Source organism: Strix uralensis, chromosome 15, assembly GCF_047716275.1.
Source record: "Strix uralensis isolate ZFMK-TIS-50842 chromosome 15, bStrUra1, whole genome shotgun sequence".
Lineage (NCBI taxonomy): Eukaryota > Metazoa > Chordata > Aves > Strigiformes > Strigidae > Strix > Strix uralensis.
The window spans coordinates 18784465-19002002 of NC_133986.1; the positions used below are offsets into that span (position 1 = coordinate 18784465).

The following is a 217538-nucleotide window of genomic DNA, read 5'->3' on the forward strand; positions in this document are numbered from 1 at the left end:
TTTCCCCACTGGCACATCCTGAGCCTCTGTTCCCCCATGATGCCTTAATACCCCAATCAGCTGTTCTCCTATGTTAAAGAGATGGATTTAACCCAAAAGGGCTGGCTGGATCCAGAAAACCAATCATGCAGCCCACCATTCCTCAATAGCCCAAGGGGAGAACAAGTCATCCACTGCCAAATATTTATCAACAGGAATACAAGGGCGTTGTTTCTGCTGGGGGGATTGTGTTTAAGCCTTTAATCGTGCCGTGAGTACTGAACGTTATGTCTCAGTGGGAACAATCACAGGCTTGATCTTGGCCAAGAGCTGGAGAAGCCAGGATTGTCCACCCATGCTTTCCCAGCAGGGAGCAGAGCACACCCCGCCCCGTGAGCAGCCTGCATGTGGTCCCACCTTATTTTGCCCGGCAAATCCTCAGGTTTACACCATTTACTGCACCGTCTCTGCAGAGCTCTGTGCACATGACAATTTGATAACTCACTCTTTATTAAGTGTCTCCACTGATGCAAAGAAGATACATTTTCTCATTACACGTCCCCTTGAATAGTAGGGCACTTGGCCCTGACCCTCAGGGCTGTCTTCACGGGCCTGATCCTTCTCCAACAAACTCAGCTCAGAGCTTTGCCAAAGCCCATTCAGACAAGGACCTGCCCAAGGAGAAGGAGGATGAGACCCCTCATTTATGGAGATGACTTGCTCATCTGGTTGGCTCAGCGATTTGTTCATTTGGGAAACTATTTTTACTCATCATGAATGACTAAGCACGTTGTTTTGGGGACTGGTGGCTTTTTCTTTTTCCGCTCTTTCTTGGATTTATTTATTTTTAGGTTCCTTTGGGAGGGAAAAGAAGTGGAGTGCAGACTGACAGCTTAGAGGACAGGAGACAGAGATCAAGGGAGAGTGGGGAGATGGGATTTACCTCTCCAAACCTCAGGGCACCTTACTGCTTATGGGGCTTAGCAACCCTCTGAGGAATTTTATAGGGGGAATAGGAAGGAGCACTCAGGAGGTTGTGAACTTTCTCCTCTGGAAAAAAGCAGGGGCAGGTTGCTAATGGTTTTCCAGAGAGCTGGAGTAGGATTTGAGATGGAAGACTTTCTCACGGGTCTTACAGCACTTGATTATGCTACAGCCCACGTCTCTAACATGATTACAGGAGAATTGCTTTGGGGCAAGAAACATCTTTCTTTTCTGTTTGTCCCATGCTTATCACAAGGGAACGTGGGCCTCGATGCCACAGTAATAGAGGTGATTATTCGTACCCAGCCCAGCTTTTATTTTGAAAGGAAAGTGGTCCTAGACCTTATAGCTGAGGGCTTGCACACATGACCTTTAAAGACCCCCAAAAATCAGGAGTGTTAAAATAATGTAGAATATTGAGGGGTTTTTATTCCTTGTGTCATTATTTTTTAAGTCAATTCCCTAATTTTGAAGGGTGACATGAATGGTTTTTGAACCGGTGAGGCTGCATATATGCAGCACTGTGGTCCATGGTAATAAACCTCTCACCACTCACACTTAGCATTGAGAAAGATGATGAATTACCAACCTAGATACCCAAATGTGCTCTGCAAACTGTAGGGATGACCTGATACCCGGAGAAGAGAAAAAGCAGCCATCCAACCTCCCTGGCCTTTCAATCCTATTCACACCAGGGAATGTGCCCACCTCTGTTGATCCCACATTCCCCTACACCACCCTGCTGCTTCCTCTTGCCTCCTCCAGACCCTCTCTTTGACCTTTTTCTCTGCTCACCCTCCATCCCTGCCTGATGTTAAGAAGAGGAGCAGCCCTGCCTACACAACTTTCGCAGACAAATGAACAGCAGGCTCAGCAGTAGCTCCTATGGCAGGCAGCAATCTGCATCCAGGGGGTTTCATTGCTCCTCCTGAGCCTGCGGGAAGGATGCTCTGCACAGCTGCGGATTGCCTGGGTTTGTCCAAGCCCTCCAGAAAAGCTGATGACAGCTGGACACGGCTCTGCCTCTCCTGCAAACCTCTTAATCCCACAGGAACATCATTCTCACCCCGGCACTGCTTCTGCTTCTTAGCAGCTTCTTGGAGAGAGACCCGGGTCTCGTCACAGGCAGCCGTAGCACTAATAAAACCCTCTTTACTTTGGCAGGACCCAACACCACTCCAGCAGTGATAAATCCCAAACCAGAGGGCAATTTCTCCTTTTTTAACCAGCACAGGCGCCTTCAGAGAGATTAAACAGGCCTCGTGGAAACTGGACCCCCTCCAGCCTGGGAGTGCTGTGGACATGGAAGAAGTCCCCTCGCGTCACACCGACCCACGGGGTGCCCCTGCACAGGAGCCGAACCTGCCTGTGAAAAGCCGAGTGAATTACCATCCTTATTTCTTAGCTCAGCACTTTGTGGGTAGGCTTAAGGCATTTCCAGAGGATTTCCCTTCCCTTGCAGGTACTGCTCGTGTGAACTTTTGTTTTACCAGCCTGTTTCCAGCACTGTGGGATTTCTCTGCTCCCCTTCCCCAGCGCCTCAGCCAACCTGGCTGCTACCTCAAGGCCACCTGCGCCGGGCCAGGCTTGGCTGCCGTGGGTGACACAGCGTGTCCTCATGTCCTCACCCTCCCCGTGCCACAGCTGCGTCCTCCCAAATGACCTGCAAGCTGTCCCTGCACGGCACCAGCTGCTCTCAGCATCACGTCCCTGGGGGGACGCTACCGCAGCACCCCAGAATCAGGTTTCCACACAGCTCCTGGGGCAGTTAGCAATGGGAAGCAGCAAGCACCTCCCTGATCCTGTGCCAAGTCCAGGCATGGCCAGATCCTCCCAGGCTCATCCATCCTTCGTGACACCCCCACCTCCCTCCCCTAAAGCAGCTGCATGCCCTGTGCCCTGCTGCTGGGGAGCTCCCTGCATGGGGATTTGCTCAGAGCGGCAGGATTTATCACCCCCCATGTAGGATTTATCCCTTTTTCATTCATCCCCTGCGACCAGAGCACTGCATTGCCACCACCTCCCCTTGTCACACAGTCCCAATGGTCCCCACACACCCCTGCCACACTTGCTTTAGGTTTTTGCCCAGGCCCGCGGGAGCGAACCCGCAACCCAGCTGCAGCGAGTCCCCACTGCAAAGGTCTCTGGGGGTGATGCTGGGGAGGGTCGGGCCGAGCATCCCCTCCGGATGGCCAGGAAAGCCGCTCGGCCCAGGAGATGCCCTTCTCCAGCGGAGCGCTACCAGGATGCTCCAAGCAGGAGGTGACGTCCCCGGGGGGGGGGGGGGGACACGAGGAAAAGGGGTGAGACACGGAGGAGCTCTCCTGCGTGGAGCATGTTTGGGGGTAAGGGAGGGGGCTGCAGGTTGACCTTGCCATCCCCTAACCCCCCCCCTGCCCACCCTTAGCCCATGGGTGCCCCCCCCGGCCCTCCCCTCCTCCCGCAAGCCCAGCGCCGAGGAAGCCGAGCCGGAGGCAGTGCGGAGCCGGATATGCAGCGACTCCCCGCATCCCTCCTTGTGAGTATCCCTCGCTCCTCCTGATGCCTTCGGAGGAGCCGGATGGACGGACGGACGGGCAGCCGGAGGTGGACTAGTCTTCCTCTTCCCACATCCCCTTCCCCATCCTCTGTCTTCATCCCCTTCTCCTCCTCCTCCTCTCCGGCTACGATATTCTCCTCTCCAAAAAAAAAAAAAAAAGGGGGGGGAGGGGGGGAACCTGCTGGCAGGTGGAGGGAATCGAGAAATGCAATCCCATCTGGAATCCCGCAGAGACGAGGACTCAGCCAAAAAAAAAAAAAAAATCCCCCCAAAAAATAAAACCCCCAGGAGGGAGGGAGGGAAGGAGGGAGGGAGGGCGAGGGGCCGGGCTGCTCTGCCGCACCGGAGCCCCGCTCCCGGCATGGGACAGAAAGCAGAAGGCCCCGACAGACCGACCGACAGGCGGGCGGGGAGGGCTGCGGGGTGTGCAGCTGGCAACTCCCCCGGAGCCCCCCCGGCTCCTCCCAAGTGTTTCTTTCCGCTTTTATTTGTTTCCTTTTTTTTTTTTTTTTAATGTATTCCCCCACTCGTGACTCGGGCGCGGGTCACTCAGGACAGCGAGCAGCGGAGGGGAAGGGGGAGGACGAGGGAGAGGGGGAGGGATGCTGCCCGCCGCTGCCCGCTGCTCTGCCCCCGCCGCGGGGCCGGGGCCGGCGGCAGCTCCGCGCCGAGGCGGTGGCTCCGTGGTCCCCGGGCGTAGCGGTGCTCCCTCCTCCCCCTCCCGCCTGCCCTCCTCTCCTCCCTCTCTCCTCTGCCCACTCCCTCACTCCTCTCCCCGCTCTCTCCTCTGTCTCCCGGTCCCTCTCTCTCTCCTGCCTTCTCCCCACGTCTCCCCTTTTCCTCTCCTTTTATCCCTTTTTCTTCTCCCCTTCCCCCTGCCTCTCCATCCCCTCACCCCCATTTTTCACGGGGGGGGCTTTTGCTTTGCCAGGGCAGAGCGCGGTGACGCCGCGGCAGCCACCACGGAGAGGACACAGGACCCCCCCCTGGGCCCACCGTGCCCCTTTGAGGGGGTGGCCTGGACCCCGAGACCCCCCCAGGGCCCCCCGCAGGGCTGCTTCGCCTGCATCGCCAAGCCCCCGGCTCTCCGGCAAGCTTCGCCCGTCCTGTCTCCTTCTTCTGCCGTTTATCTCATGGAGAGCAAGAGCTGCAAAGGGGACAGCCTGCGGCCGGCGGTCCCGTGCAAGCACTCGGTGGAGAAGAAGACGATGACCAACCCCACCACCGTCATCGAAATCTACCCCGACACCACCGAGGTGAACGACTATTATCTCTGGTCCATCTTCAACTTCGTATACCTCAACTTCTGCTGCCTCGGCTTCATCGCCTTGGCCTATTCGCTGAAAGTGAGTATGGAGCGCGAGGCGCAGGGTAAGGGGTGGCCGGAGAGGGGGGAGCGTTCGAGGGTCGCACCTGATGTCGATCGCATCTTTGCCACCCGAATGAGAGGTTGCAGCCGCTGGGGATGGGGATGGGGAGAGCCGAGGTGTGTTTTGGAGCTGGGGATGTTGCTTCAGGTGGGGAAGAGGCGCTTTGACTTGTTCCAGCACCCTCGGAGGCTCCTCTGTACCGCGGCGGCAGGGTGACAGGCAGGCACTGTGGGGCTGGCTGGGCTCACGCTGCGCCCACAGGCGCCCCGGCACTCGGACCCTTCTTTGGGATCCTGTCCGTTAGATTGTCAGGACAGGATCCAGCAGCATCGGATGGTCGGGCAGAAGCAGTAAGAAGCAGCTGGCCAGGATCAGTCGGCACCTGGCAAGTTGCAGGAGGGGAGAGGCTGCCAAGGTGCAGGGCAATCTTGCCTGTTTCCTTCTTGCCCTCTCCCTAATTAAAACACCAGAGCTGGTGGCCAGCGCACGCCCCCAGCCCCCCGAGCCCTGTAAATCCCACGGCAAGCCCTGGAGACCTGCCAGCAGTGTGGGAACGGGCCCCGGGTAGCCGAGGAGGTGGAAGAGAAGGCAGGAGGGCTTCACGCAGCGTTGGGCCCGGGGGGGAAATGGAGCTGTGGTGGTGGAGAGGACGATGGCGTGGGCACAGCCCATGATGGGGATGGGACCAGGTCACTCCCTGTAGCTGCAGGGGAGAGCAGCCCGGGGCAGGGATGGTGCCCAGCAAACAGGCAGCTGCTGGGAGAGGGGCCTGGGCTGCCCTCCCCTTCCCAGCCTGCCAGACACAAAACTAACTGAATGGATGTGCAGAGAGCCCGGGGCGGCTGGGTGGCCCCGGAGAGGAGCTAGTTGATTTGTTTTGGCAGGCAGCATTTAGAGGAAGGCCAGGACGCAGACAGGCTTCGTCACAGAAGCAGATCAATTAACCCAATCCAGCTCCCGCGAGCTGGACTGCAAGTGCCCAGCACTGCAAGGAGGCTGCTCCTGAGCCCGCCAGGGTCTCCATCAGAAAGGCTCGGTCAGAAAGACCTGTGCTCCAGGTTTGCCCAGCACTGGCACCATGGTGCCTGCCTCAGTTTCCCCTTCCCCGAGATGGGAGGTGAGCACCCATCCACCACCTGTGTAGCAGGCTTTGCTGCTGCCTGGGCAAGGCATTTAATAGCTTAAATCATGCCGGGGCTGAGCATCACCACAAGCAGGACTGACCCAAGGGCAAATCCAGGCAACAGCAGCCTAACATGAGTGGGGGGAGGGAGTCCCTTAACACCCCCTATTCTTTTAGCCAGTGTGGGAAGAAACTGGCTTCCTTCTTATTTTTTATGTTTGTGCTCATCTAAATTTGCCTTCAACAATCAGCATCTTTCCCGTGCAAGAGGCACAGTCACAGTGGGCTAAGAAAGGGTGTCATGTCACGGGGACATGGCAGTAGCTACAGTGGGTATCTGGGGAGATGTGGTCCCTCGGCTGCAGCCAGCAGTGGGGCAGGACAGTCTGAGGACCAGGCTGCCCCATCCTCAGGGGACAGGACGGAGTAGGGTCTGCCACCTACAAGGTTTTTAAAGGCTGGACCCTTCACTATCCTTGACACGATGTGGAAGGAACGGCAAAGCCCAGAAGTAGCCTGGAGCTAAAGCCTCATGCCAGGGCAGAGGTGCAGGCTCAGCATTTGGCTGCAAAGGTCTAGAGGACGTAAACTCCAGTGTGAAAAAAGCAGCAGTGGTGAGGGAAGACAAATGGGCAAATTTGCTCCAAATCAGGGAAAGGAAAATAGAAAATGACTGTCAAAAACCAGCCTTGGCTTTTGGACTGCAGAGGCGGTAGCTGATCGGATGTAACAGTGGTACCCAAAGAGACCTGGAGCTGAGAGGGTTGAAATAACCCTGCTCTGGTCTTGGAGTTCCCCGGTGGTTGTGACTCTGTGGCAGGAGGAAAACAAAATGTCCCTCAGAGGCACAGGACAGAGCTAGCAAGTGGTCCAAGGGATGGCGAGTGCCCTCGCGGGCTGCTGTTGGATGGGTGGTGGGAGGCCACGGGGATGCAGGGGCAGCAGCAGAAAGTCTGTCCTGGGGGACACAACTGGGATATTGGGAAAGACAGGATCCTTCCTCATTCACAGCTACTGCAGAGACCTTCACAACATCCCAGCCAGGCTGGATGTTAGGGTTATTTCTCCAGAAGCCTGTTGTTTTCATCTCTTTTACAGTCAACAAGGTTTTTCCCACAAGTTCAGAGAAAGCAGAAGCAAGAAACTCCCTGGGGACAGATGTCCCTTTAAACAGACTTCTCTTATTCCTCTGCAATTAAATGTAATGACAATTGAGCAGCAGATACTTAAGTCCCAGCCTTTCTAGGATGTCTGTGCTCTGACGAGTCCGAGCAAGGTGCTGTGGGAGGGAGAGGAAGGGAGCAGCACCTTCCCCTCCCTGAGCCTGTTCTGGGACCTCTGACGGCAGAGCCCTCGGCCAGTGGAGCACAGGCTTCCTGGCCGAAGGGCAATCAGTGCACCGATGGCATTAAACAGTTCCTGGGTTACAGCTTTTACATTTCCTTTAAATAACTGAAACATCTAGCAACCTCAGGAATCATTGTTCTCATTATCAGAAATAGCATTTTCTATACCCTGCCATAAATGTCATCTGTTTTTGCCAGATTCATACTGTTAATAAAGCAGTAGCTCCTTCGTGCTCCAAGTCCATGAGATGTTTCATTATATATCTTAGCACACCCTAGTATTTCCACCAGTTTCAGCAGCATAATGCCCACACTGGAAGCCAGATGTATGCTTAGGTACACTTGAATATTACCCTAAAGCTGTCTCCTTCCCCATGCCCACTTTCATTACTTTCAGCCACAGCGGGGAAGACAGTACCTCCATGTCTGCCTGGCTTTTTGCACATGAGCTTCTAGATTTCTTTCTGCAGGGAGATGCTATTTCATGGTGACTTCCATTTACTAAAAAGTGCCAAAACCCCACCCCAGAACCAAAGAATTTGTGCTCTTATTCAAAGAAACACATGAAGTCAGGTGAGGGCAGAGACTGTGACATCCAAGCCAAGTACTCTGTGTGACAGACATCCCAGCCAAGTGCTCTGAATAAGAGTGTGATGGCACGCCTTGTCTTTATTTACACCCGTAGCAGGCCAGATCCTCAGCAAATACAGCTTGCTGGGCTACAACGGAGTCGCACCGACTCACGTATCCCTCCGGGGGTTATTTCTAGCCTCTCAGGCTTCTCAAGGTCAGTGAGCAAGGCACTCACGTGTAACTGTAAGTGAGTGTTGGTGCTGGGGAAGAAGAGATAAACAGCAGGACCAGGGAAGGTAGAAACCCTAAAGTAACCTCAACCCCTGCCCAGCACAGATGTGAGGATCGCTCCAACAACAACGCTTGGGATTCAGTTGGTTTTGATCAGAAGAAGATGCTGTGGTCCAATATTCAGCAGCTCTCTCCCTCCCTCTTTCCCAGCTCGGAGCGGTGGTGACTGATGCATCAGCGCTGGGTGGTAGGAGATCTTGCTTCAGTCATTAGGAGATACATCTCCGGAGACCCCGGGGGGAGCCCAGTCCGTCCCAGTACCCATTACACCATGAGGCAGTAGATCAGAGGAGCTGGGATCTGAGACGAGACACGGTACAATGCCTTGTTGTGGCTGTACAGAGATGAAGATGGCAAGAAGTCCTGCTGGCTTTTTAAGCCCCACCAGCAGCCCACCGGGTTGCTCACAGAACTTTTCTGCCCCTTGAGGCCAATGAAACATGCAGTGTGATAGTCCCCCATGAGAGCTGAGCTCTCCTGCCTGCTCTCTGCCCAGCCCTTAGCAGGCAGCTCCGGGCATGGCTGTTTGCCTTCCCCTCTTGCCACTTGTTGATCTTCCCCATTACAAGTGGAAGCAGACCAGCACAAATCCATAGCTATTTATTAACCCTGAGAAGCAGGGAGGCTGCAGCGCCCAACCTCTCAGGAAGGCTCTCAGCTTGCTTTTCAGGAGGAGCAACGGCTTACGGAGGTGGGGCTGACAGCCCCATGACACCGGTGCCGGTGTGGTGGAGGTGTGCGGGCTGGAGAGCTCTTGACCAATTCACAGAGCAAATAATTCCAAGGATCCCCTCCAGAGGTCCTTATGTGTAGGGATACAGAGCTCTGCACAGAAATGGTTTTACAGACAACCAGCTGTGGGCTGCACGCTAAAAGCCAGGCTGCCTTAAATACAGCCTCATTAGGCTCGTTATCAACAAACCATTTGTCTCCTCCTGCAAGCTGAGGCAGCACTTTGTACTCAGGCAGCAAGTTTCCTGCTCCCAAAAATGAGAGGGGCAGAGCCCCAGAGCAGAGAGAGGGGAGGTGGCTGCTGGGGAAGAGACTGGGAAAGAGTGGGGTGGCAGGAAGCAAGGGGTGCGCTTGGAGAGGAAGCTGAAGGTAAACCCCAAGCGGAGGAAGGGCAGGGGATGGTGGTCAGAGGGAGGAGGGAAAGAACCCTTGGGCACCAGCATGCTGGAGGTGTTGGAGGACACATTGAGCTGGAGGTGTTGGAGGACACAGTGAGATGCAGATGTTGGAGGACACGTTGAGCTGCAGATGGTAGAGGATAAGGTGAGGCAGAGATGGTGGAGGACAAGGTGAGCTGGAGATGGTGGAGGACAAGGTGAGCAGCAGGGAGGTGACAGGAAAGCAGGGGTGGACAGAAAGGCCACCTCCACCTTTTGCTGGTGGGAGAAGAGAGGAGGAAGGTTTGCACACTAAAGCACAAATGCAGGCCGGGCATGGAAGAGGAAAGGACCCATCTAAGTTGCCAAGCTGGGCCAGAGGTGAGCTCTGCCTTGTCCAGGGTGGGATCTCCAAAGGGGCCTCCACACAGTGCTTTGGGGTGCCTGGGGAAACCCCACAGTCAGCAGATGTAATTATCCTTACACACCAGTCCTCTCAGCACAAAGCAGGGCCAAAAATCTCCATCTAATTTTAGGCAAGGTGAGAAGGGTCAAAGTGGTGATGAGAAAAGAGTCTGTGACTAAGGAAACACCACACCTGGGTCTTGGGGGTTTCAGCCCCGTGACATTGGGGACCATGTCCCATGCTTCACCTCTCCGGCTGCAGAAGGAAGCAGATTCCGGGGCTCCCAGAAGCTCATGCACCAGCTGCCAGCACATTATGGCAATGGTGGCCACAGCAGCTTGAAAATAGGAAAAGCTGAAGCTGGGCTGTGAGAAAGACACCGACATCTCCTTAAGGACAAAGTGGGGAGGCTGAAACATATATCTGCTCTCCAGGAGAGCTCCTCTTCCAGAGCCCGGCTCAGATGCCGCAGCAGGACGTTAAAGGGTGACATCTGGAAGCATCTGGGGGTGCAAGGCCAGGCAAGAGGAGGAGAGGCTGCCCTGGAGAGATGCGGGAGGCTGGGGCTGTGAGTGGTGTGGAAGGAGAAACGCCTTTCCATTGCACTTATGTGCCACAGGGGCCCTGGCACTTCTCCGGTGCTTAGAGGCTCCATTGCAATATAAATGATAATGGACAATAAGGGATCATTTGCACGAGGGTGACCACTGAAGCTGTAGGGTGTATGGGGAAATAATGAGGAGAGAAAGAGGACCAAGGACTTGGCAAGGATGAGGGATCCAGGCGACCAAGGCCAGAGTGGCTGGAGAAGAGCTGGGGGAGAGCTAGGGAAGGGAAAGGGCAGGGGGCTGCCAGAGACAGGGGATGCGAGCAGAGCTGCCTGTGTCCCAGGGGCTGGCAGGAGCGGGTGGGTGGAACTGGCCAGAGGGGCAGGGAGAGGAGGCAGCTGAGTGCCCTTTGGCAGGAATCAAAGGTGACTGTTGTACCATTGTTTGGGCCCAAACAACAGGAAAGATAAGAGATGGGATGGAAAAAAAAGAAACTGGGAGGAAATGGTGACAGTGGGGAGAGGGCAGCCCCGGGTCCCCCTTGCTAGAGATGCTCAGCAGCAGCAGGACTGGAGCAGGGCCAAAGGGAGAACCACAGGAAAGTCAAGGACAGGCGCTGCTGAAGAGTGCCGTGGGAAAGAGCTAAAGCGCCGTCACGAGTGTGAGCTGGTGTCAGGTGGGAGAGTCTGCTGGGAGCACTGGGGAGGGACAGGAGGAGCAGGAGGCGAGGAGGGGGAGAGAGCTCCTGGTGCCAAGAGGAACTGACCCCACAAAGGCAAAGCAAGTGACTCGGCTGCGGGAGGGTTGCAGAGCTCGGTGTGCCGGCCATGCCGGTCTGCTGGAGAAACCTCTGTCTGCCTGGCAAACACTGGCAGCAAACACCGGCTTGCCTGCGGCAGAGAACGACCTCTCCCAGCTGCGGCTGGGTGACAGTGGAGGAAGGGGCAAAAGGCTTTTGCTCTGCGCAGGGTTTGCCTCCAGCAGCTCTGCCGCTGCGAAGAGGAAAGCGCGTGAGAGCTTCAAAGAGCCTGCCGGGAGCCGTGGCTGGGATTTCTGGCCTGAATCCAGCGCCCCTGGGGCTCTGGCTGCAGGGACCTCCACGCTTCTCACCAGTGGGTGAGGAGGTGCCAGCTGCCCGGTGCTGCTGCGCCCAGGGGTTTTCAGGAGGATGCTAAACCTACCAAATAATTTCAAAGGTGAGTCATCCCGGACACGCAGGTGACACAAAAAGGCATACAGGCTCTCGGGCTGCTGGCTCGCTGCCTTCCCAGAGGTCATCTCTGCTGCTGGGAGCGCCAGCCGAGCGTGCCACAGAGCCACACACGGTCTGTGCCTGTCCTCTGTCCCCGCTCCCAGAAGGATGCCCTGAAGCTGCCGAGCGCTCAGCAGAGGGGAGATGGGTGGATGGCCCCGGCTCCAGCTGCAGGCTCCCAGGAGCAGGGTGCAACAGAGGCCGAGGACATGACACCACAGGATTTAATACCAGGAGGAAAACAGAGCTCTCATTCTTGCCCATGTGTCTGCCAGTGCCGGCTCCTGCCGGCCTCATGTCAGCAGCAGCCTCCCTACCCATGGTCCAGGATTAATGAAAAGCAGGAGATGCTTGTGCGGAGAGGTCCTCCCTGGTGTGACAGAGGAGGGGACATTGCTTGAGGGCCTGAGATGTGGCTTTGGAGGCCACATGAATGAGCATGGCTCAGTGGGAACGAAGGGTTCAGCAACCTTTCCCCATATCCAGCAACTTGCAGAAGGTTTTCAGGAGAGCCCCGTGGGTAAGCACTGCAGGAGGGAGAGAGAAAAAGTCACTAAGACATGGTCTGAATCCATTGGAGAGTCTTTTTGGAAAGTTCCTTGTTGACAAAAGCCTTGTAATATTTCCAGGTAGGACTCTGGGGCTGGTTCTCGCAGCCTGGCACCGACACCTCGTGTTCTGCCGGCAGGGCCTTGGCCAGGCTCGCGCCACCGGCAGCAGAGGCAGGTGGCAGAGGACACGCAGGCCCATGGGCTGCAACCCTTGGCCACAAAGCGGGCAGTGAAGCAGGCACTGCCACGCTGTGTTAGCCCCTGGATACCCGCTCAGATATGGGAAAGGGAAGTAAAGTCTCCTGGTCCTTTGGTCCCACATCCTTGTGGTTCCAGCTGCCTGGGTCTGCCGAGCGCTGGCTAAAGGGGCAGTGTGGGGACAGGGGCACTTCCCTGCTGGGAAGGGATGGAGCATGACCCCTCATCTGTTGGGCTCAAACTGCAGAGCTGCTGCTGGCGGGCAGTGCCATCAGCTGCTTGGCTGTGCCATCAGCTGCCTGATGATGCCATTGCTGCCTGGCGGTGCCATCGCTGCCTGCTCGTGGTATTTGCTGCCTGGTGATGCCATCTGCTGCCTGGTAGTGTCATGTGCTACCTGGTTGTGCCATCTACTGCCTCATAAGGCCATCCCTGCCTGCTAGTGGCATCCCGTGCCTGGCTCTGCCATCTGCTGCCTTGCAATGCCATCACTGCCTTGCAGTGCCGTGTGCTGCCTGGCAGTGCCATCTGCTGCCTGGTAATGCCATTCCTGCCTGGTAATGCCATCCCTGCCTGCTAGTGGCATTGCTGCCTGGCAGTGCCATCTGCTGACCGATAGTGTCATCCACTGCCTGGTAATGCCATCGCTGCCTGCTAGTGGCACTGCTGCCTGGCAGTGCCATCCTCTGCCTGCTGGTGCCATCTCTGCCCGGCAGTCTGGAGAAGGTGGGAACAGCTCAGTGATAGGGACATGCACAATCCTTACCCGCTGCAGAGCTGTCCCAAGACAAGCCCATGAAAGTCCCAGCCCGCAGGATAATGAAGAGAGCAGACCACGCTGTCAGGATTGAAAACTGCCAGTGGCAGAGACGCTACACGAGCCGCATAAGACCTGCAAAAGGAACTCATTAACCCAGGACTGCTTAATATGCTGGAGGCTCGTGTGCAGCCCTGGAGCTGCAGTAGGATGCCGTGCCAGGTTTTGCCCGCTCGGCCCCTCAGCGTAGACGGAGGCACGGGGATGCACACCGAAACCGCAGCCAGCCTTCTCGCTCGCCGGCCCGGTGGGCCAAAGCCCGGTGCTGCAGGGCCAAGGGGCTACAACACAGCAGGAAGGATGCGTTAGTGGCCATGACCTCAGTTCCCTTGTGTGCCCTCGGGCTCAAAACATCACTGCCCCACTCCAGGGGCAATGGGGACCAGATTTGTCTGGTTGGTAGCAGCAACAGGTCACTCTTCCAAGTCTTTTCCGCTCCCAGGGGTTTCCAGCGCACAGGTATTACAGTTCACAAGCTCCACCCGGAGCAGAGCCGGGGTGCAAACCTCACCTGGGGTGTTTTACGGCACCCCAAGCATTCACATGCAAAGAGGCAGCGCCCAGCCCTCACCCGCTATACAGGTACCCTGCAAGTGCACTGGGTTTTGTGGGTGTTGTGTGAAACAAATTACGTCTTTTAAACATCTCCCAATTATTTTATTTAATTATTTTGTTTGGTCTCAGGTCCGGGATAAGAAACTCCTCAATGACTTAAATGGAGCAGTTGAAGATGCCAAGACAGCCCGGCTTTTTAACATCACCAGCTCAGCCCTTGCCACCTTCTGTATCATCCTTATCTTCATCTTCCTGCGATACCCCCTCACTGACTACTAGAGTGAGGCCAACAGCAGCGGCTGCCGCCAAAATGCCTCTATGCCAGAAGTGTCTGCAGTTGTTTCTTGTAGCAAGGACGCAAAAAAAAAAAAACCACACTTCACCTTGATCGAAAAAAAAAAAAGCCAATTAAATTCATAAATAAAAATCAAATGAGTTTATCAGCCCAGCTGAGCATACCCTTCCTGCCCCCAAACAGTATGTGAACTGCTGTAGGAAAGGGTGTCACTCTTACACATGTACAGGGAGAAAAATAGACCAAGAAATATTTATTTTATGGCCAACAAGCCATGTGACAAGAGCGTGCCAAGCCCAGAGTGACGCACACCTAGTGACCAACAGATGAGCTCTGGGGAGCAGTGGGGTCCTGCCGAGCGGGTGGCACATGCAGTGATGGACGGGGACCACGGCAGGGCTGGCTCACAACATATCAGGTGTGTTCAGAACGCCCCACCACCCCCCGACATACAAAGGGTTCTTTTCCTTTTCCTCTCTTGAATTTCATCCACTGGTTCAAAAAACTCCCAACACCTGGAGAGCTGAGGGTGTTAGGAAATCCATGCTAGGGAGCCCCAAAGCCTCCAGAGAAACCCCAAAATGGTTAAAGGGCAGGTTTCTCCTCGGGATCTCCCAGCAATGCTGAGAAGGAAGGCACCTTCTGGAGAACTTGCCTAAGCCCCCTAAACCGAGTGCTACTGTATTTCTGTAAACAGTCAATAAAAGATACCTCTGATATCTGATGCTGCTGGGTTAATTCCTTCCTTAGGAGGGCTGCTGGCAAGAGAAAATGTTAATGTCACCAGCGGCTGCTTAGGAGAGATTTAAAGCAGGAGTGAGGGATGCTGCTGCAGGTCGGGGCCGCATGCAGCCGTGAAAGAGGGCACAGATCCAGATTTAAGAGCAGAGACCTCAGCAGCTCCCGTGATGGTTGATCAATGGCAAGCAGGCAAAGGCAGCCGAACGGGCAGGTCCCCCCTCCGCTGATAGGACCAACGTTGAAGATAGAAATAAATCACCGCAGTCTGAACCTGCTGCTACCGCAGCACTTCCCAGGGTCGTTACCAAGAGCCAGATTTCGGAGCCTTTGCTGCTGAACGAGGCAGGAGCTCGGAGTCCTTCCCGATAGCTGCCTGCAGCTGCCTGTGGTGCTGCAAATCAAGACGCCCTGACTTTGTGACGCCACACCACAAATGAATGGCAAGACCAGGACTAAAACACATCTTTTCAGCCCCTCTGACCCTTCATTTCATCTCACACATGCCACAGCTGCCTCATCTTTTCCCAGCTGTAAGATGACCTCGTGCCAAGAGAGACCAGTCGCTGTAGACCAGCCACGGAGCCAGGAGGAGGCAACAGTGTCCACCTTTGTGCCCACCATGAAAGCGAAGGTGCAGCAAGAGGTGGTGAATGCAGACAGGCCATCGTGGGATGCTTCATCCTCTGCTGAGTGCGTGGTTAAATCAACGTGCTGTCTCTGGGCTGTGCTCAGTGAGGGCTGTGCCATAGTGAGCTGTGGGGACAGGCCATGAGGATGCTTCCCTGAAAGCCTCATGAGGTATCACCTCCTTCCTGTCCAGGTCTCCATGCCTTAACCCTAGCCTGGTCTTCAGTTATGGGGGAAGCTACGGGCAGAAGGACCTGCAGTCCTACCTGCTCCCCACTCGCTGGGGGGCATTTCCACACCAGACCAGATCAGGGGTCTGTTTTGCCCTGCAGTTTCCGCTGGCAGTGCAGAGTACATGGCGCCCTGGGAAGTATCTCAGCCATGAACTGCTCTATGATCACTCCTTCAGAGGTCAAGACTCTTCCCAAACTCTCTTGGTTAATTCTTGCTCCCTTCCCTGAAGCAAGATCTGAGGGGTCATAGCCACTGACATTTTCATCCTAACATATCCAGTCCTTGTCCCTGGCAGAGGAAGGAGGTGGCCTATCACGATGTCAATGCCTCCCAAGAGGGTACAGCCAAAATGACTGTGTTGCCGCCACCCTGAGCTGGCACCTGATAATTGGAGCAAATGAAAGCCTGCTGGGATGGTGCTAGTTTAGGCAAGACCCAGACCGGCCACCCTGAAATCCTCTGAGGGCTAGGAGGAGAGCAGAGGTGAGATTGTGTCACTTTTTCCCTCCCCCTGTACCCGCACTGAGCTCATGTTGCCATTCCCAAGGTCTTGGCTCGATATCCTTTGCCACCTGGGTGCCTATCATACCTCTCAAGCTTTGCAGCCCAAACACAAGCCTGGCAGGATGGCCTTGGGGGTTAACTCACACAAAGCACTTTGTGCCCGGGGCTCAAAGTTGCAGATTTAGGTCACTGAGGGACCAAGGTGCCTGGCACCTCTTGCAACAACAAGTGCGTTCCTCTCTATGAGTTGGGACTTGCTGGAGCCATGTCACAAGTGCTTTCACAGTCGGACAACCCCCCCCCCCCCGACTCTGTGAGATCTTGCAGGGATGGTGCTGCTGTCCCCATCTCCTGTGCCACGCAGGAGAGAGCCGCCCTGCTTGGCATGCAGGCACGGGGCTGCTCAGATAAAGGCAGAGCTGACACAAAATTGGAAGTGACCCAAAGCCAGCCTTTCCTACATTTAACAAGTGTGACAAATGAGTTACCATCATCCCTTCCCCTGACGGACCGTCTTATCTGCAGGAAAATGGATGCTGGTTTAATGAACCAGGGGGAATATCGAACTGACTCTGCAGCATTTTTGCATGCATAAACCATCAGGGATGGAGAGGGTGGGCTATTATTAGTAACCATCATATTTATTATTTGTTGCCCACGTTGTAGGAGGTGTGAACGCTGAAATCGCTGTGCTGCAGCAGGTTGGAGATCCACCCAGACCTGCCTCAGACAAGAACAGGATAGCGGAGGAGGATGCAGTAACCCCGTGGCTGGAGGATGGGCTGATGGACCCCAGGCAGAAGCTCAGCTCCACCCCAGCCCTCACCTCGGCTCCACCTGCGGCTCTGGGCTGGCAGCCGCAAAGCCCCTGCGGTCTCCCCTCCTCTCTCTTAGTGCCCCCCTTTCGTTTTAATGCAGCCCCTCCCAACTCACGGCAGAAGGAAAGCATGCCCCAGATGGGGAAAATAAGGAGGGGACATAGATTTCCAAGCTTGCTTAGGGAAAAAAAAAAAGTCATTTATTCATGCAGAGGTCTTCCAAGCTCAGCAGCATGAGGGTACTTAGCATTCATTTAGCCTTGCCAGTGTCGGGGAACCCCAAACTGAGATGGCAAAACTGCGTCCCCGTATACTGGCAGGCAGGTACATCCCAGATTGCACCAACTGTGCTGTTAAGAGAAAGAAAGAACTTTTTTGTCATTTTGAGGGAACAAGGGAAAGAAAAGCAGCAGCCAAATCCGACAGGTCCTCTAATTGCCTTTTTTTTTTTTTTTAATTTTGAAAGAAAATTCTGGAAGTTCAGGTTTTGCCAAGGCTGACACCCGATACAGCAGAAGGCAGGCTTTCGAGGGTTGCTTCTCTGCCTTTTCACTTCTGCCACTCACAACGTCGCGCCGCACTCTCCAAATCGCACCTTTTTTTGGCTGCGAAGCCGCAGCCTCTGTTGCTCTCAGCGGCGGGAAGGAAAACTGAGAGGAGGGGGTGGAAGAGAGGAGCAGCCGAACGCTGCTTGAGAAGCATCTTTTGAGATGGGGAAGAACTGACGGTCACGTTGCCATATAGAGATTTAATTCTATTCCTTCAGGAAACTGAGCTTGCCAGCTTGATGAGGGTTTCTTTTTGCTTTTTCTTTAGCTCGCAGGGAGAAATGGGGAAAGGGGGGGAGTGATTGTTCCCTTTTATTCAACTCTGAAATCGTGTCTAAATTAGTGCTGCAGGTTTTGTGCCCCTGGTACGTGAAAGGCGTTTGGGGTGAGCGTGGGGAAGGCCACCAAGACTGGCGAGGAGCACACTCGCGCAGGGAGGAGGTGCTTCAGCCATGGGGCTTGTTCAGCCCGGTGGTGACACGGCTTAGGGGTGACCTCCCCCAGCAGCCCCAGCCTCCAGAGGAGGTGGTGGAGGGAGGGCGTAGGGTGCCCAAGCTGCAGGGTGAGGAGCTGTGCAGTGGGTGGCAGGTTGAGGGCCCCCCCCCGCTGCTCCACCAGAGCTCCTGCCACGTTGCCCATCCCTGCAGCCTCTGGGCAGGCCAGGAGGCCTCGGGCCCCCCGCAGGGAGGGGGGGTCCATCCCTGCTCACCCCAAATAGCCAGAACTCCCCCCCAACTCCTGCCAAGCCCCCCCCCGCTGAGGAGGTGTGAGCCCCCGTGCAGGGCAAGCACTGGCTTGCGCAGGAAGCAGGTGTGGGGTGAGGATACTCCTGCGCCCTAAAACCAGCCAGGAGGGGATGGGGGCCAGGCAACAGCCCCAGCCCCCCCGCCGGGACGTGCCCCTTCGTGCCAGCTGGGACGTGTGTGTCAGGCGAGGGCCCGGGTGCTGTTACACATTTACCCTCCACGCTGGCAGGGAGAGGTGGCTGGGGGCCAAGCAGTGCCAGGGGTGGGTGTCAGGCCCGCGTGTGAGCACAGCCCGCTGCGCTTGTGCAAGCCTCGGCGCTCACCCGTGGCTCTGCCCCGGCTGCCACGCAGGGCTCAGCCATGCCACCACCGCTGCGCTAATGCCGCCCAGCCAGTTTGCAAACGGTGGCGCCTCAAATCCCAGCTGGGGTGAACTGGTTTGGGTTTGGTCAGTTAGTGTGACCCCACGGCTCTCCTGCGGCGGGGGACTGGCGGTCACAGCATGGCGAGCTGGAGCTCACTCAGGTCCAGCGCCAGCATCTGCCAGTTCCCACGCCGGGGCTGAGCTGCTGGGCGTGCAGGCGAAGAGCGGTGAGTCAGGCCTGGAGCAGCCCTCAGCCTGGATACCCAAATTAACAGTCAGAGAGAGATGCAAACGGCACCCTCTGTTCTTCTGCGGGGTGTGTAAGCCACCAGCAAACCCCAACACCGCGCTGTAGCACCATAACTCTGCTTCCCAGGCACAGTGCGGGCCAGGAGGCAGAGCCACACTGCCAGTCTCTCTTCCCAGCCTTGTGCTGATGTCCCCTGTGACCTTACCAAAGTCCCTTCACCTCTATGTTTTCCCCTCCAACACTGTCTCATCAGTTGTTGGCTTCTCAGAGGAGCCTTGCTTAGTGCCACCAGGTCCTGCGCTTGCTTGGGACCTTGGCACCACGGGCATCCTGTGACGGAGGCAATGACGGGAGTGCCCAGACACGGTTGGTGGATAGAGGGGAAGAGCAGGGTGCTGATGGAGGTGCCTCTTCCCTCCGCCTCACCCCTGCACGCTGTCAGGCCTGTGCGGGAGGCGTGCAGCAGGTTGGACAGTCTCTGCAGGCAGCGCCGTGGTGCGCAGCCCTGCCGGGGGGAGGAGAGGGAGGCACAGATGGCAGCAGATGCTCTCATCAGTGAAAATGATTGAAGCAAAACACAAAACAAAACAAAAAAAAAAACCTAGCAACTGGTGAGCAGCCTAACAAAAACCGGCACAGGGGTAGAGAAAAAGGGTGTAGACCTGACGGACCCTTGCACAGAGCCTAATTCCATGTGGCCTTCTGGCCTAGGGTAATGTTTTTCCCATCCCCAATTCACATATGGAGAAGAAAGACCATGCCTTGTCCCGGAGCACTGGGCAGTGATTATTTTTGAAGATTTGGATATACTGAAACAAAACTGTTCGGTGTCTCTCCCTTTCCCCTGACCCTGTTCTCTCTGTTGTCCCCATCCTGCTGCCTTCAGAGGAGTGAGTATGACCCCGGACGGGGTCTAGGCACACCAAAGCCACTCGCCTACCCTCACTGCCCAGGGCAAACCCACGTGCATGCCAACATGGCATGCTGTTTCAGCAGTGGGGGCGAAGGAGCAGGCATGCTTCCTGCACCCGGCGGGTGTTACTGCAAAGCCTCTGCACAGCTTAGCTGCTGCCACTGGCCTCGGCTCCTCCAGCATGATCGCTTCGTGCCGGTGCAAAGGTCCTGCTCCTCCACCCCTCCCATCCCCTGACTTTGACCCATCGTACCGGGACTCAGCAACCATGCCCCGCGTTTGGCACATCTCCACGCTCCTGCCCAGCTTTTCTCAGACACGTCCGGGGTGGAGGGAATCAGAGGGAATTTTCTCAATGTATGATGGGTTTTTTTCCTTTTTCCCTTTGGCAGGAGTGCCTCACAGCACAGTCGGAGCCGCAGAATGAATGCTTCTGCAGCATGCGCTGAGCTGAATGGCACAGCACGCAGCCCTCCAGCCTGCTACTCCTGCAATTAATTGCGCGGTAGCTGCTTTTGCGACGTGCACGCACAGCTCCGCGCCCTGCAAGTGCTGAGCCACACTGCGCACGGGCAGATATTTCTATCGGGAAAATAGAGACAGATCCAGGGCGGCCCCGTGTGTGAGAAACACAGCTGCCTGGTGATGCTGCAAGTGCCTTTTGCCCGCTGAAGCACGTCAACTCTCTTCACTAATGGAGTGACAATAATTTGGGCTTAGCAGGAAGAAGGCATCGTGCTGGGATACACCGAGAATCTGCCGGGCTCCCTCCCAGCTGTGGGGTGGGAGAGCTGGAGACCTGATTCCCGGGGAGCACATGGGCAGGAGCCAAAGAGGCGAGTGATGCCCTTCCTATGGTGGGATGCACAGTTCACCTCAGTCAATATGTTTCTTTACAAAACAGGGCAATACGGAGCCTGGCAAACCCCTTCCTCCAGCATCTTGCCGTGCCCCACTCCAGGACGCCGTGGCGAGGGTGACAGGCACATGCATGGCAGAAATAACACACTTGGTAGAAGCAGAGTCATGTCAGCCCAAGGGTCAACTCTGGCTTCAGCCATCAGCACAGTTTCGAGGTGCCAATACCCTCTGCGGTGGGAATAGAGTGCCTGGCGCCGCAGCCAGCGCTCCCGGCTCAAGGGCGACAGGAGGCTGGCTCGGCCGGTGGCGCAAGGAACTGCATCTGAACATCAGGCAAGGTTAAAAAAAAAATATTTGGCCATTTAAATTAATTGCAGGTTGGCAAAAAGTCTCTCCTTTTTGATGGATAAGAAAGTTGGTTTGGCAGCAATTTCTTTTTCCTAGTTTTAGTTTCCTTCGTGATCAGGTTCCGATTTTAATCCCTGTAGGATGCAGGAGGCTCCACTGCACTCTTCTGCACTTGGCCTGCCATGGCAATTAGGGGGCCTGGAAAACATTTTAGTAAGAACTATTACGTGGACAGGCGTAACTCGCATTCGAAACACGTAGCTGGGATGCAATCCATCTTCGGATGTGCCTGAAATCTGGGAAAGAGGAAAAAACAGAGTGGGGCAAATTATTTTTTAAGTGCTTTACCTGAAATAAAGCACTTTCCTCTAGCACTAAGCAACTTGCTGCATAATTTTTGCTCAGCTCAGGATGGTTGTGGTGGGGAGGGGGGGTGTGTGCTGGCCCTGGGGCTGAGACAATAGATTCACATCTGGTAAATGGGAGCTTAGAGCGTGAGGCTGCTTTGTTCTGCCTGCCTGACCATAACAGCACTGCCCCTGCTCTCCCCGCTTAATTTCCCCTGGGGAAAATAGGGATGCTGCTCACCCAGTCAGCACGCCTGAGCCACCCAGAGCTGACCGGGTGCGCTCAGAGCGCTGCCGTCACTCCGGCTGGCCGCCCTCTTCCAGGTAGTCACGGGTCCACACCCGAACGCCAGAATTTCAGGTTGAACGGGATTGGGATCTAAATAGGGTTTAGCTCCTGGCTTTGGGAGGCAGGTGAGGTTTTGCAAGTCTCTGTCACCGCCTGCTCCTGGCCCCTGCGATCCCCGGAGCAGTGTAACAGCAGTGAATCATTTGTTTTGGTTTCTCCGCACCAGGCGCTTGGCTGCAGCGCCTCGCGCAGAAGCAGTGGGCGTGGGAGAGATGGATGGCTCGTGGGCTGGAGCCTCTCCTGCCGGCCGGCCCTGAGAAACGGTGTCCCACTGGTCCCTGGCCCTGACCGAGCATCTCCTCCTGTTTGCTGCCATTAGGGATTTTGTATGGGTCAAATCTCCCGTGTCCCCACCACTCAGGGATGCATCAGGGGGTCCATGGGGTGGCTGAGGAGAGGTTGCCAGAGATGAAGGTTCAAGAGGGAGCTCAGTTCGGCATCTTGCTGGAATGAACAGCCCAAGGCAGGTGTCTGGCAGTCCCGGGGGACACCCCATTCTCTGCCTCTCCCTCACCACCTCCTCATCCCTTGCCTGCTGTCAGCCCGGCATCCTTGTGCCATCTCCGTCCTCGCCCTCCTCCCTTGCACCGTGCCACGGGCCGGCCAGGGAGCGATCCTCCCGACGGCCGATCTGGGATCCTCATCTGGCAGCAGCGTGCCAGGCCCAGGGTTGGAAACATTGATTTTAACTGGGGTTTGGAACGAAACTGTTGAAATCCTCTTCCTTCAGCAGGCTTTGCGAGCTTGTGGCTCTCTGCCTAGATAATAGCTTTTACGAGGAAGCTTTGGGATTTTCAAACTCATTCCTTTCCCCTTCTTTTTTTCTATTTTACCCCTGAAAAGGGGTGTTGGGCTGGGGAGGAAACAGCCTTAAGCTGAAGCAAGTCTTTCTCAGTTTTCCCCTGGCCAGGGTGCTCTGCTTGGCTGCGAGGAGGGAGCTGGGCAGGAAAACCAGCAGGAAAAGCGGAATGGAAGAAAGACCCCGGCTTCGTTCCAGCCATGCCAGGCATGTCCTGCTCCCACTGCCACCAGGACCGAGCGCTCCAGAGCTGCTAGAGGAGTGAGCTCTCCTGCTACCCCATGATGGTAACTGGGCCGAAATCTGTCCCGTTTAGGTAGTGTAGCCCTGGTTTTGCAAAAGTTTCCCTGCTGACAGCTTTGGCTAAGCTGATTTTCTGTGGTAGGAGAAGGGTATGAACTCAGTGCTGCTTATACAATGGGGAGAGTGAGATTTTTTTAGCATTCCAGTGTTTTATACCTCTGGTGCTCTATGAGAAATCACCTTTCTGGGAAAGATTTTGCTGCCAGTAACTGTGGGATCTCGACACCCTCTTGAACAAGCTGCCAACTGCGTGTCCGGAGAGATGAGAGTTAATTTTAAAACATCCGGCATCCGTATCAGCGGGGAGGAAGGTTCCCTTGATTTCCTAAGCGCCAGCAAAACCTAAGCTCCTAAACCCTAATCCCTCTCTAAGCTGGAGCTGCCAGGCCAAGGCCAAGGACAGAGAACCCTTGCTGCGTTAGCCAGACCAGCCGCGGCCCTTTGGTGCCACCGCAGCAGGACGGAGGTGAGCCCACCCGTGGGCCAGGCTCCCCCTGAACCCCCCAACTTTTGGACCACTCATTGCCACGCTCTCCTGCGAGACCACGCTGCTGTTACATCCATCCTTCTCTGGTGTGGGCACTTCAGAGTGAGCGAGTCCCGTGGGCTGACCCGGCAGCCACCGAGTTCTGAACTTGGAGGACCAGCAGCTCCAAGTTCAGCATCGGGGGGTCTGGGGCGGGCAGCGCTGGCAGGAGAGCTGCAGGCAGGGTGCACTGACAGGCAGGAGGGGTGCCCCTGCCTGCTCCAGGCCCGGCGTTGCCCGCATCAGGCCAGAGGGGCACCCCGGGAACCATCCAGGGATCAAAAATACACGAAAACTCGTTTTTTGACGGGATCAGCGCGGCGCTGGAGGTGTCTCCCGGAAACATCAGCGGCCTGGAGGGTCACCCCCCAAAAAAGCCCTTTGCCGCTCAGGCCACCGTCCCCGCGGGGTGACCCATCCCCCTGAGAGGGGGCATCACCCAAACCCACCAGGCGTGGGACCCCCCCACGCAGCCGGGCAGGGCCGGGGCTGCCCGGGATGCGCGCAGGCAGCGCGGGCTCCGGCGGGGCGGGCAGCAGCGCTGCGCGGGGCCGCGCAAGTCCCGCGCAGCTCCGCACGGCCGGGCCGAGCGGGGAGGGGGGAGCAGCGCCCGCTCCCTCCGCGCCGCTCCGCGCCCGCGGGGCTGACGTCACCCTGCCCCTGCGCCGCCCGCGCTGATTGGCTGCGGGTGACGTCAACGCTGTCTTCTTTTTTTTTCCCTTTTTTTTTTTTTTTCCTTCCCCCCCCCCCCCCCCCCCCCCGCCGTTCCCGAGGCATGACCTCATCGCCGGCGCATTCCCGGCGGCGCGCGGAGCGGCGCGGAACAGCGCGGAGCAGCGCGGAGCGGGCCCCCCCCCCCCCCCTCTCCCCGGCATGCGGGCCCTGCGGCGCCGGCAGCGGCCGCGCCAGCGGACACCCCGCGGAGCGGCGCGGCCGTCCGCGCCCGCCGCGCCGGGTCAGTGCATCCCCCTATAGATGTCTATACGGGCCGGGTCTGTGCGCCCCGCGGGGAGGAGGGGGGGGGGGGGGGGGACGGGCGGCGGGGGGGGGGACGGGGCGGCGCGGTGCGGTGCAGCGCGGTACAGCGCGCCCGCATGTGCGGAGCGGAGCCGGCATCGCGCCCAGCGCCGGTGCACAGCGCGAAAACATATACCTATAGATGTACGTGTGTATATGTAAAGAGAGGGCTTTGGGGTTTTTAGCGGGGGGGTTGGAATTATTCTAGTGCAAAGAAAAAAAAATGAGGGGGGGGGTTGCTGGGGCTGGGGAGGGAGCAGCCCTGCAGGGGCTGGGGAGGGGGGGGGCTGGCGCTCCGCGGCCGCGCATGTCGGGGACGCTGCGCTTGTTTTCGGGGGGGGGTGGGGGGGAGGGTTGCAAATCCCCCCCTGCCTCGGCGGTGTGCGTTTGCCGGGCGGTGGTGGTGCAGGTGAGGAGGGGGTTTGGGGGGGGTCCGGGCATCGCGGGGGTCGCGGGGCTGGGGGGGGGGGTGTCTCTTGGGGGGTGCTGAGGGCTGGTGTCGGAGGAACCGGTGTTACCAGCGCTGTGGGTTTTCTGATGATGAAAGAGGTTGGAGTGTCGCCCTGTGTCCTTGGCGTTTAAACGAAGCCGGCATGTGTTCAGCAGCGGGGGTTTTCATGCAACACTTCACTGCTGCGGCTCCAAAGGCGCTGCTAGCGATTAATGAGTTAAGCTGCCCGTTTAAAATAATCCCCTCCACCTCCCCTAATGTGCATGGACCGATTGATCGCACCCCCCCCCCCCCCCTTTATTATATAGTGATAAATGTTGCTTTCTCTGCTGAGCGTTGGGTGTTTTTAAAGATTCCTGGTTATTTCCCTTATTGATAAATAAGTTCCTTCTCCTTCCTGCTCCCCCCCTCCCTTTTCTCCTCCCCTAGAATTAAATTCCTGAGCAACAGCAAAAGCTGATGTCAGTGCTTCAGCTTGCATTGGGGGAGCTCTGTGCACAGGTCAGTAATTTGCGGTTTCGTTGGAAGGAAGGACGCGGTGCAGTGCTGTTCTGTTAAGGATATTTGGATTTTTCTAGGCACGGATGCGTTTATGCTTCGTATTGCGGTAGTTACCAGCAGCTCCCTGGTGGGAGCTGGGCGCTGCATAAGCATGTGTGGAAGAGACCGTCCCCGTCCCAAGCAGCTAGCGATGACAAATGCATTGGGAATAGTTGCTGGAGGTTTCAATCTCTCTCTAATTTGGGGTATAAAGGCAGGACCCCCCCAGGAGACAGTCGGGATGTCCAAGAAGCCCTGAACAGGTAGCGCTGAGGATTGCGCCTGGCAGCCCAGGGGCCATGTTAACCTTGAGAGCAGCGTGCCCGTGGAGCTGTGTTTAACGTTCGCTCGCATTGTCTCATCCTCCTGCGCTAAGGAAGGGCTCGGGGCACGGCTGCCTACGCGCCCAAACGCGGCTGCGGAGAGCTTTGTTTTCGGAAGGACTCGATGCACGGGAATTGGCGCTTACGGGTTTGGCCTTGCCTCTGTCAGACGGGGTTTGCTCGCACTGTTGGAGGGCATCCGTGCCGGGAGGACTCTCTCTGTGGAAGAGGTTTGTTGGGGTTTTGGGTCTGGCTGGGGGGTCCTGTGCTTGCTTTGGTTTTGCTTGTAAGGGTTCCCAAAACGAAATAAGCTGCAGCACTGAGAAAACCCTCCTGGCTGTAGCTGGAGGTATTTGGGATTTTAAGATGTCTGCAAGGGCTTTGCAGGTGTCTTGTCCCCAGTTTTGCCTGGCACAGCCATGCTGGCAGAGCCTGGTTGTGTAGGACTGTCCGAATGTCTGGGACCAGAGAGGACAGTTGGGCGCGTGAGCAGCAGATGGATGCCCAAACGCCTCTTTGCAATGGCAGTAGGCAGAAATTTATGCCCTCAGCCCATCAGCAGCACGCTCGAGCAGCGCAAACCTGGGGCTGGAGGGTCTCCGAGCCGAGATGGCAGCATCTCACACCAAAAGGCTTTTATTCCAACAGATTTTCCCCCCATGGCTTTCAGTTGTCCCTGCCTTGGCACAAGGTAGGGAGTAGGGAAGGAAATCCTGGATCTAGCATTGCTGTTTAAAGTCGAGCCTTGGCTACGCTTGGGAGAGCTGAACAAAGTGGCCAGAGTCCTTAGAAGCATTCACTGGAGGCTCTGCATGGAGATTATTCTTGCAAATGCTGCGCTGTGTTTGTCTGTGGAGCATGTTTTTGCTGGCTGCCAGGCACCTTGCTGAGAAAGCCACTGAGGTGCCTGCCTTTGGAGAGTTTAAATTCACCTAAAATTAAATGCAGCACCACTATTGCTACCAAAACACCCCTGAGGGCTGGGTAAGACTTCGCAGTAGTCCCTGTCCCATACTGCCAAACTGGATCTTGGGAGGTGGGAGAGAACTAGTTTCTGCCTCTGCAGCCATGTCTCCCCAGAAAGAGCTCCCCAAGGGCTGGAAACCCCTTGTGGCTCTGGATTTTTGAAATTACTTCTTTTGGCATGAATATGAGCGAGTCCCCCGTCCATCCCTACCCCTTACCTCTGCACCAGCTGCTTTAATCTACGTAAGAGATAGGCAGTGTGTTGTAGGTGCCTTTCCTCTTTGGATTTGCTTCAGTGCCTTTAAGCGAGGCTGTTCTTCGGGATCAGAGGTTAGTTTCTCCGCTGCGCAGCTCGGCTCCCAAAGCCCTGGGCGCAGGCAGGTGCAGAGAGTGTTAACACTATCAGGGATGGAAGGAGGAAAAGGAGGTGCTCCAGCACTTGGCAGCCTTGATTTATGGTGCGGGCTCACAGGACGCTGCCATCATACTGAAATGGTTCTGGCAAACCGAGTCTTGTAGGGAAGGAGGCGATAAAGAGAAGGAGCTTGCGGATGCTGGTGCCTCTCTGCCTGCTAGGACAGCGGGGAGGTTGAACTAGGAGAGTTTGTAGACCTTTTTGCCCTCCGCTGTGGGTTTAATGGCAGCATTAAGGGGGAGATGGCTGCAGGAGCACCCGGGTGCTCCTGGTCCTCTGAGCACAGCCGCTGGGTCTCACTCGCTCTCTTCCTTGCTGCTATGCAGAGAAACTCCTACAGCCACAGCAATGCAATGCCGTCATCCAGTGGGGAAAGCTTCAACCAGCTCCTCTGCATCCCCATGCCCTCCGGGTTTTAAAACCTGTTTTTCAAGCTTTACATTTCTTCTCTGAAGATACACCTGTCCCCCCGATGGAGTGGGAAGGAGGCACCTGACTTAATTACCAGCAGGCTTGGGGAAGGGAGGTGAGTGGCCTGGGAGCATTCATCAGATAAGAAGCTAAAGGAGCTCTCCACTTAAGATTTTCTCAAGCTTGCTCAGGAGACCTGGGTGTACTTCGTGTGCAGGATTATAACACATCCAGGGGAACATGAGGGGGGGAAAACCTGACTGTGCCAAGATACTCTGCACTAATGGTATCGGGGCTGCCCTCAAAGCCAGGCAGAGCTTGTGGCGTGGTGAGTGGCAGTGCAGGTTCCCTCGGGGATGGCGGGTGGTGTATTGCACCCCGGCGATGTCCTGATGGCTTTGCCTGCTCCTCCGATGGAGAGGGACACCATGGCATGTGTCACATCCCCATGGGAGAGATGCTCTGCCAGAAGTGGGCCAGCAGCCGAGACCACAATGGAACATACTCTGGCCACGGCGGGTGCCTTGGTCTCCTCTTTAGCATGAGGTCATGGAAAGAAAAATAGGGTTTTATCTCTTCCTCTTTCAAGACATGTTTGTAGTCTTTCTACCCCAAGCCTTTGGGTCAGTGCTGCCCAAGAGGCTCCTTTGGCTCTCCACCATCTCCATGTCGAGCAAGGAGAGTAAGAGTAAGGAGGGTCACCTCAGGGGGGGGCTGTGCCTGGCACAGAGCCCCGTCCAGCCTGCGCTGCAGACTGCCATGGCTCCTGTGGGATGCCTTGCTCCATCTCTCTGCTATTTAGCTCTCCTTCTGAGGCTTTCTAGGTGCAGCTGGACAAGGTAATCTAGGTTGGTGTGCAGGGGGCTTCTTCCTTTGCTTTGTCCAGAGCTTCTGTGAATTTTTTGCTGCTCTGGACCTTCAGTTTCCAGAAGTGACAGGTAGTGCTTGTTTGCGTGGTGCCTTGGAAGGATCAGTATTTCAGAAAATAGGTGAAGCGGTAGCCGAGGCTGGGATCAGAAGAGAACCTGGAGGTGCTGACTGGAAACTGGTCCAGTACATGAAGAGTCTCTCAGTGCAAACAGGGAGCAATAACAGCACAGAAATGCGGGGACTGTGTTGCCTGAAGGTGAAATAAGTGATGCATTTTGCACTGACTTAAATTAAGAGCATCCCAGCAACCTATCTGGGGCTGGAGATCCTTCCTTGAGTCCCTCTTTTCTTCCCACTCCTCCTGTGCCTTTTTCCATGTTGTTTGCTGTGCGTGGAAAGCCCTCACGGTTCCTGTTTGCCCACCCCAATGTGTGCTTGTCTTCGTTGTACCTTTTTTAAGCTAAGCCTTGAGATCTCTTGGGGCAGAGACCTTGTGTTCTTCAGGAATTTCTTCAGAGCCCTTCAGGGTGCTCTAGCAATTTGCAGAAGAGGCTCCCTGTGTAGCATTTCTGCATGCTGAGTTATGGGGAGCATAATTTCTGAGCCTGCAGATGACTGGGAACAAGTCATTCGGTGACCAGAAGGACAAGGCAACCTGTTCTGGTGTTGACATTAGCTCTCCTTTAGGTGAGAGAGGGGCTGGACCAGATGAGCTCCTGAGGTCCCTTTCAACCTAAATTATTCCATGACTACTCTATAAATACCCACCATCCTGCTTCTCCCAGGCTTTTATAAAATACCTGTTATTAGGCAGTGATGGTGAGGGGACCTGAAACAAGGTGGACCACTGCTTTGATCCTCTATGGAGATTCCAATGACAGCATGACCCTGGCATCCTCCCCTCCACAGCACGCGTCCTCCAGCCCTGCTAATGATGCAGTGCGTCTTTCCGGCTCGTCTCTGCCGACCCACGTTACTCATCTGGCATGTAGGTGTGCGGTGTGCCCGCATCCACAGCTTTTCATCTCGCCTTTTTTCTTCTTTTTAATAGGGGATTTAGTTCTTTGAGGAGTGCTGCTGTCTAAAGCTAGCACATGGTAATTCAGCTGATGCAGCAGAAGCTCTGGTAGAAATTTTGGTCTGTTTATTAGGCATTTGCAGGGTTTTTTTCATCAAGCAAGTCAAGCACTTCCCACACATTAAACCTGCGTCTGCTTAAATCGCACATATCCCATTAAAATCCAGCCCCTCATGAGTAATGCCAGGCAATCTTTGCTCCAGACAAAGAGGGTCCATCAGTTTCTGGGGTGTGCTGTTGAAAAGAAGCAACCAAGAAGTATCTACAGCATCCAATTGTTTTTGCGTTGCCTCTAACAACCCTTATTTCCAAGCTTGCAATGGCAGCCTGGTCCTCCTTGAGCCGTAGCTTGAGTGGAGTTATTCATGCCATCTTCATCTGCCTTGGCCGGCAGCCCTGCGTGGGGAGCGGATGGGCGCAGCCTGAGCCTTGCTTGGCACTTGAGGCTGTTGAGTAGAGGGCTGGTGCAGAGAGGGTGCCAGCACTGCTGACTTGGGAGGTAGCCTGTGAAAAACCATGTTAACCGCTTTGCTGCTGTCACTGGACCTTGCAGAGATGTCCCCGGCAGCTTGGTGGGGCTGAGACCCAGAAGCCAAGCCAACCTTTCCTGCTGCTCAACTCAGGTCCAACTGTTCTGGTGGAAAGTCAGAAGGACATGGCAGGGCAGGAAGGTGACCCAGAGGGATGAGCCTCCAGCCAAAACTGATCCGGGGCTCTCTGAATTGTTCTGTGGGGTGGTGAAGGGACAAAACACCTCCCGCACACCAAGGGAAGTTGACTGCTGCAAAAAACCCGAATGCAAATCTCTGACTGGGCAGAATCTCCCCAGACACATCCTTTTGTAAAGCACTTGCATTGTACCATTAAAAATAGATCAGCGCGTTCTCCGCTTGCTTGCTGAATGCTGATGCCTGTAATTCTGTGTCATCCTCACAATCCCTTCTGCTTTGAGCTTGGCTGCCTCTTTGTCTGGCACCTGAGCAAGGTTCATTCAGCAGTAACTGATATAAAGATAAGTGTTGAGCTCTGGATGGGCAGGAAGGTGAGGAGAACTGAACCGATCTTAGCTTGGGGTCAACCAGCAGCCCTAAAGGGGCAAGTCTTGGTGTGATCACCCATGTTTTCTGTTGCGTGGTCAGAAGCAAGAATGAGTGAGACCTGCTGGCGTGGAAACGAGTTGGAGGAGGTTGAAGCTCTGGGTGGATGTCATGATATATCTCTGGGGTTTTTTTGAAACTGGTTTTTTTTTTGAAGCACGATATATATAATTTCTAAAAGATTATATATATCGTGCTTCAACGTCTGCCTGGAGTTGGTGGGGAGAGTATTGCTGCTCGTTTCCCCCAGTGAATGAGTTCATCTAGTTTGCCACCCACAATAGCAACGATGATACGGATTAAGAGGGAAGGCCCATGGTACAAAATGCTGCAATACCCAGCTCTCACTGAAGAGGCTGGGCTGTAGGATTTCATACATGAAGAGCTATGGCATCTGACCAGCAAGCCGTGGCTCGGCGTGGTTGATGGGCACGTGCTCGTCCGGGGTGGTGAGGATGGAGAAAGACCTGCAAAACACTTTGTTTGACCCCCATGTCACCTTAGATTAACAGAACAAAACCAGCTGGTAATGAATCACAGCCCCCAAGGGAAAAGGAGAGAGTGGGGTGGTAACTTCAGCTTGGGCTTTGCCTGCCTTGTCTGTTTTTTCTAGATAAAGGTAATCCTCCAAAACCTGGAGTTGGTACCTCCTCATTGGCGCTGTGGTAAGAGGTAAGGCCTGAGCTGACAAGTGCTAATTCATCCCAAACCTGTGAGCAATTTGGCTATTGTGTGCATATAGGAAAATCAGCAATCCTTGAACCAGGTCAGAAAAGTCTTGCAAAATGTATTTACTGCCCTGGGGAGTGTCTCATCCTGTGGAAAACTAGCATAACCCCTTGCCTTTGAGTTGAATTCTGGGTCTCCTAAGGAGGGCCAGAGTTTCAGTGAGCGCAGGGTGGCGTAACTGTGGACATTGGCCTCTGCTGGCTGGAAACCTGCCCTGGGATCTGCACCTCAGTTTGCACCCGTTGTCATCAGAAACAGCACAAAACCTGCCAGGAGGCAACAACATCATTGTTCTTCAGTGAGGCCAGGGGTCCTATTTATCATTTAAATATGGGGACTAATGACACTGCGCTTGGCAGGTGCCAGCAGACTGCCCCTGTGTTTGCGAGGTGCTTGCTTCACCAGCCTGTCACCACACCCAGCGCTCTGCTGAGATGGACAAACTCATGTCGTTTGGGATTGTCCTTAAGAAGTGAAATGCTGGCGTGTTTATCTGCAGCCTTGAAGAACCACAGCTTAATCCTGTGCTTTCTTTCACTTAGCATGTAGGTGTTGTGGGAAAATAGCATGCAGGTCCTGGAGACCCTTTCTCCAGGAAACTGCGAACGCACCCAGCAGGTATTTATGGTGTCTGGTGTCCTAGGACAAGAGAGCTGGACCAGCCCTGCAGAAGTATCTAACTGCATACCTTTCTGGGCTGCCTCTGTCTGCTCTTGTGGCAAAAAGGCAAACAAGCTACTGGAGATCCCCAAGATAAGCCTGCTGGGCTCATGGGGCCATGCAGCACATGATGGGGATATGGGGCAGTGGGCAGCAAGGGCCCTTGAAGCATCAGTAGGATTAGATTTCCCTTCTCCAGTGTGACATGTCCTCTGTGATGTGTGCCAAGCTGCTCAAAGCAGAAGGTGCTTTCAGCTCTGAGATGAGAGCCTGGCCAGCCCTTGGCTTGGCAAGGTGAGGATGGAAATGGGATAGCTTTGGTATTAGAAAGCAGTGTGCTTGGGAGCTCCATCCTCACTGTGGGCAAAGGCAGTGGCTGGCTGGTCATGGACAACCTTTGGTCTTGGCTTTTGTAGGCTTTAAAATGAAAGCTTGTGTTTATACTAAAGGGGAAAACCATATACATCATGTTAAAAGCACAAGTCTAAGAGGAAGAGATACTGGCTTATCATGTAGACTCCCTTCCCTGCTGTCCCCATTGGTGTTTCCTGACCGGATCTCCAGACTGACCACCACGGCTGCAGTCAGAAATTTTTCTGGGAATGGCCAGTCTGTAAATCCTTAAATGCACCTGGGTCACTTTGGTTGCATTTGCAGTCCTAGCCTGTCCAAAGCTGCAGGCACAACATCGGATGGTGGGCGGGGATGAGGGACCCCATCGCTTGGCTCAACTGCAACCAGAAGAGCCGGTCTGCCTTGCAGGGTGAGGGGTGCATGGGAAAGATGCCTTTGCAGCTGGGTACGACTTGTCCCCTTTCCTTTCATCCCTGTGTTCCTGTCTGCAGCTGGAGCATGAGCAGCCCCGAGCTGCCCCATGCTGCCAGCCCCATATACCCAAGGCTGACCCCCCCCCCATGCCAGCGCTGCCACATGCCTCTGTGCTGTATCCCTTGTCCGGTGTGAATGCACCATCTGGCTCTTTGCTGAAGAACATCCTGGTCCTTCAGCCACGTCAGCCGGTGCAAAACACCTTCTGGACCAAGGGCTGCAGGTGCAGAGGGGAAATGGGAGGCGCGGGGAGGCGAGCGGGCGCTGCTCGGGCACGTGCAGCTCCTTGCAGGGCTCCCCACCATGCTGCTTCCAGCCTAGGGAACTGAAAGGAGACTGCGGCATAAAAGGAGGAGGGGAAAAAAAAAAAAATTTAAAAAAATCATGAGATCAGCAAGCAGCTGGGCCTGAAACCCTGGAAAGGTGCAGTGGCTGCCTCTGGGTGTGCTGTGGGAAGAAGGGGAGGCTGCCCCTTCCCCCCTTCCTGAAGCCCTCCCTGCATGGAGGGGGTCTGCAGCGGCTCTCGCCCTGGAGAGGGGGATGCCTGCAGTGTGCAGGGAGCTGAGATGGGGATGTGAGATCAGCCTGGATGAGGGAGGGGGGACAGTCCTCTGTCTGCCCTGGGAAAACCCCCTGTGGCTCTCGGGTGGTTGGAGCAGGGCAGCAGACTGCATTGCCACCTCCCCTACATCTTCGTACTGCTGAGGCTGGGGAGGTGTCGTTCCTCCCCATCCTTGAGATTCACCAGGGAAAGCTGGTCGAGCAGATTTTGCCTCTGGGTTAGTGGATGTGGTTAGTGGTGTTTCCCAGCTCGTTTTAAGGAGCAAAAATAAAACCCTCTCCATTTTTCCGTCCTCAAGCAGAGAAATCTTTTGTGCTGCCTTTTAAAGGGACCTTGAGTAGCTGCTAAGAAATCATCAGCGGTTACATCACCTCCAAAGCAGCTACTGCAGGCACCTGACAGCTTTGTCCCACTGCCACCCTGGGGGATCATTAGTGCTCCAAATTCCTCGCCCTTGGAGAAAGCCCGCATCTCTCGCTGGGAGGGAGAAGCCACTACGCAGTTTATGATGCTGTGAGTGGCAGAAGGGGATCAGTAGACGGGCTGAGGTTCACAGCAGAGGGGGTAGAGCAGGGGGACACATCCTGGAGTTTCCTAACCCCATCCCGTTTGCTGAGCTGGGTTCATCAGCCCATGCAGGACCCAAGCATCTTTCCGGGAGTGAGCCGAAGGCGCTGCAGTAGCATCGCCTCGGGCCGGAGACGCAGCCGTTGCCTGGCAGCTGCGGGTTTCCAGGGAAACCAGAGGTGCTAACTTGTTAATGAGCCCCGCGTCCCTGATTGCTGCTGCAAAATAATAATAATTAGTAATAGGCCTGTGATTTAGGAATCCCTCAAACAGCATGAGCCTGCCGAGGGGAGTTCGCTAAGTGCCGAAGCACTTGAAAGAAATGAGGGGATGGGGAGGAAAAAAGGGTGGAGGGCTTGGCAAAAGTGCCACGTTTTACATCTTAATAAGTGTCTGGAGAGCTGGGGGCCGGTGGGGTCCTGCCAACGTCCCAGTGGTAAGTCTGGGGCTGGTGGCAAGGCTGACCTGGATGGGTGGATGGATGGAGGAGCCCTGGCCAGGCAGCATCTCACTGCAGGGCTCACAGGACATGGATATTTCCCCAGGTGGGCTGCAGGGGGAAAAGCCAGATCACTTAGCTCAGTGCTGCTGGGTCCCTGGTGGGTATGGCAGTTCTTCAGGAACGGCTGCTTTCATGGGTTACTGGGGACAAACAAGCAGGCATTTCTCTGTGGTGCTCTTATCCCTTGGTAAACTCAAGGAGATGCCACCAGAAGAGCGTGCTCCTGGGATGAGCATTGCAGAGAACATGCTGTAGATCCAGTCTCACTTACGTGAGAAATGTGTTCACGGGGTCAGAGCTGCTTCCCGCAGCAAAGCTGGCCTGCCCGAGGCAGCGAGGGGAGCATCTCCTCCACTGGACCATGTGTGGAGGGTAGAGTACTCCAGGACACAACTACTAGCTTGGTGCAAAGAGTGAACATGCTGGTTAGTGAGGATTATGGTTTCTACAGAGTCATGCTGGCCTTCCAGTTGATTTCTCCAGTACAAGAGAAACCAGATCTGCACCCTTCCCATATCACATCTCTCAGCTGGGGCCCTTGTGCAAGATGAGAAATTGAGGGAAGTGGTCTCCACCTCAGTGACCTGTGCTGAGCCACCACAGGGATGAGTTCTCGTGATCTGTCGTGCCACACAGATAGACTCAGCCTGGGGTGTGTTTCAGGTTTTCCTGCTTTCTTGCCTGGCCTGACCAGAAGCGGGTCACAGCCAGGATGAACACTTGCCCTTTTAGCCCAGCTTGCCACACACATCTCTGTCACGCTTGTGACTCGTCTGGTCAGCACCCCTCACCCGACACGCACATCCGTGGAGGTGACACCGGGGACAGAGTCCCGATGAGCGGGCAGTTGGCCCAGCCTGTGTGCTAAGCTCTGCCCGTCTTTCTGTCCCTCAGCTGCAGTGTGGCCTCTCCTGCTTGGCTGTCCCCATTCAGCTAAGCCATGTGCCCATCTCCTCATTACAGGCACTCCAGGGAGAGGTGGGATTAAAGGATTATGGTAATGTTCTTCAGGAGCACTCAAGAAGATTAAGATGGCTTTAATAAACTGATAAGAGAGGGACACAGCTATGTTTCTGAAACCCTAATTTAGGTTCCAGGTTAACCTTTTCCCCTGGTCTCCTGTCACCATGGCGAGAAGATCTCTTACTTCAGCAGTGCTCCATGGCTATGCCTGTTCCTTCAGCTTTCCTTTTCACCCATCTGAGCAGAAGCAGGAAGACATCTTCCTTCCTTCTCTGGTAGCCTTCCTAGGTACGGAGGCATTAGAGCTTGTTCTTCTCCGAGACCATCTCACACACAGCCTGTGAGGTACCGTGAAGGTCTCGCAGCCTCTGCTGGTACCTGGGGTACCTGTTAGCTGGGAATGAACCTACCACCCCTCAGTCTGGCTTCAAAATGTCCTGTGGTTGCTGGCAGAAAAGTGGCTCATCTGCCTTTGGCCTGGCTGGACATACTTTCAGAGAAGTCCCTGTGTGTTGGGTCTAATGCCAAGGTTACAGCTCCCTACGACCGCAGTCAGTCATCTTCACCCCCCGTAAATCTCCGAGAAAGAGGGGCAGAATGAACCAACCTTGCCGTGCCTTCCCCCACATCTTTTGGGTGGAGCTGGCAGTGGGACCTGGTTGATGTGTCACACGTGCCTGCCACCAGGTCCACCCAGGCATGCTGGAGCGGACGTTTATCCTGTTGTTCTGAAGGAGGGCAGCTATTAGCTGAGCTGGGAAACCTCCTCATCTGTCTTCTCCAATCTCTTCCACCCAAGCTCCTGGTCATCTACCAGAACTTCATGCCTGGAAGGCCTCTTCCGAACAGGTTTCTCAGAGCAGTTAAGTGATCAAGGATCTGTTATCTTTCCCAGACCCCTCTATTTGTGTCTGAGACCCCCAAAGTTTACCCCTTGCACATTATCTGGAGAGCAGATACCATGTTATCTCTAACAGTACTGTGCAATGTGTCCCCCATGTTGGATCGCTCCTTCCTCCAGCTTCAGTCTTTCACTCTCATCCCTCTGCCGTGGTATTATCCCCATCTTTTTTGTCTGTCAACTCTCTCCATTCCCTTTTTATTTCTTGGATGTAATTGGAAGAGCCAAGAAGAATTTGCAGCCTGGTGTCCTGATGGAGATGGGAGGCAGAAAGTGATTTGGGGAGTGGGGTGTGAAAGGAAGATGAAGGGGAAAAGCTGGCTAATTTGCATCCTTTCTGAGTGCCCTGGCTCTATAGCCAAAGTACAGCAGGGGGTCTTCTGGCAAGGCGGTAGCGACGTAATGAGGTGTGTCATATCCCAGCAGGAGCCAGCCGCGCTCCCCCTCAGACCCCCTAATTAGAACTGTTTCAATTTTTAAGCCCCCCTGGAGGAGTGTTGGGGGGAGGCGGGGGGAGCAGGGTTCCTGCGGTGGGGGGACAGCCAGCCGCCCACCGAGGGGGCAGCTCTAATTGGAGTCGCTGTGAGGAGCCACAGAGCAATATGAGCTCACCGTGGGGCCGGGGACAGCAACGCTGTAGTGCTGTGGGACTGCCAAAACACTTTGTGCCAGGAGGGGCCATCACTATTGCAGCTTTTAGGGGATTCCCCCCACCCCCAATTTGAATTAACACATTGGCAGAGGCAGCAGGGGTGCAATACAGGGGCAGGGGAGGATTGCACATCCTATTGTGGCCTTGCATTGGGAGCTTGGATCCTGAGGCTGAAGCCTGGGACATTTACACCCTGCTTTGGGAGGCAGGTCTGGTAGCCCAGGGAAGTTGGGGCTGTTAGCACCGGAGTCATGAGCCAGAGTGAATGCTGGAATCCCCATCCTCATATTCTGTGGGTTTCCATCCTTTTTCTGCAATCTGGCTGCGCCCTCCAGGTTTGGTGACGGGTCCCTATCATTTCACCCAGTAGCATGTCCTGCTCAAGCATCTCTTTTATGCCTTGAGCTACCATTGCAGTAGGTGCCTGCACTGCAGGGGCTTCGGGTGTAAGAGCATTCAAGAACTGCTGGCTGACTCTGATCAGGGTGACTCATAAGCCTCCTCTAGTCCATGGACCAAATCCTGGCCCTGCAGAAGTCAATGAAAATCTTTACGCTGGCCTTTTCAGGCATGGTACTCATAGTGCTCCTAATTCAGATGCATTAAAGCTTCCATGGAACAGCTTGTGGGTTCTCTCTAAAACACCGTCTGGCAGGAACAAGAGGAGCCTGGTAGTAGCCCAGGCGTATTTTCTGAATGACTGCAGCGGCATTAAAACTTAATGCCATTAAAACATGCCTGCAATGACGTGTGCCATTAAAACCTAAGAAGACACCCTGAGCTGAATGTCCCCCAGCCTGCCTGTTGCTCTCGCAGACCCCGTGGGCTGTGCATGGAGGAAGCTTGTTCCTCTGGTGGCACTTCAGAGAGCACCAGGCCTGACCCTCCTCAGCTCCTAAGATGGAGCCCAGATATGTACCCCTGTATACGAGCCCCCTTTTAAAAGTCTGTGCAGCTTAGATGCTGGAAAGCAGTAGCTGCTTCAGGGCCACCTCAGTCCGAGTACAGTTTACCAGGGCTTCTGCCCTAATGCCTGGCATCTTTCTTGAAGGCAGGAGTGAAGGTCAACTCTACTTCTTGGCTTGCAAGGGCGGTCATCTTCTCTTGACTTGCCAGGGGGCAAGCTGGCAAGATACCCATGAGCAGGCTCTGATAAAAGGCAGGTGAAATCCAGTGTGAAGTGACGGACATGGGTGAGCAAACCTGATTTGGTGGTGTGTCTGATGGGCCCCCAACTAGCTATTGCCATGCAGCAGTAAAACCTTGGAGCTGAGCTAAGCTGCTTCTGTGAAACCATTAGCTCTGTGCTCTGCAGAGGTCAGAAAAAGCAAATTGAGTGCGAGGAGCTGTTGGGCTGGGAACAGGGAAAGAAGGAGACATCTTGCTCCATGCAGGCCCTCCGTGTGCCTGCCTCTCAAACATGACGTGTCGGAGCTGGGCTGGCTGAGGTGGCAAGAGGCACCTGTGCAACAGGCGACTCTGTAGATGCTCTGACCTGAAAGGCTCCTAAACGAGATCTAGATGTGATGAGAACCGTGGGGAAGGTGATTAGGGAACGGGCACGTGTAGCCTCTTCCAGTGCAAGTAGTAAGGGTCACCCAGAGGAGCCATCGGTTAGCAGATTTGGAGCAAACCAGGGGAAGGACTTCTTCACCATAGCTGGCAAACTGTTCTGCTCCCTGCCACTGGCCACTGTGCTTGTTAAAACCTGACATGGCTTCAAAAAGCAATTAGACAAATTTATGGAAGAAAGCTCCACTGAGGGCTATTAAATACAAAGAGAAAACCTCTGGCTTGGGCAGCTCTGGATCCACAGCTGCCCGCGGGCTGGGAGAGCATACCTAGGAAGTGTGGCTTGTTGCAGTCTTCTAAAGGCCAAGCCCTTGGGGACTTGGCCTAAGGTGAATGTCATGTCCTGCCCAGCTGACCAGTCGTCTGCTCCTTTCCTCTCTTTCCAGGTTCAGCACAATGAGTTGGCATCCTGGGTGTTAGCAGCGTGAGGAGACCAGGACGGGTGCTGCCCTGCTCACCCCTTACCCCCTCGCTCATTCCCCTTGGGGAGACGGGTGCTGGCGTCCCTGCCCTGCCCTTCCGCCCCTTGCCCCCCACTCGCCATAGAGGGGACGGGCCCGTTATGGCTGGGGACAGGCTCCCACGCAAGGTGATGGACCCGAAGAAGCTGGCCAGCCTCCTGAGGAACGGAGCGGAGGGCACCCTGGTCATTGACAGCCGCTCCTTCGTGGAGTACAACTCCTGGCACGTCCTCAGCTCCGTCAACATCTGCTGTTCCAAGCTCGTCAAGAGGAGGCTCCAGCAGGACAAGGTCTCCATCACGGAGCTCATCCAGCCCACCTCCAAGATGAAGGTAGGGGATCTGACCCTCACCTTTCCTGGTAGATGCTCGCACCCTCTTCCCCAGTAGAAAGGGGCAGGGTGGGGTGGGATGCAGACTGGCCTAAGGGCCGGTCTGTGCCTGGTGTGTACATCCTCCTCCTGCGTCCCTTCACCCCAGTGTCTGCTGGCACCTCTCTGGCACCCTTTGGAGAGCTGGAGCATGAACTGATGCAGCCACAGGGCTGTCCTTGGGGACCTGTTTGTTGCCGCCACCCCTTTGACGCGGCTTCCTGCTCCAGGAGCCCTCCCCAGGCAAGTCTAACAGGTATATCAGCCTTAGAACTTGTCCTATGCCAGCAAACAACCCCCCCAAAGCCTTTCTGGAGCTGTAAGCTTAATCCCCTGCTAAAAACTCTTCCCCTCCCCTCTGTCATCTCTAACTCCATTCAGGGACATGTAATCCTCCTCCCCTGTGACGCCAGAAACTCTTATCCGGTGTCATGGCATATTATCTCTCCCAGGCTCCTCTCTCTATTGCTCCTGGTTAAATAATAGAGGTGGCTCTGCGCCACGGAGCTGGGCTGGAGCTGCAGCCAGGACAGTGCTGGGTGTCCCGGCGGTGCCATCGGCCAGGTCCTGCCCTCCGCCGAGATGCTGGTGGAGGGCTGCGCCAGTGGGCGCTGGGCTGCGGGACGAGCCGGAGGGTGGTTTGCCATCACAGCCCACCCTCCCGCCGGCTCGCTTTTACCGTTCCCCCACTCCTGCCTTGTAATTTTATGGCAAAGCGAGGGTAATTCAGGCGATTAATCAAATGCTGGGCCCAGCTGGAGCCATCTGCGGCGTGTCCCCCGCCCCGCCGCCCCGCGAAGCCACCGCTGCCCGCATTGGCTGCCGGTGACATCACCCCGCCGGGATCAAGGGGACTCGCGGCGCGGGGGGGGGGCCGGCCTCACGCCAATCTGCTGCGGTGATGCTCCGGGCTGGGCGATTTGGAGGGGATTGCAGAGACTGATTCCTGAACGGCTTTAGCTGCTCTTAAATCCCCCGGAGAATAAAGCAGAATAATCAGTTTTTCGCAAGCGAGGAGGAGAGCGGTGCAGCAGCCCTCCTCCCGGCGAGGGTCACCTCTGCAGTGGCCGCCGTCACGTGGAGCGGCAGCAGCAGCAGCAGCAGCAGCAAAAGCGATGCGCAAGGGGGAGGAAGAAGAGGAGAATGATGGGGAAGGGGGAAGCATGGAAGAGTTAACGTCAGCTGATGCTGTCTGCCTGCAAACCCGCAGCTCCTCAGCCGCAGAGGAGCAGTGGCTCTCAAAGGGGTCAGCCGGGCCATCCTGCGGTCCCTGCTCTGTCCCCATGGAAGGAGCGATCGCCTCCTCCCCACTCCAGGATCATTGCGTAATGGTCCAGGTACCGGCTGGGGACCTGATTATAACCACGGATGCTAGGGGGGCGGAGGAGAGGCGTTGCCACCGTCTTTAATTCATGGTTTTTCCTTTTTTCTTTTCCGTACGGCTGAAATCTCTCCCGATACATGCAGGGGCAGGAGGCGGTGTGCCCCCGCTGCCGCTCTGCGCAGCCCCTGCCGCACTCGCCGCTGCCTCTCCCAGCGCATGCAGCCCAGGAATTAATTAAGCTTCAGGGCACCCTTCTAAGGTTAAGCCACTTGCCCTGGGAAGCTGGAGTGGGGGGGCAGGGGGGGGTCATAGCCATATCCTCATGGAGGTAGTGGCCATGGCTCGGGGTGTCCAAGCCTTTTTGTGCACGCACCTGCCAGCTTGCCTTCTGGGGTGATGAACTCTCCCCTCCCCCTTTCTTCTTACCCCACACCTCTGGTTTCAGCCACTTGGGTTGTGGATGTATTTTGTGGACCCCCAGAAATCAGTATGATCTGCTGCCTCAAGGTGCACAGACCCTCAGAGGGGGATGCTGAAAGCTGGTTTAGCCCTCCGTTACCTGGTATCATTTCCCTGCCTCCACCTGCCATCGCTGGCCAACCCCTCCCCGCAGCCCTGGCCCTGCTCTGCCCCTGGCTCCCCGCACTGGGGCTGGGGGAGGTGGTGGGGCGAAGCAGGGGGGGACGGGGGGCATGGCTGGTGTTGGGAGCAGATGGCAGGAAGGGTGACATCAGTGGCGCGATTGTCCAGCCCCATTATTCCTCCTGACGGGCCTCCCGCCCTCCTCCTGTTTCCTGCTCCCAGCCGGCCGGGGCTGCTGAGACAAAGGCGGCCCGCAGCGACGCAGGGCTGCCTGGGCAGGGAAAGGGCAGCTCTGAGCCCCCACCACGTCCTGCTCCTCCTCACCTGCCCACTGCAAAGAGAGCTCGACCTGCGCATCCCAGCTCGGCGATGCCCTGGCTGGCGATCGCCTTCTGGAGTAGGAGGCAGGGCCTGATACAGAGCAAAGCTTTTGCTCGACCCCACCTGGCTCTCCCTTCCACTCCTCCTGCCTGTGTGCAGGCAGGGGGGATGAGAGCCTTTGTCTAATTTGCTTTTCCCAGTGCTCACACCCCTCTTTCCATACCTGTTAAGGAAAGGTACCATTAATGATGCTTCTGGATGGTGCGGTTTGGAGTGATGCTGTGGGATAACAGCAGCTCCTGGCTTTTTTGGTGCACAGAAAGGTCCATTTGATAGGAAAGAATAAAAGGGGAAAGTAAAAATCCCTTTCTTTTTTTCAGTGAAATATGCCTACGATCATGGGCATAGCTAAGCCACTGCTCCCCGAGCCCCATCATCCACCATCTTCGTGTGGTGCCCGACCTGTGAAAAACTGCAGCAGCAATTCATTTCCCAATTAGCAATAGTCTCCTTCCACACAAAAATAATACCAATGTACCGCTCTCGTTTTGGTTTTGAACCCTTCTCCCAGTACTAACAATAACAAAATCTCCCAATAAAAAATTCCAATAACAACAGGAATAATTCAGCTCCTTGGTGCAGTTTCGGGGGCAGAGGTTATGGGAAATTCCTGCTTGGGGTTTTCACTAGCATTTCTTGAGGGAAATGTTGAAAATTTCACTTCTTCAAGATCCCCCTGGAAAGACTTTCCACCTCTCGACCTCTTCTCGCTTCCTGAAATATAGCTATCTCCAGGGCAGCTATAGCCGTGGTTTGAGGCTTGACAAGGGTGTCTTCAGGCAATGGGAATATTTATTTATTTGTGTTAGGAGCATGGCTCTGCAAGCAGCTGTTTTGCTTGAGGGAAAGCCGGGGCTTATTTTTGAGCCGTGTGCCTGGCTGCTCTTTATGTTGATGGAAGCCCTGTTATTTCAGTGGGGTGATTCACTGTGTTTTGAAACAATATGTGACTGAGATGTCAGTAGTAATTGGGATAATAAGAGTAGCTCGCTCTTATCTTAGCCCAGATCACCTGTAGAGCATCATCGTCCCTGCTTGGCAGCCAGGGAGAGGCGGAGCAGGGACCCAGGCTGTGTTGAACCACCCAGTGACGGGGACCGAATGTTCATAAGGGAGTTACCTCCAGCCAGAGCTGGGGAGGGTGATGGGGAGCACTGGCCTTGGCGCGAAGGCAATGGATGGTCTCAGCTGGGGTTTGGTGGAGCTGTTGGCCGGGTGGTCCCTGCTCCAGGCTGGCCATCCCCACCAGCCGAGATGTTGGCAGGGAGGTTTGTCTCTGGGAGGTGCCCTGGGGTGAGCCAGCAGCTTTTCAAAGTCATGCATGGGTTTGCAAGCCCCACTAAACATCTGCTTGGGGCCAAAAGACTTGCTGCGCCTTGGCCCTGCTGGTCCTTGCTGGCTGGATTTGGGGACCCTTTCTGGAAGGTGATGCCTGGGGGTTTGGTTACTTCAGCGGTCTTGGGGTGATGGGCAACCCCCATGGGAGAGCTCCCACCATGGAGGTGCTGCTCCTCGGAGGGAGTCCTGTTGTCAGCCCTGCCCCTGCTCTGTGCCAGCACCCAGCAGAGGCAGGAATCTGCCCCTGAGCATCTCTTCAGCAGTACCCTCCTCCTCTGCCCTGGTTAGTTTTTAACCTCCATATGTTTAAGGCCAGAGATGGGCCTGTGCATTCTCCTGCGTACCAGGAGCGTGTGAGGTTAATGGAAGACCCATGGACCGGATTAAACATCTCCCTCTCATTTCCCTTTGTGGCGAGGAGCTGGGATGCTGGTGCAGGCTCCTTGTGTGCTCCACGAGGGCTCCTCAGGACCATCCTACAGGCATCCTTGTCCCAGCAAGCAGCATATTTATTTTCTGCAGTCGGGCCATGCAAGGCCAGTGTTTGTTTGGCATTTACATTGAGTGAAACCTTATAACTTTAATAAGATGTAAACCGTGTCGCACATCTCTGCCGTCGCTCGGCAACCCTGCAGTAATGGCCCAAACAAAGCCTCCCCGTGTGGAGGGAACACTAAATCCTATTGTGGGATAATTCTGCTCGGCCAGAGCTGGTATCTCCCCTGCAGCCACGCCGGCCTGGACCACGCAGCCAGGACGAGCCCCTGCCCCGCCGCAGCTCGGTCCCCACCTCATCGTGCTTTTGGGGGAGATGCTTTCGCTGTCACAGGGCTTCAGGTTGGGGATGGGGTTACTGGGATGTGCTGATGGCATGCTAGAGAGCTTGAAGGGATAGTGGCCCTGCTAGGGACCAGTGGGCTCCTGGCTCTGAGCTGGCTCGGCAGCCACAGTGTTTCCCTTGATTATTTGCTTGGGATGGCCTCCGGCAAAACTCCTGCTTCAGGGGTGGCCGAGGAAGAGATGCTGGGGTAGATCCTCAGCTGGCTTAACCCCAGGTGGCTTCAGTCATTTTTCAGTGTCTTATTTTAAAATTCCCACATCCTTTTCTCTTCCCTCTCATCCTGCCACTGCCTTTTCATCCCGCCTGTTATCTCACTGACCTGTGGGGCCAGTTTTGCTCTCCAGTGCCTGGTGCTGGGCTCAGAACAGGCAGCTCCTTTGAGCCCCCCCCTTCCTAGTGCAGAGCTGTGCGTGGTGCCCCGGCGGGGATTTCTGTCGGTGCGGGGCTGTCCTTCCGCTGCGGCGAGGAGATCTGATGAGCTCAGCTAAATCAGTGCACCCTGCAGTTTTATTTGGATGGCGCTCACGTTGCCGAGCAGGGAAGCACCTGCAGCAGGGTGTGAAAGCAGCATTAATATCGACAGAAACCCTGAGCAAATCTGCTCTGGTGGTAAGATAGGGCATGGCAGTGAGACAGCAAAGGGAGGCGGGTGTCCACGAGTGGTTCTTAGTTCAAGTATTCTCCTTTAAAGAGATTTTGGAGAGGGCTGGGGGGGGGTGTGGGGGGGGCGATGGGCAGCTCCAACACAAGCCGGAGGAGAGAGCAGCTTGGTGGCGCAGACCTTCCTTCCCTGCCTTCTGCTGCCTCCTCCTCCTCCTCCCACGACGTGATGGATGTGCCCTACCCCGCCGGCTGGGAGGGCAGGCGCTCAGAAGGCAGGCGTATGCCATCCACCCGGCTATTCAGCGGATGCGCTGAGCCGTGCCTCTGCGAGGATTTTTATCTTCTTTTAATGCACAGACCTTCAGGTAGGTGTAGAAATGGCTGGCTGCGCCTCGAGTGCTCTTGCTGCAATCCAGCCATCAGGAGGCATGGGGGACTCCTGCCTGCAGACAGCTGCCTGCCTGCGGGGTACCCCACCATCTCACCCGCCTTGGACACCCTACGGCAGCGGGCAGCAGGGCTGGGTGCTGTTTGTGGCATGTAAAGCCACGTGAGAGCAGCCTGGGAGCTCCTTTCCCTCTCCCCAGCACATCTCTGCAGTGTGCAAGCCCTGCCATGCATTACAAAAGGAAGAAAGAGCATCCTGCTGAACATCCACCGAACTAAAGAAGAGATTTTTCCCTCTCCTTCAGCCCTCAGGGGTGATCTGCAGGTTTGGGTTGAGCTTGCAGAGGGGTGGTGCCTACAGAGGTGTTACTGTGCTGGGCACGGTGTCTCCAGGCTGAACCCTGAAGAGCTGTTCCTCCAGCCGCAGCACAAGGGCTGTGGTGGGAGCACCCCTGCCTGCAGAACCACCCCCAAATCCACATGACAGCAGCCAGGCTGCAGAGGAGTATCTGAGGGCAAAGGTTGGGTGGGGAGGAGGTGGTGGAAGAAGTCGCGGCGACTTCTGGGATGCAGTTAAGTAATGTCAAGCTGAGGGTGGGCGATGGGGAGGAGTGACCCTGTTTTGGGTAGGATGCTCAAAAGCACTTGCAGTTGGTGGGGTTGCTCCGATGGGCATCTGTACCGACACACTCACTTGTAGCCGTGGAGCAGAGTCCCAGCCTGGCTGGACCCTTCATGCTGTGAGCGAAGCCAGCTCACGGGGCAGCATGGAACTGGGGTCTCCTGCTCGTGTGACCACTAAACTCAGCTTTGCTTCCCACGGTGGTGTGGGCAGCAGCATTCTCAGTGCTCAGCCTGTTTCTCTGACACATGCTTTTTGCCATTCCCCTGCAGGTGGAGGCGGAGGAGCACCAGGACGTGGTGGTCTACGACCAGAGCACGCGGGACGTGACCGGATTGGCTGCCGACAGCTTCCTGTCCATCCTCCTGGGCAAGCTGGACAGCTGTTTCCACAGCGTCTCCATCCTCACAGGTAGGAGCCCTGGGTTACCACTTTACCTGGTGCTCATGCCCTTAGTCTGGAGTTACGGAGTTGTGGCCACACGTGTCCATCTGCGCCCACTTTCCTGGCCACCGGTGGCTCTGGTGGGGGAGGGCAGCCCCGGACGCGGACCAAGGAGGCTCGAGCCATGCTGGCATCGCTGGGTCCTCTGTGTGCATTCGTTCCTTGCAGCGTCCAGCTCCCCACCGCTGAGCCCACCAGCCAGAGTGAATGAGAGAGGAGGGTACGGAGGGGTCACGGTGGCATGGATCCAGCCACCCAAAAGCTGCCCTTCATTCCCCCATCCCTGCGCTGCTTCATCCCTGGTGAACGTGCCAAGGTCCGGATCCGGTTTGGGCTCTCTGCTCCCTCTCACTGCTATTAGAGGGAGGGCAGGAGAGGAAATCTGTGGATGTGCTAGGAAGGGGAAGGAGGGCAGGGGCAGAGGGTCATCACTCGGTGAGTCAGGGTCTGCTGGAGATGATGCTCTCCAGGCACGAGCGTGCAGGCAGGAGGAGGCACGCGCTGCCCTAATTACAGCCCTTCTGCAGAGCAGAATGGGAGGCAGGCGACTGATGAATGAAATGCCCTGGCCCAGCAGAGAGGAGGAGAAAGAGGCAGTGAGCTGCCGAAGGGAGAGTTAAAGCTGCCTTTAATTCCCCGTGGCTGGGACAGCCAGGCGTCTGCCTGGCTGGCTGCCCACCTCTGAGCTTTCTGCCCATGGAGGGGTGGGCAGGTGCTGCCCCACACAGCCCCTCAGTCCTGCTGAGCTCAGCCAGGCTTCTAGATAGTGCCGAAAGCGCAGAGATGGGGATCGTCTCTGTTCCCCAAGCCCGTCCTCATCCTGTGGCGACTGGGTGCTGCTTTGGTGCTGAAGGCAGAGGGTACTGACCTCTGTGTCTCCAGGGCATCACAGCGATGGAGGGAGCAGCCATACCTTCAAACCCAGCAGCGTGACAGGCCCTGGGGAGGGGCAGTTGTGATGGGGAAGGTGGCAAAAGCAAGTGGCATTCAGGGAGCCTTGCCCATGCAGGGCATGGGTAGGTGCTGTTGAATTAGAGTAGCTGCGTTGTGATGGGGAGAAAAGAGCAGAGAAACAGCGGGAATAAACCTTCTGGTCCAAGAGGTTCAAAAGCAAGTAGAGGCTACAGGAAATCCCATTAAAGCTAATTAACATGGCCTGTGTTGCAGGAGCTCTGCTGAGGCCAGTGCTGGAGCCTACAGCCGTGAGCTTGCTACAGCAGCCCCTGGCCCACCCCAGCAGCCATGCCTGTGGCTCCAAGGTCGCCACAGCATAAGCAAGGGCAAGGCTTGGCACATGGTACAGGAGAGGGTGTATTCGGTCTTATCTGGGAAGGAACCTGCTTAGTCACCAGGATGGGTCAGGAAACAGCCTTCGCAGCGTGACCCCTGCACCCCCCAACCCACTGTCGCTTTCCCAGGGCTGGGCGAGGGGGAGCGCTTGTCTGCACATCCCCACTCCCTGAGTCCTGGAGCAGGGACAGGGCTGGGTGAGGTGGCCTGGAAAGCTCCAGAGCTTTCTTCTCTCTGGGAAAGTGAGGGGAGGCTTGGGGGACCCCGGTAGTGCTGGTGCACCCCAGCCACATGCTGGACGTGCCGGGTGAGTGCCGGCACCGTGCCACCCCGCGGCCATCAGCATCGCCACAGCTGAGCCACACGAGCAAACCTGCACCCTGCTTGGGCACACACATCCTCCATCTTCAGGGCAGCCATTTCCACTCCCCTGGACTGCAGGAGCCCGGACTCCCAAGCAAGAACAGCTGTGCTAGGCACCGAGCAAAGCTTAAACCTCCCTAATTAAAAGCGCCGCAGGGCCATGGCCTGTTGTGGAACGCGGGCAACCAGCGGGTGGAAAAAATGGGAACCGAAATGTAGAACACTGGGTCATGGCGGCAGTGTTTTACATGGAAATCGTGACTGGAAGCGGCTGCGGAGAGCGTCCGGGGGAGGCTGGGCACGCTTGCCGACAGGCGCAGCTTCCTCCTGCCTGCGGTGCGGGCAGCAGCCGGGTTGCTTTAGAGGCAGCTCCGCAGCGCTTGGGAGATCTGGGGCGGGATGTGTGGCCAGGCCTGATTCTGACCCCTCGTCCTGGTGGGGTTTAACCCCTCGGTCTGTCCACTCTGGGCTCAGGCACCTTGTCCTGCCTCAGTCTATGTTGTGTCCCAGAAGAGGTGCCTGTGTCCTCCCTGGAGGTGGCTTGTGACCCCAGCAGGGAGTCAGGTTGCCAAGGGCTGCTGAAATCTTAGGGTCCTGTCCTGAAATTTCAGCCTGTCCCTAAATGGATGCTAGCACCCCAGGGAACCCTGTCCCGAGGGTCCCCAACCCGCTGTGGCAGCCCTACACAGCCCCTCTGTGCTCCCCAGCTCTCCTCAGCCCCATCAGATGTGACATGCGTCCATGCCTCCGTGTCCCCATCTCGTGCAAGCACCGTGCTTGGCCATTCTTGCTCGCCTCCAGCCCATCGTCCTTCAGACCCCTGAAACAGCTGGGGGCTGTATGGGTGAGGACAGGGGAGCTGGGGGTGGCTAGAGCGGCGGCGGGGACACCTCAAGGGTTAACAGCCCAGAAGCAGCGATTCCAGAGGGGCTGGGAAGGAGGAATCTGAGTCAATTATTCCCAGTCTTGGAAATCATCGGCTTCTCTTCTTTTTTCCCTTTTTTTTTTTTTTAATTGTGTAAGTATAAATAGTGCTGCTTGCTGCCCTCCATCCGTGGGAGCAGAAAGCCTGTTGATTTATATGGTTTTCCTGACATCACATGAAGTGGTGGAAAACTGAATGGAGCCAACATTTTTCCTGCATTACGTAATGCCCCCTCCCTCCCTCCCGGCCCAGCTCTGCTATTCCTGCAGGAGCCTGACTGTTCTTTAACCTTTGTTTACTTCAGCACAAACCCTTGCTTTTTTGCTTTTTTTTTTTGCTATTTTTTTGCTATTTTTTGCTTTGGTTTTTTATTTCACTCTGCTTTTTTTCCCCTTTCTTCTTCCCCTTTGCAAACCCCTGCTTGGTTTTTATTAACAGCCATTATCTGTTTATGAAGCAGCAGCAGCGGTCTGGCTCCATCGCTCCCTGATGGCTCCCGCATGCCAGCTCTTGTATTGGAGCCCGGCCAGAGCTGTAGCGTGGTGCTGAGCTGCTGGGTGCTGAGCTTCACCGGCTCCTCTCCGTTTGTGCAGCTGCAGCGGAGGGTGGGGAGATCTTCATTCAGTGACTAAAAGCGACTGCCGAGGGCTTGAGATGCTCGTCCAGATGATGCTCAGGCACCCATCCTGTCCCTGCTCCTGGTCCTGCGCTGAGCGCCGGGCTCCTCTCTCCTGCACCCGAAGCCATCTGCCAGCCGGAGACGAACCCGATGGCTGGGGTTGGGACCCCCCTCGCATGGCAGAGGCTCTTTTCATTGTGGTTTCATGCACTGGGGGAGCTTTATCGTTGCGATATCACGCTCCGACCTGAAACAGGCCCCTCACTTGCTTTCCGAACTCGAGTCATAAGCTTTTCATCTGGCTCGGGAGCGCGTGTGAGATCATCTTCAGCCCCCCCCACCCCCCTTTTGTACCAATTCTTCAAGGAATGTTTAAATTTTCCAGTCCTGTTCTTTCTAAATTTGGAGCGTCTGTTTACTCCCAGGATTCGGAAAGAATGTAACAATATCATCAGCAAGAAATCCCTCCCAGCCCTCCACTCGCCATCCTCCTCCTCGGTGAGCGGGCTGGCCTTGGCAGCGCTGGCCATGACCCAGGTCCTCTCCAGCCCAGCGGTGCCGTGGCCAGGAACAGTTGTATTTGTGCGGTGGCAATGATCTGGAGGGGGCTGAGATTTGGGGGATTTTGGGGGAATCTACCAAAGGCAGGTGACTTCAGAGCGGACAAATTGAAGTAGTGAAAAAGGAAAGGGGATTTCCATTGCAGGAGCTGACTTGGGCTGCCCAGGCATGAGTGGGTTCAGCACTGGCTGGAATTATTTTAGAAACAAGGACTCAGGGACAGATGATTTTAATAAGAAAAAAAAAAAAAGAAAAAGCCCTTTTTTTTTTGCTGCATAGGGACAGTCCTAAAAGGAGGTTAAACATCAGGGCAGCTGAATGTGACTTTGCTCATCCTTGACTGAAAATACCGTGATACTTTTGTGTGTCGTGTTGTTGAGAAGCCACATGCCAGCATCACATCTCCCTTGCTGCCTGCTCCGCTTGAAACGCGTCAGGCTGGGGCTGTTTCAGAGGAAAAGAGAAGATGAATGAAAAAAGCCGAGCTAGGCAGGTGCAAAAGCAGCGCATGGGCAGGGCAGAGCAGAGGTGACTTGCTTTTAGTCAGAGTCCCAGGGGCTGGAGACAGCATGTGCATCTGAAAGGCAGCAAAAACACAAATGAATCTGCAAAGCTTGTCATGGCTGATGCTGAAGCTAAAAGCTTAGCAGGATCCAGAACCAGGAGCGAGGCATCTTTACAAACCCAGTGTAAGAAAAAAATAATCTAAGAAAGAAAATATCCTCAACACCCACACTTTGGTTGTCAGTCAGAAGGTCTCTGATGGGAGTGGGGAAGCAGGACCCCACTGCAGCTGGTTATTTGATGGTCAGCTTGCTCTGGACAGCATCACAGTTTCATCTGACGACTTTGGTATGTGCGTGTCTCCTGGGGACGTAGCACATGCAGAGGACTTTGTCCTCTGGCTCCAGCAGAGCCTCTGCTCGGTACACGGGGCTGAAGATGCATGTGTAGGTCAAGCATTAGGGCTATTCCAGGTACCCTCGGGCTGCAAGGTTTAAGAGTGCTTATGGACTTATTGGCATGAAGCCATCAGATGTACCCACAGGTTTTTCTTCTAAAGTCTAATTACTGCCTCCGAACCTCCTGCAAAGCACCTCTGTCCACCCATGGACGTCTCCATCCCGTAGCGTACCGTGATGAGCCAGAAGAGGCAGATCCTCAGCTGGCAGGAGTGTGGGTATGGATAAGGAGGGTGCAGGGGTGGGATGAGACAGGAAAGAGCGCTCATGTGGGACTCTCGATTTCTTGCTTCTCCCAGATTTGGGAGTTTTGAAGAACCAGCTTTGCAAATAATGTGAATGGGGATCCTGGTTGTTCTTCATCTACAAACTGCCCATGTAATGCTTGGGAATGGAAGAAGGGTAAGAAGTGCTGTGAAGGGGGTTACACCCAGCCTTTTGCAGGCTTAGGTGGTGGGGTGCAGGGGGATTACCCGCAGCGATGCTTTTCTTTTGACTGTCCAGAGGGCTGGAGGTAGGGCCCTATTGCCAGCCTACTGGGAGAGGCGCTTTTTAAAAAATCAAATGGTAACACCAAGGTTTGTGATTGTTACAGTCCTGGAGGTTTAGATAACTCTCCAAACCTCCCTCCCTCTCGCACAAAACATCCCTGTGTCCATGGCACTAGAGGAGCTGCTTGCTTTCCTGCAGCAAAGCCATCTGGGACTACTTTGGCCAGGGCAGGACCGTGTTTTCTCACCCTCTAGCCCCTGTCCAGTGGGTGCTGGCATCCAACCCCGGCCACCCAGCCCAGTGGTGGCCCTAGGGAGTGCTCCCAGTCTCGCAGCTTGAGGCGCAGCGTCAGGGTAAGGTGCCCCCTTCCCACCCTCCGCCACAACCGGGAGATGCCTGGGAGGGTTTCAGCCCCGGCGGGACCAGCGGCTGCATCCCTGGGAGGGGTTAAGCCAGGTCACGTATGTGCGAGCTGATTGTATTCCAGACCTATGCTCTAAACCTCCCTGTTTAGCAACGCTGTCGTCAGACAACTTGTTTTCCCGATTCTATAATTACCCCGAGGAGCTTCCCCTCCCCCTCCAGCCGCGTTTTTAACCATCGGACCCAGAAAAGGCGAGCGAAAGGGCTGAACGTGGAGAGGCACAGAGGGGAAGGGGCTTAGGGAAGAGCAGCCCTCTGGTTGCCAAGACTCACAAAACCGCTGTGTAATTCCGTTTCTCATTTCTGGAAAGCCAACGGGAGGAAGGCAACTTCCCTAGTAAGAGATCCTGATGGGCAGGAGCTGCTGCCTAGTTATGGTTTCCTTCCTTTTGAGAAACGTGCCTCCCCTCATCTGCCTCCCCCTTTCCCTGGGCCCGCGCCGCACACTCGCGAAAGGTCACCGCTGGCAATTACTATAAGGTCCTGGCACTGGGTGGAGAGAGGAGCTGCTGGCTGCTGCCCAGCTGGGCTCATGCCAGGCTATAGGTGCTGTCACGATGGGTATGTAGGTGCTGAATGGGGGCTCGTTCTGCTCCCTGCTCTTGCAGGCAGGTTGCACGACCCGTCACAGATGTCTTTCCAGTGAGTGCTGTAGCAATGAGAGCAAAGCGGGGCCGGCGAGGCTGGGCATCTCTGCCCGGGTGATGCACCTCTGTCTCCTAAAGAGGGGCTGGAGGCAGGATGGGCAACAGGCTGGCCAGGAGGAGCACTTGGGGAAAGGGGCCGAGGGGCAGCAGCTAATGTGTGGGATGTTGCCTTTCATCTCCCTACTTGCCAGCTCTCCCCTGCCCCAGCACCAGCTCCCAACCCCTACCCTGGTCCTGGCAAAGGGGTGAAGAAGGTGGGGAGAGAGCGAGGAGGAGGATGCTGCCTGAGGAATGGTGGCTGCAGGTGGCATCTCCATGTGGCTGGACCTCCAGATGGCTTCCCCCAGGAAGGGGGTTGCTGACTACCTGTGCTTGCTTGTCTTTTGCTGAGGGGCAGAGGGATGTGGGACACCGGTGAGCCTCCAGCATCGAGGGCTGTGTGGTGGTGTCGTGCTCAGCTCCCCAGCTGGGGCTCCCAGCAGCCCTGAACTGAAAACTCCATCCAAACACATCCTAAAGGAACCTGCCAGTACCGAAATAACTTGTGTTGAGGGTTCTTGCAAGCCTGAAGGAGTCAGGCAACTGGAGGGCAGTGAGGGAAGGCAAACGCATACGTGTGTACCGCTGGGTCAAGGACAGGTTGATGATTGCACCCCTTAATTCTCCACGTGCTTCCTGCAGCATCCCCCTCGGCTGGCACAGCGCAGCCAGCCAGCCCCTGCCCCTGCCCCTCCCAGCGATGGTTTCCACCCCAGCGCAGCCCCGGCCACAGCTGACGGAGCGGGTCACAGCTGAATCGCCTGCCAGCGTGGGTCGAGCACCGCTGGCGCAGCGGTGGTGGGAGATGGAGGCATCTCCATTGACGAGAGCCATTGGCACTGGCCACCAGCATCATGCGCCCTCCCTTGTAGGGATGGAGGTGGCCAATGTGGGGGACCACAGACCCCCTGGGGAGCTGCTGTGGGAGCTGCTTCCTGAGCGTAGCTCTTGGGGGAAAGCTGCTCCTCTCTCTTCCAGCCTAGTTGGAGCACGCTTTGAATTTTATCCAACCTCTGACCCACATCTGATAATAATCAAACCATATTTGTTACAACAACAAGGCTCGTTAGGAGGCTGGCTCCGCTCGGGGTGGGGGGGGAGGGGAGAGCACTTAGTTAATGCCAATGACCTCATCTCATGTGATGTCATTCAAAGGAAAAACACTGAAGTCACTCACATATGGCTCAGCCTGGGGTTTTTCAGCCCGTAAAGCTTCAGATTTTCAAAGGCACAATACATGCCCCCCCCCTTCCTCCTCCGCTTACTATAATCCTGAATGATTTTCTGGAGGCCTGGGCTCAGACCAATAAACTCATAAGGAGCTGTGTGGAGACGTATTAAGGAGTCCCACGGGTGGGAAGGGGGGACAAGTAATTCTCTCCCCCAGGACAAATACAAAGGAGAAAACACATCAGCCCCCACCTGCTTCAGAAGCCACCGCTGCTGGGCAGACCCTGGTGGGACTGGGAAAGCCTGTTCCTACACGGCCCCTCTTGCTGGACTTTTGCACGTGAGAAGGCTTTGGTGGGGGATGCATCTCCTCCAGCCCGCAGTCCTGCTCCAGGGGGAGCAGGCAGATAACTCCATCTGATGCGGCCACGCGCAGGTGTGAGCAGCCCAGAGCCCCCCCCCGCCCCCCTTTCCCCGCCAGCTGTTGGGGCCTGTTCGCCTCCAGCTGTTTGAAACCATTCCAGGATGAGTCCCTCCTGGGTGATGCTCTCGGTAGAGATATCAAGAGGAAAGATGAGTTGGTGATTAGGGACCTGCTGGCCAGTCCCCAGCTCTGCCCTGCAGCAGAGAACCCCGGAGATGTTATTTAAGCTTTTGTGCCTCAGTTTCCCGCTTGGGAGATCGTGGCGTTGCCCTTCCTGGCACTGGGGTTCAGAGCTCAGCATCCCCCCGGGGGATGCACGTAGGCCCTGCCAGGAGCAGCTGTGGGAAGGGGGCAGGATGGGGCGCAGCCGTGGGGTGCCGGTCCCCGGACGGGGGGACAGCAGGGATGGAGAGCGGTACCACCTCCCCTTCGGCGCGGGGGTTTGATCACACACCGCCCTGGCCGGTGCTAAAATGCCGTGTGGGCATTAGCTCCCTCCCCCCAAGCCCCCGTCCCCAGGTTAACTCCGCGGGGCCCGATCCGGCGCGGTGCAGGCACGCATCTTCCGCTCGCTGCCGGGTTGGGGGTGGGGGCGAGAAAATCGCGGTTGCGCCTTTAAGCGGGGAGCGGCCGCGTGTGCCGGGCCCGCCGCGCTCCTGCGTGGCCGTGTGCTGGGAGAGGAGCGCGGCCGCGGGCCGTCACCGTTAACTGGGAGCGCTGGGAGCGCGGCGGCGGAGGGCTCAGCGCGGCGCTGAGCTCATTCAGGCTGGAGCGGGAGGAGGAGGAGGAGAAGGAGGAGGAGGAGGAGGAGGCGGGGGGCGGCCGGGGAGAGGGGGCTGCGCCGGCCCCCCTGCCCCGCTCCATTTCTTTTTAATGCTTTTTATGTTTTCGGCTTGAAGGCTGGAGCCGGGGGGAGGCTGGCGGGGCTCTGCCGCAGGGGGGGGCTTTTTTGGGTGGTTTTTTTTTTTAGTATTTTGTTGGCCCGCCAGCCGTGGGCAGGAGGTGCCCCGCCAGCCGCCGGCGCTGCCTGGATGCCGGTGGATGTGCTGGTCGCCCCCTCCGAGGACCAGTTCTGGACAGACATGCGCGAGGGGAGGATGAAGCTGAAAATAAGGGTGCGGAGGCTGAAGGAGAGCAGGGACGGGAGAGGTTTGTCAGCCGGCCGGCTCTTTTCCTTTCCTTTCTGTCCTTCCGACGGGTTCGGAGCGGGGAGAGGGGGCTGCTCGGCCGGAGCCCTGCCGGGCCGGAGGCGGCCGGGGAGCGGAGCGCGGGGGCCGGCGATACAAAGCAGCTGGCGAGCGGGGGGGATGGAGCGGTCGCCCCCCGCCAGCCAGGGGCGATGTGCGGGGGCAGCCGGCCCGGGGGCAGCAGCAGGGAAGGAGCTGGGCGGAGCGGGCAGCCCCGCGGGCAGGTGAGGGGCTGCGGGCAGCGGCCCCGGCGTTAGGCAGTTTTCCCACCCGGTGCGGGGGCCGGTGAGGCTGCCTGGCCCGGGGAGGGGCGGGGGGGGGCAGCGCTCCGGGGTCCCCTGAACCTTTCTCCGACCAGGCAAGCTTGGACGGAGCAGCGGAGGAGGAGGAGGGGAGGAGGAAGGCTGCGGGAGCCCGGGCGGGCTCTGCCGCTGGCATCTCTGTTTTTCGGAGGGGTCCCCGCGCCCCGGGCAGAGGGGAGGGCGCGGGGGAAGGGACGGGCGAGGGGGGCGAGGAGCGATCGGCCGGGAGCCCGCAGGCAGGCAGCTGCCCGACGGAGCCATTTCGCTTCCCTAGCGCGGGTGCTGCCTGCCCATCTTCGGGGGGTTCTGTCAGAAAAGGGGGTCGCAGTGTTTCCACCCCCCCGTGCCAGGGTGAGGGGCAACCAGAGGAAGGGGATATTAACAGGGGCATCTTAAAAATATGCCGAGCCTGGAATGACCTAGATTACCGAAGGGCTGAATCAAGAAACTTCCCCTCCATCATCACTTAAAATGGGAGCCTGCTAAAAGTGCTTGACAGGTTTTTGTGGCATGAAGCACATAACCCAGCGATGGTGTCATTAGTAATAAGTCACTCCTGGAAATGACACATTTTTCTTTACTTAGAACGAGTAAGGCTGGTCCAAAGCAGGCACAGTCACTGGAGGAAAAGCAAGCCCAGCAGCTCAGGGAGCATGTCCGTGTTTGTGTGGGTGGAGGGCTTCCTTTCTGCCGCTTTTCCTTTTTTTTTTAAGGACGTTTTCCGCTCTTCTGGGAGAATGGGAGGGGGATCTGGGACCAGCCTGTGAGGCCAGGGTGGGCTGGCATGGGTTGGGAGGCAGCGGGGTGATATAGCAGCAGATGGACAGAGACTGTTCGGGGTGACCGTTGGGGAAACGGGGAATTCACATGAATCCATTAACAGGGCTGATTCATCGCCTTTCCCATCCTCAGTGCTTAGAGGAAAAAAAAAAGGAGCCAGCAGTGGGGTGATGAAATTTGGTGCCGAGTGAAGGAAGGGTGAAACCTGCGCTGGGGGAAAGCACAGGCTGGGCAGGGGTGTGCGAGGGGGACAGGGGGCTAGACCAGAACCAGGCATCTCTCTCCAGTGCACTGAGATGGGTGGAAGGGACAGAGCATCACCCAGGAGAGGAGATGGCGAGCTGGCCAGGCTGCCGAGCACCGGGATTTCACCCAGGTGGGTGAGAAAGGCACACAAGCAAGTGGGCTGCCTGCACCGGGCATCGCTGGGGAAAAGCAAAGGGGGCTGCAGTGCCAAGAGAGGATGGAAGCAGGGGGGAAAACTCAGAAATGTCCCAGGCAGGAAGAAGTGCTGACAAAGCCCTGGAGCTTCCTGGAGCGCAGTGAGTAAGGGTGGCAATAAGCAGTGTTTCCTCACGCCACCCGGCTTAGCTGCCGGCACCAACGGGCTCCCACCCAGCACGAGATGGTGTTTTGCAAAGAGAGATTTTCCCAGCGGCTCTGGAGGTTGATGTGTGGCATGCCTGGCCCCTCTGCCTTCCTTCCTTCGATTCAACCTGCTGCAGAGATGCTCAGCCAAACGCTCGGGCTCACTGCACTGCCCAGGGGTTTTGCAGGTCCCCCCCAGCTCTCATCATCTCCTGCCATGCCTCAGTTCAGCAAGGTGATTTAACACTTGGGGACGGACATGCCGGGGCACTGGGAGCAGCGTGTCCCCAGGGGGCTGGGATGATGGGGAGGCATCCAGGCACCATCCTGGCCACTGAGCCGGCACAGCAGTGGGGGAGCCGTGCTGGCGTGGCGGCTCCTCCAGCAGCAGCCGAGGCGCGTGCTCGCTTGCATGCCCCACTGCCCCTCGCCACGTGCCGCCCTGGCAGCGGCTCTCAGCCACCACAGGCATTTTAATGAGAGCTGGGCAGAGCCCGGCTTTTCTCAGCCCCCTCGGCTGCCAGGAGCCTTAGGGGGGCAGAGGGTCTCCAGCACAGGCGTAAAACCCACCGGTGGGGCTGCAGGCTGCCGCAAAAGCTCCAGCACCTGCATGGGGAACTGGTCTCTGAGCAGCTCCGGCTGCTGCTCTTTTACACTCATTATAGGAGCAATGAGGGTGGGCTATAAACCGCCTCTTTAACACTGCCTGCAGGTCTCCTGCCAGCTCCTGGTGTGAGAGCTGGGGGTGTGGAGGTGGGGTGCAGTGGCTGCTGGCCCAGGGAGGGTTTGCAAGTCCAGCTGTGCCTGTTCCCCTCCTTGCTGCCACAGACTGAGGGCACAGCAGGGTGACATGTCACCTTCCCACTGCGGGGCTTTGGGTTGGATGTGCTCCACCGTGCTGGCGAACAGGACATGTCCCTGCTGCTGGGTGTGTCTCTGGGGGGACATTTAGGAGACTCATGGAGCTGGGGGTGTTCAAGAGGCACATGGCTCTCCCAAAGAGCGGTTTTAGGGTGAGGCAGGTGCCCTGGGCAGCCCTTTTGCAGCTTCTTGCAGTTGGCAGGGTGCAGCATCAAGGCCAGAGCTGTTGGGTTGTTTCAAGGGGCTCTGAAGGAGGTGAGTCTATGGGGCCAGAGATGAATGGGAAGTCTGCAGCTGTCGGACGGAGTAAGATGTGTGAGGGTTTTCAAGCCCTGTCATTTCCCCGTCTCCACTTTATGCCTCCAGCCTAGGAAGAGGACCTCAGTGCAGGGAGGGACGAAGGGAGCAGCAGGGAGCTGGGATAGCCCTGCTTAACGTGCCCCACGCCTCCCTTTTATCCCCAGCAGCATCTCCCCTTACGTCCAGTGCAGCTCAATGGATTTTAAATCTGCAAACCTGGGGCTTACCACCAGGAGGAAAACAATGCCACATCACGTCCCTGTCCCTAGCCAAGACTTTGTCACCTTCTGTGTCACCCTCCCCACACCACCACTGCTGCCCTGCCTTGGCAGAGAGGGAACAGGGCAGCTTGCAGGTGATGGGTGATGGCTGAGATGTTGTCAGTGTCCCAACCATGAGCTGGGTGTCCCCAGAAACCACCTGACAGTGACAGCCAAGGCAGCGGAGGGGTGCCCGGGTGCAGCAGGGTCCCAGCTCAGCAGTCCAACACCTCTTTCCTTCCAGCTAATGATCTCCTTCCATGCCCATCAGCCCAGCGCCAGCACTGGGGCTTTTTGTTCATTTTGGTTTTAGCCATCTCAGGGTCTTACAGAGCCACTGGTGCAAAGGGAGGCCAGCAAAGGGCTCCTCACTTTCCCATTTGCTGCTCAAAGGGAAAAGTCACAGTGCTCCCCAACAGTTGCAGCAGTGCTGGTACCACGGGGGCTTATTCAAAGATGCTACTAGCATCTCTTCACGGGCTGAGGGATGGGCTCAAGAAGGATTTCCAGGCTGTCCACGTTCCCTCTGTGGCATCTGTTCTCCCAACAAATCCAGTTTCACTGGGACGTTGTCATAGATGTTCAGCTGGAAACTGTGCAGAGGGGAGGGCCTGGCAAAGATGGAGGTAGGGGAAAAGTATTGTGTTTTTTTCCTTCTCCTCTGTTTGCTGCCAGGGCTGTGCAGAGCAGGGCTGGGGGCTGGCCCAAGGGGTTTCTGCAGGGCACAGCAGGAGATGGAAGGGTGGTCAACACCCCATGAGCAAAGCCTGGAGTGGGGGAAGAAACAAGGTTTCAGTTGTTGCACTCTTCTGGCACGAAGTTGCTGCAACACCCCGTGCCTCAGTTTCCCTCTTTCCTCTGGGGGGGTGACAGCTGCATTTCTCTTTAGCCCCACCTTGAGCTGGACACCACTAAGGGTTTTTATGCCTCTGGGGGCATTGCTGAATGAACCCCCCAAAGCTGGGGGGTGATTTTCACACCCCCAGCCCTCCCAGAGACCTGCCTGATGCTGGTTCTTGGCTCCTCCTTCCTCCATCTTCAGCAGGAGCAGTGAAGGCATCCCTACTTCTGGCCTGGTTCCCTGTGCCCAAACATCCCCCTCTCTCCTGGGCCCCACCTCTGCCTCAGGTAATTGCAGGAGACAGGAAGACACTGGCTTTTCCAGGGAATGGTTTTGAGAGCCCTCAGGAGTGCTGGAGCCATGAGCAGGGCACCGGGCCGTGCCCGCACAGGGACCAGCTCCTCCCCAGCAAGCCCTTGCCAGGCTCGAGGGGACCATCAGGAAGAAACCAGAGATCCCCAAGCACCCGCTCCACGTCAAATACAAATCCTTCCTGAGCTTAATTCCCCAAGTGCCAAGGGTGCTCCTGGCACCAGCACTGCGAATAAAAGAGGAAAGACTAGAAAGACCCATTGCTGCCCTGGCTCCTCACCTCATGGGGCTCTGCCACTCTCTCCCAGCAAAACCTGGGATCCATGGCCCGGGGTATAGAGGGGGGAAAGCCCAGGTATCGGTTGGAGCCCTGCCAGGGACATTCACTGCCTTTGGGATTGTTTTGAAGAGCTGCTTTGCTTTCTAAAAATGAAAGGCATGCTAGAGCAGCCGGCGGGGGGTGGGATGAGCATTGCTCCGAGGTTGGGATGGTGTCAAGTACCCAGCCTCATCTCTAGGGTTTTCCCCAAGCCCAGGCTGCCCTCAGCAGCTGCAAGCATGGGGAAATGAGGACAGGCAGGATGGGAGCATGCCCGGGCTCCCAGACACAGGGTTGAGGCTTTGCTTGGGACGAGCGGGGCAAGCTATGGGCATCATTTTGGGTGCCGGCATCCTCTGGTTGCTGGCAGCGTGCCGGGGTAGGCACCGCAGCCAAGGGTGTTGCTGCCACTCTCTGCAAACATCCCTGCCTGCTTCACAGCCCCCTCTGCCCCTGCCTGGACTTCCCCAGGCAGGGCTGGCAGAGGATATGCTGCCGGGCGAGTGCCGGCGGAGGCAGGCAAGGGGGAGAGAGCGGCGTGCCCCGACCTGCTTTAGTTATGAGATCACCCCATGCTCCCGGCTTTTAAAGAGCAATACGAAGCTGTACACGGCCCCGGGCAGCTCTTGATGGTGAGCATGAGAGGCTGGGGACCCAAGCAGGCACCGATCCCCAGGGCTGCACTTGTGTGCATTCTGCTCCCCCAAAAATGTGCTGGGTTCCCTTGGAAGAATTCCCATGTTGTTTTGCACGAGTCCAGGGGTCAAATCTGCACCCCATTCGACCCCATGTGCTGCAGGCTTCCCTGGGGGCAGCTGAAGGAAACCTTTCCTGCAGGATTTCTGCTTGAGCATCCGCCAGGCATCGGTGGTGTGTGTTCAAACGTGGGGCAAAGCAGGGAGGTCGCACGTGTCCATGCAGGGCTCTGGCCGGTGATTTACGCCCCTTGGCAGTGGGGACACAGCGCAGGGATGAGCAGTAACAGGAGCTGCGCTGCACCTGTGCTGGGCCTCCTGCTTTCCCCCTGATTTAATGTCCCAGTTGAGGGGTGATGTCACTTTGGAGGGAGCCAGAGAAAAGGAAGTGCTGGAGAAGATAAGGTGCTTTAACTCTACCCCTCCCAGTCTGGTCAGGTTTTGGAACTGGGAGCTGGGTTAGCTGCCAGCCAGGAAGACATAAGACAGCGGAGCAAAGAGGTTGGTTGGAGGACACCTTCCTCTTTGGGCAGTGGGAGCTAACACCAGGAGCTGCTGAGATGGAGGGTGATGGAGGACCTTGGATGTTCCCAGGTGGTGTGAGCACAATTTGGAGCACTTCTCTGGCTTCTCCATTACCTTTACCTCCCAAACACGTGGGGTGGGTTGTCTGCAGCATCAGTCATACCCTGCCAGAGCCTGGGTGCCACACCAGCAGCCAGGAAGGTGCTCCAAGAGGATCAGCAGGAATGCTGGCAAGGTGCTGGAGAAGGTAAATTGAGAATGTGACAAGGCTGCCCTACTTCTGAAGCAGAGAGACTCAATGGAAAGGTCGTTACCAAAGGCTCATTAAAACGTCTTGTTTAGCTGTGAAGATGGGCCAGGGATTCCCATGGTGTTGTGTCCAGAGACTTGGACTTTCAGAAGGATCTCGTGGGGACATCCTGGTCCCTCTGACAGTCAAAGTTGGTCAAGCCCCAATGTCTTCTCTGCCCTTTGGGTGATGTCAAGCTGCAGCTGCTCACTCACATGACTGGGAAAACCTTAAGGGAGCCTGGTGGGGCTCATATGACCCAAGGTCCTCTCTGTTGCACCAAGCTGCTACCCAGCTGTCCTCAGCTGGAGGGGAGTGAGGTTGGGCCACCACTAGCCCGACCCGGCTCTACCCCGGAGAATGGGATCAGTGAGCAAGAGCAAATCAGGATCACCAGTGGCCTTATGCAACCGCGCAGGACGTGTGACAGCACTGGGGGTTTTCCAGCTTCCCGAGCTGCCCACCGTGCAGGCAGGGCAATGCTTGCTGCCCTGCTCAAGTCAGTGTTCTTGCCGCTTGAGCTGGGGACTGCCTTTCAGGCAGACTCATTCACACTTAGACCATGCTTCTGACCGTGCCAGACACTGTGGTGATAGCTCTGGCTCAGACGCCACCTACCGCGGCCCCAGCTGGGTTTTTCTCTCAATAGCTGGCTTCGAGATGCTGAAGCTGGGTATGACTGCCCAACAGCCTGGTGCAGTAAACTGGACGCTGCTTGCTGTCACATTCAGTAAGGTCAGAGCGTGAAAAATGGCAATGGCCTGCAGGTACTGATGTGGCAGAAATCATGGGCTCAGCGGGGCTGGGCAGAGGGGGCGTCTCTCAGAAACCACAATGTGTAAGTGTAATCATCGTGGCAAGGTTTGGGCTGACCTCCCCAGCCTGGGGAGCTTTGTGCCTCGGTGAGCTTGCTTGTTGTCATCCTGCCCTGGTGGGTTTTGCTATCAAAAAGTGACCCTGGTTGTCCTCAGAGTAGTAGGCAGCCAAGAAAAGGACTTTCTCTTTCTCTTTTTGTCGTTTGTGTGAATGAAGTTGCAAAGAACAGGGGCAGGGTGTGAGATGCCTCACATGTGCGTTAATATCCAGCTGCGGCAGGAAAAATCAGAGCTGAGTCTCCATTCCTTTCTCCATGTGTGTGGCACAGTCATCACGTGTCTGCACTGATTAGCGATGACTGGTGGCTTTTTGCTCCTCAAGGCTCTGTTCTCAGTGTTGTAGGGTTATCACTGCTTTGTCCCCAGCCTGGGCCTTAGGGTGCCAGGTACTGACGGTCTCAGCCTCGCTGCTGTGAGCTCAATGTCCCCATTTTCTCCACAGGAGGCTTTGCCACCTTCTCGTCCTGCTTCCCAGGGCTCTGCGAGGGGAAGCCAGCTGCCATCCTGCCGATGAGCATCTCCCAGCCATGCTTGCCTGTGGCCAATGTCGGCCCCACACGCATCCTGCCGCATCTCTACCTGGGCTCCCAGAAAGACGTCCTAAACAAGGTACAGCCCTGTCGAGGGGACATGTCGGCCCTGTCCCATCTGGGACCCCAGCCATGCAGAGGGGTGAGGGCATTAAGGACTCAGTGGGAGGACCACACGTGGTCGGTCTGACCCTACCAGGAGGCTGAAGGCAGGGAGTGCATAGGCAGAGCCTGGCAGAATTGGGGAGGGTGGTCGCAGGATGAGTTGTCTCATATTGATGAGCTTTGGGGTGGTCAGACTCTTCCCAAGTGCCTGTGGCAAACAAGGGCAGGAGGAGCATGGCCAGGAAAACCCCTGGGCTTGGAGGGGGAGTTACCACAGCTGGAGGGAGATGTGGGACAGGAGCCAGCTTTGCACCCACCCGCCGCGCCAGCCAGGCTGCCAGATAACACCAATTTCAGCAGCCCTGCGATCCCCTCGGGAGCCAGAGAGAGTGGGAGCAAGCTGGGGTATTCAGCCGTGGCAGCACAAGGACACGCAGCTTTGGCAAGGGGCAGAGGCTTGTTCAGGAGGCCCAGAAATGAGCAAAGTTTTGCTGTGGGGAGAGAAGAGAAAAGATGGATAGTGCCCTTTTAAAGGTGCTGGAAGGGCTGTGCTGTGATGTCACGCCAGGGAAGGAATTTTGTTTAAAGGAAAAATAACAGTGAGAAGAAAGAAAGAGGAACTGCAGTTAAAATGCCGCCGGGCGCCTGCCTACCGCGGGCAGGAGGGAGCCAGCCAGGCGTCCTCGCCCAGGGCAGGCAAGGGGGAGAGGGACCACGATGCTGGAGGGGGGTTGGAGACAGAAAGGAGGGAGAGAGAAATTATATACAGGGAGTAGAAGGAAATGAAAGAGAAAAATGCCAAGAATGTGAGTCCGGGAGCTGGGCTGGCTCCGCCAAGCCGAGGCCGGGCTCAGCAGAGCCTGCTGGGGTGGGCAGGAACCGGCCACTGGAGAGCCAGGGCCGAAATCCCAGTGCAGTCTCCTGAGGAGCCAATGTCAGGCAGGGAAATTGATGGTTTCCTTCCCTCCCCACCTCCTCGGAGGGTTTTGTTCATCTTTTGAAGTTCTGTTTTCTGCCATCCCCACGATGTGGCCAGAAGATGCTCTATTCATAGGCAGCAGAGAAAGGTCAAGTGCGGAGGCCGTGCATGGGCGATGCTTCTCTTCTCCAGCACGTTGCAAAGGAGAGATCCCACATGGCAGCTGCACACACTCTGATGTGTGGAAGGACTCTCTTATCTCCACGTTTTCTCCTCCCATTTAATTGTGGGTCTTCCTTGGAGTAGTGCAGACCAGGCACTGAGACCTGGCAGCTGGCAGAGGTGTTCCCCCACTTTTTATAAACAATCTGCTCCCACTTGTACAGGTGATACCTGAACTGATGGGACGGGGAAAGAGACAGGGGTCAGATGAACCATAAATTTGGTGTCAGCACCACATATAGGTGAAGCTGACTGTAGCCCTGGAAGGGAAGAAATGGAGCTTGGTGTGGATGCAGCAGTACGCACCCAGCAAGCCAGTTCCTTGATGGATAGCCTGTGGGTCAAACTTTACCCCCTCACTGCAGTTTTTCATCTGGCCCTGTTTACCTAAGGTCTCCCTTGTGCCACTGCATTTTACTGAGTCAGAAATACGGGCAGTGATGGTGGCCATTGAGTGGCCAAAGCAGAAAAGTCACAGAAAACAAGTCCAGGTTCACTGCAGGGTCAGAAAGAAGCAAGAGGGGGTTCCCCTCGCCACCTGCCTATGTCCCAACACAAGAGCGTGTGTTCACAGTGAAGAACTGTGAACAACTATGAAATTTGTGAGAACTCCTGATGCGCTTTTGAGGGGTGTGGGAGCAAAGACATGGGTTGACATTGGTTAACATAGAGTGCTACCAATGACTCGCCCCACTCTGTTGGTGAGATGCTTCCTCTCTCCCTCAAAGCTTTCACCCAGAGTTTTCGCCAGTTTTCTTTCCTGTATTTTCGTATTCCTCTCATACTGGGGTTCTTGGGTTTTCCCCTCTGGGACCCCCTTCCAGGTGTCTTTGGTCTCACTTACTTTTACTTGGACCAAAGTAAAGATCTGCTGCGGTTCAAACCTGTGTCATCTAAACTGACACAACCTTCTCAGTTGGTCTCTGCTGTCCTACCATCAACTAGGCCAAGGCAGCAGTGGGAGACCCACAGGAGAAAATACTGGGATGGGAGAAGGCAGGGAGTGCATGGCAGGGCAGATCTTCAGCACTTGGTGCTAGCTGAACTCAGGCGGTCATTCAATTGCTTCTTTCCCACCAGGACTTGATGACGCAGAACGGGATAAGCTATGTCCTCAACGCCAGCAACTCCTGTCCCAAGCCAGACTTCATCTGTGACAGTCACTTCATGCGCATTCCTGTCAATGACAACTACTGTGAGAAGCTCCTTCCCTGGCTGGACAAGTCCATTGAATTCATTGGTGAGCTTTTGTTAATGGTTGCAGACCCTCCAGTTTTCATCTTTCAAAACATGAACCCTTCTTCTGTCTTCCATGGTCTTACTCTCAGCAACCCTTGTTCTTTCACGCAAAGGGGTTGAGGGTTGGGGAGGGAGACCAGAGTCACTTTGCTCACCATCTCTGACTGCATTGGTGCTTTTCTCTCTGTTTCCTCTACAATGGTCCAGACAAGGCCAAGGTGTCCAGCTGCCAGGTGATTGTGCACTGCTTGGCCGGGATCTCCCGGTCGGCCACCATTGCCATCGCCTACATCATGAAGACTATGGGTATGTCATCAGATGATGCTTACAGGTGAGTTTTCCCCGGAGGGCAGGGAGGGGTTACAGCGGTATGCTTCACTCCAGGGAAGGAAAGCAGGCTGAGCCCAGAAGGAGAGGGCAGGAGCTCCTTGAAGCTCTGTCTTGCTTTGGCTGAGTCCTGGTGAAACCAAACCAAACCTCCCATCATAAAGTGCATGCAACGAGAAATGGTTTGGAGCAGTGAAACGGAGCAGGGAGGCAGTCCCAGCTCTAGCCCTGGGGCATCCCGAGGCCCCATGGTTCCCCAAGATCCCATTCTTTGGAGGGTCTGGTCAGAAGGTCCTGGATGATGCCTCCTCTCCCCAAGGAGGCTGAGAGAGTAGGGGTGACCTGCTGAAAGACCAAGCACCAACCGGGGCTGTCTGTGCCTCTCGGCAGGTTCGTTAAGGACCGTCGCCCGTCCATCTCGCCCAACTTCAACTTCCTGGGCCAGCTCCTGGAGTACGAGAGGAGCCTGAAGCTCCTCAAGGCCCTGAAGTCAAAGGGCGACCGGGGCGAGGGGGACACCCAGCAGGACCTGGCAGAGGCGGCTGAGGGCAGCCGGCATCCCCCACCACCTACCTCAGAGAAGGCCGAGGAGGTGCCGAGAGGCGCCGGCTCGGCGTCCCCCCACGGTGACCCCGAGCGGCAAGGCGGGACCCCGAAGGTCCTGTCACCCACCACCCTGCAGCAGGGGCTCAACGGCTTGCACCTCTCCTCCGAGCGCATCCAGGACACCAACCGCCTGAAACGTTCCTTCTCCCTGGACATCAAGTCTGCCTACTCCCCCGGCCTGCGGCAGGAGCCCCCCGGACCCCCCGGCCCTGGGGATGCCCCCAAACTTTGCAAGCTGGACAGCCCCTCGGGCCCCGGCGGCCTTGGTCCCTTCTCCCCGGGGGCGGACAGCCCCGACCGGCCGAGCGGGCCTGACCTCCTGCTGGAGGCCAAGGTGAGGCAGCGGCGGAAGCACCGGCACCCGGCGGGCTCGCCGGCCCACGGGCTCAGCCTCAACGTCGGTGGGGCCTGTGCCACACACAAGAGCCCCGGTGCCGAGGACGGGCTGCCGCCGCGGCTCGGCCAGCCGGCCTCTGCTCCCGGCGCGGCCACCACCTCCGCCTGGAGTGGGGTGCACCTGGAGTCCCCCGGCACTCCCTCCGGCGAGGCTGGCTGGTACTTCGGCATGGACTCCGGCGGTGCCAGCGGTAGTGGCGGGAGCCTGTTTGCCAGCACCGGCCCGTACCCGCCACCGTTCGGCTGCGGCGGGGTGGCGGGCGGCTGTGAGATCAGACTGAGGGACAAGGCACGGGCCGAGCCGCGGGACGGGCGGCACAGCTGGCACGAGGAGGCCGGCGCCGAGAAGCAGTTCAAGCGGAGGAGCTGCCAGATGGAGTTCGAGGAGACCATGTCCGAGGGCAGGGCCCGGGAAGAGCTGGGCAAAATCAGCAAACAGTCCAGCTTTTCGGGCAGCATGGAGATCATCGAGGTGTCCTGACACCCACCCGGGGCACCTGGAGAGCGGGACGGGGACGGGGCGGGGGGATATTTAAGCTGGGGGGAGAGGGGAGGGGAGGGGGGCGGCGGGGTTGCGGGGGGAGTATTTATACCCGCGCGTGCATTTTCAGGAGCGCACACGCTGAAACCGAAGCGAAGGTGGATGAGTCTTTCCAGAGTCGGGAAACAGAGCGGTGGATGCTTAGTGTCCCTCTGCACCCTGCCCTTGTCCTTCCCCCCCCATCCCCAGGGGGTACCAGCCCTCGGAGACCCACGCTCGAAATTTGGGCATAAAATTTGAGCGGGAAGGGGCAGGGGTAGCAATTTTGGCTGCTGGGATGGGGCACAGTGCCTGTGGGAGGGACCATGGCTGCTCCTTCCCTGCACCCTGGTGCACTAAGCATGCGCCCCTGTGTTTCTCTGGCTAAGTACCCTAAAAATGCTGCACTGGAGCAGCCCTATACATATATAAATATATATTATATATAATATAAAGAAAAAAAAACCGAAAACACACACACAAAGGAAAAGGTAAATGGTTTTACTGCGATTTTTATTGAGACGTAAATAATATTTCAATTTTTTTGTTTTGTTTTTAATTTATTGAAGCTGTTCATTCTGGCAATGATTTGCAGACAATGTGGGGCGGTACTTTCAGCTCTATTTTTACTGTGTATGGTATTTAAATCTGAAATACGAGTTTCTAAGCAATATCTGAGGCCTGTGGCTCCTTCTATAGCTCATGTCGACGACAAAGATTTTCCCCGCCTTTCCTCCAGGCACAGCAACAAGGGGACAGGAGACTCTTCTGGGCACTTTTTCTAGAAATGAACAAGTGAATGAGCAAACCATAAAACACAAACTGAGCCAGAAAACTCTCTTCTGGAAGCTGCTGCCGCTTCTTCACCCCTTGATCTCTGTTTGCTTCTCCTCATCACCATCCCGGTCATCGCCCCCATCCTGGCCATCATCCTGTCCCAGCCATTCTCCCCATCCTGGCCATCACCACACCCCAGCCATGCCCTCCCCCCGCCCCGGGCTGCCCATCCTCACCGGAGAGGGCGAGGAGGGAGTCACCCGAAGCAGAGGGAAGGGTGCTGGGTGTCCAGCTGCGCGGGGAAGGGGAAGGGGTCAGAGGCTGCCGCAGCGGAGGCAGGGAGGGGAGGCTGGTGGTAATTGGGATTTCTTGTCAAGGGGTGTCTTGCTGGCCTGCCCCAGCCCCTCAGCTCCCCCTGACCTCAGCCACCTTGCTGGGGAGGTATGGGCACCGTTTTCCCTTTGGGAAAAGTGGTTGTTCAGGCTTCCCCTATCCTTTGCTTCACATCCAAGAAACTCATGGGGAGAGTGTTTGCAGGTGCCGGGGCTCCCCCGGCCCTGTTCCCCTCCAGGCCAGCTCCCCTCCTTCCAGCGGGTGATGAGCTGGCCAGACACAAAACTCTGCAAGCACACAGGGGGCACAAACAAATTATTTTTCAGAGACATTTGGCTGCTTTCCGTGATCCCAATGGGGAGCCAAGCTCTTGCCCCCAAACCCCAACATCAGGCTTGCTGCAAAGCTGCTTTCTGGAGCTGTAGGCACTGAACTGCCTCCGCTGCGAAGTACATCTCTCCCTGTGGCTGTCTTTGCTTTCTCCCTTGTCTCACACTAGTTTGCAAAGCTAATACCTCAGGGGTCTCTGTTCGTGCATGTCTGTCCTGTGTCATCCTTGGAGTGTTGTTTTTTTTCTTTTCTGGGTCCACACAGTTTCTCTCCCTTTCCCTTGTTCCTCCTCTCGTCGTTTGTTCCTATCTTTAAATCAAACTACACGTGACAAAACCAAATGATCTCAGGTTTAAAACTGAACACAAAGCAGAGGCGTGAGGAGCTGCAATCGTGTGAGGAGGAGCTGCTCGCTTCAGCTGGTTGTTTCCCCAACCACCTCTGTGTCCGCAGTCGAGGCGAGTCTCCCCGGAGGCTCCTCACTCTCTTCAGGCCAGCTTTAGTTTTTCTGGTTTTCCATGGGGCCATTTGGTGAGATGCTGGGGACCTCCACATGCTCCTGCCTCATTCCCCAAGGTGTGGCAGGGAGGGACAGGGCTGGGTGGAGAGCCAGGGATCACTTGCGTCTCCCCACATCACTTTTGATGAGGGCGAGAGATCTCATAGTCATCCCTTGAAAGCCCATCACCACCCATCGTTGCCTCCAGCAACCATCTCAAACCAGCTCAGTGTTGCCAACCTGAATATTTCTCCCTTCTGACCATGAAAGGACGATGATGCTATTTCTTAAGCTCCCTTTTTAGATTTCATTAAGCATTTGTGTCCATCCCATGAGCCAGGCAGCTATTCAGGAGCTGCACTCACAGCAGCGTCTCCTAAGTGGGCATGTCAAGTCCAAGAAGGAAGGGAAAAAGGTTTCATCCTCCCTCTGGTAAGCCCCCTGAGCCCAGGGTTCGTGGTGCCTGCCTCCTGCCCAAGCAGTGCTGCTGGTCCCCCTTCCCCTCCTGCTGCCCTCGGCAGTGGCATCTCTTCTCAAGCATGCTGGGGTCATTGCCTGCTGACCTCTGCTCCATGTCGCTCAGCTCCTGCCCATCCTGTAGTTCAACAGGGTTGGTGCCAGCACAGACCAACTGAGCTCAGGTCAGGCAAGTTGCTGGCAGGAGCTGGTTAGGTGTGGCTCTAGGCAATGGAGAAGGGGGCTAGATGGCTTCCTAAGGGATTTAATAAAAAGAGGACAACAAGTTGGCACAGCCAAGTGGGGAGATGAGATGAGGCACTAGCGAGCTGCTGGCTGACACAGTGTGTTACAAGCGCAAAAAAGCAGCTGGAGTAAGGCAGGAAGGAGAGGGCACATGTTGTAAATGGGACTCTGAATGTCTGCAAAGAGACAGATACGGGGTTTGCTTTTGTCATCTCCACTCTGCCATCCCCTGAATGCTCCTCAGCCATGTTTGAGGCTTTAGGCACTATGGACTCCTCTCTCCTCTGAAACCAGAGCAAAGGGAAGTAGATTTTAAGATTAGTAGATCATAACTGCCAAGAGACATTCATGACCCACCTCTGCAGCCTTATTTTGATGTACTTTCCATTCATCCTTCCCCTTTACATTGGGCATGTGCACTAAAATCCCTCTTGTGCAATATTTTAAAGCTACATCCAGAATATATGCCTTGATGGAGCAGCCCTGCCTGAGCGTCTCCTGCCAGTGCTGACCCAAAGCCATCAGGGTCACTGAGTGGCTTGCAATTAACTTAAAATATTTTTAAAAATCAGATTGTGTCTAATAGACCACTCGATGAATCAGAGAGATGTACATCTGAGTACTGGCTAGTAGTCCTCCCCATTATCTGTCAGCCAAGTCTTTTTATGGGCTCTCACAACCTGAATACCCAACCCAAAGCCTCATTGGAACCAAAAATCATCTTTCCATGCCGATCTGATGAGGATGCATTTATTCGTAGGGACCCACAGTGGCAGAAGTGTGAGGGGACCAGAGGAAAGGTCTCTCCTTTCAGGGAAGGAACCAACAAAGCTGTTGAGTGCCCCATGGCTGAGCTTTCCACCACACAAAGGACAGAGCACACGGCAGCTTTCCTTCAGGCTGGAAGGGACATTGCACTCTCCTCTCCAGCCCCAGCCTGTCCCCGGGGCTGAGCCCCAGCCGCCTCTGAGGGGGCTGAGCGAAGCCAGCAGGAGGGCAGCGATCAGGTCGGCAACACTGAGCCAGAGGCTTGGGTCAGAGCAGGCTCGTCCCTGGCCTCGGCAGCAGCGTCCCCAGTCCCTGCTGCCTTTCCTCTTTGTCTGCTTGTTTCTTTGGACATCCCTCCCCGTTACATCTGCCCCTTAGGAGACGATGCCCCCCAGAACCCCCTCCTGATGTCCCCTTCCCCCTCCCATCCTTAATACTAATGATAATAAGCTATCAGTGTTGTCATTGCAATCTATGAATGATAGATTTGAGTATTTATGATTATTATTATGATTATTATGGTTATGATTCTGTACTTTTTTGCTTCTTACTCTTTGTATGTTGCTCTTTGTTTCTCTGTTGTGAATAAACGCAAGGCCCCATCACACCTTCTCTCTGCTCCCCACAGCCTGGCTGGGGCTGCGCTTGGCACAGTTCTCAGCTGTCCCAAGCCCCAGGAGGCAAACCCTTGTCAGAGGAGCTGGAGGGTGGTGCTTCCTAAGGGTATAAAGACACCCAAACCCGGGGCAGATCCATTCTCTTAACTCTTCCCTTCCCTTCCTGCGGCTCCTCTCCCCCGTACAGGTGCCTGCTCATGTTTGCAACAGGCAGGAACCCACTGGCACCAAGAACGGAGGCTTAAATGGCAAAAGCTTAAAGCTTTTGTAACAGCTTTAAGGAGCGTTGGCCAAGCATCCAGCTCATGGAGTCAGCTCCCTCCAGGCTGTGCTCCTCGCACCTTCTTCTGCTGGCTGCTCCCACAGGCAGCATCTTCACCCACAGAGGCTTCTTGCTCTGCTGTAGCAGCTGATTTGCAAAGCTCCCCCCACTCAGCCGAGCCCGTGCACTGGTGCCCCGTTTCAGTCAGGTGCCCTGGCCTTTCTTAACTCAAGTGTCCTCCTCATGCTGGTGAGCTCCCCCTGCTCAGGGACAGCACAGCCGGGGAAGGACACACGGCCAGTGTTAGCACAGGCTCAGTGGCAGAGCAGCAGGGAGGGATGTGAGCAGCCTTTGGTACCTGGAGGGATACAGAAAGGGGCTGGAAATGGCTCACGACATGGCACTGGATACAGCCTTTATCCAACACTGATAAATCGGGGTGCCGTAAGCAGAGTCCGGTGCTGCTTTTTTGCACCCATTGCCTGGGCTCTTTGTACAACCTGGAGGCTTCCAGATGGCTGTAAGGTGAAGGAGGAGACATTAGGGGAAGGGAAGAGGAACCCTGTCTGCACCGTGGTATGAAACACTCTCCGTACTGTGCCAGCCCCATGAAGAGTCATTTTAATTTGCGGGGTTTAACTGCCCTTCTCCAAGTAGCCTGGGCACGGTCTCTTGTCTCTGTCGTGACTTTGCTTCGCCGTGGGTTGGGGTCCTTCTCATCATGCTGTGCTGAACTCATTTCCGAGGTTGCTCTGAGACCGCACCGGAGAGCAGAGACCTCAGGTCTCGCCCCTCTCTCGGGGGACCCTGGCAGACCCCCGTTGGGGTCCCGGTCCGGCGTCACCCATCCTACCTCACCTGCCTTTGGGGCAGCCATGGACAGGGAGGGAGCAGGCAGGTCCCGACCATGCCGGGACTAAGCCTCCTCAGCTCCCACCCCCATCCCTGCAGGATCAGGCCCTTCCTCAGCAAGCACAACATGGGGAGGGGGTCTGCACCTGCCCTGGCATACCTGGGGACTCCCAAGCAGGGAAGAGAGGCTCTGGCCACCAGCCCCACTGTGCTCCCTTCCTTGCTGCCCATTCGGCCAGCGCCAGATCCGGGGAGACACCCTGCCCCTGCCTTGTCTTTATTTATTACTGGAGGCTGTAAACAGCAGTGCTTTTCTACCCTCTACTTTCTTTTCCTTTCTTTTGTATTTTGGAACAACGTGTTGTAATAAATACCCAAATAGGTGTTTTAACAGCTGGTGTCAGCCTTGGTTTTTGAGGGTCAGACCTTCTCAGGGTGGGGCTGGAGGGTCCTCTTTGGGGTTTTGGGGAGGCCAATGCATTGATGGGGTCCAGAGCCACTGGAGAGCTGGACACACAGCCAGACCTGGACACACAGCCAGACCCATGTCTATGTATAGGGCTCAGCAGCTGGAAGCTGCAGCTGGACTAATTCGAAGCAGAAATAAGACTCATGGCTGAAGGAGCAGGGGAATAAAAATTAATTGGGGCATTCATGGGCCCAAGACTGGAAGCAGCTGCTCTAGGGGTTTCTGATGGTCTGGTGTGTGATTCGCTGTAGGCAGGCACTGGAGCAGCCCCCTTCTAGTGGAAAGGACTGGCCAGGTCCTGCTCCAGATGGGTATATACAAGAGTAGGGGATGGTACAGTTTGCCAAACTAGAAAACACAAAGGAATTGAGTGTTTGCATTGAAATACATTCTGTTATTAATAGGTATTAATAAATTTTTTTTTGCCTCCCAGCTATGCCCTGCTCCCACCTTCCTCCTGGCATGGTGGCAGCGTGTAGTCACACACTTGCTGCGCACTACAGATAAACCCTATAAACATCCACGGGTCCCCCCATGGCCGATGGAGCCGTCGGCTCCATCCCCACCACGGCAGCTGTGCTGTGCTCAAGGGGCAGTCGGCGGGTGCCGACCAGCAGCCCCATTTCAGCTGGGCTGTGCTCAAGTGGAGGCCAGTGGAAGCATTTCACCGCTCCCCCCTGCAGCAGGTTTGCTTTGGAGGGAGGAGAAGGCGTGAGCAAGCTCCCTGCAGCTCTGGCTCCAGAAAGCTGCAGCACTTATTGACTTAAACACAGAAGGGACATCCATCCTCATGGCTGTTTTCCACAGGCTGGGCTAAATCCTCCAGACTTTTTTAAATCCACTCCCCTCATCCAGCTGCAATTGCTGAGTCTTTTGTAAAGCCTCTCGAAACTATTGGTATCATCTGCTGCTGGGATAGAAATTACACCGCCCGGTGTGAAGCTTCAGCCTCCTGTGCAGCTGACCCCACTAGCAACCCCAGAGGGGCTGTTTGCACGCCTCCTCTCAACCACTCATTGCCATGCATGACATGGAAAGGGAAAATTATTTAATACAGAAACGTGACAGTTGCTCCCATCTCCTTCCCCATTTACCTGCTCCTGGCTTTGTTTTTCCAAACCTGCTGCCCTGAGGAAGATGTTGCAGCAGAGTCCCCAGGGCTGACATCTCATGTTGCTGCTTCCAGGGGCGCAGCTAAATTGTGTTTTAGAGAGAAATTCCCTCTGGGCCAGGGGACCACTGGGCCATTTGGTCCCTGGCAGCAGCGCCCATGCAGGAGGGGACCCAGGTGGTGCTGCAGGGTGTCTACTCTTAGCTGGGGCTACAGGTATGTGGAGGCTCTGCCCCTGGCAGAGGCACCCACGGGTGCATGACCAGCACAGCTTCCTCCCCCTGCCCCAGTGCCAAGGCTGCCTCTCCTCTCCCTCCTCGTGGTTTGCACAGCAGAAACCATTACTGCAACGAGAAACCCAGGAACGTCCTTTTTCCAGCTCTCGGGTTTTTATTGACTCAGAATGGCTGCCAAGCCTATAAATAAATGTTCCTTGAGCTAAATATAGCAGCCACTGAAATAGGCTGCTGACTATTTATTTAGCTTGTGGCCTCTTTGAAAGCTTGCCGGTCCGTACTGCCTTTACCTTCACGCCGTCCCACCCCAGGCTGTGGCCACCCACCAAGGGGGCATGGCTGAGTCAGCACAGGGAGAAGGGGTCACAAAAAGTCAGCCCCGTCTCCTCAGGGCTGGAGAGCCAGGGTGGCAGGGGCTGGCAGCCAGAGGACCTTCAGCCCCCTGTACCCCTGCCCAGAGAGCTGGGGGTTCCCCAGGAGGGACATTTGCTGGAGCAGTCAGGCAGGGGCTGAGCCAGTCACAACCCGGCTTCCTCTCCTGGGAGGACTCAAGGACCTTTTTCCAGCACTGGAGCCTGGAAAAGAGAATTTATCATCTCCTGCAGGCTTCTCAGCATTAAGTGATGTGCATTGCTTTGCCACACTTTGCAGGAGTGTAGATACTCCTGGTGCACAGAGATGCTGTGTGTCAGGACCCTGAGGGCACCCAGGGGCATGAATTGACCCCCACCCATGCACCCCTGCTCAAGCCAGGACACTCCAACCTGTACCCTGAGCCGTGCCACGGCTGTGACCTGGTCTCTGGCCCCAGGTGCCGGGTGGGCCTCAGGCAGTGCTGCAGCCATGTTCCCCGCTGCTCCTGGTGGGACCCCCAGCTTGGCCCTGCTTCACTGCATGTCTGGGAGATGCCACCTGCCATGTGGGTGAGATGAGACTTTATTAGGCACCGCACGCTGAGACCCTCCGTGGGATACGTGTTCCTCCACAGCCCTGCTGGGTGTGTATCAGTGCAAGAAGGGACGGGTTTCACCCGTCCAACACTGATGGAGAGCGAGGTGAGGACTGCTCCTGTGCAGCAGACACTGAGTCTACACCCTGAGCCTAACAGAAATAGGATGCTGCTTACCTTGGGCTGTGACAACGTTGCTGCAGCTCCATGCCAGCAAAGGGAAAAACCCCATCACTCCCTGGAAAGCCACATTCGCTCCTGGAGCAATCCAAGACATTAATAACACTTAGCACTTACAGGGAGTTTTGCTAAACATGAGCTAATCCTTACGGCACCCATGGGAAGGAGAAAAGTAATTATTGTTATTGGGCTTGATTTTTCCTTTCCCATGTACCCCTGCAGATGGGGATCAACTCTACCAAATCCAGAGAGCTCTGGAAATCAGAGAAGAATCCCGCTCACCCCAGCTTTTACAAATAGGAAACCTGGAGCAAAGACGACAGGTTTTTGCCAAAGACCACCCAGGAAGGCAGAGTTGGAGCCGAACTAGTGTGTGGGGGAAATCCTGGACCCCAATCCTGCTCCTACTCCACCAGGCCATAATTCCCCAATTGACAGGGTAATTCTGGTCCCCTAGTGGGTCCTCATCTGCGGGATGCCAGAGGGATGTGGATGCTTTGTATCACTGCTTACCTTTCCTCTCCACAATGTCACTTGATAAGGTGGTGAGATACCCTGCTCTTAGTGGCAGTAGATGCAGACAAGGCTCGTGAGCATATTGGTTTGGAGTAGTACCGCAGTGAGTCCCAAAATTCCCACTCATTACCCTCCTTCTGGAACGACAGCCATGGACCTGCTGCCACATGTGGTTGACCCACTGGCCCCCAGCCACTGGGCAAGCAGCCCCCATCGCCGTGGCCAGCATAGCGCTGGCAGCAGGGGGGAAAAGGAGCCTATGGGCCAGTCTCTGGGCTTGTCCCAGTCATGCTGCATTGGAGCAAGGCTGGCTTAGAGAGCTGAGATGCTGCTGGGGTCCCTGCTGGGGCATGAGGTCCCTCTTGAGGCACAGAAGGGCTGGACTGGGATGCCTTGCGTGAGAGTGGAGACCAAAATGAGGGTCAACTGCCTGCCTGGGTCCTTTGCAGGGTGAAACAGCAGTTTTAGGGGGTCCCTAAAACCAGTAATGCTCCCCGGCCACTCTTCTCTTCAGCTGAAACCTGTGCACTCAGTGTCTGAGTGGAAATACTGTCTGTCGGCGGTACCCAGATGATGTCATTTAGTTTTCCAGGCTTCTGGGCTGAGCCAGCAGCTTGAGCCAGTATGACTGGAGATGCTTTATTTAGAAGGAGCCCAAGCGCAACTGAGCTCAGGCCTTTGCGGCACCCCTCTGCCACCTCCCTTCCCTGCTGATGCAACCCTGGCCGCAGCAGAGATGCCAGGTTGCTCTTGAGAAGCTCAAAGTGGGACCCTGTGGGGCGGGTGGGAAGGGGGGATGCTTCAGGGGGCAGTTGAGGGTGATGCTCAATCTGTGCTGCCTGCTGTCACGGGTCAGGGAACCTCCAGGTCCCTCTGGGCAATGCGCCCATCTCCCCAGGTGCCTTTTCCCTCCCTCCAGCTCCCTAAGAATCTCGGCCTGAGCTCCCTGCCATGGCAGCAGCCACCACCCTCATCCTCACACTTGCCATCTCCAGTCTGGGTTGCTGCAACTGAACCTCGTGCTGGCTCCGGGGGCTTTTTAGTTGGAAAGCAAGTGTTTTCCACCACTGACACCCCTTAACCTGCCTCCTCTCCCTCAGCAGCATCTCCTGACGGGCTAAGAATAGTCCTGCCGCTGGCTCCAGGCTGGTGCTGTTTGCTGAGTGACTCAGAGCTGGCCGGGCAGGCACTTACTCAAAGGGCCCCATTACTCATCTGTCTGCATTGCCCCAAGGATGGGGTTTGTGTCTCTTGCTCACCTCTCCTTTAAAGATGCTTTATTTATTTCTTTTTAATAAAGCTGCCATCCACAAAGAGAGGTAATTATTCTGTTGTGAATTTACCACTAAATATGTGTGCCCCGACCCAAAATGCTGCAACCCCCATCGATCACGCTGGCAGCCCCTCGGTGTTGCTCCTGCTCACTGTCTTGCCAGGAGAAAGCTGTGTGGGCAGGAGCAGGGCAAGACAAAATGCCTTCCAAAATCGCATTTCATGGCACTAGCATAAGCATGCAAACAAAAATTGTCTCCTCCAGAAAGCATCCATGTTGAACGCCAGCGTGGATCTGGCTGTGCCCAAATCCAACTGGCCCCTCAGATGCGTACGGCATGACCCAGCTGCTCTCATCTTGCCCACAGCCCACACTAATTGCAACCCTCCTTCTTCTCCACAGAGTGTCTTATTGCCCAGTGGGTGCTGCGGTGTCTGCAGAACACCTTGGCGAATTAAAACAGGCCTCTATGTTAAAAAGAGGCTCCATTTCCAAACAACAAAAAGGCAGCATCTTCCCCATCTGGTTTGCTCCCCCGAGGCACTCTCTGAGTCACAGCCAGTCGTGCTGGGAACAGAGCTGCATCCTGACCAGCGCGCATCTGTGTCTGCAAGGCGCTGCCGTGCCAGCCCTGCCACTGCTGGGGGAGGACACGGCTCCTCCGCCTGCCCCGCTGCTGGTTGCTCGAGACGTGGCAATCGTGGCACTGGCAGCAGAGTTGGAGAAGGTGCAGGGGAATGGCATTTTACTCTCCTGTTGCTGCTTCAGCCCCGTAGTCCCTCTCTTTTGCTGTTCTTCAGGCTCTTCTTCCAGCTCTTTCAACCCTGTCACTTCATGGCATCTCTCTTCAACCCTCCCGTCATCAGGGGCCCGTTATTCCCACCCAAGATGCTTCACGAAGCCTTGGCAGCACCAAGAGATCTATCTGAGAGCAGCCAGGTCAGGTTTGTGTCTCGCAGAGATGTGCATTGGGTGCATATAGATTCATCCTGTATGGAAGCAGGCAGCTGGTCTGGATTTGGGCTGTGGCTGGGGTGTTCCTCCTCACCACCCTGCCCTAGGTCTCTACATAACAGATGCTATGGGCCTGATCCTGCACCACTCACATGAGGGGAGCCTTTCCCTCCATCCACGATGAGCAGGCCCCAGTGCCTCTCCACAAAGCCCTGCACAAGAATGCTGGGGGCTCACGCCTCCAAGGACATGGTGTCCCCAGTTCTGCAACACTGAGCTCAGCCAAGGCCGATGGCAGCCAGGGATGGAGAATGGAGGGAAGCAGGAGCCTGGACATCCACCTGTGGGCTGGAAATGAAGCCCCTGCATGCCCTGGTAAACGCATATTTATGTGCTCCCTCCATCCCAGAGACCTCCCCTCAATGTCAACCCATGGGGCCATCTGGCTGGGCATGATGCTGTAGGAGAGCAGGACCAACCTGCCAGGCTTGCTCCCATCTCGAAGCCCCGACTGCTGCCCCACAGCATCCATCACACTGCTGAGGGCTGCCAAGCAGCTGGTGGCAACCCGGAGGAGCGAGGGCACAGCAAAGCCAGGCTGCGCCAGAGGAGGCAACAGGGCATCAGTGGCCCAAACCAGAGCTTTGTGGGACACCTTTCCCTGTCACCTGCTTCAGAGCCGGGCTCTGAGCAGGGCTGGAGGGAAGTCCTTGAGCTGTGTCTTGAGCAAAAGCCGTGCCCTGGCCCTGCAGAGCCCAGCAGCCCTGGCAGCACCCAGCCTGCAGTGAGGCGTGTGAGCAACCTCTAGTGGCAGCTCCTGACGGCTCGGGAGCTCTTTAAACCACCAAAATTTTGTCTATGCAACACCAGGCATTGGGAAAGGAAAGTTTACCCTCATTTCATTCCTTCAGGAGTGCTCGGGGTGATACTCGGTGCTGGACAAGCCCTATTTTGCAAGCGTGCTGAAGCGCCGCTGCAGGCATTTGCTACAAGGAAGAGAAGGAGAAGAAGGAGGAGAAGGAGGAGGAGGAGGTAGTGATGGAGGTAAACAGCTGCTCACTTGCCTTGTTGGACAGATGCAGGATAGAAGTCTGGAGGGCACAGCTGTCTGCAAGGCAATAGCCCACGGTGGGACAGGAGCCCCCAGCCTGGCTCTGGCCCCAACAGGCTGTGCACCTGCCCACCTCTATGCTTCAGCTTTGAAATCTTTTGCACCCTACAGGTGCAAATTACTGCATAAAAGCAAGGCCATGCTGGCTCAATGTCTCTGCAAGCAACCGGCCCTCCTGCAGCCTGGCTGGGAGGGACACATCAGCTCTGGTGTCCACTGTGTCCAGCTCCCATCTCATCATCAACACCCTGGCCACGCATGGTACCGGGGAAGGGAAGGGTTCCATGTGCTCCTAAAAGCCACATCTGTCCTGCTTTATTCACCTGAACCACGTGGTTCAAGTCTTTTTTATCTCTAAAGCCATGGAGGACCAGGTTTGGGCTGGGGCACTGGCAAACTGAAAGCACCAAGATTTGGGCTGCTGACAGGTGGCTGTACAAGATGTTACAGTCCTCCCCACTCCTAGGAGACCCTGCTCTGCACCCCAAAATTCCCGTACTGACATCCCAGCCTGTCCTCTTCATCAGCAAGACAGGTCAGTGACAGGTCATCACTGCTTACCAGACTGCGTGGCCCATCTGTGACCCACGTGTGCAGTCCCCAACACCGGGAGCTGAGAGAAGCTCAGCAGCCATCCTTTCTCGCTCAGCCCGTCATTTCGGGGTGTGCAGGAATGCTGCTTCCTTCAGCCTGCCTTCAAGGCTTGGCTTCAGCTTTCTCCCGGCATCCCCTGGGCACAGCATAGTGACGAAGCGTCTGCATTCGGGCTGTGGGAGTCTCCGCACAGTCACTGTGCAGCAGACTTGGTGGTGCCCCAAGCAAGGGCCAGACTGCCTCGTCTCCAGCCAGGGAGCATTAACCTTCCCCCACCAGAGACATTCCTCAGACCTTGCTGATGCCAAGCAGAAGTACATCAGAAAGTCGAAGCGCTGCCGGGGCTGCCTCTCCCTGCCCTGCTTTCCCCATTAATTGCAGCACAGGGCATCCATTAGGGACAACAGCCAGGACATGCAGGAGATGCTCCCTGCAAGCTCCTGGCATGCCTGCCTCTCACTCGCTACAAACCTCTGGGACAGACTGCCACAGATGACCAGGATATTTTGGTCATGCAGCCCCTGAGAAAATGCCCAGGTACCCAGGGCTTTGTGACACTTACCTCTGCTGCAGGGTGAGTGCAGAGAGCTGTGGGTTCAGCCCTGGGTGATACACTGAGAGGGGGGCACAGAGGGAACGGACAAGTCAGAGATGGAAGAAGAGCAATTTTCATCAGGGTGAAGGCACTGCCTGGTTAAGCAGCGCCCGTGGGGGCTGTAGCTGTGCCTGTAATGTCACTGGGATGCATTCAGATGACTGTGAACTTTCTGCCCTCCCCTCTCTCCCCTTGGCCCCATAATTAGTCCTCTGAGTCACGCAGGGTTCCTGAAGTGCTTTCAGCTCCGATGAGTTTATGGGAACCTGAGGAAAAAAAGGAAAATTCAGTATTCCTCTGTAAATCCCATTCGCCACGCTCCCCCAGCTCCCCATGCTGCAGCACTGGGCGCAAGGCTGGCGCAGGGGAGGCAAACCCTGCCAGGCAAAGCAGGAGCAGGCAGCAAACAGGAATAGCTGAGGCTTAGGTGCCTCCTGCACCAGGCCCTGGGCATGGACTCCTGATGGTAATTGGGTTCATGCCAGTCCCACGAGCGTGCCCCTTGCACCCCTCCAAAGCCAGGCGATCAGATGTCTGGCAGAGCAGCAGTGGGAGTATGGAGATCTCTCAGGAAGAGGAATAATCTCCCTGAGCAGGGGAATCATCCTTCTTCGGGGTATTTTTATAGTAGAGTGGATTAAAGGGGACACAGCCAGCAAGATAACCCAGATCACTGCAGGCAGTCATCTAGCTCAGATAACCTCTGTGGTTTTGCCAGCTCCACTGCACGTTTGACATCACCCAGCCAAAGACCAAGACTCAATACCCCTCCTCACCAAAAAAACAGTCCATGCACAGAGAAGTAACGAAAAAAGAACTTCCTGCTGCCTCCTGTACCAGGCAGTGCTGCCGACAGAGCCTCAGAGATGGTATCAAGCTTTTATCTGACACGGACGGGCTGCCCTTGGCTCTCGCACCCACCAAGCTATTAGCAATGAGCTCACCCCTCTATTATCACTGATCCAGTGAGTCTGGAGGCTCTCGGAAGCAGCGCTATCGATCCACGCCTCTTACACGTCCCCCTCGGGCCTTCGGTTTCAGGAAACCTCTTTGCCTCTTTGCCTCTCCTCTCCTTGTCTCTTCTCTGCAGCCTCCAGGAATGCTTTTCTGAGGGACCTTGGAGTTGGGAGTTAAGGGAAAAGCAACCAGGATTGTGGAGAGAAGGACAGGGATTTAGCCTGGCCAGCACTGCCTGTTTGCTTTGGCTGACTGTGTTCTTTATTCACCCTCTTTGTCTTCCTCAGTGGAGGATGGGGAGGATATTTTCCCCCAGGTTAATGTTGCAGGTTAAGGGCGGGAAAGCCTGGTGCCTTGCATGGGAACCCTCCCTACATGGTCTCTGCTGATCCATGGCATGGACTTTCTGAAGGGGCTGTGCCCATGGCAGTGGACTCTCTTCCCTCTCCCATGCTTTCAGAGCTGTCAGCATGACTTGTGCCAACTGGTAAACAGGTGACTGCATCTCTGTGCAAACTCACCCCGGCAGCACAAGCAGACAAGCCTGTTAGTCTGCTGGGGAGCACTCAGTTATGGTAATGATCAACTCAGCAGCATCCCGCTACCCCTGAAGGACAATCCTGCACCCCTCGGGCTGCTTCTCCCATCCGTTCAGGTCCACCTTGCCCAAGCAAGCAGGTGGCAGGGTGAGGAACCACGCTGGGCAGCTGGATCATCAAAAAAGACTAGTGGAGCTACAGCCAGAAACCACGTCATCTGCTCTGGGCTCCTTTCCTAGGTATGAAGCTAACAACTTGCTGCCCGGCCCCTTATAAAATGGGCTCCCTCACTCCCCCCACAATCCCAAGAAGACTTTCAGGTGCCTGGGTGCACTTCATAAATGACTAATGAGCCATCACAAACATTACTGCTAGTGCAGGCTGCCAGGAGCAGACCAAGATCAAGCCCTCCCTTGCATTTATCAGCTCCACCCAGGAAGCAGACCTGCCTTTGACAACAGCAGGTTAAGAAACAGGCAGACAAAAAACCACCCGGTGCCCTGACCAGGCGAGCTGAGGCGCATGGGGAGGAGTGACCATCGGCAGAGGGAGGAAAACTCATGTCTTGCTACAGCCACCTTCACAGAGCTCCTCCAGAGAGGGGGATTTGGTGGTGGCTGTGTTTTTCCCTGGAGACAGGTTGGGGGTAGCAGGGAGAAGTTTCTCATTTTTGGGTGGGTTTGTGGACAACAGAGCCTTGGATTGCTCTGAGGAAACCTCCACACTCAGACAGAGCTCCAGTGCAACCAGCACAGGGGTTTTCATCTCTTTCTTTAAAAACTTCTCATGTGGCCCCAGTTTGCAGATGGGATACACATCATGGAGCCAAGGCTTGATCTCATGAAAGGACCAATGGGTGCATTTCCATACCCCCATAAAGATAAACTGCAAGGAGTTGTTTCAGCCAGTTCCATGTACATGAATGATGGTCCTATGGTAATAAATGGTGGCATTTGTTTTAAGTGATGACTCAGCCGTTGCACCACTGGATCCCCACAAATTTGAGAAATTGCCCTCAGTAAAGCTTTCTTACCCCTCACCCTACACTCCCAGTTTTCATGTAGTAGCACGTTACCGTGAGCAGGGGCCAGAATTTAGCTGACTCCTTGCATTTACTGTCCTTGCAGTTGTTGGAGTCAGAGGAGAGAGGACAGGTCGCCTCCCATTGCTAACACTGCAAAGTAGACATGGAATAAACCTGACCTTCATTTACAGCATTTGCTGGAGAAATCAACACTTCCTATACATAGAAAAATCAATGAAATGCCACTTATCAAACAAATCCCCATTGGTCTGAATCACTTGCATCAACAGAGCCTCACGCGGCCACCCATGCACCCCAAATCCTCTCCAGCAGCCCCAGTGAGAGCTCTGCCTTTCCTTCTCCTGGCTGCTTTGGCAGGGTTTTTTTGTTTCTACCAGCACACCACTTCTGGCACTGTGCACTCTGCTCTGAGCTGGTTTTGGGGAGCCTCGGCAGCACACTACATTTTTGCTGGTTGTGCCCTGGAAGTTGTCTGTCACCTACCCCCCGTTACCTGTTCCAGCAGGGCTGCTGCTTCTCCTGTGTCAGTGCTGGAGGAGCCATGTGGGGAACACTCCTGAATCCCTCCCAAAGCCTCCTTGTCTCTCCAGAAAGACCACGAATCTATCTGTGCCTAGCTAGAAGTCGTGGTACTGGTTGGGAAGAGCTTTCACAGAGCCTTCCCCTCGCAGCTCCATGTCCTGGAGCTTTTGCTGCCGGCTTCTCCTATTGCCATCAGATGGTGCCATTGAGTCTTCCTGGGAGGTGAAGCCCCGAGGACAGCAAGCTGGCACCAGGGACCACGCGGGCGTCTTGCTCCATCTCCCAGGCAGGGAATAGAGCTTTACTGCCCAATTCCAAATATGGCAAAATAAAGACATTTTTTTCTAGCATAGGTGTTGACAAAGTAAAGCAAATGAGGGATTTCTGCTGTTCCCAAATACGTTAACAAGTTTTGTCATGGCTTTTTCCATTTTTTTGCACAAGTCTTGCAAGACTGGCTATCTTCTTGGAGCTGGACTCTGGTGATATCAGTGTAGGAGCAAGTGACAGCACTTCAGCTTCCATTTCCACCCCAAAAAAAGGTGTGTTCCTTGCTGGAAAGATTTAGAGAAGATGAACTTCTCACGCAGCAGGGCCAGAAATGAAAGAGAGCAGCAGCATTAGCGAAAGCTCCCTTTCTCTACACGACAGCGATGTGGGACACAGAACTTGCCCTCCTCAGACAGTCCTAGACAGCAGGCAGCAGGCTGCGGTGCTTGGGGGTGATGTCTCCCTTCCACCTCTCCCTGCATCTTCTCCCCTTTTTTTTGAGTACAGAGTGCACTGTAAGGAGAAGAGGCTTGTGCATCAAGGCACACCGCTTGCGATGTGCTCATCACATTTGACATCTCCCCTCCAGATGTGGGGCCAGGACTTCCAGGGCTTTGGTATTAATAATTCTCTTTGTGTTGTTTTGCAACGACCAGGGCCTGGCACAGGCAGCCCCACTGTCCTGCTGAGGCCTCTACCTGGCATTCCAAGTACGCATGAATAATAACTGATCAGTGCTTTTTCTGGGTTGCTTTTCGGTTTTAATTGTGCAAGATGAAAGAGGAGAAAAATGCTAACAACGTGAGGAAGGAGGGAGAGGAGAAATAATTACAATTGCATTTAGTCAGTGATAAGAATGGCTGCTGAGCTGGGCTGGGTGGTTTCCAAGCTTCAATTTCACAGCATAGTATTTCCTGCGCCCTTAAAATAACTTCTCCCTGCCCCCAGGGTGTCACAGGGGCCGGAGAGCAATGTGTGCCCCTTGCCTGTGCAGCCCCATTCTGGTCGGTGCTCAGTTATCAGCCAGGGGCTGTTTTGAGAGTGGTCACATCATACGTGTCACGCCAAGGCGCCCACCGAGTCCCAGCGCAGAAGGCTGGAGCAGAAAGGAGGGGATGCTTTGCAGACCCAGACCTGTGGTCTCCCTGGGAAGGCAGCAGGCAGGGGAGAGCTAGCTGCCTGAGCTCTCTTCAGTGCCCGATGAAGAGCGGCTTCCCCGAACCACTCGGCAGAGATGGGACCTCTTTATTGTCAGGGCTGATTGCTCATGTGAGATGTATTTACAGAAGCGACTGTTTGTGCAGAGCGCAGCAGACAAACAGACTCCTGTTCTGCCAGGCACGCTTTGTAATCGGTGGGGGCTGGGAACACTTCAATGCAGCCATCGGAGGCCTCATTTGTACCGCAGGCACCAGCACGGCGCCTGCGGGGTGCTGAGCCCCGGTCCTGCTCCCCGACCCCAGCAGGAGTGGAGGCGCAGAGCGGCACCGCTCGCTCTCACCCACGTTCCGTGAGGCGGCTGAGGGCACACGGCTTGCTCTGAGCTGGGCGCGCAGCACCCGCACAGCAAACCCTTGGCGGTGATCCTGGCGCTTGAGTCCCACCGTCATCCCGCGGCTTGCAAATCCAGGGCTGCTTCCCTTTGGGCACACGGCTGAGGGGGGGGCAAACTCTGCCCTGCATGAGATGCGCCCCAAGCACGTGCAGATGGGCTGCCCATCTCCTTGCTCTGCAGAGACGTGACGCAGGCTCAGAGGTCACTTCGGAGGTTACATGGTGAACTGCTTTATGTGTAGTTGTACCAGAAGGAAAGACATGCCAGAAAGTTGTTGTTTTCCTTTACAAATAATGCCAAGGACTGGTTAAAAGCATCCAGGACTCTGAAAAACAGACTTACAGGCTCTTTGCTGCCTGCTGGTTATGTTCAAGGTGGAGGCCTAGGGGGAGTTTTGCCATCTGGGAGAGAGATGCAGCATTAGGAAAATAACGCAAACAATTTCCGGCACTGTCTCCATCTTCCTGCAAAACCAGTGGGGATGGGCAAGCCCTGGCTTCCAGATACGTGCAACACCTTTTGCTTGCAGGTAGCCTATAACACAACCACACCAAGTGGACATCCCTCTCCAAACTTAAAAAATACATGTCCTGTTTCTCACCCTGTGCCCTTTTCTCCACCCTGAGACAGGCAGTAGGTTAAGATACGCTTGGGGAAGGGCTTATCAGTAAGGAAAAGCAGCACCAACTGCAACAGAGCTGGTGTGTGTCTACTTCCCCTTTCCAAGGGGCCGTTCAAATTGGCTGGTGCTGGTCAGGCAAAATGAGAGCTTTGGTTTGGTTACAGCCTGTCCATGATGACATGGTATCGCCAGCGCTGGGACAAAAGCAAACCCACCCTCGTCCAGCTTACAGAGCTCTCCGACACATGCAGGTCAGCCCAGGCATACTGACCCCACGGGTGGCCATCAGTGTTTCCTAAGCTTCCTGGCTGAAGCTGTAACTCTCTTGGTTACTATTCAATTCACTTCAGCATACTTTTTTCATTCCCCTCTTGGAAGAACAGAGAAATCCACCTAATTGTGAGCATTCCTAAGCAATGAAGGTTTCTGAGCGTTCACACATTGTCTGTCACAAGACTTCTGATGCAGAGTGAAGTGTTTCTTTCATTTTCCAGATGTGGAAGTTGAGGCGTGAGGCGGGAATTGCTCAGTAATACCTAATTAGTGGGGGAAAAAATAAAACCTAGTCACCACCAGTCTCGTGCTTTAACATCCACTCATAAGTTGTTGTTTAAAAGAGGAAATGCCTAATACTTCCATTCTTCTGTGACTGGGAAAGAGACTGAACTTTGTTCAGCATCCCTGGAAATGCAGACCCCCAAGGACAGATTTTTCAGTCCTCCTCCCTGAAGCTTCAGCCCTCTCTCAGACACCTGAATACAAGCCATATTTCCCAGCTAGTTCAGGACCCAAAATGCCATGTTTTTTCCAATCTGGTCCTTGGCAGGATTGATTGTCTTGTTGCAAGACTATTATCTAAAACATCTTACTATTACGGGTAGCAATCAATATTTATAACCACTCACAGTGTTTATTTATAAAAAAAAAAAATCAAATGTTCCAACCAAGAAAGGATGCTGTTATTAATATCCAGCATGATTAATAATCACATTCGGAGTCACAGGCAGGCCCACGCTGTCAGACTCATGCACTTTGCTTTTTCTAATGGCTCTGCAGGAATTTGAACTGTAATATGTTTCATGCACAGGGACAAAGACGTTTTGTCTCAGGGAAGGAGTATGTGGATGTTTTTGACTTAAAGAGCCAGTGCCGCATTCAGAGCTTCACAAACACGCCATTTTGATCCCAAGCCCATCAGTCTGTCATGTCTTATCAATGACGGTGTATCTCCTCCTGTTGCTGAAGGCCCGGAGCAGCAGATTTGCAGCTTGTTGAGAAACGTTATACCCACTCTGTGTCAGGGCAGCCATCACCTGCTCTGCTTCCCTACCACCCCCTGAAAACACCTGAGCCAGGCAAATGGGTTCACACCTCTCTGCCTGCTGAGGCTTCTCAGCTGCCCGGGGTAAGATGAGCTCCATAGGAATGATCTTGCCTCAAATCAAGAGAAGGAAAACCCATACAAGCCTGAGCATTGCTCGCTTTCCGCCTTCGCCTGTTCCTTCAGCACTACCACAGCCACTTAGGGAGAGAAGAGGGAACATGAAAAGCTGTTGTCACGGTATGAGATATGAGGCCGCTCGGCCCCACACCAAATAATAGGTGGTGCGGGAGGGACAGGTGTTTCTGATGCAATAAGCCAGTAAGGGAGCAAAGTTCAGCCCCACTCCTTAGAGCTCAGCCATGCAAGGCGATGTTTGCCCACCTGTGCGTTGCACTTTTCCTGCTGCAGGAGGTAATGGCAATAAAATCAGAGGCAGTAAAGGGACAGAGCTGCAGAGATACTGGTGCCTTGATTACTTCCTCATAGCCGCTTGTCCTCTGCAGCACCGCTTTATTACCAGACAGGCAAAGCAAGCCGACTGAAAAGCCAATACAAAAATCAGCTGTATACAACAGACGTTGTCTGCGCTGCTATCAAACATCCTGTTTTGCACAAATCTGGTCATGAGAGCCGTGGGAGGGAAAAATAAGGAAGGAAACCTTCAGGCTTGCTATTCCAAGGCAGCTCCTAGCCAGTGCTGAGCCAGTCTCAGACTGCAGCATCTCTCTGTTCAGCGGTTACGGGACCTAGCAGAGCCTTCTGCTAGACTGGGACAGCCCTCGGGTCCATGCTGTTTTGCACCTTGACTTCTATACTGAGCTCTGCAGAGCCTTACATGACTGCCAGATCCTCATGTGATCTGCCCCAACTCCTGTGGTCTGGTCTGCATGGGTTGCCCCCCAGCCTCCCATCATTCCCAAAAAAGCTCTGGTGCTGTTGAGGAACACCTGGGAACAAAGCCACTCTGTCCCTGCAGGCCAGGAGGAGCAGGGCATGCGCTTTGCTGGGGTCCTCTTGTGCCGGCCAGGGCAGGGGATACTGGGAGAACAAGGCGGAGAGGAGCGAGAGAACGCAGTATTTCTTGCAATGCGCCACAGGCCAAAAGCCTTACAGTTCAGATCCTGCAAGTCCACGGGGTGCACCGCAGCCTTTCTGCCCAGACTGTCTGGCAATAATCTTGCATTTTAAATCCTGTTAGACACAGGTAAGCTGTGGGACAGTAATCCAGGGAAGAGTTGGTGCAAAACCCCCCAATGTCAAGCATTACAAACCTCGTGGATCCTCTGCGCTTCCCACCACATCTGTATGCCAAGAACCATCTCTTGTTAAGCACCTTAAATTCATGTCCTTCAGGGTCTCAAAAGCCTGTTGTCCTGAACAAGGAGCACCCTTTCTTTATGCATGTGCATGGGGCTTAGCACAAAAGCACACCAGGCCAGCTAGGCTTGCTATTGTCAAACAAATAACTGCTTTGATGCATTTTTTAGAGGGTTTAGAAATAGAACTGGGAGTTGCAGGACAACCACTGGAGACTGCTCTTGGATTGGCACATCCTTTGCTCTTCAGAGCTGCTCACAGAGGGACCTGACTGAATGGGGATGAATGTGAAAATGTCTGCCAGAGGGACTTCTGAGGTTTCCAGTGGCTGAGGGAAGAAGAAAAAAAGCAGTAGGTGACAACTTGACAATGGAAAAAAATTATAAAATAATCACCTTAGGTGAGATATAGATAAATGCCTTGTGCCATTGGAAGGTATGATACAAAAGATTAATGAAATTGATGTTTGTTGTCTGAGTTTCTTTTGCAGCAGCAATTCTCCTTGTGCCAGTTGCCATATATTTTCCTTGATACAATCAGGAGGAAAACAGCTAATCTGACATGACAAACTCATTGTATCAGAAGTCAACTCTGCTTTAAAACGTGTGTCATATGACTAAACACCCTACTCCTGGTACAATGCATCCCACAGTAAAATTGGATGAAGCTCATCCTCAAATGCCCTGCCAAAAATACTCCTAACAAAGGGCAACAAGAAAACATAATTCAAATGAGGGACATCTGTTCTCAAATGTTTGCAGATAATGACTGGATCAAGTGTCTGCATAAAGGATAATTATTTTCTGCAGATGGTTTGATCTGGTATTTTAGACTTTGTAAAAAATCCTCATCCCAGCCACTCAGTAAAGTATGCGGGGGTTTGCTGCAAGAGACCTCTTTGCTGCCCTCTGCTACATTTTCTAAATGCAAAGATAACTAAAACTATAAACAATTAAAAGATAAAATGTAGATGTTAAAGAAAAATACTCCATTTGAACACAGACAACATACATTTTCAACTTCTGGTCTTTCACTTCTTCTATCACACTGCTGGATACCCAAATAATTCTCAGGGTGAAGTTTTGTTACAGGAGAATGGCAAAATAAAGCAGTTACGTGTTGTGCAAAGGGATCCCCAGCAGATTTCAGAGAGAAGGTCAGTTCCAGAAATGGCAGCGCAATATAGTTTTTAATACAAAATAATTCTACCACCTTTCTTCAAGACAGAGGGATACAAAACAACCACGAGCAAGACATATTGTTATTAAATCACCCCCGTGACACCCCCTTGCAACGCATGACTGGGCCTGGGATAACGCTGCCCTGTTGGAACTCTTGTCTGAGTCAGTGTGATGGCTGGAGAGCAGCTCATCCCCCCTGACCAAGTGGGGCCACGGCAGAGGGGGTGCCTGTGGGATGAGGGGCCCTGGGGACCCCCACAGCCACAGCAGCACAGGGCTGGGAGGCCCCTTGGTGGCCCCGGCACAGCAGGGTGGAGGAAACAGGGATGAGGAGGATGGCTCAAACAGCCTTTGAAAGACAGTCCTTCCCTCAGAAAGCTGGTGACCGCAGGGAGCCCAGTGAAGTCACTGTCACTCTCCCGTAACACAAATAGCTTTTAATTAATACACGTGCTCAAAGCATGTGATCACCCCCAGCAGATCTGCCTCTGTAAACGTCTCCTCCACCTAAGCAGGTGCCGCTGATGGGGGGAAATCGGTGAAGAGAACATCCCTCTCACAGCCTGCGGAAACGCTGCGCCTCAGTGGTTTGCATGGAAAGGATTTCTCCTCTTTAAAACAGTTAGGATCATCCCAAAGAGGTGCGGTGTCAGGCTGGCTGTGGGCACGTATCGTCCCTGGGTTTGTGGAGCTAGTAGTTGGTTTGTTACTTTTGCAATTAGAGGAACTGGGAAAGGAAGGATTTTGAATCAAAGAGGAGATTCTGGAGCACAAGGTGCAGCCAGTAGTGGCAAAAGAGGAGGCAGGTGAGGGAGGCAGCCAGCCCGTGGCCCACGCCCGAGGCTCTGGGACTCTCTCAGGGTGCTGGGTGAGCAGAACGGCCGTCTTTGTGCAGGAGCGGCTGGGATCAACGCCCGGTTCCTGCGGGAGCTCCAGACTTTCATCACCCTCCCGAACGAACGCGTTTTGCCGTGTGTGCAGGGTGGCGTAACCACCCCGGCACGACCTCAGAGGCCCGGGCATGCAGCTCCCCTCAGGGAGCCCGCGGCATAGGCAGGGCTGAACTGCCGAGGCCCAGGCCCGGGAGGTGAAGCCCCCCTCCTCCCCGGTGTCCTCCCCGGTGTCCTCCCGGCGGCCCCTCAGCCCCAGCCGTGCCAGGGGCCTCGACCGCCCCGCGGGCCGCGCCCGAACTGCATTTCCCGGCGTGCCCCGCGCGGCGGCGGGAGGCGGGGCCGCTTCCGGGTTGGCGGCCCGCGCTGTGTGTTTACTTCCGGCCGCCCAGTGCGCGAGTGTCAGCCCGAGGAGGGGACCCGGCGGCCGCCCCGCCCGCCCCGCCCCGCCGGAGCCGGGCCGCGGGGGAGGGAGCGAGGCAAGCGGGGAGGAGCCCGGCCCCCGCGCCCGCAGCGGCGGCGGCCCCCATGAGCGGGCGGTGAGCGGCGAGTCGGCGGCCGCGGGAGCTTCCCGGCGCGGCGGGACCCAGCCATGGACTGGCTCATGGGGTGAGTGGGGCCCCCCCTTCCCCCGCGGGGCCGGTTTCCCCGCCTCGGCGGCCGCCGCCGGGCTTCCCGGTGTGGCGGGGGGAGCCGTGGGGGGCGCGGGGGGGCGCCCCGCGGGCGGCGCAAATGGCGAATCGGTCGTTGGCGGCGGAGGTGACAAGCGGTGTGTGCGCGTCCGGTGGCGGGGCGGGGGGGGAGCGGTCCAGCCCGCCCGGAGCCGAGCTCGCAGGGTGCTTCAGGAGGTGCGGAGGGGCCCTTGCCTCGTCCCGAGCGATCGCTCGCTGGAAAAGTAACTTTTCGTCCCTTTTTTGGGGGGTGTGGGAAGGGCAGGCGTTGCGGGTCTCCGTGCTTCCCACCAGTACGGCGTGGGGCTCGTGGCTCTGCAACAGAACATCACTTTAAACCGAAAGGCTTGCCAAGGTTTAAATGGCTTTCCGTGGGCAGGAAGGAGAGACCTCGGCGGAGATTAAAGCCAAATCAGAGCCACGCCAGGGGGCCTGGATAGCCTGGGATTAATAGTGCTAATTACACGGACACAGACGGTAGAAAGCGCTTTGCTGCTGGTTTTAGGTCTGAAAACCTCAGTGCAGGAGAGGGAGATGCAGTCGATGGGAGTGACCTGATACGCTGCCAGTATCCCGAGCAAGATAAACTCGGTTACTTCTTGCATGAATTGTGCTGGCGACCTGCACTCAAGTGAGCTGTGAATAATTACGCTTCAAAATCGCAGGAGCAGTAGCTTTATGCTTCAGCAAAACCAGTATTGCAGTGATAACTGGCTGCTGTTGGTTTCTTCTTTATAGTAGTTTGGTCCGGTTCCTGAATTTACCATCTAGGTTGGCTCCTTTTCTAACGTGATGTGTCTAGAATACAAAATAAACTGTCGCAGTTGCTAGATGTGGTGTATTAGAAGGATTGCTCGTGTGTGTGTGTTGCCTTTTGTCTGCAGCTGAACTGTTTGCTGGTGAAAGTACAGCACTTGTTACTTATCTTCAAGCTAGATGTGGCTGACTCCTGAGCCAGTTGTCAATACCAGTTATGTTTTGCTGTAAGTTTGACCCCTCAAGCTGATGGAGCGAATGCTGAATATCTGTGGGGTGGATGCTGATGGCTGGGTTTTCCTCCAGCAGGCTGAGCAGTGGAAATGCAGTATTTGTGGCATGTGACGGGGTCTATATGCCATGTACTGCAACACTTGTAAGTCAGAGGGCTTCACTCTTACTTATTACATGTTCTTAACGAAACAAATCAAAACAAGCTTGTCATTTATATTTTCATAACAACCACAAAGCACAGGCGGTCTGTTATATTTACTCTGTAAAAGTAAAAGCTGAAGTGTCAAAGTGCCACTGTAATTACAAAAAAAGGTCAAACCCGGGGCTTATGCAAGACATTTGGATGACTCAAAATGCCTCGTTTACGCAGTTGTACTTATTTTGTGTGAATTATGTTGTAAAGCAGAAAAGAATCAAGGTTTGGTTTAGCCAAACCCTCAATATGTTAAAATGCTGGTTTTCTTACTAAAAATACTTGGGGTTTTTGAAGTTGCTATGAAAAAATTGGCATTTGTTCTGTACTTTTTTACCCGGGGTGGGTGGATCTGTCCATGTGTGGAAAAAGACTTGCCTGTTTTCCCCATTGTAATGGGAATGGATCCTGAGTCATTTGTGCGTTACTTGCTTGTTCTCAGCTATTTCCTGATATGTTTTTCGCCTGACCAAACCCAGTATTGTCCCACTGATGCTCTTAATGTTTTCTCCTTTAAAACTTTGGGAGTTTGTGTGAATTTGTGGGGGGTGGGTTATGGCAGGAAGGGAGAGCATTGATATTTTGAAGGGGGAAGGAGTGGAAGGCCTCAGTGGGACCCTTTCTTATTCTGTCCAAGTTATGGCTGCTGTTGGCAACTGTGTGTCTAAATGGAAACATCCTTCTTGCTGTTTGAGAAAGAAACTGAGGACATTTGTTTGCCAGGGCAGAAGATTGGGTAATATCACTTGCTCGGCCTTTCTTTCAGTGAAAACTTCAGCTGTTTAGGGGTCTTGTGTGAGAAGGGAAGGGCTGCAGAAAAACCTGCAGTAGGAAAACAGGTCACTCCCAGTGATCCATCAGTTTGTGTTGATGTCGATGCCTCTGGAGAGCAAACTGTATTGGTCTGCTTTTTGGTGCTGTCACTCTTTACAGAATAACTGTCACCACTAATAACAATGCTGTGATCTTTCTTATTCCTAACTGCTTTGGTAACATGCTGGTTTGCATTTACAGCTTTCCGTGCTCTTTCCATGCCCTTCTTGTATGTCTTTTGCTATTGGTTGTGTTTGCTTCATGTTTTGGTGTGAGAAACACCCTCTGTGTTTTAACTTTGTATTACTGAGAACTTAACCTTCAAGTGCGTTAAATTAGGCAGCAGTAACAGTTGCTTCTGTTTAGATCTCTACCCTTCAAGCTTGTGTCGCACTTATCCGATAGACGATTTAGCGAGATCCGCTTCATTCCTTGTTGGTCCTCGCCTTCACTTGTGGTCTCTTGGAAAGTGGGGGAAAGGTAAGTTCTAATCGTACCACAAAGGGCAGCAGCCCAAGTGTCTCTGATCGCCTCAGAGTGCTTAATGTACAAAAAACGGAAGCTGAAGCTTATAAACAATAGTGAATTTATTATGGATTAACGAACAGCTATAGGCTTACGTGGTCACACAGCAAAACTTCTCTGGGTGCTGCCTTCTGGTCAGTCAAGTGCTTCAAAATCCAGTCAAGTCCTAGGGAAGAAAGCTGAAAAAAAGTAGCTACTGCTATGTTACAGTGCTCAGTTTAGCACCAAAGTAAACCCAAAGTCTTTTCTGTGGTTGGTTAGTATCTTTTACCCTTCTGCTGAATGTAGCCTTAATACTGATATTGGTGAAAGACTATGGTTTCTTCAGTGCATGCTCTCCATTGAAAAAAAAAACCAAACATTTTGAGCTGCTTTGTTGTACATAGGATATATTTTCAGTGCAATTTTGACTAGAGATCGGTGTTGCTTAATTGCTTTGCTCACCATCATCTGACAGAGATCTATATTACCCTCTTTAGAAGAGATTCCAAACTTTTGTCATAGAAATAGCATTGATCTGCTCTTGAAATTCAAAGTAGCAACAGAGACAGGCATTGTTCTTTCAGTTTTGAAACTTGCCTTTTAATTTGTTTTAAAATTCGCCATTAAAAAGGAGTAAAACATATTAATGGTACTAGTAAACCTGACATGGTGTTGGTTAGTTTTAATATTCAGCTGTGATATTCAGCCTGATGCTGAAACATGTTTTTTCATAATAGAGAAGCACTGTGTACTGTAGCCTTTTTTGTGAACAAAAAGGAGAGAAACAGACTATTTTACCAACAATTACCTGTTAAACACAAAACATAATTTGGGGCTACATCTGTACTATAAACTTTGTAGTTTAGTAGGTTAATAAACTATGCTGATTTAAACTGTTGCAGTTTTCTTAGTTTCACATAGTTGTGATGGCAGAACACCTCTGTAGATGCATCTTAAACGGGGAAAAAGCCTGCGTCTGCAGAAATGAGCTGGAGAGTTTTGTACAGGCTACTTGAAAAGCCTTCAGCATGTAGACCAGCCCTATAAAAAGGGACTCTTAGTGAAGGAAGTGGGCAGGGGGAGAGATACTTCATTTTTTCCTTTGCAAGAAACCTTCTGTTTCCATAAACCAATGGCATTCCCTCTAGACTCTTACTTGAATGCCTCTGAGCACAAGAAAAACTCTGAATCCTCAAGGAGTGAAATGCTACCTCTAAACTCTTCAATGAAGATTATTTTCTGTTGAATGTGTATCAGTATTTTCTCTGTATCAGGGGACTGTGTTATTCCAGGATCAGTGTAAGCATCTCTCATACTTGTGAGCTGCAGTGTCCACTCCTTTCACAGGCACTTCTGGCACCAGTAAAATGTTGGTGCCCTCATCCATGTGCCTTGGTTTTGCTGTGGTACTAAGGTCTCTTCTTCTGAGGGAAGACTGCAACACCTAGCAGCTTGTTAAAAATAAAATTTTAGATGCAAAACTTCTGTTGTGTAATAAAACTTTTTTCTTCTGGACAGCAGTGTGTCTAGCTCTTCTGGGGGGATTTATGACAGTAAGAAATAAGTTGTGGGAGCATGCTAACTTCACACAAGCGTATTATCTCTCTGTCCTTCTGTGCCTTATGGTGACATAACACATTCACAGCTCCTTCTCCCAGACTTAGAGTGTAAGCAGAGTAAAAGAGAAGGGGCTGTGTGCAACAGGAATTCCTCCTGTCTTTAGTTTTTAACTTGTAGGTCTTGCTATCCATACTGTCATACCATCCACTGCTCAATTACCTGCTCTTTTATATGTTGCCCTGATGACTTGGAAAGGAGGGCCTAAAAATGATTGAAGGCTATTCTTTTCTCATATCCCACACCTTCAACTTTGAGGACAGTCAAAAAAGCAAGGGCCTAGAAAGATCGGGAAAACACAGACAGCAGAAGAAAGAAGGAAAGTCCTAATCAGAATATTTGTGCCTGAAGACAGCACAGACAGAGTGGACCCAAAGGTTGGGTCTACTCAGGTGCTCTGTGATCTGCAAGATCGAGCAGGTGGCTACAGCTGTAAACTGAAGACTGGCTAATCCAGTGTAATAGCCTTCACACTTGCAAATTTTATTTTGTAATGTCAATCCATTATAAACACCACATATATACGCTGCCTTGCACAGTCTTCATCTGACCAGGATAGGTGGAAAGTATGTTGCAGTAAGACAGCACAGTAACTATGCAAATCTAATCTTTCTGAGTGTATGCTATACTGATTATTTTTAACAAATGCTGCAAGAGAACTTCTCAAGGTCTGCACACTGCTAGATTTGTCTAGTACAGAAGGCCTGTGTGTCATGCATTTATTTAGCTATAACTGTCACGGGCTTAAAATAAAGCAAGCAGTTTTTCCGCTTGTTTTGGATATAGGATTTTGCCACATCCCAGCAGTGATTTTGAAGGGTAGAAGAAAAGTAACACATACTGCTGTTTTGTTGTTTTCCATTCTGCATTTGTGGAAGTGTCTTTAAGAAATTTCCTCATAAGGCCTTAAGACATTGTCCAGTTCAAGATACACTATGGTGAAATATGAGTAGTATTGTTATGCAGAGAAGTCCTAGCCTTGAGCTAGAACAACTAAGGACTAGATGTGAAAAAAGCACGCTAGTGTTCTAGTTCTGAGTAAAAATCCAATACGCTAATTTTTCAGCTGTTAGACTAAATCTTTATTGCTTTTGAAAGGGATGCATTATCATAGAATCATAAAATATCTCAAGCTGGAAGGGACCCATAAGGATCACAAAGTCCATTAATTGTAAGGAGTGCATCTTGTAGTGGGAACAGTGAGAAATCGCACAGCACGCTGCGCTGTCAGCTTGGCTGGTGCATGATGCAGTTGAACCAAGAAGAGTACTGCTGTCTTTGCCTAGCAGACCTTGATATAAAAGGGTAGCTAATGGGCTTTATTCTAGGTGCTGTTTGAAACTTCCTAATTATAGCGAATATTTCTATAAAAAGGAAGAACACTGGAAGTCTTCAGCTGCTGTAACTATAAGGAATGCCTTCCCCTTTTTTCCCTTTAGTCATCTTCAGTGAAGAAAGTCTCCTGCCTTTATAAGGCAGTCTTCCCTCTAGAAACTCTGCTGCAACCTCTCACCTTTCACAGCTTGCATGGTGTATATATTTGTTCTGTTTTTTAACTGACCTCACAACAGGTGTTTCCCTTGCATTACATTCCCTGTGAATTCTTGGCTTCATAGGCCATTTTCCCTAGTTTGAGTGAGCTGAAAATAACTCGGAACCAGTAAACCAGACATGTCCAGTCCCATTGGGCAGGAAATATTCATGTGTTCCTTATTTACTTCTATTTATAGGTGTCACGTTACCAGTGGGGTCCCAGATTGTTCTCCCCAGATAAATCTAGGTCTGTCTGAGAGCCATGTGCTCTCAGTTCTCTGCTTACTTATGAGACTTCAATATTATTTCATACGCTTACCAGACATGAGCGGTACCTCTGCTAAACCAGAAGTTAGCTGTGAAAACAACTAGTATAACATAGTCTGCAGGTAAAAGAATATCTCCATTAAATATTAACTTGTAATATTCATTAGTATAGTAGTGGAAAGGTGCTGTTAGTTTGAAATGTGAGTTTCCAGGGCTATCACAGTTGTAGAAAAGGAGTCGGGACTGGACGAGAGCCATTTAAGCTGTTCAGGCATGTTGTTGCCTTACGTGTCTCTGGTTCTGAAAGTGCTTGGTTATATCACCGAGATTGTCGCTGTTAAGGCTTTTCTGCCGTAATGCAAAACAAATAAAAAAATAACTGCAGAGTCTTGCTCTGTTAATTAATAATAGTTAATTATTGATTTCTTGGAGAAAATACCAAATAAATCCTGCGTTTTGAAACCTGTGTTACTTTAGCAAACCACAGACTTTGTATCAGTTAGGCAGTTACTTTCCTTTGGTCAGTAACAGTGTATGTGAATACTGGTTTGTTCTTAAGAGAGCATTCTTTTTCCAACAAAGATTTTATTGAGGAACAAGAAGAGTAGATCAATCTCAAGGTCCCTAAAGTAAAACGAACTATTACTTTCCTTTGAAAAAGAGCTGAGTGTTCTAAAAGGGTAGCAGTACTCCTTCCTTGTGTATCTCTGCATGTTACCCTCTTCTCCTTTGCGCTAGCATCAGTATTCAGGAAGGATGATAGGTTCAGATGCTCATCTGACTGAAAACTAGTATTTTTAAAATGTTTTTTACCTTTTTTTCCTCTCCTAAAGTTAAGTTTTCAGCTAAGTGAGTTCCTGCAGCCTGTTTGTGTAGCTACATGGATAATGCTAATAGCACCGTGGAGCTGGTGAGAACGTAAAGCTTGGGGAACGCTCTTTTTGGTGGCAGCAAGGACTTAATTGAATGTAATCATGTAGTAATGTGATTCTTAGTGGTAAATACTCTGCAAATAATTAGGGATTTTCTGATGATGTATCCTTCTGCTTGAACTGTTTGGAAGAACTGCAGAATGTCTGAAAACAGGAGATGCTATGACTAGGCTGGTATCTTGGAGCAGGTAATGGCCTCAGAGCACTGTCACAGTTGCTGTCCTACTGTGTTACATTCAGTTTATGGCTAAACTATAAATATACTCGTAGTGAACTGGATATTTATGAATAACTCAGAATTTATAATTTGCTCTAACTCATGTTTCATCTACCTGAGAAAAGTGCTGGCTCTGTCATGGTGTGAATGTGAAGATAGGTGGTATTTTGGGTTCCTGGCTGAATCCGGCAGTCTGATTCAAGAGAGTGTTCAGGAAGCTTGGTTCACGCATGATGGCCTACATAGCTTTGCCATATTTCACTGGCACTTTCCATCTGTTACATCTACTGGATGTGGGCCCAGAGCAAGCATACTTGAAAGAGTAAAATTAATAGGAGACTGCAATTTTTAGATAGCTGTGTATACAAGTTTGAACTCGGTGTTGTCAAATCTGCATATTCTGCAATCATTGCTGACCTATTAAACAACTTTAATGTGGGTTTCTGCTAGTGGAATACTACTGAAGTAATCTTATGCATCATTTTTAACCCATGTTTAGCCTTCTACAATCAGTGATAAGTGAAACTTGCTAGGTTCAGTTTTAAAATGCCCTCCTTAGCAGTCTTTCCACTCATCTTATTCTTCAATTAAAAAAAAAAAAAATAGACTGTGCCCTTCACTGTACTAAGATTTATAATGAATAAATGTGATTTTTAAAATTTATTTTTGCAGTCACATTGTTTATAATATTACTGGAGACTGTTGTATCAGTGAGACTACTTAAGGAAGAACTGTTGGTTGGTGACTTTGTTCCAGCACTTCAAACAGTTGCACTCTAGGAGCCTCCCTGCTCCTAAGACAGTGTGCAATAATTTTAAATAATTTAATTTTGCAGTTAGATTGATGAGTGTAACTTAAATGGCTGAACAGCCGTGCTATGATTTTAGCATTTGAAGGGGAAAAAAATGGCAGTTTTGTCTGCAGTTACTTTCCTTTTATTCTGCCAGCCAAAGGAAACTGGTCAGGGTGCAAGTTCTTCACACAATCCGCAAAGCTGTTTCTGACTGGAAAAAAAGCATTGAACACACCTTAAAAAAAAAAAAAGGAAGAAAAGGCAACCAGAGTTTAGATACAATTTTCAAGGCTCCGAAGAATGTCAGAAATTAAACTGGAATCAAGACAGGGATGACTGTCATAGATCAAATTCCTTCTTACTCTGAGCATTCAAAGAGTGAATCCACTAAGCATGAATGTAAGCATGCAGAAAACTGTATTTTTAAATGATCCAGGTCCAGTAACTTGACCTCTTCAGACTATATCTGCATGCTTTTTTCCCTTCCCTTTTCTTTCTTCACTGTTCAGGTTAGAAAGGTGTTCATTGAATAATTTTATCATTAGTGTTCAGTGACTGGATCACTGCTGTCCCTTCTCTACACTGAAATGTGTAAATAGTTGGGACTTTCACCTGAGGAGTCTCCTGGTATGTATACATAAAGCACCGAATTTGTGTGAAACAGGTTGTATAGAGGTGACCTTGAGACTGATTTTTTTTTTTTTTTTTACTGCTTCATTTTACAACCTTAATGTTCCTTCAATCTAGAATTTCCTAACTTAGAGAACTTCTTTTGTATGGTTCTTCATAAAGCAGCGGGGAGTTGTTCAGGAAAGGCTTTGTTCCATACAGTGTATCTTACCAGGTTATGCAAACCTGGGTAGAGATGTTTTTTACAACAAGGTGTTTTGTGTCTACTCTGCGGATGGACTCAGGTTACAGAGTTAACTCTGTGGTTTCAAGTTTGTGTCAGGTGTGGTAAATGATAAATAGCTTTCTTTTCAGTCAGTCTCCTCTCTGATGATATCCAGGTGTTGCTGGAACTCCAGTCTGTAACCTTCACGATTGTCATGTCTAATGAAGTGTTAGTGTGTGACTGCTTTCCATCAGATAGAGGAGACCCAGTTTGTAGTGAGGGTTAGTAACTTTTATTAGACCAGCAGATGTACTTGAGGAAGAAAGAAAAAGCTGCTGGGCATACTTGTATCTCGTGTTTATGTTAATGGGCTGTGTTGAACAAAACCGTGTCAGCTGGATAAATCTCACCTGCTGATTTAGCAGGGGGTTGGTACCTTTTTAAGGAGCTGATCAGCCTACATTCAAAAAGCCACAGGTGGGCACTGGTCTTGCTATTTAAGGTTATCTGAATCTCTTCTAGGAAAGGAAGGAGATTAGAAATGGGAGTATTTGCTGGTTCTGGTCTAGGGTAGCCAGATCCTCAGATATACCTAATTCCCTCTGATTTCTTTTGTTCCGTGAGCCAGCCTTTCTTGGTTCACATGTACTTTCTGGTTGGGGTGCATGTGCTAACCTGCAGTTCTGATGTATTTACGGGCCTCATCTGTGTCTCCTTTTTGTTGTAGCCAGATAGTGGCGTTTTTTTGAATTAGCTGATTTTTGAGGTTTGGAAGAAGTCTGACTAAAGAGATGAACAGAAGAAATAGCTAAGGGGATACTTCAGCCTAATGACTATAGCTGGGGTTTTGTTCAATTCTAGCCTTAATCTTGTAAGGTAGAGGGTCTGTTGGATGCCCATCTGCTGCTTGATTTTTTTTTTTGGTCATTAAAGACTACTTCTTATTCTTCTGCACGGTATTCCTGGACAGGCATCCAACAGTAGTTGTTATTACTCTGTCCCTTCCTCACTTGATGATTGTGGTGCTGTTGGTTATGAGCAATTTTTGAAGACTAACCGGAAATTTCAGGGGTTTTTTTGATGTATTTATGAGTGTTTCTTATTAGGCGTATGATAGGCTTTTACCATGTGGTCTGACATAACTCAAAGCTAAAACCTGTGCTATGGGTGCTATTCAAAATGCTGAATTTGGTGATTTGCATTCTTACAGCCTCAGAGTGTCTGCAGTGAGGTTGTCTCTCTTGCCCCACCCTGCTGAATGTGAAGGTACTGGCCCGAGTCAATTGAGCTTGTTGAGGCTTGAGCTGGTGGAGTAAAGTGCCATGAAAACTCATCTGTGGAAGGGGAGATTCTGTGTTAACGCTTGTAACGAACACTAGGTGTTTAACTGCAAGTTTATAGGCAATGTGGTTGGTTTACTTTTTAAAGGGTGCCCTTCCTGTTTTCACACAGTACTATAAAGTGGTGGGGTTTGGTTTTTTGTGTTTTTTTTTTTTTTTTTTTTAAAGTGTTTATAAGTGTTTTCCAGGCTTGTTTCAGGCAGGATGTGCCCAGTCATCCACTAAAATGTAGGCAGCTGTTGCTATATGTGGTATAACTTTCCAGGCGGGCAAAATATTATTTACATGTTCACAGACTTGCATTTTCTTGTGATTGTTAATAGAATCAATGCTCTTATTTAAATCAAGTTCATCTCTGTTTAAGGTAGAGTGAAAACTTACTAGCTTGACTGGTCAGAAAGACTTGAAATTAGTCATCTTGTTAATGGAGAAATATTTTCTGCAGTTCATGAAACGCGGTATAATTATCCACTATCTTGCAGGACAAAAGCACTTGCTTGTGGGAAAGAAGCTTTTCAATAAGCCACACTTGCTGGTTAGGTTTTTTTCAGCAGAAATGTATGTAGTCCTTTTTCTAAGTAAATAAAATAAGAAATTCTTGCTTAGTAGATCTATTGAATTCCCACGTTTAAACATCTTCTGAAACATGGGCTCTTTTTTCACTTTCTAGTTAGCATAAATTTCTTGAGAAGGAAGTAACTTTATAATAAAGACAGACTCATTTCAACACATGGGTCCTACTTGTTTAGGGTGTGTCAGCTGTCCTCAGTTTTTCTGAGCCAAGCCAAAAACGTAAAATAAAAGGGTGTTAAATATTTGTGGGCATCATGAATTAAGCTAACATGAAGGTTGCTTAACTTCTGAATGACAACTTCTGTGAATGGTTTAATGTGTTTTAACAGATACAATTTGACTTCCTGTCTAGAAAAGCACACTTGCAATGACAAACAGTAAAAAAAAAAAAAATATTTTTTTTTTTAAACAAACCAGAGTGCATGAGAGAGATCCCTGGTTGATGGTCCCCAGTGTTAAGAACAGCTATTGCTGTTCGAGTAAGCAGATAGAATTTGAGCGAAGAGGAAGCAAATACAGGAATAAGGATAGTGCTTACACATGCATTAAAACTTTGCTAGCACATAAATCATCATTTCCTGTCTGGATATAATAAAGGAATAATTATTATTTTCCATTATTACTAAGACCTTGATATTTTTATAAAAATACTGCATTCTTATGTAGAATCACTGTTTGTAATTGAACTGTAGCTGTCAAAACAAATGCACAAAGAACTTGGATCTGTGAAATTCCAGTGTATGCCTGACCTAAAGGAGTAATTTATCATTCATCCAGATAAACGTCCATGGCCTGATTTGTCACACATGCATATTTTGCAAATAGATGCCTGCAACATGCGACCCATGTATCACAGTCTGCTGTCTGTGTTGCTGTCTGTTTTGACTTTTCAGTCGCCTGTAGCTGTGAACGTTATTCGCCTGGGGATTAAAGGGCAGACAATACTTGTTGTCCCATGGTTTGTATGTAATATTTTCTTCTACTTGTGGACTTAGCACACTTTTATTATAAGGTGTGGATGTGGTTTGTTTGGGTCTGTGACTTTACAGACAGGTTCTAGTCCTTGTAATGCCAGAAATCAGTGTATGCAATTTGATGGCATCACAAGTCAGGCCAAAAGATACTACTGATCAGTCTCAAGGGCTAAGATGGAGAAACACTGTCTACTGAATGATGTGAGATTTGAACTTCACAGCACCTAGCTACCACATCAGTGTGCCCTTTGTGGGCTACGCAGTACCTGAGTGGGAAAGAACCTTTGCTGTCTGGAGAGCTTGATTTGATAGTGTGATGGAAAATGAAATGGGATTGGGCTGGAATGTGCAACTTTGTGCAAAATCGTGTCCTCTGCCATTTCCCTTGAAACTGGAGTTTAGTAACTGCTCCATGTTTGCTCCTGTTATGTTGTTCAAGTACGCTAGAAGTCAAACTAAACATCTGTTAAATGAGCTTTTACACAAGGCTTGGAGGAGGTCAAAGGCTGTTGTAATTGGGGGAGCCAGAATGAAACCACATCCACCCAGAGCTTTTTGTTCCTAGCAAAGTGAAATGGGAAAATGTAGTACTTTTTCCCTACTCCTTTTAATTCTGCGATCCACTATCCTAAATCTTACACTTTTTAAAAAAGGCACAGAAGGATTTACTAGCTAGATGGAAGGAGTGTTCCTTTCACCTGTTTGGTATTGCTGACCAAACAGTGAAGTAGGTCTGGTCTGATTTAGCTAAAATAAGAGGGATAATACATCCTAGCTTTGGTATGTTTTGGATGAAAAATAACGCATCGTTATGAAGCGATGTTGTCAAGATGAAGTTTCTCAGAGTCTAGCTGAAATTCACTGGCCCCTTACCCTTTTGCTAGTATATGCCCGAGTATATACGGACTTTCTACATGCAAAAAAACCCAATGAGGCAGGAGCAAACAGCTGTGGGAACAACTAATCCAACTTGGATCCATGTTCCCACTGGAAGTAATAACATGGCTGCTTGCAGGAACTATCCCTGTGGCTTGTTTCCCTAAGATCCCTGGAGACTAGTGATGTGGGTGGAGTGCACAGGACATGAAGTGAAAATATTGAGAGATAAACCTGTCCAAAAAGGAGTCTAATCTCCAAGGAAGAGAATGGTTATCATATAGCCATGGGCTACTCATTAACCCAGGGTTCCTAAACCAAACATTATTCTAGAGTGACAGCCAGCTACTAACACAAAACTGTTACATACTTTTTAATCTCATTTTGGATTTGCTTCTTTGCGCCAATTTTTTGGAGTTTAATAGTAAAATGACAATGTGTCACAGCAGGCACTGTCTCTGACCTCCAAAGAAAGAATGAATTCTCCAATATGCTCTTGTTACAAAATCAGATCCAGAAAAACTTCAGATTAACTAGGTTTCAGTAAATACATGTTCTGCTTTGTCATGTGGAAAAGCAACAGCAAGCTCAAAAATGGGCAGAGAATAAGGCAAAAGTGGTTTAAATACAATTGACTTGCCAGCATACTTTTACAATAAAGAAAATTTTGGCACCTTGCTTAACAATAGAAGGTTGGAATACTAATAAATAGGAGGAATTTTTGTATACAGCCTGTAGTTGGGTTTGAATTGTATGATTCACTAAAGTAAATAATAAAGATCAACCACATTAGTGAGAGTACTAGCTAGGATAATACTGGTTTTCAATCCATGCATCAAAGCTGGGCAGTCAGAGCCAGGAAGAAATTTCTCTTGGGATATGGTGTTGGGCAATTAGCTGCATTTCCAGAGATTTATGGAGCCTTCTGAATCGCTTCAGTGTTGGCCGTTGTCAGAAATGGAATATTGGGCTTGGTTAGGGTGTTGTACATTATGCATGGTCCTGTGATGCAGAGGCAGATATTCAGAATTTACATAACAGCATGGTAAAGCTTTAATCTTCTGTTTGCAAATACCTCCCCTTTCAATGCACAGGAAATAGTTCGTAAAAATCGGATTGTTATAGAGGGACAAAACTATAACTCCCTTCTAAAATAACTTCTGTGACACTCATTTCCAGTATCTGTTTTTTCTTACAAAAGTACTAAATGTATTCGTTGGTGATTCAATTTTAAGTTTGGAAAACTTTAAGTACTACTAATGGAATGCATTTCCTCCTGATTTTTAAGCCAAGGCTATTTGTGCATTTGCACCTCCGTTATGTGTCTTACAGAAATATTAAGAAATTGATTTATCTTCTTCCTTGTTTTAAATTAATACTTTTTGGACTAAGGTCAGCTTTCAGATTTCTTATTCATGAAGTCAGCTGTCTTGTTAGCATATTTCACTCTTGCGTTGGTTTAGAGGCCCTGAATTACGGCATCTGGTTCCTAAGGATGGCAAAGTCACTATTTTCTGGTATTTACTGTTCCCTATTGTTGAAATGTTACCTTTGGGACTGTGGCTGTCATTAGGCATATGTTTCTTCTTGTAGTAACTTTTAATGATATTGATAATGCAATGATAATGAGAGAAAAAGATGAAATTGGTTCTTGGGGGAGAAGATTTGACATTCCATGGAATTAAAAGTATCCCAGGATGTTAATATTGAATCATAGTGGTGCTCTTCCTTTATTACTAGTTTTTTAGAGGTGAAAATATACCAGCAGTTTTCTTCCTTCCCCAGAAAGAAGTAAGAATTAAGGTGAAGTCTATTTTAACATCCACAAGAATAGAACGTAAATTTGGAAACGAGACCACTTGGTTATATATGAGAGTTGTATTATTGATCTACTGTTGTTTTTCTAATCTGTACTTGCTTGGTTTTTTGTTATAGCTCTTTGTCAAAAACAAATATCCGCTTGATTTGGGGATGTGTTTTCAGAGATGCCAGATGGTACATTGGCTTTGGTCATCTTGAATCTGCAGTGCATCCTGAACAATTAAAATACTTAAAACTTGCATACTACTCTTGGCTATTCTGAGCTGAAGCTTCTGAAGTTTTAATAAAGTTTTGTCACAATCTGAAGGATTGGTTTCAGTTTATGGTGATTTAAACACAATTCCAATATAATGTTAATGTTTAAGCACAGTTAGCTAATTATAAACCTTCAGTAGGAATGACTTCAGCATCTGGAAATATGAAATCATGGATTGAAGGTGCTTTCCCTAAATGTAATTGCCACTTAAAATTATGTAAACACTAAATTGAATTTTCTCTCCCCCAAAATGCTAGTGGTGAGGATCCTTGATAGAAAAGAATAATGATTACTTTTTTGGTTTCATTAGGTGAGTGCTTTACCTGTTGGTGGGTTTTTTGTGGTGTTGTGGTTTTTTTTACATATGCACAAGAGAGATCACAGCATGTGATCTAAATACACTTTGTATATTTAAAGCTTCATGGTTAGTAACATGCTAGCTTAATAATTCTAGCTTTATTTTATTTATGTAGTATAACTACAGGAGGAAAGTCTTGATCAGGAGACATATAAATAGTATCTAAGTATGTAGATGAAGAAAATTCTGTTGGGTGCTGCAAGGAGTAATATAACCAAGCCAGTTTGAACAGCCGATCAGTTGAATGCTATCTCTGATTTGTTGGTATCATGCTGAGAATAAATCAGGTTTGTGTGGTGACTGGAAATAACCTTTTTATATTCCTTGGAACCGTTTCCACTTTAGGCTTTTGAAAACCCAGTGCTCTTTCCTGGCTTCGTTCTTTAGTAGTTTTTAAATCAAATTGGTACAAAAACATTGTGTACACATTATTGTCCACACAGATTTTATGAGAATTTGCACTGATTTAGCTAACTTAGTTCAACAGATAACTAAAGTATGACAGAATTCAGCATTTGAATCTTGTATCTCAGCTCTTCCTGGTGAGATTCTGTTTCCTTAAAAATATAGTAGAACTTGACTCGTTCAGGTATTAACGTTCTCCAGAATATCTTGGAGAAGATTAAGCGCTTTATCATCTAAAGGATGACATCATATGCCAAGGGAGCAAATGAGGCTGCAGCAGGTCTTATGAGCCTTTATTATGAGAACTTGTGCAGATTTTATAGTGCTGTGACTCTTTTGTCCTTTTTCTTCTAGAAGGTATACCTTTTACCAAAACAAGTCAATGAAGAAGCTGCTGATAATGGATAATTTTGAAAATAGTTCACATATGGGACTGGAAGGGAAACAGAAGTTAAAAACACAGTTCCTGCTTCTTCAGATGCACTGTGGCAGCAACATGCTTGTAACCTCCAGGATAGACTTCAGTATGAATACATCTTGCTGAAAGAAAAGCTCTCTGGATTTTTAGTGTGGCTGTGTCAAACCAGGAAATTCCCTTTTTATAGGGGATAATTATTGCTTTCTATTACACCCATTTCTCCCTCCAGTAAGTTTACTGAGGACAGCGTTTTTCTTGCTCCACCTTGCAATATTTAAAAACAGAGCTGATGTATGCATGAACTAGGAATGTTTCTGAAGACTGATTAGCTTAAAAAAACAAGTAATAACGTTGGTATTTTATGTTGATCCATGTTAGACTACAGCAGTGAGTGTTCTCAGTGTGTTGGGTGCTGCACTAAATATATTTGCGTTCAAAAATTTGAATGATTGTCCATATGCCACAGTAGCCTCTACTTGCTTTAATTCTCATGACTGTTCCTATGAGGGAGGTGTTTTTACCTAGTATCTGACACGTGAATTTCTTTTGTGTGTGTCACTGTCATAGCTTCTTTGTCATAGCTTGATATTATGAGAACAAAAGAAAGCTAGGGACCCTAGTGAGAATGTTAGAGAGGGATTAGCAGAGCCTTGTAGCTATGGAGTTAAGCTGGGCTTCTGTTGTCACTGCCAATGACATCTTGATTTATGCATACTGGGGATGTTTTTAAACACAGAAGCAATAGGAAATAAGACGGTTTGCTTCTAGCCTGTGTTTCCTGCAGGGCTTCTTGGCTTTGCCTTCTGGTTAGACAACAGCATTCAGAGCATAATCTTGTTGTTCCGTCCTCTTATTGCTGTTTATTTGTTTTCCCGGTTATGTAAAGCTCCAGGCTTGAATCTGTTCTCCCCTTGCCCAAATCTTCCTTGAAGATGTAAGTTGGCGCATGCAAAAAAAAATCTCTTGTGCATATCCTGTTTTCAAATTGTGTTTCCTTCAGTCTTGCGCTCCTACCAAGAATGTGGCTTGAAGGATGTTTTGTGCTTGCATCTGACAAAGTTGGTGAATGCTAAGGATAGAAAGTTCATACGTTCATAAATGGTGTAAGGGTTGAACAGCTAGCAAAGTTGTTTTCACTAATGGATGAATTTGTAGCTTTTTTAGAAGTATTTTGTGATGATGCAGATATCTAGTCTAAATTGTGGTTCAGGGTTGTTTTTTTTTTTTCTCTCAGAGTGTGTATTAAGAAAAAAGTAGTCTGGTAGCAGTTCGAATACTCACGCTGTCATTATGGAACAGTGTATCCACAGATGAACTTGCACAAATACTGAAAGCAGCAGCCTGGAACAGAAATAGAAACTTCTCCCTTCCTACTGCTTTATTTATTTCAAATCTGCCGATTGTTGAGGTAAGCAAGCCTGCAAAGTTGGAGATGGGTTAGCCATAAGGTAAGTAAGCGTTAATTACTGTGAAAACAAGTCGCCTTCCATTACCAAGCACTTCTGACTGGCCTGGTGCTGGACACTTGCTAAAAGGAGACATAATTTGCAATTCTGATAGTGTAACAGCCTGTTCCTGCCATGCTGAAATACTTTTGAGGATTTCGGCATGTGCTCACTGGAAATATATTAATATGATTTTGCTTATGGGTTTAATACAAAAGCAGAATGATTGACAGAAATTAAGTATTACAAGAGAAGGAGCCTTTAGAACATATCAAAGGAGGTTTACTAGGAAGATGACTGGTATTAACCCCTAGCCCTGTCTCAGTGGTCTTTGGTATTAAATTGCTAATACAAGGTAATGGTTAGGATCTTCCCATTCAGTGAAACCGTATTGTTTCATCATCTTTTGTAGGCTACTGTAAAACAACATCTTAACTTAATGTAGTTACAGTGTTGATAAAAAGTAAAATATGCCTTCATCTATGTAAAAAGCATATGAGCGTAGAAGCTCATATGGTCCTTTAAGTGCAATTCATAAAGCTCATATGGTCCTTTAAGTGCGCTAAAACAGTAAGACTATTTTTACTACAGACACAGAATTTAACCATAATACTGCAGTATGGATTTCATCATTCACCCCTTCCATGGTGTTTGTCATTAATTTCTAATACTGTACATGGAATTTGTACCGTACCACCTAGAAACTGTGGTGTATCTTGTTTTTGAGCTGTGCTAAAATTTAGATGATAATTCTTTTTCAATAGCGTTTGAGGCTGCACATCCTGAATGAAATGGCAAATTTATAACATGTAGTTTTTTGTTTAATTTTCTTAATTTTTTTGTCCTATTAGAATTTTCACCCTCTATTTCTCCTATCGAGAATGTTTTGCATCATTATACAGGAGAAATGATGCTAATGTGTGTTTTTGTCATACAACAAATAAATCTGGTTTGGAAAGTTCCTCTCCCTAATTCCTGTCTTTAAAGTCTTTGTTATGATTCTAATTAGTAGGTATTAGCATATGTATCAAAATGCGGAATGTGCAAGTACTATTTGGAAAATTAAATGCTAGGTTTAGCTCATCATTTTGTATCATTTGGGTTTATTTTGAACAAAACATTAGCACACTGAAGTATGAAAACTATAAAATTATGGCATAAAATCAACATCAATAAAAATCTGTTTTATACACTGCTTTTCCTCTCCTAGTACCCATGCAGCTGGGCAAAAAAAGAGCAATATAACAAATGTGTTGCTGTTCTTCATGACTGAGACTGGAGAAGGTAAACGTGGAATTATCAGTGTGGAGTTGAAAATGTAAAAACATTAAAGTGCTTTTATAGTATTGAGGAGGAGGAAATGGGGTGGATCACTTTGAGGAGGAGGAGGAGAATTTTCCTCTTGAAGCAAAACAAACATGGGCTTGTTTGCCAGTTGCAGTAATGTGCCACCCCACATAAATGTTGGTACCCCTATGTCTGTAATAACCCCAACCATAGGGCTAGAAGAGCAGGCCTCAGCCCCAGGGAGCTCTGGCTACATTAGGGGTTGTGCCCAACCACTCCTCCTGTGGTCCTTCCTCTGTTTAGAAAAGCTACTCTTCTGGAGAAGGTGAGAAGAGAGGTATTGACTGCTGTGGAACTTCTTAATTTTGTTAGACTTGACATAAATATCTCGTGTTTGGTACCTTGTTCTGCTCACCATGCGCTATATCTCTTAGTTGGTTGGTTTTTTTTTTTTGGGTGGGGTGGGTGTTTTTTACTTTTTTATTTCCTAATAAACATACTTTCTCTCCAGAAGAGGATTTTAACAACAACTGAAGGATATGTAAAGGCAACCTTGAAGACTTTTCTGTGGAAGTGACCTTCAAATATACAGATTTACAAGGAGTAACAGGTCTTTATAAAGCACCACAGTATCCTATAACAAAAATCTTGGTATCACACAGAGACTGTGTATTTCATGCCACAGTTCCCTGAGCACTTTGGGCCAACTGGACTGCCATGAAGAGTGCTCTCTTCTCACTACTCCAGCTGTTAATTCCCCTCTCTTTGCCAGCTAAAGTGCTTGAGGGATCTCATTAGAAATTGGATCCTGCTAGTGATGCAGGTTAAAACTAATGGAAGGAAAACAGAATTTCAGTTTAACTGAAAGCAGTTCCTCATCCAATTCATTGTACTGCTGCACAAATACCTCTGCATGGGAGAGTCACACAGGGAAGACTGAGAGACCAGGAGTGCTGGGGGGGGGAGATCAGTTCTAATGGTGGCAGTGGCAGTTTGCTGTCTTAATGTATTTGTGGAATTTTTGACATTAGGTGCTGTGGTCTCTCTCAGAAACTTGTTATGTACTAGACAAGATGAAACGCATTTTTTTTCCCTATAGAACAGGCTAAAATAATCCATTTTCAGTTAAGTAATATGTCCCCTGAGAAATATATAATTGTACAGATGTCTGTAAAGTTGTTCCTCTTGTTTGTCACAACTGTGGATCCAGACATGTCACTATGACAGAATATGCTTCTCTTTAGGGGAAGAAAAGTAGCTTCAAATCTGATGACAAAGTGTAATCAGCCAGGATGGCAAAACCAGGCTGCCCTGGTAAATAGATGAGTAGAGGAGCCGGGGCAGTGCAAAAATAAGCTTCGTGTCAGCTTGCCAGGTATTCTACGAGGTATTGCTGCAGATTCCTGAGGGTTTATGGTGATGGTTTTGTACATATATGTGTGAATGTTCTGGGGACAATGCTAATTAGGATGACATGTTTTAATAGATGCTTTAGCACACTTTCCATAAATGTAGTTTTTAGCTGAGATTTAGCGTTTCTGACTTGGTTATCATTTTGGAAGAATAGTTTGTACATCATCTCATTTTCTGCTAAAATTTGACTAGCTCTCTTTTATATTCAAGGTGCTTTGCTACAGCAAAGTGAATGCAAATCAGACTCATTCTGTATCGTTTCTTTTGTGTTTTGTCACCCTCTATGGTAATAGCCAGAAAAAAGCTCAACTCCAAGTTATGTCTCTCTTGTGCTGACATAAGACTCCTTAACTGGGATGCTGTGTATCCTGGGGACAGGAATGGATTCCCTCTGTGGGTAGTCAGATGTCATCTTCTGGTAAAGGACTGACTTCAGTAAAACACATTGTCCATTGCTGGATGCAGCTGTTATGCATGAAATCCCGTTTACTGAATATGCGATTATAGAAGAATGATGATGAATGACCTCCCTCTCTCTTAGTGCCACAGATGGCAAACTTGTGCTGGTCAGGGGACCAAAGAGAAGTTAGGAAGTAGGATGTGCATCACATACTGTCTATTGCCACATGCTCCCAGCCAGTTTTGTGATGCAAAAATCCAGTGTGTAACTTGCAAAACAAAAATACACTTTAATATGAAATGTCATTAAGTTCTTGACTAAAATAAATTATAACAGAACGTTTTAAATTCACTTTCTCTGCAAGTTGTACTTGGCTTTGTGCGTGACTCACTGAAGATGACTGTAATTTTGTTCAACCTGAAGTTGCCTAGCCACTGTTCAGAGTACATTCATTCTTGTGACTCAGGGACTCTGTTCACTCTTAAAATTTCTGATTTTATGCACTTTTTTCCCAGTAATATTTGTGCTTCCAGGATGCACGGGGCAGTGTGTCAATACACTTGTTCCAGGACCAGGCATGCTGTGCTCAGTGCTTTAGAGGTCTCCAGTGTATTGTGAAATGCAGCCATGTAGGTTCATCAGGAGCAGCTGGTTTTGTTCTGTGGATGGATCCATCTGGGGCAGAGCGGGGAGGGAGAGTGCTGGTGGCTTTTAGAGATTAGCTGGTGACAGTTTTGCTTGGGAAGTGTACCAAGTTTTAGCAGAGCTACTGTAACAGATAGGTGAAAAGGGATGGTGGGAAAAAACACGAGCTCTACTAATCTTTTTTTGTTAGAAGCCTTCAGGATTTGGTTATCTGCATGTGGGTCTAATTGCAGCCTTGATTAGAGGAGTGCCTAACACTTCCTACTTCAGTAAAGATCTGGCTGAACTGTTACAGATGGCATTTGGACATACAAGGCCTAGATGAGGAGTCAGAGCAGCTGTGTCCTTGTGCAGGCGAGAGGGAGGCTGTCCAGTTTATTGGATTACCTCTTGTCAGATCATGGCAACGCGTGCTTCTTAAATCCCTCGGGGCAGGGAGGGAGTGTCAAAGAAGGGATGGCTTATTTTAGGTAAACTGATTTAGACAGCAGTCAATTTTCTTGTTCCTTTTCTGCTGAGAAACGTGGGAACGTTTCACGAAAGGGTAACATTCAGTCTTCGAAATGTTCACGTCTGGTGTTGTATTTTGTGGGCAGAAGCTGCGTGGCAGGTATGAACTGGGCAAAGGGCCTACAGCTTGATTAGTTCCTGTGCCTTTTGCTTAACTTCAGGAAGTGGTGGGTGAGTGCTGGCTTTTAATGCTATTCCTATGCTCCTGCTCCTCCTCTCATCCTTTTTCTGAAGCTTACGCCGGTTAAGGGTTGACAGTAAGCGGTCGTTCATCTTACTGCTTCCTTTTGTATTGAAGGGTAACTGAAATCTTTCTGTACTGAAGGAGCAATGAAAGATTTCTGGATTTAATTCTTGGCTGTTGGAACCTCGTGTATTTGAAGAAAGTGATACGGTTTTGTAGGATCTTCAGCACTCTTGTAGTCTATTATTGAGTAGTTATTGCACTCAGGTCTTCTTCTGTTAGTTTCTTAATAGATGAAGTAAATGCTTTGCTCTCCAACTGAGCAGAAGGGACTTAAGAAGAATGCCTTTCCAATAAGTACCATATTTTGGTTGATTTTCTTTATCTTGGAAGGGACAGCCTTGCTCCTGCATGTCAGAGTGCAGTTCTGTACTGTCTCTTGCTGCGCTTGGTTATTACACAGGGATGGATTACTCTTTATCAGAGAGGAAGGTCTCCTGTCTTTTGCAGCTTGGACCCTGCTGATACAGCACGAGCTGGTCTGAGAAGTGGGAGAATTATAGATATATTTTGGGACTGTAACTTAGACATAAGAGGCAAGTCAGCAAATACAATCTCTTCGGAGGGAAACACGCAACGTTTGAATTGCACAGTAGACACAGAACAACTGTGTTGTATAGGCACAGGACAAGTTCTTTACTCATTTACTCTGTATGGCTGTGACAGTCAACTTCATGTCCAGAGTTCTGCAAGTGATAACAGCTGGAGTTCTTAATCTTGTCTGTTAAGCATAATGGGTGCTTGCTTGAAAATGCTTTTAAGTAGCATTTTTCACTCCCTCAGATCAGTCATACAAAAAGGCTGATTTAGGCAGTGGTGCCACTGAGGAAAAGGTGGTGGGACTTTCCTGAATCAGTTCTGCCACTAGCAGAATATTGCTGCTTGGTGTTTGTCATCTTTAGGAGACTGCAAGATGCTGCACCAACAATTTGTGTCTGCTGTCAGTGAGTGAGGGACAAGAACTTTGTGGGATGAGGGACAGAGTTAATGGGAGGCAAAGAGATACAGGAACGCTTTCTAATGTTGATAATAACAAACTGATTGTCATTTGTAGAAAATGGTAATTTATAAATATCAGCTATGCTGAATATTCCCAGATATAAACATAAAACTGTAAAGTTTTGGAAGCTGTTTGGAAGGGGTTTGTAGAACATCACTAAATGAAGAGACTAATGGCTCTTGGGTGATGCTTTAATTTAACAAAAAACTTAATTGAAAAATTTGGAAGAAATATTTTGAACGAGTGATCTGTGTGGATTTGAGCACTTAGAGATGAGCTATATCCAGCTCTCACCTGTTTCCTAAAATCAAGGCTTATAAAGTCCTGTAGTTTAATTGTAAACTTCACAGGTTTTTTTCCTCCTCACTGTAGCACACTCGGTGTAATTGGGAACATTTTACAATGGTAATGAACTTGGCAAGAGAAGAGCCCTTTGCCTGCTGCCAGAGTAAAGCAAATAAACAAATAAGGAAAACAAAAGAAGATCCCTCCCTGTCCCCTCGGCGGGTTGCAGGAGCGGCTGGCACCGCTGGCCATGCTGGCGGAAGGGTGGCATGTCCTGCCGTGCATTCCACGCAGATGGCCTGGACCCCGGCCACCAAGCAGAGCAGAAAATGCCACGCTCTCAGCCATGCTGCTTGTGATTTAATTGGAACCGAAGCTAACTTTAAAAAGTAGTGCATCACCAATTAAAACTTTTTCTGTGTTTCCAAAAATTACACAACAGTTTTGGTCTCCTCTTGTTTGCTGAGGAGAAGCTAAATTCTTCCATCAACCATATGTTAGTGGGATCCTCATCTTAGGGATGATATCCTTCTTTTTTGGGACACCTTGCCACTAAGAAAGTCCCAGTATCCTCATCTGAAGAGAGCACAGGCATTACCTGAAGAAAGTAGTTTTTTCTGTAGTCACCACTTCTGGTTCTCGGTGAAATACTGGCCTTCTGCTTTCAAGAATGGTGAAATAATGCTTCCTGTATAGCAAATACCAGTGCTGTTGCTTAGGAGCATTTGGGACAGCCGGTTGTACTTCCAGACTGATTTATACGTATAGTTGTGATGATCAGTACTAACTCTTGATAAAACAAAAGTGAATACACTTTGTAGTACTCTTGCAGAAACTTGCACTCATATACTCTGAATCTGGGGTCTGAGTATTTTAGGCATTAAGATGGACTGCAAAGGAAATGTGCTGGTTCTTGCAAGATCAGGTACTCATCTGAGCTTATCTTGCATTTTGCTGTCTGTAGCACTGACTACAATAACAGCGTCTTTCCATTAATCAAATTTGCAGGTAGCATGAGAGAAAAATTATGCTCTTTTCCTGTAGCTTATGTATTGTTTGGTTGGTCACCGTTCAGGAAGCAAAACACCGTAACCTTAATTGAAGGATACAATAATGATGCTTTGTAGTTATTTAGCAGGCAAAATCTGACACCATTAAGGAAGTAGAACACCCTGTCCTTAATTGAAGGATATGATAATGATGCATTTAGTAGGCAAAATCTGTGATTAGTGTCACGTATTGTTTTAGAATCTGGAGAATGAGTAGCTAATGTTTATGGCATGAAATAATTTTTGGAAGGACACGGAAAATTACTTCACTTGATTCTACAGTGCAAGCTTTACAGTGTGAAATGCAGGCTGGTAGTCCAGTGCTTCCTGATGTTTGGTAAGAAATTGTTCCTCACAGCTGATGGAAGTATAAAAGCTGGGGTATGGCTTCCACTAAGCATTTAATGACTGGGACAACAGTGCTGTTTAGAAAACTTAAGTTCAAGTAGTCTGTTTCCAGCAAACTATTTCAAGAATGCTATGCAAATCCATATATTAGAATAACAAAGCACAAATCAGATTGTCTTGCTAGAGGCCAATGGCAGTTTAAGGTCAGTGCTACCTAAACAGCCACTGAAAGCCTGGTGAGACAGGGACATCCCCGGCACCGTCAGCCTGTCCCCAGTGCCAGAGAGCAGAGGGAAGGGTGAACATCTCCAGCATTCTGTGGCTTGCAAGACTGCGCTGTGGCCTGATGTATTGGGTCATGGGGACTGTGCAGCTCTGAAAGAACATAACTGGAAGCTGAAGGTGTTTCCTTGTGGGGAAAACTGTTGGAGGAGTGTCTTTTGTTGCCCTACAGAGTTTGAATATCGCGATATGGACCTGTTTGAAAACTTAGCGTTGCGCTGGAGGATTTTGACGTGTGGGTAAGTGCATGGTAGCTCTGTTATTTTCGCACTGAAAATGAAAATGCAAAAAACCAGCTCCAAAACCAGCAGTACATTATAAGATTTGGTCTGTTGTTTTCCAATATTTGTACTTCAACCTGCAGCTCTTAAATTCTTACTAATAACATTTTTCAAACCTTCACAGGACTGTTGTACAGATCAGTTTGCTTCGCTTTTACATAAACATGATTTAATTGTACAAGTTTCATGCTAACGTTGACTGTGACTATGCTAGGCCTCTAACTTACTGTAAAATGGTTTTTTTCCTCAGTTTAACATTGCTTTCGGACAGAAACAAGAGGACAAATTACTTGCAGTGCAAGATAAATGTGTACTTGGCTGTCTGATGAAAAACTATCTTTTTCATTTTTTTCCTTCTGTGTATATTTCAGAATGTCTGTTGTTCTAAAATGTCCAAAGGCAATTACCAAAACCAAATCAATGCTGGATAATTATAAGAGAAATGTACTGCCTGGAGCTATTTATTCTAGTATCACCTTCCTGCTAACTACAATTAGAGGAAAAAAATTACATTAGTCACTTGAAAAGGGCGCCAGTCCCTGTTTTAACAAGCCATATAGCTTTTTCCACTGTTCTCAACATCCCTTTGCCTGCTCCATCAAGCTCAGGAGAGAAATCTGAAACTACACTGTGCGTTGTGTTGTGAATTGCTGTTTCCTCATTAGCCAGCGTGCTTTACCAGGATTTATAATTACAGTGCTGGGAATTCTGCTAACTAATGAATTTTAGGTTCTGTTTAGCTTAGCTGTTCTTCTTGATGATGAATCAGTTTTTCTTGCCCAAGTTCCTTGGAGGAACATGTGTGCACCTAGGCCACCAAGGCTCTCCAGAAGGAATTGGTCTCTGAGCTCTCTTCTTTGGGCAGGACCTGATGGCCGTAGGCATGGTGGTGGCCGGCTTCAAACCAGCGTGTCACCCACTGAGTGGATGAAGATGCTGCTGCCAGTGCGAGCTTCATCCAGCAGGCGGTGGAGAGAAGACCAGTGGCACTGGGGCTGTTTGATTACTTCAAGGGTATCCTCAAGGAATAGAGATTTTTCAGGTTTTTGTGTGACGATTTAGCAAGTGTTAGCTGGTATTTTTCAGCAGAGGCAAATCTCTGCCTGTAAGGGTAAAAGAAATAGAGAAACATATTCTCTGTAAACACAAATGTAACAACGTGCACTGCAGCAGTTACTAGAAAAGGAGAGCGTGTTCATGAGGATGTATGGTATTCCATTCAGTTAAGGGCTGGGAGGTGTTTGTGCACAAGTGTGTACATGTATTTGAGAGAACATAGGCTGCTCCAAAACATGCCGCAGTTTTCAGTAATGTCTTGCATAATAAAGTTTACCAGTTCATTTTCTTGACAAACTAATGGTCTAAGTTCTTGAAATAACTTGTCCGTGTGAATAAATGAAAGAGGAAGTATTTCACAACAGTATTTTCGTCGGGGTTTTGTTATAAAGATGTGTAAAATAATAATTAACAAAGTAACCTCAAATATGAAAGGTCTGGGTTTGGCTTTTTGCAGTTCTTAAGTGCGGGTTCCCTCTTTCAACCCTGTTCTTAAATAACTGAAAATAGAAAAAAATGGAGAAATAGTTTATATTGAAAACATACACAGTCTCCAAAGTAATTTCTAAATCTGCTAGCTCCTCAGATAAAGAAATGAGAAGGTGAGACATGCAGTAATGTTGCTAAAAGAGAAGGATGGCTTTTTTTTTTCCACAGCCTCTAATGTCTGTTCTCCCAGCTCCCCATCCCCAGCAGCTATTTGGTTGCCTTTAGGCATTGTAATGCTTCAGGGCCAGAGAGCACTGAAAGAGAAATGGGGAGAGCTTTTGGTGCGCTCTGATTGCAGGTAACTCGTGATTTGCAGAGTAGGAAATGCATGCAAACCAGGACTCCGGCATTCTGTGGCATATCTGTTGTTGGGGAAATACTGAGTAAGGAATAGGAATGAAGTATTTTGTAGAATATTGGGTAGTATTTAGCTACTTTGTTCAGCATAACTAAAAAACCCCAACAAACATTGGAGTTCCTGGATGTTGTTGAATTTGTGGTTGTAGAGCCTGAATCAGGTACAAAGCAGGTATCTCATAGGTGGCAGAAAATGCCGTCTGCATTTGGTTATGCTGAACATGTACCATAGACCCATCACAGAGACATGAATGTGAAACATTATCTAGATCTCCACCTTCACGGAATCCTTGAAGAACCATTTCTGATGAGGAAGATAAAATACTTCTAAACTTGCTCCTTGCAAGTAAGTTCCCATATGTTTTCAGAGGGAAGGAGGAAGAGAATTCTGCTGTGTCCATATTGTTATAAATATTTGATATGAGACTTTACTAAGAAATGTTGGTGAATATGAAATAAAATACTCTTTTTAGAAGCAGAGCTGCTCTTGTTGTGACTAACTGGATTTCAGATTTTCTCGCAGTGGCTACAGAGTGCTAGTTTAGGACTAAGACATGTGGATTTTTATTTTGAATTTGGCCATTAGCATACTGGGTGACTTCAGACATGTCTCTCCAGTTCCTTTTTGCCTTTCACTTTCCATCTCTAAAACAGTTAATTCCCAGGTAAGTCATTGAGTTCTGCTGGTAAAATTAATTTTAAAAGACTTGGTTATATCCTTGAGATATTTAGGCTGCATCTTATTAAGCTGGTAAGAGGGCTGGAACATTGGTAGCTATGATAACTATCTAGATAGGCAGAGGAACAAATGAGCTTTTATCTCCCCCCCCCATGACTTTTTGACTTTTGTGTTAACGCAGACTGTGGTACCAGAAAATGCAGCACACCTTTAATGTTAGGAAAGTGATGCCACCAGTAACTCCAGACTGTGGTTAGACTGTGTCTTCTCTCCCCAGTGTAAGACTGGGCTATATAGGTTGAGTGTATTTTCAATGGGTCAGTATGGATATAGTTAACTATATGAGCTTTGCTCTCACCTGTTGATTTTGGAGGAACGTTGTGGGTGTTGGTTCTACAGGGATTGCTAGCACACCTCAGTGGTGACCAATAACCTCCATTTACCGTGGTAGCAGCACTGCTGTAGGTCCAAAGAAGGAGCAGTAGTCAGAAGAATAACTCAGTTTTCAGCTGCTAGAATCTTGCAAATCACATCAAAAGTATGTTTTAAAAGTGGCTATTCTGTGTACATTTTGTACTCTTCAGTCTAACAGGGAAATTCTTGCTTGGGTAATAGCCTAATTTTCAGAAGCAATATTGTACATAGTAGTGAAGAATCCAAGCACTCTTGGATTCCAGCTAAATGAAGGAATTAACAGCAAACCATTTGAAGAAACAAGCTGAAATTTCTGTACTTTACAGATGTATTTACCTGGATTTATGGAAAATTATAAATTATAAAAGGAATCTCTTCCCTGAACTAGCAAAAATCTGACTTTTTTCCTAAGCCATGCTGTCAAAAATGCTTATATTTCAATAAACTGGATAATAAGGAATAATTTTGCTGATGTAGCCCATCAAGTAAGTGATAGTGAGGATGATGTTTTGTAACATAATGATTTCAATTCAGCTTGGTTTGTTTATACACTTTAAAAAAGTAAGCAAGAGTGGGCAACAGAGGTACTGTTGTGTTTTGTATCTAAGTTATCTGTGAAACGCTACCAGGAATTTAAGATACATCTGGCATTACAATAAGCTGAATGAGTTCTGGCAGCATTTAGTTGAAAGCTCTAAACAGTGTTTTGAGTACCTCACTTTTTAGGGTAGATAAATCTCCTCCTTGCACCACATTTTCTAGGGAGCCTCTGAAAAAGGCACTGATGCAGCAGGTTTGTGAGAGGCATACTTTACTGTCCTGGATGATTTCCCCCCTCCCTAGAATATCTCCAGGCCTAAGTCGGAAGGAAATATGACACTCAGGTCCTGTGGCTTCAGCTTAGATTTCCATCTACGTTGTTGGTCAGGCTTTGAGTTTCTTACTGTTGCTTTACTGGTAACATGATAACTCTGAACACATTTTTCACTAATAATTTTTCCACAGTAGTCTGGGACATGCTTGTGTGACGAGAAGAGTATAACAGCAAACATCATATTTAAAATTAAAGTCACTCGTGTTTAGTTATCTTCAGAAAATGGAGGGGTTTTTAATGAAAATCGGGGCACTAATCTTCACTATTAACTGTTACATCTGTAATGCATTTGCGTGTTAGATAATAGATGATTTAAATGTAAGGTGCATGACTGAGGGTTTTCAAGGGCAGGTTCCCTCTGCTGTGAACTACTGCATCTTCACAAACATTTTTTGCAGTCCCTGAGAAAGCAATTCTTTGAAAGATTCCGGTATTTAAATAAGTAGTTTTTGGGCTGAGAACTTTAAGAGGAATACCACCACTAATACTAAGGATCTGAAATACTCATTCACCTCTTCCAGACCTATAGATGAATTGTGCTTCAATTTTTTTAATTTAAAGCCATCTTTCTGCTTGCAAGTAAGAATACCACCTGATGTATGAGGTGCATCTCATTAGACCGTGAGATTTCTGTGAGAGAACTGAGACCTTTATGAAGGGGAAACTCTTCTCTTGCCTTTTGCTTTGCTGCTGCCCTGTCTAAGCTGCTGCCCTAAATTGACAGCTCTGCAGAGCTGTGTGGCTTCTTAAGCTTAGCAAGTTATAAATGGTATTCCTCATAACGACCTTGGGCGGTGAATGTTGTGTTTCCCAGGCAGACATAGAGAAGATGGAGAGTGTTGTGCTTTGGGCCTCTTAGTGACTTATTTCCAAAGGAACATTGTGCAGCCTCAAGCAAATCAAGAAGATACGTGTTTACATGAAGGATGCTGCTGCTTCTATCACAAGTATAATTCTGGAAGTGTAATGAGAATGGGGGGAAGTGGAGGACTTCCTGCATTAGTTTTTGTGGCTGTGTGAAGGGACACTCTAAATTGCAGCTGTGTGGCACAACTGATAAAAGTTATGTTAGGCTCAGATAAGTCTCTTGAGATGTGAACTAATATACCTCTTTGTGCTGCATGCATCATGGTTAAAGTTTTATTAACCTGGAAGTCAGAAAAACAGTAATGATGAATGAGTATGCTACTGGTCTCTGTATTTTACCTCAAGTCTATTACTTTCCCATGAAATGTGTTAGTGAGAGACTATGTCCTTAAAATACAATTCACCCCTCTGGGAAAAGCTTCCACAGTAAACTAAGTACTTAGCATGTGAGTAAAGGGTCTGTGTAAGGTGGGAGAAAGAAAAGGGTAATGGGGGGCCTGTAATATAGTGGTGATACATCCCCCTTATGGGTCTCTAGGCAAGAAAGGGAGAAGTACTAAATGGGAAAGGATTCATTTTATTTGGGAAAAGCTCAGGTTATGTGTGTTGTGCTAGAAGGAAGATGGTTACTTAAATTCCTTTCTGAAACATCCAAACGACTTTTCTCTGGTTTCTAGATTATGGATTGCACTTAATGCTACCTGATTAATGATTGTATCTGACTCCTGTGCTATGGGTTTATAAACTGAATCGATGAAATATTAATAAATGTATTTTATTGTCTCTTTGGTGATGACTATTAAGTGTTAAATGTGTTTGTGTTCAATATTTTGTTTTACAATATCTTTACAGTGGTTTTAGTGAGTGTGTTTTTTATTTACTCAACTTACAGTGTTAGTTTCTTTTTCAACTTGTAAGTTTGCCCGTATGACTTCTTATTAAGGTCTGGGACCTTGAAGAACTTTAGGGTTGAAGGGTGATTTTGAGGGCAGTATGCAAGACATTTATTTAAGGTGTAAGGAGAAATGAAGACTATTTCTCTTCTGCCTTTGACCTCTGCTTTTGTGGGGGTGTGGTTTTGTACCCTGTACATAGCAGGGAAAGTGCTTTTTTTGTATCTGTGGATGAGAAGTATTACTGTGCTGGTCAGTGAGCGAGCTTTTTAGAAACAGTAAAGTGTGCTGGATTTAATTAGCTCAGCCTTGCTGTCTGACACTTTTCTTTTTGAGTGGTCATAATGATCACTCAAATAACTTACAGAATCAAATATACTGGGTATTTTTTTATCAGAAAAAAGAATACCTTCTGATAATCAACTTGACTTTCCTGTCATTGTGCTCTACTGCAGGTGTGGCTGTCCTGTGTTAAACCAGGCAAACTAGAACACTACTGTTTCCCAACAACCCAAAGGGTGTGTGTTTACCTCTGATAACTGCAGTATGTTTAACATCACATATTCGAAGATAATTGAGGTGTACTCTATTTCAGGGCAGAATGAGATGGATTAGGTCATTCTCTGTTAAGAATATAATGCTGACATTGCCAGTTAGCTAGACACAAAAGATTTTATGATGAGAAACTGATCTTGTGTTTTAAGTTACTGTAGAAAAAAAAACCCAAACCCAAAAAACCAGAAAACTCTTTAAAAGCAGAGACCACAGACAAGGATGGCTGTCACACTATAGAAGCTGGTCCGCTATGTAACACTAGGATGAAAAGCAGCAGGGAGAAGCTGAATTTCCAGAGTCCAGCTCTTGCCTGTGTGCAGTGCTGTAGATAACTCAGGAAATAATTAATATAAATGTGCCTTCAGAAGAATGCTGAAATTTTCCAAGTGCATAAAAAGGCTGGACATTTTTAAGTTTTTCATATTCATTGCAGGCCACATATGTTTACCTTTTTGTGTGTGTGTTGATGTCTTTCTCAACAGTTTTACCCAGAGAACCAAAACATAGATTTCCTTTTCTTTAAGAGGCTCATTGAGGAGTTGGCCGTTCCCCACAGGCTGTATCAGGTGGCAAAACTAAGTTTGCTATTCTTCTTTGGCTGGCTTTAAGGTTTTAGTTATTTTATCTATGGAGGTGTGAAATTTCAAAAGCATGGACTAGCCTGCCTGTTCGAGTGCATGTGTTTATAATTCTTCTCTAGAATTGGGTGAGGACAAGGTTCAAGAATATGTCAGTCCTCTCAGGCTTCATAAAAAAGATCTCAATAGGGTGAGAGTGCTAATTAAGGAGAAAAATGTTTTCTTTCCGTACATTCATATATCAGTAGTAAATTCAGAAGAACTGTCCATTACATTTATTATATTTTCTATTTATTGCATCAATATTACTTTCCATTGAAGAGACTGAAACTGCCGTTTAGTATTTTCTCCAGATAGTTTTCTGTAGGAAGCTTGTTCTGATTGGCTATTTTAAATTGTAGTGGTCAAATTTTCTCACAGTATTACTGTGGGGGTTTGGGGTTTTTTTTGACTGCTTAACCTCCTTTGCCTGTATGGTGTTTGGTTCACATCTTCCTCCTTTTTTTGATAGTTGAGAGCTGCAGATACCGTAAGCATAAGTGCACTTTGCATGAAATCTCAGACAAGGAGTATCAGTCAGGATGCTGGCAACATAATTATTTGATGTCTTCAGTTACTAAATACATGAAAATGATGTAACTCATAGCAAGACTCATCAGTGAGACTCACATAATCTGTCACTGCGGTCCATACTTCTAACCTAACTTCCTTTTAAACATACAGAAGAGGCCTATATGGACTAAAGGTCACAGGATGTGTATTGCTGTCAGAGTGCATCATTATTGCAAACGGATGCATTTTGTACCATGCCCTCAGTCACTATGGCTTGTAATTTCTATGAAAGGTGGAGGTGAATAAACTTGTTTTGTTTTATTGTTGGAAGGTGAAACTGGCATGAATTTCTTGTGGTTCTGAGCTTTCTGCCCAGTTCTTGTACTCTGGGTGAATTATCTGCCCAGAATGCTCTTCTTGTAATCATAACATTTGCACATAGTTCTCTGTATAGCCTGGCAGCCTGAGTCCAGCCTTATTTTTATGAAGTTTTGCTTTTTTTTACTATTTACAATGGAGAGGATATACTGAAAAGTGTATTTAGAATATGCTTCTGTGTTGACAGACAGGCTTCTTCTGTGGTTCCTTGGAGGGAACTTTGGAATTTAATGGATTTTTATTCTGTAGGATGATAAATCTAATTGAAATTGTGGATTAAAAAAATTATATGTCAGGTTCTGCTAGCCCTTTCATGCGATGGAGGCTTTTCTTACACTTGCAGACTAAGTGGTTCTGCAGGCATCGTATCTCCCAGCCAAAGAAACCAAGCATATGGCAGCTGAAGTAAAGAGTGATAATGCATGGTGAGGCTGCCAAGCAGAAAGATACTGCTATAGTGACAAAGCATGTGGCAGCGCTCGGGGCTTTCGGAGAGATAATCTAGCTGTGACACTTTAGATTTCTAAGGAAGAAATTGCTAGAAACATGATGCAGTTTTATCTCAACAAGACTGACTTGGACTAGGCTAGGTGTGTTGTTGCTCTTACTGTTGCAGGAACAATCTGGCTGCATCTGTTAAAGTGCTATATATAGCCTTTCCTAAAAAAAAAAAAATAATTTACAAAAAGTGCTTCTTAGCTTCAGTATGTTCCTTCAATTCTGTGGTAATGAGATGTACCTTTCTATAAGTGAATGGTCTGTCTGTTCTTGAATGCAGTGGTCAGTGCTTGCAAGTAAACTAATCCAAACCATCTGATATTTGCACACAAGCATAGCTGAAGCAAGGTAGGGAGCAAAAGATTATTCTGTAAAAAGATATTTCAAGATGGGTAGCCTTTTTGATAGGCTCATATGGGATCAGTGTCAGAACAATGGCTTTGAAACTTTTATGTATTAGATGTCATTTCTAGACTGAAGCTTTGATTTAATGAAGAGGAATTATCAAATCTTAATTTAAACAAGGAATTTTCCCATGCCAGTGATGACAGATACTTTTGGTTCATCATGCCATTTTTTTAAGGTCTTCACTTTGTCGTTAATACACAAATGGGCTTTTGGCCTCCCATCTGTACATAGTGTTCTTGTTATCAGTGATTTTGGTCCTACTCCATGAACTATAAAAATTAAGGTAATACTTCTACGTTTTGGAATAGGGACTGTTTGAGTGAGTTTTTTTTAAAATAAAGACTTGATAGTTTCATCTTAAAGACCACAGTGTGGAAAGGTGAGGTAAATTGTACTGGGGTATATTTACTCTCTTCTGCTTGTTTTAAAATGTATTAATAAATGTTGTTTTGTTCTCCTGTATCTGGGCTCTTTTCTTAGGTAACACCCACCAACAGTGAAAATTATAGAGGACTTCATAGAGGCTGCAAACACTTTTCTTGCAGTAAAAGGCTGCCTTTAATTTATTAAAAGGGGTAACCGGGATCTTCCTTGAACAACCTAGTATGTGTTTGATTATTTTCTTTAAAAGAGAAAGTCTATCCTCCCCACAGAAGTCTTATGTGAAGTCATTCAGAGTTTGATAGTACAGCTTAGAGAACAGGAAGAATAAAATATTCAGTGTTATTTAAAACAAGCACTTCTTTTAACATAGAGTTTAACATGCGCTCTAAGAAACAGATTTGCAGGGTACTATGCAGCAACAGGTCAGGCCCTCTTCTCCTTGCCAGTTGAGTAATCGCTCTTTATTTTTTCCCCAATATGATCATTGCTGAAAAGTGAACCTGGGACTGGACTCTGGATTACTGTGTGTGGCATGATGGTCGCTGCCTTTCAGGGAAGGGGGCCAGCGGGCAGCCCCTCTGGGCAGGCAGGCAGCCATCTCCCTCCGCTGCCAGTCGATGCCAGCGTTCCTGGGGAGCCTGGTGCACTGTGGTGAGGTTGGGGTGTGTTGGATGACTTCGAGGGAACGGAGCCCACCTCCAGCTGCAGAAACTTGCTGAAGTGCACACGACATCCTCACAGCAACTTTGCAAATCTTCTGGTGGCTGCTGCCAGTTTGGGGCTGAGCTGCAGGCTTTCCCAGCTCCTGGGCATCAGAAAGCTGACGTGCCTCTGAAGTGATGCGTTCTCCATTTTAAGTGGCATACTTACATCTTTTCTACAGATTCAGAGACCCTGTATTCAACCAGTTCAAACTTTGTGCTCCTTAGTGTTCCAAGGCAATGTATTGTTCAGCCAAATTATATTTGTGTTGCTAAAAGTACTGCACTTTCAGATTTTGTACAGCATATCAGTCCTTAAGTTATTCAGAGTTTTGGATTGTTATGAATGTCTAAATCTCAAAATGGAGCAACTGATTGGAAATAGAAACATTGCAAGTTTTATAGTGGAGAAAGTGTGATTACTGCTACTAATTACAGTATATTTGTTAATTCAAGGTATTGAATCAGCGTGGATATGTTCTTTAAGTATCTTGGGTTTACTACACAAAAGAACATCTCATCTGTCGTATGACTGGTACTGCAGATGACAAAGGAAAATTTTAAATTCATTTTTCTGGGGTTATTTTTGAACACCTCACTTTCTGTTCTTTTTTTTTTTGTTTATCCGCTCTTACATTACTAAAAGCATGAGCTGTGTCTGCAGTGCTTTAGTGCAGCAGTTTTTTGGTTTCTGGAGTCTCTATCTGCTGGCATGGTATTATAGTATGTAAACTTAGAAACCCGTCTGATGCTTTTGTAGCCCTCGTGGGGAAGAAGCAGCAGGAAAAAACATGATAAAGCAGAACCTTGAATATTGTTAAGGCTTACAGAGCAGAAGGAAAACCAAGGAGAAAAGGAGGTACATATATGAAAAATAGGAATAAAAGTTGGTGCAATTTTTATGTGCAGGCTCCTCTTTCAATAGAGGGCAGCACTGGTTTAGTTTCCTGTAAAGTCCACTAGATGCACAGTCACAGGCAGCACAGGGTTGTGCTGTGCTGCTCTCAGTACAAGCTTGTAGGGATGGCTGAATGCGGACATTCAGTTGAATTTGTTTGTAACAGATGGCTGGAGGAGGAACAGCTTTCAGAATACCCGTGTAAAATTACAGTCAATCTAGTATCACAAGATGAAGTTCTGTTAGTCATTTATCTATATTTAATGGCAGGGTTGCTATATTCTTTGGTTGTCTGCCACTCAGCCAGATAAATCTGTCTGTGATTCCCTGTTTTCCTGCTTACGAATAGAACATGTCCAGCACATAGGAGCCAGCAAATGTGCTGAGAGCAAGCCCTCCTCTGGACTGCTGCGTGTGCTGTCTGCTGGTTCAGTGCAGGATGGGTGTTTATTGCCACGAGATAAAACCAGCTTTTCATTTTATTGGTAATCCCCCCCCCCACTGCTTGTTTTTTCTACTGGGGTAGAATGCATTTAAGAGGCTATCTTACTGGGTGACTGATGACAAAGTGTAAATGTCAAACACGTTATTAATTGTAAGCTCTGAAGTTCCCATCCCCCTGGAGCCCATTGGTGTATTAGAGGCATCTTCCACAAGGTGGAGCTTTAAGGCTCTGTGCCTGGGAATATTCCTTCTTGATTTACAAGCAGAAAGATGGAGTTTATGAAATCTCTTAAAACAGGTATAAAACGACCATTTCAATACTTTTCAAGAAAGTGGGTGGGTTTTAGAAAAAAACCCAACAGACTCAACAGATATTTTGGACTCTTTAATATGCCTGAGTCACTGGCATTAATTGTTGTAAAAGAGGAAGGATTGGAAAAAATAGTTCTCATTACTTATTTATTCTTTTGGAATCACTGTTTCCTTGCTTCCAAACTGACACTTGAAAAGTAGGCAGAACTAGATAGAGAAAAGCATTATCAAAATACTTGCTAAATCTTCATTTATTGGGAGGAGTTGTTTTTTTTTTTTCAACACAGTCTTACCCTAAAAGAAGAGGAGGAAACTTTAGATAACAGCTATTCTGACAGATAAAAGAAAGGCAGAAAGCATATTCCTTTCTTTTGCACAGCTGTCTTTTCAAGAATGAGCTATGTATCCCCCTTCTCTAGAAGAGAACATTTTTCTGTTTTTCACTCTGCCTGCCAGAAGTTGCATCTTGCTGAATTCTGGAAAAGTGCTACCAGTATTTCAGGTCATGTTTCAGTAATAAGTTATCTTGGGCTTCCCACATTTTTTTGAGTATCTGAACTGTATTTTACTCTATTGCCATCTTGTCAGAAATCCCCTGCTGTTAATTTTGTTGGAATGGAATTCATCATCTGCTCACTGTGCTGCTGCTGGTAAGAGAATTTTATACCTTAACTTGCACAGACATGTGTGGACATGAGCTGGTACTGTGTAGACAAACTGGGACAGAACTTAGCTGGAGGGGGGGGAAGGAGGACTGGACAGGGGGTAGCAGCAGGGAGGGAGAAGCCAAAATCTTGAGTGTCTCCTTTTCAGCTTTTCTGCCTCAAGCTAACCTCTTCTGATGACAACAAATGTTAGTATGTTTGCCACATCTCTTTGTATGAAACAAAACTTGAGGACAGAAGCAGTTTACTGAGCACATCTTACAAGTTCTCTTTCACCTTTCTTCAGTAAACTCTTATGTTACTCTCAGTATGTTTAGATCAAGAGACTTTATCAGCGCTTTCTGCAGGGTCTGTGCTGTCACTTTGTGCTTGACTTGAGTTGCAGTTGAAGGTTGTGAAACATTTTTTCAAAGTAAATTATTTGTGCTGTTCCGTTCATGCTTTGTAGGTGGTGTGCTAGTATGCAAGAGATGAGAAATCGGTTATGATTTTTCATTTTGTGTTTCAGGAGTCTTCCTCAGTTAACAAGTAGGAGCCTTAAGAACTTGGAAACGAAACAATATCAGAAATCCACTTTCTCCCTTTCTAATGTTGCTACGCCTCTATCTGATGGTCCTCACCAGTTTTAGGCACAGAAAATGGTATATGGCAAATGCAACAAAAAGCACATGTTCTTTATGCCTAATTGCAGTGAGTTAAGAGCCTCTCTGGACAGACTGACTACTATTGATTTCTAGGCTTCATGTAGGCCAGTGGCTGAACCAGTCTGTAATGATTCTGCATCTTACTAGATCTGCTCCAGATCCAATTTAAGAACTCTTCTTTAAACTTCAGCTTAAACATATATATTTATATAAATTTATATATCTCCTATATATCTAGATCTATCTGTTGGTATGGAAGATGTGGTAGGCCATTTGGACAGTTTTATGAAGAGCCCTTCCCTGTAATATAACGTTAGGTTAGATTTCTGAACCACAATCTCAGAATAGATATTTGACTTGCAGAAAAATGAAGTAATATGAGCAGGGTGTTGGAGTGAGCTTGAAATCATGGGTGGTTTTGCCCAGATCTTATGGGATATGTGGTTGTGTATGGGCAAGAATTCTTGCCCTCCCTCCCACTGCTGCTGCCAATGTGGATGTCCAGTTTCCAAGGACTCTTTAAGTACACCACCCCTTCTGTTTCCTAGCACTAGCAGAAAATACCTTTCTTTTCTGAAAGCAATAGCAATATCAATGACTTTGGAATATTGTAGATGTAAGCTTTTGCATAATCCTTAAGTTTTGTAACGGTGAGTGGTTCTATAGCAGTCAGTTCCAAACTCCAATGACTGTCTATAGAGTTGGATAAAGAATTACTCATTTCTCGCACAGCTTTATAGAAATGGTGGTTTTGACAGGGAGTTTCAGGGTGAGTGGAGATGATAAGGATACTGAGGGTATATTTATGAGGGGTAAATCTTTATTTTTTTAATATTTTACAGGTCAGTGTCCTATTGACAAAAAGACCCTGAGCAGGCAGTTCAGAGGCTCTGTTGGTAACAGAATACGGTTGTCTCGGAGCAAAGATTTTCTTAGCACTTATTAGCCAAAAGATCGTAGTTGCTTTATTTAAACAAACGCTGGTATGAAGATATCGAAATAGCTACTTAAATCAGATGCTTCCAGGGAATACCCACGGAAGGGGGCTAAGTGTAGCCTAACCACTCTTAGAGAATGGAATAGGCAGTTGGCGACTATGTAGCTGGATTACCTTATGGTCTGTTTTCACTGCAAGTCCTATTTTCAGAATAGAATGTGAAAGAAATGCAGTGTAGCCATTTACTTAGCTTCAGAACACTGCAAAAAAATCCCTGTGCAGCTTACAAAGAGAGAAGGGTGGTACAATGAGTTTTTAGGATGATAGTGGAAAATATCATGACTGGGAAGATAGGTGCTGTCTATAATAAAGCTGCCTGTGGCTTCAGCATCTGTTTTTTTTCAAGTTTACTAGTCTATAGGGTTACTGTCCCTTCTTCTGTGTGGTTATCTTGCATTATTTTTCATGTTATTGTAGACCTAGATGCTCATAAAACAGAGTCTAGCAATATAAACTTTACCCTTTTATTCCTGCTCTTAGTGCACTCTTCTCCTGGGCTGTGATACAGTTGCTATTAAGAGTTGTTCATGCTGAATTCCAAGATAACTCTTTGCTGTGGTGCAAGGAGAATGGTCGTTACACATTAAGTGCTAGACTGATCTTAGCTTTAAAACCAGAACTGAAGATGTATGTCGAAGTAATGCTTAAGTTCCAACGCAGCAACCTCTTTTATTTCCCACTACTGTGCCAAAAATAGTGCAAAATTATTTGGCTATTCACTCACCCCTAAGTGTATTACAGCTTAGCTGTAACTGCTAGACCAAGCATGTGCACTTCCCATCCTACTTTAAAAGCAACAACATCTAGAATTTAACAGATAAAGCAGTTATCTCCTCCATTAATCATAAAACGTCTTCATTCATATTTGTTCTTTTGCTCTGTTAGCGTATCCTAATAGATTATTGTTTTTTCAGGTATTACTGCAGTCATTGTCTTTTCCCCTCCACTTTTCCTCAGTTACTTTGCTCCCTTGGCCACCTTTGTGTACTAAATTCTGTATTTTTTTTTTTCTAGATTTTCTTCAAATCATGACTAATTGCATGAGTTTTAAAAGGATTATAGTTTCTTTTTTCATTCCATGCTCTCGTATTCTTAGAAAGTTTTTCAGACACCTGCTGGCTAGGGAGCCAACCAGGGGAAGGTCGGTACGAAGGCTCAGCGCCAAGGGTATTATCAGATGACATGGCTTCAGATCAGAGGCCAAATGTCTCACACTATACTTGCTGGATTTTGGTCTACTCTCTGTGAACCACCCTCAAGTCTCTAGCTTTCATCTAAGTGTCTGGTTAGTAAACCATTGATTTAAAGAGAGTCCATATTTCCAGTGGTAAGGGGATGGGTTGGGTGTCTTGGATCATAATGGGTTGGCTTTATTGTGTTTCCTTATCTTGCATTGACTGTAGCTGATGGACTTAATTTTCTACTATTTTAGTACCTGGCTCACTCCACCTATGTTTTATGAGCTAGTTTATATTAGCTAGCTTATAGGTGGTCTATAACTGATTTCAGTTTTAAATAATGTAATTTCTGGGTCATATTTTCAGTTCATGCAATTAGGTGATGTTCTAGTAGTAGCCAGCCATTGCTTGTGGAAGTATGAATTAAATTTAAATAACTTCTGATGAAGCTACACCTTTTTTTAATCTGTTGAGAAACTAAAGAAGGGAGGAGATAAAACAGGAACTTAAAACCAGTTCATCAACTACAGCTATTACACAGTAAATGACTGTAAATCACACAGTGGACTTTTCATAAGAGCAGATCAATCTCAATTAGACAATCCTAAATGTTTGTGGGAGGAGCTATGGATACCATCATGCAGTTAGTGTATTACCCTAACGAGCAAATAGATCACACCCCTGAAGTGAAAGGAGTTATCTGAAAAGGGTTGGAACTATTTGAAATTAGTTATGAATCTTTTATGCATCTGTGAAGAAGATGGGTTTCTAACAATGTACAAATTAAGGAAAATAAAAGTAATAGTATACATGGTCAAAATCTGCCCAGGGTATCTAATATAGCTTATTTACAGCATTTGGTTTTCAAACTATCCCATAAAGAAGTGGTGAATTTTCGTCAAGATATTTATTTTATGATTTTTTTGGTCAAAATGAGACTGAAGATAATCCTCTCATGGGCAGTATTATGACAAATGTAAATGATAAAAGGGACTTTTAAAATCAGTGATAAACCTAAAAAACAAGAATTTGACTGAAAACACACCATCTAAGTGTGATAGTGGCACTGCAGTACATAATACGGCATCTAGATTGTGTTGCTTTTCCCACCAAGGAAGATGCAAGGATTTTTTTTTAATTAACCTTCAAAGGACAAGGCCATGTTTTGCCTAATTTTTCCCATCCCTTCACTGTTCTGATTTCCTTTGAGGTGCTGGATTTTTAAGGTCCCACCTGAAACGGGGAAGTTTTCTGTGCTGCTGCAGCTTCTCGGTAACTTCTCCTTTTCTACCCTAGTTAGGTTTTACTGAAGTTCTGTGATTTGTTCTTTCTCTTGCAGTTAGTTCATTTCCTAAATTTTTCTAGCCAAGAGCTACATTAGAATCTTCCTGATAGCTCTAGTCTTTAAATGGGAAACTGGCTTTGCTTTACTGCATTTGGTTTTAGAATAGCTTATGCCTAAATATATTCTACTCTAAATGATCCAGCTTTTTCAGACTTAAACCCTTTTGGGTCTTGGAAGTATTGTTTCATTTATATATATATAAAATAAATCAAGTAATGTTATAGCCTTTGATATGAATAGAGTTAAAGGAATCCTGAAGAGATCTTACTAAAACTTACAAAACTGTTGTTCAATGAAGCTTCAGTTAGAAACAATTTTTTTTTTTCTTTTTCCACTCACTTTGGCAAAACTTTGACCTTCTCAAACAAGAGATCAGTCACTCTCTGAAGCTTGTATGTGAATGTATAGTGTTGGTGGTAACACTGTGTTGGTCTTTGTGACTATAAAACGCTCTGGTTCTGTTGCCCCAGTGCAGAGATAAGAAGGACTAGTTATCTCAGAGAGTCACAGTTTGAAAATAGTTCATTGTAGGGTGATGGTCCTTATTGAATTTAAACAAAAACTACTGTGTTTCTCTCATGTTGCAGAAAATCTTTTGCAGATGACAGGGATCAACAGGACTGAAACCTATCACCGACCTTTTTCTTCTGCATCTTCTTGTCAGAGTAGCATCTGCTTTGTATGAGGTAAAAACTGAGGCTCTTGTTGTCTGTTACAGCATTGTTTAAGACCCCTTTCCTTTGCCCTTTTATTGGTTTTCTGCAACTTTGTAGGGAGTAGATTGTATGCCCCTGGAAAGCAGAGGCCATTAAAAGGTTTAAGACAAATTTGTTTGAAGACAAAGAGGGCATTGAGGAAAACTGTGGAGAGGGATTGAAGGGCTTTTGCAGTGCAACAGAGCCTTGTCTGTGCAAGACTCAGCCTGCCTCTGAGTTCCAGCAGGCTGCTGAGAAGCAGGCCAAGAAAAGACTCTCCAAGACCCTGTTCCCTTCATCTGAAGTCTGCCATCTGGACAGAGGATGGCTAGAGGGTTCCTGGAACATATAGAAAGGAATCTTGAGGGCTGAAAATAAATGCCAGTGGAGACAGGAAGTGTCTGAGACGTAGGAGGTTGGAGGAGGGGAGCTGCTTAGCACCACGGCTCTGTAGGTCACAGCACTGGTAAGGATGAGAGGCAGATAAGGAGAGCCTCTGTGCTGCACAGCCTTTCCTCCGAGGCCTAAGCCACCCTCCGTTTATTGCTTTATGTATCTGAGGGCATTTTAGTTGTTTGTTACGGGGGTGGTTCTGAGTGATTTGGATCTTCTTCCCTTGTACAAAAGGGTTCTTAAATTCATAGCTCTTGGCATACTAAAGATTTTTGAACTAGAAAAGGTTTATAGAAATATAGAATGGTGCCAGCTGGTCTTGAATTTTATCTTGCTGCTGTTGTGTTTGAATTGTCGCTAAGATGTATGTTACTTCAACATGGTGTTTAGTGGGACCTGTTGCAGTCGGGTCAGTTGATGTTATGAGTGGACTATTCTGCTCTGAATGATTTTTCTCATGTAGTAAAGCCAGCAAACTGAGATATTTTATTCCTTTAGTGTGCTTTAATAAGTGTTACAATACTGGAGAACAATATTCTTCCTTTCTGGGTTATGAGGGTGGCATGGTCTTTGTACTCTTCCCAGAATGGAAATGTCAGCTGATCACACCACCATCTTTTCTTCCTATAAGAGCATCTCGTATGTCCAGAGAAACCTTACACTGAAAATTCTTTGCATCTCCTGTTGTGTGTTTTTAAGGGTAACCAGCCAGATAATAGTGATTTTTTTTGCTTTGTATGCTGTCCTGTAAGTATAAGGTTTTAATTTCTCAAGATATTTCAGGGAATGTGGTCATGAAGCAGCTCCTTCCCATTAGTGAGCTTTTCGGTGCACACAATAAGTGACTCTTCACAAGATTTCAGGGCCATTACCATCTAAAGAATGCTCTTAGAAGGCCAAGACATTGATTTTAGAGAAAGTTAGACTCTGTGCATAACTGAGCTATTTTTCTTAACTTAATTCTTCTTAAAAATCAAAATGAAGAATGAGAGTATCCTCAAATGTTTACCATATATCCCATGTGAAGATGGTGGTACATTTCTTATTACTGACCTTGGAAGTGGAGTGCATTAAGTGGCAGCACTCACTGGCCCACTAGAACTGAGCAGTAGCATAAAGTCTTTTCTGGGTAAGAGAGGAGATTTCCAGAGCAATCGCTTTATCAAGTACTGACAGCCTTCTTGGTGAGATCACTGCAGATGGTTTATGGTTTGATTGAAACTTAATGGGGTAATGAGGGCATGATACCTAAGAGTAGAAGGTGTAGGTTTGGAATGAGGATCATGTCAACAAAGTAACAGTAATTTTCAGGTTCCTCATGGTACTTGTTCAGTAAATTAGCCTGTTAGCCTAATGTTTTAATACATTATCGCTGGTAGGATTATGTAGTTGGAAGACCATATATCTAACTGACAGAAATCTTAGTCTAGAAATTCTAATGTACATGTTGATCAATAACTCTGAACACCATATGAATATTACAAACTTCTTGTAATGAAAGAAGTAAATCCTTCCACGGCAACATCTTTACTGCTGGAAGGTTTGTCTTGTTTTCATTTCCCTCTAAATTACTTGATATATCATCACTTACAGTGTATCAGTAAGGACTGTAATTATTTCAGAGGCTTTGCACACAGCTACCATTTGAATCTGTAATTAGGGGAAGTGCAGGTTGTCTGTGCTCAGGTTAAATTGTTCTCCAGATGCAGTAGGTGTTTTAAACTCTGTAGTACAGAGTATAGCTGCATAGTGTTGCGGCATGAAATACCAAGTTACAGGTTTAAATGCATCTTGCTGTTGAGGAAGAAATAAATACTGGATAATATGATCTCTGTGCCAGCTTATTACCTTACACATAGTTGTTTTTGTAAGAAAAAAAAAATCCTTAAATATTTTAGGATTGAATAGTGGTAAACTGGATTCTTTAATAGGAGTGTGACATGTTCTTTTCTCTTGCAGTTTCTTCCCAAATGTTGTCCTTTCGTAGAGCAGCAGCTTGCCAGAAAAAGAATTTCAGTAGTTTGTCAGTGTTTAGATGAGTCATCACTGATTCTTCACTGAAAGAAAGTCTTCTGTTTTTCCTGTTGTGCATATCTTTTGCTACTGTTGTTGTAAATGCCAGGATTTTAGGTAGTTGTCGCTTCTGTAGCAGTAACTTCAGAGATTTTGTAGCCTTTCTTAGCTTGTGGTATATGTAATTGGAGCAGGGGCAGTAATACAATACAGAGAGTGCAAATCTTTCTTTAGATACGAGGAAAGAGCACAGAAGTGATTTAGTATAATTTTGAGCCAGGCTTAAAAAAATCCTGTCTTCTCAAGAAGCTTGTTGAGTTCATGGCAGTGGTTTTCATGTTTCTGTCATGACAAAAAAAAAATATACAGAAAAGACCTTTTGGGTTGAATCTTTCTGCACTGTCTATAGAGATAGACAAAACATAGCTTAAAGATTATGATGCTTAATTGTTTCTAATTCACTTAATCAAAACTTACTACAGTCGCTTTTCCTCTTCGAGCACTTGCTGTTGCAGTTTTGTGGAGTTTGTGAAATTTATCATAGAGTTTTTGAGGAGCAAAATTTTGTTAAAGTACCTGGAGGTGAAAGGTGGAACTTTATGTTAAAAGATTAATGTAAACACAGATGCATGTGCTTTTTTATAGCACATTATTGCTTTATGCCTGACCCATAGTATGAACTATCTTTGTTGTCATGGAGTCTCTGCAATAACATGTTTGCTGGTCAGTGATACATGTAAGGGAAGCAATTGGTTTTTGTGTGATTGCACCACAATATGTACACTAGGAGTGGAAGAGAAGGAAAAGATGGCTTTGAAAGTAAGCTTAGTTCTAATGTGTGGGGTAAAATCCTTGTAGTATGTGGACTTGAAATTATCTTGGTCAGTAAATTAAAAAATGGTGACCTGGATTAACAAATGTCCAAGTGCTGCAGTGACATTCCCTAAATCTGGTCATGAGTGTAAAATATCAATCACTCTTTAGGACACACGGGAGACTGGAAGAGGCAAAGGGTGAGGTGAGGACTCTGGCTCTGGATTTATAGTGTTTTGTAGGTTCTTGAAAATCGTTTATTTGGCACTTGCAACTTCAGAGGTAGAGATAATGCATCTCACTTGATTATCCAAATTCTGTGGTATATATTGTTACGTAAGTGCAGTGTATGAGAAAAATGAAATGCTGTGGGAAAAATGCTGACAACGTGCAGCAAAGCTTTATAAGAACTGTTATGCCTGGTATAGGACCAAAACTGGCTCGTGCCCTGGTAATGATTCATAGAAAACTGAAGAACCTTGGTTTTTCACCACTTATGAAGAATAAAGCTTTCCATCATTTAAACTTCAAATGGGTATGTTTTTAAAGGTTAACAGCAAAAGTACAATAATATCCTTTTCTAGCTTTCACTGCTCTGAGCTGAGCTTTATCTTATTTTATTGCAATATAGTGAGTTTTTTTGGTTTTAAAACAAGCAGATAATCCATTATTGTACTAGGATGTGGAGAGTCTGGTGGTATCAAGAGTGTAATTTTTCATTGAATTATTTGTCAGAAGGAAAAAATAGAACAGGAATGATTATCTGAATGATGATCTAGCCCAAGTTTTAAAATAAGAAGTGGAGTTTCAGCTGTTGGTGTGCAAGTTGATTTGTAAATAATGTGTGGGGTTAAAGCATGATGCTCATTTGATGCTTTCAACATGACTGAACAGCTGTTCTGGGAATGCAGCAATCAGCTCAGTATCTGTTCTGGTGACTCCCTGGGATTGAATTTAATCAGAAATGGAGAGCTCTGCTAACCTTTTTAAAGATTTTTCTTTTTTTTCTTAAGAAATTTGGACTAGCTGGGAGAAAGAGATGCGGGTTGGCCCCTTCAAACTGAAGGATGCTGTGCTGGCACAGGAGCTTGAAGGGCAGGTGTGAAGGGGAGTACAATATAAAGGTTAAATACAATCATAGAGTGAGTATGGGTGCACATTACAGATAAGGAGAAAGCTGGATAGGTAGGGGAAGAAGTGCCAGCTCTGCTGTAGGCAGAAAGGTTTCCAGTTATTAGAGGTTTCCTTCTTTCATCACCCGGAGCTGAACCCAGCAGTCCTCTCTGCCTCGCTTGCTTGTCTCGGTTAGCAGAGCAAATGCCACCGTAAAGATGCTCATGTACCGTACTGAAACTGAGGGTTTACAATCCATCTGTGCAACAAGGCTGCTTTAAGGCCTGCAGTCTTTAACTGTTGCATTTTGAAACTTGACTTGCTTGACACTGCGTGCCCAAAATCACTTTAGCATCTTTTTGGATACCTACCATGTGGCTAATATCCAGGGGGAAAACACCCCTATTTATTACACTGGTGATATCCCTTAAAAGTTGCTCTGACTATACTTTTTAAAGTTTTGGTTACTGAACTAGAAGCAGTTTTAGGACCTGTACTGCATGTTAGTATTTTTTTGTTTTGTTTCTAGACATGACGGGTATAGGTGCTGATTATGCTTTTACTTTTAAATTATGTGACACTGAAGATATAGACTTTTTTGCTAATTGGACCTTTTTTTAAGGTAGAGAAATGAGATTTACAATATAAGTGAATGTCAACACTTCTTTGTAGATAAGCTTGGTCTATCTCTTTAAACATCTGTCAGCTAGACAAGGGCACAGTGTGAAAATGGCCCATTAGGAGCCACTCAGGCTACTGGAGAGTTTAAACTCTTACTCAGCAACACACTGTACTATTTGACCCTAAGCAATTTAATCCATTTTTGTCCTGTTTCACTGTAAAATTGGAGAATACTCCACATTGCAGAGATATAAATGGACTGGCTAATGATGTGATCACTGACCTTTGAAAATTGTATGCTAATTAGTACAGCTTTTGCGTGTGTCCTGGTCACAGCATTGTAGGCAAGACTGCTTTTATTACTGTAGCTTAGTAACTTTAAGCAAAATTATGTAAACTTGGATTAAAAATTGAAACAAAATAAATAGGTAAATAATAACAATAACAACAATAATAAAACATTAGATAAATAATAGATATTCCAGAAGAGCATCTGAGGAGAATTCCCCCTTCTCAACTTGCTGTGCAGGCTTTCTTTTGTACTCTTTTGCCTATCTGTTGGGCATCTAAAATTAAGCTTAGGGTGGGTTTAATGATTGGCTTTTGAATTAATTCTGCTGAATCATGAATGCAAACTAACAACTCTGACCGTGACCCTAAACGGTGTGTTTGAGCCAACTGAGTTCGTTATTCAGTCTTCAGTTGAAAACTGGTTTTCTCATCTGACCTGGGTCTTTGCAGCAAGGTAACTCCCCTTAAGTTGTCCTTCTAGGTAATAGCACAGTAAAAGCATAAAAATTCTGGTGGTAACTTAGAAATTCTGCTTTTAATGTTGAGTTACTCCATCCAGGAAGAAAAGGTTTCATTCCCAAAGTACGATTGTTTTGCTTTGTTCTCCCAGATCACCTGTTGGCTACTGAAGTATTATATGGCTGTATCTCTGAAGGCATTTAAGATCAGCTTTCTAGGCTCAACATTTTTCAGACATAAGACTGCATATAGGGATGGGATACATAATGTGAGTGAGGAGTTAGGGCTTGCCTTGGATAGTAGGTTTTCCCATTGCATAAGCTAGATGGGCTACTTCTCAGTGGAAGTCTATAAAACCAGAAATGTGGCCAGGCAGCAGTTGTGCAAAGTTTGGATGAAATTCAGTGGTGGGTGTGCAATTTTTAAATTTTATTTTCTGACTTGAGAATTGTCATGTCTAAAGTAAGAATCTAGTAACTAGGCTTTGCCTACAATGTTGCTTTGAGAGCTGAGCACCATGTTCAACAAAAATCCTTAGACAAAGTATGTGTGTGCAGATGAGAGAAAGAAGGGCAGTTATGAAATGCAGCTTCTATCTCATGTAAGAGGTATTTTGAAAGGCATGAGGCCTAAGCAGTGAGGTTTGAATTGAGAGCTGAGGTCTACTGTTTTTCATTTGGTGCTTGGCTTTAAGTGAGTCACTTTGACTCCTAAATCCTAGTCTTTTGCTTTTGTATCTTCTCAGTTTCTGGCTGTCCAAGTGCTTCCTGAAGTGGTGTTATTGTCATTTTACACTTTGGGAAAAGGAGATACCAAAGTGGAAGACATCAGCTAACTGGTAGATGTAGGAGATTATTTATTCCTGGCCTTAAACTGTTTAAGTATTGGGCAGTCTAGCATTTATAGCTACCAGAGATCTGTTATTGAAAGTCCACTACTCTGGCCTTACCAGAGTTTTACTTTCACTGCTGTGCCTTAGCTAATACAATGAAAATGCACCGTACAGATGGTGTTTTACCCTCAGTAATGTAGAAAGAAACAGCACTGAGATTTTGATTCTGTTTCCAAACCGTTTCCTTTTATCTGCTCCTCTTCATAGCCATTTCCTCCTGGGTTTTTCCACTCTACAATCACTGAGATGACACAGGTTGCAGGGGTTGAGGGCTTTCTTCCAGAGCGCTGTAAGAGTTTCCAAAAGTGCTATATAAATGTTAGTTAGTGTTCTGATGTCCTCAGATATGAGGTCCAGACTCTGACTGGGGTGAAGTATTCTAGCCTTTCTTTGAAGGATGGATGATGAGGGTTATGCCTGGAATTCATCTACAAAGACTTTTTTGGTTGAACACTTAGCGTCTTGCAAAAATGCGAATAACAACAGCTGAAGTCCAATTTGGCAAGAGCTTTGTTAGGATCACCTTAAAAGCCGGTGTTCAAATTATTTATGTTGTTGCCTTTGCCATTGACACTCACGGTGTTTTTCACTCTGCATTTAATTTCAGAGGAGCTATTTAATGATGTGCGTTAATACAGAAGTACAGCTTAATCTGCAAAAATAATTTTGTATTTATTTGTTTTGAGATAGTCAATTCTCTTTGAAGGTGTATCACATAAAGCATGTCTGATAAGTGACTCTACAAATGCAGGATGATAATTTTTATGATCAGAATTTATTCTGAAATGTTCAGTTCTCCACTTTTCTCCTCTTTTCATACCAGTCAGCAACTGATAGATTAGTTTAAAGCTTCTGATTGTAGTAGTCTTTCTGTAATAGGTGTTTGGCTTTACAGGGTTTTTTGCTCATCTTTGGTGTCCTACCCTGCAACCCCGCTTCTCACAAGCCCCTTTTCCCACACGTAATTGCTTTGGTCAAAGCCAACTATATTCCATGGGTTTGTTTAGATTTGTACTGGATACTGCATTGCAGAGAGCTGATCATTGTTTCCCTTCCCAAGTAAGCATTTTGCACACCTCTTTCAGACCCATCTGAATTAGGAACTGAAAAAGAACAACTTAGCGGCTGCCAGGTTTGTCGTCTCTTGCAGGTGCAAATGTTAAATAGTTTCATTAAATTTAGAATGTTTAGCAATAAGAATCTGCATCTGCAGTCTAAACTTGGGACTTAAGTGAATTTCCTTTACCCTAGTGCAAGAGGAGCGTTCAGTCTGTGCGAGAGGACTAGTGTGAGAAGAGCATTCAGTCCCATCGTGCTGCCTGTGCAGTGACAAGGGTAGTAGTAATGGAAGAGATGAATGAATCTTTGAGGACACTGGGGAGGATGTGCAAGAGCAAGCTTATAATCAAGTTCAAAAGGAGATTCAGAGAGGGGTGGCCTGACACTTTTCATTTGTTTCAAATTAAAAATAATTTAATGACTGAGCACATAGTTGTATATCTTGCTACCCATTGTACTCACTAAGCTATATATGACATGCAGTCTGTCTTATAAAATTTACACCATTATTAACCAATTGTATTTCCTGATACCTCTTGTTTTTAATGATTCGTTCTGTATTTGACCAAAACTACAGCCCTTTTTTAATATTTAAAGAATTTACTTTCCTTTGTAAAAGGTCCTATATAACAAGTTTTACTTGTGGAATACCAGCTTTCTGTATTGGAATCTGGGAACTGTGTCACTATTAACAAAACCAATCTAGTTTTAAAATTTTTTAGTACAAAAATGGCTTGTAGCTTTTAGCACCTTAGTGTGAGACCACTTAGCTAAATTTTAAAAAAAAAAAAGGACAGAAGCAGCTTGTGCAGTAGAAAATGTAACTACTTTTTCTTTCTGCTTGTTTTATAAGCTTCAGGGATTTGTACGTGCCTGATCGTGTGTAGTTAATTTTAGCTAAAGTCTCTTTCTCAGAAATTTCTCTCCTGTTCTCCCTCTGTGGTACTTCCAGACTTCTCCTGGATTGTATCATTAGCTAAATTTTGCAGCAGAGACTTTTATACCGACTGGGACTTACTGGGTGGGGCATTTTGGTAAGTCATACAGTTGTTTCCTGTTCTTGGACTTAAGGGGCAGTGCCTGCCCTAAATTACCTGCTTGCAGCTCTTGCCAAGAACATCAATCTTCTCTTACTATTTATTATGTTACTTTATGAGCCTTCCTTTGAGATGGACAAAGTTTTGGGGGCTGATCTGAATGGGGGTCTTCATGCTCTTCAGCCATTTGCCACAGTTATATAAATAACTGTTGTCCACGTGGCCTATTTGTGTGAAGCAGGGAAGCTTTCACCTCTCACTGAAAAATTTATTTTGCCACAGTACTTTGTTAACCCTGTGTAAGTACCTCTCTGTAATACTGAAACTGATTATTAAATTCTGTCTTAGCTGCTTCTGTTTTTAAAACCTAGAAATCATTTAAGCTAAGTTAAAAAGAATGCAATCGAGCGCTGTGAATTCTGATACCAAACTTGCATTACGTTAACTCTTTTGGACAGCCCTTCCAAAGAGCGATCTGTCCGTGTTCATTTGCTGTAAACCTACCTCCAGGAAACTGCCGAAAGTGGGGGATCAAAGCAGGCAGTGTGCCAAAGGTTTGTGTTTCAGACAGTTTGGCACATGCTGAAAGCTTGGTCTTTCCTGTACTAAGCCATGGGCAGATGTCCATTAAGAATGATTAGGCAAAATTTATATAAAGGCCTTGTAAAATGTTGTATGGGTTTTTTTGTTTTTGTGTTGGTTTCCCCCCCCCCCCCATCCTCTTACTTGAGAAGTTTTGTGTGGGTGTGTATTTTTTTCTAAATTTATAACCCTGGCTTTTGCCCTTGTCCAGTAGAGACTGCTCACCCACCCTTTTCCGTTTCCAGGCGGATTGCTTTTCTGTTATTTCAGTTCTGTAACTTTCTCCACACTGTCCTGTTTTGCTTATTATGAAGTGCTTGCAATAACCCTTTCAGTGCTGCTGTCATCTTTGCCTTAAATCAGGACTGGCTGTTGTATTCATTTAAAAAAAAAATCTCTTAAAAAGCAAATTAAAACCCCTATGTGTTACGGCTTTCTGTTTGTGCATAAGGAATGTGATAACGGCTTTCACTTGTGTATTGACCATTGTAGTGTCTCCACACAGGGTTTTTTCTTCTTTTCCATACTAAGCCAAAACCCCCACTGAAATGGGATTTCTTTACAGCTTTGGCAAAGAAATCTCTTCAGCTCTGAAGCTGAGGTAGCACTATCTTTATGTGCAGAATGAATTAGAAGAATTTGGGGAAAACATTTATTCCCAGCTATGTCTGAGTCAATCTTCCAGTTCTCCTCTTTTTCATTCCTTACCCAGCAACAATTGATATTGACCTGTAAGCTCCTTTTTTTAAGATTGGTGTTTAAACTAAGCCGGAATTAGTTAAGTAGTTAAGGAGAAGTAAAATGAACCTGACTGACCCCACTGTTTTGTGCCTGTGTGATACATGAACTAATATAAAGTGATGTAAAATGTATAATCAGACCAAAAAAGTAGACTCAAATCTGTTTCTTGTAACAATTCAGTGTTTCATTGCTTACTTGGGAATTGACTTGGCCAGCCCTTAAGTGCAAGTTATGGTGCAAGAAGGTTAAGCATTAGGTTAGTGGGTATTTTCTAGAAGAAAGGGAGTAAATTGTTCACTTCAATAGCGGGACAAATTCAGATAGATTTTTCAAAAACATTGGAGGCAATAGGTCAAGGATACATGTATAAAATAACACTAAATGCTGTAGAAGTTACTTTACCACTTGTGAAAAAGCCATGGCTCTGGAAAATAGGGTACATATGGGCACACTGGCTCCTCTCTTTCCTGACCAGATGTGGAGAACTGAGGTTGCTAGTGAGTGTTTCTTTTTAGATGTAGAAAGATGTTTCATTCATATGCAAAACTCTCCCTGGATGAATAATTAAGCTCTGAGTGTACTGTAAGTCTTTCCAAGTAGTAGAGGACTAGCTATTCTCTTCTGTACCCAGCGCTTTACTTAACATGTACGTTTCCTTATTAAACGGAGATTTTTTTTTTTAATCGCAATTGAAACAGAGATCTTTTAGTGCTGTTTTCAAAGCACAGAGTGGCTGGGAGACTGTTGAAAATGATAAATCATCCATACTAATTTCTGTTATCTAAAGAACTGTATTTTGAGCTAACGTCCAGAATAACTGGGCCAAATAGTCCTGTTGAAATTCCCCTCAGAAGCAGAGCAGTAATTGGATGAATGTTTAGCCTGGGAACAAATAATCCATGCTAAAGTTTATGGATTTTGCTTGGGGAATGGAATAAAAGAGAAGTGGGCTGTAAGAATGCTTTATTTGTCAGAAGGGATCTTAAGGAGACATAAAGATGTTTTCCCTCCTCCCATGTGTTTTCACCACAGTAATGATGATTCAGCTTGTCTGTGCTCTCTGGAATGCGTACATGTAGGGAGAGAGAGGCGAAAAGGATTTCTTTAGGTGCAGCTAATTGAAAATCCTGCAGGAGATAATGTGTATAGCATATTGCCTCACCATAGAGTCGCCTACTTCAGCAAGTTTATAGTCTTTTCTTTTCATGTTGACTAAAAATAAGGTGTTTTTTATCTTTGTTAACCAAACACATTTCTCCAGAAGACCTCTGTGAATCAGGAATTCATTGTTTCTGAAGGAGTTATGTTGTCAAGTAGGTTTTTAGCAGTGTTTCTGTGGTAAGTTCTTTTGTCCATGATAGCATTTTGGGATCCCAGCATCAATGTGGCTGGCTCTGTCTGCGATTGGACAGTTTATATTTAGTTGCTGGTTTCCTATAATAGTTTTCAGATGGAGATGTTAAAGAACACATACCCTTGTGCTGCTGTAATCCCTGAAAGAGCATGGGGGAGTGAAAAAGAAAAAAGAATTGATGTCTTTAGGCAGAAGTAGAGTTTGGAAAAAACAACAGCTGCTTGCAGCAACAGAATACTGAAATTTTATTTTTAAGAAATTAGGTAGCCGGTAAAAACAAAATGCTCAGAAAATCCGTGGGTACCTCACTTACATTTTGCGTCCAGAAAGGAGCTTAAAAAAGCCGTGGGAAGGTCTGCTTTTTTTTTTAAATTACAAAAATTGTGATTCTCCAGTTTACAATAGTAGTCAATTGCTACTAGGTAATAGTCATCAGACACCACCTCCTGATAGCTCCCGTGTTCCATATTGCTGGTGCGCTTCCAATGCAAATTAATAGATACCCCCCAAAAAAAGTGTTGTATGTGCTTTAATTATACTGCCATATGCATCTTTTCAGTGGGGTGTGATTTATTTCAGTTAAAACTGAAGACATGCCAGATTTACTCTGAGCCTGGGTTTAAGACCACCTCTCCAGAAATCTTGGCTTCTAAGAAGAAAATTGAGTTCAAGTTTTCACTTGATTCTGAGTTTGCAGAGTGGTTAGAGATGATCTTTATGTAAAATTTTTGATTTATTAGCTTTTAACTATTTTTTCTTCTCTAAATTATTAACCAAATAAATCATTCTGGTTTTCTTTGATAAGCTTCCAAGAATGTGTGTCTGCTTTATCCAGCGCTGGGAGGTAGCTGCCTGCAGGGACCTAACTTCTAGCTCTTCTGTGGCCTAGTGAATCTTCACTCACTCCTGAGGGACAGCGGGGCCCGACCATAGCCGCTGGAAGGATCAGGCCTTGGAGCCAGCCAGCATGTAGGTAGGATCTTTGCAAAGTTGATGGTTAAGAAAAACATTAAGTATAATTCTTTCCCATGATGTATATGATAAAAGCAGAGGGCTGCTACCACTGTGGTGGTAATGTATTGGACCTATTAGTCCTGGCCAGTGTAACTTATTTTGAGGAAAAAAAAATCTAAAGCGTGCTGTAGTCTGGTTTGACTTGAGCTAGTTTGCCTCATGTGGTTACACAGCACAATTTTCTTTCTTTCTTCCAGCTAGTAATGGGGGCAAATCATAGAAAGCTAGGAATGAGAAACACTTAAAGAGGTCACCTTGTCAGTCCCCAGCTCTGGAGCAAGATCATCTCAAAGGCCTGCAATATTGGAGACTCTGGAATCAATTCCCATACTTAAACAAAAAAAGTCTTGGAAAAAAAATAATCTAACCTGGTTAGCTTCTTGCTTAATTCAAGTCCCTTTGTGATGGATAGAGCAGGAAGAACATTTTGTTTCCTTTCTCTTTACACCAGTGTTCTACATTCTTGGAAAGTATTATCTTGTTTTCTTCCCTCAGTTTTCTCATCTGTGAGGTAGATAATATTCTTCTTGGTGCTCTCTGGGCTCCAGCTAATTCTACATCTGTCCTTCAACTAGGGTACCAAGGGTTGGGCATGGTATTCCAGGTGAGGCCTGACAGATGCTGAGAATTGGCTTGTATCTTGCAGATGCAACATATTTGTACAGCTCAGTCTCATTGACTTTTATCAACAGTATGACATTGTTGATTTCTTCAGCCTGTAATTCACTGTCACCTTTTTTCTACCAACATTTGTGGTCTAATCATTCAAGTACATAGTTAGGTGTAATCAAGTATACCTGTAATCTCAGGCTCCTAGAAAGAAACTAAGCAATTCTCCTATTTTTTAGGTTGTTTTTCTAGAACTGTTGATTTTTCAGATGACAAATCAGAAAGAAAAATGCAAAAATGGGATCAAGATGAAAGAAAATTCAGCTTGACAAACATACTGTCTTTAGATATTTGGGCCATTAAAATACAGAATAATGTACTCGGGTCAGAGTTCTGTGGGACACTGCCCATTCCTTCCCTCTGTTCAGGTAGTGATCTTTTATTTGGCTAGCGTGCAGTTTTTCCAATATCCTGGTTTCACCTAGGCCACAAGTGACAGTCATTTCAACATTCGTTGTTAAAAACGTTTTTCATGTGATTTATTACCTGAGTCAGTGTCAATTTGCTCACAGACAGTAAATGATCAACAATTATCTGGAGTAATTTTTGCTTTGTAGGGTGGGTTCATCCCTTTGGTCCAGCCATTAAGCTGTGCAGCTGTTCAGTTCACAGCTATCAGGGAATGGTAGGGCAAACAGAAAGGGAAGGAAAACAGCCTCATCGGAGACAGTGCGATTGTGTGATTTATGCAGGGCAGCCTGCCCAGGACTGGACTAAAGGATATTTTTTCTCTGCAGCATTCAAGCGTGACTTTGGATCTGCCTGTTTTTAACTTTCTACAAAGAAAATAAACCTTTTACCTACTAATTGTGTGTCCCTTTCCACATGTGTAATTTCCAACTTGATATTAGAGGGAGAAAAAATGTGGAAAAGTCTGAATATTTGTTATTTAGGGTTTATTGTTTAGTTGCATGTGCTCTGAGGGTAGTGCTGAATACTTGAGTGGTAGTCCCAGCAGGGCTCATGAGAAGGAGGGAATAGATCTGAAGCTGCTTTCAGACTAATTGGAAGAGGAGCAGCTCACCAATAAAATACAGCTTTCTACAAGATTTATTCTTGCACATGCAGGGAGCTGTTAAGGTATTTTATAAAAACCTCTTCCCCGTGAATTTTTGCTGCTTTTCCTTGGTGGGCTCCAAGATTTTGTCAGAGGTGTGTTGGGAAGATTTTACACCTCCAGACTCTTGTTTGGCTGCAAGCAGTTTCCTCTGGCTTCCTGCTAAGTGGCTCTGGTGGCAGTTTTGCATTGTTCCTCACTGATGACTCAGAAACAGGAAAGAGATCCCCTGGTGAACAAAAAGCGCAACCACCAAACAGGTGCCTGTATTCTGGTCTAGCAGAGGACAAACCACCTCATTCTGGATTTTTTCCTAAGATTCTTATCTGCAAGTATGAGACTCAGGAGGAATGGTTCATACACGCTGAATGGGTAAGAAAAAGCCTGCATCCTCTTTTTGAATCATCATCATTAAAACCACGTGAAAATGGAAGCCTTTTTCTTTCTACTCTCAGGGTATGTGAAGTAATGACCGAGTCTTCTGTCTTAAAAAGAGCAGAGGATCACGGCATATGAAATACGCAGCTTATTTAGCTTGCTTTCTTCTGCATTCTCTTAGATTTGCTTTTAAAGTGTGTGCATTTGGTGGGGGCAGGTTAGAGTTGTCTGTAGGTCAAAATGAGGTGGATCTGCTCAGTAACACCACCAAAGCATTAGGAAGTGTGTAATTCCCAAAGAGCTGCCTGTAGTAATTATTTTAAGCATTTGCCAGAAAACACCCCATCGTGTTTTTGATACGAACAAGAGTGAAACTTATTTAATATGATGCTCCCTGATAGGGAATACAAATGTCTTTAAATTTAGTCAGTCTAAAAAATCAGTTTAAGTAGTTTCAAGTCATAAAGCTACTGAGTTACTTTACCAGTTTTGTGGTATTAAAAATACTGATTTTTCTTCTCTGCTGTTAAAGTCTCTCAGTAACAGAGAATATACCGTTACTGGAAAGCAGATAACGAACTAGGTATTTCTTTTTTAAGGAATATTTTTGTAATAAGTGAAAATAGAGAAAAATCATGTGAAAGTGTTTCTTTTCTAATTGCATTTGATTTTACTAAAGCAGATTCTTGTATGTCTTCATATGATGTAATTTTTATTTGACAGCACAGCATACCTGAGCTGAAGAGGACTTGTACTTCTGTGGCACTGTGTTAACTGTTTATTAGTTAGTACCTGGCAGGTGACTTCACAAATGAAGAAAGGTGTTAAGTCTTGGAATGTCATTTTACTTTGCTGCTGCTGCTTTTAACCTTCTGTAATGAGTAAGCGTTGTGAGAAGTGCTTCACGGTACAGTTGGCTTAGTGCTGCATTCCTGAAAAGCCCAGGTATAGTTCAGAGTGCAAGTGTGCAGACTAGCCCAAAACTGCCTAGTTGCTTTAAACTCCTGGTCCATTGTGCACTTGATTGGCAATCTCTGCACAAGAGAGAGGCAAACAGGGCTGCAAGCAGATCAGATAGGAAATACTTTGGCAGTGTTGTTTAGCTGGTCTGCACTGGTTTTGCCTGCACTGGCTTGCACGGTGCCACTTAGAAGGGTCCTTTGCTTTGCCAACATATGTTTAAATTTGATTTTTAAAAATGTTTAGATTTGATTTGGATTAGGTTTTTTAATGGCAAAGTAGATGGGTGCTAGCATCTTCCTGGCTTATCCTTAACTTTTTTTTTATAACTGTAATAAAAATTCCATTATCTGACTGCACACAAAATCAAACAAAATTGAAAGTTACTCTATTATGGTATTTGGTTTTAAGCTGTAAAATGAGTTTGTCACTCAATGGGATTGAGTTTGTAGTAGATAGAGGTTAAGAATATATTAGCATTAACTTGTTTCTTTGCAGAGGTTTTTCACCCTCTGAGAATTTAATTTTTTGATTTTAATTTGGAGTGTCATTTAAGAAATGGTGCAGAAATGCAAAATGTAATGGAAACTGCTTATGTTAAAGGAGTTTTTTGTGTTTTAGTCACAGGAAGCATGATCTTTAATTGATTTGAGGTTTATTAAAAATGAATGTATGGTATAGAACTTCAGGGAAATAGGTTGTGCAAGATTACCCTGTACATCTGTTCTGCCTTGTTCTAACTTGTAAGATGCTGCATAATCATTTTAAGGAATTTCACTTGTGGTCCAGTGCATACCTGGCATTACATTTTACAGCAAGCATTTAACTGGAAGTGTTGTATTACAGTGAGTTAAAACCAGTGGCACCCAAATGCTTGCATGAAAAAGAAGCTTCAACTGAGTTTGTGGGAGACTCCAGTATTATCTGATTCTAACATGCTGATGCGCTTTGCTCTACTAAACAACAGATGCTGAGGAGTGAATTTATCTAATTAAAGAAATTCCTTTTATGTTTATCTCTTGCCTAGATGGTTTAATAATGCAAGGTAATGGAAAAAGAGCTTCAAGTATGTTTTCCTGTTTAGCCTAAACTTTTGGCATGTCAGCAGAAAGGCTCGTTTTGATCTTTAGGGGGTTTTGTTTGGGACAGCATGTTCCACTTGTCAGGTGGAGCAGCACCCTGTTGCACAGGTCACTTGAGGAGAGGGGAGCTCATTGGGGTGGAATGTTGTAAGGCAAATACAAGTGCTGCTGCTGCAGCAGGTACCTGCATATGGCAGGGGCATAGTTACGGCGGGATTACTCGTCACAGTGCATGAAAACTGTGAGCTTCTCTTAAAAAAAAAAAAAAAAAAAAAAAAAGAAAAACAAGCAGGTGGTTTGTACAGCCAAACACGAGTACCGTAAAATAATCAGCATGTTCAGAGATGTAACTGCAAACTATGGCAATACATTTTGAGTATACTCTGAGTCAGACAAACTGGTGTTATGCTAAATGTTTAATAATGTTAAAACTTAAGAGATTGTGCATCAAGAGCAGTAGGAGGGAAATCTTTACATCAAAGGTCACTTTGCACCTTCCTACTGTATTGAATCTTATTTTGTAAACTGGAACTATTGAACTTGCAGTAAGTTCACATTAAAGGATGTAACTTGGCATTTGTGAGGGAGAACAAGAATTCTGTTTAAACCCTCAACTTTTAAAATGAAAGTGCAACTTCTTACATACTGTACCCAGATGTTCTTAAAAAGTAAATAAACCATGCCTAACTCATTAAGTTCTTGCAGATTGTTTGATCAAGCTCTAGATGGTGTTTTTGTTTCAGGTGATGCTGGTATCTTGGATGAGGAAACCCAAAAGGGTGATTGGAGAAGCTCAATCTCTAGGATACAGGGGTTATGTGAAGACCCTTACATCTTTTGCATAAAGAAGCTCACTTTTCCTTTTAAGAGTTCTGTATTTGACATAATAAGGTGATCCCCAAAACTGTGGCTCTTTGATCCAGTTTTCAGGAAAATTTTGGTTCTTTTAATTTCGCTTGTAAACGAAGAACTGTAGCAAGAGTCATCACAATAATTTGAGTATGATTTGGTCAGCCTCTGCACTTGTAAACTCATAAAGGGGGAGGAAGACTGCAAGGGGAGCTAAGATACTTGAAACTGTTTTCAAACCTAACACCAGCAAAAAGCTCTCCCTGCCTAGCCTTTCTCCTGTTCCATTGTACCTCGGTTGATACTAGTGTAAGAACTGTACACATATAAACTGGAAACACAATAAAATCAAGAGTTTCACTTAGAAACAGTGATTTATAGGTATTCTTTGAGCAGGTCTTACTGGGCATGGGCATGTTTGCTCTTGCTTTTTGAAGCAGGTAATGGTTATACGTTTGTGCAGACGGAGGGATCTGGTGCTGAGATTCATCAGAGGACACTGCGTTAGGAGACCTACCTTATCTTGCTGAGACTGAGGTAGAAATCTTACCTGCCAGCATCTCTTTTGACAATGTTAAGTCAGCTTTGCTGTTCTGTGCTAACCTGCAGTGTGCTGATTATATTTCTTTGCATTGCAAAGTTTCTTTTTATAAATGATCTCTTTTGAAGGTCATCTTAACTTGAGATATCCTTTTATTTGCTTGGTGTTGTGTTTATTGACAGTGAAAAATGCACTGGCACTGTAATTGTTTCAGCATCATTTTTTCTCTTTGAAAATGCTATTTTTTTCTTGTCTTCTCTTGTCCCTTTAGCATTTGGAATTGCTGATAGTCCAGGTCTTTGCACACCGGTAAGGCGTCAGATAACTAATACTGTTTATTACACATCTATTTCCTCTTTTTCTCCTAGTGACTTAAGTTTAAGGAAGGATGTAAATCCAAGCAAACATTTCACAAGATGCGACCTCAGTGCACCCCCAAACAAATACGCAGCTTGAACTTTGGTGGGATCTAAGCTTCCTGTGCCTTTCAGAATCATCATGTATGGGCCTACGCATTCCTATAACCTTTGTAGTGGTGCAGACAGAGCCGTGCCCATGCCAGTTTGCCTTCGCAATGGCCATGCCCGCTGTAGAAAAGCTTCACTGCAGCGTTAAGTAGACTGTGCAATTGTAGAAGTGAAGAGCTCCTTTGGACAGCTGGCAACTTGCTGACCTTGCTTCACATATCATAGGATATACTGATAAACAGCCTACTAGGTAAAATTGCACCTGAATTGGGATTTCTGATGGCCCTGGTCAGTGAGCCACATGATGCCTCATGGCTCCCTTGTGCTTGGCATGGCGATTTTGACAACTGTCTGAAGATGACTTGTTCAAACTGAGCAGTGGGCTCTGCAACTCCCGCACAGCAGCCAACCCAAACTCATGGTAGTGGAAACTGAACAGCATGTCCAAGAGGTTATTTGCTGAAACAAATATGTAGCACAAAGTAAAATGTTTAAATGTTAATCAAATAATTTTTATCTTTTCATCATTTCCCTACCTGACTCTGCGCTGCTGAATAACTGCTGTGTGGCATGTTTTCCTGGGTCATTTTTCAGTGCCAAGGGAACATAGCTAGATTGTGCATTCGGAAATTTGCCAGGGGTGAAAGCTTTGAAGATGCTGTGTTTGCAGCTAGCATCTCAGTGCCTGTGCTGCTGAGCAGCACTTGCTCAACCTTCTTGAAAAGTTTGTTTTTGACGTGTGATGTTGAGTGTTTTAACTGAGCATTCACACAGTTTGACGTCTCCCTTCTGCTTAGTGCTGTCTTGGGCCCTTCTGAAAGTGCTCTTTGAGTTCTGCTCTCCATGAGATTTTTTTTTTTTTTCTGTATTCATCCCAGGACTATGTGTACATGAAGGTGATTATATATAATCAAAGGCAGAAGTAACCAATGCCTTGAAACAAATCCGAGTTGGATGGGGACAAAATACTTAGCAATATCTTAATGATTAATGGATGCTCAACTGACTGATAAAATATTGTTGGCCCCAGGATCTGTTTCCTCTGCTTCAAGCCACCGCTTTAAACTAATGACTCTTGATTTTGAGCCAAGCACTGAAATTGAAAAAGAATTTATTTTTCTTGTGTGCTTCCGTCTTGTAGTGACGCAAAGCAAGCCAAGGAGAAAAAGTAGTATCTTATGTTTGTTTTGCCCAAAAAAGTAGAAATCGGAAAGAGCACAATAAGTCTGTTTCAGAAGGCTTTTTTAAGTATTGTGGCAACTGCAGGAAAAATAGCATTAAAGGATGTGACAAATAGCTCATGAAAGCCTGTTGAAATAGCTCATCTGGCAGACAGAAGTAGTATGAACACCCAAATATCTTATCTGAGGAGAAGCAGCTGTTTGAACTGCTTTACAGTCCTCCCAAATTACCACAGTTTCTATCATGAAAAAAGGGAAAATCTAAGGGTAGCAATACAGACTGTTATCCTTGGAGAGCACAGCACAGATTTACCAGATTAAGGCCAAAAATGTAGATTATCCACTTCAGTTTTTGTTGGATTGGGAATCCATTTTTGGAGAGTCTTCTTTAGAATGTGTTATGGCATCAAAAAATGTAAGCCAAGATGTAATCCCAGCACTGACTGAACTCTGCCTGACTCGAGGTGATCTTAGTACTTTCTTGGTCAGCTGTAGCCCGTTGCTTGTTTGTAATTTAGTTACAGGTTTGCTCTTCCATTTTCTGAAGCTGACAGTGATTTTCATTCAGTACGCTTCAGTTACAAAGTGAGGTGGCTTCTTGTGTGTCATTAAAATGCCCCTTACTGTTTTTTGGAGGAGGAGGGTTACTGCAGTGTATGCAGGGATGACATTTCAGTAGTGCATTTGGATGTAGTCTGAGATCTGAGGATGTTCTGGCTGCTGGGTGTGTATAGAGGGGAAACAACCTCTTGAGGACAAGCAAAATGTGGCAAATGTCCTTATTCACAAACAGTAGAAGCTTCCTATATAAAATACTTTCACCCAAGCCTTCCCCTCCACTCCCGTGCATCCCATGTTTGCCATCACATTGCTGCCTGGTGATACAGCCAGATTCTCAGGAGAGGATTTCAGCTGAGCACCTCTTCCCCACACGCAGCAAGCAGTGGAGCTAGAAGGGGCTCCTCGCTACTTCTGCTGCGTGCTCCGTGCCTTGGAGATTCATTAGGGCAGGCTGTGGTTGCTGTGCTCTTCCCAGTGCTCCACCTGAGAAAGACCCCTCTTACCTTACTGTTGTCTCTGCTGGAGGGTCTGTGGAGAAGGGGTTTGGAGCCATCAAAAGCTGGAGGAGGAGAGTGATGATGAATGTGAGGGTCTTGAAAGTAAGCAGTAGGGTTGACAGTAGTCTCGCTGTCTGGTGACAATAACTTACCATTTGCAGCAATTCTACCATATTTTGGCACCGTTTATGTATCTCAGACAGTTCTGATGCCGTCCACCCCACGTGAGAAGGTGACAGTGTATTTGCCAAATAGAGGAAGTATGGTGCAAAATACCAAACCACTTCTAGAACTGTAATGCTCAATCTTTTGAGTTAATCTTCACCTTCGGGAACGGCATTTCTTTTGTAGAGGTTGTGGGTATTATTTTTGTAACTGCCGTCCTATATTCAGCCTGGCTCTTCTGGTAGCATTTGTCCTACAGCACAAGATTTATGATCTCACATGTGTTTTCTCTGGGGGTTTTTTTGTGTGTGAGCATTCAAAAGTAGTTTAAGCATTTTAATATTCATTAACAATGTATGCGTAAAGATTTAAACTGTAAGCCTTATATGGGGAAAGTATTATAAATGTAATGCTTCTAAATAGAGGATTTCATTAGAACTTGCGCTGTGAGTCGTCGTTATATTAATAGAGCTGTTCCCAAATATGGATTTGGAACTGGGCCTTCATGGTGAATGCTGCAGATGACTTACAGAAAAGAAGTATTTACATTAACTATAAAATGGTTTTTTTTGGGGTAACCTCTTAATCAGCCAGTTATTCACATCAGTGGAGCGTATAGCATAAAATAATCTTGTAATGTAATTCTGAAACTGTAGTACTTTATGCCTGATAATATTTTAGTTGGAAAAAGTCTTTGTTTTATGTGAAAAAGTGTTTAAGAAATAAAAATCTCAGGCTGGGACATAGAAAGATGCTCATTTTGACCCTTTTAGAAATAATTAAAGAATAACCTATAGAAGTATATGCTCATTTTTGTAACTTATCTATGCACAGATAACAGTAACTCTTGACAAATATTTTATTAGTGTCTATCAGAAGCAAAAATTTAATTCAGAACTTTGGAATGTGCTGTTGCAGGTTTCGTGTGTGTGTATTCTTCTCTCCCTCTTATTTTTTTTTTCTTCCCCCACAGTACATATATTTACTTACTGGAAATGCCTCACCTCTTGATATAAAACAATATTGTGGTGCAAATTCCAGAAAACTGTCATCCTTGCTCTTATACAGAATCTCAGGTGGTGATAAATTAGGATTTGAGTATTACAGAGGTGGTGTTCTGTTAACAGCCTGGGGCCAGAACAGGGAACAACAAAACGCTTCAGACACTTAACTTTTTTTTGTTAACTTCTGTGCCACCTCCCTCCCTCTAAGTAAACTGTTTTGGAGAGCATGTAGCATGGTCAGGGCTTACAATGAAGGTAGTATATATGCAGGGTAAGAAGTGCCCACTAAAAGTAGTAAAAGTAATTTATCAGTTATGCACCAGAACTATTAACATCCCAATTTATAGCTCGTTAATAATAATTAGGGGCAGTAAATTATCTGTAAACTTTTACACCAGTTACTGTGAATTGCAGATTCAGTAGCTTAATATGCAATGGACAGTTTATTTCTGCTTCTTCCCCCTAAGAGGCTCTGACAACTAGAGATTTGTAATGGGATATTACTGTGAAAGCATAATGAACAACAGTATTAAGTGTAGCCATTTACAAAGGTTTTTTTCAGTGAATTCAAGCTTTCCATTAAAATAGAATGGGAGCTTGTTTTCTTCTCTTACCCACTGTCAAACCATACCTACAATAATGATGTAAATTGAGGTTTCTTTCCTCACAGCTGTATTGAGGGGACTCTTTGATTATGGTCTGCTCTAAGGCTAAGGGAGAAAAATAAAACAAAACCTGTTAATGATTTTTTTTTTTTAATCTTCCATTCCCAAAGCTCTGTCCTGCCAGTGATGCAGGACAAGCCGTCACTTCACTAAATGCTGCTTGCTCTGCTAAAAAAAATGTGAATTCTTTGACTTATTCGATGTGGGAGAGAACAGCAGCAATGCCGATGGATGCAATCGATAACGAAGCATCGTGCATTGGCAGGAAAAATCCGAATGCTGAATGTTAGGTTGTGACAGCACCACACCGACGTTACGTGGATGTCAGGTTTCATTGGCTTGGGAGCTTTATTTCGTGACAGTCATGCAGCTACATTACGCAAAGGCGTTGAACCTGTCCTTTTCAAAGACAAGCCTGTGCTTTCCCAGTCAGTTTTAATTACAAGTATATTCTTGATACAGTAACACAGCAGTTTTGTGAGGAGAAGTTAATCATTTTTTCATTGTGATTTGACTTCCTGGAGCTTGTTAGGGGCTTTTTGTAATGAGTGGCTCATAGAACACTGAAGAGAAACTACATTGACTACATATTTAAATATTTTTATGGGGTTAAACGCTATGCTTTGTAATATGCTCAGGACTCACTGCACTTAAGATTATTGAAAGATCCTTTTTTCAGCTCTAAAAGACTGTTCAGTCTGACCTTGACAAGCACAAATTAAGGTAGCTATTCAGGAACTGAAATAAATCATTTTTTTGCAGGTTCATTCCATCTTTTCGCTAAAACAATTTGATTTCTCAGTAGTTGGAATATGGCTTTTTGAGAGAGGTTGACTCCCATTCAGAACTCCTAAGCAGTTTGGATGTTAGATGCTTTCTGTGAAGGTCGATAACATAAGTTAGTGTGTGATGCAGCCAAGTTATTTTAGGATTTTTTTCGGGTAGCTCATACAGAGGTAGTTTCAAACCAGCATCTCAGCATTTTTTTCAGTGGAGAGCCTTCCTTCTGTTCATGCTGTTTCTTTCCCTGTTTTTAGTTTGTTTTAGTTTAGTTTTTAATATATGTTCCTGGAATATGTATGATCAACAAGAGCTGTCCTTCCAGACGTACAAGTTACAGTTATCAGGTGACTGACATTCCTAGGAAGCCCTCACACTTTTCGGTCCTAATGAATTATTTTTTTTTCCCCCTGAGCTAAGGACAGTATTGCTACTAGATCACGGTTTCTGAAGTGGAGGTGTAGAACTTTTCATGTGCTCTGGGGAGCTGTATTCTGCACTTGAAACACTATGGTCTCATTTATAAAATACAGATAAAAATGTCTAGCCACTTTATAAGGAGCTTAAGAACTAATTAACTTGTAGAATTGTTTAAAAAGGTGTATTTTTTGCATTTGTTGCCTTTAGGTAAAGGTAAATAAAGTCTGTGCAAGGGTCTTAACCACCTGAAAACTCAGGTAAAAATAACTTATTTTTTCATTTATGGGTAAGTCTGCATGAAATATAAATACATTTGAAAACAGCAGTAGCAGGGTGAGTAAACATTAGTAAGCCCAGCCATCCTGTCGCTTACCTAGAATAATTACTGGTCTGCATTTGAAGAACAAATCTTAATGTTGCCAAACTCCACCTTTTTCCTGCCCAGTCTGTGTGTGGGAGAGTCTTTATAAGAATCTATTTCCTGTTTCCCAGACAAGGGAGGGGAAAAGTGTGTTTTCTCCTTGTTCTGAAAAACAAAAGCCAGGCAGTGACTGCATACCCACAGCAGCTGCCAGCCTAAACGTGAGCGTGCAAATAGCTGAAGCCTACAGCGAGTTCCTTGGTTCGACCCTTTGCACAACGGCACGTTGCTGCTGCAGTCGGTCTCATCGGGACCTACCCTCCAAATTTTATGAGAGAGAAACTGGCCAAAAGGTGATAAAAAGAGCTGGACGTGTGGTTTTTATTATGTCACTTTGACCCAATCTTTGTGAAACATGGAAAAATTGTCAGTACCTTCCCCCTTTCCTTGCAGGATTTCTTCCCAAACCCTTTGTTTTCAGTTTTATGGATTAGTTTTTATCAAACTATTAAGCTTTGAAGAGTGAGTTTTGCAAGAAACAGAGGATAGAGTGGCAGGGAGGGAACGTGTGCTTATGCCACTTACAAAGTAATCACATCCCTTCAAAAGCAGCTAATCAATTTGTAACAACTGTAAAAATGTACAGGATAAAATCAGAATTATTTTTCTTTTTCTTTTGACTTAAAGGGATATCAGTGTAGGTGTGACAGCTATGTTTCTCCAAGACCAAGTCTACTAATTTAGATTTTGATGGCTATTCCAATTCTATCCCATATTATGTGAACAAGAGTAGCTCCTGCCTTTTCCCACCTTAAATTTTGAACATTACTCATATTTATGCATCCTGATTGAAAATAGTACAAACTGGGACTGCTGTGTTTTGAAGTCAACGCTGCTGCTACAGATTACAAAAATAAATTTTACTTTCATAGAGGGGGCTTCTAACAAGTTAAAGTTCATGTCTCTTTATGCTCTCCTTTTCATGTAAAAAACCCCATACTTTTGCTCTCTGTGGGAGAACTTTGCAGTCGATAATGCAGTACAGGATCAATTGTGGAATCGCGGTGCTCAGATACAGGACAAGTAGTGTACACTGTATCAGACACTGTGTTTTAGAGAGGTCTGTGAATAAGTAACAGCTCTCCTAAAAATGGTTTAAGAACTAAAAGCAAGATTTTGAGTTTTCAGAAGGCAGTTTTGGAATTACCAGTTATCTTTTCTCTGTTATGGTCCAGAAAAGAGTTATGTAGTGTGTAAGTTTGCTGCTTTTGCTCTGTCTATCTATGCACTCTGACTGTGGTAGTTCTGGAGGGCATTTGGTGGGAGGGAGAGAGTTTGTTACTGTTTTGGAGAAATTTAGTGGACTGGATAAATAAATTGAGCTTTTGATATTTTACACGTATTGAAAATCTAGATGGATTAATAAGTTTTCATCTTCACTGCCACGACCCTGTCAATAGGAAATAAGAAGTGTGAATTTCCACTTCTGTATGTGCAGGATAGTTTATCGTGACAAATCTGCTCTATAGTGTGAGTATGATGATGATGAGGCAGTTCCTGTGTTACAAACTACGTTGAGATACAGGTTAAATATTTTCATTGTCATGTTCTTGAAAAATAATTGCAGTTTGCCTCTTCCCCTGTAAGTACATATTGTAATATGGCAATGCAATTTCAAAATAGATTCATCTCTGAGGATTAAAAAATATTTATAAACAAAGTGTCTCTTTAAGAGCATGCTTCATCTTGTCCTTAACGAGGGTAATTCCCTATTTGCCCAAAACACATACTTCAAACTTCATGCACGCTTCAAGATTCAGACATAATGCTCAGGCCTGATTTTCTTTCTTGTTACTGTGATCCTTCGAAGGGTAGTCAGAAAACTGCAAGACTGGGAGAGGATTGTCTGCTGGTAATCTATGACTGTGGTCCTAGAGCTGGTTTCTGACCTGTGAGTGTGCGCTGAACAGCTCCGCTTGGACTGCCCCTCTTGAGTCTCAAGTCCAAGTCTTCTGTTTCTCCAAGTGTTTTCCTGTGTTCTGGAGCACTTCTGACTTCCTCCTGCAGCAGTATTTGACACCATGTCCTGTCAGCATGCAACAATGGAACAAGGAGCTATGTATAATTTTTCTTTGTATTATAGTCTTATCACTCTCATTTATGGGAACTGATGTAGTTCAACACACTGGGCATTGTTCTTTGCAAGCACGTGTGTGAAGCTGTAAGCATGCTGTTCAGCAGTGCAGCTAAGCCCCTATAGTGGCAAACCTCCCTTCCCTAGCTGGCTTTCTGCTCTTTCTCATATATCCAGCAACTCTGAAATTGCTCCACGGTGAGCTACGTCACAAGGTTAAACTGACAGAAAATGACACTATGAAAATGCAGTGTTTCCAGTTGGTTTGGGCAGGGAGGAAGGAATGGGAATAATCCTCTCTGAAGAAGCTAGGAGAGGCTTAGCTGTCTCACCAAAAGATGCTCTCAAAGGGTTTCAGAAGTTCCTAGCGGCGTTTTGTGTTTGTAGACTACTGAAGAACACTGTTAAGAGAGGGATTGATGACCTTTATTTGTTGACTGCATAAGTTTACTGTAAATGGGTTTTTAGAAATGAAAAAACTTCACTTAGCAGTTTTAGAGTATCTGAATGTCAATCTAGATTTGCTCCTCTGTATCTATTCAGCCAACTTTTGAACAATATTGCAGCTTTTGGATTATCTAATACTTGTATTTGCACAGAGCAGACGTTTGTTGCCTTCATGGGAATGCAAGGCTGTTTGTGAAAGGTTATACAAGTAGAACAAATGCCAAGCTGCTGATCTGTTTCTCATTGCCAGTCTGTTTTTCTTACGCAACAATCTGGTAATAGAAGTTGTGGTACAAAAGCAGATGTGTACAGTACAGGAGGACAATCTGGCTTCCTTTGTTGCATGGTGAGAGAGCATGGGCTTTCAAGTCTTGTTGGAAGGTGATTATCTGGAATTAGAAATGAGGCAGTAAATGAAGCCCCAAAGAGGGGAAACTGCAGCTTTCACTTTTAGTAGAGGTGTAACATGTTGAAGCTGGGAACTATCTGCAAGTTCTGACTTGCATAATGGCAGTCTGTTAAGCCTTGGGTTTCTCCTCAGTCAGGCAACCCAACAATCGTTGAGTATACGGAGTGCGTTTATGGAGAGGGTGAGGGTGGGCAGCGTTTTTCAGTGAGTTCAGGTAGGGATAGATGTATTTTCTGAGTTCTGTATGTTAAAAGTCGTATTGTTAAAGCGAGACAAAGGACAATATTGAGGGAGTTGGGGGGTGCAACTTATTTTGGGGTCTTTCATTGCTGCTCTCTGAATATATTCCTTGTAAAGGATGGGAGAAGACATTTGCTCTTTCTGAGTATAAGGGGGAAGGATGAGCAGGGCATTGGAGACAGAGGATGGTAAAATGGAACTGAGCGGCTTTTCACACTAATGGTCATATTAGCAGATGATAAGACATATTCATTCAAGTTTAGGCTGTATCATCTTCCTCACTCCTTTCTACACAGTCCTTTGGGTCAGATAATTTGACTCGAATCAATACTGCTCTTTGCTCAAGGGTATTTAAGGATTACAGTGGAAGCAGTGCAGTGATAAGGAGCTAATTCTATGTGGAAGAGGACATAGTGTTTTTGCCATGTGCTCTCCATTTGTTTCTTACAACCTAATTTTGAATGATCATGCTGTGGCTTCCCCCCGCCATGGCTGTGAGTGTGAAAGAGAAGAAAATGGATTACAAGAAAAACAAGCTTTTTTTCCTCCTTGAGGTTTTTAATCAAAGGTAGCACAACCTGTGTGGGTTGAAATGATCCTAATTGTTACTAAGCTGATTAAATATTTATAAAACAAGGGCTATATTATATTTATAGCTCTTCTGTTTGGAGAATATAAGTAAATGGATGATTTTATAGATTTTTTTTTTTCCTTGCTCAAATAATGAGAACAAGCATTCTTTCTGTTGTCTTAGGATGCAAATATTATCTGAATTTCTAAATGTTAGACACTGAAATGTTTTAACCTTGCGACATTATTAAATAAAAAACGGTCCTTCAATTTGTTGGGGAATGAAGATCCAGATAAAGTTCTGTGTGTTTGTTCATCCCTACTAAGATTTTTTTTAGAACAGCTCCAGATCTTTCGAGCAGTCATGCTTACATTGTCTAGAGTAGGCACTTGGATCCCTTCTAAATTAGAAAGGCGGAAAAGACCTGTGGGATTTAAAGACTGGAAAAAAGATTTCTAATAGTGAGGCATAAGGAATTTTTTTTTTTTTTAGTTTCTTAGAAGGTCAAGAGGTGAATATAATATCTAGCTAATGAAGTTAAAAGAAAGTGGGAAGAGGAAAGCTATAATCTAACAGAGAAAGCATAACAATCATAATTGGAAACATAAATGGATGTTAAAACCGGGAGGTTTCAAATATTCAGAGGACATGTGTTTTAACAGTGGACGTGATCAGCCATTGGAACAAATTACTGAGCAAAATAACTGATTTTTCTTTCTTGTCAGACACACAAGTTAAAACCAGATGCCTTTCTGGAAGGTGTGCTTTCAGCTAATTAAGCTTTGGGTTCACGACAGGGAAGGCAGACAAGAACTAAAGGCTGGTTCTGACCCCAGAGCCTCCCGCTCTGGTTACTGCAGCGTGCTGGCCTGCCATGTACCCGAGCATCTGGGCACTGGCCGCACCGAATGGCCCTGCTTCCCCAAGGGCCCTGGGAAGGAGCTCGGGGCAGGGGCAGCTGCCCTGCCTTGGCTGCGTCGTCCGCTGCACGTGCAGTGTCTTTGGTTTGTGCAATCCCAGTAAATCAGGCTGGTCGGGGAGGTGCAGCGTACGAGCCCAGCGTGCCACTGGAGGAAATGTGTGAATCACCCGGTGGAAAAGTCGGGCGTTCCCTGTGTACGTTTTGTCTCTGCTCCAAATGTCTTCTGGCGATGTTGGTTGGGGTACGAAGAAGATTTAGAAGATTTTTGGGAGTACACCTGCACTGGAAGAAAGTCAAGTGTAGTTATAGGCAAAATGTGGTGGTTCGGTGTTGTTTTTTTTACCAGTATAGCTTGTTTTACTTGAACAGCCCAGAGCATGGGTGAGGGGTGACTTTTAAAACGCATGTGTAAAGCACAGGTTTCATAGGAGGTGCTGTGTCTACAGTAGCAGCTGCTCTTTGCTAGCATGCTGTATTTGTGTAGGCAAAATATCTTCTTGGATCAAAAAAGCACACATTTTCATTGTGAAATAATTAGAATATGTAAGCTATGAAAACCATAGCAAGGACACAACTATTTAGTTTATCTACGAGGTTAAAACAGATGAACTCAACCCCACAAAGGGGTGTGCAATGTTTGTTGTACCTACCTGGCAGATCTTGTCTCTATGTAAATTTTAAGCTGTGATAAGTATTGCATATTTTGTCTTGTCTTTAAAACTACTGTCCCCCAACAAACCATTATTGGTAAAGACAAAGCAAGAGTCATGAGGTGAAAGATAAGAGGCCCTCTACATTACCTACATGTTGCCAACAGTTGAATCCATGCCAGTTCCTTCCTTCTCCAACTGGCTGTTTAAAAGGCAAAGTTTTATCTGAGGAGACTTGTTTCCTGAAGGACTTGCTGAATCCTTGGACGATGAAGCATAGTTTCTTGTCCCTTTTCTTTTGATGTAGGAAGTAAACAGTCTTCATTTAACGCTCCCCCTGCCCTAGACCTTTCCTCCTCCATCAGGCACACCAGAGGATTTGGTGGGCTGCAGGGCCGAGGGCTGTGGAGAGGTCTGGGATTGTGTGGCAATGGGTGTCTGTCACTGCTCAGTGGATCGACAGCAGGGCTTCACTTCTCAGGGGTGGTATTTCTGTGCCTATTCTATGTTTTGACATGCACCCAAATTATAATGCATATAGGTATTGTCATTAATTAGGGGGATTATCACCAGTTTCTTTATAAATTTGGTCATAGGGCAAGCAAGAATTGTACAAGAATTGCTAGTCAACTGGCGTACAAGCAGTAGTGCTACCAGTATAGCTGTGGTCAGGTTCCAAATACGCATAAACACTTGCATATGCAAACAAAGTAAAGCCTAATCTGTGGAATAAAGTGTTTTATTACTTTCAGAAACATCAATAGCAATGAGTTTTGCATGTTGTACATTAAAAACAACTGTACTGTTTATGATAAAAGGATTCTTTTCAAAATTTGCATTTAGTTGGCCCTGTGTTCATTGTATAAATGTAGAGCATATATTGGGAAGAAAAGTAATATTTTCTTCTACCCTGTAGGGCTAAAATACCATGCCCTCACCTCTCCTTCCTGGCCCTCTGATGCCGCTGCATCATGTTGATCATGGTTCTCAAAGAGATTAAGATCCAACCTTTTAACTTCCAGTTTAATACAGCACTTGGACACACACATAAATTCTTTTGGAGGCTGATCAGTTTTATATGCATATCTTACAGCCTGGAAAGACTGGAACTGGATCCCTAACAGCATTATTACATTCTTTTAGATTTAGCACTGAGCATGTAGGAGAGCAACCAGGAGCAGTATCTATATTCTGTATTTTATCATCCTCCAGCCAAAGAAATTAAAAACTGGATTCTGAAGTGTAATCAGCAGCTTGAATGTGGAGTGCAAATCGATATACCAAGGTTAGCTTTTGAGTGCTTAATTTCTTCTTAGCTGTTCTGCATCATCTTTTAACGTGACTACTGCCCAGGTGTGGTTGCCCAGAGCTGCCTGACTCTGACAGATACACGTATGCAAGTAAAACAACATAAAGCTGCATCTGTTCAGAAGAATTTTGCATGGTTCATACTTCTGGCCAACATATGGAAGAGCTTGTAAAGTTTAGATGATATTTTCAAGAGTCTGTTATGTTTTGCTCCCGGTGCTTCTGGTTAATGTGTGTGAACTAGACATCCTATTTCTTTTGTCATATATGCACCTATCCATTTTATGAAAACATTAGGAGAAACCCCTTGACACTCCTGTTAAATATGCGTTTAAGAGTGAATTCTTTTACTGAAGTTTTAAAGATATTTTGGAATCAGCATTCCAGTTTTTTTACTCCTTTTTTACAGTCCTATCTTACAGAAAGTTAAGGGCAACTTGTGATAAAGACAAGGGAAGATGAAGAAAGCTGAAGGAGAAAAGTTAATACCCTTTTCATAACGCTAACAAAAATAAAGCTACTGAAATGAAAAATAACTGTTCCTTTACTAAAGTAAAAACAATGAAAAGATTGATGGTGCTGCCCATGTGTGGGTGTGTATGTGTTTATGTAATGTGGGAAGAATTTTCTGACAAACTAAGAATAGTGGTTAAATGTTTGTCCTCTTGGTAGTATCCTAGTCATGATGCAATTCTCAGCAACATGGACTATAATTATACAGGGAAGTTGCTATTTGCATAGTGGAACACAATGTATTTTCCCTACTTTGAAATATTTTTTTAGAGCAGAATGTCAAAAGAGAAAGGTTCACATACTGTGTATTGGAGCACTTTTGCTTGATGCATATAATGTACCTTCAAAGTGTAGAAGTAGCTCAAGATGCAGGTGAATACGTATTCTAGCACTCACTTTCACCTCCCCAATAAGAAGCCTAGAAAAATGCAAAAATACTTCAGGTAGTGTGTCTCACTCATCTATAGATAAAACTTTATCTATACAATTTGATAGATATTTATCTTGCTTTAGAGAAGGGCTCAATTTCCCTTGCACCTCAGAGGAAGTAGTGGTGGAGTTGGACTTTTGAGAAGTCTGGAGTCATCCCTCCCCTCTTCTGTTACCACACAGTATTTATCTCTGCTCTGGCACTCCCCTGCCTCTGTATCCTCACAGTAACGCTGCAACTTCAGGGCCTTTCCCTAGTCACGAAGCAATTTTCATCGAACTTTTGAAAAAAAGATAGCTTTGCCATGGTAATGGTATTTCTCAGTAGCTAAGTAGGAATTATAATAGTATGACATCATCACCCATTGATCCTAGTCTCCGTACGTACTGATATGGACAAAGTCCTGAAAGCAAGTAGTTAGGAAAAGTATGCAAAACGAGGCATGCAAAATGTAGGTTATAGTAGCTTGGTTTTTTTGGCCGTGGCATTGGGGTAGAGACTTACTTAGCAAAGTTCATGCCGAATAGGTAGACACAGTAGTGTCTTCTCCTCAGTTTCTGTCCAGTACCTTAAGTACAGCTTTTTTGTGCTTGAGAGCAGGCAAGGCTAATTTTCTTACTGCATTACTAAAACATGACAAATGGCAATCTTGTCTAACCAGAACAGCAAAGCTCTTCAGTCAGCTAGTGCTTTTCTTTGTTTCCTAGTAAATAAGCATCCATTCAGGACTTGTAATGGACTGTGGGGGAGAAGATGTAGGTCTAGCCATAGAACAAATCGTAGGCAAAACGGAGATTTTGAGCAAGAGAGCATCAGAAGAGCCTTACGTACAAAAGTGTTGCTCAATGGCAGATGTATGCTTAATGGTATTATTTTTAAACCCATGTCTCTTTCTCCCCATGATTGGCTTAAACTCAGGGCTCATCCGTTGTGCGTTCTACCATTTCTTTCTTTTTCCTTGATCAGATGAGATTTGTGTTCATAGAATATTTTTTTATCTTATCTTTCTCAAGATATAATCCATGGTTGCCTTTTCACCAGGGCTTGCAGCAGTGCGAGTATATCACAGTAATAAAAATACTTGTCATGTAAACTGATAATCTAGCTATAATTTGGAAGGCAGTTCTGTCATAAGTAGACCTTCTCATGACTTCTGTATGCTTCCAGGAGGAGCTTTTTAAAAAATTGCTTTCAAATATTTTGAGTCTAAAAAAGAATCTTCTGATGGTTTGAGATAATTCAGGTAGTTGTGTTTTAGATTATGTTTGTATAGAGAGGTGATATTTTCCATAAATTTTACTCTTTGGGGTGTTCTTTGAGGTTTTGTTTTGCTACTAGTATGCTTTCACTGGGTGGCTAGCTTAACTTGCTTTTGAAGAAATGTTATTTAGAAACAATGAATATGATACAAAACCAACAATCCTATGTATACGGGCTTTTTTAATCTGTCAGTTCCTTACTGAACTAGACCAGCATGCTTCCAGCATGTGTTAGTGCAGTGCCTGAAAAAACTGTACGGTAGTCTTAACCTTAAATTGTATTATACTGCCACGTTTGTCCAACTCTGGCCAGAATTTGTAGGAGAGGGTTGATCTCAGGATCACGTTGGGTTTTCTAAGACGCCTGAAGTTTATACCATCGAAGTGTGAGATTCAGATCAAATGGGAAAGTGAATGCAGTTACGCCATTTTCTTTATTGGGAAATCAAAGCATGAAAACTGGCTATATTTTTGTGACGAGTTTTAGGACAATTACAAGCAGGTTACTTACGCTATGCAGTTTTGTGTGGCTGTGCCTACAGAAGTGTCTTATGTCCCGCATGGAGCGGAGCTCTCACACAGGGAAGACTGGCAAGCGCAGCAAAGAGCCGAGACAGCGCTGCTGTGAGAATGTTACAGGTGCTTGTGTGTAAGGTCTTGACTATAACCAAGTGTCAAGAACTGTCCTATAAAATTTTAAGGGTTTTTTTTTCTGTAAATTTACAAATCGTCTCCTTTAACGTACTGAAAAAGACCTGTTCATTTTGTCAAACAGCTCAAAATGCTTAATCAGCAGTATGTTAGGTTTGAGGATTCCTCAAAGGCAAGATCTTGGTGCTTTTACTTTGACTGTTTGAAATGCAGCCGCGTTAACTTCAGCAGAGGTGAGTCCCTGTGACAAACTACTTGTTAGTGTCCATCTCCAGCGCACACCTTCACATGCACGCTGCCCGGACAGGTTTTACTCCAGAGCTGTGAGGTGGCCCATCCTCGGGGCTGAGCTGCCGCAATGCAAACTACTTACACAGCTTTGCAAGGCTGAAAGACTGCTGGAAACTTTTTCATCCGTTTCATAAATCCAAACTATTTCAGGTTTTAAGTTAGGTACTGTATGGGATCGTTTACATGGCAGAAGCTGTTATTGGCTTCCTGTCTCTCTGATCTGTGCTGGGCCTGCGAGGTATTAAGAAATCAAATTAGCATGTGTGTTTTGAGTTGTATGTGGAATGCAAACGTGCACTGGTCTGGGTGTGAACCAAGTTAATTTTGTGACTTCTGGATTTTGTGGTCCTGCTCTTTAGAAGTAGTAGCTAAGGAATTATTCTGTAAGTGCCAGGAATTACAATGAATAGTTTCCCCTGTTTAATCTTACATAATGTAAGCTCTGTGTGTTATATTTTGTAATGCATGCCTGGAGAAAAATCTCCTAGAATAAATTTCACGCTTATTTCATGAATTGTTTTTCCCTCGTGCTGTTGTCTAAATGTGACACTACCAGAAAAAATCATTTGCTATACTGAAATGGAGCCATTCTTAGCACCAAAAAGGAGGGAAACTTGTATTTCCTTCGTGGCTCTCCATCTGTCTGGGAAAGCTCTGCAAGTTCACTCCCAGCATTTCCCCTTTTTCCTTCTATGCCTTTCCCACCCAAGTGTAGATAGTCCTGACCAATAGCAGTGCTGACACAGATACCCTACTTTCCTGTGCTGATTACACCTTTGACTCCTTGGTCTAGAGTTTCGTGCCAATTTGCCATTAGGGCTTTGTTTTCCATGCCTTATTTACCTAAGTCTGTGAAAACAGTAGTTGTGTTGTAAAACGTACAGGGAGAGTTTTGTATATATGTAGCAAGTAGCTCCAAATATGTTAAACAATCCCCGGGGAGAACTTCTTAGCCAAGTTTTAGAAGTTTTACCTCTTTATATGAAGCTTGAGGTCCAGCATATTTGGGGGAGGGAAGGAAAAGAACAGGAGTCTTTCATTTTAGCTTTTCTGTATCAATTGCATATTGCACTAATGCTTCCCTGGAGTGCAGCCTAGTTAAACTTCAAAATTAGGGCAAGAAAAAAAAACAAGGAATGGTAAAAATGCAAGATGAAATTCTCACTTGTGTTATCTCTAAGAAGGAACTAACAGAGGCTGCAATGGTATAAATTAAGCATCTCAATCTCTGCAGTATGGTGTGAGCACCCCATGCAGCCTATCAGCAGGTGCTCTGCTTAATAAGACTTCTTCCTCTGACTTAATCTGTGAGACATGTGTTGAAAGACATCCTTTTGGGCACTCAGAATGATAAATGCATTAGGTTCACTGGCACATCTTGTTTTGTTTCCTTCTCTCCTCCTCCCCCACTGAAAGAAAAAAAGGGATTTCATCCTCTCTGAAATAGATGTTGCCTGTTACCTGGAGCTATTGCTAGGCTTTTGCCCAGCAAACTTTGTCTATATGGGAGACAGTTTTATGGGGGTGATAGATTTGAGCTGTTTGTTTGCAAATATTTTCTAGTTTACTGTTCCTTTATATAGTAGTGCCAAGCATACTGTTTTGCAAACTAGAAAGAGGAAAACTCTCTGCCTCCCTGAGGCTGTGTCATTGTGATGTTTTAATATTACAGAATGGACTATGTAAGAAAGGTACCGTATAGGGACTGCTTCATCTGCCACTGAAATAGGGTGCTATACAATGGTATACCACACCTTAGTACAGAAAGCAAAGAACCTTTTCAGTTGAAAGCAGGGGAAACTAAGCAGAATGCAGTAATCTTGGAACTTGCCCATGATTCAGAATAATAACTTTTAAAAACAGAAATTATTTTTATAACAGTGGTAAGTTTTCAGGGATACTGCAAACTAAGGTCTGAATCTGATGTTTCTCTCCAACTCCGCGGCAACTCAGTCACTCAAAATCTACTTGCTGCAAACTCGTCTGGAACAGACACTCAGGGAAGTGTCCTGCCAGTGTGTGCTTTGCAGAGGACTTCTGTCACTTGAGACTCAGGAGGACTGATTGAAATGCAGGTGATAAAAATCAGCTCTCCTCTATTTCACATCGCTTCTCCATGTAGTGTGACCATCCCATCCTTTCTTAATAGTTCTCAGGTGCTTGTTTGATGCTGGTAGAGTTGAGTATCTCCTGCTGAGCCGCTGCTGTTGCTGCTTCTTTCAACGCATTCATGTTCTTCAGCTCTCATCCATACACACTTCTTGATGAACCTGGCTTAGCTTGACATTTCGGAGGATTTTTGGAACAATAGATGTGCTTAGACACATACCAGAAATACAGTACCTTTTGAGATCACGATTTCTCTGGTATGTATGGCAGCATTCACTTTCCTTTTTCTTTTTTCTTTATTTTTTTTTAAGTAAAGTGATACTTGATGAACCCTTGATTCCTCTCATTTTGTGCATCCTTTCCAAAATGCCATAATAAAAATTCTTTGAAGTTCCTGGTGGAGCTTTAATGATATTTTGAGGTATTTTGCTGTTCTTTCTGCAACTGATTGTTTCTCATGTTATGGATTAGGTGAGAATATAGGTACCATTTTTTTCTCTCTGCCTGTTGCAGAAAAAAAACCCCCACAGTATGATGAAACCGAAGGTGGTGATTTCAGGACAGACACTGACTTGTTGTTATCAGACCTTTCAATAAAGCAACAAATGTAGGCACTTCTTCACTTACAGATAGATGTGCTGCTTTTAAGCTCGATCTTCTATGCACAAACTTTCCGCAATGTGTGTGGCCACTGATAAAGTTTGCATCACAACGCTCTGTGTGGTCAGGAAGGCCAATTTCTCCTGCTATTATCTCAAGAGTGGAGCTGGAAATACACCCTTGAAATATTTTATTTCCCCCTTCACTATGCCCACCTCCAAACGACTTTCTGAGACTGAGACAGTTTTGACTTTAACCTGTCCCCTGTCCAAAATCCATGCCTTTACTGTCTATGCGGAGCAGAGCTGCTCGTGCCATCTTTGCTGCTGCGTGAGGGTGACAAAATGGAAAGCAAATGTAATCTCAGTGTAAATACCTCTTAGAGGCAAGCTAAAGGATAAAATGTTTTCATTGCTGCTTTTGAGTGGTTCCAGAGACCTGGGGATGCACTGTGAGGTAACTGGAAAGGGTACTTGACTAGGTGGTAGCAGGGCACACTAAAGTCAAACAAAAGGGGCTAACTACCTAGCAAAATTGAAATGTTATATGTTAGGCAGGGACACACAATAAACTTAAGTTTAATTTACAACAGAACCTTACAATCTGATGTTACAAGGCCTCATTTCTATACATACAAATGCTGAATTGTACCTTAATCAAAATAGTGGTTATGATTTATTTTTCCCTCTGACATTATTTGCTTGTCTGGGTTGATATGACTTGCTTTCTTTGCCAAACCTCTGGATACTAGTATACATCCCTGTGGTGGCTGCTTTACACTTAATTTTTATGGAACCGTAAAAGGGGCAAATAAATATGTGATTGTTAACTGCTGCTTGTAACATCATTATAAATACAAAGCATTATTCATAAAATTTATAAATTGCTTGGCTTGGTAGTTGGAATCAATGCAGAAGACTTTCCATCAGTGTACTATAAGCACATACTGTCATGTGTAAGTGGTGGGAAACGGCGCTCCCCTCTTCCCAGTGTACCCTTACTCTGTGCTGCTGGTGATGTTACTGTTTTGCTGGTATGTCTGTAGGACTGATACAAGTCCTGTTGGTAGGTCCATTCACAGATACTTCTGTTAAAAGTTTTAGTGAGAATTTCAGAACACGAGAGCTCCCTCATCTTTCAAGCCTGGCTGGTGGGTAAATGATATGCTCGAAGCAGATTGCCACTGCTGAAGCACGTCGGACCCAACAGTTGTTACATGCAGAGGATGTTGAGGAAGCAAGTGAAAAAGAAGCTACTGATGTATGTAAATAGGCAGGATATTGGATGGCTGCAAGACACACCCTTGAGGAAGTGCAGATATGCATCCTTCAGAATATGCATATGTAGAGATCAGACCAGTAGTTGTGTTCAAATGAATACATCGCCTTTAGATTGAGTACTGCTCTTCCTGGATGCAGTAGCTTTCAAGTAAACCCATTTGTGTCTGCACATGTGCTCTAAATCTTGTTAAAGTGTGAGAATCCATACTGCACATGTGTTTTTAAATTACTTACGTTGATGCCATATAAAAAAAGTGTGTGTGCTTAAGTTATGCTTCCTAGAATAACCTTGTTTGTTTTTTATTATTTTGGAGCATTTAAAATTGACTTTGAGATGCTGGGTTTTCCCACAACTTGCATAAAATCCAGTACACCAGGTATAAACTGTAGCATGCAGTTGATCCAAAAAGGGGATACTTCTTGAATGGAGGAAAATTTGATAGGTGGAGGAAAGGTTGGAAACTGCTGTGGAGACATGTGGTTGTGGAAAGGGAAGTGCCGGTTTGATGCAGAAGCTAACAGAATAGAGAAGTGGGTCATTTATCTGGGTCAAAGTAAAAAGTTAGCGGGTTTAAAATTTTTATTTCAGTTGATCTATCAGTTTTAAGAGCAGAGCATCAGTTCCTAACCTGTGTGAGATCACTGAAGCTCCATCTCTGAAGAGCAAATGTTTAGCTGTCAGAGTCACGGAGAGGCCAGCTTTCCTAATACAACACCACAGGGCTGTATTTATTTTGGTTTGACCCCTGGATTTTTCTTTAATTTACTTTGGATAGAGAGACTTTTAATAAGACTTAAGCTGCTTTATATCACAGGCTTGTTGTTTTTAGGGTGGTTTTTTAACAAACAAAATTCTCTCTGTGCACATTTCACTGGTGAACGAAGCGAGGGCAACTGCCCTCTTGGCATGTGTCCTTACTCTGTTTGCCAGGACTGTTGCTTTTTAATGTTACTGTGACAAGTCGCTGTTACTGGGGGAAAAGATTGAGCGAGCATCAGATTTTTCAAGGGTTGGATAATCTTCTGTATGAAGCGCCGGGCCGCAGGGTGGAAAGCTGAGCAGTGTTCAGCTGCAGGCTTCCTGTGTGCTATCAGTGAAATCATTAAAACTCTGTCTTAAGTGGATTGCTTGAAGAGTGGGAATAAAAATACCTCCTGCTTCACAAGGGTGTGGAGGCCTAACTTGGACGTGCGACTAAAAGCGCATCACTGGCAAACGCCGCTGCCCCGGTGGGTGCTCTGGGACTGAGCAGCAGCACGTTATTCCTCACACGACTGTAGTTTCTTGGGTTTGTACAAACAGCAGCCATGTTCCCACCTGCTTTGATCGAGTGGTGCTGGGTTGGTGACAGCAGCAGTGGCAGGATTTGTGCTAGGTTTAATTCAACAAGACTGATGGTTTTCTGTTTACAGGGGAAGGTGCCTGTTTAGTAAAGGGACTGGAGTGCTTGGCTGTTCCTCTCTGGGGCACTGCCCCTTCCCACTGCACCGGTGTTGCAGGTGTACGTAAAATGGCAAACCCCCTGTTTTCCCCGAGATGTCACAGGTCAGGTTTTAGCATGTCAGAATAAGCGATGTCCTCCGGGCTTTGTGTTCTAGGTTATGTTATGCCACACCTGTCACATTTTTGGTTGTGATTTGGCTCTGAACGTTACCTCAGCAAGCTGTGGGTGCAGCTGCCTGTCCAAAAGGTGTGCGGCGGGGTGGTGGTTATGTGGGCTGGCTAAGGAGCTGGATGTGCAGTGCCTTTCTGAGGTCTGTTAGGAAAACTCACAGCAAAGCGGTTTCTCCATGTAAAACTACTGGTGTGCCACCACAGACCTTGTGTTTGGGGATGCTGCTTCATCATTCATAGTTTTGGGCCCCTCACTCCAAAAAGGCCATTGAATGACTCGAGTGTGTCCAGAGAAGGGCAACGGAGCTGGTGCAGGGTCTGGAGCACAGGTCTGATGGGAAGTGGCTGAGGGAACTGGGGGGGTTTAGTCTGGAGAAGAGGAGGCTGAGGGGAGACCTCATCGCCCTCTACAACTACCTGAAAGGAGGGTGCAGAGAGGGGGGATGAGCCTCTTTAACCAAGTAATGAGCAATAGGACAAGAGGTAATGGCCTCAAGTTGCACCAGGGAAGGTTTAGACTGGATATTAGGAAGCGTTTCTTTCCAGAATGGGTAGTCAGGCGTTGGAATGGGCTGCCCAGGGAGGTGGTGGAGTCCCCATCCCTGGAGGTGTTCAAGAGGCGGGTTGACATGGCACTTAAGGATCTGTCAGTGCTGGGTTAACGGTTGGACTAGATGATCTTCAAGGTCCTTTCCAACCGAGATGATTCTGTGATCCCTTGTCCTGAGGACCATTACGCGAGTGCCTGCTCTTCACTCTGGTCGTGATGGCAAGGTGGCTCTTGCTCTTTATGGTTTTACTCTCCTTCGCCCTTCCTCTGTTTAAACCCCTCTGATAAAGGTCTTGATGTCATTCGCTATGTAAAACCGTGCTTCTGGCAGATCTCGCCCTGCTCTTGGGCTAGCCCGGGCCCTTGCTCGGCACAGAGGCCCGAGGGCGCAGTGCCAAGCCTTGCTGCTAAAGGCGTCATTGTTCCCCTGCCTCAGCGGGATCCAGCGTGGCCCCGGTACGGGGGAGGGGGCCCTGTACTGCGACAGCAGCAGCCGCGGCTCTGCCCGGTGTCCCCCGCAGCTCCGCTTTGCCTCGCTCGCCTCGCGGTGCCGGAGGCCGTGGCAGAGGGTTTCGCTGTGGACAGCGCTGCCCCGGCCGGCGCCCTGCAGCGTGTTTCGGCGCTGCCCGGTGCCGCGGCGCGGGGAGGGTGGGCGCTGTGTGCCCCGGCCCCGCCGCCTCCCCGGGAGCGCGGCCGCCGCCCCGGCCCCGGAGGGGCGGGGCGAGGGCGGGGCCTTGGCGGCCGCCCGCCCCCAGCGCCGCTGCCCATTGGCGGCGCCGGGCGGGGGCGGGTCCGTGCCGGGGCGAGCGGCGGAGAGTCCGGGCCGGGCCGAGCCGAGCCGAGCCGTGCCCGGTCTCCCCCCGCCCCGCTCCGCTCCGCTCGGCTGGGCCGGGCCGCGCTCCCCGCGCCGTACCATGGTGGGGGATCACTGCAGCCTCCCCGGTGAACGGCCCGTCCTCGCCCAGAGTCCCAAACCCGGATTAAGCTGCAAAATGGTCCTGCAGGCGGTGGGCAAAGTGCTGCGGTAAGGACGGGTCCGGCGGCGGGAGGGGGGCCCTGGGCCCGAGCGGGGGCTTCCCGGAACGCGTGTGCGGCCCCGAGAGAGAAGGGCCGGGGCGCGGGGGGCAGCAGCCTGGCCCCGGGGCCGGGTCCTGCCGAGCCCGTCTCCTGGCGGGGGCAGCGGGGCTGCTCCGTCGCCGCAGCCCGGGAGGGTGGAAGCTGGAGCGGCAAGAGCTGCTCGGAGACAAACGTTTGTCCACCCATAGCCCCGCAGCCAACTTCTGTTTGGGCTCCCCGAGCGCTAAGTTTCCAGGCTGTAAGCAGACAGTGAAGGTCCTGGCTTTCCTGAATAAGAGTCTGACCAAGGCGCTATATATGCTTTGGCATGTTTTCTACAGAAATGTCGTAAGATGAGGGGAAAAAATTGCTCATGTAGCTCGGAAGGACTTGTGTGAACAGCGAGACGTGTATGACTGCTGGGACCAAAACCAGACTCTTTGGCAAAGGACGTGCAGTAATTTGATTCGGAGGAGTTCTGACCCGTTCTGGTTTGCAGGGAAAAACGTCACCACAAATATTAGGATTAGCAGCCTTGTTCTTCAACAACCGCAGCTTTTTATTTTGGTTAAGTGTGTCCAGATATTTTTCTGGGATCTACAAAGAATGGCAGTGCTGCTCCAAAACGGAGCCTTGTTCCTCCAGCGTAACTTTATTTGGCAAGCTTTCGTTTGTCCCTGTTTCCTGCTATCTGTTGCCAATTGTTAAATGTTTGTCAACAGAAACATTATTCCTCTCTTCCTCTGTTGACTCACGTCTCTTCTCTCCAAGCGAGTTTAGGGGAGCTATTTATTAAAGCAGAGTGTTCTGATCACAAAGCGGCTGAGCTCTGGCTGGGGCTTAAACTAGAGAAGTTCACTGGGCTTAAAAGTCTGGCTGGGTGAGAACTGCTTAGAGTTGCTCTTAAAGAGGTGCTGTATTGCAGTACTTCTTGGTTTGTTTTCTTCCCCTGTTAAAAATACTTTCCCGTAGAAAACATTAGTTTAAGGAATTCAGGTTTTTCAGGTTTTTAACAAGTTTAACGTCCCTTCTTTACATTTTTTGGGGGGTCGTGTGTCTATAATTCAATATGGTGTTACACAGCTGGTCATTTCATAAAATCCTTTGGCCAGCAGCTTGCTATTCATGCTGTGAACCTTTTGAAGTTTTTTGGTAGCTGTTCTATTGGCAGCACTCCCAGATGTAAATAGATGGGTGCCTCTGTAGGGAAGAATTGCCAAACCTTTTGTTTCAGCATCTATGGCAGTTTATTTTAAAAGTATAGGTAACTTCCTGTGACTTAGCAGTGAAACATGGATTTTTTTATGATTTGTTCAATGCACGCCTTTGAAAAAGTGTAACGTAACCTTGTCCTTTCTCCTCCAACTGGAGTACATGCAGAAACTGTGCATAATCTCGTTTGCTTCCCTGAGATTTATTTTCTATATATGCTATAAAACTGTTGTGAAAGCAGGAAAAAGTTGTTGTACATGAAGCGTTTTGGGCTCAGGAATTAATAGCATAACTTTATTTTGCTAAGCTGTTACTAAATGGAAGCAATTACTGTTTTGTAGTAGTTTTTTTAATGTGTCTTGTCATTCTGGCTTATTTCCTTTTGCACCCAGTTAGAGAGAAATGTGTAGTCACAAAAACTTTCTTTAGGTGCCAGACTGGTTCTCTTATTTCTTTTCTTGAATATACTTCAGATGCCTTACCTGACCTTATGTGTATTGCTTCAACTTGCTTTTCTTCAGTTTTTGTTCTGTAAAACATAAACTCATCATATTCTGAAAAAAGCTCAGCATAAGAGCACAGGTACTAGCTAGGAGCCTAGGTAAATACTAAGTCCAATAAAAGTTTCCCTATTGCAGAAGTTAGGGATTAGTGCTTAAGAAAGTGTGAGCCCAGTGATGGTGAAAAAAGGAACCATGTGGGACCTTGTTCAGGCCAAAAATGGTGGCTTGCTGATGACAGCTGTTGTGGGATTTCTTTGAACAGGGGCATCCACAGCTGAGCTTTGTCCACTTTATTGTTGGTAGAGGCGAACAGAGAGCTTAAAAACATGTTGAATGCAGAGGTGCAATACCAGCCTGATACGGAGTGACCCGCTCGCTCGTCAGCTCTTCTGTTGTAGTCGTATGGAGTTAAATGAGCCCCACATTACCGTAATGGTTTATCACCTATTTCACTGTAAGTGTATCGAATACCATCTTTCAGCCTGACCACTTAAAACGCTGCTGATTGAGTTTTCTGTAGTCTGTATAGAAGATGAATCAATACTAAACTTTGGATGAAGTAATTTTTCTTCTGTTGATCAGGCCTACAGATGGCTTGGTGATGAGATCAAAGGTTATCTTGCTTGTGTGTAGTGTGGTGTTACCAACAGCCTACTGCATTTTAGGCTTTTCTCCGGCGTAACCAGGAACCAGCATCATTACCGTTCCCTCCCAGCCCTCCACAGGCTGCCAAGGACTTGTAGAAATTCACAGTGGACAAGAGTGTCTGTCTTCTCTCTAACTTGCCTCCATTTCTGTCTCTCTCCTGGTTGTGAATTATAAAGCTCAGTTGTTCCAGTACGATACTTGATCATGATTTTCCTCCACAGCAAATTTGTATGTACTTATAACTCGCTCTCTTGAAGCTTTTAACGTGCAAGTTGTTTTCATTAGTTAGTAGGTCCAAGTCCTCCGAGCTGCTGGGTGCCAAATAGTGTCTGTGTCACACACAGGTAATAACAGCTGCCAAAGGAAACATCAGCACGGGGAGGAAACAAGGAGGGAAGTGTGAGGAAGCAAAAAGGCTTCAGGAGAAGCAGCAGCAGCCCTGAGAACCTGAGAAGAGTTTTAAAAGAGCGTGGGGAAAGACAACTGAACCAGAAAGGGGGAAATGTAACAAAAGCAACAGATGTGCGCTCTCAGCCATTCTAATTAATTTTTTATGAAAGCTACTGTTAGGTTTATTAGTCTTTTAAATTATTAGTGATTCAGCTATGAAGAACTCTGGAGATGCTTGTATCTTTCATCACATGGGTTAGTAAACCGTGTTTAACACTTCAGGGATGGGACCGAGACTACACACTTGCGATGATTAAAAAAAATTAAAATACCATTAGAAAAGTGTCATCTCCCCTCTAAATTAATCATAGCATAGCTGAGATGAAGTTACGTGTGTTCCTTAGCAGAGTGTTTAATTAGGGCTTTCGTTTCACTTCAGATGTTTTTGAAATATGTTAATCTCATTTTTCCCCTCTCCTGTAATGAATTGTGTAATTATTTAGCTCACGGTTAGGGAGGGATAAAAACAAAATGGATGCAGTTTTTCTGGTTTTTGTTGGTTTTTTTTTCCTGTAAGTTGGTGGTTCTAGAGAGAGGTAGAAGGGGAAAGGGAACAAAAAGTAGGATAATATTCCAAGTTTTTACTTTGTACTTTTTAACATTATTTAATTAACTGTTCAGGATTTTTGTGAAGCAGCTGGATACTGTTAGCTTCCTTGCAGAGGTGTGTGTTTTACTGGCCTCGAGCAGCACAAGTGGAAGGAAGACTCAGGCACGTGAGAGCTCTCCTTTGGTGCCAGCGGGTCACTGGGCTGGCCGTGCGTGTTCCTCAGAGCTGAGGCTGCTGACATCGGGACATGGTGTCCGGCCCGTGCCAGCGCTGGAATCTTGGTTTGGATGCTTAGTTTGGCTCAGAACGGCAGCGCATGTGCTGTGCCCTGGCACTTCGGGTCCTGCGCACGCTATCTTCAGAGACTGCTCCTCGTGCAGCATCGTAGCCAGGGTGTTTCCTTTTAAGTCTCCAGTGAAACCAAGTCCCTCTGGGATAGTTGATTAATTATTGGTGATACGGTGTCAGGAAAGAGGAATGATCGGGGTTACAGAGTTGTGATGTCATTGTGTAATGACTTTTGATAAAGTACAGTGTGGTTTATATGTACACATAGTCCAGGATGAGTGTGGGAATAGATAACTTAAAATTCCTCTTTCTTGTTAAGAGCCTCCCTTCTTACAACAACATGCAGGGATTGATTTGGATACCAACCAGAAAATAAAAGAACCAACCTCCCTCTTTTTGGGTAGGTGTGCCATTGCCATTACTAACAAAGTGGAGTTTTTACAGGTGCATTTCAAGAATGTAGTAATTTGTCTTCGGTGATAGTGTGATAATGATTGCTTCAGTCACATGAATTAGCAAGTTTGTGTTGGCATCCTGGATGGTTCTGTATATTTTTACATCCAGCACTTAGAATTTTTTTTGAAAAATTAAATTCCTTATCTATTCCTCAAATAATTCATAGCAAGATCAGAAAAAAAAACAGGTTAATCTTGACATTGGATTCTGTTTTTTAAGTGATCATGCAAAGTAGCCTTAAACGTGTTCATGAAACAGGACATAGGTGGGTAGAAGCAGAACATGTTTGATGTGGCTGCCTCTTCTCCACTGCCTTGACACTCATTGCTGAGGATACCTGTTGTCTGTGATGCTTGTGTTTATCAACAGGACTAAAGAAAATGTTTAAAAGATCAATCCTGTTTTATCCTAATTTAGGTAGAAACATTTTTCAATAATTTAGTCCAGTCTACACTATTAGAAAGTAATTAGGAAGAGTCTTGTTTAGCATTAGCTAATCTGATTAAAGCAGAAGTCTAGGGACAGGCAGAAAAGGGAGGGAGGGAGGGCAGCATGCAGGGAAGGGGTTATAGGCAAAGTGCTCTTCAGAACCATGTCAGCTATTTTCATCCTGTTCTTTTTCTTCCTCCCTCCCACAACTTTCCATTGTACCAAAATAGTTCAAAATGTTTATGGTTCAGGGCAACTGACGTCACTAATCGTCATGCTGTGTCTTGTTGAATATTTCTGTAACAGGAGCTGACTCCCTGTTCAATGACAGCCTTTCGGGACTCTCACCCAGCTACTGGGAAAGAACCAGTGACACGGTGGGGTGGTGGCATCCTGTGGTTTGGTGAAGTGTGACCAGGCAGGAGGGGCTTTGTGGTAGCTCTTCTGTGCCTATGAAAGCAGAGGTGTGCTTGTGGAGTCTGTTCTGTGGCAGGAGCGGGTGGCAGTGGAGGTAGGCCTGAGTGGCACTGCCAGCATGGTGGACTCGTTGGGCAGGGATGTGCCCTCCGGAACGGTGGCCCTCCCTGCTTGCGCAGGCGGGTGTTCCCCAGCATATGCATGTAGCAAAGTCTCTTCTGGTCATGGCAGCACAACTCATAGTGCTCTGCTTGATGTTCAGCCCCACTGTGAGCTGTCGGATGCTTCTGACAAAACCAGGTAACAACCTGGTCTCCTCCTGGAGCTCAGGACTTGAAGCTGTGCTCTGGAAAGATGCTGCGTGTCGCTAGCCATGCGGTGAGCCAGGCACTCCTCCGTTTCTCTGAGTCGTCTGGCTGTTCACTTGTATTCACTGCGGAGTGTCATGACCCTGGTCTGTTCATGAAAGTTGGTGAACCATGTACAATGTATTAACTTAATGAAGAAGTTGGTGTCTTTCTTCAGAGGTATTTATAACATTGAGCTGTATTTTGCTTATGTGTTCTATGTCCTGTGAAGCAATACCCAGAGGGAGAGGACTGCTAAAATTCTTCTGTGTGTTGAAATAACCCTGTAAGGAGTTGCCAGAGCTAGTATGAGAAGGGCACCTGCCTGAGGTTTAACAGTGTTTTCCTCTGTTTTAGGGGCAAAAGTATGCTGTTTTTTTTTTCTGAAGATCCCTCCTGGACACTTTAAGAAGAATAGATTTGATTGTAATCTCAAACTTCTGAAATTATTCACCCTTCTTTTATCTTGTTTCCTTGGTATGTGTTTGTTTCATTATAGGATTCACTCCAGATTTTAGCTTGTTTCTGCCTGGAAGGTGATTTCAGTTTATATACACGCAAAGTATGAGCATGCAACATTCATCCTTCTGGGAGTTGACTACAATTCCTGGTTTGTCTATTTGCTTCCTATGTTGTAATAGCCCATGTTTCTGGTGCTGCTCTTTATGGAGAAAGTATCTATTTCACAATTTCTATCTGCTGTCCTCTGGTATCTCAAACTATCTGTGCACCCCAAGGTCTTTACCAGGTAGGTTTGTAGGAGAAAAAAAACCCTCCGTGGAAGAGCTTTTCTCTTTGCATTCTTGATGATCTTTGCTGAAGAGGTGTAGTGTTATGAACATGGTCTTCTACTGGTTGTTGCCCTGTCTCAGTGATGCTTAAGACAAAATTTATCACCTTTGTGACTACACCAAAACAGAGTTTGATAAAGTGTTCTTTTGTTGAGGAGGATTTTTCTAATCCTTTTCCTAATCCCTGGTGCTGTGGGGCTCAACAGAATCTTAACTAAGACTTCAGCAAATTGCTATTAGAGCAGATGAGATGTTGCTTTTCTTAAGAGCTGCCAGCACCTAGTCTCTGAAAAGAGAAGGGTATAGGATGTATGGCTTAACTGTTTCTTCCAGCTTTCTGAAGGCAAAAATAGTTCTTGGAGTTAATGGAGTCCATTAACATTGGAGCTGGGTTGTTAAAGCTCGTTGGAAAATTCTGCTGTGTTGATTTTTCCAAGTTCATTTTTGTCTGGTACTGAAATAAGTTTAGAAGTGCTTTTGCTCAGACAGCAGGGACTGGTGGTAGCAGATGCTCCCCAGGTGAAAGGAACATTGTGGATGTCTGTGTAATTCCTTTTATTTTTAAAAAAGGAGGAATCAGCAGTGAGTGCAGCTGTCCTCAGAAAGGCAGGCAGTGACAGAATATTAAAATTCTTAGGACAGCTTAATATCTGAAAAAAATAATCCTGGCACACCATACAAAGTACAATGAAGAAAGAAGGCTTGGGTTTCTTCATGGTGATTTATAAAAATGGACACACAGGAGAGGTGACACATTAGGTGCACCTTGGTAGCTCCACTCACACTCCAGACACCCAGATCTGCTCTTCAGTCCAATGTGACCACAAAGTCTCAGATTCAGAACACCAAAGCCTTACAGGGATAAGTGCTGACAATCAGCAGGGTGCATTTGGCAAGACAGGGGAAAGGAAACTGATAAACAAGGTTTTGCTTGGTTCTTCTTTATAGAGAGTCCTCAGTTTTGATGTGACTGCCTTATTTCTTCAGAACAAACCTGTGCAGGGAAAAGATAAAGCTGGAGTCTTGAGACCACCACCTGTGTGGGACAGAGGGGAAACCGCATTCTGTCTCAACTGAAATATTTATTTTTCTGTTGTTTTTAGCATACAGAGCTTTTTTTCATGTCTAGGTACATCATTCAAATGCACCAGTTTTTAAATCCATGCATCTTAGTAGTTGAGCTACCTAACCTGTTAAGTAATTTCAGTTACAAGCTTTTTCAGAAGGATTCCTATTGATTTTTGAAGTAGAGGCTTAAATATTGAGAAGTAACTGGATCACCCAATGATAGTAAACTACTCTCTTTAGACACACTTCTTCACTGGCTAGGGACCATCTTTCTTTTCTTTGCAGTGAAACTACCAGCACAGCTACGCACGAGTAGCGTGGTTTCATCTCTGCAAAACCAGTATGAACTGTCGGTGGCTGCCAGGAATTGAAACGGGGCTTCTCGGGCGAGCGATGCAGGCTGTGTTTGAAGAGAGTTAGCTGGTCATAACCATCCCTTGTTTTGAGGGCTATTGAGTTGCCAAAGCTCTTGTAAAAGCATGACTTCACACTGTGTTTTGAGGAAGAATCTTAGATGTTGGTCTCTGCTTGTGTGAACTGATTTATTGCAAATCCACATGAAGAGTTAATGATACTGCTTTTCATTTGCATGTGCAGCCAAGAGAATGAAACAAATTCATCATGCAACTGTGCATCTAATTTTAATATTTATTTTTGAAAATTACTAGTTTTCCTTAACCAATTTCTTGGCCGAGCTTTCAGCATTTAATTAAAAGAATTAATTTGTATTTCAGCAAGCCCTTGGAGGTAACACTAGAAACTTTGGGGTTTTTCTGATTGCTAATGGATCAGTACGTGTCTGTAAAAGTGCTTCTACTTTAGCTTTTCAATCTCCTTGGAGTATCCTGACAAGTAATAAATTAGGGTTGGGAATCACTGCTGTCTCATGAGCTAATTAACAGTGGCTGATCTAACTGTACCAGTAATTAAACTATTATCCACCCTACTATTTTTTTCAATCAGTCATTCAAATATTCTTTGGCCCACAATTCCATAGAGTTTGTATTTTAAATAGATTTTTCTTTCTCTGTTGTACAGAAAGCAGAACTTTACTGTGCTGTTCTCTAGGAAATACTGAAACAGCTGGGTGCTGTTGGTGACAAAACAGAACAGCATTGCATCATTCTGTTGCAAAGTTTAAAAATTAACTACACAGATTAGTGAATGTTTTGTAGGTATCATTTGTTAATGAAAGTTACCCAATTAAGATAATGCTTTGATTCCTTTTATCTTCAACTCTTTCTTACCCTGTGGAGACAGTTTATGCCTTCTAACTATGGATTTCAGGTTTTTTGTTTAATGAGATAGTTCATGCTAAGACTGAAAGGCACTGTTTCTCATCACAGGATCTGATCTAAGGCATGCTAGGAGAGGTGGGACTTCTCTGAATGAACTTTGGTATAAATTAAAGACAAAAGATTAACAAAAGAGAAAGAAATCCATTTTTGATCTTCAAAGCTGCCATTGAGACAGAACTGACCTTGACCCATGGTCATTCCTAGTAAATAAATATCCTTCCTAATTAAAATGCTGTAGTTAATTTAAAGTGTAAGAGATGAGTGTTTGTGGAGCTGGATACAGTGGATGAAAATTTCAGGTGGGGCTGCTTCTTCACATTGGTATTTCTTTGCCCAACCTGTTCAATAACTAATGACTGGGTAGGTAATTGAATTCCTCACAGCTGTGTGTCTCTGCAACAAGATGTGTGTGCTAGTACAAATGCTTTAAAAGTGAGTTTACAGGTGCAGGCATGTGAAATTGCTAATGAATAGTGAAAACAATTTACAGTTTTTTCCCATGCTATATATCTAATTGCATTTATACTGTTTACTGAAGCTCCTACAAAAAAAGCTACGACGTTTGAAGTACCTCTGTTTCTGTGTACACTCTCAGTTGTGGTGTGCCCTAACACTTTTCTGTCCTATTAAACCACATTTTTTTAGATGTAAACCAGACAGTGTTTATGTGAAGGATTCAGCCATTGAAGTCCTGCTACTGTGTGATTACACATAGGTGATGTTTTCAAAGGTGGAACTGTAGCAGCAAGGCAGGTGATGAATTTGTTTTCACTCTTTTCTCAACAAAAATAGCAAACTTATCCTTCCGATGCAAGACACTTTTTGTGCTTAAATAGTTGTAATTTGCCCAGTCCTGCCAGAAGTAAAAGACAGTCCTTTACTGTTCCTTGCCTCTGGGAAGCTGAGAGAGACAACTAGACTGAGCTCAGCTGCGAGCTGACATGTTGCACCATGCTGAAAAATATTTATCTATTGAGAGCACAGACTCTTGGAGTGAGTATTCTCATTAACTGTTTGGGCAGTGTCATGCAGTCCATATTGCCTTCTTTCAGACTGCACAGTATAGTGATAAAGTATACTTTTAAACATTTTTGTAGACTTTAGAAGTTGAGAATGGTAAAATTCTGATTAGAAGTACACTAGACATTATATGTACCTGTCTTTCAAAACATAGTATGCAGGTAAGGTGGTGAGCTTGGCCTGCACATCTAACATATTTCCTTTGTTGCAAGTTTTCTTTAGGCTACAGTAGCCCTTAAAACTAGTTACTATTGTTAGATAAATGTTTTTCCCTGTACAAAGAGAGCTTGCCAGACAAAAAGGCAGTGAGTAAACTAAAACACATCCTACAAAGACAAACCTGTCTTGTGCCTTGGTACTGTGAGCAGAGTAGACTGTCTGCGTTTGTATATCTTGGGCTATATAGCAAGAAGTCTGACTGCTGAAGCCAGGTTGCCATGGTGAAATAATTCCCAGCAATTAAAGCACAGTTCTGTCCTGAAAAGCAACTCTGTGCAAGCTATGTTGTGAAATCCCACATTTATGAGGCCATGAGGTTTCCAAATCAAATTTGCTAGGTTTAGAAATAAAAAGATACTTTGCAATCTGCCAGCTCTACAAACTTCATAAGGGTTGGAAGATAACAGTGTCTTCAGTGGTTTATGTACTCTGGTAGTGAGCTCCCGCCCAGCAGAGGTGGACCAAAGTGTACTGCCTGTGCTCTTCTAGAAAGATAACAGTGCTGCATCAGAATAACCGGGAGGAGCAGTTGCTGCCAGAACTTGAATTTAATCATGATGCAGAAGTCAAAATAACTCTTAAGTGTGTTCCAATAGAAGATTACAGGATAATAAATAAAAAAAAAAATCACTGCTTAAGTTAATAAGCATGTCTGAAAACACCCAGGAAATAGATACGTTAATTAAGATGTTTCTGTGTTTTTACTACAGTACATTTACATTTTCTTTCAGTTCGCAGAGTCTAAAAACCTTAAAAGAGAGATACGGACTTTTTTTGCCAGTTAGGTTCTTTTTAGTTTTTGCTTGTTCTTTGCAAGCAATTTTTCTGGCCTCCAGAATTTCAAATCACGTGTCAAAAAAACACTATTCTGAGTCTTATAATAATAAACCTAACAGGCCTATATTTGCCTTCCCCGAAGTGTAAAAGGTGTTAAAAGCCACCCCAAAATTTGCTTGCTTTCAAATCTTGGTGCAGGTCACTTGTTCCCATGGCTGTACTGTGGGAGATCTCCCCACTGCAGCATGCAGTGTCTGTAACAGAATCAGGCTTGCTTTCTCTGCCACTGTCTGCCTTCAGTTGAGAGCTACTTTTCTCCTTTGCCTGTGTGTTTTAATTAAAGAAATTTAAGGTATACTATAGATGTCTGCCTTGGACTGAAATGCTTCCCAGTATAAAGAAAAAACTATTTATCTCTGACTTTAAAAGGTCCCTAGAGAGCCAGTTCAGATACAAACATGTACATGTGCAGATATCCATGGCTAGGTGAAATGAATCCTCTTCCTACTGTCCAGCTGCAGTATGGGAGTATTATTTAGCAGTGGAGGATGATGAGGAAGCATTTGTGTTGCTAGAATACGAATGACTTTTTTCCTCTAAGGGAGGAGGCAAGGACACAGGAGCATCCTTATCTTGGTATTGTGTATGGGCCTGATGGGTTTGGAGTGTGTACCTGGGAACTAAAATGAGCTGCATGTTAACGAGACAAACCCCAGAGCACACTCCAGCCTGTATTTTCAGCTATGAACTGATGAATGCCTGGGCAGAGATGCCCTGGAGGGTTAGCATGGCATGGCCTCTCCTGCCCCTTGGTGCCCTGCGCCAGGGTCTGCTTTGAGAGTACTGTTCTAGGGGAGGAGTTACAAGCAGGGCAGAACATACCACGAGACACCTCAAGCAGGGATTTGCCCTCTTTTTACTCAGTTTTTGGTTTCCTTTGTCAGACAGCCAGAGCTTGCCTACAATTGGAGACTTAAAAACAACAAAACCAAACCCAAGAACCACCACCCCATGTCTGTCACAGGCTCAGGACTTGGGCACCTCTGACGCAGTGTTTTGCTGTATGGTTTGTTCTAAGCATTGAATAAATTAATTGTTGCAACACTTAATCTATGACCTACTGAATCTGTCTTACCGCAGACCTAATTTGGCTCCACGTAGAGCTCTTGAAAATAAACATTAGGAAAGATTTGTGTCCTTTTTCTTTCCTAATCCCCAAATTACCAAAAATCTGGACTGTAGTAAATCACTTAAGAATCTTGCTGAGGCTTCATGTTGGCATCTCCTAGTTTGGATATGTGAGGGCTTTATGGCACGAAGGTAAAAGAACATTTCAAAATGAAGAACAGCAGGATATTTGCTTGGGTAAGGTAACTTTCTGTTTCTACTAGTGAATGGCTCCTTTCAAATTGCATCACTGGCTCCTAGAAATAAATAATCTATTTGCCTCCCATCTGACATCACTTCCCTGGTGTTCCTGGGGCTCTGTCCCACTCAGCCCCTCTTAAGTGTGTTGACTGAAGGGGAACATGGACCAGTGCACAGATCATACACTCAGAAGACCCTCCCCAAAGGCAGCAAGTGAGGCTGGATACCTCCTCTCAGTCTGGGGGAGGAGTTCTGACAGGTATGCTCAGAGAAGAAAGGAAACTCCAGTCCAGCATGTTTTACCACAAGAATGCACTCTCCGCATTTTTGTAGCATTAACTGAGCTTGTTCGCATGCCTGGCCTTGCCTCTGTAGCCGTTCTTCCCAGAGCTGCGTTGAAGAGAAGCTGGGGGATCCTGGGCCGAAGAGAAGGAGCAGCAGTGGTACCTGGCCACCAGCAATTACCTGGGAGTTCCAGCACTGCACTTTGTAAGGCAGTTAATATACAGCTGACATGCCACTGCGGGCAAACAGTGTGGCAAACAGCTAGGGCCGGGAGGTGATATGCAAGGGAAGAGAGGAGGAGGGAGAGAAGTAGAATTGTAGAATCATGTAGGCTAGAAAACACCCTTAAGATCATTGAGTCCAGCTATAACCCTAACACTGCCAAGTCCACCACTAAACCGTGTCCTTAAGTGCCACATCTGTAAGTCTTTTTGATAACCTCCAGGGATGGTGACTCAAACCACTTCCCTGGGCAGCTGCTGCTTGATAACCCTCTTGGTGAATAAATTTTTCCCGATATCTAATCTAAACCTCTCCTGGCACAACTTGAGGCTATTTCCTCTTATTCTACCTCTTGTTACCTGGGAGAAGAGACTGACACCCACCTCGCTACACCCTCCTTTCAGGTAGTTGTAGAGAGTGATAAGGTCTCCCCTCGGCCTCCTTTTCTCCAGAATAAACAGCCCCAGTCCCTCAGCTGCTTCTCATAAGATTTGAGCTCTAGACCCTTCACTAGTAGGTGCGTGGGGAGTCCTGCGAAAGGAAGCGGAAAGGCTTGATGTACTGGAGACGTAGCGTGTGCAGGTGCCCCGTGTTCTCCTTGCTTTGCCAGCAGCACCAGCTGGAACTCAATTTGGCCCTACAGAATGTTTTGGGCTTTCTGTTAAGAAGTAGCATTGTGAAATGATGTTATGGCACTTGTCATCCTTAACATGCCTGCCATGCCTTGGCACCGTCTGTTTACAGCAGAGCATCCGGAGGCCAAGCAAAGATTCCCTTTTAAGGCAAAGAGCCACTCTGAGAATCCAAAAGAAAAAGTTTCCTTGGCATGTAGGGTACATTCTTCTTTCCTCCTCCTCTTAAATAAACTATTAGTAACTTTTAAAAACAGAACAAAAATGAAGAAGCAGGGCCAGAAATGCTGCTAAAGACATTTTATTCTGCACAGCCCCCTTAGACCTGCGCAGCAACCGAGTCCTGGAGCTAACGCAGGGCAGGAGAGGGGAAGATTGAAACTGAGCTCAGAGGGGTCTGTCAGAGACGTGGGGCTGGAGGAGTCCAAATGGAGATGGTCTTAAAAAACTTAGTCTCCTTCCCTTCCCCAGGCCCTGGAGGAATGGTCAACCACAGCAATCCATGAACAATTGTACTGTATGCTGCACTGGGATTTGGACTTGCTTTCCAATACCTTACACAGCTTCCCTTCCCATGCTGATGTTCTTTTCTTTCCCAGTCCTGAACATGTATATGTACATCTAGGATTTGTGTTCTGGGTGTGCTGTCACATGGCATTTTCAGCTGAAGATTTAGCAGTGATCTGGGTTAAAATGGGACACAGGATTGCAGAAAAATTTCCACAGAGATACTAATCTGTACGGTTTTGAAGAGGGAAATGCCAATACCATCTCTTGCTTTTTCTCAAAGGAAGGGCAACACTGCTCATGTTCCAATGAAGCTTGTTATTCCCCTTTTCTTGCGTGCTATACAAATAAATACACTGAATTACCAAGAAGTGATTTTCAAGCTGCCTAGTGCCTCTAAGCTTCCAGTCCTTGTACTTAACTGAGGAGAAAAGACTGTGGGCTGCTGGGGTAGGAAACCGGACAGCATCCAAGAGTTTGTTCCTGTCCTCTAAAAACTGGCATAACCTGCTGCTTCATTGTTCTTGGTGGGAGTTTGTCCCTAGGACTTATAAATTTTAGCTCATAAAACTGTTTCCTTCCTGCTATGAATGGGTTCAGAAGTCCCATACTTAACGCAGGACATTTATAACCAGAAATTAACTGATAACTTCTTTCCAGTAAAGTGCCACAGAAAAAACAGAAAGGTAACAAGTAAATCTGTGAGCAGCTAACCTGGTTTTCCTTACAAACCTGTAGCCTTCTGTAGATGGTGGAAATCTTCAGAATTTTTCTTCTCTGCGAAGGGGAGTACATTAGAGGGAGAGAGCTTCCATATTAAAATTTTTTACCTTCATGTGTTTTATTCCCTGTGTCCCACTCACATCGCATTTGACTCCTTACCTGAAGAAAGGCAGAGGAGAGAAGCTAAAATTAAAATATCCGTTATATCTTTAATTTTGTATTGCAAACTCTGATTCACTGGAAAATACAAAAACGTGATGAAAGTGTTCATAAAGATCGGCTTAGAAGACACTTAAAATGTTGGCTTACTGCCTCTCTAATTCTGTTTTAAGAAGCTAACCCCCATCCTCAGATTACCAAGAAAAGTAGGTTTTGGCAGGAGTACTTCAGTCTATAATACTTCATCGGTGGAAGATATTTTAAAACACAACACTTCAAAAAGAAAGGAAACAATTACAGGATGAAAATCAAAGGCCAAGACAGTTTGATACCTCCAGTAGTCCAGTAGTGTAGTTACACCTGGGTGAGGTGGAATATGATGTTGGTGACTGTAATTTTTCCACAGAAATGTTTTAGTTGGGAATGTACCATTTCAACCCCTAAATTTTCCAGATTGTGAACTATACAAATTATAAAGTAGAAGCTAGGGTACTTCAAACTAACCCCCAAAACCTCAAGTGACTTATTTTAATATCAGTTGGTAACATTTTTGTGGGCATCTTATTTTTCGTTCTTCCTTAAAATAGATTTTTCTTTTTGTGCCACTTTTGCATGCTTTGCTCTGAACTGTGGGGCTTTCACTCTCCTCTAGCCAGTACTGACTGAACACATTACAGCTGGATTGTGAACAGTCGAGACATGCTCTCTTCTAAATTTGCTGAGGATTGCTAGGATTATACCAGTTAACCTCGGGTAAGAAATAGGGTCAGTTACTTGAAAGAAAAATATTATTAATCACAGAGTAAGTGTCTTTGTTCATAATCCATGGCGATTTTCTTCCTCACAGACTTGAGGTGGCTTGTGAGTTTTGACGTTTGCAAACACAAATTTGCTATGTGAGGCCTGTTGGACCTGTTCTGTCAATTTTCAAATGGAAATCAGTGTGTTTGAGACTGATCCAGAGGGCACCAAGTGATTGGAGTTTTGCCTGCAGCTCTGCTCCTCACCACTGTAGGGTTTTTTAATAAACTATTTAACTTTCTAAGGTTACTCATATCTGGTACTAAAACCACCTTAATATGCCACATTAAAAAGAGAAAAGCCACTGATTACTTGTATTTAAAAAAAAAAAGAAAAAATAAACAGCCGCTCACCCCAAGAGTAGTTAGTTGGGTGTGAAGGGTAGGACATGGTGATTGAAGCATCACTGCTTGTCCTTGAAGAGATTTCAGTTTCAGATGCAGCATAAGAAACTGCACAGCTTGCTGGAGACAGCAAGAAATTATTATAGCTGTGCTGGTTTCCTCTGGAAGAAAGGAATCCTGAACTGGTAGAGGTAATCTAATTATCTAATTAACTTGATCAGTTTAGGGAAGTTTAGCATTTAATAAATCACTAGTATTCCCTCTGTGTGATCAACCTTGTAATAAATCATATTCTCATGACCAAAACAATTCCAAAGTGATGTGAACCACACATAGTGGACATTGTGTCCTTGATACTTCAGCTAAATGAGATTGCTTCACATGTACTTTTTTCCAAACAAACCATATCAGTTTAAACTGAAGCACATCTTTAGTATTTGTACCATGAATAAACTTTGAACCTGACAGCCAGTTTCTGCTGTGAAATGGGTATAATACTTCCCTCATATGGTTTTAAAATTGATACCTGGGTGGTGCTTTGAAGATGCTTCAAAGTGTGGGGTCTTTTTAAACCAAGAAACTACTGGGCATCTGATCAAGAAGGAAGTAAGAGAGAGAGGTTGGAGGAGGATCTTTATTAACTGAGATGGGATAAGAAAACAAGCTGGGAAATTGGCAGTTTTACTCAATCTTAACAAAGCAGTTAGACCAGGGAAAAAAATCATCCCGGCCCAATGGGCCTGTCACTTGGTAAAGTGTCTTATACATCTTTCTCTAGTGAAATCCAGGCAAACATCCAGCTGCTGTGTTTTCTCAGCTGAACACAAGGCTGAGCATGGAAGCCCTGCTAGAAGCATTAGTGAATATACTGTCTTTGGCTGGAGCCAGTTTGCTGAACCTTCTTCAAAGGTTTTACATGAGTGACCTCTCTTCTGTCATCTCCCATCGCTTTTCCCTCTCTGAAACTTATTTGCAGGTGTGACTTGGCCTGTGGCATCATATTCAGTTGAGTGCCTAAAACCAAACACACACAAACCTATCCTGGGAGTTATCTGAAGAATTAGTTTGTACTCTGGTTTGCATGTCAATAAAAACTGCTGAGTGCTGTCTCCTTGGATTCCCTAAAGATGTTTCTTCCCTTAATTAGTAGTTAAGCATCGATAGACAGGTTTCGGTCTAACCTCTTGACAGACCTTCAGCAAACTGCTGCGTAACAGCTACTCCTCCAGCTGCTTTGGAGATACAGTTGATCTGACCTGGACGTGTTAAGACACATTGAGTAGAATTCTGTTATTTTTTTAAGGCAGGCATAGGTAAACATGAATCAGGACTTTGGTTTGCTTTAGGGTGCCTATAGCAGTGTTTTGAAAGGTACTGCCCTTTCTGGAGTCTTACACGACGTTTAGTTATGTTTTCCAGTAAATAATCATCTACATGTGATGGATTTTGGTGTTTCCTGAGTAAGACTCTACTGGTCTTGTGCCTTTTCCTCTCATTGAAAGCAAGCTAACGAGCTTGTGGCTGTGTGTGCTGCTTTATGCTCACTGCTATAGTCTTCACTTAGAGGGTGTTCTGGGACATCTCAGAAATGGCTACACACAATTTTTCACATTTGTGTACTTTAAACTTAAAATGGAAAATTAAAGACATGTTGAATGTGAACAGCTCACAACAGAGGAAATAACAGATGCTTCGCTTTGCACATTTGGAATTGGTTCCAGGTAGACAGTGTTTTCTTACAAGTCTTTGAAACAAAGTGAACTTGGAGGTAGGGGAGAGCAGAAGGAAGGAAGCTAACTTCTAAACTTTACACTATTTAGTAATTCTAGTAATTGTGAATGTATGAGCTTTGGTTTATCTAGAATATGGAATTTTTATTTGTGGATTCTTAATCATATGTAATCATGTTTCTAAAATTGTCTTCTCTGTACTGCTGTATGCTCCAGCTTTGTAAGTCTGTAAAGAAAATGCTTTTGTATTGACTAGTATTGACAGTTTCCAAACTAAACCCACAGCTTTACAGCCTAGGCTGAGCATGTCTCAATTAATATGAATAGGTCTGACTTTATAACCTAAGTTCTGCCTAATTGAGGGAAGATGTGTGGTCTGGTTCAAAACTTGATGTTTTTAACACTGGATTTTTTTTTTTTAGTTTGTACTTAGAATATTTGGGGCATGTCGTGTCCCAACTGCACTGCTTGCAGGTCATGAAAATCTGCTGGTAGAGACAATTTCTGAGGTCTTGCTTTGCCTCTCAGCAGCTGCAAAAGGTTAAAAAGAAGTTTGTGCTGCACAGGGTGATTTGACATTGAGGTTTCAGTGGCGTGAATAAACCCTTTGATATCGGTGATTATGGGCATTTTGCAGTTTCAGTGATGATACCCATGAGTCAGGTTCTTTTTTAAACTGAGCCAAACCTTTGGAAAGGGGCAGAGCATGGGATCCTTCAGGAAGCTTCTGTTTGAAGTGCTCCAGTTCCAGCACAAGGCAGTTGTGGAAAGACTTACACAATCTACGGAAAAGACACAAGTGGCTGCATGTACTAATCTAACAGAGACTGACGTTTGTGTGGAAATAAGGGGGTTTGGGTTTTGTGAAAGGATGACGTTTGCATTAGCAAACTTGTGAAATATATTTAGTGATGGATTTTTGTTTCTTTTCATGAAATGGGGAGAAGATGCTGAAGTGAGAATGAGGTACTACCCGTTTCTATTTGATGGAAGATTTGCCTCAGCCTCGTATGTCTGGCTTCCTTCTGTGGTTTCCCTCCACAGCCTGGCTCTATGACAGACTGTGTTTGACCTCTTCATCTCTCTGTCCCCTCCTCCTCCTCCTCTAAGAAGACTGCTCTTAGCTGACGTGGCAGAGCCCTAACGTGGGGCCCTTGGTTTAAGTATCCTGAAGTATAGCAAAGACACAAACTCTGTTCTATCCAAACTACTTCTCACTGATAACTTTTCTCCCCAAGTGTGGTTAATGCCGTTTGTGGAACCAGTCTCTGAAGTTGAAGGTATTTTCTGCATGATTGTTACTGGAACTCTAATTTTCTTAAAAAATCAACTTATCCTTGAATGCCTGAATCCTGCCCCCCCGCCCCCCCCAAACCAAACCCAAAACCCACTAAAGCCAATCAGCTGAAAAAAGCCCTAAAGAGTATATTCTGAATAGACCATAATATTGTCTGTCAGAGGCCCAGCAGGTATGAAGGTGCTGAATGGAGCATGCCAGGCTTGGTTTCAGCAGCGTAGAAGTAAGGCAGCCTGTGCTGGGAATTAAGCAAATCAGTGGCCTGGAGTGTTTTTTACTAGCTCAAGGCCAAGTGTATAGTTTCAACTGGATTTATGCCATTGACTGTCAGGGTAAGGTAGTTTCAAGTCTTAACACGGTATTCCTGCAAAAGGAAGAGGTCAAACATGCTGCAATAAAGTCAGGTTACAGACTATCAAACAAGACTGTTGTTTTATGCTATTACTTTTTCCTTGAATATCATCTCAAGTTCTGTGAAAATCTGAAGTCTCAGGCCCAAGAATAAATTCAGTATATCTTTCATAGCTTCTTTAAATACCTTTAAAGTTCTCCTGCAGTTCTTGCTTTCATGGACTTCTCTTTCTTATCTGTAGCTTATTTTTACATGGGGAGGTTCAGATGAGATCTAGCAAATCTAAAGGTTTGAGGGCAAGAATAGCTAGATGACAACCAGGAGCTGTTGGTCTAACTGAGCAACCCTGCCCTATTAAGAGCCTTGTGCTGGGGAACACCTGACTTTGCATGTCCTAAAACATCCCTTAGTGGAGCAGCTATGAGAATTAGTCCACGTTACTTCATTAAATAAACTTGATTTATTTATTTAACTTTTATGTATGTATTTATTTAGATAAAATTAAATAAGGGACAAGTCTTGCAGGCTTCATTTGAATTGGGATGCACTGCTGTGGACAAAGGAGATGGCAGGAGATGTGCAAGAGTAGCTATGTGCTGAATTCATCTTCACATACACTGGTTTTAGTTTATTCTCGTACTGTATTTGTATTCTTTAAAAAGATGTTCTGTGTCACAGGCGTCCTCTCTCTAACCATGAAAGCTGCCTTTCTCATTAACATAGGGAAATAAAAGTGTGACCATCTTTTCCCTACCAGAGACCTCCCACAGTGCTTTCTGTACATCTGTGGTTTGTAAATATATTGTGAGGGTGTAAGTGTATATTGTGCTGCTGTCACCAAGTTTTCCTTGGTTTTTTTCCTTGATGACGGCCTTCCTGAAGTCTTAAAGTCCCCCTAGTCTTAATTTACTGGTTAGAGAGAAGTATGACAAGACTCAATGCAAGTTCAAGACAGTTTAAACAGTGGCAGCGCTGGACCAGGCTGTAGTAAGTTACGGCCTTCGTCTCTTATGGAAGGTGAATCTTGGCCTCTCCCTACTGCAGTGCTGATGATGTGGGCGATGAGTCGTTCTGAAGAGGGGTTTAATGAACTGATCAGTAAAGAGCCCAGAAAGAGAGAAATCTGAATAATCATACTTTCTTTGGGGAAGGCACTGACCCTTGAAACACCATGCGCAGGGAAGATGTGAATCCCATCCTCACAGCAAAAACCAAGCCTGCATGTATCTCAGGGGCACTGTTAAAGTGCGTTAAGAGCCAGAACAAGGTTAGTTCCCTTTGGATGGGATCTAGATGAGGTTCAACAGCAAACTGCATGCAGTCTTCTGCAAACGTGGGCTTGTCTTGGTTTTATAGATCCTTAAAAACCTCTTTAAACCAAGAAAACCTGACATTAAAAAGTCCTGGCATCTCCTCCTTATATTCCTGTGATAGTATTGCCTTACTGCACTTTGTCCCTCACCATTAAATAGATCCTCTGTCTCTGCTTAGGTGGATTTTTTAACTGTAGAAACATGGATGTACAGCTGTTTGACCATGTAGCCTAAAAGACCAAAGTGCTGACCTGCTGTCCTTCCTCAGAAGTCCTTGCTGAACCCCTGGCCTAGGAATATGGGTTGGGTCGAGAGTCTAGGCTGAGGATGTTAAAAACGGAGTGAGAGGAAAACTAGTGATTACAAGAAACACTTTAGAAATGGGAGAAACACTATAGAAATACATGCCATGGAGATAAACACATTTTATGGAATGTGGTTGTCTACTTTTATAAATCTAAATGGAAGGTTATTTCATAATGCCTTGTATTTTAAAGGATTTTCAGAAAAAAATGAACTCAGATCTTTCTGTCTCGGGTATCCTGGGAGCTGAAAAAGCAGGTGGTTTTGTAGTTATCAGTGCTTCTCGCTGGAGTCAGATGCTCACTTCTAGAAGGCTTCTGGTGTCTCAGAAAGCGTAGCGCTGGAGTAACAAGGAATGCTGTAGCTTTGCACGAGCAGTGCCAGCATGTGATGTGGAAAGAGTGTTTTTCCAGCTGAGAGCTACCTTCTTGCAGCAGTCTGCTTTTACTGTCCCTCAAGCTCCCGTTGTGCAGGTGACAGTTAAGTGTGTGATGCAGCAGACTGTTAGTGTGTTCGCATTAGGTAGCTCCTTCGGGCACAGTGCCAGCCTGCTGTCAGGGCTCCTCGGGGGCATAGAGGGAGACGGTCACTCCCCCAGGAGTTTGCAATCTAAACTGGCAAAAGGGCAACGGGGATGGAGCAGCTCGGTCTCAAGTTTCTTAACGCCATTCAAAACCTCAAATGTTATTTGAAAGAAGTGTCTGAGTTCAAATACACTGTTTAAGAAACTGTCTTTTGCTTTAATAAAAAAATATTAAGCCAAGGGGAGGGAAGGCAGGAGGAGCAGTGTTGACACAAATACAGGAGTTTGGATTCTGTAGCTGTCCATCAACAGTAAAGGTAACTTTTCTTCTTTCTTTTCAATCTCTTGCAGGAAGTCCAAGGGAAAGCCAAATGGGAAGAAGCCAGCACCGGAAGAGAAGAAACTTTACCTAGAGCCAGAATACACAAAATCCAGAATTACCGACTTCGAATTTAAGGAGCTAGTGATGTTACCACGAGAAATAGACCTCAACGAGTGGCTAGCCAGCAACAGTGAGTATTGTGATCGTACAGCTCGGAGCTTGCTGTCCCCCGAGAAGGCATTCATTTACTCTTTCTTTTTACGCTTCTCAGTGCTTAGAAAAACACTCAGTGACTATTTTTACTGCATAATGCATGTCATTATACCTTGAATAGTAATTAAGCTGTCTTACGTACAAACCAACTGTGCTTGGCACCGTGGAAGCCTTGATACGTTTCCTCCTTCCAGCTCCCTCACTGGGGCACTGAGGGCATTAAAGTTTTTGATGCTCTCTTGAGGACCATCGATTCCCTTTGACTATTTGCTAAACTGGCTGGTTCAGCATGTTTCTGACTCAAGCTATTGGTCTTCCAGAAGCATTGTTAAAATGATAGTTTATTAAGACTCGTATGTAAAGCAAGTTATGCCTAAAGCCAGAAGTTTTGAAGTCTTTTGGTTGGATTTCTTCTCCCCACTCCTTCCAAACCTTGGAATTGCTGTGAATTTAAACTGTAGTCAAGCCTGGAACTCAAGAGTTGTGACTGACTACTGTGACTGAATGCTGTATCTGTGCATCTCAGTTCTGATTTACAGTACTTTCCTGTGCCTCACCTGCCAGTCCTAACCTGCAGCTATAACCCAGACTTGTTTACATTTTCAACAGTGTGTGGTAGTAGCAAGAAATTTCTTTAAACTGCACTCTGGGTAGGTTTATAGAGACTCATTAAGAAAAAAATTAGGTGCCCCCTGAGGAGTATTAAGATGTTAAATTATCTCAGGAGAATTTTAAAAAGTAGAAGTGTGGTATTTTTCATGCTGTTTTTTTTAAAAGGACATAATGTCACGAGAACTATTAATGCTGGTTTTTTAGCCACTGTACGTTTTAAGTCTGACTTCAAAAGAACATAGCAAATTGTTTGCCTTCAGCTTATAGTATTCTACCGTAAAGGTGAGGCTGATGACGGAGACACTTTCCAGTCTTGCTGCTTAGTGAGTAATAAGAGCTGATGCATCATGGTGCTTTCATCTTAAATCAAAACAAGAGCTTTCATTCTATGTACCTCTTTGTTTTGCAGTTCATCATTAGACTCATTTAGCTAAATCGTGTTTAAATTTGTATGCGAGCTCAAGACTCTGAGGTCACTTTACTTGCTCTATTTAAATAATTGTCTGGAGGATAACCAGTGTTTTGAAAGTATTTTACTTCTGAATTTCTTTCCTTTGTGTTTATTTTTCAGCAACGACTTTCTTCCATCACATCAACTTACAGTATAGTACAATCTCAGAATTCTGTACAGGAGAGTCATGTCAGACCATGGCAGTGTGCAATACGTAAGTCAATATTTACAGTTACAAGGTTTCCATGAAGTCTTCAGAGTTGCTTGGGGAGGATCTCGGTATTGGATGGCACTGGGCAAGTGTTTTACAGCAGATCTCTGCGTAGTGAGAATGTGGCAGCTGTACATGCTCTTCTCTCCCCTCAGCAGTGAAGGGCGGTTTTTGTGGAGGACTAGAAGGACGAGAATCTTTGACTGTTCTGAGCTGGTTTTATAAGGTCAGATCAGAGAGGCCAATTACCACGTGTGTAGCTGAGGGGGAGAGGGAAGAAGAGCAAGGCAAAACTGTCCTTACTGGTAGGAGTGCTCCGATTCCATAGAAGGCCGGGGAGGATAAACGAATTGCGAAAACCTCAGAGGGTGCTTCTGATAGCTGGAATGCTGACAGAGCACCAGGCTGCTGGCAGATAACCTCTAGCCTGACGTGAGCCACTGGCCTTCTGCCCGAGCCCCTGGGCACAGAGGACACAAGTGGCAGCTTTGCAAAGAGTAAGGAAAACGTTTTGGTTTGGCACTTTCCCCCTGTAGGACTTAGTAGACTTTTCTTAACATTGACTAGCTGTCACTTATGAAAGAAGGCTTTGTAGTTTTACTGTACATGGTGAATGTAAGAAAAAGTTACCATAAACTCCTGCTCTTGATTAGCACAGTCCAACACGATGGAATATGAGATCCAGTTGAGTATGAATAAGCCTGTTGTGTTGTGGGTTTTTTTTTCTCCAGCACATGTGTTGATAGTCCTTTTCTTCCCTCCTCTTGCATTTCCTGGGATTAATTTAGTTGAGATGGATTTTAAAACAGAAGACTGAGCAGTTAATGTTATAGTACATCAAACAAACATCCCGGGGAATGTACGCAACAGAACCAGAGCTCTATATTGTATCTCTGACAATAATTACATAGTGCTTAGAAAGGAATCCTTGCTTAATGTACTGGGCTATCTTGTGCACTTGAAATTAATATCAGGGGCTTTCTTTGAGAGTGCTCTGAAGAATGCAAAGTGTACGGAGGATATTTTTGCATGTAGAAGTTGGAAAGATAACTGTCAGTAGAGAATTAAAGGCCACGCTAAGGACTTTGAAAGCAGGCTGGAACAGAAAGTAATAAATCTCTGCTGGACCCAGATTTTATCAAAAGGAGACAGCATGTCTCTAAATGAGAAATAGTGATCAGTAAGATGAGTATTTTGTTGACTCTTGCTCCGAAGCCTTCTCATGTTTTAATTCCTGATGCAGCACTGGCTGTCCAAAGGACTGAGTTTAACTGTTTATCCACTTGGCTGATGGGAAATAGTGGCTAAAAGGAGGTGGTGGTAGGGAACCGCTCCGTTCTGCTCTAGCGAGTCTTAAAGAAGAGTTCTCTGTAAGCCATTTGTGCTGCAGAATAAAGAAAGGAAGTGCCTGTAGGCGGCTCCAGCTGTAGCCTGTATTTTTAGTGGTGAGGGCTGATAGCGGAATGTTCCTATCCTTTGTTTTGGAAAACTGAAAAATTGCGCTATTTGGGAATAACAGGAAGCATGTCTACACTTGGGTGAAGCACTTGAAACGGTTTGTGTTTAGCTAAATCATAACAACTTAAGTATCTTCCTGTACTTGGGGGCAGATGAGTGATTCATGTTTGCAAACTGTAGGCTGCATATTTCATTCTCTGATGAAGCGTGCGGGTCTGTGAAAAACCACAGAGGTGAGATCACCGAGCTACACACCTCAGTACAGCTCAGCTTTGAAGGTCCCGTTCATAATCGTGTTCTCCAGATATCTCTAATGACAGTTCTGGATAATCCTTATCTTTATATTCTGCCTCTCCTAGCTCTTCCCTTTTGGAAGAGATATGCCTAAATGGAACATGGAGAACTGCCTCGAAGATGCTCATTTGTTCATATCCAGTTGTGACCATGACAAAACTGTATGTTGCTTCCCCACTCCATTCCCTCCTGCTTTTTTTTTTTAGTCTTACCCTAACAAAGTAAGGTAAGGACATGCTTATTGTGTTGCAGAAGCACCGAGTGATATGATTTATTGTGCCTCTGACCTGTCTCTAGTATATAGAGTACCACCTAAACATTAGAGGATGTTGCTGATTAACCTGACAGGCACTCCAGGTTTGACCTTCTGTGGCTGTGATCTGTTCGGGTACTCTGGAATAAAATAGCATCAACCTCTATTAGATTGCCATGGAATCACAGTACCTTACGATAAGGGTGCAGTTTGCCATTTTTTTCAGTGCTGATTTCAGTATGAAGGTCAGCATTTTGATCCTCTCTTGTGTTTTCCCTGCCCGGTTCTCCAAGGTGTGTTTTGGATCACACCATTCTGGTCATACCTAAGGAAGGCTTTTTGTATTTATGGTTGAGATGCTGAAGTAACTATTGAGAACAGGTTGCCTGTCAAGTTACTTTGCATTCAAATGCACTGCAAATACTCAATCCCAAGTTGAGAGGATTTGCTGGCAAAATAAACACCAGTTGCAGTTAAATATTTGAGGTAAAGTTTTGACATCTCAGAGAAGCTCCAGCCAACTGACAAACTGCAGACAGATGCAGCTTTCAGCCCTCTGTCAGATATATGAGATAGCACAGCCATCTGCAGACAATAAGGAAGAGAATTTCTGCTTGGGGTCACTAAGAGACATCTGACAAAAACTTAGTCTCCTTGTAGAACAGATGGAAGCATTTGCTGGCAAGGTGGGATAATGCCAAGAGAAATAACAGAATGACCAGTTATCTTCAAAATTTAATGAGGGTGGCATGAAGGTAACTTTGGGGATTACTTAATTTTGTTCATTAATATGTTTACCATTTGCTGTAAAGCAGGTACTATATTTTTAACACAGTATTTACTATTTAGATTTAGTATGCTTTATAGCTTATTGTTACACAAACTAGCTTTAAAGCACCATGAGCTGTAAACTGCTTTTCTAGCGGACATTTGGGCAAAACTTCTCAAAGTGCTGAAGTGAGGGAAGTAACTGAGAGCCTGTCCAAGTGCTGTAACTTCTGTTCTGCCTCGGCTTCTGTGTCAACACAAACCCAGAACGTTTTAGAGGAAAAGGGATAAAATATGTATGTATATTAAGATGCAGCACTGTGACTTCGTAGGTGTTATCCTTTATTATTTGCATCATAGGCTTTTCTCTGTTAAACCAATAGTCATTTCTCCCTGGGATTTAGAACGGAGCTGCAAATTTTACGTAGGAAATAATCAAAATCTGTATCGTGTGAGCACTTTTTGAAAAGTGCCTTTGAAGTGTCATCTTCTTGTCCTTTCTGCTTCCTGCCTGTTGCCTAATTCAGGACCGTGCTGTCCGGGTGCCAGGGCTGGAATGCAGTCAGGCTTCTGTGCCCCAGCGAGCCCTTCGCTGGCCCCCGCCGGCTTCCTGTCTTCTTAGGGGAGATAACCCGACCAGGTGGGAGATCTCTTCCTCCAAGACCTGTCAAGACTCTGTTCACAGCACTTGGAACATGAGGAAGACACATGATTCTAATCAACAGGACAATCCTTGTAGTTATCCCTTTACTTTTAATGATTCTTCTTTTAAATTCCTAATTTGCATAATTAGCCTAATTTTCAAGAAAAGGCAAAAAGGGTATGCAGTGGGATGTTACAGCAGATTTATTCACTTGTATTTTCATGTAAGTGAACTTGTACAGTTGCCAAACTGTTTCTTTTAACTAAAATCCAATTATTCAGATTCATTTTTGAGCCTAAGGGCAACTCTAAGCTATGCTTTCTATATTGCAGTTGAGGATTTCTGCAGCATGAGAAAACTGCCGAGGTACAGACAGCCCAGCCTGCTTCTGCTTTTGGCAACAGGCATTGTCCTAAGACCCAAAATAAGTCTGAATTGCCTAGAACTGTCTTGCTCCAGCTTACTGCAGGACTAACCAAATGAGGTGGCTTGTGTTTGTGCACTATGTTATGTAATTCCTTATATGTGGATTGTACAAAGGAAATACGCAGTGATGAAGAACACAGTCTGCCTAAGGGCCCAAATGCTAGTTCTGATGCCCGACATAGCTCTACAAAGAGCTTTTAACTCCTGCTGTTTTCATCCACTTGCTCACCTTTTCATGCCCTTTTGCAGTCAATCCCGATTTCTCTAGTAAACATCAGAGTGACCAAGCACCACGTGCTGAAAATGAGCCGAAAGAAAAATTCTAAACCTTAAGTGTCTGCAGAACTTGCCTTTCCTCTCTTAAAGTTTGAACTGCTCTACTTATTTCTGCAGCCTCTTCTTGTTTTTATATGCCTTGGGGCATGAACAGCATCGTTAGTGTCTTCACCTCACTGCCCTCAGGTCCCTGAAGAATCTTTCAGGGCAATGAAAACATTGTAAATCACAACTTTTCAGTTGCTACTTAACATTTTTCTTTAGTTGCTTCAGGACTGTTCTGCTGGTCAGTATACATAAAACTTGACTTTCCAGGTGGTATGTAGAGATCCTTCCAGTTCAATGGAGTCTAGTCCTAGTAGGCACAGGAAAAACATTTAATCTTTATCTTCCATGAAAAAAAAAGGTAAAAAAGTGCAAAGGTGGCTAAACATCACACTGAAATGATGTTTTGTCTAGGGCTACAGTGAGGCTTTTTCAGTGATTTGTGTGAGGAGTGACAGATAACAGATCGTTAGCCAACAGATGGGCAAAAAATGGTACCCTGGCTTTAGGGGCTCGAGTTGGGTGAGGTGTCTTTCTAGCCAAGTTCTGCTGCTCAAACCACTTCTGACCTTGCTTCCAAAGGCAGCCAGCAAACCCCACTTATGCTGTGTCCTGGGGAGACCAATACAGTGGATTTCTTATCAGTCCTGTAAGGATATAGGACTGTGCCTGGAGCTTAGACTGAAGGAAGAGTTCAGGAACTGGAACTTGAGACACCTCTAATGTGACATAGGCCAAAAAAAAAGAGGTGTTTTGTCAGATTCCTTTATCTGTAAAACATTTCTCACTGTGTGTGTGTAATGCAATGGATAGCTGCTCCTGTTAAGTTAGAGGTTCTTTAATTAACCATGACTTAAAGAAAAAAAAAAAAAGAAACAAACTTTCAGTGCTTTCGTAGCCTGGTCAGGTGCGGGCTGGCTGCAGCTAATCAAGGTGGTCATGGCTGATTGAATTATGGTTGCTTTTGAAGAGCCAGACAATGTGCTAATGTTCCTTAAGATCCAACAGGATTATTCACCGGTGGCAGAGTCAAATGTGAATTCAGATGTTTTGGGCACGCTGGTAGGGATGTGCAGAAGGGTCCTGAAAACTTTCCTCAGGTTGGATTTCGGAACAGGATTTGTAGCACTTAAAAAGGCTGCCAGTACTTCAGAGCACCAGCTTGGAAAGCCTGGTGTTTTGGAGCCACCTTCTGTCTGTTTAATAATACTACAAGACTAATTTATGTTTTGTGATGCTAAGCATCAGAAGATCACCAGTTTATCACTGTGCAATGTTGTTGCCCTTTAAAAATAGTTCTATAATGCTTTCCTGTAGAGTTCTATAGATGGTACGTAAACCCTTAGTCTGTCAGGGATAGAGAGTTATCACTGCCTCAGTAGAGCTCCTCTGCTTGGAGACTTGTCAGCAGGCTTTCTGTGCTTGGTACTGCCTGCACTCTTGACTGAATTGAAACAGAGAAACAAAACTGGCTAACAGAAATTCAAGGTTTTTGATGTAGAAAGATACCCTGAAGTGAATCTCTTCTGTAGCAGCTGTGATGTATTTTGGTAATGCTGCAGCTGTTGTTTTATATTATTTAGACACTAACCTCTTAGAGGAGTTGAGCTGAGGAGCCAAGGTGTAACGTGGTGACACTGTCAATTCTCTCCACAGACAGTACTACTGGTATGATGAGCGGGGAAAGAAGATCAAGTGCACTGCTCCTCAGTATGTTGACTTTGTCATGAGCTCAGTGCAGAAGCTAGTGACAGATGAGGACGTCTTTCCAACAAAATACGGTAGGTCTGCTTTCACACAGCTGCTTCTGTGGCTCTTTGCAGATGCCATAAGGTGAAAGCTGGCATTCAGCGTATGTATTAATACCAGACAGCTTTCTCACTTGGTTTTTCTGATGTTTTTGTTACGGGAGATTTTAAAGTTGGTTCATTCTTGCAGTAAGAAGGACTTGCACTGTTGGCATATGAACTGGGGTGAAAGTCTCAATCCTGTGCCCTTGGCTTGTATTTCCTCATCGGTACAACTTTTTCTTCAAGCATTTTAAGATTTTCCTAGCCTGTATTCAGAGAGGATAAAAATTTGTCAGCATGTGGGTGTTCAATACAGCCTGCTGCTAGTAAAATTTAATCTTGATGATGTTTTACTATTTCCTTTAGAGCTCCGACACATTAAGGGGGAAATAAATTGGATTGCCAGGAATGTGGCTTGTTTTCCTTGCCCAACGAGGCCTTATCTCACAGATTGTTTGCAGTCTCCCTTCCCTTTCAAAGATTAAATAAGACTGTGATTTTTGAGAACTGAAAAGCAATAGGAAAGTAATTTTAACTCAGATTTGTATCCTGACAAGATTGCTACACATGATGCCTTTGGTTAAGGGGAAGAAAATAGAGATGTGCAGTTATTGTAGGTGGGCGTAACCAGGACTAAAATCAGCTGGCTCCTTCAGCCACTTCAACAGAAAATTGGGGAAGTAGGACATTACAATCTAGGAAACGTTAAGCCAGTAGCCTTTGCTTACAAGCATCTTGATCTGGAAAGAGGCAGTGCCTTGTAAGCCAGCTGCAGTTGACTTTTTTTTTTTTTTTTTTAAAAATATGCTTGTTCAAGAGCAATGAGGGCATTTCATGGAAGTGCTTTGTCCATGTGGCCAAGGTGTACTTTACACCAGTAACATACTTTGTACTGTGCATCACGCACAGGACAGCAGGATGGTGCTTCTGCTTGCCTCTGTTTCAGTGTTACCCAAGCAGCTGTTGAATAATTGTCTTTTACTATGCAGGCCCAGCACTGCTCCAGCAAGCACAATTTCACCTGCACCTGATAAAAGGCACCCAGTATTTCCTTCTGTTTCTTTTCCCATTTGATAGAATTTCAAAAATGAAACGAGGGAAGTAGTTACATACATAGTCAGACTGCTGCAGACTACCAAGGCCCATGTACCTTAGCTTCCGTTTCAGGGTCTGTGAATTGGTCTCCCAAGCATTATGTACTTCCAGGGGAAAAATCTGCCAGCCCTGGACAAACTAGACAAGGACTCTCATTGTTTTTACAGGCAGTAACAAAAAAATGTTGTGGCTTTAAAGAACGATTACACTTGCTTCCTGATTTTTGAACCGTTAGGGTTTAAAACATAACTTCAAATGAAAATGCTTAAAACCTCCTCAGATTCTTCCCCTGAATTCCTGTAAAAAGAAGGTAAGAGGGTGATAACAGGGCCCACAGGTTGTGTGGTGCATAAGGTGGGCTAGTTGCTCTTACCCACAGCTCAGCCCAAGCAGATGCTGCAGAGGGGCTGAAGGTCAGCAGCTGGAGCTATCACGGTGTTTCTCCATCTTCCTTTCAGGCAAGGAATTCCCCAACTCCTTTGAGTCCCTAGTGAAGAAGATCTGCAAGTACCTGTTCCACGTGCTGGCCCATATCTACTCCTCACACTTTAAGGAGACTTTGGCACTGGAGCTGCACGGACATTTAAACACACTCTACACACACTTTATCCTATTCATCAGGGAGTTCAACCTCGTGGACCCTAAAGAGACCACCATCATGGACGACCTCACAGAGGTCCTCTGCAGCAGCAGCGGGAGCAGCAGTAACGGGAGCGGCAATGGGAGCAGCAACAGCGCAGGAGCACAGAACCACGTGAAAGAGAGATGAGCCCTCCTGCAGGATCAAAACTAACATTAAAAACAATATTATATATTCTGTGTGTATGTGTATGTATATGTTCAGATATACATACAGACATATACAGCAATGAAAGCTGAAAGAAATTATGCTGCCACCACAGGACGTGTAGTCGTACGGGACTGTATGGAGCTTTGATTTAATGCGCCACCTGGCGAGAAGTTGCACCAATTTTATTTTATTTTCTGTCCACTCCTCCTTTTACCTATTCAGATGGATGATGAGTGCTGTTTTTAGAGAAGAGCCAAGCTTGAGAGTGGGGCCACTCTTGGTTTTTTTTTTTGGTTGGGTTTTTTTTTTGTTTGTTTGTTTGTTTTTTTGTTTTTCTTTCTTTGGTCTTGAGTGCAAGCCCTTTGTCTTTCTAGGATGGTGGTCCTGCCATTTAAAAAATATCTATTATATTATAAGAAGTGACTTTTACTTTGAAGTGGCTTAAAATGCAGGTTTGTTTGGGTTTTTTTGGGGGGGGGTGGGGGTGGTTTTTTGGTTTGGTTTTACATAGACTGCCCCTTACCCTGCCAAAAACTCCCCAGTTGAGTGCATCTTGCCCTTTGTTAGCTTGGAATGGGAAGAAACTCCTGGCTTGACTAGAGTAGCAACTAGGGGCTTGCTACGTGTTGAAATTGGGCATGATTCTCCAGTTGTCCCATCTACCTGGTCACAACATGTGAACGTGCAAGAGGATCCACAAGCCTTTCTGCTTATTGCTCCTACAACATATATACTCTTTTCTCTGCTCCCCCGCCTCCTCTTTTCCCAGGCACACCTCTACAAACAAAAGAGTAAGATCACTGGAGTCCCAAACCCATGTGCAAGAGCCACCACCATTTGCTTCCCATCGAACAGAGGCCCGGGGAGGGGGGAGAAGGGTACATTGAGTCAGTCACCGCCTGTGCTAGAAAGATGGCTGTTGGCATAAAATTATATTGTTGGCTTATTTTAGTTCATCTGTTCTATAATAATAAAAACAAATCTATCAGCCACAAGCTTTGTTTTTGTGTTTGCAGCGTCAAAAAATCAGTGGAATCTACCCATGCAGCTTCCCTTTCACCACTGAATGCTGTTGGCCCTGCTGTCAGCCAGCTTTATAAATAATTGTCTTCCACCTGTAATCTTACATTTTATAATCTATTCCTTGCTCTTTCTGGTACTGCTAGGAATCTCCTCCCCAGGTAATCTGAAGATAAATGCTCCAAAGATAAGCAATACTTGGAGAGTTTCCTGTTTATAGGTAAAGTCTGCAAATGCAGTGGGCTGCTGGATATTTTGTGGCAAATATTGTATTGCAGTATCTGTGGATGCAGTATTGTATCAGTATTGTATCTGGACAGTGATACTACTCTCCTTCACATTTCTACTGAATTCTTACAGTCAGCATTTCCAGTTGGGAAAATGCCAAATTTTGCTTCCAATTGTGCTTCTATCAAACCTGTGGCAGCTTCTGAGCATTGTTTGTTACTGGTCCTGAGGTATATACATCATTAATGACTGAGCTGGCACAAATCCTAGAAGGTTTTCCTGAATGAGGTCTGTAATCATAGTAAAAGTCAGTAGAGAGAAGGAAAGGAGTGCAAGTGAAAAAAAAAAAAAGGAAAAACACAAGCAAGTGAGGGGAAAGAAAAGCATGAGCAAGAAAGAAGGGGAAAAAGAAAAAGCACAAAGGAGAAAAAAAAGCTTGTGAAGAAGTGCTCAAGAGCAACAACAGATGAAAGGAAGAAAAATGTGCAAGTGAGAAAAAGAGCAAGAAGTCATAAAATTCAGAAAAAAGAGCAAAAAGGGCACGCACACAGGAGAAGTGGAGGAGTGAGAGAGAGAAAACAACCTCAAACTTTGTGAGCCCAGACTTGACCTGTGGTGTCTGTTTCCAGACTGTGGCTGCCTTGAGAACCTGCAGGCAAATGTGCTGGAGTCCCACTGACCTGCTCCTCTGGGTGCTGTTAGCACAGGCTGCTCGAGAGCTCCTTCCCACCACGTCCTGCCTCCATCCACGCTGATGCCAGCCTGTCCATTTACAGCTCCCTACGGCAATGTCTGAAGGGAAAACCAGAGGCCAGGAGCAGTGGCTGGAGCAACGCCCATTGTGCTACTTGCAATGAGAACATCCAGTAGAGCTCGAGGTAAGAAAGAGCAAGAACAACTCAAAGCCAAGTATTTCTGGTAATTTTTTATCTACCTGTAAAAATGCATCTGCAGTCTTAATTCTAAAAGGCCATTTAGAAATGATACACATTTGGGAAAGGTTTGACTTGTTCAAGGGGCAGTTCCACCCTCTCTGGAAGGACTGACTTAGCTACAAGCCTTGCGTTTCAGATCCCAGCACAGTGATACCTGTATCAAATGCCTCAGCTTCCCCTAGGAGAAGTGACGGACCCCCGGAGGGAGTCTGGGAACCCACGTGTTGGTGCAAAGCAGCAAACCCTTAATTCAGCTACCAGGAGAATAGTCAAGTACCACGTTACCGCTAGAAGAGCTGTTGTTCATGGCAGCTGTCCCGAGTTTACTCTGCAGAGATTTGCTATTCCTGAAAGAATAGACGCTTCATCTAGCAGGGTAATTTTTTTATATTTTACAAGCAGTTAACAAGAATACAAATAATGAATCCTATTTTAGTGTGGCCTATCTTGTTGGGTTTAGCAGTGGGAATAAGGAAAACACTGAAATAGTGCCAACACTAATGTTCTTCTTGTCAGGAGTAGATGTTACTGTAAAGCTCAGCCTCAAGGTGGCCAAACATATTTCAGAGATTAGTGAGTTACGCTGTAGTAACATTAGATACAGAAGTGCCACTAAATCTTCAAACTGCTTGGCTGATGCTGCTGAAGTCTGTCAGTGACTTTCTGTGCTTGCAACGTGACCCTGACTACCCACACCGTAAGCACGGGGTCTGAATCCCCCTGTATCTCCAAGACAGGCTTAGGTCTTCAAACACTGAGGAAATTGTCATATTGGCTGCTTTAAATGTGTTTTGTAAATTGTTTGAAGTGCTGTCAGAGCAACAGAGGCTCCTTAATTACGTTACATTCAACCCCCCTTGCCCTAAAGGTCATGATGTACCATACTATTGTTTAAGGGTTGCTAAAAAAATAAAAACCACAAAACACCCCAGAAAAATAACCAAACACTGCTAGAAGACACCTTTTGAACTACCTACACCCCCACCCACTCCCCCTGCCCCACCTTTTGCAGGCCTTGCCTTGTCAAACTCAGCTTTGCATCTGCTGTTGCAGAACCCCTAACCAAGGTTAAGGCCTAAAACCACGGCACTGAGCACAAGCTGTCAGAGGGCTGAAGTCTTTCCCTTCAGACCAACAGTAGTTACACATATGCCTTGTAGGATTGTGTTCCTGACAGTTGGTGCTCTGGACACACGAGTGATGTGATGAAGAGCTGAGGTTGCATAAATTTATAGCAATGGGGTGAAATATTATAGCAAGCTGAAACTTTTTTTCCCCCCGTTTTGTCATGATCAGTCAGTCTTTGAGACTGCAGTGTCCTTAGGAAATCCAAGCATAAGCACCTCTAAATAAAAACAAGAGGAAAATAATTTCTTCATACATGCCATCTGGAATAAATACCAGCAGCAGGTAAGCGAGCAGCACGGTCAGCAGCTTGTGCCCATTCCATGGGCTACCTCTGGCCATTGGGGGGAGCAGGAGGCAGGAACAGTGCCACCAAGTCTTGTGCAGAGAACAGCCACCTTTAGCTTCGACCTCAAGGCAAGGAAGCTGTGTAGCCATCACAGGAGCAGCTTCAGCCCAACCCTAAGAAAGGTCCTGCAGTGGCAAGCTGTAAATTGAGTCGGGCATCTTCTACTTCAGCAAAATCAGAGCTACGCCCTTCTTTGAAGTCTGAGATCCCACAGAGCACACTCATTTTATATATGAGTAACAACCTTTTAACCAAGAGTTTTAAGAAAATCAGCCTTGCTTCTTATGCAACACTGTTCTGACAAGAAGACCTGAGGAGGGAGAAAGATGTGTTCCAGCTCCCTTCCTGGAGTTCTGGCCAAACATGCACATATCAAGGTGCTTCTGGACACGATCAGGGGCTAAAGGTGGATGCTGTCAGGTAACAATTAGCTCCTGCACATTAGCAGATGATGAAAAGACTCACAGAAACAAGCAAAGCCATAAAAGAACACAGCGCTTGCTAAGTATGCTGACCTCATACAGAGCCATGCTTCATCAAACAAGCCCTCACTCACATCTGGCCTACAACTTGTCCCAGCCAATCCTTAGCTCACCATTTCAGCTGTTAACAGAAAAACTCAAATCCAGAAATACTCTTCCATAATCAAAACTGAGGACAGAGGAATAGGTGGCTGTTTTATTCTGTTCAAACCTACTAAACCAACAAATGAAACTAATGTTTGTGTCTGTAGCACAAATGGCAACACCAGACAGTTTACATCTAGTTCTAATGCCTGGGTGCTGGCAGAGTGCAGCATGGCCAAGTTATCCACGCTGCTGTTGCAACACTAGTGCCCAAGCACAAGCTCAGTACCTGAAGGATTTAAAGACAGATCTGGTATCTTTACATGATATAGCTGTATGCAGTACAGACAAACCCCAATATTCCCAATGGAACTGATGATACAAAGTGAGAAAAACACCAAACAGCTGGCAAAAACCCCTCAGTGTGCTAATGGGGTCTCCATTCTTTTCATGGACAGAAGAACTGTTCTGGTTGTGACAGCTGACATGAACAATAAGACTTTTCAAAGCTAGGTTCACATGTGATGCAGAGAAAACAGAAATTGTGGCCAAGCACTGGGATGAGAAAACATTCAGAGAGCTTTGTCTATCCAAATAAAAAAAGAACTAGCCACACTTATCTATGTGTCATCATCTGCTAATTCTTTTCATTACAGCTAAAAAAGAGGCATTAAAATAGTGTGATGCTTTCCCACACACCAGCGCAGATAGTTAACATTCTCTCACACAGTGGTGCAGGGTCCCTTATGTAAAACTCCTCCTTTTAACGGTCTCCAGGATAACTCAAAAGGAAAGGTTCAAAGCGCCTGGGCTAGCCAGCCTTTCCACTCAGTGGAGAGCAACCCTCTGCAACACCAGCTCAGATACAGAAAGGTCAAATGGCATCTCACAAAGGACTTCAGCTCCTGTGAAACCCCTGCTTCAACCTGACATCAGTAAGGCTTAGAAGACACCTGCCCCGAAGCAAGTACTGCCCTCAAGGACTGCAAAAGGAACCGAAAACGGAAAACAAACTGGTCCTTGGCACCAGTCACTCATTTAACTACCACCCTGAACCAACAAACTGGTGGGGGCTCCCCCAGAAGGGCTTCAATGCCGCTGTACGAGGAAGGTGAATCCTCTGTCTGGTAAAGGAAAGGAAGGCTGCACATCCAGCACCACGTACTCATTAGACCCCGTAAGGCCACACAGCGGTTACAGAGGAGTCCTGTTCTGCTGCTTTCTGCATGGACTGAATTCCTTTAGGAAAGACTTACACTTGAAAGCTCTGTTTCTGAGCAGATGGGATGTCCTAAATAACTCCCCCCCCCCCCCCCCCCCCCCCCCTCCTTAGTTGCACTTGACCAAGCATCAAACACAAAAACCTGACTTCCATAGGATTCATTCCCAACATCACCTCAAGGAATACTCTGTCTGTTCCCAAGCTCAAAGCTTACAGACTAGTTTGGGTAGAAGAGCTAACTCTCTCATTTAAAGTCTAGTAGACAATGAAATAGCTATTAATACAGAAATTCATCCCAATTCTCTGTGTGGCCACCCTGTTTAGTTTTATTGCAAGCTAATGCTAGAGTCTTTACTGTTTCTGGCGCAGAGAGGCAGATAGTACATCTGGTTTTGGATGACTAAACATAAGGGATAATTTTACTTTGCAAGGTGGAAATACATTGATTTTTAAAGTCTTCTATAATGAATTTGGGGACACTGGTGTTCAGTCAGCCAGAACACTTACGTCTGCCTATTAAAAGAATTTACTTTTATGAATAAGAACCCTGTGCTTGGCTCCACTTAAAAAGGAAAATCCAGACCAGAACTGGAAACTGACATTGAAAATCTGAGATTTTTACAGTGACCTGAAATCTATATAAAACCTCTAACAGGAAGAACTCTGTGTCCTTTGCAGCCAGGTTTACTGACACTCAACAATTTAGGAAGGTTAATTTGAATCCTTGCGGCTATAAAACCTGTCTCAGCAGGAGTGAATATGAGAAGCAGAAGACAAATTGTACCCAAAGACCAACTGTACCCACTGCAGCAGAACTGTAAAAACTTTAAGAATATTTTCAAGAGACCACAAAAAATAAATGTCTTTTGAATAATCTTACCAGTTTAAAAACTGCTTTAAACTGGCTTAAATGAAATCTACAGAACAGAGGCTGTGCTGTGATCAGAGAGTCACAGTCTCAGCACACAGTCAGAACTGCAGCCTGGACAGGTAGTTCTGACCAAATCTTGAAATGAGATGTGCACCAAGCTCTCACTATTATTCATCAGTGTCAATTCATCCATCGTTATTACCAGTGACCCTCATGGTCTGCAGAACAGCAAAGAACCTGTACTTCCTTGAATTTGCACCTATTGACCCAAAAGGTTTGTGCCAGAGTCCCTCGTTTCACTCCCAGGAGGGTGACGTTAGGAAGCAGATAGCAGGGAGGTAGTCGTGCACTGCAAACCAACAGCTGTCAGCATCCTGCTGCCAAACAGGGCTCACAGCTCAAAGCCAAGACGCTTGGGAAGAATCTGATGAGATCTATAGGCAAAAGAAAGCAGACACACAATTCCCAGGCGGACAGGTAAAGCTCCTTTCCAGGTGAGATTTTCAACTACAGAGCCACTGCTTGACTTCAGGGCTTAAGCCAGCTCAGTTCAGGCTCACCCAAAGCTCACTGGGGCACCAGAAGGCTGCACAGCCCAGCCCCTTGTGACTGCAAGAAACTCTGTGATGGATGTTCAGCACAGAGATACAGGGCGTGGTTGTATCCCACGCTCCCAGCCACAAACTCCCCACTGCGCGCTGTGATGAAGGTCAAAAGCCACACTTAGGACATGCTGCAGGGAAGAACAGGACAGGGAATGGTCTGGACCTGCCCTGCTCCAAACCAAGCAGAGCTGAGTCTGACCCTCCTTGCTGAGCTGGGCTACCCGGCAAAGGCAGCCGTGCTGCCTTGTGTGTGCAGAGAAGGCAGCTCAAGCGGAGCCACTGAAGAGGGAATGTGCATTTGGCAGACCTTCACGGGAACACGGCCCGAGGTAGGCTGTAACTCACGGTCTCACTGATCTGTTCGTGTTTAGGGGGCAAATCAGGAGTGCCAGGAACCTGTGGGTGTCGTTAGGACTGGACAGGACCCGAGCGCTGGTTCTGTGGACACCCTTCAGTGCCTGCCTGAGAGCTGGTTCAACATCTTCACAAACTTGGCCCTGCCCCACGGATGTTCATGGACCATTGTGGAGATCAGGTACCCAGACCTTTCTTCTGCCTACGTCAAACCAGTAGGCTGAATTCAGTAACAAGATGGCAACCCTGTGAATGAAGTTAATCTTGTGGTGTAACCACTGCTTAAACGTGAAAGCACAACCAATACTCCAATCCATCTGATTGGATTAGAAGCCCTCTGTGCTTCATTATAATCTCCCTGATGAAGGCAAAAAGCGAAACTACATCTGGAGAAGAGAGATTTAAAAACCCATTGTAACAGTTTAATTATCTGTTATTACTGGATTAACATTCATTTCTGATCCAGGTGCTCCTCAGATAAATAGCTCAGGTGGTTTATAAAACCGTTGTTTTAGTTTGCAGTGAAAGACTTCTGGCCCGTGAAATGAAAACTTGGGCTTTTTTTAAAGCCAGATATCCAAAATCAAGAAAGCTTAAGCAAGACTCCATCTGCCTGTCCCTTTTTCCTGCCTACCCCACATTTTTGAACTGCTGGCTGATTTCAATCACTTTCAATGGGATTAGAAATTCTTCAGAAGTTTTGCAGTAGCAAGCAACTATTGGAAGGGGAAAGAGTGCCTGTAAATGAACTCTTAAGTTTCCTGAGCAAGGAGAAAATTGCAACCGTGTTACTAGATGACAAAGAACCTGCACAAGAACATGCACTCATAGAAGTCCCCACACACCGAAGCACAGAAGAGCTCAGAATCGACCCCAAATCACAAGTTGTACAAATCTAGCTTCTGAACTGAGGGCACTTGTTTCGCTGCTTGCACAATGGGGACAGTCTGCGTGATGCAGACTTCCTCTGCAGTCTCTGCTTGCAGGTACCATGCTGGATCTTAGTGCTATATCAGGAGAGAGAAGAAATGCCAGAACAACTTTTCTTAATCAGCGTGAAATGTAGCATTTGCATCTGAAAAGAGCTGCTCTAAAGTGATGTGCTGAGAAATGAAAGAACCTCTCTTTAGGAACATGCCACCGAGGAAGTTTGCAGATCTGCTCACTGGAAATGTGCTGTTGCCAGGTTAAGGTCTGGATTCAAGTTCCAGCAGAAGCCACAGAGTTCCTATAAGCAACTGAGAGAATCACTGAACTGCTCTTCATCTCAGTTCCTGAATCGGCATGATGTGGACAGCAGACACCTCTTCTCCTTGTCCATCACACCTACGAGGACAAAGCTGTCCCTTGCTGCACTATCAAAGAACATAACGGAACAGACTCATAGCTTTCATGTGCTACTGAAATAAGCCTCAGTAGTATGCCACAGTATTTATCTGTCCAGGCTCCTGTGGTAACGGGCTCTACTCGAGCTCTCCCTTTGAGAAGGACTAGGTCATGCACGGTTCTTTCCCTCACACAGGCTCAGCTGTGTCCCTGTCACACCAAGACCGAACGCTGTCACGTCTCTGCAAAGCTATGTAGAAGCTACACAGGCATATCCACACCTCTCTCATCCCCTCCTGCCTCCACACAGCACAAGTGACAACAGGCACATGACGCAGCTTGTAAAAGCCTTTAGGAAGCAAAGAGAAAAGACGTCTCTGCCCCCCAGTCCTCTCTGAGGAAGGTTCTGTGTTCTAGACACTGTTTCTCTCCATACTAGCTCATCAGCAGGGCACTGTACAGGGCCCAGCACAAAGCGCTGTAGCACAACTGATCTCCAGCTGCTTCACACAACATCTAATGGGTGACACCATCTCTGCAGGATTTCTGTATGCTACAAAGGTCAACCTGTTTCTCCACCCCTTTCTTGTGGAGAGTGAAGCAGTAGCAGCTGTGGAAGCAACAGGCAGCCTGGGAAGTTTATCTTCATGCAAAACACATTAGTAACATGCAAAACACACTTTCAAGTGACATCATGACACTTGGTTCTACCCGTTACCACTCACACCTCAGGGGCTACGATAACCTTTCACACTGGATGTGGCCAGTGTTGATCTATAGGTCCTGGCTGACTCCATCCTACTGCAGCCCACCTCCCCAGGAGATGGAGCAGGCAAATAAATGCAAGCAGAAACTGCACATGAACACAGCCTGGGGTGAACTAAACAGAGACCAAGCACAAACTACACCCACGGAGTAGCGAGCCCTTTCCGTTACAGGACAGTACAACTTAAGGAGACTAAAGCTCTCTGCCCCCTTTCCCAGATGAGGTCGTTTGGCAGCAGTCCTGTTCATTCTGGCTTACAGATGCTGTCAGGCTCTTTCTTTCTTCCCTTTTCCTAAAGCAAGTTTGCAGTGCAAACTCCACTGAAATTGCGGATCAGGGTTCTATCTGCTTTCACACCTTTGTATGATTCCATAGCCCACATACTTCTAAATGTAACTGGCAGAACTACTTTTAGAGCTACTTTTTTAAAATAAATGGCTGTAGCTGGCCCTTGGTTGGGTCACTAACCAAAATGAAACCCCCACATGCCAGCAACATGATTAAAAGCTAGTGAGTCAAACTTAATTAAAACAGCACTTAAACTAAGAACTTTTGTTAAGGTTTTCACTCTTCTCCAGTGTAAAATGCCCGGGGTAGACCATCATATAAACTGGGCTGAAGCAAGCCCACTTTCATTTATGAGACTCTTCATTTCAGGGTCAGGAGGAAACACTGCAAGCCACTGCTCTGAACTCCCAGGTATCACAAGCCACAAGAGTCCCAGTGAATCTTGTATTTTGCAAATCTGCTGAGGGAATTCTCCCTGAGCAACACCATTTTGTTCTCTGCTTGAAGTTGACAGCTAACCCAAACCCCTGGAACTATTTGATAATCCAGCAGCTGTCAGCTGCAGTACTCTGAACTGAGCTGAGCACACAACACAGCAAAATGAAAGAAGTGGAACCTGAAGCCAGAATTATTGCTAATTCAGGGTCAGATCTACAGCTAGTTTAACCCAGTGAGGCCAATGGCCTTGTACAGATTTCCATCAGCTGAAGCAACAACTATCAGTCTGTCTTGAAATATTTCTTACTAAAAGTTCCTTTTCTATGTCTTACTGCCCTTGCCATGTTGATTTGACCAACTAAATCTACTCAGTCTTTTCTAATGCATAAGTCATGGACATTATTGATTCTCTTTTAAATATCCAGCAGTACAAAGGTGACGACTCCTTCCCTCAGTGTTGCTTTGTGTCTCAATTGCCTGAACTGACACACACAGCATCCTGTTGGGGCAGTGTCTGTACTGCTGCTTCCTATGACTCCCTCTTCCCAGGACAGGGCCAGAAATGCACACACAGTCTCCACATGCTCCTTAAAAGGATGGCCTAAGCCTGGCCTAAGCCTGTGTTTTTCACCGCCTCCTTTCAGCCAGCACCTTTCAGCTGACACGACTGCTCAGCGCAAGAGCACGCTGCGCGGGCATGGACCCGCAGGCCACGCTGAGCCAGGGGACTCGTCTGCACACTGGTGAGAAGAGGCTGCAGGGACAGGGACTGTGCTCCAGCTGCATGCAAGACCGGGGCCGAGCCAGAGCACAGCACGGCTTGGCTGGGCATCACACAGGCACGGCAAGATCTGCACTCAAGTCGAAGTCTCTCCTTGTAATCATCCTCCGCTCCCCCAGTGAGTTGCAGATCAGGCATACCTGAGTTCAGGGCTTAGTTCAGCTACTACAAGCACTACAGTAACACGGGATTTTTCAGAGGGTTTGAGGGTTGCTTAACTATCTTCCCACAGAACAGCAGGAAAAAATTAAGTCAGCACTTAATCTCAGCCACAGTACCTGAACTAACCACTGGAATCACTTCCTTCATGCAAGGCAAGGTGCTGCAGGTTCAAAGTTGCTGGAAATCCAAATAGTTCTCTCACACAACCTGATACCCAAACAAGAACTGGTGTACCACCCCCCCCCCCACCTCAATCACTCAGTCTTAAGTGGGGATACTGCGTGGTAAGTACACGGAGCACTGTGCAACAGCACAGCGTGCAGCCATCCCACCGTCAATCCCAATGGTATCAGACAACTTGCTAGTTCTCTCTTGAACTGTGTGACTCCTGTTTGCTGCCAGGATACAAACCTTATGGATGTCAGGATTTTACAAGGAACAAGAAGACCCACTGGCTGCTCAGACTTGCATATACCCCTATTGACCCATGCTCCCATTTGGTCTAGACTTCTTATTTTAAATTGTCTTGGGGTAAAGTGACAGACTGACTAAAATTTACTCAGCCAAGGGGAAGATGCCTCCAAGCCAGGGAGTATGTCTATGCTGCCTCAAATAATACACAGAAATGTCGGCCCCTGGGAACGCTGAAGCAGTAGTGAGCAAATGGGTTCTGCATCACCCAGCGATACCTGAAGCACCTGCAGATAAGCTGGCTCGGGGACGGGATCCAGTTGAGCTGCATTAGCCTGGAGCTGTGCCAGCTAACGTGGCCCAGCCACTTCCCGCACCCAGACCAGCTCATCTACAGCAAGCTCAGGCAGCTCCAAGCAGAGGGCTGCTTCCAGCCTCTCAGCAGACACGTCTCTGCACTCTCTGCTTTTGGCACCTATGGCAAAAGCAGCAAGCTGCCTGTTCCTACTGTGAGCTCCGTTCCTACTCCAGCTCCATCCCCACAGCGGGACCCGCTGCCCAAGAGGACCCACACTCCCGCAGGGGTGTTTGGGGGTGGGCAGGGGGGCTGCTGTGCTACCCCAGAGCTCCCAGCACCCGATCACTCACACTGCTACGTGACAGGATGAAGCCTCAAGGGCTGCTCCTACTTCCTCCTCTTGTTGTCAAACCAGATGACATCTCACTAATATATGCCTGGGCAAGATGCGGAGGACAGCATTTACCTAGGCAGCAGCTGCTGAGTCACTATTTGTAAATGAATGATACTCAGGAAAAGCAGAGAATATGCAGTAAAATAGCTGAGGAAAAATTTGGGGGGGTGAATAACATAATCATGCGCTGGGAAGTCCCCTATGTGATGTGTCACATTAGTATCAATGTACAGAGCAGGGTTACCCTGGTAAGTAAAAGCAGGGCACTGGCAGAATGAGACCTGAAGAACCTGGCTTGCCACAGCACGCCGCACGTGAGCGCAGCAAGCCTGCTCACCTGTGCTCCCCCGGGGTGCCCCCATGCAGCCCCGCTCTCAGCTGGCAGCCCGGCACTGGGATGGCACCCTCCACGGGTCACCCCTCCCAGTGCAGGGGACAGGAAAGGATCTGCCACTTCATGGGTGAAAAACACAGCTGCAGAAGAAAAAGATGCTCCTAATGGAGCAGCAAACAGACCCCATTCCGGCCAGGTCTCACCACCACTGGAACGTGGCTCAGGCAATCCTTCAGTCTCAAATTGAGCACCGACTCCTCCACCACTGCCTCTGAGCGTAGGCACCTGCAGCACCAAGCCCTAGCGAGCTAAACTGAGTATAAATATAGAAACAAGGCAATAGCAGCACGGGCCTTTACCTCCTGCTTTCAATGCAACTCTTCGTTCAGCCAACACAGGCCTCTGCCAGATGTGGCTGCTAGGGCCCTCCCGTGGCTCTGTTACACCCAGGAGTAGTGCTGCTAGTACCAGGAAAACACCAGCTCTGACGTCAGGCAGACTGCACAGGGTCCATTTTACAGCTCTAAGTTAGGAACTATTTAGTGCTCCGCCCCCAGCTCTACCTTCAATGCAAAGCAAGGGGCGGTGCTCTCTCCCTCTCAGATACCAGCTCTCTCAACCTCAGCAGAGCAAGAGGCATCTTCTTTACTGCTCTCATCATGCTAATTAAGATTTCAGTCATACACTCTGTAAAGTGCTGACAAAGCCGTCATTGCTATGTCACCCAAGTATCTGGCAAATAAACACCTTCACGCTGAATGGTTAAAGTTAATTGTTATTTGAATCTACATGTGGATTCCCTATGGGGGAATAAACTTTAGAAATTAAGACCAGGACACTACCAAGCCATGCCACGTGCCACAGACCTGTGCTGGGTCCAGGTCTCCTCTCCACAGCATCACCCCAGAGACATTTCTGAGCCATCCCAGTGCAACCAGAAGAATGTGCCTGACTCTCAC

At 47.2% G+C, this 217538-nt stretch overlaps 3 protein-coding genes across 11 annotated transcripts; all 3 read left to right on the top strand.

Annotated features, from left to right (window-relative positions):
• The first annotated feature begins 2265 nt into the window (after nt 1–2265).
• IFITM10 (interferon induced transmembrane protein 10) lies at nt 2266–14659 on the top strand. The gene is made up of 6 exons (XM_074884487.1): nt 2266–2379; nt 2500–2559; nt 3041–3225; nt 3371–3481; nt 4434–4848; nt 13771–14659. Exons 1-6 carry the CDS (start codon nt 2266–2268, stop codon nt 13918–13920), a joined length of 1035 nt encoding a protein of 344 aa, XP_074740588.1. The 3' UTR covers nt 13921–14659.
• A 9419-nt stretch (nt 14660–24078) lies between these two features.
• DUSP8 (dual specificity phosphatase 8) lies at nt 24079–66569 on the top strand. 6 transcript variants are annotated; one of them, XM_074884934.1, is made up of 7 exons: nt 24079–24169; nt 38705–39111; nt 45500–45638; nt 62163–62329; nt 64577–64736; nt 64943–65066; nt 65453–66569. In XM_074884934.1, the coding sequence occupies exons 2-7, from the start codon at nt 38881–38883 to the stop codon at nt 66543–66545; spliced, it is 1914 nt and encodes a 637-aa protein (XP_074741035.1). In that variant the 5' UTR covers nt 24079–24169; nt 38705–38880; the 3' UTR covers nt 66546–66569. The 6 variants fall into 6 exon arrangements, with proteins under 6 accessions (XP_074741035.1, XP_074741038.1, XP_074741037.1 ...); XM_074884937.1 differs by lacking the exon at nt 24079–24169 and adding an exon at nt 24356–24375; XM_074884936.1 differs by lacking the exon at nt 24079–24169 and adding an exon at nt 24607–24640.
• A 23764-nt stretch (nt 66570–90333) lies between these two features.
• On the top strand, nt 90334–205101 carry MOB2 (MOB kinase activator 2). 4 transcript variants are annotated; one of them, XM_074884383.1, is made up of 5 exons: nt 90334–90543; nt 194811–194971; nt 196178–196271; nt 202088–202212; nt 203775–205101. In XM_074884383.1, exons 1-5 carry the CDS (start codon nt 90527–90529, stop codon nt 204083–204085), a joined length of 708 nt encoding a protein of 235 aa, XP_074740484.1. In that variant the 5' UTR covers nt 90334–90526; the 3' UTR covers nt 204086–205101. The 4 variants fall into 4 exon arrangements, with proteins under 4 accessions (XP_074740484.1, XP_074740483.1, XP_074740485.1 ...); XM_074884382.1 differs by lacking the exon at nt 90334–90543 and adding an exon at nt 115385–115470; XM_074884384.1 differs by lacking the exon at nt 90334–90543 and adding an exon at nt 144690–144710.
• The last annotated feature ends 12437 nt before the right edge of the window (nt 205102–217538 follow it).

Coding starts and splice junctions, on each gene's coding strand:
- DUSP8 (XM_074884934.1), top strand. CDS start 38,881: ATGGCTGGGGACAGGCTCCCACGCAAGGTGATGGACCCGAAGAAGCTG. Junction 62,330..64,576: donor AGAAAGACGTCCTAAACAAG/GTACAGCCCTGT, acceptor CTTTCCCACCAG/GACTTGATGACGCAGAACGG. Junction 64,737..64,942: donor CAAGTCCATTGAATTCATTG/GTGAGCTTTTGT, acceptor ACAATGGTCCAG/ACAAGGCCAAGGTGTCCAGC.
- IFITM10 (XM_074884487.1), top strand. CDS start 2,266: ATGGAAGAAGTCCCCTCGCGTCACACCGACCCACGGGGTGCCCCTGCA. Junction 3,226..3,370: donor CAGGATGCTCCAAGCAGGAG/GTGACGTCCCCG, acceptor GCCCACCCTTAG/CCCATGGGTGCCCCCCCCGG. Junction 3,482..4,433: donor GACTCCCCGCATCCCTCCTT/GTGAGTATCCCT, acceptor TTGCTTTGCCAG/GGCAGAGCGCGGTGACGCCG.
- MOB2 (XM_074884380.1), top strand. CDS start 173,286: ATGGTGGGGGATCACTGCAGCCTCCCCGGTGAACGGCCCGTCCTCGCC. Junction 173,396..194,810: donor GCGGTGGGCAAAGTGCTGCG/GTAAGGACGGGT, acceptor AATCTCTTGCAG/GAAGTCCAAGGGAAAGCCAA. Junction 202,213..203,774: donor CGTCTTTCCAACAAAATACG/GTAGGTCTGCTT, acceptor TCTTCCTTTCAG/GCAAGGAATTCCCCAACTCC.